This window comes from Hyperoodon ampullatus (assembly GCF_949752795.1).
Source record: "Hyperoodon ampullatus genome assembly, chromosome: 8".
In the NCBI taxonomy this organism is placed as follows: Eukaryota; Metazoa; Chordata; class Mammalia; order Artiodactyla; family Ziphiidae; genus Hyperoodon; species Hyperoodon ampullatus.
The window spans coordinates 11199448-11487805 of NC_136921.1; the positions used below are offsets into that span (position 1 = coordinate 11199448).

At 37.9% G+C, this 288358-nt stretch overlaps 2 protein-coding genes across 5 annotated transcripts; one reads left to right on the forward strand and one right to left on the reverse strand.

The window, feature by feature from the left end:
- Window positions 1–68121: 68121 nt before the first annotated feature.
- SPHKAP (SPHK1 interactor, AKAP domain containing) lies at window positions 68122–208254 on the forward strand (the record flags this gene model as incomplete). 3 transcript variants are annotated; one of them, XM_079710543.1, is made up of 13 exons in its annotated part: window positions 68126–68153; window positions 90330–90408; window positions 103780–103885; window positions 123622–123729; window positions 168104–168163; window positions 170294–170428; window positions 174304–174559; window positions 176505–180273; window positions 194347–194532; window positions 196367–196453; window positions 198602–198654; window positions 198739–198923; window positions 208111–208254. In XM_079710543.1, the coding sequence occupies 13 exons, from the start codon at window positions 68126–68128 to the stop codon at window positions 208252–208254; spliced, it is 5196 nt and encodes a 1731-aa protein (XP_079566669.1). The 3 variants fall into 3 exon arrangements, with proteins under 3 accessions (XP_079566670.1, XP_079566671.1, XP_079566669.1); XM_079710544.1 differs by lacking the exon at window positions 90330–90408 and having other exon boundaries at window positions 68122–68153; XM_079710545.1 differs by lacking the exons at window positions 90330–90408; window positions 196367–196453 and having other exon boundaries at window positions 68122–68153.
- A 31896-nt stretch (window positions 208255–240150) lies between these two features.
- Window positions 240151–277184, reverse strand: DAW1 (dynein assembly factor with WD repeats 1; the record flags this gene model as incomplete). 2 transcript variants are annotated; one of them, XM_079709753.1, is made up of 13 exons in its annotated part: window positions 240151–240185; window positions 242385–242547; window positions 244871–244947; window positions 253059–253173; window positions 253970–254072; window positions 255216–255322; window positions 256840–256947; window positions 260307–260406; window positions 261027–261149; window positions 263465–263523; window positions 264897–265041; window positions 266900–266972; window positions 277124–277184. In XM_079709753.1, the coding sequence occupies 13 exons, from the start codon at window positions 277161–277163 to the stop codon at window positions 240151–240153; spliced, it is 1248 nt and encodes a 415-aa protein (XP_079565879.1). The 2 variants fall into 2 exon arrangements, with proteins under 2 accessions (XP_079565879.1, XP_079565878.1); XM_079709752.1 differs by lacking the exons at window positions 255216–255322; window positions 256840–256947; window positions 260307–260406 and having other exon boundaries at window positions 277124–277163.
- Window positions 277185–288358: the final 11174 nt, after the last annotated feature.

Genomic DNA, 288358 nt, shown 5'->3' on the forward strand with positions numbered 1-288358 from the left:
TATAATCCATTTGAGGATAGAATTTAGACTAAAGTTCTACCAAATTTGTGTAGAATAAACTAATTGCTTATTTAGACTATCAGCTGACACCATATTCTCCCATCGTGCATTTCACTGGCCCATATACTAAAGCTGCCTAATGAAGGCCTTCCCTTCAGTTATCAACAACTTTGTTTTCTTCCACAAATAGTTTTGTAAGCCCCAGCATCATTGTCCTTACCTAGTGGCTCATCTTATCCCATATCTAGATGATCTCCCTACCAGGCAGGAGAATTGGGACCCTAATAAATTAAATAGACCTTGGTGCTTGTAGAAGTGATTTTGTACATATCAGGACATTTATGGAATCCCATAATCCCTTCTCAAAGTGTTCGTCCTGCTCAAGCAACAATGATATAGTAGAATTTTAAGTCTCTCTGTCTGGGTTAAACCTCTTCTCTAACTTTTGATAGCTCATTTCTCTAACACAATATTTCTCAAAGTATAACCCAATCATATACTTTAGACTTGACGAATCACGTATATCAGACTTGATCAGTGCTACTCAAAAAATGCAGATTTCTAGATCTACCACTAGTATCATTTTGAATATTCATTTTTAATTAGGATGTAGTTGATTATTTGGCATGCTGAAGGACTGAAGCCCTGTCCTAGGGTGCTGGATTCAGTTCCTCACTGTCTCACTCACACCTCATTCTACCAACGGTCTCAGTTATTAAGAGCACTTTAATATCAGAGAGACCACTGACATTTTTCAGTTCTAAGGAAATTAATTTAATTTAAAATAAAACATGAGAGCAGGGAGGGAAATTCATAATTCAGAACTTAGGGGGTTTTTGGAAAGGATATGTAATAGAAATCTAAGTCTTCTTAGTATAGGATTTGATTAATATTGCCAAATAAATAGCTTTTAAAAGTGTGAGAGAGAGAGAAACAGAAAGAGAAACTGAAGAGATCACCCTTTAGAGACAAGAACAGAATCAAAATCAGCTGTGTTGGTCTTTCAGTGAAAATTGAAATCCCAAATATGACCCCTTACATTAGGGTGTTACTAGTAGGCCTCTCAGAAGACATCATCTTATTTCTTGAACCATTTCTTTTTTAACAGCAGAGGTATATTTTTAGCCTTTTTCTATATTTACATTTAAAAAAATCTTTCTATGGACTCAAATATTGAGTTATATTGATATTTTTAGTTTTCAAAAGTTGAGAAAGTTCATCACATTCATTTCCCATTGGACCATCATGCTATTGTGAGAAAGATAATGCCATGAAAGATAATGACATCTTGGTTGGAAGATCAGGACAGAAAGGTCATTCCAAAGAAAATAGTGGAATCTCCAAAACTGTGTACCTTTGTACATTCTTGGAAAATCTGGTTGCTTTCTTTTGTTTTATTTTTAATCAAGAAAACACATTTTCTTCTTAGTTTTGATTATATTGTTGATCTAGTACTTAGCTTTGAATGAATTAAAACGAGAACATAATTCTCTTCTCTCCATAAAATTATTGAATGTGAAATGATAGTAAAACAGTGCTGGATTATTTGTTGTCTCATATATGAATATCAAGGGAATGATAGGGTAGTAAAGGAAAGAAAAATGTGATAGAGTGTGGAAAAATAGCACAGAATACTTCAAGACTTCCAAAATGGCAAATTTTCTGAGATTTAAAATGTCTTTTATTTCTTTCTTATTCTGAAGAGTAATTTTAACCTTCATATTCATGTTTTATTGAATAAAAATTCTGTTTCACTCATATAAATGCCAGGTCTCTGTACTTAGCCATTGTAGTAAACAAAAGCTTAAATTATGGACCAGGATAGATAACGACTCAGTTCCAGTTCTTCCACTTAAAGCCATATGAACTTGAGATAACTACTTCAACCACTTTAAGTCTAACTTTTTCTGAATAAGAAAATAAGACTATGCACTATTTCCTAGAGTCATGGTGAGGACTAAAGTGGGTTACATATAAAAATAACTACCAGAGCTTCCCTGGTGGCGCAGTGGTTGAGAGTCTGCCTGCTGATGCAGGGGACACAGGTTCATGCCCAGGTCCAGGAGGATCCCACATGCCGCTGAGTGGCTGGGCCCGTGAGCCATGGCCGCTGAGCCTGCGTGTCCAGAGCCTGTGCTCTGCAACGGGAGAGACCACACAGTGAAAACCCGCGTACCGCAAAAGAAAAATAATAATAAAAATAAATAAATAACTACCACAGGCCCTGGCACATTGTAGGCACCACAGCTGTAAGTCTCTATCACTCTTAGTTCTTTGTAGGCTGCCCTCCTCTACTGATGCACAGCATCCTATAAAGATGGCAGAGAAAGCCATTTCATAACGGTAGTTTTTACCTTTTATAAAAATATATGGTTTTAACTAGATTTCAAATGGTTAACTGAGATAATGGCGTTTTTTCTCCCCATGATGATGTTGAATATGCTGGAGGTAAATGTGAAGCGACAGCAAAACTGTGCTTAACTATTAGTTGCCATTTGAGTAGGTACCATGTAGACAATGGTATGTCTGTTTAACTTGTGTTCATACATTCCAGGATCACAATTAGAGCTTAGGCTGAATATTTTCATTGAAGGACTGAGAGCTTGTTCAGACTCTTTCCATGATTCAATATGTAAAGATACATTAAAAAATATCATGGGTTTAGGGCATGCTACTACATTGCCCAGTTCAACCAGGGAGTTAGAGTTTGTCTTTGTACCATAATCTCATACTTGGTACCTGACAGTAATAGCTTTTCCTTCCACTGAATACAGAGAAAAGCTATTTTTCTTTGAAGTGTCTGTGATCCAAAACCTGGGCCTTGGTTAGAAATTATAGAAAGAATGTAATAATTCAGAGAATGCCTATGTGACCAGCTTCCAATGGGCTTCCCTGGGTAGAAACATCACATACGTGTGGCTGCATTTTGCTGCCGGAGGGAGAAAGTACTCTGTGTGACCACTTGCAGGAAGGAGAGAACAGAGAAAGGTGAATGCATATTTATCCCGACTGCTCCTGTATTGTTTTTTCCCTTACAGATCCAGCTATATATGATTGCTGTGTTGATGTATAGAAGGATGTAATCTGGAAAGCAGATTACATTAATTTAATTTTGTAACCACTTAGTAAAATCTATTCTCAGCTTCTTAGATATATCTATTACTTCTCCAAATTGAGCAAACCCAAGGAACATAAAGAAAAGGAGACATAGTCCCCCTTCCAACTTAAAAGTGAGAAGGAGTCCTTCTCCACTTTATAGTATCCACACAACCAGCTTTGCTTTACAAAGTTCCAAATTTAAATGTACATTATTGGCTTCCATCCATATCACCAGCTCCCTTCCTCTCTAGCACTTTCCCCAAGTCTGACAGTTAATTACATCCACCTTTCATGTTAACTCCTTATTTTCCATCAGCCTCTTCTTAAATACAATTTCCCCCCCAAATACCATGATCATTACCCTTTGTGCTGATGCAGGCTAAAATCATGTTTTAAAAATAGCAAAACGAATGTCACTCAGTAAAGTTAAATATATTATTCTAATTTTATTGTGCTTTTCTAGTGTCTGATAGAAATGTTAAACTTTTGTCAATTTTTTTCTTGTTTACTATACAAGTCATACTTCGGTTACTAAACAAGTCATATACAGCATCAACCTGAAATCATTAAAAAATAAACTTGAAATACTTTGACCAATTAAATATGTAATGAATGAGAATGACCCTGCCTAATTTTATTATGTAAATGACAACGTACTGTGCAGAAAATAGTTGACATAGCAGGTCTTAAGCTGCTATCTTTAGGAGATTCTGCTTTCAAGGTTGGCTCTAAGCTGCTGACACTTTCCCTAACTGATAGGGGTGTTTCATTGTGCCTAGACAGTTTGTACATACAATGTGACTTATGTTTAATATCTGCTGGGAGTCTGGAATTTTTCTAGTTGCTAGGCAGAGAATGCCTATGTGACCACCTTCCAATGGGCTTTCCTGGGCAGAAACATCATACACGTGTTGCTGCATTTTGCTGCCAGAGGGAGAATGTGCTGTGTGTGACCACTTACAGGAAGGAGAGAGCAGAGAAGGGTGAATGCATATTTATCCAGATGCCTCCTGCATTTTTCTTTCCCTTACAGATTCAGCTGTGTATGTTTGCTGTGTGAATGTAATAAATCTTAGGTAAAACATGACTCGGTGCTGAGACCCTGAGTTCTTTTAGCAAATCACTGAACATATGGGGGGTCTTGGGGACCCCTGAAATAATTACCTCATTAGATAAAATACTCATTAGTATAAAATAAAACAATAAAATTTGCCCTTTTCAATCTCTTGAGACAGAGCCAATAATTTTTCCTCTTTTCTCCCATAATACATATGTTACTTCCCTGCTTAAAAACCTGCCTTTATTTGTAAATATTTTCTCCCATTCTGTGGGTTGTCTTTTCCTCTTGTTTATGAGTTCCTTTGCTGTGCAAAAGCTTTTAAGTTGCTTTAAGTCCCATTTCTTTACTTTTGCTTTTATTGACATTTCTCTAGGAGGTGGGTCAAAAAGGATCTTGCTGTGATTTATGTCAAAGAGTGTTCTTCCTATGTTTTCGTCTAAGAGTTTTATAGTGTCTGGCCTTACATTTAGGTCTTTAACCCATTTTGAGTTTATTTTTGTGTATGGTGTTAGGAAGTGTTCTAATTTCATTCTTTTACATGTAGCTGTCCAGTTTTCCCATCACCACTTATTGAAGAGGCTGTCTTTTCTCCATTGTATATGCTTGCCTCCTTTATTAAAGATAAGGTGACCATATGTGCGTGGGTTTATCTCTGGGCTTTCTAACTGACAAAGGATTAATCTCCAAAATACACAAGCAACTCATACAGCTCAGTATCAAAAAAACAAACAACCCAATCCAAAAGTGGGCAGAAGACCTAAATAGACATTTCTCCAAAGAAGACATATAGATTGCCAAAAAACAAATGAAAGGATGCTCAACATCACTAATCATTAGAGAAATACAAATCAAAACTACAATGAGGTATCACCTCACACCAGTCAGAATGGCCATCATCAAAAAATCTAGAAACAGTAAATGCTGGAGAGGGTGTGGAGAAAAGATAACCCTCTGGCACTGTTGATGAGAATGTAAATTGATACAGCCACTATGGAAAACAGTGTGGAGGTTCCTTAGAAAACTAAAAATAGAACTACCATATGACCCAGGAATCCCACTACTGGGCATGTACCCTGAGAAAACCATAGTTCAAAAAGAGTCATGTACCACAATGTTCATTGCCACACTATTTACAATAGCCAGGACATGGAAGCAACCTAAGTGTCCATCGACAGATGAATGGATAAAGAAGATGTGGCACATATATACAATGGAGTATTACTCAGCCATAAGAAGAAACGAAACTGAGTTATTTGTAGTGAGGTGGATGGACCTAGAGTCTGTCATGCAGAGTGAAGTAAGTCAGAAAGAGAAAAACAAATGCCGTATGCTAACACATATATATGGAATCTAAAAAAAAAAAAAAAAACAGGTTCTGATGAATCTAGGGACAGGACAGGAATAAAGACACAGACGTAGAAAATGGACTTGAGGACACGGGGAAGGGGAAGGGGAAGTTGGGACAAAGTGAGAGAGTAACACTGACATATATACACTACCAAATGTAAAATAGCTAGTGGGAAGCAGCTGCATAGCACAGGGAGATCAGCTCGGTGCTTTGTGACCACCTAGAGGGGTGGATAGGGAGGGTGGGAGGGAGGGAGATGCAAGAGGGAGGAGATATGGGAATATAATGTATAGCTGATTCACTTTGTTATACAGCAGAAACTAATACACCATTGTAAAGCAATTATACTCCAATAAAGATGTTTAAAAAAAAAACTTGCCTTTACAACCCACTGCACTTAAGATTCCAGTGCCTCATGAATACCTACCTATTCCCTCCTCAACCTCATCTCAGTTCCCTTGTTCCCTTGCCCACTGGAATTCAGCCATATTCTCCATCCCAGAAGAGTCATGCATTACATCTACTCACCAGATGGACCTGCTTCTATCCTCCATTCTCCTACTGCCTTCACAAATGTACTGCTCTGCCACAGCCCTAAAATTTGTATAATCTGAAGCACAGTTAGAAAAGGTGGGGATTGAATATTAAAATTAATCTCCAAATCCGGATGCTTTCTTCATAATTATTTATGAGCCATAAGAGATCTAAAACTAAATTCAGCTGGCAATCCCTTTAGAAACTGCTGCCATTGGTATGATGTCTGCCAAAATGTCAGCATTCACAGTTTTTATCAGTTAAGATTTGTTGACTGAAAATGAAGGAACATCTGACTCTCTGTGGCTTAAACCATAAGGAGAGTATATCTTATCTACCATGAACTCTGGGACAGGTGGTTTCCAGGTTCCTTAGGAGCTCTACAGTATCAGGCCACTGAGTTGGTACTTCTGCATTTCTCTTAGCCTTCCCTTTTTAGCTGCAATTAGGCAGCTGCTATCCCAGACACAACTATATTCATGCAGAAAGCAGGGGGTAGGTGATGTGTTGGTGGTTAAAATAGCTTTTTCTTCACAGGGCTGACTCTCACTTTTATCAGGGAGTAGAGTCTTTCCCACAAGAGAACAGTCAGCTTATTTTATAATGCATTGGCTAAAAGTAGTTAGTCCCCTACGACAATCCTGACAAAGATAAGTAGCATGCACAAGACTGGCTTAGACCAGTCAGGACTTGTCTCAATGCCTGGAGGAAAGGCCTGAGCCTGTTGCTACTGAACAAAGTAGGAATTACATTAGCAGTAAATGTTGGGCAGGTCAGTTGTTCGGACACCATTTGCTTCATCATAGTCATCTGGAGTATTGATTAAAATACAGATCTTGGGCCTTAATCCCCAGAGTTTCTGCTTCAGAAGGTCTGATGTGGAACCAGAGAACCTGCATTTCTAACTACTTCCCAGGTGATGCTGCTGTGGCTGCTCTGGGGACCACACTTTGAGAACTACCGAGGAAGACAAACATCAGCTTCTACCACAAAACTCCATACGTTCCAGGTGACGTCAAGTTTGACTGCTGGCTTATTTACAGCCATAGGTAAGCATTAATGCTGATCTCATTTGTAGACAAGATTTATCACTGGCCTCACCTACAGTTGTAGACAAGGGTTGATACTGGCCTCACATTCAGAGTATAAACATGAATTGAATCAATGCCAATCTTCATAATTTTAAAATCAATTTTTGATGTGTTTCATCATGTCAAATGTATAGGGAAACAAATTATAAAGTAACAAACACTTTATTTGTGTAAAACACATCAACTTTAACTGAAAATGCTGGCCAGCCCAGATCATTCAAAACATCAAGAATTACTTTAAGAAATGTAAATGCGATAAAATATTGCATTTTCCCAAACTCCTGAATATGTAAAATGAGAAGGATAATAATATTTTACATTTTCTAAAAACATTACATCCTGGAAAATAGAATCTTAGCATGGATTAACAATCTCAAATCAATTACAGGAGTAGAAAAATCAGTTTAGTGAATACACTTTTATGGGTAGAGTTTAGGGAAATTGAGAGAACATGTCTACGAGACTATATAACATATGCAAATAATGATTTGGATAAGTTTTTTTTATTATAATAGGCAGATATGAAAGTGGTAGGTAACATTATTAAAGAATGTCTATTAATACCATAAACCATCATCATGTACTTGTTGATTATGTATTATGTATTATCCAGTGTGGAGTAGTGTCCTGTTATGTGTGTGTCTGGACAGTCTATAGAGGCAACAAGGTTTACTCACATGAAGTGTCTAAGCAGCAAGCAAAGTTACAAGAAATAGATATTTCAATGGTCATAGGCCCAAGTACTATGATAAAGGGTATGCACATCCCTTGTAGTAGATGGAGACGTCTTCACAGAGGAAAATTCTGCCTTAGATGGGATAGACTATTTAGAGTTAGGGGCAAGAGAGGAAATACCAAGTTAGGACAACAGAGAGGTGTAACAATATGCCCAGAAAAACGCAAGAAGAAGAAACCACTATCTCTGGATAATAAGGATGAAGTTTGACTGACTCGAGGATGAGAATTATAGTCATTAAGAGCACACTGGCTTTTGAACGCAATGCTTATCCTGGTAAACTACATATGTGAGTCAACAAACCTATGGTGAAAATCTATTCAACTAAGCGTTGTCACGGAGTAAATTTCTAAGGTTAAAATTCACAATGAAGGAACTATTAAATGTGAAAATAAGTTCTATATAAAATAGAGATATTCTTTTCCGTTGCCATAAGGGATTATCTTATAAACACACATCACATTTTACATGGGTTAGGAGCCAAGTCGTCCCATCTGTGCTCCAGATATTATTAACCATGTTAGAAAGAACTCAAGTTCTTCCTGAGCCTTATATTTGGATAAACACTTATGATCCCATGTAACTAATTGCTCTTTTGTCATGGATACGTTTATCTTCCTCTTTATAAATCCCATATTTTTGTTAATTTTTACTAGCACTTCCTACACATTGCCAGTATTCTTAAGAAATCTAGGCTAATATTATAAAATTGGTTGACATCTTATCATTTCAAAAGTAAAGAATCGTTGGAGGAGTGAGAGCAAGGGAAGTAGGGCTTTCTCTTTTCACTTTATGCACCCCTGTATTGTTGGGAAATTTTAACAAGCATTTACTATTTTTGAAATTTTAAAAAATATTATCTTTTTTAACTGGGGTAAAATGTACATAACATAAAATTTATTATTTAACCATTTTTCATAGTATGATTCATTGGCATTAAGTACATTCACTTTGTTGTGCAACCATCATTAATCTCCATATCCAGAACTTTTTCATCACTGCATACTGAAACTCTATACCCATTAAACAACAACACTTCATCCCCTTTCGCCTCACCTGTTAGAAACCATTATTCTACTTTCTGTCTCTATGACTTTGACCACTCTAGGTACCACAAATAAGTGGAATTGTACTATATTTCTATTTTTGTGTCTGGTTTATTTCTCTTATCATAGTACTTTCAAGATTCATCTATGTTGTAGCATGTATCAGAATTTCACTCCTTTTTAAGGTTGACTATTCCATTTTATTCCTACACCACATTTGGTTTATCAATTCATCCATCAATGGACACTTGGGCTGCTTCCACCTCTTTGGCTATTGTAAATAATGTTATCAACATGGGTATACAAATATATGTTTACATCCTTGCTTTCAGTTCCTTTGAGTATATATATTTAGCACTGGAATATGTGGATCATATGGCAATTCTATGTTTATTTTTTTCAGGAACCACCATACTGTTTTCCATAACAGGCACACCATTTTACATCCCTACCAGTAGTGTCAAGGGTTCCAATTTTTCCACATCCTTCCTCATCAACATTTGTTATTTTCTGTTTTTTTTTTAATAGTAGCCATTCTATTGGGTGTGAGGTGATTTTATTTTGGGTTTGATTTTCACTTTCTCAACTATTAGTGATGTTGAACATCTTTTCAAGTGTGTATAGAGCCATTTATACAACTTCTTTGGAAAAATGACTATTTAAATTCTTTGTAAATTTTTTAATGGGATTGTTATTTTGTTGGTCTTCATTCTTTTGCGTGTGGATATCCAGTTTTCTCAACACTGTTTGTTGAATAGATTGCCCTTTCCTCACTGATTGGTCTTGACAGCCTTGTCAAAAAGCATTTGGCCACACATGCAAAGGTTTATTTCTGTTCTCTCTATTCTATTCTATTGTGCTATATATCTTTCCTCATGCCATTATCACACTATTGTGACTACTGTAGCTTTGTAGTAAATTTTGAAATCAGGAAGTTTGAGTCCTCTTACTTTATCCTTTTCCAAGATTGTTTTGGAAAGTAATTACTTCTGTATTTTGCTATTTGTTTTCTATATACCTTACAGATTTTTTTGCCCCTCATTTCTGGCATTACTGTCTTAGTGTTTATTCGATTTTTTATCATGAAATTTTAGAATTCTCTTCTCATTTCCTTTTTCTGTATATTCTCTAGCTATTTTCTTTGTGGTTACTATGGGAATGACACAACATCCTAAAGTTTTAACACTCTTATTTGAATTTATACCAGCTTGATGTCAATCACATACAAAAGAACTCTACTCCTATACAGCTCTATCCCACCTCCCTTTCAGCTGTCAAAGTCATAAGATTCCACCTTTATGCTTTGTGTGTCCAAAACATATACACTAATTTTTTTAATGTATTAAATCTCTTTAATTATGTAGAAAACAAAAAGTAGTTAAACCAAGATTACAATAATTCTAGGGATGCACTAGTTGACCCTAATATTTATGCTGAGGATAAATATGTCAGCATTTATAAACTTTTTGATCTAGAAAATATGGTATGAGTATTTATGTTAGTGTTAAATATGAAATGGCAGCTGAAATTTATAGTTATTTAGACATTGAATTATTCCCTCACTTGAAATCACATACTTAGTCAAAAATTTTTTTAATGTATTTAGAGGGCTTCCCTGGTGGCACAGTGGTTAAGAATCTGCCTGCCAAGATAGGGGACACAGGTTCGAACTCTGGTCCGGGAAGATGTCACATGCCGCGGAGCAACTAAGCTCGTGCACCACAACTACTGAGCCTGTGCTCTAGAGCGCACGAGCCACAACTACTGAAGCCTGCGCACCTAGAACCGGTGCTCTGAAACAAGAGAAGCCACTGCAATGAGAAGCCCATGTACCACAACAAAGAGTAGCCCCCGCTCGCTGCAACTAGAGAAAGCCCGAGCGCAGCAATGAAGACCCAAAGCAGACAAAAAAAAAAAATGTATTTATAATATTTCCTTAGAAAAATTTACTTTTATTTCCATACAAATAATGGTTGGGTCAAGTCACTCTAGCAAAGTAAATAGCTATACCCTAGTTTTAAATTTCTTCTCATAAAATGATTAGATTTTATCTTTAAAATTCAATAGTAATTTAAGACTTGCAAAGTGTTTTCAATTTTATGATAAATGTTTTCAATATGTCTTGTGGTCTTAAGATCAAATTATAGGCAAATATATTAAATAAAAGTCACACACTGAAATATATATCACATTTGGGCTAGAATTCAGAAGGACAGTTCTGCTTCAAATGAATATTTTTCCACCTAAGTGTTACAGTGAGCAGTTTTTTTTTCATCAGTCTCCAGCTTCAATCACTTGCACCTGTTAAAAAGCTAATTCATTTCACAGTTTCCTTCTTCACTGTATTTCAAAACACAGGACAATATCAATAACTTAAGATGTTTTTATGAGACTTCTGGTTTAAATATGTTTATTTACACAGTTTTTATTTCAGAAAATTGTGTATTTTGGGGGCAAGTAGAGAATAGAGTCCTGATTTTTAATTTAAGCATTCCTTACATGAGTATAAATGGAAAGTAGACTAGGAAGAAAAATCCTAAACCAGGATTAAAGAGTATTGTGTCCTAAAGGGAAATGCATCACTAAATCGAAATACAAAAGTCAAAAAGCAGCTACCAAAGTCACATAATTTTCATAGATAGTATTGAAACATAATAAGATTAATTTTAAAAAACTCTTGCATTCCAAAAAAATTTAGATCAGCAACACTTATGGCCCATAAAAGAGATTGTTATCAAGGCCCACAATTAAAGACAGTAATGGTATGCCAGCCATAGCCACAGCTCCTTTTCTTCTGAAAGCTGAGTGTTATACATGGAGGGAGAGATGCACAAAGGTGGTCTTGTACAGTGATGAAGAGCGAGCACCAGGAGCCAATGTCAGGTATGAGCCTTTCTTGTTCTATGACCTTGATCAAACTTCTTAACCTCTCTGTGCCTTAGTTTTCTCCTTTGTCAGCTGAGCATAACAATAGTGCCTACCTCAATGGCGGTAACAGTTAATTGGTCACCATATGTAACACACTTACAAGAGTGCTTATTACATAATAGGTATTTTTTAAATGTAAGTTATTGTTATAGTTATTATTATTATTAATTATTATCATGTCTGAGGCAGGGGAGAAACACTTAAGAAAGGAAGGATATCGACTGTAATGGGTTGAATTGTCTTCCCTAAAACTTCATATTAAAGTCCTAACCCCCATAGCTTAGAATGTGACCTTATATAGAAATAGCTTTACTGCAGATATAATTAATTGAGTTGAGTTCGTATTGGAGTAGAGTCAGCCCCTAATTCACTGTAACTAGAGTCATGAAAATGAGAAATTTGGACGCACATATGCATACAGAGAGAATTCCATGTGAAGGTGGAGGCAGAGATTCGGTGATGATCTACAAGCCAAGTCAGGCCAAAAATTGCCATCAAAGCATCAGAAGCTGGGAGAGAGACATGGAACACATTCTCTCCCCCCACAGTCCTTAGGTGTCACCAGCCCTGCCAACATCTTGATCTTAGAGTTTTGGCTTCCAAAACTGAGAGACAATAAATTTATGTAGTTTAAGCCATCGAGTTTATAGCACTGTGTTATGACAGTTCTAGCAAACTAATATGCTGTTCTAAAACTAGTAATATATAAATCCATCCATATTCTTAATTTTCAAAAGTAGAGGTATAGGGGAAAAAGGAAGATGTTCCCTGCTGTACTCCTGCAGTTTTACTGTTTGGTAAGCGGTTGCACACACCATTTTGCTTTGTGAACCTTACACAAGCTAGTGAGAGGGCCTCCAAGTGAACCCTTGAGAGAGACTGGGGTTACCACTGGGCATGGAAGAGGAGCCTTTGTCCACCAGGTGGAATCTTGAAGGGCTCCAGAAACTCATATCCACCACTTGAGGCTACCGTGGACAGAGCCCTGGTTGTGAGCCCTTCTGAAAAGCCCATACACACCTCCTGGGGTTTGAGGATGCTCATGAGCTCTACACTGGCACCTCCCTCTCTGGAGAATCCCAAGATGTTTGACTTCTTTTACTTGTTTCTTAGGAAATGTATAACAATGTTTTTAAAAAGCTGGCTCTGGAGTCAGATTACCCAGGTTGAAACAATGGTTTCACTTCACCCCACTTACTACAGATGTCCTTTGGGCAAGATATTTAATGTTATTGTGTATCATTTTCCACATTTTGTTAAAGTTGGAATGATAATAATTGCACTTCTTTTATAAGTTTGCTGGAGAAATTAACTATAATGAAAAGTGTGTAGGATAGTGTCTGGCATAGAGGAAGCATTCAATAAATTCTAATTATTATTATTATACTGTAATATAATTTTCTAAACAAACCTGTATTCACTGAAATGTGGAAAAACCATCGAAACTTGCTCAAATAATTCTCATGTAGATCTTTTGTGTTCCATAGTATGTCTGAATAGAGATACAGTCTTATGGCAGAAAATATATGTCTACATAGTTTCAAAAGAAGTAAGAAATTTCACCCCCAATCCTTCTCCTCATTTTATCACACAAGATTTATTTTTCTAATGTGATCTGGAATCAGATCAAGTAGCTGGGACTGAGCAGTGAACAGTGAGGGAAGAAGTGTTCTATTTAGGGCAGAGGCCAGCAGTAACTCAGTTAAGGAAGATGAAAACTGAGCCTTCAGAAGCAGGTTGTAAATTATCTGAGTCTGAGAATCCCATACTGAGTCACAGTGGGGAGGGAGGTGGAAAAAGACCCATATTGGGGATGTTCCTCGGCTATTGACAAAGCTGGGGCAAAACCTATTTAGAGAAAAGTTATCCCAATTAGCATAATGATCTTCCACAAATGAGGTCCAAGCAATAAGTTTGAAAACATCAACAAGCACCAAAAAAAAATGAGACCCAATACATGAGAGAGCCAACAGCAATATAAAATGATATTCTTATTTCTTCAAGGATCAAAGATATTGGAATTGTCAGGTCCAGGATATCAAACAGCTATGGTGCAAGTATTACAGAAATAAAGGGCTCGAAGATGAGCATGCAATGAGAGATTATAAGAACAGATAGAATTACTCAAAAATAGAATATTTAGTGATATAAAAAACAAATTTTTGAATTAAAAAATTCAGTAGATATCCTAAATATCAGTTTAGAAATAGTTGAACCATTTAGTGAAATAGAGGATATAGAACAGAAGATATATCAGAAATTACAGAGAGAAGGATAAACATTGTATAATCTCTCCTATATATGAAATCTAAACAAACAAAAACTCATGGGTACAGACAACAAATTGGTGGTTGCCAGAAGTGTGAGGTGGGAGTGAGAGAAATGGATTAAGAGGGTCAAAAGGTAAAAAGAAAAAAAAAAAAAACCTTAGTAGATGGAATAGAAACTTAACTACTGACAGCACACAGCAAACATGATATTTACTGATGTAAGAGTAGTATTTTCACAAAGACAGGGAAAACAGGGCGTTATCTTCTACCTCTGCTATCATTCTAAAGTATACTAAAAGTCTTACTAAATCAATAAAATAGTATAGAGACTGAAAGGAAGGACTCAACTGTCATTATTTGTAAACAATATGATCATCTGAATAGAAAATGCAAGAAAGTCAAATGAAAAATTGTCAGAAATAACTAGACTTATAAGAAAGATACAAAATCAATTCACCAGGATTCTATTCATTATTGCCACACATACAAAAATAATAGTATACTTAGACATAAATATTATCAGAAATATGTAAGATATAAATAAAATTGTAAAAGTTTATCGAAGGACACAAAAGAAGAACAAAAGACGTGGAAACACATTCTAGCTGTTGAGAAGGTTTGTTACGATATAGATGTCAATTTTGCCTCAAATTAATCTATAAATTCAACTCAATATTAATCAAATTTGTATTGAATTATTTATTTATTAATTGAATTATTAATAAACTTATTTTAAACTTCATATGTATGGACTATTTCTAGAAGGGCAGAAAAGAAGCTGGTAACATCAGTCACTTCTTGAGACAGAACTAAATGATAGGTTATAGGACAGACTTATTTACTCATTGTTTACCTCCTTGTGTCTTTTGCATATAGCACCAAGCATATTTGTTCCCTAGACAACAACCTAAATAAAATTAAAACATAGGTTTCATATGGGGAAGATCTACTTAAAGAAAAAAAGATGTTTTTTTAAAAAAAGTGTAATGATATCAAATAGAAAAATATACAATAAAAAAACTCATAACAAAGGCTTTGGTATTGAGGCAGAAATAGTTGACACATAAGTGGAGCAGAATAGAGAGTTAAAAACAGAACTGATGTATATATGGAAATTCAGTTTATGTTAAAGGTGGCATTTTAAATCAATGGGTTAAAGAATGGACTATTGAATAAATACTGAGCAGGATTCTTGGGAGGATTAATTGAAACAATGTTTTAAATAAACAGAAATTATGCAGAATGTATCATATACAGAGTGGGGAAAATGGCAAATGTAAACAAACTTTAAGAGATATGAAGGCTAGGATGAGAATGGGGTATGTATATCTAACTGAGGTTTCTTAAGAAGAGAGAAAAAAGAGGCAGTATTTGAAAATATAAAAACTGCAAATATGCTAAACTGATGAAAAACATGACATACATATATATATATATATATATATATATATATATATGCTAAACACCCATCCATGAAGATAAATTAAATCCTCAAACTAAAAGCATAAACATTGGAAAAAAAAATTGGAAGCTAAGTAAACTTTTAATTTGCAGATGATATGATTATGTACATAAAACCCCAAAAAAATCTACAAATTAGTAAAATAGTAAAGATAATTTAGAAACGTGGCTGGACATAGGATGGATATACAAAACTCAATTACATTTCTAAATGCAGCAACAAACAGAAATTTTAAAAAATATATAGCCTTTATAATAAACAAATATTGAAATATATCAAAGAATTCATCTAATAAAAGATAAGCATCACCTATATCAAGAAAGTTATACGGTACTGATCAACCTAGTGACAGGACAGGAATAAAGACACAGACATAGAGAAAGGACTTGAGAACACAGCAGGAGAAGGGGAAGCTGGGATGAAGTGAGAAAGTAGCATTGATATATATACACTACCAAATGTAAAATGGGTGGCTAGTGAGAAATTGCTGCATAGCACAGAGAGATCAACTCAATGCTTTGTGATGACCTAGAGGGGTGGGATAGGGCGGGTGGGAGGGAGGCTCAAGAGGGAGGGGATATGGGGATATATGTATGCATATAGCTGATTCACTTTGTTGTACAGCAAAAACTAACACAACATTGTAAAGCAATTATACTCCAATAAAGATGTGAAAAAAAAGTTATATAGTTTTATTTAAATATATTGAGACCTTAACAAATAGATATTTTATTTTATTAGAGAGGTAGAATCATTTTTCCATTCTCCATAATTTGATCTGAGTATGCAATATAATTTCAATAAAAATCCCAATAGCACTTATGTGAATTTGACAAAATTATATGAAAATTTATTTGGAAAAGCAAAGAGCAAAAGTATACTCAAAACATTTCAAAATTTAAAAAAAAGAATAAAATGTGGCTCTATCAGAAATAAAAGCTTATAAAACTATAATAATTAATATAGTTAATTTTGGTATAGGAATTCCCAAATAGTTCAAACACAGAGTCCAGAAACAATAATTATGATATATGATAGAAATAGCATTGAAGATCATTAAGAAATGGAAATATTATTCAACACATGAAAATTAGATAATAGGTTGCACAACAGAAAAATGCACAAAGGACATGAAAAAAGCTTTATACAGAAGAGTAAATAGATATGGCTGACATATGAAAAGACATTCAATCTCATTAGTACACTAAGAAATGTGAGTCAAGATCACAATGACATACGGTTTTACATTCATTAGATTGACAAATACTTAGAAACTTGACAATGCTGATAAGGACATGGAGCAACAAAAACACAGGTACTCGTGGAGGTTATAATCAGTACAACCGCTTTGGAAAACATCTCATTTTCCATTTTGTAGCTGTGAAGACATGTATATACATGGCCCAGGAAATGCCTATCCTAAGGAAACTCCTGAATATGTTCACCATAAGAAGGGTACAAGAATGGTCCAAATGCTTAGGTGGCAAAGGCCCATCCATAGGAAAAAGAAGCAAATAAATTTTGTATAATCACCATGGAGTACTACACGGTGGTAAAAATGAATGGGTCTCATGTACAAATGACTTAGATGAATTTTAGAAATATCATACTGAGTTAAAAATGCAAATCATGGGAGACTACCTATGACTCATTAAAAAAAGAAAAATTAATTGTTATATTGTTAGGCATAATTATATATATATGATAAAATTATTTTTAAAAGCTGGGAACAGATAAACATAAAATTAAAATATTGCTTACCGCTAAGAAAGAGGCAAGGGGAGAAGATGAGGAACCCATGCACAGGTGAAAGTTGTTGTTCAAGGAGCTAAATTATATAATTACAAGGAAAGAAACCCTCTCACTGAAGAAACCTACATATTGGATTCCCATCCTTAAACATAGAAAAATTGAGCTAGTGGTTGGTTTCCATTAGGCATACTGGTAAACTCAGCTAAATGCTATAAAAATAAGAAATTATCCCTGGAAGTAGACATATCTGACTAGCCTCATGTTCTACCACATGACATAACAGTATAAAAATGCCAATAAATTCAGGGAAAAAAGACTTGCCTTCCCAGAAAACCTACTTAAAACGATAGTATTTTCTTATTGTTTTAGCTGGCTTTTTAATGGAAGGCCACATGGTTTCAAAGGGCAGCTCGTCCACTAAAAGTATGCTGGCTCAAGGCTGCCATTATAAAGGATTGCTTTAGAATATGCACATTGTGATGAAAGTCAAATATAAAAAAACATGTGATGACTCACTGGGTTGGCTAGAAACATCTGTCACTGAAATAATAGAATGTGGAAAAATGGACTTCCTCCAAAGAAAAAATAAAACTTTCTGTGGCCTTAAACAGGAATGTGTTCAGAATGCAATTGAAATGTCAGATTTTTTATGAGCAAATTTGCTAAAGCAACCTATAACTCATTTCCCAGGTTCAAGATTAACATTAAAAAACTTGGACTGCAGAAAGAGAAAGGGAACAAGAGTGAAAGTATTTACTTGCTAGGGGTCACTGGTTAAACTATCTTCTTTGTATTTCTCTCATATTTAGGTCAATGTTTTTTCTCCTGTTTTTGCTCAGAAAATCATAGGAAATTATCCTTCATCTACCAGACCTGGGATCATGACTATTCTTTTCTCTAAAAATATTTATTTTAAATCACTTAGTGAAAATCCAGGCCGTTATTTTATTAGGCAAATAAGCATAATAAAAAAGCATTATTAGTCTCAAAAAAAGCACACAATTCTGAACAAAAGTCAGAAGTCACTTTAATTTTTAACTGTATATATATGTATATATATATATGTATATATACATATATATATATACATATATATATATACATATATATATATATTTAAATCTTTTATGTTATCAATTAGCTCCAGTGAGAGTTCCAGTGTGCTCAATGCTACTAAAAGACCATCCAGAATCTGTGATGGAAATCTCTGCAGAAAATACATCAATTTCCTTCCAGTTTTAAAAGTCAGCAGGTTATGGACCTTTATTAACTTCATAGGTCAAAACATAACCATGAACATAGAGACCACATTTTGAGAAGTTATTTATGTTAGGCAGTCTACATATGCTGATTTTTTGTCTATAAAACAAACCTTAAAGATCATTGTTATTAAGCCCACTTACAGATTAGGAAGCCCAAGCTCAGAAAGCTAAACAATTTACATGTACAGAATTTATGAGTATAAGCATGTAGATTCAAACCAAGACTGGCCTTATTTCAAGGCCAATACCAACTGAAGGGGTGGGAGGTGGCTCTGGAATTATAAAGGTTGGGTTTGGAATCAGAGCTCTGCCATTCACAAGCTGTGCAAACTTGAACAATTAGCTGAACCTTTGCATGTTTGTTTCCTCAACACTAAACCAAGACAATAATAATAACACTCAATTTCTTGTAAAATTTAGAAGAAATCATATAAAGTGTCAGACATACAGGAGGTACGCAAACACTACGACTACTACTATTATTTTTACTCTCCCTAAACTTTCCAGTCATGTACCTAAAACTTCCTCTAACATAGCAGAACATCATTATCCACTCAGGTAAAGGAAGAAAATCATAACACAACAAAGTAGTTTCAATACAGAATTTTCATCTGGGGAAATGTAGATTTAAAAGGAATTTAAATTATAAATAAACGTATCCTGAACATTTTTCCTTTTACATGCTGAAAAACATGATAAATACTTTTGAAGTCAGTTGTTATCTTTTGAAAAATGTAAGAGCTCAAGTTAAGTAGATTTTGTTCTTTTATTTGGTTAGTCATTAGTCTCCACTGGGTCACCTTCAAACTATGATGTGGAGCCTAGACCTCCCTCTTTGCTTTTGCCAGGAATCCTCACAATTGGATTCTCACTGAAATCACCCACAGAGCTTTAAAATCTACTGGTGTCTGGGTCTTCATTCCCAGAGATTCTGTTTAATTGTCTGAGATGAAACCCTAAAATCAGAATTTTTAAAGAGGTTCTATGTGCAGTCAGGGTTGAGAGCCACCACCTTGCCCATCCCTAAATAACTTCATGATACACTTGTCATTGACTAATTAAAATTCCATGTGTATGTTATAGTAGACAAGAAAATTAGTGAACTGTACACTATAACTGAGGAAATTAATAGAATGTAGCACAAAAAGAGAGAAGGAAAAAATGAATGCAAGATTAAGAAACACAAAGGATAGAACGACAGGTTCGACACGCTCTATATTTCAGAATAAAAAGAAAAAGATGTTAAGGCAGGCATCAATATGGTTAAGAATTGTTGATTCTTGAAAGAAAGTTAAAAATCTGCAGTTTGAAGAAGCACATCAAGTTGGGAGGGAGAATATGCTCTAAAGGACAGGATTTGACATCTAAGATACACGTATATCCCAAAGGGGTCAAGGTTTAGATAATAGATGGAATTTTAAAATATATATAGTTAACTTACAATATTAAGTTAGTTTCAGGTGTACTACATATAAATGGAATATGTTTGCAGTTTAGTTACAAATGGATAAAATACCATTAAATGCAGCAATAAAATGGTAACATCTGTACCAACCACTACATTAGGTATTTATATTTTCACGTCTGTTAAAAACCCTACAATAATATCATTGTTATCCCCATTTACAGTTGAGGGCACTGAGATTAAGCAGAATTAAAAATAGGTGATAGAGGTTGAACATGGCCGAGGCATAATTTGAACCTAGATATATTTGGCTACTGCAGCAAATGAGCCAAAGAATTAACTTTACTCTGAGTCAATGAGTGAAGAATGTCCTTTGAGAGATCACTGGTTATATAAAACAAAGAGAAATTGGATTTCTCTTTAAGTGACCAGTGCAACTCTTTGTTAAGCTAGTGGAAAAGCAAACTTCTGCTCTTCTTTTCACGTGTGCTAATCTCACATATGATTGCTTAAAAGCTCTTTCATGGAAGAGCACACATCAGGCAAATAATTTCAGGAGAGAGTAAAGTTGAGATTGCGTTATCTTACTCTGCTTATTTACTAGAAAGTTACATAACATTCAGGAAACACATGTGGGTTTTATTATGATTTTTTGGCAATATTTGTAAGGAAGGTGAGAGACAATAAAATGGTTTCATTTTAATAGACCAAAAAGAGTTGAAAGTGAAGTGTGAAAAAATATTCTCAACAAAAAAATACAAAAAAATAATTCAAAACATTACTGGGAGCCTTGCCATTAGTTTGTAGCAGTGCATGTAGAATGGTTTTATTTAGTTAGTTAATTATTTAGTTAGTTACTTTTGAGAATTCATTGCATCTGGACACCTGGCATCTTGTAGTCCTGAAAACTGGATTGCATACATAAATGTTTCTGTATGTGTTAAAGTAAATTACATGTGTTGGTGTTTCCTGGCAGTAGCAATTGCTGATTATGTGTGCATTCAGAATGGATAAATGAGTCAACCACAAACAATGATGGGTATGGAAAAGATGCCCTCAGTAGCCCATGAGATTTCCCTTGCAACAAAGATCTCTCTGCTTCATTTCCTTGGGTCTGGAAGTAACCTGGTGCTCTACCCCCTTCTTCATCCCCTGTCCCACGTAGGCTGCATTACACAGCCCAGAGGGCACCATTCACAGTTGAGTTGTGCTCCAGGGGTGCCATTTATATAAACCATAATGTGGAAGGTCCTTCTTGCAATCATGCCACTTTGTGACCCTGACCAGACTTCCTGCTTACCTTCCCAGCCTCTTCTGGCACCGCACTGGCTCTTCACATTCTCACCATATTGGCCTCTTTTCAGGTCCCCAAACATGCCATGCTTGCTTTGCCCTAGAAGCTCTGCATTTAAGCTCCTAACTTCATTCATTCAACAAACATTTAAAATTGGTGGTTGCTGGAGGGTAGGAGGGGTGGAGAGGACAAGAGAAACAGGTGAGGGAGATTAAGAGGTGCAATCTTCGTTATAAAATAAATGAGTAATGGGGATGAAATGAACAGTGTGGGGAATACAGTCAAGAATAATGTAATATCTTTGTATGTTGACAGACGGTAACTATATTTATTGTGGTGAACATTTTGTAATGTTATAGAAATAGTGAATCCCTATGTTGTGCACCAGGAACTAACATAATGTTGTAGGTCAATTGTACTTCAAAATCAAGCGAACAAACTTGTAGAAAAAGAGATTAGATTTGTTGTTACCAGAGGCAGGGCATGGTGGGAGGGGAAACTGGGTAAAGGTATTCAAGGGGTACAGACTTTCAGTTGTAAGATAAATAAGTACTGGGATGTAATGTACACCATGATAATATATTTGACACTACTGTATGTTATATATGAAATTTGTTGAGAGTAAATCTTGAGTTCTCATCACAAGAAAAAAAATTTTTTCTATTCTTTTAATTTTGTATTGTGTGTCCAGATGTCATCATCCACATCTGTGGTAGCTCAGCTGCTGAATGTCCTGCTGGGGGCTTATCATCGACAGATGAATTGAGAAAGAAGATGTGGAATATTACTCAGCCATAAAAAGAATGAAGTAATGCCATTTGCAGCAACATGGAAGGACCTAGATATTATCATACTAAGTCAAGTAAATCAGTAAGAGAAAGACAAATACCATATGATACCACTTATATGTGGAATCTAAAAATATGATACAAGCGAACTTATTTATAAAATGGAAATAGAATCACTGACACAGAAAACAAACTTATGGTTACCAAAGGGGAAAAAGGGGAGGGATAAATTAGGTGTTTCAGATTAACAGACACATACTACTATACGTAAAATAGATAAACAGCAAGGACTTACTGTATAGTACAGGGAACTATATCATATATGCGTATACATAACTGAATCACTTTGCTGTACACCTGAAACTAACACAACATTGTAAATCAACTATACTTCAATAAAAAAGTAAATATATATATATTTACCAAAAATAACATGAAGAAGCAACTATGGTGAGGAGACCCAGCATATTTTATATTTATTTATAATAGAAATGTTATTTAAATTATGCTATAAATAATTTTATTTATATATACAATAAATATACATCATTATTTCCTATAAATACCCAGAGTTGTTAGGACAATCTGAGAGTGGCCAGTCTGGGCAAGGCCACCCTTTGCTGGTCTAAATAGCTCTCTAAAAACCTTGCATTAGCTCCCGCCATGGTAAAAGTGACTCTTTTATCAGCAGTGGTGAAAGCCGTGCAGCAGCCCCATAAACCATGAAGATCATCTTGCCAGTCAATACCCATGTCATTGTTCCTTAGCAACTTTCTCTAGCGACGGAAGGCTTTTCACTTTCCTCTCCCAACAGCTGGATGTCAGCTTTTGTTGGTTAAACTGCCTCTCCCTAGTCTCAACTCATAAAGATACACCTCGAATTAAATTTGGGCTGTATTCCTTTCATCTTCCTTTGCCTGGAACAATAATAGCATAATTAATCTATTATTTGTTTGGAGTATGTTATTTCATTATGGCTTAAGAACCCTCATTCTGTATGCTACTGGCTTGTGAAATTATTATAATTCTCTCAGTAAACTTGTGTTAAATAAATTATTGGCAAGAACAATCTCAGTCTCTGAGAATGTGTGTGTGTGTGTGTGTGTGTATGTGTGCGTGCGTGTTTAGGTTCAGAAGTTCAGCACCTGGTATGAACTATAGTCTAATCCTTGCCATTTTTTGACATGAAAATTAAACTATTTGACTTTATAAACATTAAATATATCATAATTAAATACAACTTTACTTGTTTTTTCATTTAATTCTATTTCAAAGTTATCTCAGAACTCAGACCTGTAGCTAGATAAAGTGAATTCTTGTTAAAAAGAATGCTTTGTCTTAGAAAAGGAATCTCATAAACAAATGCTCTGCATCTATTTATGTATATAATATAAGTATTGATTCATCAAGTCTCAGTAGCAGATTAAAATAATCACCTTCAACAAAATGAAAAAATATTGAAGTACTTGCATTAAATAATTTATTTGTACATCTCAAACTTACAATTAGAGAAGCACATATGAACATAGGTTGAAGAAAGATAAGAACTAAAAAGGAAGTGAGGAGGAACAAGCAGTAAGGAAAATCTATTGGAAGATAGGTAATTATTTTCTGATTCTTCCAAAATATATTCAAATATGTTCAGCTGCAGCATTATAAAATTTGCATTTCAAATTTGAAAATCTATGAAAGGAAATCTATTTATTTTTTCATACACAATTTTTGATTATTTCAAATACAGCTGTATTTCTTAACCATGAGACAAGACTTAATGGGCATTTAATGGAACTGTGGTGACCCAGAATTGGTACTCAGTAGCATTAAGTGAACTGAAATGAGAGCAATCTAATGGTCATAATAAATAAAAATACTCATAGGAAAATTCAAAAGAATATGACTGCATTTGGACAAATGTTTAAAATCTTAAATATTTGCTTAATAATTAGACAAATGTTTATCATCATTCACAAATAGGAGCAGTGATAACTATAGTTTCAACAGTCAGCTCTATACTCAAATCAACATGTGTCTAAAACTATTATATTTGGATATTCAAACTACATTTTATAAGCTTTCTTACTGTGCAATGAAAATGTGTATTCAGATACCCCTAATTTTTGTCTTTAAAATGATGGTCATTGCTTAAATGTCAAGAACAACATTTTAAACCCCCTAGTAGAAATATAGATGAATATCTTAGATTTCAGGTAAAGAAAGATTTTTTAAAACACGACACAATGGTCATTGCTTAAATGTCAAGAACAACATTTTAAACCCCCTAGTAGAAATATAGATGAATATCTTAGATTTCGGGTAAAGAACGATTTTTTTTAAACATGACACAAAAACATTCACTGAGTGGGAATAGCAATCAATTGTTTGCATTAAAATTAATTTTGTGCCTCAAAAATGCTTTAAAGAAAATAAAAAACATGACGTACAAGCTTGTACACACAACAAAAAAGGACTAACTCCAAGAACTTTAAGAACACTAAAACTCAATTTTAAAAGCACAAATAACACAATAAAAAGAAAAGTATTTCTAAAAAAATCAGTTCCAGGAAAAAATAATTCCATTAAGCTAAGAAACATCTCTAAGAAGAGATGTTTAACATCATTAGTGAAAAACTACATTATGAACACAATGACTTGTTGTCATTTCATGAGATATAAGTACATACCATTCAATTGGTAAATTTTAAGGCTGACAAAACCAAAGATTGAATGGGATTTTGAATCACAGAATCTTCTGTGCATTGCCACTAGAAGTGATAACTGGTGCAAGTACTTTGTAAAATATCATGTCAATATCTCCTAAAGTTGAATATTCATATACCTGAGGCCCAGTAATTTCACTTTTGGAAATATCCCAAGAGAAGTTCTTGCACAAGAACCAGAGGAGTCAATAATGGTATATCAATAACATTACTGTTCACAATGATAAAAACTTCGAGACAACCCAAGTGTCCACCCAAAGAGAGTAAATGAATTAACTTTTCATACTCTGGAATGCTGCATAATGGTCAACATTTATGAACTGTAATGACATGCGACAACATGGAAGAGTCTTAGAAAAATAAAAGTGAGTGAAAAAAAGAATCTGAAAAGATCAAAAGATTACATACCACACACCATTTTTATAAATTAAAAACAACTAAAATAAAATATACTAACTTTTTCAGAAGTATATGTAGATGTACTAAATCTAGATAAAAGTGGAAGCAAAGGAATGATGGATTCTAGACTCAAGATAATGTTCATATCAGGTGGGTGGAAGCAGGATGGACTGGAAGGTTAGATGTATCCACCGTTACATCAAGAACTTCACTTTTGAGTGATCAGCTTAAGGGTGCTTATTATACCATTAGAAGTAACTGATTAAATAAATACAAGGGGACCATACATTGGCCAAATGAAGACAGTGTCCCATGACCATGAAATTTATAATTACTCAATTCTGGTGCACCTCAGTTCCAAAGAAGAAACACTATGATCCTTGTAGGGGCTGAGGGAACTAAGACTCAAAACAAAGAAGTGGAGTAGGGCGTTTCAAACTGAGGACAATGTAAGGTATTGAAGGTGGTTCTTTGGGATTTTCTACAGTAATATTACCAGCTAGCTCTCCTCCACCCCCAGGACCTCTGAGGTACCAGACACACTGACAGATGTGTTTACATGCATTATCCAATTTAATCCATGTTACTTGATACATATCACTTTTTCCATTGGACAGACAAGAAAACTGACATTCAAAGAGTTTATTTTGCCTAAGGATCCAGCCCAGAATGTAGCAGAGATGACATCTAAGGGGCAGACAGAATAGCTATAACTGAGAGACCTTTAGGCAGTCAGATCAGGGGTCTTATAAAGGGATTGCTGAAAGGGAAAAAAAGGCATTGCATTAATCAGAGTCCCAGCAGGAGACAGAAGATGTTTTCAGCTGAGATCGTGGCTCAACCTTAAGGAATGGAGTATTAAAAGAGTTATGGGTAAGCTCAAAGAAATCAACGTGGGATGCTGAGAAAGCTCCCTAGGGTCAAAGCAGGGTCATGGGATCTGGATAAGTTGATATGTTTGGGTCAGTCTCCTTGGGGCACTGACGAGGGCAGAGAAGGATGGAGAATATATCTCAGGGAGAGGGGACAACAGATGGAGAGTAAACAGCACAGGCACCTTTAAAAGTTGCCGAAGACAACTTGGTTAGAGATTCCTTATCGGATAACTATTATACAAATACATACTGTTTACCCATAAATCAGTCATTGGTCAATCAAGCTTGCTCCCTCTCTCTTTTTTTTCTCCCAGGCACATACATAAATATTATGGTCCATTATTGAAAATACATACTCAGTTTATGACACACATTAAGCAATACTTTTCCCTTTTACTTTTGATCCTGACCCTAAAGATCTAGAAAACTCTTTAAGTTCTGTACTTATATCTTGTTATTTGGCAACCATACAATGACGATTTAATAGTATGGAATTAAGAATGGGAATACTAACATTCCAGTTAACATTATTGATGTGTTTTAATTTTGACATTTATTTTATGCTTCATGTGGGTAGAATAATTGATATAGGATTAGAAAACACTTTGCAACTCTAGAAAATAGTATAGTTTTGTAATCATTTTATTGAATAATAATAATAATACACAGGAAAAGCCTTCATTTTTTCCCTTTCACTACATGCATCGCTGCTCTATTGTAACTTTCTTCTCTATCTCTTGATGACATCTCAGGTAGATGTTATAGCTTTTTGTCACTCTAAGTTATAGTAGTCTCATTTTTGTGCTAATGCCAAATCTCAGATATAAAAGGTGCATTTATCTAAGTCAAAACTTCCTTTACACATCCAGTCCAAATCCTCCATCACCTGCAGCTCAAGCTCAGTCCAGCATTGGGACCAGAAGTGAGCTGAAGCAGTGAAATACTTTGATCAAGGAGATTAGAACAGGATGCCCAGGATGCAGGCAATAATACAACCAATGAAAATTCAGTTTTTTAATCACCGTCAATAAGCAATTTTAAACAATACCAGTAATTAAATATTCCTGTCCCCAAAAAATCTTCCAACATGTAAACACTTGCCAAGGTTACTGGCAAGTTTTAATAATACACATATAAGCTTCAAATGAACACGTGTCTTACTTTCCTTTAGTAAATTTGGTATTAATAAATGTAGTATTCTACATGGAAGCTAACTTGGGGAACTTCCAGTTATGGCGTCGACTCCTAACACACACAGCCTCAGAGACACACATTCGTTACAAAAGTAAGTTAGGGAAGTTTTGCCAGCTTGATTAGGCATCGTTCACCTCTCCAAACCCTACATATTCTTGGGTGTGAGCAGGAGATTCAGTATAGTCGTAGCTGTATACTACCATAAGTGGTAGCTTATATTTTTTTCTAAGTTATTTTTTCTTCCAATGTGAAGTTTTAGATGAGGCTATTCAGACACAAATTTGCAAACAGCCAGAATCAAACTTGAACAATGTACAGTGATACATCGGGCTTTAAAAATGTTCCTTGTGGAGAATGTCACTGACTATGTAACAATAAAATGCAAGGAAACAGAATTTATATACAGAAAATAATTTCCAAAAATGCCAGGAGAAATGACAGAAGGTGCTGGCCTTGCATTGCCAGAGATATCAAAAAGACGATGTTTAAATGCTTTGATCATTTTCACTAAAACTGGACACTTGTTCTCAATCAATGAACCAAGTAAAGTCATTTAGCCATTTATTCTGCCTTTTGTAGAAGAAAGAACAGGTGGAGGTTTCTTCCAAATATAACAGAAGTGTAAAACGAATTTTTGGCTAAGATATTTTAGTGGAAATGTTTCAACTATAGAGATATTTGATTGCTTCTAGAATTGACTCTGAAGAAATAAAGATCTAAATAGGGTTGCAACTTCTGGAATTTTTATGAATTTCTGTCACACATACTTATGTTTAAGACTTTTGTTAACTATTTTTAGATCTGTTGCTACATGCAAAAGAAACATATTATAATTAAAATGATAAAATGCATTCATCAATCAGATATGAGCATATCTATGCAAAGAATAATTTTAACAGTCATTGAAAATTTGGAGAAAACTGAAATTATAATATTATTCATTACGGTGATAGACTAATATATTGGTGTAGGTTTTTTTCTTTTTAAAAATACAGTAATGTAATTTAAATGTATCAATCCATTACTTTTTGCTCTTTTGTATCTTAACATTTATTTTATTTTTAATTTCTTTAATTTTTTTAATTGGTATGATTATGTACATATATATGAAATTCAAGTAAAGAAAATTTTCACTTTCTACATTTCTTTTCTTGCCATATAATTTTTTCAAAAGTATTACTACTGAAAACAACCTTTTCATATGAAGGATGGTGTTAAAAAACGGATCTGGTCCAAGTGTCACTATCAGTTATATCACAGACAAAAATGTGCCTCTTTTTTCTTGAATTATTCCTCCTTGTTCTGTATTTCTTCTTCCGTCTCATTACTTCTAGTACCTCCAAGGGGCGAGAAACAAGATTAAAGAAAAGGACCAAAATTCACTGCTTCCTGTCCACCTGTTGGAGTCTGTGCTTGATGTTTGATATCCTCTGGGAAACAGTGATGTTTCATGGGCTCCAGGACTAAATTTCCTTGAGAAGCTCTTCCAGAGCTCTGATCTGGATAATTTCCTGATGTGGCAGACGTGATTTGTGACCATTATTTTATCACTCTCCCATCTTGACTTGTATTTGGAAGTATATACCACAGCCTTCCAAGCTGGAGTCTCCTTATGCTGGCAGACAGGATGTGCCCACTAATTTTTGTGCCCACTAAGACCAAGGAAAGGGGCTTCCCTGGTGGCGCAGTGGTTGAGAGTCTGCCTTCCGATGCAGGGGACACGGGTTCGTGCCCCGGTCCGGGAAGATCCCACATGCCGCGGAGCAGCTGGGCCAGTGAGCCATGGACGCTGAGCCTGCGCGTCCGGAGCCTGTGCTCCGCAACGGGAGAAGCCACAACAGTGAGAGGCCCGCGTACCGAAAAAAAAACAAAAACAAACAAACAAACAAAAAGACCAAGGAAAATCCATGAATTCTTGCCATCACAAATAGCAGGAACATGGGCTGCCTGAATGCTACTTGCTCTTCTTCTCCTGCGTACAGAATTCTCCAGAGTATCAGGTACCTGTCTTGGTGTTCATGTATGCCCCAACTCCAGGATGTGCCTATGAGGCTCTCCCCAAATTCCATGCACAGCACTTTGCCCCACAGCAGGCCCAAATATGCATGGGTGATTTTCTACAGCACGTTTCTATCCAGTAGTACAGTACTGGTCTCTTATTCTTGCTTGAAATCTCAGTCTTGCTCAGGGTTTTTTAAGGGGGGGTTCATCATTAGGCTGTTTGTTCTCTACTGGTTAAGTCTACTGGTTAGGCCAGTTGGGTGGCGAGTCTCAGAATTGGTATGATCAACGTGTAGTATGCCGTGGGGTGAGCTCTTATATGGTCACATTAGCACAGAGGAAAATTTCTCACCTTTTTTAGCATTGGGACCTTAACATTCAATAGAAAGGAGGAGAGAGGCTTGTCCCATAGGGACAAGAGTGGCAGTGACTGTAGGACAAGTATGAACTCAGGAAGACTTTTAGGATGTTTAGGCAGGAATGGAGAGAGCTCCAGTTTCATGATTTCTGTTCTCTGTGGAGTAAAAGATGAGACTTTCTATGAAGGGTACAAGTGGAGGTTGGAATGGGTGGTAGATTTAAGGAGAATGAAGAAGTTTTGAAAAAAAAATTTTTTTTGGTAAAATGTGTAAAGATTGGGAAAGCAAGTTTATATGGGAGAACACATCTAATTATACAACTTGCTGAGCATCTACTATGTACAAAATACTACCCCCAAAGAAGGAGGGTGCACAGGCTGAAGGGATGACAGAGATGAACCTCAGTTATCCAACAATGTCACTTTAGCTGGGCTGAGTGTTCATAGTTAGATACATGAAATTCCTGAGATTTTTCACTCAAATTATCCCAGACACTTCATTTTTGAAATTAGAAGGGTAGAAAAGAACATGATATGGACAATAAAATGAAGATATAGTTGCTTGTATTTAATAATGCACGTGTTCTTTTTATTTTGATAATAATATGGCCTCTTAGACATCTTTATATATGTGTGTGTGTGTATATATATATATATACACATATACACATATATTCATATATATTTGTGCATTTATATATGTTTATATATACATATATATTTATTTATATTTATATATGGTTTTCTTATACTGCTTTTAAAAACTAAAGCTATCAGTTATGGTTTAAGGAGACTATCACATCTCTTGAAAACATAGGTTAAGTATATCTCAGGTAGATAATTGGAAGGAAAAGTTCTAATTTTTCAAGTCCAAGTAGTCAATTTTCAAACAGACCTTCCTTTCTATTGTTTCTACTTACAGAACATATCATGATCTCTTCTTAAATGCAGAACATCACCTCTGCTATTTTTAATCTCCTAATTCTCATTTCAATTGCTCAGTACACTGCTTGACACATCTTTGGAAATGATCCCCTTGGTGGGCTTACTATATTTTATGAAGGAGCAAAAAAAAAAAAAGACCTTTTATTTTCACGCTTCATGTGTGTTTCCCACTCCTAGCTTCACAGTAAATAACAACCACTTCATGTGCTATGAATGTAATCGATAGTCAAAGATTTCCTCATTTGCTTTTCATCAGCAAGCAGCAGTGCACATTTGCAACAGCAGAAATATCTTATTTTCACGCATAGGGAAGGACAGGCAGAACTTTCATGTTGCTTGCCTTAGTGACATGCTACTATTATAGAAATGCTATTTGTTTCTGGTTGACTTCATTTGGTTTGCAGGGAGAATTTTCCTTTGTGAGTCATCTAATATGACCCGCACATCACTCTCATTTGACATCTCATGTAAAAGACTGTAATTCCCATTTTCATGGAGGAATAATTTGCAGAGCAGCTTCCTGATGGTAGGTCAGCAGTTACGTTCTAACCCTCCTGCCTACAAGTATATTTTCTTTTATGTTTGGCAGAAATATCACCTCAGTTACCTATCTCTCCCCTATCTAAAATTGTCTGTTATATGTGTCTCCAAACAGAAAAAGATAAAATGAGGGAGCTCATCTCCTTTTCAGCAATGGGTAACCAGGGTTATTACTCCATGTGGTCCTCAAAAACCTGCGTTCAAGCACTGAGTTCAAGTCCAAGAGAGGACAGTGGGAAAGCTCAAAGATTAAAATGTGTCCTATATTTTACACCTTGATTTGAGAGATGGTTAGATGGGTGTGTATACATTTGCCAAAATCCATTGAATTTTATCCTTTAAAGGAGTGTTATATTATCTATGTGTTAGATCTCAATAAAGGTAAGTTTTAAAGTTAAGAAAATTATTAGCTATAAAGGTGACAGATTCTATGGAATATGCTTGTGTTATTTTATGACATCTACTGGATTTTTTTAACTTTAGAATAAAAAAGAGTGGCTGAAAATAATTATGCCTGAAAAAATACCATATTCCTGATGTAACCTAGAGTAATATAATTATATTTTTGTAATTAAAAGAATTAATATTAAGAACTTTTTTTAAAAAAAAGAAAAACTAATGCTTGGCTCCAGTTCTGGTATCACCATTAAGGTTAATTTCTCTTTCTTTCCTCATCCATAAAATAGGAATAATATCTGTTTTACTAAGATCATAAAATGGTAGTGAACATCACAAGAAATCATACATATGAAACAACTTTATAAAATGACTCATAAATGTTTAAATCTGTAACTCATTTAATGATCTAATTAGATTATAAACCCTTTCTTGTCTTGGACTGTATCTTATTCACATTGTAGTTTCCAGCAACTCTAATAACACAGTGAGTATATACTAGATGCTCAATAAATATGTTGACTGAATAAAGAAACTGACCTCCCCATCTTTTTACCACAGAATGCAATTTGAAGGAACCCCTTAGTTACATCTGCCTTTAGAAAATGTATAAAATTTTTTTACTAAAGTTTGCATATCAATCAGAATTTTTTCCTGTAAACCAGTGGGAACATTTTTCATTTCTCTGACTTCTTTCTATATAAACTAAAATGCATCCTTATTACCAAGAAAATATCTAGCAGCAGTGCCCAAACTTAGTTGAGATATGAGCAAACCTTTCATTGTGGAGCACAAATGTTTGTATGCTGGTCTTCCAACAAAGAAGTGCAGGGTATGAAGTTTTATCATTGTTGACTCAACAGACTACCATCTGTGCTAAAAGCTGTTTTATGTTGGTCAGCAGGTTGTGTTCCTGAGACATCCTATTCATGTCATCACAGATATTAGGAATATCTCAGACAGCTATTGAAAAATCTGAAACTGCATTCAAGATGAGGATGGATCATTTAGGCAGGATCCACCTGCCTCATGGAAATCAGCTTCCTGTGTCATCTTGTTCTTTAGCTGTAGAAGACAGTTTGATGCTCTGGTGAGTATTGCTTTGCCAAAAAAAATAAAAATCTAAATCCGGGATTTTACAGGTTTTTCTCTGAAGCAAAACTAGGTTGTGAATTAGAGAATGAAAGTAGTTTACAAATATACTAGAGCTGACATTGACCTTCAGGTTTCCAATCTGGGACACTGGGCTTTATGTTTCCCATGGGTGCATCTACACATCTTCAGTAAACATAAATGGCTCTGTTAAAATGCTCCCAAGTCAGTGCTTAGACTAACAAGAGTTTCTGCTTGAGTGAAGTAGAGCAACATCTACAGACCCCGATTCCCATGTAACCCTGCTATTCATGGAGATTAATTCCTGCATTTTGTAAAGAAATCTGGCATGATCAGTCAGAGGATGTTTCAAAGTGTCAAATGTGGTGATTTACAAGCACTATCCACTTAAAATCTCCTCTTCATCACCCCCAAATCACCAACAAAAGACAAGATGGCAAAAGTGAATGCTTATAGACCATGTGACAAGTTACTGGGAGTAAATTTGGTTTGGTTAAAAGCTCATGAAGCTGAAAGGTGCACACAATGAAATATTTTTTCAAACTAGGCCAGAAATCTTTCAAGGACAGGTTTTTGGAAAGGTCTCTCACATTTCCAGATTTGAATGAATTGGGAAAATCTTCAAAGGCAGCCCTTAAGCTCCGCATCATATGTAAGAACAGTGCATTATACTCTTTCCTCCCCTGTGGTGTCCAGGTTGGTTTATAGACAAGTATATGAATTTCAGAGTGAGCAACACATCCTGCTACCTTCACTGTCTGAGAATAATGCTTTCACTCAGTGTTCCAGTCTGAAGACTTGAACTGTTTAATAGATAATATCTCAACAATTTCCTTTGAGGGGGAAACCATTTAAAGGATTTTGTGGGTAGTGCCTATTGTACTAATTTGAGGGGGAGAAAGAGTTGAAAAAGAGTGCTGTGCTAAGTGTTCCCTGAGACTCTTGTTGTCTCCATGCCTCTTTCTAGTCTATTCCTGTGCTGGATAGTCTAACAATAATCCCAGCTCAAGCATTTATCTCATAGGAATGTCTCTAAACTCTTTCAGATCATCCTCACGTCACTGACCCCTTAGCTATACAGTACAGTATCATGGAAATAGCATTAGATTTAAGGTGAGAAGACTTATATTCTTATCCCAACAATTTACCAGATGCCAGACCCTATGCTGTTCACCTAAATGCCCTGGTATTCAGTATTCTCATTTATTCACTTATTAAACAAATATTCATTGAGTGTCTTCTCCAGGCTCCGTACAGAGCTGGGTAGTAACAATACAATGATTACCCTAAACACATTATGGTAGCTGGTCTTCAAGATAGCCATCATCAGTTTCTTCCCTCCCCACATGTTCATTTTCCCCATTGCCAGATGGAATCAATTTCCCCTCCTCTTGAATATAGATAAGCTCTAAATAATTGCCCAACAGAATATAATAAAATTGATAAGGTGACAGATTCTGGGCCCGGCTTTAAGAGACTGAAGACTTCTACTTCCTCCCTGTTGGAGCACTGGCTTGTGGAATCTTGAGCCCATAATGTAAGAATTCCAACTATCCTGAGGTTCCCATTCTTGAGGAAGTCCAAAGCTAGCTATGTGTAGAAACAATGGGAAGAGAGAAACAGAGAAGGGTAGGGATGGGGGTGGCAGCGGTCAGCCTTGGTCTGTCTCTGGCTACCCTAGCACCAGCACCATACTGTGTGAAGATGTCTTCAAATGAGTCTGTCTCACATGACATTCGACTTCAGCTATATGAAGGACCCAAAGCATGAATTTCCCAGTGGAGTCCATCAATTCCCCAAACTAAAGGGAATAGTAATAAATTGGTCTTCTAAGCAACTAAGCTTTCAGAGGATATTTTCACAGCAATAGATGATGGAATATATACTTGCTGCCCTCCTGGAGCTTAAAGTTTAGTGAGGACAGTGGGAGACAAAGCAAATGATCGCAAAAATGAGTGTCATTGAGGGAAGGTATATGGGCCTGTAACATACAAGAGGGGATCAGGACCAAGTTTGGGGTAAAATGTGTTACAGGAAAAGTAAAGCAAAACTACAAGTGAAAACATTTTCTATAATAATGTTTTCTATTTCGTATGGTATAGCCAAAAGCATAGGGAATTAGAGGTCAGAAATTGTGAGTTGTTGCATCACTAATTAGCCCTGTAACCCTGGGCCCATCTTTTGGACCCTATAGATGTCAGTTTCCCATCTGAAAATGAAGAGATTGTACTAACTGGTCTCTTTCCAGTTCTATGATTTAAATTATATCTATTGCCTATAAAATTATTACATGTTTAAGGATATGTGAATATATGAAGGGAAAAGGCATGTATCATATTTTTTTTAATTTCTGAAAAACCTTAAGCCAAAATTGCATATTCATGACGTTCTTTGCACTAATTTATCGCTCATGAACTATGTGCCTTTCAAAGACTAACAGGCCATTCTTGTCAAAGTTACCAGGTATTTTGTTCTTTAATTTTCCAGGAAATACATAAGAACAACTGATCACTCTGAGTCTTATCAGAATAAACTGTTAATACATTCTATAAAAGGTTGATTTGTTCCATTGAAACTAACTCACTATCAGTTTCTGGGCTTCATTTCAAAAAATGGCCTTAAAGTAATTATTGTTTTACACCTACTTATATGCAACTTCTATCCATCCTATTCAGAGATCTTTTCCTGAAGGAAGATGAATGTTATCAAGCCACATTATGTAAGGTTTTGTAGCCTCAGTTTAGGCAAAATGTCAGGCTCATCTAGATCCATCCATTATTAGAATTTACACGGATATGTATGAATAAATAGAAATGGATTTCTGCAGCACCATCTAATTTAAAGTCTTCTTTCTAGATGAAACTGAGATACATATGAATGACACTTGGTGTCTGTCTCAAGTAGTCTGCAGTTCACTGAAAATTCAAAACACTTATTCAAATAAGTATTTTGTAAATCTGGTAGTATTATATCATGAAAAGAATGAAATGGGTTTCCCAGCAAAATGGCATAGTAATGGTAAATTTCCAAACCCCATTTCCCAGGCATCAACTCTGAGACATAGCTTCAGGTTTAAACAAATGAAATCAGATTGAAGGAAATTATCAGAGGGGATAAAACAGCATATCAATGTGGTAAAAAAAAAAAGCACACAAGTTTTGTATTCATATACAATTAGGTTAGTGTTCACACTTTATATCCGTGATAATAATAGCAAGTTATGTAAATATTCTGTGTCTGGTCCGCATCTGTAAAATGAGAATGGTATATACCTTCTTCACTGAGTTATTTGCAAATAGTGTTATTGCGAAAATATCTACATCATAGTTATCCTAATGCCTAGAATGTAGTACTATATAGATATTACCTACCAGGAAGATAATGTTGGTAAAATTTCTAAATGATGAAAATTAACCTATGGTGGTGTCTTCAGCATTACACATAGGCAGTTATACATAAATAATCATGTCTTTTGGACAAACCCAATGTCTCTGTTCATTGGACAGAAAATACCTCTTGAAGTAGAAGTTCACCAGTAAATTATGAAATAGTGAAGATTGCATTCTGGAGTCATCACCTGACTGATTTGGTAAAATATTTTCTTCCAGTAGTCAGAGAACTAGTCCACCCTTCTCTGATGTCCAGTATCTTCACACTAGTTCTCCTTTACTCCAATTAAAGCTTACTTTCAGGTACAAAATAAAGAATTTTAGCACTTATAGAGCTACCTTCACACAGAGATTCCCATTTTAAATACCCCAAATTTCTAAAAGAAATGAGCAAATGTAGGCACCAGTTATTGAGCGAATAAAGAATTGTCAATGCTGAGAGGAAGGAAGATTCTTCCCCACACACCCTGAAAATTATATCTAATCATCTATAACTAAAACCAAACTTACTTCAAGACTTGTGTTTACAATAACTAAAAAATAAACTGTCAATATAGTATGAAATATAAAGACCACTTAAGTTAATTAATGTATAATATTGTCTAGTTAATAAATCTTCATTGATAATGCTTCTGTTACTACAAGGTGAGTTCTTAGTTGAAGGGAAATAATTATGCAAGTAGTACAGGTTTCCTGGTTCTAAAACTAATCTAAAGATAGAAATTCCAAAACCTTCTGGAACTTTTGTCTTATAATACATATTTTGCATCTTTAAATAGATGAAGTCCAAAAAGCTATACAATAGGTGTTGGATTTCACACCTCTCCTCTTTTTAAAAGCCTAACTTTTATAGAAATGAGAACTATGTCTTCAAATGCTGGAAAGAAGATGTAAATGTGTGTATGTGCATGCTAAGTCATTGGTCTCATGAAGAACAAAACCTGAGTGTTGATACGTGTGTGTGCATGCACACAGAGCTGCGAGTAAATGTGCACAAGTAATTGCTAACCTGATGGTTATAACAATAGGAAACATGCCATTTATCCATTCCCTAATGTTTAACCGCACTACGTTAGCTTTTTTGCACACATTCTTTCTCTACTTTACAAACCACCTGGAGAGGCAGATATTATCTAGAAAGAAACTGAGAATAAGAGAAATTAATGAACTCCCCCCAGAATCACACAGTAATGAGTTGCATATCTATGACTTAAATCCAGTGTCTGAGTTAGGGTTGCTATAAGAAATACCATAGACCAAGTGGCTTAAGCAACAAACACTCATTTCTCACAGTTGTAGAAGCTGAGAAGTCCAAGATCAAGGTGCTGGCAGATTCAGTTTCTGGTAAAGACTCTCTTCCTCGTTTGCAAGTGACCACCTTCTCACTATGTCCTCACATGGTCAGGGGTAGAGTGGCTCAAGGTGGTGTCTCTTCTTATAAAGGCATTAGTCCCATTCATGAGGGCTCAACCCTCATGACATACCTAGAGGCCTCACCTCCAAATATTTTGCGTTGAGGATTAGGGCTTCAGCATATGAATTTTCAGGAGTGGTGGGAGACATAAACTTTCAGTCCATAGCACGCAGGTTTGACTAATTCCACAGACATCCTTCTCACTCTGCCATACCCTTTCTCATTATTCCCTTCTGTTAACTAGTTTGATTATAACAAAAACAATTATATATTTTTTCATTTAGAAAAATATACATTCCTCATAATTGTTTTTTGATATCTTAATGATAAGATTTCACCTTTCTGTAGTTTTAAAAAGCCAAGTATGATTTCCATTTATCTAGAAACCATGCTAATGCTGACATTAAGAATCTGCCTTATATTCCCAGTTAACTTTCAGTACTTTGTATTTTGTCATTAAAGATCAGTCTGAAAACCATTGCATGGAAAAAAATGCAAAAGTAGACTTATTGACTTAATACAGTGAGAGAGGACTCTCCAGGAGAACCTCAGTGTTACCCAAGACAAAAGAGAGAAGGAGGTGTTTTTTGTAATGTTTGAGTTCCCCTGAAAGAGTCAGAAGGAGAGCAGGATCCATTCTTGATTCATTGTTTTTTTCACTCATTAAGTCCAACATTGATTAAGTGCCCACTGCATACTTGAATATTGGATGAGACTTAAATTTGTTAAAGGCAAAGTTAGAGCAGCAATTGCATAATGTCCCATCTCAAATATGATATCAATTTCAATCACATCGTATAATTTTTAAAATTTTCTACTCTGTTTTGGGAATATAATTGCTATATATCACATTGGATTAGTTTTAGATGTACAACATAATGAATTGATACATGTATATATTGAGAAATTTCAATATATACAATATGACAATAAGTCTAGTTACCATCCATCACCACACATAGTTAGAAAATTTTTTTCTTGTGATAAGAACTTTTAAGATCTGCTCTCTTAGCAACTTTCAAATATACAATAAAGCATTGTTAGCTATAGTCACCATGCTGCACGTCACAACTCCAGGGCTTATTTACCTTATAACTGGAAGTTTGTACTTATTGCTGGTTACTATTTCTGAGGCAGCAATAGAAGCGGTTCTAATTATGAATTGGATACCGACATGTGAGAGAGGTATAGCAATGGTATTCTAGTAATTATGGGAAAGCAAAGCATGTCTGGGAGTATCATTGACAAGAAAATGGACCACAAGAGGGGGTCATCATGGCATTTCACAGTTGATGCATGACCCGTGAGAAACGATGTTTCTTGTTAACTTTGCAGCTGGCTTTATCTACATCTGTCCTGGGGCCTGATTTATGAGCTGCTATGTTTTCCTCCTCCATCCAACCTGATTTTCACTCTTTTAATCTAGGATAGGTATTTGTTCTTTCTGATTGTTGAGGTTATAGATTGTTTCTATTATATTGCTCTATACTTTTTTTTAGCATGTTCCATATCTTGTACAATTGCTTTTAGGATAGGGAAAAATCCAGAAAGTCTTTGTGAAGGAATAGTTAACCAGCAGTAATGAGCATAAAATGAATTTTCAATCAGCACTCCAGAAAAATAACTGTATTTACATTTATTAGTTATTCAGGTCTGCTGTTTGCACGATTGAGTAATAAATTTACATTTTAGATAATATTTGTGTGAACTGAATAGTTCATATATTCAATCAGAACATTTTTCTAAGTTATTTTAGTCAAAGAATCCAAATATTTTAAAAGGAAGATGAAAAAAAGGAAAGAATGGGAAAATAATAAGGTATAGTGAATGCTTTGCTTATTAGCACAGAGATGGTGTGACTCAAGAGCCATCATGGTGTATTTTGTCAATAAGTCCAATGTAAAAGACTTCTGCATAGCACAGTCCACAATCCACCTCCTGTTACTCATGACAATCAGTAACCTTATGTATTTAGCAGCACATTCCAAATCTCAGGGTGACTGCAACTACATTTTGAGGAATTCCAAAAAGATGTATAATCCAACTTTCTTTCTGGATGTTAAAAAAAAAATGGACAGAAGCAAATCTGTTTTTTGTATTAGTGACTAATAAATTGACTTAAAATTCAATTTGGTTTTTTTACCTCCTGAACAGAGCACTGAAATGTCTGAGGTATCTGGTGTGCCCATGTGCTGAATAGAGCTGTGGGTTCTGGTGGGCAATTCCTTTTATGCTATGTGTGGTGTCAGCAGGCAAAACTCTACACCATCAACTGCTTGACGTCACCAACACCATCACTGATTTAATACCACCAGCTAAGAGACAGGACCCCGCTTGTTTTCCATGACAAAGGAAAGCTAAAATCGCCCTCTTTGGTGTGTTAAACCATCATTCTCTTTTCTTTCATCTATTTTCTCAAATGTTTGATGTACGAAGTAAATTCTGACTGTGGGACTTTCAAGAGTTAAGAAAATGGCACAAATCTTGTTACCAAGATATTTATCTAACTGGCAACTTGGCAGGAATACATGAAGTCCCAGTTCTTTAACTCCAAGATTTAGGACCAGGAAATGTAAACTTAACTATTTTTTATTACAAACTTCAGAGATGGACTCAGGCTTATTTTTTTCATAATATAATATTATATTCCACTTTATATTTATATGCCTGTCAATAATGAAGACTTCTTTCATACTAATCCATTTAACTTTGAATCTTTGTTTCAAGAGGTTATTTATCTTATGGGTTCCTGTGTTAGAAATGTCTTGCTCTCTTCATCTTCATAAATGCATTCTGTGTTTTCTAACACTATAGAATATATACAGAGGTCTTGCCATTCTGAAATCTTTTATTTACTTTGCATATTTCAGAAACAGCTCCTAATATCAGTCTTCCAAAAATAACAAAAAAGAATTACTCTCCCTTTCATGTCAATCTGCTGCATCTTCCTTAGAATCATATTTAAAGTTTGAATCCATTCTAGAAATTCTAGTTCACCGTTGAAAGTCTCCTTCAAGTATTTCCTATTTCCACTATTGTTTTTGTTCTGTTTCATGTTCTATTCAGTTTTTATTCTTCCTAGAGAGAGTCTTAGAATGCTATTTTTCTCTCACCATTTTCTATACCTTAAGGAATTAGATTTGAGTTAGAGAAATTTCCAAGCTTATCAAACGAGTTGTTTTGGAAATAGATAAGAATTTTAAACATTAACTTCCTATTCCTTTCATGGCATCACCTTAGACTCCTTCAGCTATTAATAGCAGAAGGTTTATTTGTACTTAGCTGATCCACACACTATTGCAAGCAAACTGAAGTCGTTCCAATGGAACCCTGTCTTCTTTCACTATCTAGCACACTCACTAATGGTTTCAGAGAAAAGAAAATAGAAATCCTAGATAAGGAAAAGCATTGAGTTTTTACCTAAGCTATCGCCTTCATTTAAAGCTATTTGTTAAAACCCCAATTTTTTACTTCAAAGTTAAACTGACATGGGCTCAATATTTTAAAATATATTGTCACAGTTGTTAATTCACTATCTAACAGAACTTCAGCCTGCTCTCCATTGTCTTCACAATTTCTTTCTTCTTATCATGTGTTATTTCTTTTCTTCCCCTTTGCAACTCTTCCTGTGCAGCCTGTTTTGAAGACCAAAGCATTGGGTTGTTAATAAAACTATTTCCAGGACTTCTCCTCTTTTAGCTTGTGAGGGGCAGTGAAGAAAACTGCATTTAAGGATCTCAGTTCTCCACTCCTTCCTGTAACCACACTGTATTAGTCAGAGTTCTCCAGAGAAACAGAACAAGTAGGATGGGATGTACCAATAGATGATAGATAGATAGATCAATAGATAGATAGATGATAGATAGATAGATAGATAGATAGATAGATAGATAGATAGATAGATTTTAAGGGATTGGTTCACAAGATGATGGAGTAAGCCCAATATCTACAGGGTGGACCAGCAGGCAGGAGACCAGAAAAAGGTAATGTTGCAGTTCAAGTCCAAAGTCTGTCTGCTGGCAGAACTCCTTCCTTCTATGAAGAGGTTAGTCAGTTTTCTATTCAGGTCATCAGCTGATTGGATGAGGCTTACCTACATAATGGAGAGCCATCTGCTTTACTCAAAATCCACTGATTTAAATGTTAATTTTATCCAAAAATACACTGACAGACACATACAGAATAATGTTTGACCAAATATCTGGGCACCATGGTCCAGCCAAGTAGACACATAACATTAACCATCACACATATCATTTACCTCTGTGCATGCCCACCCCTGGCACCCCGTGTGCCTTACTCTCCTCTTCTTTAAAAGACACGAGTCAGGTTGGACTAAGACACAACCTAAGGACCTTCTACACCCTGAAGCAAGCACAGCCTTCAAGTATATGGGCATGAAATGGTTATGAAAGTCCCAAACTGCCACTTCCAGGGAATAGTAAGATTATTTTCACCTTGGTTCCCAGGCAAAAAATGATCTTCCTGTTGTAAAGGTTTAAGTACCTCGGCATGTTCACAGGATCCAGAGAATGTCCAGACTATCCTGTTAGTCACAGTAACTAAAGGCAAACCAGGTCCGAATTAAGGAGGAAATCAAGGGCAACGTGATAATAATATCATGTAGCATTTGGAGTTGCACATAATTCTCATTCCAGAATTTGGGTTGAATCCTTCTTAAGGAAGCCTTCCACTTGTCATTATATGTCTTATAGAGATGCTGAAACTGAACTGGCAAAAGCCTGGACATGAGAGGCAAGATTCTTCACCAGTAAGAGAAACTCTAAGCAGACATCATCATCATCATCATCATCATCATCATCTCTCTCTCTCTTCCCCCGTCTCCTTCCCTCTCTCTCTCTCATACACACATACACACACACACACACACACACACACACACACACAAATCTTTGAAAAAAGTTTTAGTTTTAGAAGTCTTATGTCTACCTGGTATGCAGATCACCAACTAGCCATCTAGAGATAATGAATATTTAAGGATCATCCTTAGAGGAAGTTAGGTATGAGGGGCCTTCAAAGTCACTTAGTGTAACTACCTTCTTTTACACATGATTAAAATGAAACTTTAAGAAGTTCAGAGAGTTGCTTGAGTCCATATAGTTTTATTCAATTACCATTTCTAATGTGATGGAGATGCATTGTAAGATATGGCAAACTACATATCTATAGCAAAATTCCCAGACATTGTGTTTAATTTTCTGGAGGAAAAAGAGAGAAAATTACATGTAAACCAACTATGTTAATGGTGTCCTCTTGGAGCCCAGACCCGAAGAATTTTCTTTTTCATCTTATTTACAAATATGTGTGAGTTCAAACATAACTGAAATGATTAACACTTCTAAAATTTTATCAGCTAGTTCTTTAGAAGAAGCAATAGAGGCAGCTAAGAGTAGAGGTAAAAGAAATGCAGAATAGCTAGAAAGGTGGAGGAAATAATAAGAACAAGAGGTGAGAATGAGAAAACCAAACATGACCTATCCACAATTTTCTCTAGACTGATTGGAAGGTGTTAACTGCAATAATATGACTTCCTTTACACACTTTTATAAAGTAGTTAAACCATCAAAACATTTTCTTTGAGCAGAGAAACAACAACAAATCATTTCTCCTGAGCAACCCTGATTTTCCTGCTGTCATTTATTGATACAAAATGATTTAATCCTAATTCAAATCAGTTGTTCCTGGTCAAGCATCTCCTCCACTAGGAGCCTTGAGGAGAGAAAGAAACAACAAATAGGGGTTGCAAAATCCCACTTGCTCTGTTGGATTTTGAGGACAATCAATGGCAGCCAGGAAGCCCACTGCCTCACAGAGACACCAATTATATGAACATGAAATGTAGGTTGTGAAGAGGTGGTGTAAGGGCTTGAAGAATGCTCCTCTCTGCTCCTACTTGGGGAAAGATGAGATCTCTAATAATGAGAATTTCTGTATTTAGCATTTATTAAGCCCTCAGTATATGTCAGGCAATGTGGGAAACTCTTTTCCCTGGTTATCTCATTTAATCTTCACAGCACTCTTCTGAAGCAGCCACAGGGAAATTAAAACTCATGGCAAGAGGTTGACAATGGGAAATTATACAGAAAAGGAAAGAAAGAGAATAAGCTTTTTCTCAGTCAAGCCACCTAACTGCCTGATTTGAGAAAAAGGTTACATGAACATTATGAAGAAGTAAGAACACTCTGTTCTCCACTAATCGATAAAAGGGTTGATAACCTTATCAAGGAATTGATAATTGCAAGGAATCCTGTTTTCAGGCCACTAAGAAGAGGTACTTCATGGAAGTCTGTTACTCTTTTAGTGACGTTGAGGAAGTCATTCTTAGACCTGGCATGAAACACCTGTGAGGCCAGCCCCAATGCAACTTTAAAAATGTGTTACATATTAGGCTGGTTTTCGTCTTATCTCTCCTAGGGTGGATTTCTCTTCTTCTCACCCTTTCTGTCATAAGAAATCTCTTCTTCCTTCTCTGCTGTTAAGATTATATTTTGTAAATAAGTTCATTTGTACACCTGAAACTAATATAGCATGGTAAATCAACTGTCTCCAATAGAAATTAAATAATTAATTAATTAATTAAAATAACAATTAAAAAACATTATGTTAGTTTCTGAAATTTAGTTCATTAGCTTTTCTTGTGCCCTCAGTTCTTTGGGGGGATTTGGAAAACATGATTATATAGATTATTCAACTTGTTTTCATTGTTAGCCTGGTAGCAACATTGCACTGCAATTTTCTTTATCTGAGCCAGGAACACTTCTCCCCCCATCACAGTATTTTATGGTACCATTACTGTGTTTACTATGTAATATTTGTTAAGTTTCTTTCTCTAGGTGGTATATCATCTTTACTATCTTTCAAAATGTCATTTGCCATTTAGGAAGCTTTCTTTTTTTGTTCTAGTGGAAACATTTGTATTTAAATCCTTTAACTATCTCTAATGTCTCTTTTTCATACTTAATCTTTTACTGTCTGATGTGTTGGTTTTAACCAGCATGCTTTGACTCCCACCTATTAACAGTAAAACAGTCAATGGTCTTATTCTACTTCTCCTTTCACCTTCCCTTTTCCTCCTATGTTTTACTTGCATTCATTCCACTTTTTCAGAACATGTATTTACCTGGCTGTCTTCCACCCATGTCACCAGCCTCACTGTAGTCATAGTTCTACATCTATGTATATTAAATCCTTTCCATTTGTCTTTTACCTGAAGTTTCTCCAGTTATTTCTTGGTAGGATGAAACTCATCATATAGTAGAATCCTTGGCAAAGGCTGATGTGTTTAGTATTCCCTGAGTTACTGAATATTTAAAGCTGTCTTTCTAGAGCCTCAGTATTTCAAATACAGCTTTATTGGTATTACATCCTTGGCTCATGCTCTTTTTCTCTGTGTATCTTAAAAATGCTGCCCTTGGGGCTTCCCTGGTGGCGCAGTGGTTGAGAGTCTGCCTGCCGATGCAGGGGACACTGGTTCGTGCCCTGGTCCGGGAAGATCCCACATGCCACAGAGCGGCTGGGCCCGTGAGCCATGGCCACTGAGCCTGCGCGTCCAGAGTCTGTGCTCTGCAATGGGAGAGGCCACAACAGTGAGAGGCCCTCGTACCGCAAAAAAAAAAAAAAAAAAATGCTGCCCTACTGTTGCCTTGTCTTGTATTCAGTTCTTGAGAAATCTAATGCTAGCCTAATTTTTCTTTTTTACATTTATGAGTAGTTTGATCTTTCTGTCTTAGGCCCTGAGGATTCTTCATGCTTTGTTCTTAAAGACTATGAGCTTTACTAAAAAAAGTCTTAGAGTTTATTTTCTCCAAGTCAATTTTCTCAAATGAGCTCTTTCAATATCTTATTTCCAAAACAAGTTTTATTGGATTATAATTTTGAATATTAGTTCTGATTTATTTTTTTTTATTTGCTTGCTTTTCTTCCTCAAGGATTCCAATTTCATGTATGTTGGAACTTCTTTTCCAGGCTTCCATTTTAACCACATTTTTTCTGAACATTTTTGTTTCTCTCTTTAATTTTCATTCTTCTGGCTCTTCTTCTATCTTTCTTTGATATACCTTATTAAATTTTCCTTGGAATCTGTTTTTCTTTGAGCCTTATGTTTCTGATATAGTTTGTTTTCTTTTAATCTTTTTTCAAATTATTCCTTACAGGCACTCTAAGTGATAGGGACAGAGTAAAGGGACAAAGTTGGTGATTAAACAGTTAATCCCACTAAGGCATCATAAGTAAAGGAAAAAGTATAGGAGACCCCTGTAAGTTAATGATCACTCAAGAAAGCAGGTTTGCTTAACCATAATACCAAGCAGGCTTGCTTAGCAAGAAAACCATTCAACAGAAGCATGATACATTCCCCAGAACAATAAAACATGGTGGCATGAGACCCACATCCGGCTCAGTGAGCTTAGTAAGTTAATGTTTCCCAGGACATGCTCCTCTGTGCACACTAAAAACAAAAATATAAGGAAAAGGTGACATTGTACTGAAACCTGAGATGATTTACCATATTTTAGTATATGTTGCCACATTTTTGCTCATTTCCATTGTACCATGACAGTCCCAGTTTGACCACGTAGGGACAGGAAAACTCCCCGGCCCGACTTGGAGGAGGAGCTAATGATGTAAACCTTGATGTCTACTCAAGAATGAGGATGAAGGCGGTCTTCCCCTCTCCACTTTTCCTTTGATCATAAAACTGTAGCCCACTAAGTTCTTGGGATGACACTTCCTTGTCTGCCCATTTGTAAGCCTCACAGCATCCTATTCTAATAAATCACTTTTATCTATCACTTTACCTCTTGCTGAATTCTTTCTGTGCAGAGAAAAAAAGAACCAGAGCTCCTTGGAGCAACCCCACCCTGAGACGCATTTCTGTGGCTTCATAAGGACCCCCTGAAACAAAGGGAAATGTAAAAGAAAGGTAGCTAGAGTGGAAAGAAACAGAAGGAAATACATTGCAGTTAAATATTTTACTTTTACTTATTTTATCCCAAATGTGACATCATAAATCTCTACAAGGATGTGAAAAGGACCACTAATTAGAGGAGACCTGATGGCTAAGATTTACTAACACCACAGTAATTCCACCTCTGGTGACAACTGGTTGTCAACCACATGCAAAGTGCTTTGCATACATTCTCTCATCCGATAATTCTACATAAGAGAACAATTGTTTGGATACATAGGGTTATAATCCTCATTTTAGGATGAGGAAAATGAGGCAACTAGTGGTAAATCCCAAGTGCTAAACTTTGGCTTAGAATGCAATACCCCATTACTGGAAGGTATGTGTGTCTTCAGCCACTCTTCTCTGATGCCTCCCTGAAGTAGACACGAAATCATCCCCACTATAACCATTTATACCTCATTCAGCTTTTTCTGCCCTATTTGTTTCCAACTCTCACAGATTCTCCATCAATACTTTTTTTAAAAAAATCCTTTTTAGATACATGCATTGATTGGTCTGCCTCCAGTTCTAGTTCAATGTCTTGCTTACTCATTTTGTTGCAATACATTAGAACGGAAAACACATAGGACTTTTTCCACCTTCACAGCCTTCATCGTCATATTAAATATTCCTAGAACACCTAGCAGAGCTGTAAGAGATGATTAAAATAGCATAGGAGCCAGCAACTCTTCAGCATCTCTCCCTGTCCTGAACCACCTTGCCAACTTACTGCTCCCTCTCCATGAATATAGAGGCTAAAAAAATAGAGGGAGAGGGAAAGGGATCAAGGATGATGATTAAATTGTTATTTCAAACTACTGGGTAACTTTAGTATTATTTTCTGAGAAGTGGAAATTTGGAGAAGGTGACTGGGTTGTTGGAAATCTCTTAATGTCAGCACCTTCTCTTTAAAATGGAAACATCAAAAATGAAGCTAAAAGTTAAGACAGGTATCTTGCAAGAATTAATACAGCAAGATTTATTTTCATGCTTAATGGATGAAAAAAAAGAATTAAGGGAATTTTAATGTCTTCAATAATCTTAGCAACTTAATATTTTTTAACCAGGAAGAACATGGCAAAGGAATTTTAATATGACTTTTATCAATAGATTTATTTATACATACAGACACTTATTTGATCATAATTGGTTTTGGTTTGTTTCTTTGTCTGCCCCCCAAACTAGGACATATGTTCCATAGAGAAATGAATCATGATTTCTTTGTTTACTGATGTATCCAATACTAACTGCAATGCATCTGCATGTATTAGTCACTGTTAACTTATATTGAATGAGACTAAAACAATAACTTCAGGTATCAAATGTTATAATGAATATAAAATATTTGTCAAAAATACATTGGATTCTGGATTATTTTAATATTGAGATCAGTAAGCACTTTTTTAAATTAAATTTTATTTTTTTAACATATTTATTGGTGTATAATTGCTTTACAATGGTGTGTTACTTTCTGCTTTATAACAAAGTGAATCAGTTATACATATACATATATCCCCTTATCTCCTCCCTCTTGCATCTCCCTCCCACCCTCACTATCCGACCCCTAGTAATCACTTTTATTGCTGAAATTAACATTTAAATTTAAAGGTCCATTTTTCAGAAAAAAGTTATTCTTTTCTATGTCTCCCTTTATACTTACATAAAATGCAAATTAAGAGAGGCTTCTGAACTGCTTGGTGACTAGAGTGAGCAAAGATCTATTTACAGGTGAGGGTTGAAAAATTACTTCCTTGGCATTATAGAATATGTGTTTGTACCACTTATTTCTACCTCTTGAAACACCTGTGAGCCATCCTGGGCTGAGAAGTGGGTTTATTCAACCAACGGCTCTACAACAGTGAAAAGTTGCCAGCTTCTTAGTGGTATTTCAGGTGTTCACCATACTTCTCACTTCTTCAAACACATATCCTGTAATGCCAAGAAAGTAATTTTTCCACCCTCACCTGGTACTTTTTTCCTGAGAATGTCCTGTAAATAGACCTTTACTAACTCAGTCTACCATTAATTTCTAGCAGTATCTAATTTCTTCTTCTTACAGTATTTATTTCTTCATCAGTTGTGTTATACACACAATTGGGATGAAAATTAAAATGTATCCTGACAGTTATATCTAAGAAAGAAGCACACCCAGCTTGCCAGATCATAATAACTTTTAAACATTAAAGTTTCTGAATCTGAAGTGTTTTAGGCAATATTGTGATTTGTTGGTATATTATATTCCTACGACTACTGTAACAAACAACATGAATTTATCTTACAGTCTGGGAGTCAGAAGTCCAAAATGGGTCTCACTGGGCTAAAATCAAGATCTTGAAGGGCTATGTTCCTTCTGGAAGCTTTAGGGGAGAATACATTTGCTTGCCTTTTCCAGATTCTAGAGGGCACCTTCATTCCTTGGCTCAAGACCCCTTCCTCCACCTTGAAAACCAGCATTTTAGCATCTTCAAGTCTCTCTCTTTCCTTTCTGCCTCCCTCTTCCACTTGTAAGGATCCATGTGATTACACTGGACCCACTGGGATAATCCAGGGTAATTTATCCATCTCAAAGTTAGATTATTAGCAACCTTAATTCCATTGCAACCTTAATTCTCCTTTGTTGTATAACCTAACATATTCACTGTTTCAAGGGATTAAGACATGGGCATCTTTTCTGAGGAGGGCTCATTATTCTGCCTATCAGAATTGATAAGAATATTTACTGGAATTTTAGTCATATCCTGATACTACTTAGCTGTAGAAACTTTGAATAGCTAGTCCTTTTTTGTCCCATATGGGAAATTAAGAGTTCTGAACTAGCAACTCTTCTGGATGAAGCAGTGAAAGAATTATTTGTATTTGAAAGATGTAAAAAATCTAAAATAGATTCCATGCTATAAGCAAAATCTGCTTGGGGGAAAAGTCAGATTACAAAATATTCTTAAGTCCTACAAGGGACATTTTACTTATAACTAAAAGTCTAAAAGAATTCTCTTCTGAATAATGGCTTCTCTGAAAATGTGAAGAACACATCCGTTAATACTAATAGCCAATATCTTTTAAGCTATATTATTTCAAGTAGTTAACAATAAAAACAATAACTAAATTATTCACAAGTTACAGTCATTGTTCATTTGTCAGCATGCAAATTATTTTCCAAATCAGAGGGGGTTAAAAACACTACACAGAGTCTTTTTCAGAACTTCTCCATAAAAGCAAACAGCAAGGCTATATAAATTTCTTTTTCTCTGTGTCTCTCTATAAAATCTCTTTTAATACATACCTAAGAGTATTGTTACCAGGGTTATATTTTCTACTATTTTTTAGGTGAACAATCAAGCTCAAAAACATTATGAGATTTGTCCAAGGCCACCCAGCTAGGAAGCAGTAAAGGAATGAAGCTCGAGCTTCTACCTTCAGAACAACACTGTTTTCTCCACAACAACGTCCCAAACATATTTCCCTCTTTCATTAAAAAATGGAGAGAAAAAATCTAAAAGAATAAAAACAAGTGTCCATTGCCTTGATTGGTTAGGAGAGGGCCTCCTCTGACCATTTCATTGATTATGAATCTTCATTTTGTTTATGGATTTCTGCCACTGTTTTAAGCTTTAGTCACTCATTTCTATCATCTGCACAACTTGTACAAAAAGGCTGGTAAGGAATGATGAGAATATACTTCACTAAGGTTTTTTTATGGGTTGAGAGGTTCTTTGATTCCACATCCCCAAATGAGTTTGTGCTGTTATGAGAACTCAATTTACTAGGCCAATATATAAAGTTGTATAAAAAGATAGTAAACAGGATGTAGTAGATGAGGAATGTAAGAATTCATATGAGATTTTAACACCATGAAGCTTCTTTCTTTATAAATAGGCTTGACCAAAAAGAAAAAAAGGAAAGAAAGAAAATAAGCTAAGGCATAACTTTTAAAGGAGTTATTTGCTTCCTGAAATTTGTTTTATTGCAAATCAGTACATAACAGTTGCTAGCCAAATTATATAATAATGATATATTATGTTAATTAATCTTAAATTTTATCAATTAATAGTAAATAATAGTTAAATTAAGCATACATTAAGTACATGAGGATCTCTGAGTAATGGCTTTATTTGTCTAAACATGGAGAAGGTATTCCACAGTTGCTGGGTCTTAGACCTGAATAATGACAGAAGTGATGCCTGGCAAAAACAAAAGGGGTGGAGGATGGGAGGGTCACAGAGTCATGGAAGTAAAAGAAAAAATTGACAGACATGTATTATTTTGTGTCATCTTGGCCTGCTGTGCTTGTTGATCAAGCATCTCCCAATTTACTGCCTCCCAAGTTGGCCTCCAGGGCTTAACCAGGAGGAAACTGACCCAAGTACAACCCATGCTTCCAGGGCATGGCAATCACTAGCCTTGGGGTAGGGAGAAGACAGCTGCTCAGTTTTAAAACACCCAGACTGCATGGTTAGCTAGCCAGTACATATAGGAGCCAAAATTTGACTCATCCTATAAAATAAATTCACAATCTCTTATTTATTATTTTCTTTATTTTTGCATTAAAATAATGTTTCTTAGTCTTTTCTGATTAGAAAAAAAATTTAGAATGTACAGATCAACACAGAGTAAAATAAGTTGCCTATAATCCCACTACCCAGAAACAACCATTGTTAGCATTTTTATATAAATCATTCTAGTTTTCAGACATATTATTTCTTTAAAAAGTAATAGTAGTTTTTTTTTTTTCATCTTGGGATATAGCAAGCTGAAAACGCCCTCATTGCCACTATAAAGACAACAACAAAAGCAGTGAAATAGCAAGTTTATAACTTTCATTAAACCCATCAGAGATCTAGAGCGCTGGGTAACCAACTAGCCTAAAGTCTAGGAAGAGACAGGTGCCTCAGAAATATACAGGGAAAAAGTATTTGTTTACCTGAGGCAGAAGCTGCCAGACACTAGTAGGAAAAATCCAGCTGGAATAGTTAAGGCATTGGTGGAGGCCAAGTGAGGTCTGGCAAGAGAGTGTATAGCCCCAAGAATTGTAGCTGTGTTGAGAGTTCTCACCCTCTTGCAGGCTATTCTCTATGGATCCCACAAAAATGTTTCATAAGAGTCTGGAAAAATGTCCCTGTTGTACAGGCCTGGGGGAGAGGAACAACAAATGTCTGCAGAAAAGGCATGAAACCCACCACACCTGACTCAGAGAACAAAAATCTTAATATTGGGGGGAAGGAGGGAGGACAAACCCCCTATAGCCTTATGTCTTATTGTAACCCATTGCAGCTGGAGAAATGAACAGAAAAATTTCCACCCCTGAGGAAGGAGCAGGAATACCATGATGGGGCTCGGAACTACAGCTGGGGGAGGGAGCAATGACAAAGTCACAGCCAGGAGACCCAGGGACACAATGCTTGCTTGAGTCTAAGGCTTAATCAGAAGTGAAAGAACACCCCCTGCCCCTCCCTTCACCACCAGAATAACAAGTGTAGGGTACCAAGGAATGTGAAATGCTGCTGGGGTAATTGCAGTAGCAAAGAAGCAGATCAGTAAGAAGACAGAACAAAGGGAAGATGTAAAGGTGAAGGTGGAAGAGACACCGAGTAAAGCCATCTGATAAACCAGCCCTCACCCTAAACACAAGGCATCATCACAGGCATTTGAAGATGGATTCTCCAGCAAGCAGGGTGCAGAAGAAAGGGTAGGGTCTGCAGGACAGGGCCAGCTCTCTCTTCACCTGACAAGTTCCCTCATGGAACTTGGAGGGATATAAGAACCTGGCCTCCAAGGCATTATGAAAATACTTTAATCAAATATAGAGATAAAAACCTGTTTTATTTAAAGCTTCTTAAGTTACTTACTATTGGGACATAGGGCCTGGGGGCCTCCACTGGTGCACTGTTACAGGTACGGCGTATGTCAGCAGTGTGCCTGGGCGGAAGGTGGCCTTACATAGGATCATTCATCGTGTTAGACAAAGAAAGACAAGATCTCCCAGCTTTGATCTTTTGGTTTTTGTTCTGTACTTTTTCTACAACACCATTCACTCTCCCAAAATTCACCTCATCTATTTTCAATACAAGTAGAATGCATGGTTTTCTTTCAAGGGATCTTTCCAAAGGGAAGATTTGAAAAATCAACAAAGGCCAATATTTTTCACATGACATATGAAACTTCTGTAAATTAATGTACTAAATCTAACAGAGAGACAATAAAAGACAAGTGTCCAATTGTTGAACTTTCACTAGAGCAGTCTTAATTATTTTGTATAAATAAAAAATACAATTTCATAAACACACAAGTATTTTTCACCATATTTTCTGTATATATCAATATCAAGCCTGCACATTTTTTCTAAGTTGGTCCATAATATCATGTGGTAATTACTTCACAGATATGGGGGTTTTGTTACTCACTGCCAAAAACCACCTTAGCTATTCCACATGTATATGTTTTTCTAATACTTGGAAGTTATAAAGAATTAAACATTCAAAGTACATTTAACTCTGGTATAAGAAATACAGCATTCCAGAAGGTAAGAAAACAACATCTTCCTTAGGAGAATGAGTAATTCAAAACCACATTCCCCAAACTGATTTATAAATTCAGTGCAATCCTAATTATAATTCCAGCAAAATTTCTTGTAGATATCTGTTATGGACTGAGTGGATACGTCTTCTCAAAATTTATATGTTGAATCGCCAGCCCCAATGTGACTATTTGGAGATATGGGTCTTTGTGCAGGTAATTAAGGTTAAGTGAGGTCATAAGAGTTGGACTTTGATTCAACAGAACTAGTGTCCTTACAAGAAGAGATAAGAGATATCGCTCTCTTTTTCTCTCTCGTGCCATATAAGAACACAAATGAGTCGGCACCTTGATCTGGACTTTCTCGTCTCCAGAACTGTGATAAATAAATTTCCATTGTTTAAACCATGCACTTTTTGATGTTTTGTTACATCGGCCTGAGCTGACTAACATAAGAGTAATAGCGGACTCTAAAACTTTGTATGGAAAGCAAAGAAACTAGAATAGAATAGCCAAAGCACTTTTGATAACGAAAAGCAGTGTTAAAGGGTACAGAGTATACTTGTTATTTTAAGACTTATTATGACTTACAGTAATCCAGACTGTATAGTACTGACAAAAGGATAGATCAATGGAGCAGAACAGAAAGTACAAAAATAGATGCACACAAATATGGTCAACTGTTGACAAAGGTACAAAGGCAACTCAGTGGAGAAAAGACAATCTTTCAAACATATTGTGTTGGAACAATTAGATATCATTATTGAAAAACTTAACATTGACCAATAGCTTATTCTTTATACAAAAATTAACTCAAAATATGGTTATAGACCTAAATGTAAAACATATAATTATGAAACTTTTAGGAAAAATATTTTTTAAATTGGGTTAGGGAAACTGTTCTTAAATATGACTCCAAAATCATGGCTCATCAGATTTAAAAGATTGATAAATTATACTTTATGAAAACAAAAAACTCTGTATCTGTAAAAGATTCTGTTGAAAGAACAAAATACAACCTATAAACTGGGATAAAATATTCATTAATCATACCTCTAACAAAGTATTACATCCAGAATGTGTGTATGTGTTTATATAAATGCAACAATATTCCAATAAAAAACAAACCAACAAACAAAAATGGGCCAAGATTTGAACAGACACTTCCTTAAAGTGGTGTGGATGGCAGTAAAGTATAGGAAAGCTGTTTGACACCATTTCACTAGTTAAATGCAAATTAAAACCGTGTTGACATACCATTACACACTCATTAGAATGGCTAAAATAAAGCAAAACTGACCCCACCAAGTATTGATGAGAATGTGGAGAAATAGAACTCTCAAACATTTCTGGTAGGCATGCAAAATGGTGTGATGGGTCTGAAAAACAGTTTGCAGTTGCTTATAAGGTTAAACATAATCATACCCATATGATCCAGAAATCCCCCTCCCAGGTATTTACTCTAGAGAGATGAAAACATATTCACAGAAAAAGTGGTGTGCCCATTTTATAACAGCACTATTCTTATTCTTCAAAAAAAGGGAAACAGACTAAATGTTCCTAAGTGAGTAAATAAACTGTGGTACATTCATACAATGGAATATTACTCAGCAATAAAAAGGAGTGAATTAATGATACATGCAATCACATGGATGAACCTCAAGTACATAATGCTAAGAAAAGGAAGTCAGACAAATGATTAAAATACCACTTCCATTTATGTGACATTCTGGAAAAAGAAAAACTTGGGAGATGGAAAAGAGGTCAGTGGTTGCCAGGCATTTGGTTTGGCAAGAAGGTTTGACTACAAAGGTCTGAAATAAAGGAAGTTTGGGGGTGGGGGTAGGAAAACGTTCTGTATCCTGATCGAGGTGGTTGTTACCTGACTTGATACATTTGTCAAAACTCATGGAACTGTACACCCTCAAAAGAAAGGGAATTTTACTGTATATACATTTAAAAAACAAATTTTAGAACTGTACCTAAAATCAAACCAACCAAATCACAAAATATAGTCAGAATCCCCCTATTTCTCACCATTGCATTGTTACCACCATAAATCAGGCAACTGCTTTCTTTCTTGCCCCTCTAGACTCTATTCCCACATCACAGACAGAATAAACTTTCAGAAATGTAAGTCAGATGTCACTCCTCTGCTCAAAACCCTCCAAAGACTCCCCATTTCATTCAGACTAAAACCAAAGTACTTAAAATGGCCTACAAGGGACGTTTTATGATTTGCTCTTCCCCACTTCCTCTCCTAGGATGCTCCTGTGTCCTATCCTACTCAGGTTTCACTGACTTCCTTATTGAATCGCCTTCAACACACACACTCTCTGGCCATGGGGCCTTTGCCCTATTTCCTCCAAATATTCACTCTCCAAATATTCACTCCCATTCAGGCTTTCTTCAATGATCACCATCTCAATAAGGCCAAATTTGAACACTTATTTAATGCTAGAAGGTGCCCCCTACCCAGTAATCGCAATTCCCCTGTTCAGTGATTTTTCCCCTAGCACTTATCATCTTCCATTAAACGAATTTATTTCCTTCTAAACTAATTTATTTCTAAACTAATTGATTTATTTATTTTTATTTCTATGTGTCAATCGTCTGTATCCTAATACTAAAATATAAGCAACAAGAGGGCAAGAGTTTGGGTAATTTTTATTTACTGACGTACCCTAAGTACCTAAAAAAGATTCTGCCATTTCATAGGAGCTTCATAAATATTTGTGGAACAAATAAATAATTGAAAGCTATGGAAGTTTATAAGACTTACTGGGAACTCTTAAGAATGTATAAAAGAATATGACACATTATACTCTGTAATGACTTATATGGGAAAAGAATCTTAAAAAGAGTGGATATATGCACGTGTATAACTGATGCACTTTGCTGTACAGCAGAAACTAACACAACATTGTAAATCAACTATACTATAATAAAAATTTTAAAAAAAAGAATATGACCCATTAAAAGCAAAATTATATTTGTTCTACATGACCTGGCACCTTCACTAGCACTCTCATGGCTTTCTCAAATGGCAAGCTTTACAACAACTCTATTCTAAGCCTGGCTCTATATCTAACTCATTATGAAATCTTAAGCAAGTCATTTTCTCCCTAGACCTGTCTTCTGTTCTACAAAATAAGGTGTTTGGAAAAAAGCTTTTCAAGAGCTTCTGTAGAGTTAGTAAAAATTCTTATAGACTTAGCACATTAGAATCATATCAGAAATTTCTATAAAATGCAGATGCCTGGGAAGGCATCATCTCCAAATGTTCTAATATAATTGATCTTTGTGGAGCTTAAGCATAGATGTACAGCCAGGATTGGAAGCCACTGACCCAAAGCTCATGGTTCAACCATGTTCAAGAACAGTCTTCCATGGATATGTTAGTGTGTTCAGGTTAAAGTTAAATGTGGATCACATTAAGTTGATCATATTGAGATGTATCTTGCTGAGTTGATCAATATCACCAATGCTGCTGCAGACACCAGGGAAGGATACTAAGAGCCTGCACAGACAAGAGTGGCTGAAGCTGGGCTCTATGGGGGTGTCTTCCCATTTTACTGCTGCCTCTCAGTATATTGACTCTGTTCATCTCCAAACTCCTTCAGCTGCTAAATACACCTCACATCTCACTTGCTTCCCTTCTATTCCTATATCCTTAAAGCTAAGTAGGTTGCTTGCTTATGCCAACACAGGTGGATATTCATTATTTTCATACACTCTTAGGAACTGTGCAGAACTTGTACAAAATCCTTTCAAGTTCTATGACTACCATTGATCGAATTTTGAATCTGAAACTTCAGAATCCTCACAGTTAGCTGCTCAGTCTTGTTCCAGAAATCTGAACCAAACCAACTGATTTCTGACTGTGTTTTGAGACCACATTAAAAGAACAGCACCTGGAACCCTCTCACACCCTCAGGAGCTCAAATTCTGATAGCCATCATCCAGCATCATATGCCTAATTGCACCTGCTTTTTCTTGCTCTCAAAATTGGTAGAAGCTTACATTTTGGAAAGCAGTGCCTCAGGCACCATAATTGAGAACACTGGCAAAGCTAAGAAACTGGAAAGGAAAATTTCAGCCAAACTAATGTTTTTGAGGTTTCCATGATGCCATATCTTCCATTTACATTTTTTTAAATATAAACTTCCCAACTATTTATTTTAACATGATGCACAAAAAGTTACAAATATCCCCCATTAATTCTTTTGGAACTTCATTGCTTAGTTGTTTTAACAGGTGCCGTGATCACTTGCAATTGCAAAGCAGGAGAATGATGTTCTCCTTTTTTTATAAATTAAGACTCTGAGTCTCAGTAATCAAGAAATTTTTAGGACTTTGAATGCACATAGATATCTTCTTTGTCTCTGAACAAGTTCTATACCCTAATGTGGGACATACAAGTTACACACTGAACCACTTCCCTACAACAGTGATCTCTTTCCTGACACTTTAACTTTTTCTTTTCTCTTACTTTATTTTTAAATGGAGAAATGTATATCATGGCTGTCACGTATTTTGGAAGAAAAGCCTCAATGTTAATCAGTCAGTAATCAGTACAATCATTACAGATATTCATGCAGACATGAGGAGACTCAGAGGAGAGTAGGGGGAAGAGGATGCTCACTTCTCAGATTTTGCCTTTGCCTTCGTACTCAACCTGGGAATGAATTGTGAAGTGCAAGATTTAGCAGGGCAAATCCTGCATAGGGAAGAGGGAAAGTCATCACAATGAAGAAAATGTGCTCCAACTTTCTTTGCACTCCCAAGCCACTAAGTTCATTGTCACTCTGGGACTGGGTCAGGAACAATTTCAGTAACAGTTCCCTCTTCCTCTTACCCAAGCTCTTCCCCCAAGATCTCTGTACGTCTGACTCCTTCTGGTCTTGTATGAGCTTAATTGTTCCCTTTTTAGAATTATGTTCTCCAACCATTCAATCCAAAATTACCTTGATGTAATTTATACTGTGTATCATTATCTAAAAGTTTCTCATTTAGTCTGCTCCCTCCTTCAGAATATAACCTCCACAAGAGCAAGCAGGAACCTTGATATTCCTGTTACTCCTGAAGATGTACATTACCTATAATAGTACCTGGGTCACAAGGTATGCACGGTGGGTATTTACTGATTAATGGGAACATGAATAGTCAGAGGAAAGAGTGAAAGTGTGTCAATAAGTAGAGTCCCTTAGAATCTCCAAAATCTGGAGGGGCGGGGGCAGAGACAACCTGGGGATCACTGTAATAGTAAATCATGTCTCAGAAAGGAAGAACCTGGCAAGCCACTGCATTTGAGATGCATTTCCCTACCCACCACTCCAGCCCACCAAAACAGCTGATTCTGGTAGGCAGAATAACAGCCTTCCAAAGATGTTCATGCCCCAATCCCCAAAAACCTGTGAATGTGTTACCTTACAAGGTCAAAAGGACTTTAGAGATATGATTATGTTATGGATTTTGAGTTGAGATTATCCTGGGTTATCCATATGGCCCAATCTAATCATGTGTGTCGTTAGAATTGGAAGAGCAGTTCAGAAGAGTGGGCCAGAGAGATGGCATGTAAGAAACACTTGACCCAGCATTATTGGCTTTTATCCTCCTTTTATGATGGAGGGACAGAGCCACAAGCCAAGAAATGTGGCAACCTCTAGAATTAGAAACACCCTTGAGTTTCCAGCAGAAAGAAAACGGGGACATTGGCCCTCTGACCATAAGGAACTGAATAACTGAATTCTACAAATAAGCTGAATCACCAGGAAATAGATTCTCCCTTAGAATCTCCAGAAAGGAACAAAACCTGCCAACACTTTGAATTTAGCCTGATGAGATCAATATCTAACCTCTAACCTCCAGAACTGTGAACAGGTTTTTTGTTGTTTTGTGATATTCTGTGATAATATTTTACAGCAGCAATAGAAAACTGATCACAGTAGCCCTAAATCAGAAAAATATGGCAGAATGAAATACAAGTAAAATAAGTGTATGCATGTGGTGGTAGAGTGCAGACACTTAACCGCTCATCCACTCCTCTGATGTGTCATTTGATCTGTGTTTCAAGTTACATGGAGCTGATCTTTCAGAGACCTTCTTCAACAAAATATTCCAAAATTATTTTATTCAACTTTTATTTTAAAGCATTGAAAGAATTTAAAGAGCAAAGCCATGATAACACATCTCTTTATTCCACTGTGGTTAAAAGGGTCTCTCTCTCTCTCTCTCTCTCTCTCTCTCTCTCTCTCTCTCTCTCTATCTCTTTCTGTCTCTTACTCCTGCATAGCCATTGATTATGGACACTGAGAAGGCAATTTTTTTCTTTCTTTAATGGAGACAGTAAAATCTAGAGGAAAAATCTAAATTTCCCTATAGGATCTATACTAGTTACTCCATGTAATGTACCAGTTGATAATATTAAAACAATATTTTCTAGAATTACCATATGACCCAGCAGTCCCACTACTGGACATATATCCTGAGAAAACCATAATTCAAAATGACAATGCACCCCAGTGTTCATAGCAGCACTATTTACAATAGCCAGGACATGGAAGCAACCCAAATGTCCATCAGCAGAGGAATGGATAAAGAAGATGTGGTACATATATACAATGAAATATTACTCAGCCATAAAAAGGAATGAAATTGGGTCATTTGTAGAGATGTGGATGGACCTACAGAGTGTCATACAGAGTGACATAAATCAGAAAGAGAAAAACAAATATAGTATATTAATGCATATATGTGGAATCTAGAAAAATGGTATAGATGACCTTATTTGCAAAGCAGAAATGTAGAGAACAAATGTATGGATACCAAGGGGAAAAGAGGGGTGAGGTGGAAGGAATTGGGAGCTTGGGATTGACATATATACACTACTGATACTATGTATAAAATAAACAACTGAGGGGAACATACTGTATAGCACAAGGAACTCTACTTAATGCACTGTGGTGTCCTAAATGGGAGGGAAATCCAAAATGGAGGGGATATATGTATATGTATGGCTGATTCATTTTGCTGTGCATTAGAAGCTAACACAACATTGTAAAGCAACTATATTCCAATAAAAATTAATTTTAAAAAAACACAATATTTTATTTTCTTAATTAAACTTTTACGTTTATATAACTATAGCTCACATAGAGTGGTAAGAAAGAAAAGAGAGTTATCCCATATACTCTTTATCCAATGTTTGGTTCACATCCTCCAGAGCTTCCCAGATGAAATCTGAAACTGGCCCCTACACACAGGGCAAGGAGAGACAGAGGAAGGAGGCAGACCATTATAGATTGGTAGGTGGCAGTGTTAATAAGCAAGGGAATTTACATATGAGAATTGTTTGAGGTGGGCTCAAGACTAGATCTCTGCACCTTACCTCCAGAATCGTAAAAGTTTATACAGAAGCCTTAACTGGGTTCATTCACATATTCAGTCCAGATGGTCTCAACAATACCTTTCTCTCTCAAGGCCACATCCTTCAAAGGCTCTCACTGTGGCAACAGTGGGCAGAGTATACTTTCCAAGGACAGGGGAGGGGGTGAGGAGGGTATGATTGCCCAGGTCAAGTTCTCAGGTTAACCAGAAGTCAGGTCTTTTTGATGACCTCCTCCAACACCAACACCAATTTACCTCAATGGTAACATCTTGTAAAAACTATTGTTGGATATCACAACTAGAATATTGACATATATACAGTGAAGATATACAATATTTCCATAGCATCAAGGATCTCTCATGTTGCCTTTTTATATCCACACCCTCTTCCCTACTGCTCCCATCTCCTCCCTGGCAACCATTAACCCACTCTCCATTTCTATAGTTTTGTTATTTAAAGTATGTTACATAAATACAGTCATATAAAAATGTAACCATTGAGATCGCTTTATTCACTCAGCATAATTCTCTGGAGATTTATCCAGGTTACTGCCTATATTGATAGATTGTCTTTTTTTTAATTTCTAAGTATTATTTCATGGTATGGATATACCAGTTTGTTTAGCCATTTACCGACTGAAGGACATCTGTGTTGTTTCTAGTTTTCAATTATTATGAACAAAGCTGCTACAAACACTCAAGTAAGGATATTATGTGAACCTAAGTCTTCATTTCTCTGAGATGAATGCTCAGGCCTGAAATTGCTGGGTCCTGTGACTCTAGCATCTTTAGTTTTTTTAAGAAGCTGCCAAACTGCTTCCAGAGTAATTTTTTACATTTTGCATTCCTACCAGTAACGGATGAGTGATGAGTGACTCGTTTTGTCTGCATCCTCACCAACACTTTGTCTTGTCACTCTTTTCTATTTTAGTCATTCTGATAGGTATATAGTGAAATATCATTGTGGTTTTAAATTGCATTTCTTTAATGGAGAGTAAGATTGAACATCTTTTCATGAGCTTATTTGTTATCTGTAAATTCTCTTCAGTGAAATGCCTGCTTCTGTTTTTTGCCCATGTTCTAGTTGAATTGCTTATGTTTTTTAAGTTGAATTTTGAGAGATTTAAAAATGTATTCTAGACACTAGTCTTTTGTCTGATATCTGGTTGGAAAATATTTTTTCCAATGTGTAATTGATCTTTGCATCCTCTTAACAGGGTCATTCACAGAACAAAAAGTTTTAAAAGTCTAAGAACTTTTGCCTAGCCCTAGATCCCCAAAATTTTCTCCAATGTTTTGTACTAAAAGTGTTGTAGTTTTATATTTTACATTTCAGTCTGAGATTTGTTATGAGTTAATTTTTGCATGTTGTGTGAAACTTGGTCAAGGTCCATTTTTTTTTAACATACGAATGTCCAATTTCTCAAACATTATTTGTTGAAAAGTCAACAAATAATTTTGGAGCAGTTGGACATTTGCTCCAATTGCTCTCTTCTATTGAATTGCTTTGGCAGCTTTGTTAAACATCATTTGGGCATATTTGTGTGGGTATATTTCTGGTTTCTCTATTCTATTCCATTTATTTATCTATCTGTTTTTCCACCCATACTACAGTCTTAATTAACATAGTAACATGCTAATTCATGAAATCAAGTAGACTGATTTCTACGATTTTATTCTTCTTTCTCTAAATTGTTATACCTGTTTAATTCCTTTCCCTTTCTATATAAATATTTAGAATAATTTTGTCTATATCTCCAAAAAGAAACCTGCTGGGATTTTGATAGGAACTGTGTTAAGCCTACATATGAATTTGGGGAGAATTGACCTTTTTACTATATTGAGTCTTCTAATTCATGAGCAAAGTATGTCTCTCAATTTATTTAGAGTTTTTCTGATTTCTTTCATCTGTATTTTGACTTTTCAGCTACAATTCCTGTATATGTTTTGTTAGATTTATAGCTCAGTGTTCCATTTTTTTGAGTAAATTTAAATGGCATTGTATTTTTAATTTCAATGTCCATGTGCTCATTACCAGTAAATAGAAATATAATTTGTTTCTGCATATATCCTGCAACCTTGCAAGTTTTTATCTCTAGGCTTTTCAAATTTTATTATAAATTCCTTGAGATTTTTTACATAGACAAATAAGGTATTCTGCAATAAGATCAGTTTTATTTCTTCCTTTCCATTCTGTATGCCTTTTATCTCCTTTTCCTGTCTATTGCACTGGCCAGAATTTTCAGTGCTATGTTGAATAAGTATGGCAAGAGTTGACATCTTTGCCTTGTTTTTTATCTTAGGGAGAAATAATTCAATCTCCCATCATTAAACATAACTAAACATAGGCTTTTGTCATGCATTTTTATTCAAGTTGAGGAAGTCCTTCTCTATTCCTATTTCTCTCCAATGTTTTTTATCATAAATGGGTGCTCAATTTTGTCCAATGCTTTTTCTGCATCAGTTGATATGATCATGTGTTTTTTCTTTTTACTTGTTAATATGGTGGATTACATTGATTGATTTTCCAATACTGAACCACCCTTGCATCCCTGAAATAATCCCCACTTGGTCATCAGTGTATATAATTCTGTTTACTTGTTGCTGAACTCTGTTTGATAATATTTTGTTAAGATTTCCACATCTATATTCATGTGCTATGTTAGTTCATAGTTTTATTTGTGTCCCTCTGATATGGGTATCAAGGCATACCAACCTCATAAAATAAATTGAGACATATTTACTCCTCTCCTATTTTCTGGGAAAGATTATGTTTAATTAGTGTTAATTTTTTTTCTTTGAGTGTTTGTAGAATTCTTCAGTGAAACCATCTGGGCCTGGAGATTTTTTAGGGAGGCATTTCTTTTATTATAAATTCAATTTCCTTAACAGTTATAGGGCTATTCAAATTATTTGTTTTCATATTGGGTCAGTTTAGGTAATGTATTAGTTTCCTATGCCCCCCCATAAAAGAATACCATGAACTGGGTGGCTTAGAATCACAGAAATTTATTGCCTTCAGGTTCTGGAAACTAAAAGTCCAAAATTAAGGTGTCAGCAAAGTCATGTTCCTTCTAAAACCTGTAGGAGAAGGATCCATGACTTTCTCAGCCTCTGGTAGTCCTGGACATTCCTTGGCTTGTGACCATGTAATTCCAGTCTCTGTTCCCATCATCACATGGCATTCTTCCTGTGTCTCTTCACATCATCTTCACTCTCTGTGTGTCTGTGTCCACATTTCTCATTGTTATAGGGACATCAGTTTTATTGGATTAGGGTCCACCCCAATGACCTTATCTTAACTTGCTTAAACCCACTAAGACTCTATTCCCTAATAAATTCACATTGTGAAACACTGGGGTTAGCACTTCAACGTATCTTTTTGGAGAGAACGCAATTCAAACATAATAAGTAATTTCAGTTTGGGGAGGAATTAGTCAATTTCACCTACACTGTCAAATAAAATGTGTGCAGAGTTTTTCATAGTATTTCCTTATTTATCTTTTGATGATTGCATGATCTGTGGTGATATTCCATATTGTGACTGGTATTGGTAATTTGCACCGTCTCCATTTTTCTGTCTATCTTGCTAAAAATTTGTCAGTTTTACTAAACTTTTCAAAGATGTAACTCTTCATTTCACTGATTTTTCCTACATTTTGTTTCAATTTCATCAATTTGTACTCTTATCTTTATTATTTCCTTCCTTTTCTTACTCTAGGTTTATTCTGACATGTTTTTTTCTAAGTGCTTGAAGTGGGAGCTTAGATTACTGTTTTGAGAATTTTCTACTTTTCTAATATATACATTTATCATGGTAAGTTTTCCCATCAGGACTGGTTAATTATCTCTCACAAATATTGATATGTTGCATTTTCATCTTCATTGAATTCATTGTGTTTTTTAACTTTCTTTGAGACTTCCTCTTTGAGCCATGGATTATTTAAAAGTATGCTGTTTAGTTTTCAAAGGTTTGGATGTTTTCCTTTTATCTTTCTGTTCTTGATATTTTTGTTTCCATTTTGGTTGGGGAACGCTCTGTGTATGATTTCAATTCTTTTACATTTGTTGAGGTTTGCTTTGTGCTTCAGATGTATCTTGGTATATGTTTAATGAACACTTGAAAAAATATATATTCTGTTGCTTTTAGGCAGAGCATTCTATAAATGTTCATTAGATCCTGTTGGTTTATGGTGTTAAGTCCTTCTATATCCTTTATGATTTTCTGTCTAGTTGTTTTATCAGCTGTTGAGAAAAAGTGGTTAAAGTCTGCAACTATAGCTGTAGATTTGTCTATTTCTCCAGTCTGTTCTATGAGTTTGTTTCTTCACAGGTTTTGAAGCTGTTTTTTGTCATGTACACATGTAGAGTACCTATGTCATCTTGGTACATCTTGGTACATTGACCTTTTTATCACTGTGTAACCTCCCTTTCTGTCTCTAGTAATTTTCTTTGCTCTGAGGTCTACTGTATCTGATATTAATATAGCTACTCATGATTTCTTTTGACTAATACTGGCATGATATATCTGTTTTTTAACTTTCTTATATAGCTATATTTGAAATGAATTTCTGATATACAGCATATAATTGAGTCATGTTTTTTACCCACTCTGCCAATTTTTGTCTTTTACCTGTTGTATTTAGACCATTTAAATTTAATGTAATTATTGATATATTTATTAGAGCTTAAAACTGACTTTTTTTGTTTTTTATTTGTTTTACCTTTTTTGTTTCTATTTCCTTTCTCCCTGCCTTACCCTGTGTTACTTAACATATTTATTTCAATTTGAGTTATCTATAATATTTTGAGCATATCTATTTGTATAGCTTTTCTTAGTGAGTTCTCTACATATTGCATTAAATACACATAACTTATCAAAGTCTTCTGGTGGTATTAATTTACCAGTTTGAGCAAAGTGTAGAAACTTCATGTCTCTTATGTCCCTGTATCTTCTCTCCTTTATAATACAATTGTCTTAAATATTTCCTCTACATATATTTAGAAGTACATCAGACAATGTTATAATTTTTACTTTAACTGTCAAATATGATTTAGAAAACTCAAGAGGAGAAAGGAAACCTATTGTTTTATCATATTACTGCTCATCATGTTTTGTTTTGTTTTGTTCCTGGTATTCCAAGATTCCTTCCTTATAGTTTCTCTTCTGTTTGGAGAACCACCTTTAGCCATTCTTTTAGGGTAAGTCTACTGATGACAAATTTTCTTAGTTTTCCTTCATCTGAGAATGTCTTGATTTCACCTCCATTTCTGAACAATATTTTCACTGGATACTTGATTCTGTGTTGATAGTTCTTTTCCTCAGCAGTGTAAAAATGTTATGTCACTTCTTGCCTCCATGGTTTCTGATGAGAACTCTGCTTTTATTTGTACTGTTTTCCCTTTTAGGTAAGGTGATGTTTCTCTACAATTGCTTTCAGTATTTTGTCTTTGTCTTTAATTTTTAGACGTTTGACTCTGATATGTCTTTGAGTGGATTTCTTTGGGTTTATTATGTTGGGATTTTGTTCAGCTTCTTGAACCTATAGCTTTAAGTCTTTTGCCAAATTTGGGGATTTTTTTCAGCCATTTTTCTTCACATGTTCTTGGGACTGTGTTCTTTTCCTTTCCTTCTTTTTTTTTTTTTCTAGCATATATTCTCTCCTTTGTTCATATTGGAAAATCTACATTGTTTATATTCCAGTTCACTGATTTTTCTTCTCTGTTCACTTTATTATGCTGTTGAAGTCATCCAGTTAGTGTTGTATTTTGATTACTGTATTTTCCAGTCATAAAATTTCCATTTTTTTCTTTATGCATTCTATTTACTTGTTAAGACTTTTTTCTTCCTTTTATCCTTCTTCCCTTTCTTTCTTTCTTTCTTTTTTATTTCACATTTGTTTCAAGTGTGTTTTTAGTTGCTCATTGAAGCATTTGTATTATGACTACTTTAAAATCTTTGTCAGAAATTTGTGACATCTTTGTCATCTTAGTTTCTTGATTTTTTAAAAATTCCATTTGAAATCTTCCTTGTTCTTGGTAGAATGAGTAATTTTCTGTAAAGCCTGCACATTTAGGGCACTATGTTAGGAGACTGTTAATCTCATTTGTTTTGTTGGCTTTGGTGACACCAAGGTAGGGAGGGAAGGCTGATACTTCCTGCTGGAGTTTTCACTGATACCACCTGGGCTGGGGGTTTGGGATACCTCCTAAGAGCCTAGGAATGGTATTAATAGAATGAATCTAGGTGCCTCACTTGGCCTTTGATGGAGTGGGTTGAGTGGGGCCACAGGACTTTTTTATTTGATGTTCTGCCAGACTGAAGCTGTTATTTTCTGCAGAGTGTCTGTCTTTCTGGGCTGTCCCTTTCCTGGTCCTTTGGCTAAAGAGAAGAGGCTTTTTTTGTCTGCATTCACGGACATTTCTGGTTTTGTCAGCTCCTTCAGCTCCAAGTCTGGGACATCTGAGGCCAAAAGAAAACCCCAGGAACTCACTATCTTGTTACTCTTGGGTCCCAAGGTCTCTAGCTTGCCCACCTTCTTCTGTCTATCCTTTTGTCTTCTTATGTTTGTTTTACCATCTCCAGAGCTTTTATTTGTGATTACCAGGAGGAATAGGGCCAAGTGCATGTCCTCTATCTTCCCATTTGTGGAAGTCCCATAGTTTTCTTTAAAATTGTTTTTTATTTAATAAAAAAATATCATAATCAACAGCACCCTCATCTTTTTTTTTTAATCCTTCATTTATTTATTTTTTATTTATTTATTTATTTTTTTATTAGTTTCTGCTTTATAACAAAGTGAATCAGTCATACATATACATCTGTTCCCACATCCCCTCCCTCATGCATCTCCCTCCCTCCCACCCTCCCCATCCCACCCCTCCAGGCGGTCACAAAGCACCGAGCTGATCTCCCTGTGAACAGCACCCTCATCTTAACAGTCATTTGCTATTATCAATGTCTTCCTTCTTAAAACAATTGTCATTTTTGCTCAAGGAGACACTGAAGCAGAAAATACAGATTATTTTTGTGACAGTCCTTCCTTCCAGGGCCTGGTGCTGGCCTCTGATGGATGACCACTGTCATAGGTTCTGAAATCACTGTGTGCACACAGGCTTCTAACAGATGAGGTATGAGTGAGTCACAATTAAGCAAAATGAGTTTGTTGCAGAATTGTGAGAATAGAGTCTAGTCCAAGCAAAGGCAAAATAGTTGGCAGATCAAAGAGCATTGCTCTGAGTGAGGAATGGTAGAAGACATGGTAGAAGACAAATAAAAATAAAATTGAGAGAGGCAGCCAAAGGGGTGGTGCACGACCAGTGGGGAATGTAGGCATTGCCAGGAGTAGAGCCTGAATGTGGGAAAGTGGGTGAACAACTTCAGGGTTCAGACTGCTTTCCCAGAGAGAGAGAGAGACAGAGAGAGAGACAGAGAGAAGGGGACGAGACTTTGAGGCGGGGAGAGAAATTCTGTCGGAGTCACCTCTGCTGGGCACCGGGAGAGGCAAGGAAAACTCAGAAGGTGCCACTGGCAACGAAGACTGGAGTTGCCTTGGAGGAGGGCAGGAGCCGGGTAGAAGGGTTGGAGCTTTGGCCAAGCGCACTCGCAAGATCAGAGGGGACGCCTGGGAGGAGACTATCTGGCGGTCGCAGGGTGCAACGCTTCCCCGCCCGGGAGGAGAGAGGCTCAGACAGCACCTGGCCGCGGTAGTCCCAGCCTGCGCGCCTCCGTGCCCGCGCGCGTCTGTCTCTGCGCTCTGGGAACCGGGTCCTAGCACCGCAGACTTCCCATCCCTCGCCCGCACTTTCAGTCTTTCTTCTCAACGCGCCCATAGACAATGGATGGCAACTCCCTGCTCTCCACACCGAGGTAAGACCTGCTTCCCCCTCTGCCCAACCCAACGCCCATCAGTCTCCGTTCTCTGCTACGAGTCGCTCACGAACTTGCCCTGCGGGCGCCGCGGTCTGTACGGGGCTCGCGCGGAAACCGAGGACTCTGAACTTACAATTAAGTCCGGCCGCGGCTGTGCGAGGAGCTCTAAGGAAGATCGAGGGCCCTGTCAACTGGCCCACAGGGAGCGGTGCTGGGTGAGCCTGCGAGCCAGATCAGCACAGGGTGGGAGAGAGCTCGTGTCAGGCTCTAGGGCGGGGGCGCTGGGGAAGCCTGGAGCTTGGACTTTCTGTGGACCCAGCCTGGAGAGGTTTCGCGCCTTGTAGAGAGACAGGTTCCAAGGTAGGGATGAAAATAGGACGGAGCAGGACTAGGGTAAAGTACCCCTACATCCCGTCCCTCCGGACCCGGGCGAGTGTCTGCGGTTGCTGGGCTGGGGAGATAGAGATGGGAGCGATTGCCCCTAACGCCCGACCGACTGGAGACCCTGGATAGAAAAGACCTCTGTCCGCCCCGAGTCCCACCCGCCTCAGCTGCCCCCAACCTCCTGCCAGGCTGCGAGTTCCTCCTTAGCATCTCTGGCCACACCAGCCCTGGGGTCCGCAGACGGGGGAGTCGGGCCCGCCACCTTAGACGCTGCCAGGGGGCAGCAACACGTTTTCCCTGATTTGCGTTTCGTCCTGTCTCCTCTCCCTTTGCCTCTACTCCGCGGTCCTTCCAACTCAGTCCTTTGCGAATTGAAGAAACAGATTTTAATAGTTCTACCCGCATAAACCCCAGGGGTGAATTGAGGCGATCACTGGTTGGGTTCCGCCAGCCGGGCAGGTGGCTTTTGCGCTCTCTGTGCTCCGCGCGGAGCGTGCGCACCGAGAGCACGGGATGCTGCCGCCCAGGGCTGAAGATGTCTCACTGCCGCCTGCACAGCCCCACCTTTCCTAGGCAAAAGGGGCTTCGTGTTGACCATTCTTTTCCCCAAGCAAACGTTTAGGCAGCTTCCAGCCGCGTTTCAGGCACTGGGATAAACATGAAGCGCGAATTCTTGGAGAGCACTTAAATCCAACATCCACAGGCTAAAGCACACACGGAGCTGATACTATTTTGCCAAGTAGTCGAGCTGGTGGTGGGACTGAAGTGGGGAGTGGTAGAGGAGGATGGACACCGCTTTTCAACCCTGTTAAAGGCTGCCATCTAGAGGCTTGAAGTAATTATATTCCGTAAGGAAATAGAGCTTTCCCAACTCCACAGGCATTTCCTCTTTGAGCATCCCTTCCCTGGCGGGTTAGCAAAGGGCTCTAAAAGGATTTGTAAGCATGGCCTGAAGCTGCTCAAATCTCTGTGAAGCCAAACACGGTCAAACTACCACTAAGTCATTCCATTCCATCCTAATGTATGAAAAGGACAATAAGAACCACAGGAATACTTCTTAAAACTTTAAATAGATGGGTAGATAGATAGATAGATAGATAGACAGTCATTATTTTTAGTTTAACGTGTGAGGCATTTGAAAGTCAAGCAAACTGGGGGCTCACTTTCTGCACTGTCTGTTCTACAGCCTGAGGTCTTTAGTATTGAAACGGTGAGCTGTGTGGTTCCAACATCCCAATAGAGACATTTTCGATAGGAGAGTGCTTGCTCTAAATCCAGTTTTGCTGATCAATACTGTCGTGCTCGAATCGGGATTATATATCTATTCAAATGCTGAGACATTTTCTAAAATATTAGAAACTCATTATGCCAATAACTCCTTAAAATTATTTCTATTGCAGTACTCTAAAATGACCTTCTAAAGAGCAAACTAACTGCAATGAAATTGCTCTGTATCTTGTAGTAGCCTGTAAAAATGTTAATATAGAATTAACATCAGCTGAAGCAAATTAAACCTTTTGAATATTACTATTTATTCACCAAGACACGTCACATTTCTACCACTCAGTGTAATAATTCAGCTACTTTATTAGGGTCCTTATTCATATAAAAAGATTCAGTTCATTTTATTGCCTATTTCATTGACTACAAGAAATCCAATTTTCTTTCTATAATATTTAATTGATATGCCAAAAATGAGCTAGAATTTTAAAACAGTAGAAATATTATATTCATTGTACCACTTGTCCACAAAGCTTTGAAATTTAGATAATTGATGATGGTACTTTATACAAACTTTTCAAGAAAATGGCAGTCAAGGGGAAAATCAAATTGTTATAAATCAATATCTGTGTTGCCTAAATCTGAAATATTTTCAGTATCTAATAAAATTAAGCTGGTGATGATAAATCACTGTTTCTCTTAAGAATTATAAAACAATTTGACACTCTAACAATTGGGCAGATATGACAAAATGATTTTGTAATATATCAAGTTAATTATATATTTTTGTGTTGAATTTTAAATGTTTTAATGAATCAAAGATATAAATTACTGAAATTTTAATCACAGTATTCTGTGGAGATTGATCTTATAATTTTATTTGATTCATATACTTTAGAAATTTTGAAGGATGGTTTTTTAAAAAGGAATTATTTATGTTTTTTTGAGTTATCCCACTATATTACCTTACCTCTGTGAAAGCTCCAATGAGGTTTTACTTTGAATATTTTCATCTTTAAATGTGCAATGTTATGTGGATTACATTACAGATTTCTTAAAACCACTGTTTATCAAAGCTGGAAGGTGTCTCAAAGAAGGAAGCTGAGCTGTGGAAGGATGAAATTTTCCTGTGTTAGTTGCATTGTAGACCCAGAACCCAAATGTTTTCTGACTAGTAGTCTAGTTCAAGGAAAAAAAAAAAAAGAGGGATGTTTTGTTTTTTTAGATCTAAAAGTTTGGGTAGAGATTCTTTAGTCATCTCTTTTACAAAAAGTTTATTTGATTTGTTAAGCTTACATAACTAGGAATTATGAAAATAAAACAGAATCCAGGATTCTCACCCAGTGTCCTATTGCGGTAGTACATTGTACTACAATACATAGTTACCTCTTACAAAAGGAAAGTCGGTCTCACTTACATTGGTAACTAGTGTGTGGATAGTAAAGTTGGTATTTTATTAAGTGTTATCCCATATATTAAATTATTTGATCATCACATCCCTGTGAATTAATTATGACAGATATAATTGTCTCCACTTCCTTATTGAAAAAATTGAAGTAAAAGGAAATTAAATGAAGAAAATAATTAGATTTTAAATCTACACAGTAGTATGCAGCAGAGCTAGGTTGTCTACAAAGTTCTTCTGACTTCAAGTTCAGTTTTCTTTTTGTATTGATTGAAAATCCACACTTTATTTTAAATGGGGGTAGAGGGGAAGAGATCCTGGTGCAGAGTTTGGACAAACACTGATATCATTAGAACACATGGGGGCAGTCTAAAAGCCAGATCTTCGTTTAAAGCCAGCAAATGCTGAAAATACCACTTTTGCAAACAGAAATAATTTGTCACCTTGACCATATCTAAGCTTGAATTTGAAATTTAAGAAAGAAGGCTTCTCTTATTTTCTAAATCACTTGCACTTTTTATAATTTAGTTTTGTTCTTTTTATTCTGTTTGGCTTACTGGATTCTGTTTCAGTAATAATGTCAGGTGTTTTATTGGAGTATAGGTGATTTACAATGTTGTGTTAGTTTCAGGTGTACAGCAAAGTGATTCAGTTATACATATACATATATCCATTCTTTTTCAGATAATTTTCCCACTTAGGTTATTACAGAATATTGAGTAGAGTTCCCCGTGCTATACAGTAGGTCCTTGTTGATTATCTATTTTATATATAGTAGTGTGTAGATATGCTAATCCCAAACACCTAATTTCCCCCCTCCAAAACACATTAAAGACAGACTTTTGAAAAATAGCGATTTTGATTTAAATTTCCCATTAGCTGATTTTAACCAAGACTAAGTTTAACCTAGCAGTAAAACTAAAGCCCATCAGAATCAAAATTTTGTCTCTAAGAACATTAGTTTTACGGGAAAAACAAACAAACAATTTTTTTAATGGCACAAGCAACCCAATGCTATAAACTAGACTAAAGTCCTCCATCAACAACTTTTTATTGAAAGATTATCTGTTTTCAAATTTAAATAAAAAGAGAAATTCAAGAGCACATTTACATTTCTATTTTTCTATTTATCAGAAACTCTCAGAAAAAAATTAATCTATCACTCTTAGCAAGTTGGGGATCAGGGGCAAATATCAGATTCTGTCTTAAATCTAAACTTGAGATTATTCTCTATCTTGGGATGCATGTTCTTTACAAACCCAGGGCTGATGTGGCCACATTCCTCAATTTATAATTCTCAGGGAAACACTGCCCAGGAGGTGCTATTTATTATAGAGAAAGAAACTAGAAATTAGAAAGTCCTGGTGCTCAGGACTCTGAGATCCTACACTGCTGAACGATAATACATATCTGAAGAAGAGATGGAAACTGTGAGGACAGTTTCCCATAGAAATATTATAAGAAGCGAGAGGCATGGACATATATACACTACCAAACGTAAGGTAGATAGCTAGTGGGAAGCAGCTGCATAGCACAGGGAAATCAGCTCGGTGCTTTGTGACCACCTGGAGGGGTGGGATAGGAAGGGTTGGAGGGAGGGAGACACAAGAGGGAAGAGATATGGGAACATATGTATATGTATAACTGATTCACTTTGTTATAAAGCAGAAACTAACACACCACTGTAAAGCAATTATACTCCAGTAAAGATGTCAAAAAAAAAAAAAAAAGAAGCCTTGAAACCCACCATTTATGCTACTTTTCACATCCTGACACTTTTAGGGGCCCCTGATCTCCATCCCTGTGGCTCCTTTAGTAAAATATGTATCTGCTGCCAGATAATCAATTTGCAAATGAACTATTAGAACTCATCTCATTCACAAAGAGCACCTTCATCTAGTATTGTTCATTTGAATGGAGTTTTACTCTGTGGTTGAAGGAATTGTAAAGAGGGGAAGAGGAAAAAATGGTGTATTGGATATTGGGAGACTATTGGGAGATGTAGTGCTTAATTTTGTTCTGAACTTAACGGTTGTGACTGTGGAATTAATTGCTTGACTTGTTGATTCTCCACCTCCTCCTGTTTACAATAACGTATACCCTACATATACTGATCTTCTGGGTCCCTTTCACTTCTGTCTATAATGCCATGACCTTTATTGTAGCAGTGACTCTCAACTGGGCATGATATGGATGAGCATCTTATTCTCTTGAAATGTACAAGCAAAATCAAGGCATTAAAAAAAAAAAAAAAAAACCAAAGCAACACTCACCCATCCAAAAGAAAGCCCAGTTCAGAGAATGGAATTCACCCTAATTGTTGAATCAGTCAGGAACCAAGCCTTATAGACTAGTTCTAGGCAATAACAATAAATACAGTGACCTGTAGGTCTCTCCTCCTAAGGACATGGAGTGTGAACTAGGAATCTCACTCATCCTGATATCAATTCATACACTGCCCATTTCAGAGTCTCACACAGCTGCTGCTATTTAAGGGCACAGTAGGGCATCATCTACACATTTAACTCATGCAAATTCAATACTACACGTTCATTTTCCTTTTTTATTCTTCCATTTCTCTGTCTCTCTTTCATTATTAAAAATATGGTAAGCTTATGTTTAACTTGTATTTCTATCACATATTGTATATTTCTATATAGTATGCACACACCAAAAAACAAAACTTTATTAGACTTTTTCACAAAATCCAACATGCCATGATTTATAAGCTTCTTAAAGAATTTTCAAAGGTTATTTTGACTCCACACAATTTTCAAGATAGACTATGACATTAGACCTGAAATCCCACGTTAGCTGCTTCTCTGTTTCACAGTGATTGTCAAAACACTGATTTTTGGTAACATGTCTCCATGAGAAGAGGAAGATTGGAGAGTCAATCAGGCAGCACTCTCTCCTGACACCTTCATGATTCTGGGATAGAGGAAGACCCAGTTCCTGCCCTCCTTGCATACCTTCTTGGTGGCATTTGGGCTTTGTGAGGAAGGAGACATACTAGGAGGTTGATACCCAGCACCCCACGACTAGATTCTCTTTTCATTTCCTAAGTGACCACTCTCAGGCTAACCAAACTGATCAGTTCTCTTTCTGATTCTCAGCGCATTGACATGAAGGAGAGTTGACCCCTAACTTCTTAAAACAAGTTTTCCCTAATGAGAAAGTTACCTACAAGATATGCCTTTTGAAATATCACATCCCTTTCTCTCTGTGCTGAGGAAATGGGAACCCATCGAGCATGGGATGTTGGAGCTCCAGAGGACATTGGTAATGGCCACCTTGCTCAGCCCTTTTCATTTACAGATTAAAAAACTGAAGTCAAGAAAAGTTAAATGAATTAATCAAATCATAAAAATATTTATAGGTGGGGCCAAGAATGAAATCCTGACCATCTGATTCCTACACTTACCACTGCATTGGGTTTATTTAAAATAATAATAATAGTTAGCTCCAAAATGTAGTTGGAATCTCTTGGAATTTTGGGGTACAACAGAACTTGTCAATCACCTATGTCTAAATACCTTCCTTATTTTTCCTTAAGAAAAATAATATTTTTATGATTGCTTATGTCTCCATTTCACTTCAGCTGCCAGAAATGCCAGAAACAAGTTAAAAGTTTAATTATGACAACAGTGTAGGAGTTACAACTTAAATATCTATGCTCTTTTTAACCATGATACTAACCTCTTGCCATAATGCCTATTTTCCTGAGTTTTAACTTACGTTCGACCATTTTATTGTATATATATTTTCTGTTAGCTGTCATAAATTTTTAGTGGAACAAGATGGATATCCATCATTAAACTAATCATGCAGTCAATTAATCAGTTTCTTTATAAGTAATGCAAAAGAATAATGTTCCTCTGTATTAGAAGAATTAAATTGATTGTGACAAATTGGAACTCATATGGATCAATGGTCATTCATATTTAATTAGACTTTCTTTGATGAAAGACTGACTGTATCTGAAAAGTCATAAGCAGTTTCTTCAAAGTGATTATTAGATTATTAACATTAAAGTAAAACCAGCTGTTTTAGAATAAATGTAAAATAAAATGTGAAAGTTTTGTGGGATGTAATTCTCAATTACTTATTAAACATGATGTTACACATTTATTTTAAATGTATGTGGATACGTAATGAATATCAATTTGTATCAAGGGTATTATTACCTAAAAGTGCCATTTTTAGTTTGCACATTTTACATTTCAGACTACTTTGCTCAGGTATTAAAAAGCATTAAATAAAATAATAGGAATTTAAAAATATTTAGTTTTGCTTCCAAAGATACAAGAAGAATTGATCATTTTCTCCCATACTTCAGTGTTAACATAAGTTAAACAACATACTTAGTTGTTTCTGTCCTAAAAATCTATAATTTTGAAAATAATAAAAAGAACAGAATAAGAATTCAATAAATGACTTCTGATACATTGTGCCTATGGATAGATCTATCTGTTCAATTACAGTTTGATCAGCCAGTTCTTCCACTTAGTTTATGCAGACAAAAAATTCAATAATTTGTCTGGGTAATTCAGACCAAAAATCATATAAAAATAAAAAAATATTTGTTTACTTGAAAGGAAAGAATGAAACCTAGTGACTTGAATGTCATTTCATCATGTGAGGATAATTGGAACCTGGAAAAGGGCACATAAATTTCCTACAAAGACTAAATGTCATTAAATAGTGAACAAAATATGTTTGATTAGGAATTTATCTTTAAGAATAATAAAATTTATAAAAATCAGTTCAATTTATCAATATTTTAAAAATAGAAAGTGTGAATTATGTAGTAAACAAATAATGAATCTGGTGTTGATCGGATTGGAAGATCATAATTTTTCCTTTAAAGTTGTATGTTATTGGGTCACTTTTTGTCACAATATCATAAAGAATGTCAGTTCTGTAAATATATTCAGTAGCCTCATCAGTTGTGCCAATTGTTCCTTTAAGTCTGATTCTCAAATCAGTCCCTTGTGAAATATCTGTCATGTCACGAACCTCACTGATTTTCTCTTCTTCCGATCTTAACTGATCTCGCTCAGACAGACTCTCATTTGCCGACAGTTTGATATGTGGTAAAGAGTTCTCCCACGTCATATTCTTCTCCTTTCTGAAATCCTGCATTTTATGTGAGATTTGCCGTTTCAATTTATTATTGTTTTATTTAAATAAACCTCACGACATCTTAAATCACCAACAGGCAACTACCAAAGGTGTTGATGCCATGGGCAGAGATAAACACTCAAGTTAAGCAGGGAGGGATCCTCGCTGGAGAGTAATTGTGAGCTGTCAGTCCATTAGTTAATGAAACTTTTGCTTTCTTATACAAACTTTTAACTGAAAAGACTGGAAAATGAATAACAAGGACACCTGATCTTGGGGGGACACTTTCCAATGACTTTAAATTTACCAGATTTTCTCCAGTGAAGGCACTGCTGAAAATCTTTTCCATTTTTCCAAACGTTATCTTATAGATGAGTGAATTATCTAATGAAGTAATGCAGGTACAATTGACTATTTCAAAAACCTCAAACAATCTGCTGGAAAATTCTCCACTGTAGTTAAGACTAAAGAGGTCTTTCTGTTTCCAAAATATCTCACAATAATTAGTCCATTTTTAATATACAGAAAGTAATTTGAGTTGAATGAATGAAAAACACCAAACAGTGTTCCAGGATAAATATCAATTATTTTCTTCTCCCTTTCTATAAGACTACCGTGTTGATCAGAGTCTAAAAGGCAACAAGTATATTAATTGGATTAAAACCGTGTGGTAGGTCTTCTGACAGTGTCTGTGGTGACCAAGGCCTGGATGAAACAGATCCACGTCTAATCCCTCACAGTCAGCAAATCACTAATCCCTATAATGGGTCCCTTTATGCGTCTGAGGAGGGCAAAAAAAATGCTACCACAGAAACAAGCCTTGTTTTTGGAGGATTAGAGTCAAATGTAAGACAGATATAAGCCTTTAAAAACAAAATACATTCATTAATGTATTTATTTAGTACAGACAGTCCACTGCCTGCATCTGTGGCTACTGCATCCTCAAATTCAACCAACTGCACATTCTGTACTATGTTTATGATCCAAAGCTTGTTGAATCTGTAGATGCAGAACCCACAGATAAGGAAGACCAACCTTGAGACCTGAGCATCTGTGGATTTTGGTATCTAAAGTGGGTCTTGTAACAATTCCCCCCTCAGATAACGAGAGACAACTGTATTGTATATTTGAAAATTGCTGAAAGAGTAGATTTTAAAAGTTCTCACCACACACAAAAAAGAAATGGTAATCATGTAAACTGACAGACATGTTAACTAACCTTATGGTGGAAACTATTTGGCAACATGTGCATATATCAAATCATATTACATCGTACATCTTAAATTTACACATTGTTATATACCAATTATATTTCAGAAAAGCTGGAAAAAAATACTGCTCGCATTTGAAAACACTCACGTTGACCAATTATGCACATTATAATTAGGTACAGTTGTCTGTTCAGTATCTCTTATTCAATAAAGGAAGGAGAGGGGTATAAACTGAGAGAGAGAGAGAGAGAAGAAACAAATGTACAAAATGGAGAGGGGCAGTGAGAATATGTCACTTAGGTACCTTAAGCTGCATCTTACATGGTGGGCACAAAAGCTGATGGAATTCAATCAAAAATAGTTTGCCCCTAACATGTGCTAAGTGTACAATAAATATAATTTTCTTTGTTATTTAAAAATTCAATCCCTATCTATCTAGTCTCCATATGACTCAATCGGCTTAATAATCCATCTCAGTCATTAAAGGGACTCTCTTTCCCTCTCTATGATCTCACAAGAATCCAAACCTATGAGAAAAAATTGGGTAGTGTCTGTAATCCCCAATCTATCATTGTTTCTGATGATATCTTGTTTTCCACTGACATGCAATCACTTTCTGCGCACTTTAACAGTGGGACAACGGGATCTTTGATTTATCTCAGAGCCCTAATACTTAATGGTTTGGCTTCTGTCAGCTCAACATAGCCATTCCTTCCAGAGTTCTACCACCTTCTCATGGCACTTACTCTAAGAAAGGCTGGGTTCCCTCTCTCTGTGGTTTCTATCAACCTCTATACCCTTCCTAACTCCTGTTGCTTCTCAAAGTCAAGTTAGTATAGAAATACATGATATATGTGTGCAACACAATCCCCGTTGTCAATATTAACAGTAAACAACTATTTTATTGAATTCTCTCCACTAAATATTGACAACTTTTGAGTGGATGCATGAATATAATTTATTAAAAATGACCCATTTAGTGGTCTTGTTCAAGTTTAAACTAAGATAAAACTTACCAATAGATAATCAAGGGGAAGAATCTGACTGATTTGGTCAATTAGTATAATTCAAATCTAAGAGACTTTTCCATAAAGTAGTACCTATGTCATAATTAATTACTGAAATTCACCTAAATTCTCCAACTGAATTCTTCTGATTCTCAAATGCAATTTTTAAAAGACAACAAGCATGAAAAGGGTTTCTCATTCTGGGCACCTACTTTTTCCCCCTAACCTCATCTGTTTGGAATTAAAGTGCATAGAAACAGCCAATCCTAGGCTCTGAAGAGTCTGATGCCTGACCCTACATGGCTCAAGAGTAATTTCTTAAAGAAAGAATATGAATGGTTTACAACCAAAGTCTATCAAAAATAAAAACAGAGTGAATTCTGAGTAATTTTTAACATCTTTCATCTTCTACTGACTCCTTCCCCTGGCTCACCATTTTTTGTTCACGAATTATACTTGTGAAGGAATGTGAGTTTGAAACATGCTCTGATTTAATACAACATAGTAAATAGCAAACCCAGAATCATTTCTGCCTATGGTACTGGCTACCCTACAAACAAGACATTACAACTGATTAACACATACTTAATGGAAGGGCACAAAAGCTTGGAGGTAAAGGTGGCAAGAACAAAGAATCAAAGGTTCTAATCAGGTGAAGTTTGTAAATTTGGATTAAGTGTCATGAGGATTTGTGCTTCTGAGCAAATATCTCATAAACCTTTTTTTTCCTCACTGATGGCTGAAATTCATGTAGCAGGTGACAATTCAATCACTATCATTCTGAAGCAAAATAGCATTGTTTCTAGATTGGACCAATTCAGTAGCCTCTCGCTTACATCTACTGAGAATGCCAACAATGTCTCACATAGACTCACAATTACCTTCCTATCCAATCTTTCCTTGCCTTACATTCTCCCTCACTGTCTAAGCACCAGCTACTTTGATCTACTTTTGGTCATTCCTACACACCAGGTCTCTTTACCTGGATGCCTTCCTCTTCTTTACCTGATTAATTCCTATTCATTCTTTAGAAGCTAGATTCTCAGTGAAGCTTTCCCTGGGCTCCCTTTACTAACTCAAACCTTCCTCTAAAGATCACAGTTTACACTACACTCTAGTCTATTAAGTGTGCAGTGGCATTATGTCTAAAAAAACAATGTACACACCTTAATTTTAAAACACTATTGCTAAAAATGCTAAGCATCATCTGAGGCTTCATCGAGTCATAATCTTTTTGCAAGAGTAAAATCAAAGATCACTGATCATAGATCACCATAACAAATATATTAATGACTTAAAAGTTTGTACTATTGCAAGAATTACTGAAATTTTACAGAGACAAGAAGCGAGCAAGTGCTGTTAGAAAAATGACACCAATAGACTTGCTTGACATAGGACTGTCACAAACCTTCAATTTGTAAAAAAATAAAATAAAATAAAATAAAATAAAAAGCAATATCTGCAAAGTGCAATAAAATGAGGTATGCCTGTATATTACAATATTTCATTTAGAAGGTTCACACAGATCCAGCTAAAGACCATTTGAATATCATGATCATGGAGAAGACTAACATGATTAATACAATATTCCACCTCCCCTACTTCCAAGCCCACAGATTCCACTGACAGTATCAACTCTCAGATTCATTCAAAACATCACACTAAACTGAATTTCCTCCTCTCCAATCTATATTTTGACTCATTTCTGTCTTCTCTAAAATGATGGTTTTATATTAAAAGCCTTATCTTGCAGCTGAAGGTAGTGAATGCCAGTTCCCTTTGCTTCCTTTCCTAATGAACAGGACTCTAATGGCTTCAGGTTCCTAGCACCAAGACACATTCCCAGCAGCAGTCTGGAGAGAGATTTTAAACACACACTTATATGGAAATTATTTCCTCAGATATAGTGAGGATGGCATAGAAGTGAGGTGCATGGTCTTCTGTGATGAGAAATAAGGGTGGAGAAGAAGCCAAGAGCTCGATGATGAAAGACCCACAGTCCATTGACCAAGATGAACTTAACATTTCCCTCATCTTGCCTAAACTTTAGTCATCATCTTCCTGACTCCAGGACCAGACTTATCTTTTCTTAGAGGTTTTTTTTTTCTAGATAACTTATACTTTTAAATTCTTTCTCTGCCCCTCTGAGATATAAATCTTTTCAAAAGCCTCTTGCCAGTTTTACAACCCAGGAATGTCTTTCTTAAGGACCTGGAAGACTTCTGTTTGAAATATAAACATCATGGGACATAACATGTCTATCTTCCAATTTCTTTGGGAGGGTAGGAGCCTGAATTCTGTGGGTACTTTGCCCCAAGTTATGAAACTATCCCATGTCATGGAGATATAAGAGTTTCTTTTTCCTTTGGGTAAGGACAATGAACAAAAATGATGGCCTAGGGGCTTCCCTGGTGGCGCAGTGGTTGAGAGTCCGCCTGCCAATGCAGGGGACACGGGTTCGTGCCCTGGTCCAGGAAGATCCCACATGCCGCGGAGTGGCTGGGCCCGTGAGCCATGGCCACTGAGCCTGCGTGTCCAGAGCCTGTGCTCCACAACGGGAGAGGCCACAACAGTGAGAGGCCGGCATACCACAAAAACAAAAACAAACAAACAAACAAAAAATGATGGCCTATGCTCCCCCCACCAACCACCACCATCCTTGTTCTTAAAAAATCTCCACCCTTTGTTTCAATGGAATTGAGTTCAGACTGAATTCTGGTCTCTCTCCCTTATTGTAATCACCTTGAATAAAGTCTTTCTAACCTGTTAAACTTTGATAAAATTTGCTTTGAGATTATGCTTAGGAATCTTGATTATGTCTAAGTTGTTAGTAGGACAGTGGTGGAGAGCTCAGACTTGGTGGTCCTACAACCTAGACTAGAATTCTGACTCTTCCACTGCTCATTTGTAAATTACTTCACCCCTCAGTCTGTTTCTTCATCTATGACACACGAGAAGGCATTGAATTCTTTCAGAGATAATAAAAATGGAAAGAAGGGGATAGGATGCAAGACATATCTAGAGAGTAAAATTGGAAGGATTTGATAATTGATTAGATATTAGGGGTGAGAGGAAAAGGATTCAAAGATAAATTCCAAGTTGTTTTAGCTTGGAAATTTGGGGTTGATTGTAACAGAAAAAGGTGAGCTGAAAATTCATGGGGAAAGGCAGATCAGGTAGAAATAAGTTGACCCTGAGATAGATGCAAAACATATCGTTGGAGATATCCCATAGGCTGCTGAGTATTCAAATCTGAAGCTCGAGGAGAAGTCTGGAGTGAGAGAATGAATGTAGACCAATGTATCAGAGGCATGAGATCTCTTGGGTGAATTGATTAGGTAAGAATAGCTCTCCTTTTCTCACTCCCAATTCTCATCCTCCTGAATTTTTAATACCTTGTTAAATATATATACTTTAATTTTCCTTGTGGACCCCAGTTTCACTCTATAGAAATGGCAATAGAATTCAGTCTCTTGGACTTTGACTTTTCATGCTACTTAGGACATACCTAAAATTGGCCTCTGGTTCTTCCCACTCCTGGCTACTTTAACCACCTCCAGACTGGAACTGACTGTGGTTGGTCTCTTGGCCCTATTTTAAGGGGTAAAATAATACAGACTATGCTGGAAAAGAAAGAAGTAAAATACAATCACAATGATCTTACTTGTGCATATTTTATTTCCACATAGCCTTCTGAGGTCTGAAAAAGAAGAAAGTGGTGAAGAATGTAGTTAGTGGACAATTTGGACAATAAATAGGAAGTTGCTTGGATGGTCAACACTGAACATTAGCACTGATTAACAGTCTCCCTGTTGCTTTGCCTTTGTGCAGTTACAGACAAATCTGTGAGTGTGTTGTCCATTCTACTGCATAATTCCTGACCTTTTGCAAGCACTTCAGTCATAATTAGCTTCAGTAAGCTTGGCATGTTGTTGTGCTCTTGGCATTTGCACATCAGTCTTGTGCATTTTGCAGCAGATTAATAACTATGGCTTAATAAAAAGCAACTCTATTTAAAATTTGGTTTCTCATTTTTCTTGGCAATTTTACTTTCCTTTAAAGAATCATAACTATTCAACCTAGACAAAACGACTACTGCCCATCTGTGACCATCTAAATAGTCTGTGAAAATATTTCAGCCTATGTGTTTATTTCCAAGTCTATCCAATGAAGCTGTCCTAGCAATTGTAAAACAATCAAACTCACCCAAATTCCAGGGGTCTCTGTTGGCTATCCCTGTCCTTACATACATATACTGCTCCTGAGCTTTCTTCCATTGCCTTCCCCCCCAAATAATACCTCCTTATCCCCCATATTAATAGGCCTATGTAATAGAAGCACATGCAATGAGGCAAATAAACTCAGAAATCCTCTGAAAGCAATTTCCATTAAAAAAAATTTAAAAAGAGGATAACAGGTGTTTTATTGAAAGTTATCCAGCTGCTTTATTCTTTTCTCATTGTCCAACTTTCTTTGAGACAGAGTGGAGAGCCCTGAAATATTCAGATATATATTCAATTGTTCAGTCCATTTGGCTATTTTCTTTCCATGATATTCAGTACACAACTCTTTGTGAACATTTAATTTACTTTTTTGTTGTTGTTGCTGTGTAGACAATGTTTTATAATGGAAAAATCCAAAGGCGTGGAATTGGAAGACTTGGGGTTAAGAGCATATTTTTTGATATACTGTGTGACTTTGGCAAAATTGTTTAACTATCCTGAACTTGTGTATTAATGTTTCCCGAATCACTTCTCATTATTTGTGTGCAGAAAAAAAAAAAAAAACTAGACAACCTGTGTGAAAATATTCACTATTTAAAAGTAATATTCAAGTGTGATTTTTTCAGTCTCTTACATATTTTTACTTCTATATATTGCTTTTTTTTTTTTGTCTTTCTCCTCCAATACAGCATAAACCCCAAGATGGTGAGGAGTTTTGTATGTTTTATTCACTGCAGTATCTTGAGCACTTCACACAATTCTTGGTGCTCAGTAGCTATTTGTTGAAAGAATAAAAACAAGTGAATGTAGATTTCTACTTAGATTTATAATTGCTCAGAATGAATATGTTCCTTCCGCTTTTTCTGCTTACACAGTGGCTAATGGAACTGTTAACATATCATTAGAAAGAAATCTCATTTTGATTGAATTTCAGAAGAAATTAAATGTTTGTATGTTTCTAGAAGATCTTACCTTACAAAATGAGAACTTCCAAAGTAAATCTGAGTCAATGACCAGATGGTCTGGAATAGATAACTATAAGTGTTTATTGATGTTAATTAGCTCTTGCACTTGTAATTTTCATTGGTGGGATAAGCTTAAGTCCATCTGCAGTGGAGAAGAATATATAAGGGATACCAATATAAGTAAAGCTTCTTCATAATTCCCATTTGTAGTTCTCTCACAATCGACATGTAGCTACATTTGAGACATGCATGTCAAATTCTTTGGGAAATCATACTGTAGACTCTGACAGTACAGATAAAAGATAGTAATCTTATTTCAAAGTAGGTCTTGAGGGGGAAAAAGAAGTCTTATTCTCTTAGTTGGCATATCTTAGCTTAATTCTTTCACAAGGGAAGACATTCCTCGCCGTGGTGATCTTCTATATAGGACACGCTCAGTTCTGCTCTGCCAGGAAACTGGCTAATGAACTGGATGGCTTGCTGAGTTCTCTCCCTGAGCTACAATTAACAAATGCTCCTAAACTTTGAGGCTTTGCTTTGCCCTCTTTGCGTGTGCCACATAGAACTTCTATTTCCTGTGTGCAACTAGAATTTGCTATGAATATTAAATTTACAGGATTTCTCTCAGAAATATGTTTATAGCACTCTTGAACACTTTAGAAACAGGGACTAATTGTTCTAAGCCCCTAAGCAGCCTGGTTGACTCTTTACATAACCTCTCTAGCTGGATTTTCTCACTTTCTGCTCTCAGCTCACTTTTCTCAGTGGCATCTAATGAAGCGATAGTATAACTCTACTGTGCCAAAGGCTATATTGTCCTAATAATGAGGAAACCTGTTCATCTGCTCAGCCTCACTAGAATTCTGTGCTCCACTTCCCCTAGAAAGGATGAAATGTGATTTCTAAGAACAAACCACACTTCCTTGAATCTTGGCTATTTGAGCATCTACAGAGTTATAAAATCTGAAATGCATATTTGTATATATATCATATTTTATGGTCTTTTTAGTGAACAACCTTTTTATGCTGCTATAATTCATATGTGGCCTAATATTTAAGGTTCTCATTAATAATTGTTGCATATAGATTATAGCTATTTAATAATTTGTGTTCCAACTGCTTTATTCTCATCATCTACTTTTAGAAAGCAAAAAATTTTTACTCTTATCAAGTTTTATCTCAGAAATAGCTACCACTGAATGAGTGAGAAGACTATTCACTGCTAACCTTCAAACAGAGATGCTGGTATAATTGGCTTTCTGACAGGGAGGCATCATGCACACTACTTGAATTTTGTATGTGAGTCACTATATTTAAGGTTTTTCTTCAAAAAGAAATCTACAAACACAATGACAAAGTATTGTTATAATGAATTTATAACACACAAAAAAAGATTTAATAAGATTATTAATAAATTCACATATTGTGTTTTCTCTGCCTGAGCAGTTTGATATATCGTGTAGAAGTAAACTTCTAAAGTATGCTTGCTTTCCAAGAAAGAGATTGTGTGCTATTCATAGCTATATATAAGTACCATGTTTCTCAAACTAAGAATCAAGACACCTACTCTACCAAGTATGTGGTTTTGAAGTACACTTCAGCAAATCATTTGAAATCAGGTCCATCTTGAAAAACGGAAGTCATTTTAGCTATACGCAACTTCATTTTAAAATGAAGGTGGTTTCATTTAACTTCTGAGGGGAAAATATAATTATTATTACCTAATTATAGTATTATATAATAATTTTCCGTGGTAATAATTATTACCATTGTTGTTATTGTTTTTGCTACAGCTTTTTGCTATTCCGTGAAATGTTTAACCGAGTAAGTAGGTACATTTAGGTCACTTAATTATCCACTTCCTTCTCCATCCAACTGCTTCTAATTTTTATGAAAAGTTTTTCAGGAGATAGGTCAGTTTTTCCTAATTTGATCTTCTCGGCTGCTCACAAACATTATTAGATCTCTCTGTCCCACCCTCATGTTTCTCAACCTTGAAATCTGTTGGTAATATTTTTCTTTCTCTGTGTCTTTCCCAACACCATGAGATAATTTTCAAGGCCTATCAGTTTTAACTCCAGTGATAGTTTTAAAATTATTCATCATTCCTCTTGCTTAAAATGACTAAAATTTCTTTAAAATTTACTAAAAGAATTGAAGAGAAGATAACAATAAATTATTAGTTAAATATCAACAGACCATCAAAGATAGACAGAAAATCTTAAAAGCAGCCAGAAAAAAGGATACAATGCCTTTAAATGAAATTGACAATTAGATTGACAGCTGACTTCACAAAAGCATAACTGGGATTCCCAAGATAATGAAGTGATATCTTTGATATATAAAGGAAAATAATTGCCAGTTTAGAATTCTATATTCAGTGAAAATATCCTGCAAGAATAAATACAAATATTTTCTTACAGACAAAAACTGGTAATGATATTTCTCACTAAAAAGAAAATTGTAGTGCATTTTAAATATATCAAACAGTTACATTAAAAGTGGGATGGGGGTGTCCAAGAGGGAGGGCATATAGGTATACATATAGCTGATTCACTTCATTGTACAGCAGAAACTAACACAACATTGTAAAGCAATTATACTCCAATAAAAGAAAAGCTGATATACTAAAAAAAAAAAAAAAAAAGTAAATGGACTGAATGTTTCAATCAGAATGCAAAGGTTAGGGGCTTCCCCGGTGGTGCAGTGGTTGAGAGTCTGCCTGCCAAAGCAGGGGACACGGGTTCGTGTCCCAGTCTGGGAAGATCCCACATGCCGTGGAGCGGCTGGGCCCATGAGCCATGGCTGCTGAGCCTGCATGTCCGGAGCCTGTGCTCTGCAACGGGAGAGGCCACAGAAGTGAGAGGCCCACGTACCGCAAAAAAAAAAAAAAAAAAAAAAGCAAAGGTTAATGATTCAAAAAGATTCATGTACCAAAATGTTCATTGCAGCTCTATTTACAATAGCCAGGACATGGAAGCAACCTAAGTGTTCATCAACAGATGAATGGATAAAGAAGATGTGGCACATATATACAATGGAATATTTCTCAACCATAAAAAGAAATGAAATTGAGTTATTTGTAGTGAGGTGGATGGACCTAGAGTCTGTCATACAGAGTGAAGTAAGTTAGAAAGAGAAAAACAAATGCCGTATGCTAACACATATATATGGAATCTAAGAAAAAAAAAATGTCATGAAGTACCTAGGGGTAAGATGGGAATAAAGACACAGACTTACTAGAGCATGGACTTGAGGATATGGGGAAGGGTAAGGGTAAGCTGTGACAAAGTGAGAGAGTGGCATGGACATATATACACTACCAAACGTAAAATAGATAGCTAGTGGGAAGCAACCACATAGCACAGGGAGATCAGCTAGGTGGTTTGTGACCACCTAGAAGGGTGGGATAGGGAGGGTGGGAGGGAGGGAGACACAAGAGGGAAGAGATATGGGAACATATGTGTATGTATAACTGATTCACTTTGTTATAAAGAAGAAACTAGCACACCATTGTAAAGCAATTATACTCCAATAAAGATGATAAAAAAAGTTTTTTAATGCAAAGGTTATCATTTGGATTTTAAAAAAATCAAATAAGGTAAGGCATTTTTAAAACATAAAATCCTGGGACTTCCCTGGTGGTGCAGTGGTTAAGAATCCACCTGGCGATGCAGGGGACACAGGTTCGAGCCCTGGTCCAGGAAGATCCCACAAGCCATGGAGCAACTAAGCCCATGTGCCACAACTACTGAAGCCTGCACACCTAATGCCCGTGCTCCTCAACAAGAGAAGCCACCGCAATGAGAAGCCCATGCACCACAATGAAGAGAAGCCCCTGCTCGCCACAACTGGAGAAAGCCAGTGTACAGCAACGAAGACCCAACACAGCCAAAAATAAATTAATTAATTAATAAAAAAACATAAAATCCTAAAAAAGATGCAAAAATATAAATGATGCAATAGCTAACCAAAGAAAACTGATATAGTTTTGTCATTATCGGTCAAAATGAACTTTAAAGCAGAAGAGCATTGCCAGAAGTTAAGTATGTCACTGACAATGACAAAGGCTGAATAACCAGCACATGTCATTTTACATTTGCATTCATGTAATAAAATAGTCTCAGAACTATAACAGAAAAAATTGACAAAAATATTTTTTTAATATCCAAAAGTACCAGTATGACCTTAAAGGATCTGAATATCAGATTCAACTTAACTTAATTTACATATATAGAATAATACAACCAAAACTTGCAGAATACATATAACATTTACAGAAATTGGTCATGCACTAGATTATAAAGCAATTCTTAACAAATATCAAAGATTAATGTTAGGCAGACTATGTTATTTGAGAAAAATGGAATTCAATTGGAAGTCAATAATGAAAAGGTAAATAAAATTTTCCAATTAAATAGAAGTAAAATCAACAAAATTATGAAAATTAGAAAGTATTTTGGTTCGAAGGATAATGAACATGACATATTCCAAAATTTGTGGAGTGTAGGTAAAGCCATCATAAGAGAAAAATTTACAGCCTTAAAGCATACATAGCGTTCATTTTTAAAAAAAGGAAAAAGAAAATACTAAAGATAGTACATATTTATCTCCTGAGATTAAAAAAAAAAATCCCAAGGAAAGTAAATAATGATAAGACCAGAAATTAATACAATTGAAATTAAACATAGACTATAAAGGATAGAGAAACCGAAAGATGGTTCTTTGAAAAGGCAAATCAAATTGACAAATCCCTGGCATACTTAATTTCAAAATGGGGTGAAGCACAAAAACAATTGTAGGAATGAAAAAAAGTGAACATCACTACAGATATCACAGACAAAATTATAGTAATATTATAAAACATTATGTCAATACATAAACATGCAACTTAGATTAAGTGGGCGATTTTGAATAAAAATATAACTTACAAAAGTAGCTCAAGAAGAAATAGAAACCATGATAAGCATCAAATGCTTCCAACAAAAAATCACCACTTTTTCTTTGTTAGAGAGTTCTGCTAAACATTTGATAATAGATAATTTCCATAGTACACAAACTCGTCCAGCAAACAGAAAAAGAGGAATAGCTTTAATATATTTTATGAAACTGGCATAACCTTGATACCAACATGACAAGGGAAGAAAGGAAATTCAATCTCATTCATGATCACAAAGGGAAAAAATTCCCAAAGAAAATATTAGCAATCTAGGTCCCACAAAATATAAAAAGGATAATAGATTACTATCAAATTGAGTTGATCTCAGGAATTCAAGACTGATTTAATATTATAAATCAATTACTATAAGCCCTCAAATTAATAATCTAAAGGAGAAAAATATGGTTATATTAAGAAATGCAAAAATGCATGTGATAAAAAAACAACATCCTTTTACAAGTAATTGAAAAACTACTAGAAAAGTATAAAATTTTACTTCATAAAAATCTACAGCAAAATTAATACATAATGGTGTAACTCTGTAAGGATTTTTTTTTCATTACTTTATTCAACAATTCACTGAAGATGCCAGCCAATGCAGGAAGGCAATAATGAGAAACAAAAAGTAAAAGGCATGGAAAAGAAGAAAACAAAACTCTCCACATTTGCAGCTTTTTGATTGTGTACATGAAAAATCCAAAAGAGTCTGCAGATAAATTATTGGATAATTATTGAGATCATTTATATGGTATCAATAAATATGAATTTTCTAGGACTAAAGCTCAAAAAAACATGCAAGACATTTCTGGAGAAAATTATCACCCTTAGCTAATGATGTAGATTGGACATTATGTGACCACAAATGGTCACTCATTCACGCCTTTTACCTGATGCCCCCAAATCAGGTGTCTCCTGCTTTGCTATCTCGATGTTTTACTGCCTTTGTTCTCTGGCATCCTCATCCACACAGTAAAATTTCCTTGAATTCTAATTATGTACCAGTAACTACCAGCAATGGAGATGTGACGATAATTTCACCGACTCCTTCTGGTTTATTTTGTGCTCCAACATATAGTGATATTATTGGTTTTTTCATAGTTATAATGGCTTTGTAGCCTTTGAGATTTGAGGTAATATACTATTCATTTTGACTGAAAAACAAAGAGCTAGAGCATGCCTACAGGTAAGCATTGTACAGAAAATTAATTACAAGGCTTTCAATGAAGCTGTAACAAATGTCCATAAAAATCGGTTGCCTCACTATTCTCTTAATATTAATCTTAATATTAAAATAATAAGTTTGAGTAGCACAAACTGAGCTCCTCACCTATAGATTCCCATAAACCAGGTTGGAAGTCTCTGAAAGTCTTATCTACAAGATTAATTTACCTTTTGATGCATCCAAGATGTGGAGCTCAATCTCAGACACACATCCAGGGTATTACCCAGGACAGACACTACCTGAAAATATGCATGCAATCTTTGAACCCTTTTCTGAGTTTCTAAAAATTATTACAACTTCATCATCTAGCTCTTTTTGTTCTTTTTAAAGACAGCCTGCTCTGCTGTGTCTTTCCCCTTGAATGATACTAAAACTTGCTTCTTTCCCCCCCCACCCTTCTCCTCTCCTGCTTCCTCTCCAAATCTGCTCCTGTTTGTAACTCCTTTATTGTGGGTGTGGTCCTCTCCATCAGCCATGCGGGTAGTTGAACCAAACTCACCCACCTACCTCTCTGCTGCCTTGTCCGCCAGGAGACACTACCAGGAATCCAGGTTGGTTGTGGGGTGTGGTGTCCAGGAGGACATACAGCCAAGTCATGACCAGGGCGTCTTCTCTCATGCCAGCATTCCATCTGCCCCCTGGGTTCCCAAACCTCAGATTTTGACGGTGACTTTGCAGGCTTCCTGGTTCATGGTGCCAAACTGCAAATTGTGCTGTGCACCTGACCTCTTTTTTAACATCAAATTTTACCCTTTCTGTGTCCCATCCCTTTGGGGTCCTGCTACGCTCTTCTAGTTTAAATGACTGACTCCAAGTCATTAGTAGGGACTCCATCATCAAGATTAGGCAGGTGGTGGATATTTTTAGTTAGACAGTTTTCCTCATTCCTCCATTCACAAAAGGAGGATGTTTTTCTATTTCATTTTCAGGGAGGTCTAGGCCTGGTAGTGTTTGGTGATGCTTCTCTATGATTCAAGTCCCCCTCTTCCCTCAAGAGGACCATTCATCCAGTCTGGTGCAGCAGCACATCTCCTGCAAACCTTCACCGTTGTCTGCATTGCTCTTCTCTGGACCCCAGGGTCCCCATGAAATGGGAGCACCCTGAAAAAACACAGTTCTTAAGAAAATTAGCATGTGGCAAAAGCAAGTGGCACCATGTGAAGACATCAGGCCTCGGGGAAAGAGTACAGACTGGGGTCAGGTTCATCTAGGCTTGGATCCCAAATTAAGCCACTTAACTGTGTAACTCTGAGCAAACTCCAAACCTCTTTGTCTCAGTCTTCTTATGAATACAATAGGGTAATAGCACTTCCCCTACTCTGAAAATATGAAGTGACAAATGTAAAGGTCCTGTCACAACAACTGAGATAGAGTGGGTGCTCAGCCAAGTGTACCTATTAATATTGACTGAGATTTTCTCCCTTCATTAATAGCAAACCTTGTACAGTAAAGTAAATAATATTAGTCCCATTTAACAGATGAGAAAACTGAGGCTCAGAGATATTAAGTAACTTTCCCAAGATAAAGCTAGTAAAGTGACAGTTGAGACCCAAATTCAAGTCTTCCAACTTCCAGCACATAGTAGTATTTTCACTACATCACATGTCATAAGGATATTTTTTTTAATTTTGACATATATATTTATATTAATCACAAATCTTCTCATATGGCATATTGTTTAGTGTGTGGTTGTTGTTATATGTTTCTTCATTCTATTGGTTTCAAAGCTTGCAATTATAATTTACATGAATTTTTTCTTGATAAAAAAATGACAGTTCCACTTATGGTTTATACACATTATTTCTAGCTAAATGTTAATTTTACTAACATTTGTATTTCAGGACTATAGACTCTCACAGACAAAATCATAGAGATAGAATAAAAAGATCATGTTCATATTTATCTGACAATTGGGGATAAATCACTAAAATTTTTGTGGTGCCATTTATTGATCCTATCATATTATTGAGTGCTGATTAATTGGCAGACATGGTACTAAGTATTTTGTAGGGTTCCATAGTGACTCAGATGTATAAATCCTAATATGCTTACCACATGTCCGAGAGCAGGAATGACCCGGGAAATGTTATCCCCCCTGCCCCTTTTAAAGGAATGTTATTCAACCGCATTCTAACACATGAGATGTTTCCTACAGGCTTTGGATATTTTAAAAGATAATCTAATATACTCAAAAAAGACCTCAGTAAAAAATTCTTCAAACTATTAAGATAATTTCAGAAAGATGAAGCCATTAGCATTGGCTGTCCTTACCCATTAGGAGAGCAGGAGCTACTCCTTTTGAGGTGATCGGTATTTTGGCGTGACGATGCTGTTTTAAACTGTGCAGGTAATGCCATCCAGCAGCTTCCAGGGTCTTCTGCTCCTGTACTAAGTAAAATCTCATTATCCAGAATCAGCACTTGCTCCATAGGACTGTCGAAGTTTAATTTCATTTGGCCAGTTATTTATACAGACAACCATGAAGCCATTCAACAGCCTTATCCCCCAGAGATATAAGGAAAACAGATGTAGGCTCATATACAGTAGACCATGATAAAGGACTCTTCAGCATAAAAGCTTTGCCATGGAGGTTACCTTTGGTTAAAGGCAGCATTTGCTTGTTTTGTTGTTTTATTACTTCTAACAGTGACATTAATCCATTTTCGCTGTAGTAGCTTTGGTGGGACCCATGAGAACTCATCACTAAAATGGTAACCTATATGTTAAGATGGCAAATTTCATTTGATTTTGAAGGAAAAAAATTATTTAATAATTGGAGAAATTCCTTATGACTGTAAGTATAATAGATTTTGCATTTCCAATATTTTTCATAAGTACTAGATTTTCAGAGCTTACAGAGATCACACATTTTAAAATAAAGAATACTTTTGAGTCACACACAAACACGTGTAAAGAATGTAAAGAATTTAGAAAATGTAGAAAAGAACAAGAAAGAAAATGTTACAAGTAATCCCTTTACCCAAAAATAAGTTCTGTTAACATTTTCATATGTTTCTATGTGTATGAAACTATGTATACATTTGTTTTAATTAGCTCATTGATTTAACAAACATTTACTGAGCTCCTACTATATGCCAGGTATTATGTGTGGCCTGAGAATGCCTCATGAAAAACCAAGAAAGATTCCCATATTTTTGGAGTTTATACCCAGCAGGTAATAAACTTGCGGGGGAGGGCAGGGAGGAGAGACCCACAATAAATAATAAACGTAGTAAATAAATACATCCTATAGAATGTTAGAAGATGATATTGATAATGAGAAAAATAAGGCAGGGTAGGAGAGATGGAAAAGCCAGGGGGTGGGGGGCCTGGGTGACAACAGGATGGTCAGTAAAAGCCGCATTGAGAAGGGGCATTTGGGAAAGACCTGAGGGAGGTAATATGAAGGGATTTTGCAGACAAAGAGCAGAGGGGCAGCTAGGGAAGGCACTAAGACAGCAGTGTGCCTGTACTGTTCTAGGACGAGCAAGAAGGCCAGTGTAGCCAGAGTGGAGAGAGGCAGGAAGAGTGTGAATGGCACAAGGTCCCAGAGGTCACGGGATTTCAAGCATATAGGGCCTTGTAGTCCATGGCAACGACTTAACAATTTTACTCGAAGTGAAATGCAAACCCATGGCAAGGTTTTAAGCATAGAAATGACCTGATTAATCTTACATTTTAAAAGGATGCCACCTATGTCAGTAGTCATATTGTATAACATTTTGTGTTCAACTGTATTCATTCAACAGGGGAGTATTTTCCCAAGTCATTTTGTATTTATGGGGAAGAGGCATCATCTTAATATCTGCATACTAATTCCATCAATGTACCTATTAGTGAGTGTATTATTTATTTTCAGTTTTTCTCTACTCGTGATATTGAGTTGAACATCCGGTACGTGAGTCTTTATCTCAGTGTCTGTTCTTTAGAATAGATTCTTGTAAGGGGCGGTACTGAGTAACATGTATGGATAAGAGTTGTGAAACATATGTCCAGATTGTTTTTCAAAAAAGCCACATACATTTATACCCTCAGAAGCAACATGTAAAATATGACACATTATCTTGATTGACAGAATAGTATGCCAGTTTTCCTAACTTAGGAGACCAACAAAACTCATTCATTCACTTATTTATCAACAAAGACTTCTTAAAACCTATACTGTACAACAATCACTAGACACATCAGAATGACACAGACCCATATTTTTCACACACAGCTACATTTCTTATCTTTCTTCTTTCACTCCTTTTTTCTTCATTAACCCACTTTCATATAACTGACTTTGAATGTAAATGACCAACATGCATGGCTCAAGCCAGGATACATCCCTTTTCCTCCCTCTCCTAATTTCTTATATCAGTTCCTCAATGTGATTTTTGATGACACCTGAAGCAGAGGCTTCACAGAAGCCTAACTCCCAGCATCTCGGAAGAAAGGGTTTGCCAAGCAAATGAAGGGGGCAAACAGAAACACAGAGGAAAATATATATTAAATGCTTTAGAAAAATCATTCTTATGTATTTATTAGTCTTATTAAATTTTTTCAATTAAAGTAGCATTTAAGCAATACAACTTCTTTCCTCAAGAAACACTTTCAATTCAAATTTTCACTGAAGTCAGACTAGTCCTCTGTAAGCTTTGGGGCTTTGCTTCAATGATCTGAATATTTCCCCATGTTGACAAACATAAGACTGTGTGCCTGAACAGGCCATATATTTGTACAGCTTTAGACTAATTAAATGAATTTTATGTTCTCTTGGATTTAAAAAAGTTTCATCATTCTTTTTTATAACCTCATGGTAATAATCAAGAGTCAGCATAAATATATATATATATATATTTTAGAAACTCAGAACGGAGAACAGAAAAATGTCACTATAACAAGTATTCATGCATTTATTCAAAAGGCCTGCATGTATTATGTTTAATTTACTATCAAAATGTACTTAAAATCTAATAAGGAGACTCTTAAGAGTAAGTAAATTTACAGGGCTTAACATGGTATCATTTCTCAATTTAATATTGAGTGCTTTCCCTATGCCAACACTATGCTACTGCTTTACAAGGATAACCCCATTTAACTACCAGAAGAGTTCCATGACACAGCTTGTATTATAATCTGCATCTTACAGATGAGGAAACGAATGTTTAGAGAGGTTTAAGTCACATGTCTAATTTCATTCAGCTAACAAGTGGTAAAAATAGAAGCTTGAACCTAGGTTTCTCAAATACCAAAGCACTAGGATTTGGCTACATTGGGACTCATTTAGAGGTCATGGTCATAGAAGCAAAGGATTAGAAGGAAAATTAGAAGTTACAATGGAAAATAACATGGTGTAGAGATAAGAGAAGAAGGGCAAGTCTCAGATCACTTATTTACCAGTGATATAAACTTGGATTACATTTACCTCTAATCCTTGATTTCCCATCTATAAAACGGATATAATTAAAAGACTGTAAAACACTCCATAGATGCTAAGCACCTGCTATGCATTAAATGATAGTAATATGCTCAGAAGTAATATAGAGAAGATTGTATAACAGAATGAGGCGCTTGCCCAGGTGGTTTGGTGGAAGTACAGAAATTAGCTGGGAGTGGAGGTGGTTACTGTAACATATATTATTAATGTATCTGAACTAAAATCTAGATGCAGCAGAATGCAGTGACATATATGATGTGTTTTTTTTGGGGGGGGGTTGTTTTTTTTTTTTTTGCAGTACGTGGGCCTCTCACTGCTATGGTCTCTCCCGTTGCGGAGCACAGGCTCCAGCTGCACAGGCTCAGCGGCTATGGCTCAGGGGCCCAGCCACTCCTCGGCATGTGGGATCTTCCCGGACCAGGGCACAAACCCGTGTCCCCTGCATCGGCAGGCGGACTCTCAACCACTGCACCACCAGGGAAGCCCCATATGATGTGTTTTGACCCTCCAAACAAATATCACCTAAATCATTTTTTTAGAAATAAAGCACTTTGGGATAAATATATCAATAGTGAGCATCTAATGGTCTTCATGTATAAATGCATGTTCATGCAACACTAACTTAGCAACACTTTTTGTCTGACATTAAAATAATATTTTTGCACACACCATTTGTAGGGCATATGTTTTCAAAAGTCTCCCCCTAGTCCTCATTAACAGAAGGGGGAGAAAAAAGCTAAGCTATCTTGTTCTTTCTCTTGATCCTCTTTTCTGAACAAGGAGTTATATTTCAAAATTATTTCTTGGACGTCTTGGTGAAGGCTGAGATTGTGAAACCACCTTTTAAGGTACAAAAATAAACTCCTAAGGTAGTGATTAAATTCTTGAGGCCATTATTTGTTGTCATCTATTTACTCAGAGATAATATATGAATTTGCAAAGCATAGTATTCTGATCCACAGAATATTATTCAGTTGAGCCACTTGTTTTATGATTAATAATAAATGATCTGTGTATACTCTTTTTATTGTCATTTTTTTAATACTACCTCACAAAAAGTACACAAACTCAGGTCTGCAACATTTTCACTGATCTGAGGACAAAAAATTATAGTGAAGTTTGTCAACCCTCTTTTCTTAAAAAGAAATATTCTTCATTCTTAGATAATGTATCATAGTGTCATTACATTGTTTAAATGTCCCTTCTTTGAAGAATGAATGTGAGAGAGAGGTAATAAAGGATTTTCTTTAAAGGTCCTTATTTGGGAAAGTGAAAGCTTGGCTGTGGGCTTCTCTGGTGGCGCAGTGGTTGAGAGTCTGCCTGCCGATGCAGGGGACACGGGTTCGTGCCCCGGTCCGGGAAGATCCCACATGCCGTGGAGCGGCTGGGCCCATGAGCCACGGCTGTTGAGCCTGCGCGTCTGGAACCTGTGCTCCACAACGGGAGAGGCCATAGCAGTGAGAGGCCCGTGTACCGCAAAAAAAAAAAAAAAAAACGTGGTTGCTTTACAATATTATTGTTGTTCACCATTCTACAGTTCTTTGGTCACCTTTAAAAATTAAAACAGGGCATAACGATGGTTTTTAAATATTTTCAGGGTTGAATAGTCATTTCTTGTAATACTTTTAGTAAAATCCTACAAAATTAATGAGGAGTTTGTAGGTCTGCTAGTCGCTGATAAGCTGGTGACATATTTAATTCTCATGGATGACATGATGAGAAAGCCATGCTCTGATGTCTCCAACCCAGAAAAGAAAAACATGAGTACAGAAGGAAAAAAATGTGAATTTCTTACCAGAGATGGAACAGAAGATTACACAGTGTAGAAGAAAAATCTTGCACCAGACACTTGTTAGAAATGCAAGACATTTTATTTGAGCTACTGCATAGGGGAGAGAGATAATTCTTTATAGAACTGAGCTCAGCTCCAAATACAATGGGGACAATTGGGGATTTATAACCATTGGGCAGGGTGAGGGGTTCAGTGGATAGAAAATTACTAAGAGGAGATATCAAGGGGAGGGGGATCCTTGCTAAAATGGCCTGACAGGATTCTTGCTAGAGTCTGACCAAGGACTTAGATATTAAGGGTGAAGGACGAGGAACTTGAGTAGATATAAAGGGTGGGAGAATTTTACTAAACTGACTTAGCAGGATTCTTTGCTAAAACTGGGCTCAGCAGACCAAGGTCAAAATCTAGTTGAAAAGGTTCAGAGTAACTTGACTAAAGTTTGGTCAAGGAGGGAGTGTTTGTCAATAGATTGGTCAGAAGATGAAGGTAAAAGAAACTAACATATCATGTGATTTTTAATATAAATCACTTTTAGTTAAATTTATTTAAATTTAAAAAACAAGACAAAAAACAGTTCACCTATTTCTCCCACCTACCTCTCCCTCTTGTTTTATAGATAAAGATATAGATATAGATATATAGATATGGATATACACACACATAAGTATATGTTTTTAGATTCCACATATAAGAGAGATTGTACAGTATTTGTCTTTCTTTGTCTCACTTATTTCACCTAGCATAATGCCCTCAAGGTCCAGCCATGTTGTTGCAAATGGCAAGATTTCATTCATTTCTATGGTTGAATGATATTCCAGTGTGTGTGTGTGTGTGTGTGTGTGTGTGTGTGTGTGTGTGTGTATCCACCTATCCATTGATGGACATTTAGGATGTTTCTATATCTTATCTATTGTAAATAATGCTGCAATGAACATGGGGTGCATATATCTTTTCAAATGAGTGGTTTTGGTTTCTTTGGAGAAATACCCAGAAGTGGAATTGCTGGATTGTATGATAGTTGTATTTTTAATTTTTGAGGAGCCACCAAACTGTTTTCCATAGTGGCTGCACCAATTTACATCCCACCAACAGTGCACAAGGATTCCCTTTTCTCCACATCCTCTCCAACACTTGTTATTTTGTCTTTTTACTAATACTCTTTCTAACAGGCATGAGGTTATAGCTCATCGTTGTTTCGATTTGCATTTCCCTGATGATTAATGATGTAGCGCATCTTTTCATATACCATCTTTTCATTGGCCATCAGTATTCAGATCTTCTGCCCACTTTTTAATTGTGTTGTTCAGTTTCTTACTATTGAGTTGTAGGAGTTCTTTGCATATTTAGGATATTAGTCCCTTATCAGATATATGATTTGCAAATATTTTCTCCCATTCAGTAGTGTGTCTTTCCATTCTGTTGATGGTTTCCTTTGCTGTGCAGAATCATTTTAGTTTGACGCAGTCCCATTTCTTTGTTTTTGCTTTTGTTTTTGGTGTCAGATTTTAAAAATTATCTGTGAGCTTTCTGCCTATATTTTCTTCTAGGATTTTTATGGTTTCAGGTCTTATGTTCAAGCCTTTAATGTACTTTGAGTTAGTTTTTGTGTATGGTTGTGGTCCAGTTTCATTCTTTTGCATATGGCTGCTCAATTTTCCCAACACCATTTACTGAAGAGACTGTCTTTTCCCCATTGTATATTCTTGGCTCCTTTGTCATAAATTAATTGACCCTGTATGTGTGCATTTATTTCTGACTCTCTATTCTATTCCAATGATTTATGTGTCTGTTTTTATGCCAGTATCACACTATTTTATAGGTTTGTAATATAGTTTGAAATCAGGGAGTGTGATGCCTCCAGCTTCATTCTTCTTTCTCAAGATTCTTATGGGTTTTCAGAGTTTTTTATGTTTCCAAAAACAAATCAGTTTTTGAAAGACTAACCTAAGCCCCTGAGCTTCATCTAACAAGTTAATCCCTTTAGCTGAGGGTAAAAGAAGGACATTCACTTTAGCAAATTTTCATTTTGAACCACACAAATGTGTATTTTAAAATCCTCTAAATTCTAGGTTGTGGCACATTGTTAAACTGGCTTTAACAAGAGCAACTTGATTCTTTGCTCAAAATTCCTTCTGATAGATGTGAGCTTTTTTCCCCCAAGTGTCGCAATTAGAGGATTTAGTATTAAAGCTCAAGAGTGGATATCCTTAACAGAACTGAGACAATCAAACCAATTACTATATTTCACTGAAATCATTCTTTAAATGGGGAAGAAGATAAGAAATCTTACCTCTTAGAATCTTAAGATTGTCTAACTTTCACTGTGTTTACTAGACTCTCGCAACAATAGCAGCAGGATCCCTTTTCATTAGAATTATCCTGGGAAATACTTTAGCTTATCTTCTCAGATGTGGCTTATCTCACCATATGTCACCACTGCAGAAAATTAAGCATTGAATTCAAACACTCTTTTGTGCATAACTTTTGAGGTCAAACAGGATGCTCAAAAAGATAAGAAAAAAACAACATTAATAAATACTAATTGAGCATCCATCACTGCCTAGCACTGTCCTAGGTTGTAAGGGGTCCCTAATCTTTCAGTATTTACAGCCTAAAGGGGGATACAGACAAACATTTCATAATTATATATCATTTTGACAAATGCTATAACAGGATAAGGTTCAGGGTGCTGTTGGAACACACAAGAAGAGTGTTGATCTCTTTTCTTGGGTTGGGTTGAGTGTTGGGAAGTGGGTGGGAAGAGGTGAGAGTGTATGTGTGTGTTTGTGCATTGGACAATGGAGGTTGGAGAGGAGTAGTGGCCTCTTTGGCAGAAAGAGGGAAGGGAGAAAGTGCAAGAAGTGATTTATAGACTGAGACCCAAAGGATAGAGAAGGAATTATCCAGGAGGAAGAAAGGGGACTGAGAAGGGTGTTTCTAAAAGAAGTAACATCATGTGCAATGGCTCAAGGGCAAAAAAAGAATGTATATTTAACTTAATACATTAGATAAATGTTTCTCAAGCTTTAATGAGAATACAAATCACCTAAGTTTAATGTCAAAATACAGATCTTATTCAGTAGTTCTAGGACAGGACCTGAGCTCCTGGGTATCTAACAAGCTTCCAAGAGATATCAGTGCTGCTGGTTCATAGACCAAACTTTGAGTAGCAGCATATAAACAACTCAGTTTCCAGTAACTGGACACTTCACTCTCTGGTGAAATAACTGAATATTCCTTAAGCTATTTTCTGATGGTGACCTACCTATTCACACTGCATGAATCATTAATGATTGCAGTGTGGTGACAGCTCAGGACTCGGGCAATTCATATATAACTTTGCTCTGCAAAGGAGTCTGCTTCTCTTCCTATAATATTTTTAAAGTCACTACTTTAAATTCTGCTTTTGTACCTTCTTTCCTACCTTCATCTTCCTCCTCATTGAAATGTATTTAGCAGTTTCAGCATGAAACCAGTCTGAAAGGATGTGCTTAATAAATACTGTCAACACTTGTCAAAATCAAATGAAAATGTCCCAGGAAAGTATTTGCAACCATACCCATTAGGAGCAAGTTATAAGGCTGTACTGTATCTTGACAGTAATTCTTTTAATATCAGTTTGAACTCATTTTAATAAATGCATGAGTTTCATGTTCTTGCCATCTCTGCCTCATCCTGTAGAATCAAATGTTCTGCTTCCCTAGAGACAACATTTTTGCAAATACTCTAAAAATTCCATTTCCATTCCAAAGACATGGGAACAGATTGGGCTGTGTTGTAGCCACCTACTGGAAATTTACATCCATGTCACATGATTTAAAAGATATGCCTCTCTAGGGGCCTCCCTGGAGGCGCAGTGGTTGAGAGTCCGCCTGCCGATGCAGGGGACATGGGTTCATGCCCCAGTCTGGGAAGATCCCACATGCTGCGGAGCAGCTGGTCCCGTGAGCCATGGCCGCTGAGCCTGCGCGTCCGGAGCCTGTGCTCTGCAACGGGAGGGGCCTGCGTATCGCAAAAAGAAAAAAAAAAAAAAAAGAAAGGATATGCCTCTCTAGATATATTTTGGATATAGGTGTCAATAAATTGATTCATAACGTTTCAGGAGAGTGAAAGATGCATTGGCTTTGGTGCAAGGAGTTGCCTCACAGTTATTGTGAAGTAACGCACAGATTTTAGTCCCACTATGTGACTCTATTGCCTCATTTAATTCTTATAACAATAAACAAATATATATATATATATATATATATATATATATATATATATATATATATATATATATATATTTTAATGCTATACATGCTTAGCCTTAGAACAAATGAAGTGAGCCTTACAGGCAAGCAACAGTTTCAAATTTCCTTCCTCACCTTCATCTCCGACCAGGATCTCACAATCATCTTAGAGGCAGAAGGGCTTTCAGGATACATGTGGGTAGACTTGTCATTTCTTCTTTCCACTAGACTAGCTCAGCAGTTAAACTTTTATGTGCATAATAATTACTATAGCACCCATGGCTACTTGCAGTCATATACAGTGTGCTTCATGGGAAAACAAGGAACTTCCATGGGTTATCTTTTACTTTTCCCGATGTTCCCATTACTCCCTGATTTTGGACCTACTCTCCCTAAGTTAGATGTGATCCCCCTTTAGAATGATCACAGATTGTTGAAGCTCTGTTTCTACTCTGTTTTATATCAGGTTTGTCTCCACCTTACTTCTCAGTCTGCCTACTTCCCACTCACAGAACCAATAACCCTGCAAAGAGACATGGGAGGTGTCCTAACACTGAACCTAAGTCCTTTGGTGGCCTGTATGGAAGTGATACACCAGCTCACCAGAGCTGCCTAAGGGACACAGTAGCAAACAGGACATGTAGCTTTGTAGACTCTTCAGCCTGAACTCCTGCACACGAAGCTTTGGCTCCTAGAAGAAATAACATACAATTTCTCTGACTTATGGGCCAAGTTATTACAGCCAAAAGTTAGCTGGGTCTGTGATCCTGTCTTCCATGTGAAAAGGATTTGGGACCTCACCTGTTTGGTGTTTGTGTAAAAGCCAAACTGTCCTGTGACCAAGAAAGCATTCAGAGGGACATCTGCAGTTGCATTTGAGGGAGAATCACACTTAATAGTGTAAAAAGCTATAACCCCACACGTGGGAAGCCTGTAAAAATATGGCTGAAAACTCAGGCTCTCTATGATACTTTGAAAGTGATGTCCATAGCTAACAGGGACCACAGACTTTACTCCAAACATGTCATCTATAAAAGAAGAGACAGACCCTGAAAAGCTAGGCAGTATCCTGGCTAAGAAGTTATAGCCAGTATCTGGAGCCAGTTAGTTTTTCATCCTTTCCCCCTCCCTCCCTCCCCTCGCTTTCCTTCCTTTCTTTCCTTCCTTCCTTCCTTTTGCAACCTTTCCCCAGTTCATCAAAAATAACATGGGTGCTATCTTTTCATTTAAATTATACTAATTCTATTCCTCAAGGTGGCAATTTCTCAGAAAATAATACATAAAGTTTAAAATAAAGCAGATTTTACTTGAATTATTCTTTGAAATTTTTACCCAAATTTCTGATCTGTTACATAGCACCATCAGCAGTCATGTAAAAATGTTATTCATAGTAATTAATAATAGAAATACAAACAGACTACATACATGCAATATTTGACTTATGGTTAATTGCAATGCAGTGAAAGTTGACTAATTCAGAACTTAAAGCATGAGGGTTATATGTTATTCAGAAATACATTGTTTATTTAACTGATTTTCTATTGTGCTTCTCTTAAGAAAAAAATTCTATATTTTGGGTTGATAATTACATAAGGAATCATTAGACAGTATTCCAAAAAATGTATTTTAATGAATTGTACCTGTTTTATGTGGCAAACAACCATGAAAATAAAATGTGTAGACTTGAGATAACAGCACGTTTTTTTAAACCCAAATTTGCATATTTTCAGAAGAAAAATATTTAGCCTAATGTAAATACAAAAAAATCCTCTGAATCTTAATATTTCTAAATATTCTAAAAATATTTTCTAAAAATAATTTCAATTTATATCACATCTTGAGGCTGCAGGAATAATTTCAAATTTTTTAAAATATTTATACAGCCCCGTATATAGTCAAGCCCACCGAGATTTGACAGAAATAGGGGAAAAGGATATAAGTCTAGAATTATGGAGACAGAGAAGTTAAGATACCATCTCCAGCCACAGAGATGATAAAGAGATGACCTGTGTTTTCTAAAGCTTATGTTCGTTTCATGGTACCACCCTGCCTCCCAGTTAAAATTACGTTTTTCTCTCATTTTAAAAAATAAAATGAGTATTTTTTATGTGTCCATTTTGGCCAAGCAGAATTAATGTGAAAATTGAAAGGATATTACTTGGGTTTTAAACCTGCTTGCTTAAGGAAAGATGTCAACCCTGCTAGAAGTCATGCAGATGCAATGTGTCCATCCACCTACACTGGAAGGTGATGGGTCGCAATTTTATATTCACAACGGAATAGGTCATAGTGGTTCCACCAGTTACAAAAGTGAAACCAACAAAGAAGCAAACATCAATGTCAGCAGGAGGGTTTGCAGTGTTCAGCACGATCTGAAAAGATGATTTTCCATAAAACCACATCATGCTTCTTTCTTTCTGAATATGGAGATGATTCACCAGAATGTGTTCTCTTTTGTGTTTTGGGGCACAAACAGCGAGTTGGAGTCACCCCTGATGTATGAGGTTCCGGAACTGCAGCAGGGCAGCGCCAGCGGCAGCTCGGGAAGTAGCTTGGGTAGCTCCATCACTGCGTGTAAGAAGGTAACACTGCCTAACACCACTCTCTTCTCACCGAATGAACTTGAACACTACTTTAGTTTGACTTTTCAAGCACTTCTTCTAAAGCAGAAACAGCAACAAAAACACACCACAAAATCACCCACAATTTGCTCCCCAGGACAACCCCCTGATGATATTCAAAAATCTAATTCATGGAGATGATCGGAAAACTCAAGCATTTCAGAAAGGTCTGATTTAAAAATTCTAAGCCTCCAGTGCTTCACCACACCTCCAACTTTTTCTAGTAACTCTTTCCAAACATAGCCATGGATAACGGCTTCTTGGATCTCCTTGCAGAAAAATCTTCACGGGTTTTGAATGGCCCAACTTATTATATTAAGCTTCTAAGTCTATAGCTAAGAAAAATTCATGGCTCTTCTCCTTTTGCTATTTTCTTAAAGGGAAGGGTATGCCTGGTTATTTTATTAGGAACAGAATTGCATTTCCTGGAGTATAGATTTTAGAACTGATAAAAAAATCTTGCTTTAAGACACTTGCAGAAAGTTGTCATTTGAACAACATAAAATCATCTAATTTAATTGTCCGATTTTTCCAGCCAATCCAACTTCAGGCCCAGAAATTTAAAGCCAAATGCCCAATTCCTCATCTAATGCTTTTATCACTATTTGATGCTGAATTCCAGGGGAAAGTGTGTTCCTTTTCATGAAAACTTAGAGGAAATCACACCGGATTAGTTCATTTATTGTTAAAACAAAGTTCAATTATAAAAAGTACTTATAGCTATAAATTAAGATAAATTCTTTTACTAATCATATTGTATAAGTATATACAATTATGTATACATAATGTGCATTATATATGCATATATATTTCAATTTATTGATTACTGTACCCAGTTAAGCAGCCTTGTATTCTCTGCTTGTGTGATTTTGTATAGTTTTTAAGTACCAAAGAAAACAAATATCTTCATTAGAAAACATATATTGATTATTTTAAAAGTAGCATTAAACATAATTTTACAAAATATTTTCATGCATATATTCATAACCAAATATAAAAATATACCTGCCTGATTAATTAAAGATTCTTATTATCATGTGTTATATGATCCTCATGAAATTCTTATAGAGGATTCAGTGCTATGAATTCCAGTTTTTAATGTAGAAAACTGAGGCACTATAATTCAAAATGATTTTGAATTGCTTATGAAAGAACTAAAGCAGCAGGTTTTCAAGCCCTAGGTATGGTCTATTCAACTCTGTAACTCTAAATTATAAAGTCTTCACCGGATGCTATATCTTTCATAAGGCTAAATGAGTTTTAATTTATTTTAATTTTTAAATAACTTTATTTCTATTGATTAGAATTCCAGTGACATTTAAAAGAAAGATTGAAGCCAGACTGCCTGAATTTGACACCCAGTTCTATAATTACTAGTTGTGTGATTTCAAGCAAATTACCTCTTCATGCCTCAATTTGCTCATCTGGAAAAAGATAATATTACCCACTTCACAGGGTTGAGGTGCAGATTCAAAGAGTTTATACACGTGAAATGTTTAGAACAGTGCCTGGCATATTGTAAGCACTCAAAATAATGATTACCTACAACTAATATTATCCTAAAGAATGATTTTATCAACAAGTAAGCGGTGCCAGAAAAAAAATTCAATATTGGCATTAATTAATGCAGGAGAAGACAATACCTTTGAGTACTGGCAATATTTTTCTAATATTCATAGCACATTCCTTTCATTTTAAATATGCTCTTAAGCTTACATACTAATTGCATTTTAAGACAATTTAGTAGCCATATATGCCACGTGTCATACACCATATGGGCTATAGTTGTTTTCCTTGCCTTCAGAAAAGTAGCTCACCAGTGTTTCTTCTCTTCTTTGTATCAGGAACATGGGCCTTCAGTGAAAGGCATGAATATTGAGACTTTATTCCTTTATTTTATTATTATATATTACTGCAAGCTGATTTAAGTGATCATGATTATATTTTTAATTGCATTAATCACAGATAATGGATTGGGGAAGTGAGGATCTATATGTTCACAAATGCACTATAATGTATATTCTGTACAAAAGTGAACAAAAGGATAAGGACAGCTCTGTCTTAGAAATAGCAAGGCTGTCCAGCTGAATCACCACTCTTCACAGTCAGTCAACCTTCTATAAGAGTAACATGGATAATTGAAGTCTATTGGTAATTCCCCAAACTCATTTCATGTAATAGCTTCACCTTCTTCCCCATCAAACCTTCTTATCAGAACTGGTAAATTGTTAAATTAATCGGTGGAAGAAATAAAATAAGGGTCCAGAAGATAATGCATTGGTTGAATAATCAGCCTCTGAAAAATTGCAAATTGACCTAATGTATTTCATGTGCTGTGTGCTTCACAGTGAATCTCTAAGGTTTTTGGTAATCCTACCCGGGTGCAATTTTCTTGTTAGGGAAAAATGGTCACTAGACACCATAGCTGTGAAAAAGCCATATCATCAGGAAAAAGACTTTGGTGGTCTTATTTGAAGGACTTATTAACTCCTTAATATATGTTTTTATCAGTAAGTCTTTCCCCAAAGCTAAGATTACCATATCATCTAGTCACAGCCTATATATACTCTCCTGGAATTTTGTGGATAGACTCCCCTTTTGCTCTCAAAATTTCCCTGGTATGCACAATGTTATACCATTATCCCAGCTCTAGCTTCAGAATTATTCTTTCTCTTCCTTCTCCCCTTCCTGTAAGTGCTAAGAAAGTTTTCAGATAAATTCACACTGAGGTGTTGGTGATTGCTTAAAATAAAGCAATAAAATTGCAATCACAGTAAAATAGTGACTGCAAAAATAAAATCTATTTTTACTTAACTAATACTACTGCTAAACTAGTTCGATTGCCCCCTCCCTTAACTGACATTGACAACTGAGCTTACTGAGCCTGGACATGATTTCAGAATTCCATTCATCACAAAGCATCAATCCATCCAAGTTGGGATATAAGCTAACCCCTATGTCACCCTAATTTAATGAGCACCAAGACCCAGGGGAAGTTTTAATGTATGTAAAATAATGTATTTAAATGGTAGAATTCCAAATATTGCCAGAAAAAAATTGAGAGAAAGAAAGAGAGCTGCTGGTGGAGAGGGAACATTGGAGCCCTCCGTGGTATCTCTTAAAATTGTATCTCACATGGACATTCCCTGATGTTTCCTCCTCTCATAGGACAATTCTTCCTTACAAGACAAATGCAACCACCTTTGTGAAACTGAATCATAAGGACTTTCCTTTAAATGAGCTAAATTATTATAAATGTTATCCTTTTATGTCTGTTAAACACTAAGTGAAAGGTCCTTATATTGTCTCTATAATAAATCAAAATCTGTTATCTAAAGGGAGGTAGTGAAATGTTGTGTAACAAAGCTGGACTTGGAATCCAAAGTCCTGAGTTAAATTCCAGGTTTCTCTTTTTACTGTGTGATCTTAGGCCAGTGATGTAACTTCTCTGAGTCAGATGTCTTAGGGTTGGTGTGACGTTTATATACAGAAAGTTTTGTGTAAGTCCTTAGCACATAGTTGGTGCTCAATAATTACTAGTTCCAAGGAAATTGTCTTTACACAAGGGCAAAATTTATGTAAGTAAAATTTTAAAACTAATCTGGATGTAGCATGCGTTGTGCCTTCATTGTATTGAGTATCTGTTAGACTTTCCTCTAGTTTGAAAGCATTATAGTCAATGCCATATTTCCACAGAGCTGGACATTTTCGATGCATGCTTTACTTGATGAACTGAAGATTTGTAACGGGATATAGTGGAACCAAGCCTCTGAATAGGATTCATGTGAGGAAAGAATTGTTGGAGAAGAATCAATACCTCAAATATCCTTCTCTTTTTATGTCATGTTAATTGAATCTACCTTAAACTTTGACTTATCAGAGGCAGCAGGCTGATAACATTTCAGGTTCCCAGAGGCACAGTTTGATCTTAATATGACATCTTATCAGCTCTCTGAAGTTTCAAGAGCATTCTTCGGTGTGACTGATCTCCTTTAAACTGACTTAAATTTGCTGTCAACAGTGGCACAGATACATCTGAAGAACAGAATGGATGCCCCTTGATGTTTCATCCTACTCTGTAATATACATTTTCATCTAAGCCCATATCATTTTGATGACATGTAATTAACAAAAGCAATTCAATTAATGTGTGCAGGCATGGGCATACAAACTGAGAAGCTTTTTCAGAAGCTGATCCATATCTCTAAAGACATTAGTCAGAATTGTACTTCTCTTGGCCAAAAGCCCCAGTATTAATTCTAGGAAGTACATGATGGAAAATAGCTATAATATTCTGTATTTGTAGAAAGTGTTTCTTTAAAGGAAGGAAGGTCTTTTAAAAATATATAACTAAATAAATAAAATTTAAAACAAAGCCAGCATAATTGAGCCATAGTCACCTTTCTACAGAAGGAAGACACAAGGCTTTTCCCTCTGGAGTGTAAACTGCTCAGAGCTCTATAAATACTCTCTTCTGATCAAGCAACCTGGTAGTGATTTTCAGGCTCAGATTTTGATACCAGAGAATAGCCTATCCAAATTTTGTTAAACTGCTAGGTGTCTTGTTTTATTGCCCTCCTGCAGGAGTAATCAGAGGCATTGAAGAAACAGGGAGATTTTTAAGAAAAGAATAAGAGAGTATGAACTTCCCTGGTGGTCTAGTGGTTAAGACTCTGCACTTCCAATGCAGGGGTCACGGGTTCGATCCCTGGTCACGGAACTAGGATCCCACATGCTGCGCGGTGCTGGGGGAAAAAATATGTATCTATTATATAATATGTATATATAATACATTTATATAAATTTTTTAAAAAGAAAAGTGTGCATTGTCCAGCAATAAAACAGTCTTTAAAAAAAAGAAATAGTTGTCTTACTAAAAGTGATATTTGAAGATGGTTAATATAGTAGTTCTAAAGATAATTCCTTAGAGCAAAGGGAGAGTGGAGTCTGGGATGCCAGGAGAAGCATAACTGATGTGGATAGGGAAGCAGGGAACAGAGAGGCAGAACCTGTATACAGGCAGTGGGAGGAGGGAAAAATGAACTCTGATGAGACACATTTGGAAGTCAAGGTCAATAGGTCTCCATGACATTGAGAGTTGAACAGAACCACGAACTCTAACTATTTGAACAAAGACGTCCATGAGTTGTGGTGTCATTGAGGTTATTAGGAAGAAGAGCTAGGAGACAATGTAGCAAGTTCACAGGTTCAGATTCAGCCAAGCTGCATCTAAAGAGCCAGCCATAGAATTCCCTCTGGGGGCCATTTCGCTGACTGCCTAAGGAAACTTCCTCATGTGCTGAGCCACACTGACATCCAGGAGGCTTCAAGGTTGCACTGAGGCCAGAACAAATTGATGAGGGCTCTGGTGGGGACTAATTTCCTCCACTTTCACCAAAAGCAGGTCGAAATGATGAATGTCTTCTCTTGCCTTTAAAGCAGACTGGTCCACACTGAACTTTAGAGAGGTAGGGCTATATGTGCTACATGGCGAGTTTATTCTTTGGAAAATGTCAATTAGGTAATCTTACATGGGAAACTTTGTTGAAACCCAGCAATTATGGCTCACTTTGCAGTTTGAATATGATTCAGCTTCTTACTTCAAAAGTCAAGACTTCTATTCAGGACTCCACACCACCTCTCTTTCCTGCCAACAATTGCTATATAGAGTACTTGAGACTCCAATATGCTAGTCTTATTCTGTTCTCTACAGCTCCCTTCCTTGAGCATCCTTTTTGCTGTGTGTGAAGAACTCCTGGAAGGATTTTGCAGTACTTTTTCTTTTCTTTCTTTCTTTTTTTTTTAACCAAAAAGTAGGACTCTGAAAACCCAGAATAGCTTAAAACATTTTGTGGAATTGAGGGTGATGTTGCACTATTGAAACTAGGCAAGTGATCATTTTTCTTGAATTATTGCAATTACACCAAACCTTTATAGTAGGTATTCAATATCTGTATCCAAAACTGGGAGGGGTCTAATTTTTTTAAAATATCTAATCTGGCATTCAAAACTCTCTTTTCTCTCTGTGGGCCTTTAAAATATCTTACCATGGGCTTCCCTGGTGGTGCAGTGGTTGAGAGTCCTCCTGCTGATGCAGGGGACACGGGTTCGTGCCCCGGTCTGGGAAGATCCCACGTGCTTTGGAGCAGCTGGGCCCGTGAGCCATGGCCGCTGAGCCTGAGCATCCGGAGCCTGTGCTCCAAAAAAAATATCTTACCATCCCAGGGTTCCCCATCACTAGCCTTAAGGTTCTCCTCTCTTTCCCTTCAGTGCTCCATGTAAACAACCCTCTCAGCCTTGTAGCCTGCAGTAAACACCATGTTCCCCACCAGTCCTAACAGCATCCACCTTCCCTGTATCTGGCCGGGCTCACCCTTCTGATCAAAGTACCCACTTTTCAATTCTGCCAGAATGGGACGGAAAGATTTGGCTCAGATAATCTTGAAGAGTCCTCCATAGGGGCCTTCTGGCTCATGAATCTCTGAAAATGAGCCCTGTCATGTGCATGCCCACATTTACCAGGCTTATCTCTACATTTGGAGAAGGAGACCTGCCCTAAAAGATCCAGATGAGGGCTCACACTCTCCAGAATGAGAAGCATCCAAGAAGCAGGTGTGAACCTTAGCAAATTATCTGTCCATATGCTGACATCTTAGAAGGTAGTTGTTCCCAGCAGCTTCTTCCAAAGAAGAGTCAAGAAAGGAGAATTGCCACTTTCTTATAATTGCCAAAGGCCAAAGGCACACATCAGTACTCAAGGGATACGTGGCCAAATCCGCTATCTCTTTGATGAACAGCAAAATCTGTGCTACTTACACTTTGCAGAAAAATCATATAAAGTCAATGGTAGGTCTAGATACACATCGTGTGTTTTCTTACATGTACGTTTTTTCTTATATTTTGCTTCTCCTAACATTAAAAATCACATTTCCATCACTGGTCATATCAACATGACAGCATTATACTGTATCTAAATAGGAATTAAATAGCAATTAATCAGCTGTCCTCCATTTATGTCTAATTTGACTCTCTTTAAATCAAACCATTCATAAATTATACTGTAATTGCATTTCCTGAGTATATCTGTGTTTGAAACTCCTGTAATTTATACTTGAGACTCAAACTTGGTTTTCATTGTCATGTGGAGAAAGCTCTGATCAATTTTCAAAACATCCTTCAGACAGCTGACTGGCTGAAGTGTGATGTGGCAGAAGTAAACAAGCGTGGCTTGATACTGTTGAATTGCCCTGTGTGCTCTTATACCTTTTTTGTGATTGCATTGAAATACAATGGAGCTTCCAGGACAGAGTAATTGTGTGGCACGAGAAAAGCAGGGAGAGATCTAAAACTGTCTACCTAGTTCATTTCTTGTTACATTGAGATAAACTCTGTGCCTGGTTAATATACAAAGTCTCCAGATTACATACATGGGGACATTAATTTCAAAGAAGAGAGCCCTTTTGTTCGTGAAACATTTCCATTTTATACTCAGTTACTTGCATGTGTGACATTTGTCAGAGATATTTATAAATCAGTATATTTCATATTTATTTCCCAGAGGCAAGCTTAGTTCGACCAGGATTGCTAAGAGCATCCCATAGATAAGGACTCTTTCGCTATAAAAGTACAGTTTATCTAGAGGTTAGTATGTTTATAACGAGATATGAGAATGGCACCTTCTTTCTTCTCTGGGGGTATTCTGTCCCACCGTTCTCCACAGTAAAGAGAGTAAGAATTGCAGATCCGCTGCTAAGAATTTCTTTCCCAAACTTCCAAACCATCTATGCCTTTGATCTGCTCCTTGACAGTGGAGAATTACTAGTTCCAAGGCCTTAAAAGAAGTCCATTGTTTTCCAATACTTTTGTAATAATCAATTACAAGATTTCCAAACTGTACTAGGTGTCAGTCGTGTAATGCAAGAATGTTTCACATCCAACCAGATGATCATATTGCAGAATATGTACTATGAATAATCAAGCATGATTATTCATACTTTGGAAACAGTTTCCCCCTTTTTTCAAAGGAGGCTAAATACAGAAAACCTCAGGCAGTCAGCCAGAAGAATCATCATTAAAAGGAAAATGTTATCTTAACATTTAATTCAACCTTCTGAGAAACTGAGAAGAAACCACTGAGTTTTCTATGCCACTTTTTTCCCTCCACAAAATAAGTTCATTTCCAATTTGTTTCCTTGTCTCTTTTTAGGAGTTCAGTGTGCTTTAAATAAGCAATAGAGTTTCACTGTGAGGTAATGAAAAGGTATCATATCCCAGAGTGGAAAACAAAAGATTACAGAGTTCTCCAAAAAGTTCGCTAAGGCACAGATTAAATCAACATAAAATAAGAGTGTAAAATTACACAAAATCTTTTGACTTCTAGTTCAGTGTGTGGCAGGGGGTAGGATTTAAGCTATTATAAAAATTTAAGCTAATAATTAAGCATTATTTAAGCCAGTGACTAAACACCCAAAAATTATAATTAAACATTTTGTAGAATCTTAGAGTGCTTCATGACATTAAACAATATGTGGCTCAGCTCAGCCATGGATTTCTTTCCAGTGAAAGATAAAAAGTTCTTTCTCATCACTTCCCCTACCACTCACTCTGCACCAGCCATTATGAGCTCTTTGCTCTTCTTCAGAATCAACAAAAACATTTCTGCTTTGAGCTTTTTTTTGCTGGTGATCTCTGCCTGAGATGCTCTTCCCTCGGGTGCTTGTGTGACTGGCACTTTGATTCATTCAGATTTCTGCTCAACGTCACCCTCAGAGAGGCCAGAAAATACTTTCCAAAATACATCTCTTAATTTTTATCCCTTTCTGTGGCTTTGTCTTCACAGTAGTCACAGTAGTTTTCACAGTGATCTTCATTATCAGAACATATATAAATATGGAAAATTTATTTGATTATGGTTTGTTCTCCCTCAACAGGATGAGAACAAAACTGTTTGCTTTGTCATTATTTTTGTTTTGTCCACCCCTGATCATGCAGTAAATAAGCAACACCTAGTAAAAATAGCAGGTGCTCAACAATCAGCCATTGAATGAATGAATGATGGAATGAAAACTTAATATGGATGGTGTTATCCTTCTCTTGGAAATGGTATTCCGAAGTTAGCATCAAATATAGAGTCTAATTAATGCTTTATTGCTTTATGAATGTGATTTGTACCAATATAGAATCCAATTAAATTTTAAATAAAAGAATCTTAAAAAGGAAAAAAATCTTTAAAAAATAAGAGGAAAATAAGCCTCAATGAAGTACCACTGTGCACCAAGTAGAATGACTAAAATTAATTTGAAAGCAAAAACTGACAACACCAGGCACTGACAAGGATGTAGAGCAACTTGAACTCTCATACACTGCTGATGGGAATGAAAATGGCAAATCCACTTTACAAGACAGTTTATCAGTTTCTTATTGAGTTACCACACTACCTAGTAATCTCACTCAAGCAAAATAAAAACTTAAAATTTTATGTATAGTATCATGTCATCTGCAAACAGTGACAGTTTTACTTCTTCTTTTCTGATTTGGATTCCTTTTATTTCTTTTTCTTCTCTAATTGCTGTGGCTAAAACTTCCAAAACTATGTTGAATAGTAGTGGTGAAAGTGGGCAACTTTGTCTTGTTCCTGATCTTAGAGGAAATGTTTTCAGTTTTTCACCATTGAGAACGATGTTGGCTGTGGGTTTGTCATATATGGCCTTTATTATTTTGAAGTAGGTCCCCTCTATGCCTACTTTCTGAAGAGTTTTTATCATAAATCAGTGTTGAATTTTGTCAAAAGATTTTTCTGCATCTATTGAGATGATCATATGGTTTTCCTCCTTCAATTTGTTAATATGGTTTATCACATTGACTGATTTTCATATATTGAAGAATCCTTGCATTCCTTGGATAAACCCCACTTGATCATGGTGTATGATCCTTTTCATTTGCTGTTGGATTCTGTTTGCTAATATTTTGTTGAGGACTTTTGCATCTATGTTCATAAGTGATATCGGCCTGTAGTTTTGTTTTTTTGTGAAATCTTTTTCTGGTTTTGGTATCCGGGTGATGATAGCCTTGTAGAATGAGTTTGGGAGTGATCCTCCCTCTGCTATATTTTGGAAGAGTTTGAGAATGATAGGTGGTAGCTCTTCTCTAAATGTTTGATACTATTCATCTGTGAAACCATCTGGTCTTGGGCTTTTGTTTGCTGGAAGATTTTTAATCCCAGTCTCAATTTCAGTGCTTGTGATTGGTCTGTTTATATTTTATATTTCTTCCTGGTTCAGTCTCAGAAGGTTGTGTTTCTCTAAGAATTTGTCCATTTCTTCCAGGTTGTCCATTTTATCGGCATATAGTTGCTGGTAGTAATCACTTATGATCCTTTGTATTTCTGCAGTGTCAGTTGTTACTTTTGAAAAGGAAATGAAAAATGTGACTTTTTCATTTCTAATTCTGTTGATTTGAGTCTTCTCCCTCTTTTTCTTGATGAGTCTGTCTAATGGTTTGTCAATTTTGTTTACCTTCTCAAAGAACCAGCTTTTAGTTTTATTGATCTTTACTATTGTTTCTTTCATTTATTTCTGATCTGATTTTTATGATTTCTTTCCTTTTGCTAACTTTTGGGGTTTTTTTTTTTTGTCCTTCTTTCTCTGATTGCTTTACATGTAAGGTTAGGTTGTTTATTTGAGATATTTCTTGTTTCTTGAGGTAGGACTGTATTGCTATAAACTTCCTTCTCAGAACTGCTTTTGTTGCATCCCATAGATTTTGGGTCATCGTATTTTCATTGTCATTTTTTTCTAGGTATTTTCTGATTTCCTCTTTGATTTCTTCAGTGATCTCTTGGTTATTTAGCAGCATATTATTTAGCCTCCATGTGTTTGTATTTTTTACAGATTTTTTCCTGTAATTGATAAAAGGGTGAATTTTATAGGGATGTGATATCTCTATGAAGAAAATGTTACCAGCAGTAGAGATGCCACTGTTTATTGCAGAGCAAATAGGTAATAATATCTGATGAATAGCTGCCTTCGTTCTTCCCTAACATCATTCTCATCAACTCTCTGCCATCTTTACCACTCACTGTGCAAATCTAATTGCCCTGCTCACATTACAATCTCTTTGTGTAAGAAAAATTTAATTGAATTTCCTAGAAAATGGCTAGAACAGAAATAGGGGCCTGGAGATTCTTCTCTGAGGGATGCCCAGGACTCTATTAATGGACTTTTCTGGCTTCCTTCATTTTATTGCTGCTCTTGTTTTTTCTTTCCTCATCTCCAACACACATTCATGAAAATTGTGTGCAACATTTGAAAGGATGATTACTTTAGATGGTGTTTCCAAATCTTTTCCACATTATTATACATATTTTTTAAAATAATATTTGTTAGGAACTCTTTTTTTTTTTTTTTTTTTTTTTTGCGGTACGCGGGCCTCTCACCGCTGTGGCCTCTCCCGTTGCGGAGCACAGGCTCCGGACGCGCAGGCTCAGCGGCCATGGCTCACGGGCTTAGCCGCTCCGCGGCATGTGGGATCTTCCCGGACCGGGGCACGAACCCGTGTCTCCTGCATCGGCAGGCGGACTCTCAACCACTGCGCCACCAGGGAAGCCCTGTTAGGAACTCTTGAATAAGCAGATGGCCAGAGGTGCTTGCCCTGGAATGGCCAACCCAGGTTCTCTCCAGCCTCCAGACAGCTGAGAGAGTCAATGTCTCAAAATCCCAACACATCAAATCTTCTCTGAGTCTACCTGTTTGGGGGTGGGAGAACGATAAATCTCTGCTTTTGAAGAATGAGTTCATTGTTCTGATGACATTATTCACTTAATTTTAAGCACCATTCCATCATTAATCATGATACATACATTAGGCAAATGTAGCATTTTGTGTTTGAAATTTTTCTCTTTAAGGACTTTGATGCTTCTTAACATCATTGTACTTACAATTATCAGAAAATAAAATTTGACAGTATTTGATAGTACAGAAGTAGAAAATGGGAATCTTGCTCAACATAAAAATTCTTTGTAACCTTTCCATAAAATCTCTGAGGAAAACAAAAGCCTTGCAGAAGTAATACTCATATCATCTAATGGGAGGGACAAGACATGCATGCACATTCCAAAATTCTGAGATAAAACATTGTTTTCATCATGAAGAAGAAACATTTGATAGGGAAAAGGGGTTGGTTTCAATTATATCTTGATAGCTGCGAAGGAACTTCTGGGGAAAACTTCAGGGAGCTGGTGGAAAGATATGAGGAAAAGCATGTGCATTATAAAGACTAGGAGGTGGAGCTCTTTTAGTAAGTGGGAGATTCTAGCAGAGGGTGTGTGCAGGGAAAGTATTGGAGACAAAGCCTGGAAAACACCTAAACTGGGCATAGTTCAGTATCCTGAACTTTGGAGCTTAATACATATTCATGAAATGATTAACAGGTGAGAGCTGAATTAGGTTCTGTCTTGAATACCAAGCCATAGTTTGACAATAAGCCTATAAAATTTGGGGTTCACTAAGCAAATATGTCCTTCCTTGTTCCCTAGGACCTGGTCAGGTTTCCAGTAGGAATAGATGGTACAATGCTAATGTTTATTGGGTCAATTAATCAACTGAAGTTAAGGTCTTGGGAGAGAATTACATAACATCAGTAATCATATTTGTGATAATAATAGCTATTTATTATTCACTCTTCACTGTTTGTGAACACCTAAAGTAGTCAGATACTGTGTGTGTTTAGTATTTCTAATGTCTACTAAAAAATTCTTCATTGTGAGTGCAACACCGACCTCATTTTGTAGGTGGAAAAACTGAGTCTCAAAGAGGTTAAGTGACTGCCTTAGGCTGCATAGTTAATTAACGGAAAAACTGGAATTTGAAACCAGGTTTGTCTTCAAAGCCTAGTACTTATCTCTGATTCTGGTTTCAGTAAGCTACATAGATTTGAGAGGCAAGGGTTGAAGGAGATAGAAGAGACAGACCATGACAACGTTAACAATTGTAAATCTTAAGGACCCTGTGGGTGTCCAGCCTTCCCTAATTGCCTTTCCCAAGTATCATCCTATCTCTTTTATTCTCTATTACTGCACCATGTTGAATTTCTTTATACTACCTACCACGATTTATAATTAAAAGTGTATTTCAGTGCTCCTTTATTTACTGCTGGGTTTCCATGCCAGATTTTAAGTTCCATAAATGTGGAGATCAAGTCTGCATTATTCACTATTGTATTACCCAGAGACTAGTCTATAGCATGTACTTAAATGTTAAGTGAATTAAAGAAAAAAATAGAGCAGAATATAAGACTAGAAACAGATAACGAGGTGTTCCAGATGGCACAGACATTTCAAGCCAGGGTAAGAGAGAATTGTTCTTCCATTAACTGCAAATACAGAAGTCAGGGAGTCAGCTTTCTTTTAAGGGCCGGAATTGGGGAGGGAAAGGTTTGGGTTCAGACACAAAGAGTCCAAGGTGACAACAGGAGATCCAAGAAAAATAACTAACAGCTAGAACTGTGAAAAGCCAAGCTCTAGAGAAAGGTCAAAGATGAAGTCATAGACCAGTGTGTCATCTTCCCAGGTGGGAATTAGTACCCTGGGAGTCAGTAAGATCTCTGATGAAAAGAGTTGTGAGGGGTGGAAAGAGCAACACGCTGAGGCCCTATGCAGAAAGGATACTCCCTTTTAGGGCATCAGAGAGGAAAGCTACTTAGAAAGAGAGACATATTCTCCCAACCTTCTCCAACATCCCCAGACAACTCAGATGCATCTTTCAACTTGACATGAGGGTCAAGTGCACTGTCTCAACCTTCTGCAGGTTGAACTGGCTACTCCATCCTTGGTGATCTCTGACACAGATTGTCCTGATCAAAGCACCTGCTTTCTCTATCACGAGCCTGTCAGAGCTTGTTCTCCCTTCTTAGAGTTTAATTTCCAAGGCACAGCAGTCATTTTGTTCATCTTAATATTCCCAGTGTCAAACATTAAAAGAGTTCAGTGAACCTCTGTTGACCGAATATTGAGTGAAGGAGGAAATGAGAGAAGCAAGAGGGGTAAAATAAAAATGGAGCACCACAAATACAAATAAAGAGAAACTGCCAGGTGCTGTGTGGAGATCAAGAAAATGTTAAGATGGAAAATGTGTTGTCTAAATTTTACTGCATTCTTATAATAAAAGCCATCACCTATCAATTGCCTACTCTGTTAAGAGGGTAGTCCTTCATGAACCTTCTCTTATTTGAGCCTTGGAATAATTTTTTGAAGTGCCTGTAATCATCCTCCTGTAATAAATACAAAAACTAAGTCCTGCAGAAGCTAAAAGACTTGCCCAAGATCACTCAGTAAGTGATGAGATGGAAGAGAATATCAGCTCTGCCTCCAAACCTCTGTGACTAACCTTAAATTACTGTCTTCTCCAATCTAATTACTACTTATTTTTTCTGCCCAGCAATGTTTAGAGCTGTGTCCAGGTTACCAGGAGTCCATTTTCCCCTCCCCATGCCATATCAATACTAAATTCCTACAACTTGGTTCTCTATATAAAAAAGGAAAGTCACTGTACAAGAGAGCAGAACAATCTTTCTTCATTGCTTAGGACATTCATGAAATTTTAAGAGAAAATGTGCCATTGTTATTTCAAACTAGTGAATGCACAGCATGTTTGTTATTAGCTCTTCATCTGAAATAACTGAACCTGCAGCTAAAAATAGCAGATAAATGAATGAGCCATTGAGAGCCTGGTGAGTTTTTCTCTTTCCCTCCCCACCATCAGAAAGTGACTGTCTCAGCAGGGAGGTTGTATTCATAAAGTTTCAAAATCTTTAAATCCTCAAGCACATATTCTTCTTTCAAGCATTCTTCTTTTTCTAATGACTTGGCTAAACCATTACACCAAAAGCTTCTCACGGGCTAAAATTGCTTAACATATGATTCTAAGTGGTTTATTGAAGCCTGCATTTTTATTTTCTTTGCTTATTTGGCTCTTAATGTATTTGGGAATTGGAACAGCAGAAGGAATGAAAGGAGGAGGAAGGCAGAGAATTACTGATGTTCCATGTAGAGTGGCCCTTCAGATCACATGATTTAATTGTATACAAAGGACAAACTGAGGCTGGGAGCTGGTGGGTAGCCTGACCACACAGACAGTAGGGTCAGGAATGGAGCTCAAAGCTCCTGATCACCCAGACCAGGCCCATGAGGGAGAGATGGATAAATACATAGACATATGTTTGGTAGAATCCAAGGATGAGAAATTATGTAATTTTACCAGCTTGCAATGGAGCCATGCCTAATGGGGGCTTTGGGACCAGAGAGCCTGGCTCAAATGCTAGCTCTCCACTAACAAGAAAATTATTGACCCCTCTAAGTCTGGGCAAACAGAATAATAATTTTTATAATAGCAAATGTTTATTGAGCACTTGCTATATGCCAAGCACTGTTTTAAGTGCATTTCACATATTAGCCCTCAAATTCTACCTCATAAATCTAGAAGTTTAATTCAGATAACATCTATTAGGGCCTTAGTCCAGAGAGCTCTCAATTAAATGTATTATTTTTTGGTCAATAATGAACAAATATAAGTATTAAATAATAATCTCTAAATATCAATGAAATGTATTTTAATTATTGATAAGATCAAATAAACTAATTTTTAAATTATGATGAATAAAATTCACATTTTAAAATTACACCTTGAATGAATATTCTCATGAAAGATGTTCTCCTCAAAACATTTGTTCTTAAGCAATTGAAAGATGTAGGTGGCACTTTAAATTTCACTTCCTCGCTCTGACATTTCTGTTTCCTCTAAAGCAAAGATGGACCTTTGAGAAGACACTCAGGATCCAAATGATATGGAATAGCTAAGTGAGAGGTCTTTCTAGCATTTTCCACTGAGTAAGCAGGTCCATAAAGCTGTCGACTCCCCCCCCCCCTTAGGATAGGGCAGAACAAGATCTTTGTATAAGTTTAGTTATTATTTATGTTTAAAATAGGTGCAAAAAATGCCCTTATAGTAGAAGACTCAACAAATGACTCTTTCTGTGCTATTTCCCTATATCAGAGAAGTTCAACACAGGAGAAATCTGTTAGGTAGCTGACAATTCTCTCAGTCAGCCTCATCATGAGACAGTCTTTTTCATGGCCTTGGGAATCTTGCAGTGTGGAAATGTCAGGCTGATGTCTTTCGGCATTTCCATCTCTGACTCTCTGTGTTTCACCTGGAAAATATGCCAGTCCAGCCCACCACTTTTCTGGAAGACCTAAGTGAATTGTGTCTGAACTCTGCCCCCCTCTTAGGGCTGACTTAAGACAGGAATAATTCATAAGCTCCTCTAAGTGGCAGTTGTTTTCTCTTGTTGACACACAGTTTGTTGCAACCATGATACATGTGCCTTGAATATGTTAGAATACGTTAGAATACAGAAAAAGTCCAGGGTCTAATTTCTGTGGAGTGAGCTTTGAAATGGCTAAGAAGGGATTTTTAGTCAGAGGAGTTATTAAGCTGCATTGCAAACTATTCTTAACTGGTATGTTCATTTGATGCTTCCATTTTAAATCTCTAACATTATTATGATGCAGAGTAAACATAGTTATGTTTACAAAAATTAGAGGCACATAACGCTTCAGAAACATACCCCAAATCACACCCATCTGTAGGGATTATGCAAGGCAACATTGTTAAATGATTTCACTCACAGACTTGGTATCTTCAAAACCGAATTCAAAGTCCAGCTCTGAGCAGCTTGGGGCAGGAACTCAAATCTCTCTGAACCTCAAGGTCTTCATCTGCAAAATGATAAGTGCCACGAAGATCCTTCTCTTTAATTCCTACCTTATAGTATTGCACTAAGGATTAAATTTAAAAGTAATAAATAAGTAAATAAATATATGAAAAATTTAACACATTTCCCAGCACATTCTAAGCATGCAAAAACTAGTAGCTGCAACCATTAATACTACAAAATGTTGAACTGAAGTTACACCTTAGGTCAGAATATTTGCTGAAGAAAATTTGTCTTCATACATCTGAAATGTTTTCAATCCACTCATTTCAGGCAAAAGCTTCCAATTTTCTATTTTCCTTTGAAGTTCGTATCAAATAGTAAAAATGAGAGCCATGTATTGAGAGGATGACTTGTCATCTTGCATGCTGAAGTGTTTGACACTTGTCATCTCACTGAATACCCCAATGATTCCACCACCAGGTGGGTGTTACTCTCTCCATTCATGGGTGTAGAAACCTAGATTCAGGATTTTAGGCAACCACCCAAGGTCTTCCTGCTACTAATGACCAGGTTTAGATTTCAACGCAGTTAGATCACTAATGTCCAGTCTCTTAAATTCTATTCTAAATATGCTGAAAGTAAAAGTGAATGGCAGTGGAGGAGGTGGACTGAGAAGCTTTTTCTTCTTTAAATAAAGTTAGTCTAGATCAATGGTTCTCAATTGTATTTTTTTGGAATCAAAATGCCTTTGCACTCTAAAAATGTTGGGGGACCTCATGAAGCTTCTGATTGTAGGGTTTATACTTATTGATATTTTCCATATTATAAATTAAAGCTAAGAAAATTTCCACATGTAAACGATATCATATGATATTTGTCTTTGTCTGACTTACTTGCAGAATCAAAAAAAAATGATACAAATAAACTTATTTGCAAAACAGAAACAGACTCACAGACTTAGAGAACAAACTTATGGTTACCAAAGGGGAAAGGTGGCAGGGAAGGATAAATTGGGAGTTTGGGGTTGACATATCAATACTCTGTAATAACATAAATGGGAAAATAATTTGAAAAAGAAGAGATACATGTAAACTGAATCACTTTGCTGTACACCTGAAACTAACACAACATTGTTAATCAACTATTCTTCAATATAAAATAAAAATTATAAAAAACAGCTTTTGCTATATACTAAATTGTATTTTCAGCATATTTTGATGAAGTCTGAGGCCACATAGAAAGAAGTGAAAATACTGAAACTTAAAGAAGCTATATAAAGTTATAATTCATAGAAAAAATGTTAAGAAAATTCTAAATACGTGTAATTTTAAAATAACAGTAACAATTTAAATAACCATAATTTATTATTTTAACATAATTTTAAAATAATAACAAACACATTACATGTTAACATACATATTTTTATGGCAAATATCTATGTTTTCCAAAACAAAACACTTTAGTGAGAAAAATAATTTCATCTTACATTTTTAGCAAATCTTCTTAATATCTGACTTAAAAGAAGACAGCTAGACTCTCCTATTTGCTTCTGCAGTCAGCCTGTTACACCATCACACCTCGTGTGGACCCTGGAGAACTCCACTGAGTACTCATGAGATGATTCGAATGAAAAGGGTGAATAAAATCTTTGTATTATAATAAGCATAGTTTGACTGCTGGACTCTCTGAAAGATCTCAGTGACCCCTAGGGGGTCTCAGCTCACACTTTAAGAACCACAGTTTAGATAAAATCTTGAAGAGACCTGAGAGGTTCCATTGCCAACTTGAGTCTGCAGTGATAACTGAATTTCATCATTCAATTACCTTCTCATCAAAGTGTCTCTTTGTACTGTTCTGTAAAAGGATGAAAATTTGTCATCTCCAGGAATAATAAGCATTGAGTGGGAAAAATATTTAAAAAGTAATAATATCACTTAGCTGAAACAAAAATGTTATAGAAAAATGTGTTAGACATATTTGGTTAATTCAACATGCAGAGACAAAAATTAATGTACTTTTATCTTTATAGAAAAAAAGACAACCCTTCACTGTGCAAATGAAATGTAATTGAAGTGTCATTCTATTTTTGTGGCATTAACCAAACTGATTAAATGTGTTATATTACTTAAGTGAAGGTAGTTGTCAAATAGTAGCAGACATGTACCCTAATAAAGCAGAGGGTACCAGGAGAGCATTGGAAATCTTATATAAGATGAGAAAAATCTTATACAATATTTGAATAGAGTTAAGACACATCAGAAGTTGAGTCATTTGTTTGTTTATGAGATTGCATCTTCAAAATGTTTTGGCTCAGAGGTGCAATTTTTCTTCATTGCTTTAAAATCAAAGCCCAGAAACAAGGCATTTGTAAATCACAGTGTTGTTCATTTATGTACTGAAATTGATTTTGCTTTACCATACTCCTTCTACAAGGGAAAGGGTTGTTGTAAGACACTTACTTATTCCTAATAATTTTAAAATTTAATATAGTATCCTAAGTGTTCTAGAAGAACTGTGCCCTATTTCACAGATATATTAGCAAAGCTGAAGAACTAAAGAATCATAATTTCGGTAACAGTATTGTGCCAAATGGAGAAACTACATTTTTTAATGGAAATTTTTCATATTGTAGAATGTAAAAGAGTTCCAACACTTAAATGAAGTTTGATTCCCCATTGCCAATTGAACCATACCCCAAAAAAATCACTTGACTGCAAATTATGCAAAAGTCACAGGTACACTCAAGTTTCCAGATGTTGAATTAGATGAGAGAAAAAACAACAGTATTCACTTCAATGTATCCCTCTAAAGTGGATTCTTGGTTGAATATTTTACACACTCTAGAGGTGCTGTTATCCTGGAAGTTTTTTCTAATATCCAGATGCTCTGAGGCAAACAAAACACTTACAGATTCTTCAGAAAAGAGTTCCTTGTTTAAATAGAAAATCTTGCCAATAACACTGAGAAGTTTGTCTTGGTTCCTTCAGGTTCTCCGCAGCAACAGCCTGCTGGAATCTACAGACTACTGGCTTCAGAATCAGAGGACGCCCTGCCAAATTGGTTTTGTGGAAGACAAGTCTGAAAACTGTGCTTCTGTAAGTAAACACAACTCTGGGGATGCAGGCTGAGAAAGTGGGGAGTTGGGCATATGTACTCATAACAAAGACATAATCATTAGGTACAAGATTTGGAAAGCATCTTTTTGAAAATACGTAACTGGTTTATACAGTGTTAACAAAATAACAGGCAGAAACTCATGTTTCTTCTGCTTTGCTCATCTCAACAGGTAAATTAATCTTATCATTTCTCTGAAAAGGAAAAAATGGTGTTTTCATTTTCAAAACTGACAGTGTAAAAGATTCAGAAATAGCATCGTATGATGAGAAATAAAAACCTGTTCAGAGTGCTCTTGGATTCTTTTTAATATATTTTATAACTCCTACTAGTAGGTATTTTTCAACCTGAAAACTGTATAAAAATATTCTACCATTCTTATAAGTTATAGTCATTATTTGAAAACATTTTCAACATAAGAAATATACAGGCATGCTTTTTAATATTATATACTGGATCTGAGCTTTACGTATAAAATCCTCCTTTTCAAGGGAAGAGACGTCCTTATAGATAAATATTTCTTGTGGCTTAGAATGTAAGGGCATATTGTTGATACGAGAAATCAACAACGTGATTTCTCCTTCCTATATGAAATAGTCTGCTTCCTATATGTTCTACAAAACTATATGTTTCATTTTAACTGCAATCACCTAGCTCTTATGGGCTCATGATTATAGAGACTGGGGGAGAATATTTCCAAAGAGGAGAGAAATGTAATTCTCATGACTAAGTTGAGAGCATCAGCTCTGAGCTATTCCTGGAGGTAAATTGCATGCCAGCATTTCTGTTAAAAGAAAAAAAAAAGGAAGCTGAAAATGGTATGGAGGAGCTTTTTATATATAATGAGCAGAACCAGAACTGGCAGACAGAGGATGTAAAACATTTCACACTGCAGAGTCTCATAGCACAAGAAAAGCAGAGTCCATTCAACAGACATAATTCAATCTCTTTGTTTAGGCAAAATGATTTTGATCCTGCTATTTTGGGGACTTTTTAATCCCTTATCCAGAAAACCAGTTGTTGGCTAAAAATCTTTGGCGAAAACGAAAAAGGATTTTGGTGGCAAGTAATTTAACAGCGATACCTTCTTTGCAAATTCAATTCTGAGATGAGGTGGAAAATTCAGGCATTTGCTGATATGGATCTCTAATTACACAGCTCTGAATTGTAAAAGGAAGAGAAATGGAGAGTAAAAGCTATCAGCATCTACACTTTAGTCAAAGTTGTCATCCAAGCAGCTCCTGTATTAAGGAGTCTGCCATTTGGAGAAGGCACCAAAGTTGGGGCACTAAAAATTGTGTAATAAAGGGCAAAGAGGTCTTTTCTAAACTTTATATTTTTGGAATCTATATTTCAGATCTACAATTAGAAATGGTAAATTTATAGCCAAATTTAAGATTACCATTGGATCTTCCTAAGTATAAGAAAACTCTACTCACAACCCCCCCAATCCCAATGAACTCAAATTTGGACTTAAAACTGTATGACTTTCTTTCTTAATTCTTTGTCCCTTTATAGTTTCAGATGACATCAGTGAGCTTGAGCTAGCTGATTCATACTGCCGTTCTGGTTCTTTCTATACTTCCCCAAAGGGGAAAAATCTAAACACAAGTAAAAGGCAAACTGGAAGGTTAGTTTTCCTGCAAGAGTTTATAATAAATGAAACTGACACAAGTGTTAAAAATTGTCCATGACTCTAAAGTGTAAAAAAATTTCAGAATCCCTATGAAAAATGAACGCTAATCTCTCAAAAAGTATCTTGTAGTTACTTTTTCTTAGTTTACGAGTCCTTTCTCTCTTTCTTACTTGGCACAGATTTCTAGGGTGAGGAGAAGAAACAGAATCCAGAGCTGGACATTGCTGAGAGGAAGCTATTATCTAGAGAAAAATAGAGTTGATCAACAGCAATGCTTGACAGGACAAGGGTCTCTTGATCAAAATAGCCATACACAAGGAAGGAGTCACTAAAATGGTCAGGGAAAAAGTACTTAATTCCTTTTCAAAACAAATTATCCACAAAAAGATAACAATGAAGTTGTAATTTAAATTAAAAAATAGAACTGTATTTTAAAATAATATCTTGATTAAAGTTTAATTTAAAAAATTAGTCTAATGAAATAATCCCAAATCTAAATCTATTAACAAATAATCACAACAGATTCTGAGGAACCTGTAGCAAAGCTGTCCAATATTTTATTGCTTTATTCTCTATTCATAACTGTGGGGTACCCCACCCTATGTTCATTGTTGCTTCTTTAACTCATTTCTTCCTGATCAAACTTAGTAGCCAACTTTTTTATATCCAATTTTGATTGGCTTGGTATCCATCATACTGAACTCCAAGTATCTGGATTTGCAGTTTCTTAGAACTAAGTGCCTCCAAGGACAAATGTTTTCTGAATTCAAGATGTTCATTTAGAATTTTTATTGAGGGACAATCTCAGGCATAGAAACCCTTCAGGGTTATGGGCATGGGTCAGTACAGCTGTTTGTTCTCAAGCATCAAACAAGCTTCAAAAATAAGTTTTGGTCATTATCTCAATAAAGAACTGCTTTCATTTCACAGGTAAAATGAGGTGTCTTAGTGAAGAGCAGTTTGAAGCTGTCAGAAATGGGCACTCTGTAATGACCTATATGGGAAAAGAATCTAAAAAAGAGGGGATATATGTATATGTATAACTGATTCACTTTGCTGTATAGCAGAAACTAACACAACATTGTAAATCCACTATACTCCTATAAAAATTTTTTTAAATAATAAAATTTTTAAAAAAGAAATACTATAGGCCAGCCAGACATGAAGTCTGACTCAGAAGGCCCCTGAAATTTACCCTTAAATTTTTTTCAAAAGATATCAAATATGAAAACTGTGGTTTTGTTTTTGTAAATAGAGTTCTCCAATCAAACTATACAATTTTATTTTATTTCTGATTTGCCATTCTGAGAAAAAAATCATATACCAACCTTCACCGTGTTCATTTTTTAACGTAATTGTTTAAAAGGGAAATGTGGAAGAGGAAAATGAAATTGGAAGCCAATGTTCAAAACCAACAGCAGAAGCATTATCTTAATAGAGGTCCTTAACATGAGTGGTAGGATTTGGACTTTTCAGGACCCTTGATTTTTTTAAATTAAAAACTAATTTAATTACTTTTTAAGCCCCTATTGCTCTTCACTAGAATTTAATTTTTTATATTTCAAGAACCATCTTTTGGTTTAATGCTTCATTAAAATTACCTTGACAATTCACATTCTTTCTTTTTTTTTTAATTTGAACAGACATATTTACAAAAGAAATTGAACATATAGTTTTCTTTTTTTTTTAATTGGATTATAGTTGCTATTCATAGTTACAGTCAGACTCTTTCCTTACTGATCATTTTAAGACTTTTGGCTATCATCATCCCACAAGTAAATTATAGCCTCTAGACTGCATTTTAATCGATGAATCATGGCATTTGAAAATCTGTTACATTTGCCATAAATTTGTAAATAAATGAATCAGATTCTCAAGCAGCCTTCAAAATTCCATACATGATATTGTAAAACTACGAAGATATTTGACAGCTGTTCAGTGAGTCTTTGATGCGAATGCAACCCAGTGGCAACAATGACAAATGATATCTTGAATGACTGCTTTTTATTTTATATTATTTCTCCAAATATGTCTGGACCTAGTCTATTCTGAAACTTAATAGAAAAGTTAAAGAAGACACAAACACCCCACTTGATAAGTTGGTCTATGGAAAAAAATCTAGATTTACATGATTAAGGAAATATATAATTATAGAACTGTGAAGAGACATTTACATTATCTAGTCCAGATATTTATCAAGTTTTCAAATAACTTTTAATGTTTTTTTCAAAAAATCTACTTTTATACACATTTTTTAATTCTTTAGACTTACAGAAAAATTGCATGAAGAGGGCAAAGAATTCTCAGGTTCCCTAAATGCTAAAATTTTACTGCATTAGCTTTACCCTCTCCTTTGTGCATGCATTTATTGATACATCTGTGTGTAAACATAAATATATGATTCTTTTCTAAAACTTTTGAGAGTGGCATGATGCCCCTTTCTCTCTACATACTTCAGTGTGAAATGTAAATATTTAAAACTCAGGTTGAGCCCAGAGTTGCAGAAACCCTTGTTTAGGCTACTAATTCAGTTCATTGACTTTGTTTACTGCCTCAAGGAATTACAATGTATATCTGAGCAATATTCTTTAAATATTTATTCAACGATTTTCAAGGAGAAGCTAAATGCTGCCTGCATAAAAGTGAAAAATCAAACAATGGTAGCAGAGTCAGCCAGACTGAAAAAAACAGAAGCTCTAGATAAAACAGACAAAGCAAGACTGCACTGGGGCAGTAGAGCTGGTCCATGTGACCTCATCTCACCCTGGGCAGTAGCTCAGACACATTTTAAAAATCCAAGAGTCCCAGAGAAAACTTTTGAGTCTCAGTCAAATGAGAGTTCCACTGAACCTTCCCAAGCTTCTAGAAGCCAATAAATTAGAAAGGACACTTTATTGGGAAGGATGACACAGAGGGAGGGTAGAGAAAAGAGTCTGCCACAAAAGAAACTAGGTGGCTCTATATCCACGAAAGTCATATGTAAGAAACCAAAACCTAGAAAAGTGATCAATAAAACTGAGAAGGAGCTTTTGATTAATAATTTAAGGGCTGAACTTAAAGTGTGTGGCCAAATAATACAGTAGTAATTTGGAGGTAGGTCTTAGACCTAGTACATAATATTTATCAATGTCTTAGATCCTGAAACTATTAAAGAGAAACATTTTATAAGCTTATTTTGATTGAAAATTGAGTCCAAATTCTATCTTATAAGTTGTAGGTAAAATGTTACATAATAAAAATTAAGATCATTGACTTTGTTTACTGCCTCAAGGAATTATAATGTATATCTAAGCATTAAATAAGTGGATTGAGACTTCCAATAATTCATAATAGAAATAAAAGCTCACAATGTAATTATTAATTTAAAATATGCTTCAAAACTGTACATATTGTATATTAAACAGGACATGTTCTTAGAGGAAAACATAGGCAGAATACTCTATGACATAAATCACAGCAAGGTCCTTTTTGACCCACCTCCTAGAGAAATGGAAATAGAAACAAAAATAAACAAATGGGACCTAATGAAATTTAAAAGCTTTTGTACAGCAAAAGAAACCATAAACAAGGCGAAGACAACCCTCAGAATGGGAGAAAGTATTTGCAAATGAAGCAACTGACAAAGGATTAATCTCCAAAATTTACAAGCAGCTCATGCAGCTCAATATCAAAAAAACAAAAACCCAATCCAAAAATGGGCAGAAGACATAAATAGACATTTCTCCAAAGAAGATATACAGATTGCCAAGAGGCACATGAAAGGATGCTTAACATCACCAATCATTAGAGAAATGCAAATCAAAACTACAATGAGATATCATCTCACACCAGTCAGAATGACCATCATCAAGAAATCTAGAAACAATAAATGTTGGAGAGGCTGTGGAGAAAAGGGAACCCTCTTGCACTGTTGGTGGGAATGTAAATTGATACAACCACTATGGAGAACAGTATGGAGGTTCCTTAAAATCTAAAAGTAGAATTACCATATGACCCAGCAATCCCACTACTGGGTATATAACCAGAGAAAACCATAATTCAAAAAGAGCCATGTACCGCAATGTTCATTGCAGCACTATTTACAATAGCCAGGACATGGAAGCAAGCAACCTAAGTGTCCGTCGACAGATGAATGGATAAAGAAGATGTGACACATATATACAATGAAATATTACTCAGCCATAAAAAGAAACAAAATTGAGTTATTTGTAGTGAGGTGGATAGACCTAGAGTCTGTCATACAGAGTGAAGTAAGTCAGAAAGAGAAAAACAAATACCGTATGCTAACACATATATATGGAATCTAAACAAACAAACAAAAAAAAGTGGTTCTAATGAACCTAGGGGCAGGACAGGAATAAAGACACAGATGTAGAGAATGAACTTGAGGACATGGGAAGGGGGAAGGGTAAGCTGGGATGAAGTGAGAGAGTGGCATGGACATACATACACCACCAAATGTAAAATAGATAGCTAGTGGGAAGCAGCCGCATAGCACAGGGAGATCAGCTCGGTGCTTTGTGACCACCTAGAGGGGTGGGATAGGGAGGGTGGGAGGGAGATACAAGAGGTAGGGGATATGGGGATATATGTATATGTATAGCTGATTCACTTTGTTGTACAGCAGAAACTAACACAACATTGGAAAGCAATTATACTCCAATAAAGATGTTTAAAAAAAAAACAGGTTAATGGATTGAATGAAGGAAGGATAAGTCAAGGATAACTCCTACAATTTTGGCGTAAGCTCCTAGGTGGATGGAAGTTTCATTTACTGTGATGGGGAAGACTGGGGTGGGGAACCGGTTGGAGGTAAGAGGAGGGGGTGATGCTGGGTGTCTCTTACTCATCCAAGTGGAAATCCAGCCTGGTAGTTGGGTTACAAGTGGGAGTTTTTGGCAAGATCAGGGAGAGAGAGATAAGAGATTTGAGGGTCTTCAGAGTGACCCTCAGAAAGTAGAGAAGATCAGTCACACCAAGAAAAATGTGTGGATGAAGAAAGGAGCTTATAACTGAGAGCTGGGGTGTTCTGATAAGTACACATGCAGGGATCTCTATCTTCAGGGTCCCCTCAAAAGCAAGAGATTATTTGTTAAGCATGTAAGCCGAGCTTCAAGTACATAATAGTGGTATTTTTGCCACTAAATATACAGACAGATGAATAGACCTGAGTGTAATTTTAAACCTGGGTGTTCAAACCATTTCTCAAATTTTTTAAAATTCCTTTTGACAGAAGAATGCATCATTATAATAGCTCAGATTTGGTTTGTGTTTCAATTTTCATACAAGTTCTGCAATTACAGCAAATTTCCTTTGAGTTGAAAGCCAATCAGTCAAGAAAAACCAACAGCAATAAACAGTGTTTCTCATTAAAATACCTTTAAGCTTCAAGGATATTGACTACATAATTTAGATATTTTTTAACAGAATTATTTGTTTGGTTTAACTTGTCTTTCTTAATCAATTTTTCCAGAGTCCCAGGAAAACTAGTTAGAAGTAATAGCATTAATTTTTTTTTCACAACTTAGAGACTGAAGTTTAAAAACAAATAAATAAACAAATAAGAGGAAGAAATACAAAAGTGGGCCTGGCTAATGCCCACCATAGCATGTCTGTTTTCAGCTCCAAGCCTCTGGAGTACAATTTCTCTCTTTTATAACAATGAGACAAGCTCACCCTAGGCCTTTATTAGGAAATGAGAAAGTGCTACAAGCAGAATTCCTTCCTTTCCATCCTTGGATATTACAGTCTTTTTAAGGCCAGAGACAGCCCTCACTGTATATTCCAGACAGTACCTGGCATATCAGCTGGTCCATAGCATCTGTGATGTTGGTGGAATTTAATTGGATTATCTGGAGTCATTCAATGTACTTTCCAGAAGCATCTGAATTGGCTGAAAGGAGTGAAGGAAACTTTGCCCATTGCTAAGTTATGCCTCAGGCTTGATTTAATAGTATACAATCAGTTAAGCAGACAGTCTGTCAGCAGTGAGTAGGGTAGTTTTGCTAAGTACCCAGGGATGAATTCTTCTAGGGAGGGTCTCTCAGCACCATTGCTGTATTAAGCTGGATCATTCTTTGTCGCAGGGGCTTTCCTGTTCATCGTAGACTATTTAGCAACATCCCTGGCCTCTACCCACTAGATGTCAGTAGCACCTACTCTCCAGTTGTAACAACCAAAAATGTCTCCAGGTATCACCAACTTCCCCTGGCTGGGGAAGGTGGGCAAGGGGCAGCATCACACCCAGTTGCAACTGCTGCTCTCAAGTTTCTGAAATTTTAAGCTCTAGTCTCCCTTAAGGTACCTCCTATTCATGTGTTTCAAACTGAGCTGCCACCTCACTCTTGCACAGACATGGAAAGGAAACAGCCTCTGCTTCCCCCAAAAGATCCCAGTCCTCTTGTTGCTCTCATCAAAGGCCATGTGCACCAGGAGGAAGGACTGAAAGTGAAAGGTTCATGAGACAGTCAAAGCCGGTTCAGGACACTTGCCTGTAGGTCAAGATCAATTAATTTATGGCCCTTGCTTCTACCACCAAACAGAATTCAGTACCACTTGGACATCCCAGGCAACCAATTTTTAGACTGAGATGCATTATTTTTACTTATAACTTATTTTCTTTCTTTTATCAAATATAATGCAATTTCATAACAGAACATTTGAAAGCAATAAGAAAGAAAAGATCCCTAACTCTACTAGTTAATGGATCTACTCTTGACACTGGTTATTTCCTTCCACACTTTTCCCCACAAGCTAAAAAGAGCAGGCATGTCAATTCACCTTGATTCCAAATGCTAATACAGGTCTTGGGTTGAAGATCTTCTAATATTTCAAAATAAGTCAGAAATCTAGTTTTCTACATGAGATCTGATTTCTAAATTTTGGCCAGCACTAAAATTTTCTTTCAAAACAGACCACCCGTATCAGATGGAATCAGCTGGTGGGACTCGTTTCTGACATCTGTCATTTCATCTTGTGTCCACCTGGCCTCATTCTTCTTACCTGCTAACTTCTATGTGCATTTGAATTTAGGATCCCTGTCACTAAACAATCTCTCAAGTGCTTTCCAACTCAAAAATTGTATGAGTCCAGGACCAAGCACATTACTAGAACTTCCTTTCTCATTACCTGAATTAGCTTGTCCCAAATGTTACCACTCTCCACAAGCAGACAATACCACCCTCTGTGGCCTTCTCTCAGAGGATGATTTAGAAAATACAGTCTTACCTAACCTGGAATATAAAGGACAGTGGACATGAATTATACCAATATATTTATATGTGTATATAAATATATAATGTGTATTCTATTGAAATATAAATACACATTACATATATACACTATATACACATTATATATATATTTCTTTTGAAATGTTGTTCTGGTAAGTAAGCAATTGACTTCATGAAGACCTAACAAAGAAAGAATGGTCCAAAGGATAAAAATCAATCCTGTAAGTACATTTGCACCCAAACATCCAGTTCAAGATCCTCCACCATCTGCCCTTTCCAAATTTACCTGTCAGTCAGCCCTCACTTCCCCTCACCACCCTTTCCTTGGGTTCATTAGAATACTTGCCATTCTTCAAACACCTATGTACCTTTGCCCATTCTGTTTCTGTACCCCAGGCTGCCCTGGAACCAGCCTGCTGCCTCAAAAATTCTTACAGACTTGTCAGTCAATCTGTGTTTATACAAAACAGTCATTTCAACTTTTTTGTCAACTTTTAATCATTACTTATTCAGGACAATTTGGGGAACAATATTACATTATTTCTTTCAGATTAATTCCTGGGGACTTACTGTAATTTCCTGCATTACTGACTTCACTGGGAACTGACAGCTAGTTTGTCAATTACTTCAATATTGTATTCCTTCAAAATTGCTTTGTCTTAAAAGAGAACAAATGTCATCATTCTTAATGAAAGTACTCTTCACCTCAGCATTCTTACGTGTACACATATATTTACATATATACTTCTCCTCCTTCCTTATAAATACTTATGTTACTCCTAATCCTCTTTAAAAAGCAAATATTAAAACAAGCAAAACACTTCCTTTGACCCTATCTCCCTGTGAAACCACTTACCCTATGTTCCTCCTTCTCTTGACCACCAGACTTAAAAACTAACAAAAAGTGTATTGTCTCTACTATCTGGTTACTATCTGGCTATCTTATCTCTCTGCTGAAATTGCTCTTATTTGAGACAGGAAATCCACTAACATGCTGTCATTGCTTATGTTCCTTAGCTTTGAGCATAACTAACTAAACATATACCCCACCCAGCTTCTGAAGACTGGCTATTTTTTCCATGGCTTTAGGAACATCATACTCTCTTTTAATTATTTCCTTACCTCTAGGATCATTTCTTCTTTGTCTTATTCCTGGACTTCTGCTCCCCACAACTTTGCACTTAAATGTGGCTTTTCCCAAAGGTCTTTGCAAAAGCCTGTCCTTTCTTGCTCACAGCTCTCACTGGATCATTCATCCTTACCTCATGGCTTCAGCCACATCTGTATACCAATGACCACCATCTCAGGACTACAGACTTATTTCTAAGTGCCTGTTAGATACACCCACCTGAAAATCTCAAAAATAACCATAGTCAACATAACTTGGGTATATATCCAAAAATATGTTCCTCCTCCCAAAATTTCTATTGATAGTTTTGTAATCTACACATTTTCCCAAGCTATAGTCCTCCGAATCACATTCATCTTATTTTTCTCCCTCACGTTTCATCTGCAATTGGTTATCAAAAGTTGCTTTTATTTTTCAGTTCTGGCTGTGCTTTTTCAGCCCCACTGTCACTATTTTATTGTTTAGTGCCCCACATATTTCTTCTAAATATTTAATGTGCAAAAATCTAAAGCAAACACAGAAAGCAAAAATCAAAAAAACAAAGAAGTCCTTAGCAACATTAAAAGGCCACTAATATCTTGGTATCTTTTTCTCCTGAATTCCTTTGTAGCACCAAATTCCTAGACTTACTTTAAGATTCCAGTGGTACAAACAATTACATTACCAGTCCCCTACTACCACCCTCAGCGTCATATAATTCCTCCAGGGACTGCTGAGTCAATTCAGTATCTAATTCAAGACCATGACTCTAATATTTAATTGAATGAAGATGAATTCCAAGGGAATATGAATATGATTCACCACTGTTATCCTAGTTTTTAAAGTACTATGCTAATGACAGGCCAATGAAGAAGCACTTTGACATTGGTACTATTTGACACTGGGAACACAATCACAGTATGGGTTTGACAGAGCCTAGTGGTAGCACCAAAATAAAATAGCTCTTGGTGAGTGTATTTACATCACATGTTAAACAAATAGAATGTACTAGAGTTCTCCTATTCTGCCAGACTAAGTGACTAAAGTTCCATTGGTGAAATTGCAGAACCCAAGAGCTGGAATAAACCTGAGAAGATATATTGCTCACTCCATTCACTTTTCAGGTGAGAAAACAAAATAACAATGAGGAGGAAGATTGCTTAAAGCCACAAATTAAATTAATAACAAGACCAGGTCTAAAGCCCAAATCCACCAGCTCCTAGCACAGTGAGTACAGCACTTTTTCAATATTCTGATAGATACCACCATAGAAAATATAATAATTTTATTAAAAAGGAATAAAATGTACTATTTCTTTATTGTAGGATTATTTTATTTGAGGAATAAAAGATTTTTATTACTAAGCTATGCTGAAGACACTAAGTTATTGAAAAGTTCCAAGATCCTTAGCTTTGTCACATTTTGTATATAAGATATTGTCAGATTATGTCTAAGATATAGCTAGTTATATCATTCATAGGTATAAATGTCATTAAAGTTTGGTATGTCTGTACCATCAACTAAAGCAACATAGCCTTTGGTCACCTCAAGTGGCAGTGCCTACACTTACTGCTCGAGCTGGCATTCATTGAGTCTTATGATGTGCAAACTACTCTACCAGAATCTCTGAGGTATATAAAAATATGTGCAAAACTTCTCTGCATCTTAAAAAGCACAGAAAACTGGACATTTTAAACAATATGTCATAGAAACTCTGGATACTGGTTCCACCCCCACTCTCCTAGGCTTATTTTGTTGTTATTGTTTTCAATTTTTTTTTTGACTGGATTGACTTAGTGAAGTTTATTTCCTTCTCATAGTGTGAAGTCTTTGGTGTCACTCCTCAGAGATTCACAGCCTTGGGCCTCTGCACAGTCACCTAGGATGACACTCATCCTAGCAGGTCTCTCTTTGACTGTGTCTTTCTCTGATCTTTCTTTTAAGCTGCCTGCCTGTTTAATTTGGTATTACTTTCTGGCCTGTCAGACTCCACTATTTGCCAGTTGATTACTCTATTGCTTCTAAAAATGCCCTGGAGTATAAATTGTTCAGCAGTCTGATGAAATTAAATTTGAGCAGGTATAGTTTCTGAAATCAGTTCTGAATTTTGTTCTGACCCTATGAGTGTTCTTCTTAGATATCTCTCTTTCCAGTTCTCTCTAGTAAACTAGCTGACTTAAGGTTTAACTTGTTGCTCTTAATTAATAGAAGCTATTTTTTTGAGGATGTCCTTAGGCTTGAACTTCCCCAGACACTGTCTTAAATAATCTCAGTTCTTTGGGGGAAAGCTTCTGAGCTCTCTTTTCTTATAGACTACCTCTCCTTCTGGGCAGACTCTCTAAGTGGCCACTCAGGGCACTGGGTGGGGCAGTAGCCTCTGATATTCTTGGCTTTCCTCTCCCAGTTAGAACCTCTACTCTACAAGAAGCTAGAGTGAGGGTGTTCATGGACCTAGTATTCTCAGCCTGCTACATGTGAGTAGCGCCTGGGCAGGGCCCAGGTAGAAGAAATAAGCCCCCCAACTTCTTGGTTTCACTCACCGGGAATTTAACCTCTTCTATTTGGAGTTGGAGGGGATGAGAAATGCCGGCAGTTTCTGACTCTCAGTGAGATACAGTAAACCTTGTTTGGGAGCTGAGGGGAGAGGAGACCCAAATGGAGCCTCTATCAAGTTGAACTGGGGAAGGAGATGCAGGGGAAAGGAGAAAGTGGGGTGTGGTGTAAATGTCACAGACTCTCTCTCTGTTCTGAGTTTTAGTAGATTTTCTTAAAAATATTTCATTTTCTGTATGTTCTTAGGACAATTTCTAGAGAATTAAAACATTTGTTTTTATAGGTTTTTTTTCCAGCTTTGCTTCCTTCACTGGAGAGTTGGTCCACAGAGCTCTTCACACTGTCATCTCAGACCTGGAACACATTACCATTTCTATGTTACCTGCCTGGCCCTTGGAGGTGTTTGAATTTGTGACCCAGGCAGGTGTTTCATGTCGCCAATTAAAGGTTGTTTTATATCCTTTAACATTCAGCCTTGTTGAGGGTAGAGCTGACATTCTTTATGAAAGTTAAGGCATCTAATGTCCCTAAGAAAGAGCATCTCATTTTTGTGTAAAGTTGGCAAGTGAATGTTTGGGGAGAGAGCCAAGATTTTCCTCAGGGAAAAATAGGAGTTTCTTATAATCTATGGAGTCCAAATTCAGGAGATGATTTTGTTGATTTTATTCTGAAAACATTTAACAGATGTCACTCAATGTCAAGCTAGCCATTAAATACTTGTTAAATAGCATTGATTTTTCAACTTTAAGGAATATAATTTCATCATCAGCCCACAAAATAGACTGTAAAATGTTCCACTTAATACTGCATGAATTGATTCACAATATAGTTGTTGGCTGGAAGCTACTTGGACATTAAATGAGGTCTGGCAAAGGATGATAAATGTCAAATAGCTAAAACTGAGTCGTTCCCTCTAGTACTAACTGCATAGCCAACCCAGTTGTCTATTTATGTCACTCATTTGTTCCGATAAATTATATTATCAACCTACAAGAGAATTTAGTCATGTATCCTTGAAATCACCAGAATTTTGTATATTTTCAACCAGAAATTCATGGATACATATATCTGTATCAAAGAAACTTCTCTGGTCACTGCAATTTTCATCTAATAACATTAATAATATGAGGCTGGTGCAGGCTAAAAAAAACTGATATTAAAATTAAGGGCCATACTTTACTTATCACAACAAATTCTCAAGTGACTTGGCCTATGTGACCTTAAAGGTTCCTTCCAATTTTGAAGCCTCTTTTCAAATGTTTATTCATTGTTCTTGACAGTCCAGTATTGGAAGAAAGTGATATTTTGCTTGATTAGTGAAAGCAGCATAATTTTCCTACCTTTATTTTTTTACACTGACCTTCAGTGTGGTGTTCTGTTAACTCAGCAGAGTGTTGTTGTTCTAATGTTTTAGTCTGTGAAAGCACATTTTGTCTGAATTTCTTAAGAGGCAAAGAACTAGGGGTGTATATTTGGTTTATGTTAGTAACTGCAAAGGGAATTCATCAATCAGTGTCATAGGCTTTGAGCTATTCTTATGACAACTCAATTTTACTATTTTTTTCCTTCAGTAAGTTTGTCTTAAAGATGCCTTCTTCCCTCTATCCATCACAGCCCTTTCTCACTCTTCATACGGGCAGAGATCTCTGTGATCTAAAGAGAAGTTATTTGAAAGTGGGAAAGCAAAGAATTGGACTTGAGCCCTGTTCATGTGCCTGGAAACTGAAGGGAGAATTGATTTGCTTAGGCAAAGTCCACTTGGATTTTTAGTTTATGAAAGCACTTTTCACAACTAATCAATGGTGAACATTTTAGAAACTGCCTAAAATGAAGCCCCACAAGACACAAAAATATGAATTCCTGTGGTGCATGAAAATTTACATCACATCATTTGTGTGAAAACAAAACCAAAAAATATGAGTAGCATATAATTAATCATATTTATGTATGAATATTTTTATTTTTTTTAACATCTTTATTGGAGTATAATTGCTTTACAATGGTGTGTTAGTTTCTGCTTTATAACAAAGTGAATCAGTTATACATATACATATATCCCCATATCTCTTCCCTCTTGCATCTCCCTCCCTCCCACCCTCCCTATCCCACCCCTCTAGGTGGTCACAAAGCACCGAGATGATCACCCTGTGTTATGCAATTGCTTCCAACTAGCTATCTATTTTACATTTGGTAGTGTATATATGTCCATGCCACTCTCTCACTTTGTCCCCTCCCCATGTCCTCAAGTCCATTCTCTAGTAGGTCTGTGTCTTTATTCCCGTTTTGCCCCTAGGTTCTTCATGACCTTTTTTGTTGTGTTTTTTAGATTCCATAGATATGTGTTAGCATATGGTATTTGTTTTTCTCTTTCTGCCTTATTTCACTCTGTATGAAACACTCTAGGTCCATCCACCTCACCTACAAATAACTAAATTTCATTTCTTTTTATGGCTGAGTAATATTCCATTGTATATATTTGCCACATCTTCTTTATCCATTCATCTGTCGATGGACACTTAGGTTGCTTTCATGCCCTGATTATTGTAAATAGAGCTGCAATGAACGTTGTGGTACATGACTCTTTTTGAATTATGGTTTTCTCAGAGTATATGCCTAGTAGTGGGATTGCTGGGTCATATGGTAGTTCTATTTTTAGTTTTTAAAGGAACCTCCATACTATTCTCCATAGTGGCTGTATCAATTTACATTCCCACCAACAGTGTAAGAGGGTTCCCTTTTCTCCACACCCTCTCCAATATTTATTGTTTGTAGATTTTTTGATGATGGCCATTCTGACTGGTGTGAGATGATATCTCATTGTAGCTTTGATTTGCATTTCTCTAATGACTAATGATAGGCATCTTTTTTTTTATTAGTTTCTGCTTTATAACAAAGTGAATCAGTCATACATATACATCTGTTCCCACATCCCTTCCCTCATGCATCTCCCTCCCTCCCACCCTCCCCATCCCACCCCTCCAGGCAGTCACAAAGCACCCAGCTGATCTCCCTGTGCTCTGCGGCTGCTTCCCATTATCTATCTACCTTACGTTTGGTAGTGTATATATTGTCCATGCCTCTCTTTCGCTTTGTCACAGCTTACCCTTCCCCCTCCCCATATCCTCAAGTCCATTCTCTAGTAGGTCTGTGTCTTTATTCCCGTTTTACCCCTAGGTTCTTCATGACATTTTTTTTTAATTCCATATATATGTGTTAGCATACGGTATTTGTCTTTCTCTTTCTGACTTACTTCACTCTGTATGACAGACTCTAGGTCTATCCACCTCATTACAAATAGCTCAGTTTCGTTTCTTTTTATGGCTGAGTAATATTCCATTGTATATATGGGCCACATCTTCTTTACCCATTCATCTGATGATGGACACTTAGGTTGTTTCCAGCTCCGGGCTATTGTGAATAGAGCTGCAATGAACATTTTGGTACATGTCTCTTTTTGAATTATGGTTTTCTCAGGGTATATGCCTAGTAGTGGGATTGCTGGGTCATATGGTAGTTCTATTTGTAGTTTTTTAAGGAACCTCCATACTGTTCTCCATAGTGGCTGTACCAATTCACATTCCCACCAGCAGTGCAAGAGGGTTCCCTTTTCTCCACACCCTCTCCAGCATTTATTGTTTCTAGATTTCTTGATGATGGCCATTCTGACTGGTGTGAGATGATATCTCATTGTAGTTTTGATTTGCATTTCTTTAATGATTAATGATGTTGAGCATTCTTTCATGTGTTTGTTGGCAGTCTGTATATCTTCTTTGGAGAAATGCCTATTTAAGTCTTCTGCCCAATTTTGGATTGGGTTGTTTGTTTTTTTGCTATTGAGCTGCATGAGCTGTTTATAAATTTTGGAGATTAATCCTTTGTCAGTTGCTTCATTTGCAAATATTTTCTCCCATTCTGAGGGTTGTCTTTTGGTCTTGTTTATGGTTTCCTTTGCTGTGCAAAAGCTTTTAAGTTTCATTAGGTCCCATTTGTTTATCTTTGTTTTTATTTCCATTTCTCTAGGAGGTGGGTCCAAAAGGATCTTGCTGTGATTGATGTCATAGAGTGTTCTACCTATGTTTTCCTCTAAGAGTTTGATAGTTTCTGGCCTTACATTTAGGTCTTTAATCCATTTTGAGCTTATTTTTGTGTATGGTGTTAGGGAATGATCTAATCTCATACTTTTACATGTCCCTGTCCAGTTTTCCCAGCACCACTTATTGAAGAGACTGTCCTTTCTCCACTGTACATTCCTGCCTCCTTTATCAAAGATAAGTTGGCCATATGTGCGTGGGTTTATCTCTGGGCTTTCTATGCTGATCCACTGATCTATCTTTCTGTTTTTGTGCCAGTACCACACTGTCTTAATTACTGTAGCTTTGTAGTATAGTCTGAAGTCAGGGAGCCTGATTCCTCCAGCTCCGTTTTTCGTTCTCAAGATTGCTTTGGCTATTCGGGGTCTTTTGTTTTTCCAAACAAATTGTGAAATTTTTTGTTCTAGTTCTGTGAAAAATGCCAGTGGTAGTTTGATAGGGATTGCATTGAATCTGTAGATTGCTTTGGGTAGTAGAGTCATTTTCACAATATTGATTCTTCCAATCCAGGAGCATGGTATATCTCTCCATCTATTTGTATCATCTTTAATTTCTTTCATCAGTGTCTTATAATTTTCTGCATACAGGTCTTTTGTCTCCTTAGGTAGGTTTATTCCTATATATTTTATTCTTTTTGTTGCAATGGTAAGTGGGAGTGTTTTCTTGATTTCATTTTCAGATTTTTCATCATTAGTGTACAGGAATACCAGAGATTTCTGTACATTAATTTTGTATCCTGCTACTTTACCAAATTCATTGATTAGCTCTAGTAGTTTTTCGGTAGCATCTTTAGGATTCTCTATGTATAGTATCATGTCATCTGCAAACAGTGACAGCTTTACTTCTTCTTTTCCAATTCGGATTCCTTTTATTTCCTTTTCTTCTCTGATTGCTGTGGCTAAAACTTCCAAAACTATGTTGAATAAGAGTGGTGAGAGTGGGCAGCCTTGTCTTGTTCCTGATCTTAGTGGAAATGGTTTCAGTTTTTCACCATTGAGGACAATGTTGGCTGTGGGTTTGTCATATACGGCCTTTATTATGTTGAGGAAAGTTCCCTCTATGCCTACTTTCTGCAGGGTTTTTATCATAAATGGGTGTTGAATTTTGTCGAAAGCTTTCTCTGCATCTATTGAGATGATCATATGGTTTTTCTCCTTCAACTTGTTAATATGGTGTATCACATTGATTGATTTGCGTATATTGAAGAATCCTTGCATTCCTGGAATAAACCCCACTTGATCATGGTGTATGATCCTTTTAATGTGCTGTTGGATTCTGTTTGCTAGTATTTTGTTGAGGATTTTTGCATCTATGTTCATCAGTGATATTGGCCTGTAGTTTTCTTTCTTTGTGACATCCTTGCCTGGTTTTGGTATCAGGTTGATGGTGGCCTCATAGAATGAGTTTGGGAGTGTTCATCCTCTGACATATTTTAGAAAAGTTTGAGAAGGATAGGTATTAGTTCCATGATTTTAAAACCAGAACTCAATCGCTTCCTAATTATCTGGCATTTGGTTTTCATCAAAAATGAAACTCTTAGTATTATTAAAATACAAAGGAAGGGGCTTCCCTGGTGATGCAGTGGTTGAGACTCCGCCTGCCAATGCAGGGGACACGGGTTCGAGCCCTGGTCTGGGAAGATCCCACATGCCACGGAGCAACTGGACCCATGAGCCACAACTACTGAGCCTGTGCGTCTGGAGCCTGTGCTCCGCAACAAGAGAGGCCGCAACAGTGAGAGGCCCGTCCACTGTGATGAAGAGTGGCCCCCACTTGCCACAACTAGAGAAAGCCCTCGCACAGAAACGAAGACCCAACACAGCCAAAAATAAATAAATAAATAGATAAATAAATAATACCAAGGAATAAAATATGAAATGCCACAAGTGAAAGAAAAATCTTTGAAACTTTAAACAATAACATACATATTCTAAAGACAACTGAACAACTTCTGAACTTAAAATTTTAAGGTGCTCAAAATATTAGTGTCAATCTATTCCAACCTGCTTTAGTTAACACTTTTAAAATTTGTTTGGTCCCAAAGAGAAATGCAGATTTCTGTCTCCTTATATATTTAATAACACATTCTGCAATTTCAGTGATTAAGCACGTATATTTGTAAATAATTCAAATACAGTCTTTGAATGTGCCCTGTTTCAGTGTCATTTTTTAAGCAGCAAAACTCTTTTTTTTTCAAATGAAACCTTACCTGTCTCCCAGTATACAAAACAGAGACAAGAATAAATGTCTAAGTGCTAATTTGAAGGCCTGGAGCCCTGTTTGGAATCAAATTCACTTAGTTACATGACAGATGACGGAATGACGGTCTGTCTCTCTGACGTCTACCTGTCTGATGGCTGGTTCAGTCCCCAAGAAGGCCTATCAACACTAAGACAAGATGACTTAATTGGAGCATATGTAGTGAAGTACCTTCCCTCTCCCTGATTTCTAGTTCCACATGTGCAGTTGTATAGAATTTTATATTTTGTAAACTATGTTTAGCTTTGTAAGCTGGATATTTAGCTTCAATCAAGTTTATTTCATTATGATTTTAAGAACAGATCCATTTTTACTGTAATTGGGAAGGTCCATCAATATTTTCGCAGGTATCATTGAGTCAATGGGATTCAAATAATTGAGCCTTGGTAGTGCACAAATATAAAAGGCAAATGCTCCCCCCATTTCTTAGTTTTTTAACTCCTATGCTAAAAGAGAGAAGCAGAAGAATCTTCAGCCCTGAGGCCAAGGTTGTGGGGTCTTTAGCACACATTCTGTGGTTTGTGCTTTTGAAATCACATCCATGGCCCTGAATTTTCAAATTAGGTGAAAAAGGGCAATCCTGGATATGTTTGCAATAAGGAGTAAGCTCAGTGAAGCAGGACACATGAATAAAGAAATGAAAGGTGTTTAATAGGCAGGATAGTATATCAAAAACACATTTACAGTCTCTGAAATATTATCCCTTCGATTTCCTGGCTTTGTTTAAATGGGTGCTAAAAACAAGGGGTGAATTTTAAGAGATTATCTTCTCTGGTCGGTTTGTGTTATCATGAGAATTCATCAGGGAAGAATGGATCAACCTGTTGCTCCAGACAGCTCTACTCGCCAAGAAACATGCTCTCTTCTGCAAGGGTGCAGAAATGAGTGTGATTTGTCCCTGTCAGAGCAATGTGCAACCTAGAAACTAGAAATGGTGTGCTCATCACAGCCCTGGAACCTGAGTCTACAGCTTCCACACAACGTCGGACTCAGGGTGGTACCAGCTGGCCTGGAAGGTATTTTCTCTGGAAGGTGAAGGGGAACTTTGCATGGGCAGATTCAAACAGGTTGACTGTGGTTTTAAGGGGACAGAGGGTCCCCTTGGATAACCTTTTTAAAAAAGGATAAACTTCCAAGAGACACAAATTATCATTTTCTAGGAAATGAATTACCTTGTGTCAAGGTGAGACCCACGGGAGAGAGACAAGAATGGAAGGTGCAAAAAGGATGCGACCTCTGGATGATGACGAGGTCAGCTGTGAGCATTGGGATCACAGTCTTTGAAGTTTCTGGACACAGGCATATTTCAGCTGTAGGATAAACCATATTTCATTGGAAAATCAATTGAGGACAAAATGCAAGGGAAAACATGAGATAAATGAAAACGAACCACTTGGAGCTTCTCTGGCTTTTATTTAATTGCCTAATGACTAGAAAAAAGAAGTTAAGCATACTTGTTTCCTTCTTTCTGGTACTACTGCAGGTTTTTGTTTTGTTCTTAGCCTCTAAAGGCATATTTAAGTTCTGTTGTGAATTATGCCCTTCCAACCTAAGCAGCAGGGGCCTCCTGGGATAAAGGATGCTATTTGAAGCTTCACCCCTCTGCTCCTGAACCCCTCCTGCATGCATCATTCTGACTCAGAGTCCTTACACAAACTATTCACACTTCTCCAAACCCTCTCTCCCCTACTTTGGTGGCTAATAGCTCTTCATTATTCATGTCTCAGCTTAGTCAGCATCTATCTGTCTCTCCCTGAAAGGCTTCTGGAACTTTGAAGTCTGCAACTGTACTTTCTACACCCATGTATCGTCACCCAGTACTATCCCTGGTACTTAGCTGACTCACAGCGAGAATTTTGAGTGCAAGTAAGGAAGTCATCTGTATAGTCTGGGGTTGGTTTACTCAGGGACAGATTCCTCCTGAGTGTCCCCTGAGGCAGCTTTGCCACAGATCCAAAGAACATTCCTTCCTCAAATCAATATACTGCCTCTCTCCAAAGAACAATTATAATAACCCTACTGGGCTTCCCTGGTGTTGCAGTGGTTGAGAGTCCACCTGCCGATGCAGGGGACACAGGTTCATGCCCCGGTCCGGGAAGATCCCACATGCTGTGGAACGGCTGGGCCCGTGAGTCATGGCCGCTGAGCCTGCGCATCCAGAGCCTGTGCTCCGCAACGGGAGAGGCTGCAACAGTGAGAGGCCCGCTTACCACAAAAAATAAATAAATAATAAATAACCCTACAATTACGCTATAACTAGAAAGTAAATGGTACCCCTTGGAATTATACTACAGGACACAGTTGCACAACCATCAACAGTCTTAACAGGAATCACAAACAAAATTAGGGGAGGGGGGCAAAATGAAATAACTGAAAAATCACTGCCAGAAATTAGAATTCTCCTTTGATCCTGTTTCTTCTTTTGGCATTTACCCTCTGTACTCCCATTTATAGCCAAACTTTTGAAATAGTTTAGACTCATATCTTCAGACCTCAGCACTCCATGGATACTGTTCTTTGCCAAGTTTATCAAGGACCAAGAGACCATTTTCAGTATTTACCTTTCTTGAACTCTTGGCAATGCTGGTACCTCCCTTCTTGAATGAGTGTCTGTAAGGACTGTGAAAGAGCTAAGATTTTGTCCTACTTTCAAGCTGACTGTTACTGTTAAATGAATGCTTAGAAAAGACATGAGATTTCTGGGTCAGAGAAAAAATACTTTATTACTCACAGCACAGCAGTAGCCAGAGTCAGTATGTTTGTGTCAGTTTTTCTTGCCTCCCAAGAACCACAGGGACGACACAGGTGGGTCCCAGGTATATGCCATGCACACAGTGAGTCTGCATCACAACCAAGTTTTGCTGAGCATGGAGAATCCGCTGATTTTATAGTGAGCCGCAAGCAAACTTACTCTTTGTCGGTGGGGAAGGGAGACAATACTTCATCTTTTGAGATTGCTTTCTACAAACACAAGGCTGTGAAGTGGCCCTGGGAAAGAGCATTCAGGGCCTTGCATTTTTGATGTAGCCAGCAGGAGCGTACAAGGATGCTCAGGGCTCATGGCAGATCACCTCTGCCAACAGTGTCTTCTGTCAAGCTCTGTAGTCCCACATTTTCCTGGTTCTCAGGTGACCCAGTTCTCTTACTCTGCCCTTATGTGAGCATTTTAATGAGTTCTCTGTTGGTCCCTCCTTTCTTCTTGTTCTGCATACTCTTTCTCTTCATGATTTTGTGCTTTAATTAACATCTGTATCAGGGAACACAAACTCAAATGCCTACAGGGGTGAGGCAGGTAATGTAAATGAGTGACACACACCAGGAGGAAAGCCAGCATCTGCCAGAAATAGAATAATCTGCCATTCATTTTTACTGAATGGAGAGAAAAATACTTAACATAATACAAATAGGATTGATACTGAAAATAACTTTAAAATCAAAAATTTTAACTATATGCTCTAAAACTAGAAACATCGCATTACTATATTTTTATATCATAAGTTACTAGAACTTGATCTGAAACTAAAAATCTGAAACTTTTTCTTCTACACAAGATGTCAACGGCAGGCTTTACATTTCAGTTTACAATGTGCAAGACCAAGTTCAGTCATGGTTCCTCTAGCTGGGTGTGATATTTACTTTTATTGCTTTCCATAATAGAAAACAACTCTTCCCAAACACAGGTACTGACAAGGCTGGATACACCTGTGCTTCTTATACTTTAGGTAATTCCATCTTGGAAAATAGAATTACAGTGTCCCAAAGTCATCATTTTTAGATTCCAGTACTTATGATTTTATTATTCTGTATTTCAGTAATATCCAATTCTTCCTTCACAATTGGAAATATTAAGAAAGAGAAATTGAGCAAAATTAATTAAATTTACTTGCAGTTTAACATCAACCAGAGAAATCTTTTTAAACATCAGCCTTCAAAACCATGGTGTGAAGAATGTGGTTCTGTTTCGTTTGGGAAACTGATTTTAGCATATAAAGGTGGGTCAGGTTATTCCTTCCCAAATGGCATCTGCAAATACCAACTTTCAGGATTACTAGAGAAGTGAAATCACGCATTTTGATAGCTATCCAGTGATTGGAAGAGTTGTACTGGCAACTTAAATGGCTAAATCTTTAACGCAGTCATGAACCCATGAATAAGTCAATGTTTTGAACAGTTAAACTTCTCCTCAGCACTTTGTCATATGAAGCCATCAAAGCCGTGTAGTACTGCATGTCCAGTTCATCCAGAAATCTCATCTTGACTCAAGCAATGGGAGCTTATTGAGTTGATGGAGTTAATTGCAATGTTCATAACGTTATCTAGTGTTAACTTTCTAACCAAAACAGACAAACAAAAACTAGTTCATAATGTACTACATGAACCAAAATTCTACATTCTTGAAAAAGGTTACCACCCAGTATGTTAGTTTTCTAATGTCTCACCAGTTTTGACTAGTCTACAATAAGCTGTTCAACTTCTCTCAGTAAAGTAGCTCATTTCCTGGTATTATGCCATCAGGAGAACTATATCCAAAAGTTCTCCATAAAATCAAAATTATCAATACCAAGAACAAATAGAATTAACTGGTTAGTACTACATAGACAGATAGATACATAGACAGATGATAGATAGATAGATAGATAGATAGATAGATAGATAGATAGATAGAAATCAATCTGTGCTTTGAGCAGATGCCACAAATAACTTTTTCCATGTAAATTATATAGTAAAATAGCAGTCCTTCAGCATGCCAAGCAACATTATTTCCAGCTAGACTTTTGTTTGTAAAACTTGTTTCTGTTCAGAACACATGATTTCTGCTACACTCAATAGACTATTTAATAAACCTGTCATCTGTAAAAAGCAATTGCCCAGACAGGTTATTTCCCCTAATGCATAACTAATTCCACAGAAGCATCAGTTATTTTACTCATATCCAAAACAAATGCATTTAAAATTTCAGTCCATTTTAACAGATCACCAATTGTTTCATCATGCATCATTTTTTATACCTGTGTAGTTCTTTATGATGGATGTTTCATAATATTATTTTATCATTTTGTTTTGTTTCTTTTAAACACAGATATACTCTGCATATCAAACATGGATCTAGCACTAACTTTCACAAGGAAATGGGATCTCTACCATTTTTCTTAAAACTCACAGTCTTGGCATTTTTATTTCCCCACTTTTAATAAAGACATGGGTACAGAGATGATTTTCTCTGCTCTTAAAAAAATTACCATGCAGAAACCAATGACATGGCATTTACCAGGCTACCTCACTGTTCAGGATACAATAGGAAGTGATGGAAGACTTGCCACACTTAAAAGGATCTGGGGGAGACTGTCATATGGAAATGAAACCTTTTGTCCCAGAGTTCCTCTAGAAGTTGGAAATCCAGAGTTTTTATGAGAAATCACTCAATTGTTTCATGTTACCTTGATTTCACTTAAAATACTACCAATGAACACTAAACACATTTCCAGGCTATATTGTCTAATTCTGGAGTGAAAGTGCCAGTTTACAATGTGTGAAAGGAATTGGGTGACATTCATTATACCAGGGCTAATAAGGCCGGAGTCTAGATTTGGTCACTATGAGATCCATTAGTTTTTCAAGGAAAATATTTTTTTCTTTTCTTTTTCTTTTTTCTAGAAACTACAGCTAATACTCTTTTCCAAAAAATTCATGTCTTGGATACTCAGAGTGTAAATACCTTGACCCAAATATCACAGCTATCGCCAAGCAAAAATCCTTGTTTGAATCACATATTGTAAATTTCTGTTACAAGGTCAAGGGTAAAATTGAGACTCCAACTAGAAATAATAATATTAATAAATAATAATGACACAATAATAAAGCTAATTGACTTAAACTCTTATCCATGGTCTTGCTATCCCTAGGTGCACATCCCTGGAAGCAGTAGAGTCTGTCATGCATGTTGCTATTATCGCCTATTATTATGTTGTTATGGAGAAAGTTTAACACTAAGAAAAGAATATCCACATATATCATATTTGAAGCACACCCATGAAAATGGAGAACTACAAGATGCCCCAAAATTTGTCCAAGGTTGGTCCCAAACCCAGTGTGGTTTATGGAGCCTCTGTCACAAGCTTTAACCTGTGCTCCACTCTTAGAGATGAGACCACTGCTTTCCCCTCTCATGGGCTGATCTTGGTAATGTCTCTTCTTCTCCTGGTCCTTTTGCAATCACCCATCAAACTCAGAGCACTTCCTGAGAACTGTCACCCTCTCCCTGTGGAACATCTTTCCCAAGTGCTGCCATCCATCTTGGTTCCTACTTCAAGCTCTTTGTGAATTTAACCAAATCACAACTGAGGTTGACATGAGATGCCTCTTGAAGAGAAAAATTCTCAACAACCATCATGGCTTCAATCACAAATATATTAAAGACCTGGAAGTAAATATCACATTCCAATCACTAAGCCATGGTTTTAAAAAAAAAAAAGACCACCTTAGACTACTAGAATGAAGTGCTGAAAATGTATCCAATTCTTAATCAAATTAGAACCACTGACAGTCTATACAAGTCATCATCTTTTAAAAACAGCATAGTAAAATATATATTATATACATAATACAGTATGTATCACAACATATGTAACATAGTATATTATATAATATATAATATATCATATAGTAAATACTATGCTAAAAAGCATAGCAGGGCACAGACCTCTAAGAGAGACTGCTTGGGAATTAATCCTGGCTATCACTCAGCAGCTCTGTGACTCTGTACAAGTTACTTAACTTTTCTGGGTCTCAGATTCCTCACGTGGGAGTCATAATAGCCTCTTCTTTGTAGGATTTTTATGAAGACCAAATGTCTGCATGAGAAGATGCATAATGAAATTGTCTGCTGCTGCATTAGCTCTGAAGGTCTCAGCTGGACACCTGTATAAATTGCTTAAAAAACTCTTTTTCTAATTAATTTATGTCTGAGTATCAATGTTTGAAGCCCTGTAGAAATTTAATTAACCTTCTTCCTAAGGACTATTTTTATCATCAAAAAGGAAAACAGAAACCTTGGATGGGAGCAGTTTATCCCAGTGTCTCATACTATGTTGAATTAAAGTGGTGAGAGTGGGCATCCTTGTTTCTTTCCTGATCCTAAAGGAAGTGCTTTCAGTTTTTTTCATCATGGAGTATAATGTTGGCTGTGTGTTTGCCATATATGGTCTTTATTATGTTGAGGTATGTTCCCTCTATATCCACTTTGTTGAGAGTTTTTATCATAAATAGATATTAAATAATGTCAAAAGTTTTTCCACATCTTTTGAGATGATCATATGATTTTGATTCTTCAGTGTGTTAATGTGGTATAGAGCATTGACGTCAGTAGGCTTGTGGTCAGCATGCATTTAACTTCTTCCACGTAGTGGGGTTTCAGTATCTGCAAAACAACTCAAGGATATGCTCAGAAAATTACCTATAGACCTTGAGGAGGAACTAAAGGTCCCTGACTTTGTTTTATGACTCAAATATTATTATTTTGTCTTGCTTGACTGTCTTCCTTTGTTTCTGCATTTTCTCACTTTTCTGATTAAATTTGCTCTTTGGAACTCTGGGAAGTCGTAAAAGGCTAAAGGTTTTCTACACACAGGATGCAGGGGACAAGGGGGTGGGTGGTTCCTGCTCAGTTTCTATAAGATAAAATTTACCATCCAGTCCATATAGTAGCACCTGAATGAATGTTCTTTGCTGTATTTTAAGTTTCATCTCATCTAACAACAAGAATTGGAGGATAAAGTAGCAAATAATGAGCCCATGTTTCAGATTCTGTTTTTCACAAGAAAAAAATTTTCTTTTCTCTCTCAGCCTTTGCACTCACTGGCTGGAATATTTAGCCAGCACATGCAGTTTATTTTGCAACATCATGACAGCAGTTCAGTCTTGCCACTTGTATAAATCAGTTTAGAAAACGCTTGGAGAAGATCATTTTTTCAGTCACATTAAAAAATTGCAGAAGTGAATAAGCAAGGAATAAAATATGTTATAGTCACTCTGGAAAACAGTTTGGCCTCTTCTTAGAAGTTAAACATAACACTTACCAGACAACCAAGTAATCCCATTCGTAGGTGTTTGCCCAAGGGGAATCAAAACTTATGTTCATACAAAAACCTGTAGTTAGTGACTAAACAGGTGAATAGGTACACTGTGATACATCCAAACAATGGAATACTACACAGCAATAAAGAGGAACAAACAATAAATACACACAACGTGGATAAACCTCAAATGCAGCTTGCTGAGTGAAAGAACGTAGTCTTAAATGGTTATATACTATGCAATCCCACTTACATGGCATTTTCGAAAAGGCAAAACTATAGGTACAGACAACAGGTCAGTGATTGCAGTGATTAAGGATGGAGAGAGGGTCTGCTTATGAAAGAAAAGGGAATTCTTTGGGGTGTCTATATTGTTCTATATCTTGTAGTGGTTACAAGACTTTATGTATGTATAAAACTGCATAGACATGTACACCCAAAAAAAGTGAACCTTACTGTGTGTAAATTTTACCATACAAAAACTTAAGAATTAAAAAAAGAAAGTAAATAAGCAGACCCTTCTAATAGGGAATTGATGAACTATTAAAAGAAACCCCTTTATTATTCACATTAATATTCTAATGCTATTTAGCAGTTCTTAAGAACAAATGCTAAGGGGAGCACAGCACTTCAGAAAATCTGCAAGTGAAGGTATTGAAGAAGGTAGCACATTAGTTCAAGTCTGAATGGATGTTCTGACGAGGGGGTACAGAGCACAGCAGAGGTAACAGCTCCCAACCCCAGTAGTGCTAAAGGTGTGAGCATAGGTGCAGAGGAAAAAAAAAAAACCCTGGGCATATTCAGTAAACACCATTGGTCTCATTTGGCTGGATCTTAGAGAGCAGGGTTGACAAGCAGAGTGCAGTGAAATGATAGTACCCACGTTGTCTGGGGGTGATGAGGATTAAATGGTATAATGATATAATGCACATATAATGGTATAATATAAGTGAAGATTAAAGGATGCAAAATGTAACAATACATGTATAATGATGTATGTATAAGCACTTAGGGCATGGAATGACTTATACCACTTACTAAGATTTCTCTAGATATTAAGGGAAATGGAAGCTTCTTAGTCTGGGAGGAGCAGGACACAGAGTGGGCTAAAATTGAGGGAGCTAGAGCTGGGGATGTTAATTAAAGTCTTTTGCTCCTGGTTATAGAGAATGAGGTTCTGAATCAAGCAATGGCAGCAGGAACAAAACAGACATGTAGACCTATATCTGCAACTCTGCAGATATACAAGGAATGAGATTAAATGAAACCAATTTTTAATCTGAGGTTAAAATTAAGGAGAGGCATAGAGTTCAGGGGGAAGGAACTACCCACATAGTGGTCTTTCCAAAACAGAAACATGAGGTTATAGACTAAATGTGTCCTTCTGAAATTCATATGTTGGAATCCTACCACCACAGTGTGATGGCATCAGGAGACGTGGCCTTTGGGTGGTGATTAGGGTTTGATAAGGTCATAAGAGTGAAGTCCTGCTGAATGGGATTAGTGCCTTTATGAGAGTCTTTTTTTTTTTATTGGAGTATAGTTGCTTTAGACGGTTGTGTTAGTTTCTACTGTACAGCAAAGTGAATCAGCTATACGTATACATATACCCCCTCTTTTGTGGATTTCCTTCCCATTTAGGTCACCACAGAGCATTGAATAGAGTTCCCTGTGCTATACAGTAGGTTCTCATTAGTTATCTATTTTATACATAGCATCAACAGTGTTTATACATCAATCCTAATCTCCCAATTCATCCCACCTTCCCCTTTCCCCCCTTGGTATCCGTAAGTTTATTCTCTATATCTGTGTTTCTATTTCTGCTTTGTACATATGATCGTCTATACCAATTTTTTCAGATTCCACATATATGCGTTAATATATGATATTTGTTTTTCTCTTTCTGACTTACTTCACTGTATGACAATATCTAGGTCCATTCACATCTCTACAAATGACCCAGTCTCGTTCCTTTTTATGGCTGAGTAGTATTCCATTGTATATATGTACCACATCTTCTTTATCCATTCCTCTGTTGATGGACATTTAGGTTGTTTCCTTGCCCAGGCTATTGTAAATAGAGCTGCAATGAACACTGGGGTTCATGTGTCCTTTTGAATTATAGTTTTCTCTGGGTATATGCCCAGTAGTGGGGTTGCTGGATCACATGGTAGTTCTATTTTTAGTTTTTTAAGGAGCCTCCATACTGTTCTCCACAGTGGCTGTATCAATTTACATTCCCACCAACAGTGCAAGAGGGTTCCCTTTTCTCCACACCCTCTCCAGCATTTATTGTTTGTAGATTTTGTGATGATGGCCATTCTGACCAGTGTGAGGTGATAGCTCATTGTAGTTTTGATTTGCATTTCTCTAATAATTAGTGCTGGTGAGGACTTTTTCATGCATTTGTTGGTTTCCTCTGCTCTGCTCTCTGCCTTGTGAGGTTACAGTGAGAAGTTAGCTGTCCCCCAGCTAACTTCTGGAAGAGGGTTCTTACCGGAATCTGACCATGATGGCGCCCTGATCTCATATTTCCAGCCACTGGGATTGCAATAAATTTCTGTTGTTTATAAGCCATACAGTTTATAGTTTTTGTTACAGCTGACCAAACTGACTAAGACATAATTATGTCTCTCCTTGTCTGGGGGTCTTTCTCTTCACCAGGGTTCCATTGCTTTCAAGATAAAGACAAGGTCTTTAAAATTCCCTCCAAAGTCCAGCATTCTCTGAAACCTTCTAATTCTTCTGGCTTCAGAGTCTACCATTCATCTGCTCACTCCCTACGTTCCCACCACTCTCCTTGCAACTTCTTAAATGCACTATGCTCCCTCTAGTTATAAAACCTTCGTGTATGTTACTTGTTCCCTGCCCAGAACCCTCTCTTAACTTACTGTCTTTCCCCTCATCCTCCATCTATGCCCTCACTTCACCTCCAACGCTTTCAGATCTTCATTCAAACTTCACCTCCTCAGGAAGCCTTCCCCTTCCTCCTCTATCTGTTCAATATTGTCCGACACACACCCTCTGAAACCATGGACTCTTCTTTGTGGTTTGATTTCACAGTTATTACTTTCATAGGCACTCAAATATTTTCTCAAGAAAGAAACACTCATAAGTTTGAACTTCAAATAAGCATGTAGAAATGGAGAACACCGGGAAAGGAATTAGTTTGACTAGGACAGCCTTGCTTGAATTTTGCCTTGCATTAGAGAATTTTTTGCTTACTAGCTCAATAAAAATATTGTACATTCATTGATACATGTCAAGGTATTTTGAGTGAATAATAGGAGTTATATGAATAAGAAGGCTTCTTTAATATTCATTACCTATGGCACAATTTTTAGCACATTTTTTCAATAAAATGCTCTTTAAAGATAATTTAGAATACTTGTAAAGAACATCAGAACATTTTCTGCATGTATGGTATATAAGATAATTTTAAAGAAAGAGGTAGAACATCAAGTCAAGTCAATTTCTACTTTCAGTCATGCCTGCCTTCCAAACTGTGCAGTGGTATTTGAGACTATATGCTTATGTTGTCAAATGCAGATGTTTGATGCAACTTCCTGAGTCCACTGAACAAGTCAGATGTGTCTTTGAGCACTGATTATTTATAATTTTATTTCTTTCCTAACCATGGGGACCATCTAAGATACTCTCAGGAATACTGCTAGAACAACCCACCTTAAAATACTCCTGAACATACACACATGCAGCCATTCAAAGTAAAAGAGGCTTATCTAGTGCAAGCCACAGGGAGTGTGAAGGTAATTCTGCCTACTCTTACTTCAAAGCTGCCTGATGATTGACTTAAAAGTATACTTGCCAATACTTCATAAGCAAGTTTTTATGTACTGTGTTTACCCCCTGTGGAAATATGATTTCCTCTGGCCTGTCCTTATATATCAATATGATACCTCCTGAAGATTAGAGATATTATTTTTGACTTATTTACTTTATTCTCTTGTTCATATTTAAAGTGAAAAAGAAACATTTTAAGAACCTTTTAAGTCAGAAAGAATGAGAATTGCTCTTTCAGTGCCTAAGGAAAGCAGGTCCCACCAGATTATGCCAAGATTCATTATAACATAGTTCCCAGTCAAATTGGACTTGGTTGTTCTTCATTTATTTAGCAGCTGTTTACTGGACATCTGCTGTGCCATGCACTTTGATAGATGCAGGATACACACTGACAGACATCAGTCCCACTCTTTGTGAATCTATCTTCTGGTTGGGAAAAAAGACAGGAAAGAATTAAAGCTTCTGCAAATTGTGATAACCTCTATAAAGGAGAATTACATGGTGCCATAAGAGACAAGAACAGGATGATCAGGAAATACTTTGAGGAGGTAGTTCTTAAGAGGTCCGAAAGATAAGAAGAAATAAATGTAGTCCAATTTCCTATCTTCATCCTACCCTTCAAGATTGAATGTGGAGATCAAGTATGCAAAACAAATAAGACTCCATCCAGGGGGCAGCATCAGAACTATTTCATCAAACTCGCATTGGCTGTTTCTCACACCTGTGGTCTCTGGGCTGTTGAAGATACACAGCAATGTACCCAAAAGAACTGGAGAAGAAATTAAAGATCATGGAATCTCCAAGAATTGTGCTTAAGCCCTTAAATAGTACTGTTGGTGTTTGCAGGAGACAGAGGTTTGCCACAGAGTAGAGCTTGCAAGGGAGCAATAGATTTCAGGTGGCAGCCTCAGCTCCCACCACTGGGAGCCCCGATATCATCACTGTCATCAGTATGTATATAGCACCCGCTGAGGGAAGGTGCCCCAATTCCAGCCTCTGAGCTGGAACTCTCACTTGAGATTCCACTGTCACCACTGTTAATCTTCTCTACACTCACGGTAGATACAAGGAAATATAGAACCTCCAAGCTGCCATCAGAAAGAAGAGTAGCGGGTAAGATGGCGGAAGAGTAAGACGCAGAGATCACCTTCCTCCCCACGGATACACCAGAAATACAGCTACACGTGGAACAACTCCTACAGAACACCTACTGAACGCTGGCAGAAGACCCCAGGCCTCCCAAAAGGCAAGAAACTCCCCACATACCTGGGTAGGGCAAAGCGGAGAGATTCCCGCACAGAGGATCGATGCTGAGCGGCACTCAACAGCCCGAGAGGCTTGTCTGCTCGCCCGCCGGGGCGGGCGGCGCTGGAAGCTGAGGCTCGGGCTTTGGTCAGAGCGCAGGGAGAGGACTGGGGCTGGCGGCGAGAACTCAGCCTGAAGGGGGCTAATGTGCCACAGCTAGCCGGGAGGGAGTCCGGGAAAACTCTGGAGCTGCCGAAGAGGCAAGAGACTTTTTCTTCCCTCTTGGTTTCCTGGTGCGCGAGGAGAGGGGATTAAGAGCGCTGCTTAAAGGAGCTCCACAGACGGGCGCGAGTCGCGACTGAAAGCGCGGAGCCCAGTGACGGGCGTGGGACGCTGGGGCTGCTGCTGCCGCCGCCAAGAAGCCTGTGTGCGAGCGCAGGTCACTGTCCACACCGCCCTTCCGGGAGCCGGTGCAGCCCGCCACTGCCGGGGTCCCGGGATCCAGGGGCGGCTTCCCTGGGAGAACGCACGGCGCGCCTCGGGCTGGTGCAACGTCACGCCGACCTCTGCCACTGCAGGCTCGCCCCGCACTCCGTGCCCCTCCCTCCCGCCCGGCCTGAGTGAGCCAGAGTCCCCGAAGAGGCTGCTCCTTTAACCCTGTCCTGTCTGAGCGAAGAACAGACGCCCTCCGGCGACCTACACGCAGAGGGGGGGCCACATCCAAAGCTGAGACCCAGGAGCTGTGAGAACAAAGAAGAGAAAGGGAAACCTCTCCCAGCAGCCTCAGAAGCAGTGGATTAAAGCTCCACAATCAACTTGATGTACCCTGCATCTGTGGAATACATGAATAGACAACAAATCATCCCAAATTGAGGAGCCAGGAGTCAGTGCTGTGCCTCTGAGGTGGGAGAGCCAACTTCAGGACACCGGTCCACAAGAGACCTCCCAGCTCCACATAATATCAAACAGCGAAAATCTTCCAGAGATCTCCATCTCAACACCAGCACCCAGCTTCACTCAACGAACAGCAAGCTACAGTGCTGGACACCCTATGCCAAACAACTAGCAAGACAGGAACACAACACGACCCATTAGCAGAGCTGCCTAAAATCATAAAAATTCCGCAGACACCCCAAAACACACCACCAGACGTGGACCTGCCCACCAGAAAGACAAGATCCAGCCTCATCCACCAGAACACAGGCACTAGTCCCCTCCACCAGGAAGCCTACACAACCCACTAAACCAACCTTAGCCACTGGGGACAGACACCAAAAACAACAGGAACTACGAACCTGCAACCTGCAAAAAGGAGACCCCAAACACAGTAACATAAGCAAAATGAGAAGACAGAAAAACACACAGCAGATGAAGGAGCAAGATAAAAACCCATCAGACCTAACAAATGAAGAGGTAATAGGCAGTCTACCTGAAAAAGAATTCAGAATAATGATGGTAAAGATGATCCAAGATTCTATTTCCCAGATCCAAAATCTTGGAAATACAATAGACAAAATGCAAGAAACAGTTAACAAGGACCTAGAAGAACGAAAGATGAATCAAGCATCAATTAAAAACACAATAAATGAAATAAAAAATACTCTAGATGGGATCAATAGCAGAATAACTGAGGCAGAAGAACGGATAAGTGAGGTGGAAGATAAAATAGTGGAAATAACTGCTGCAGAGCAAAATAAAGAAAAAAGAATGAAAAGAACAGAGTACAGTCTCAGAGACCTCTGGGACAACATTAAACGCACCAACATTCGAATTATAGGGGTTCCAGAAGAAGAAGAGAAAAAGAAAGGAACTGAGAAAATATTTAAAGAGATTATAGTTGAAAACTTCCCTAATATGGGAAAGGAAATAGTTAATCAAGTCCAGGAGGCACAGAGAGTCCCATACAGAATAAATCCAAGGAGAAATACGCCAAGACACATATTAATCAAACTGTCAAAAACTAAACACAAAGAAATCATATAAAAAGCAGCAAGGCAAAAATAACAAATAACACACAAGGGAATCCCCATCAGGATAACAGCTGATCTCTCAGCAGAAACTCTACAAGCCAGAAGGGAGTGTCAGGGCATAATTAGAGTAATGAAGGAGAAAAAACTGCAACCAAGATTACTCTACCCAGCAAGGATCTCATTCAGATTTGATGGAGAAATTAAAACGTTTACAGACAAGCAAAAGCTGAGAGAGTTCAGCACCACCAAACCAGCTTTACAACAAATGCTAAAAGAAATTCTCTAGGCAAGAAACACAACAGAAGGAAAAGACCTACAATAACGAACCCAAAACAATTAAGACAATGGGAATAGGAACATACATATCAATAATTACCTTAAATGTAAATGGACTAAATGCTCCCACCAAAAGACACAGAGTGGCTGAATGGATACAAAAACAAGACCCATATATATGCTGTCTACAAGAGACCCACTTCAGACCTAGAGACACATACAGACTGAAAGTAAGGGGATGGAAAAAGATATTCCATGCAAATGGAAACCAAAAGAAAGCTGGAGTAGCAATTCTCATATCAGACAAAATAGACTTTAAAATAAAGACTATTAGAAGAGACAAAGAAGGACACTAAATAATGATCAAGGGATCGATTCAAGAAGACGATATAACAATTGTAAATATTTATGCACCCAACATAGGAGCACCTCACTACATAAGGCAAATACTAACAGCCATAAAAGGAGAAATCGACAGTAACACAATCATAGCAGGGGACTTTAACACCCCACTTTCACCAATGGACAGATCATCCAAAATGAAAATAAATAAGGCAACACAAGCTTTAAATGATACATTAAACAATATGGACTTAATTGATATTTATAGGACATTCCATCCAAAAACAACAGAATACATATTTTTCTTAAGTGCTCATGGAACATTCTCCAGGATAGCTCATATCTTGGGTCACAAATCAAGCCTTGGTAAATTTAAGAAAATTGAAATTGTATCAAGTATCTTTTCCGACCACAATGCTATGAGACTAGACATCAATTACAGGAAAAGATCTGTAAAAAATACAAACACATGGAGGCTAAACAATACACTACTCAATAACGAAGTGATCACTGAAGAAATCAAAGAGGAAATTAAAAAATACCTAGAAACAAATGACAATGGAGACACGACGACCCAAAACCTATGGGATGCAGCAAAAGCAGTTCCAAGAGGGAAGTTTATAGCAATACAATCCCACCTTAAGAAACAGGAAACATCTCGAATAAACAACCTAACCTTGCACCTAAAGCAATTTGAGAAAGAAGAACAAAAACATCCCAAAGTTAGCAGAAGGAAAGAAATCATAAAAATCAGCTCAGAAATAAATGGAAAAGAAATGAAGGAAACGATAACAAAGATCAATAAAAATAAAAGCTGGTTCTTTGAGAAGATAAACAAAATTGATAAACCATTAGCCAGACTCATCAAGAAAAAAAGGGAGAAGACTCAAATCAATAGAATTAGAAATGAAAAAGGAGAAGTAACAACGGACACTGCAGAAATACAAAAGATCATGAGAGATTACTACAAGCAACTCTATGCCAATAAAATGGACAACCTGGAAGAAATGGACAAATTCTTAGAAATGCACAACCTGCCAAGACTGAATCAGGAAGAAATAGAAAATATGAACAGACCAATCACAAGCACTGAAATTGAAACTGTGATAAAAAAATCTTCCAACAAACAAAAGCCCAGGACCAGATGGCTTCACAGGCGAATTCTATCAAGCATTTAGAGCAGAGCTAACACCTATCCTTCTCAAACTCTTCCAAAATATAGCAGAGGGAGGAATACTCCCAAACTCATTCTACGAGGCCACCATCACCTTGATACCAAAACCAGACAAGGATGTCACAAAGAAAGAAAACTACAGGCCAATATCACTGATGAACATAGATGCAAAAATCCTCAACAAAATACTAGCAAGCAGAATCCAACAGCACATTAAAAGGATCATACACCATGATCAAGTGGGGTTTATTCCAGGAATGCAAGGATTCTTCAATATACGCAAATCAATCAACGTGATACACCATATTAACAAATTGAAGGAGAAAAACCATATGATCATCTCAATAGATGCAGAGAAAGCTTTTGACAAAATTCAACACCCATTTATGATAAAAACCCTGCAGAAAGTAGGCATAGAGGGAACTTTCCTCAACATAATAAAGGCCATATATGACAAACCCACAGCCAGCATCGTCCTCAATGGTGAAAAACTGAAACCATTTCCACTGAGATCAGGAACAAGACAAGGTTGCCCACTCTCACCACTCTTATTCAACATAGTTTTGGAAGTTTTAGCCACAGCAATCAGAGAAGAAAAGGAAATAAAAGGAACCCAAATTGGAAAAGAAGAAGTAAAGCTGTCACTGTTTGCAGATGACATGATACTATACATAGAGAATCCGAAAGATGCTACCAGAAAACTACTAGAGCTAATCAATGAATTTGGTAAAGTTGCAGGATACAAAATTAATGCACAGAAATCTCTGGCATTCCTATATACTAATGATGAAAAATCTGAAAGTGAAATCAAGGAAACACTCCCATTTACCATTGCAACAAAAAGAATAAAATATCTAGGAATAAACCTACCTAAGGAGACAAAAGACCTGTATGCAGAAAATTATAAGACACTGATGAAAGAAATTAAAGATGATACAAATAGATGGAGAGATGTACCATGTTCTTGGATTCGAAGAATCAACATTGTGAAAATGACTCTACTACCCAAAGCAATCTACAGATTCAATGCAATCCCTATCAAACTACCACTGGCATTTTTCACAGAACTAGAACAAAAAATTTCACAATTTGTATGGAAACACAAAAGACCCCGAATAGCCAAAGCAATCTTGAGAATAAAAAATGGAGCTGGAGGAATCAGGCTCCCTGACTTCAGACTATACTAGAAAGCTACAGTAATCAAGACAGTATGGTACTGGCACAAAAACAAAAATATAGATCAATGGAACAGGATAGAAATCCCAGAGATAAACCCATGGACATATGGTCACCTTATCTTTGATAAAGGAGGCAGGAATGTACAGTGGAGAAAGGACAGTCTCTTCAATAAGTGGTGCTGGGAAAACTGGATAGGGACATGTAAAAGTATGAGATTAGATCACTCCCTAACAGCATACACAAAAATAAGCTCAAAATGGATTAAAGACCTAAATGTAAGGCCAGACACTATCAAACTCTTAGAGGAAAACATAGGCAGAACACTCTATGACATCAATCACAGCAAGATCCTTTTTGAGCCACCTCCTAGAGAAATGGGAATAAATACAAAAATAAACACATGGGACCTAATGAAACTTAAAAGCTTTTGCACAGCAAAGGAAACCATAAACAAGACCAAAAGACAACCCTCAGAATGGGAGAAAATATTTGCAAATGAAGCAACTGACAAAGGATTAATCTCCAAAATTTATAAGCAGCTCATGCAGCTCAATAACAAAAAAACAAACAACCCAATCCGAAAATGGGCAGAAGACCTAAATAGACATTTCTCCACAGAAGATATACAGACTGCCAACAAACACATGAAAGGATGCTCAACATCTTTACTCATTAGAGAAATGCAAATCAAAACTACAATGAGATATCATCTCACACCAGTCAGAATGGCCCTCATCAAAGAATCTAGAAACAATAAATGCTGGAGAGTGTGTGGAAAAAAGGGAACACTCTTGCACTGCTGGTGGGAATGTGAATTGGTACAGCCACTATGGAGAACGGTATGGAGGTTCCTTAAAAAACTACAAATAGAACTACCATATGACCCAGCAATCCCACTACTGGGCATATACCCTGAGAAAACCATAATTCAAAAAGAGACATGTACCAAAATGTTCATAGCAGCCCTATTTACAATAGCCCGGAGATGGAAACAACCTAAGTGTCCATCATCGGATGAATGGGTAAAGAAGATGTAGCACATATATACAATGGAATATTACTCAGCCATAAAAAGAAATGAAATTGAGCTATTTGTAATAAGGTGGATGGACCTAGAGTCTGTCATACAGAGTGAAGTAAGTCAGAAAGAGAAAGACAAATACTGTATGCTGACACATATATATGGAATTTAAGAAAAAAAAATGTCATGAAGAATATAGGGGTAAGACAGGAATAAAGACACAGACCTACTAGAGATAAGACAGGAATAAAGACACAGACCTACTATAGAATGGACTTGAGGATATGGGGAGGGGGAAGGGTAAGCTGTGACAAAGTGAAAGAGCGGCATGGACATATATACACTACCAAACGTAAGGTAGATAGCTAGTGGGATGCAGCTGCATAGCACAGGGAGATCAGCTCGGTGCTTTGTGACTGCCTGGAGGGGTGGGATGGGGAGAGTGGGAGGGAGACGCAAAATGGAGTGGATATGGGAACATATGTATATGTATAACTGATTAAATTTGTTATAAAAAAAAAAGATCTGCTATCTTTGGCAGTTTTTTTTTTTTTAAGTTTGGTCTGCTAGAGGGAGCACCATGTTCAGTCTTCCCTAGGATGACATAAAATCTGATACCACATTCTGAATCCTATTAAACATACTTCCTCAGAAAAAAAAAAAAAAAAGAAAGAACAGTAAGTTATTGAAGTCTCCCCTACCAGCTACCCTGTTCCTTGAGGCTTCCCCTCCAGGTGTAAGAGAAGAGTGACAAAGAATGAACCTTCCCCAATGTGAAATAGAAAATCCCATAAGCCAATAAATAGCACTATTATTTGATATTTCATAGTCCAACTATCATTTTTGCCTTGTTTACCATTTAGTTTTTGTATGGTCATTTCCTGTTACTCCAGTACCTCTACCATTTATCCTCTCCTTCTCATCTTATCCATATCACCCTCCCCATTGACTTGATCACTCTAGAAAAAAATTGTGTTTCCATTTCCTTTCTATTAAATCCTCTTCTACCCTTCCCTTTATTCCACAATCCTGGCAAGTCATTTTTTTGTACAATAACTTTTTATCCCACTTGGAACAGGGTAGTTGAAACTCCAGTATGTTAATTACCAGATCTAATTCTCACTATACTCAAAGAACTTTGGACGAAATATTTAACATTTCTGAACCTCCATTTGCTTATCTGTAAATGGCTTTTAACTCCAAGTACACATCAAAATCAACTGGGACCCTTTTCAAAATGCTTATGCCTAAAACCCAGTGAAGAGGTTAGCCTGGAACTAAGCATGCATATTTTATGAAGCTCCCTAGATAATTCTCATATCTCCTCCCCTCCTTTCCCTTTCGCAGTTGAGCACAACTAAATGAGATAATCTCTAAATTTACCAATCATAACAGTTTATAATTAAGTGATTTATTGCTAAACTTCTCAATATATCATTCTATACCTACTACTACTTTCTCCTAACCACTTCTCAATCCATTGCAATCTCCACCTCTTACAATTTTCCTGAATTTTCCTCTTTATCATCTACCTCTCCTCCAAAGAAAACACCTTGTTCTTTAACCTCTTATGTATTCGATCTGAAAGGCATTATTATTATCCAAATAACTCAGGGTGAAAACAAAAAAGGCAATAGGAACTTTTTTTGCCACTTCTCACTCACTCACACCCATGTAGTCATCATCTTCTCCAGGTTGTCTCTGAAACGCCTCTTTACTCCCTTCCATTCTGTTACCTTGACCACTTTTACTGCCTGTATCCAGTGATTTCCTTTGTATTTCTTTCTCCCCATTGCTGCCAAAGCAATCACCCCATTGCAATAAATGAAGAAAATTTTATTAGTTTTAATAACTGGCACCAAGTTAAGTTCTGGAGAAATTTTGTCTTTGATGGAAAGAGGTGTCTGGAATGCTTCCATTAAACATAGATGATTAAGTACATGGATTTATCTCCCTCCTAAAACCACACTTAAATGAAAGTAGAATAAAAGAAGTATAAAACCAAGAAGACAGAGAATGGAACGATAGGTGAGATATGCCAAGTTTTCAGAAAATAAAAACCAAATTGACTGTAGGAGAACTAAGAATGCTGAACACCAAGACTTCAGAGGAGAACACCAAGCCAATTCTCATTTTAAAATGAGGGAAATAATTTAGCAATTAGAAATTAGGTAATAAACATGGTAGAGACAAGTAGGCAGAGGGGCTGAAAATAAGAATGTTCATTGACAGTCTGTGTAAAGAAGAGTTAGAACTCTGAACTCCCTCTCTGGTCCTATACAAGAGACCACCATCCCTTCCACCTCAGCAAGAGGATTTTGTTCAGCGCACTCTCAGCACCTAACATAGTAGGTACTCAGCCAACAGGTTTTCAATAAATTGATGAAACTGTATGTTTATTCCATATTGACAATAAGCCAGGCTCCAGAGAAATACAAGGGAAAATCACAGTATTGAAAACTGAGTTTAAGTAAAAGTCCATACACTAAGTGATAGGACACTCCTTCCAACCCCTTGGGCCACCAAGGTGCAAGAACACAGGAGACCAGAACTGTAACACCCACACCCCAAGCAATAAATTGAAGAATTCCTCTTTGGAAAAATAGACGGATTGCAGGACAAAAACCTAAACATTCTGATAGTAAGCAGGCCTTCCAAAGATATGATTGGTCCCATCCAATCAACCTAAGAGAAATCTACTAATTAACAAGCAACACTCAGGGGTTTCCAATCAGTGTTTTAGTTCATCACTCTTAAGTATAAAATGTACAACAGAGGACAGAGATTTTAAAAAGCTTCTAACATGAAAGAGCAATAAAATAGACAAGGAGGACTCAAAAGAAATAAACAAAGGTGTAAGAACAAAGGTAATCCCTCCATAAATAAATAAGTAAACACCTAGAATATTTATCATCAAATAAGAAAAACAGTGCAAAACAAGAACAAGACTTTTTCCTTTAAGCAATGATAAAAAGAGAGGGAGATTGGAGATTTAAATTATGAGAGTTGAAATTTAAAAATTCAATATAGAAGTGTTGGAAGATAAATTCAAGGGAATCTTCCAGAAAGGAGAACAGAAATGCAAAAAAAAAAAAGATAAGAAATAAAAAGTCTGAAGATCAATTCAAGAAATCCAGTATTCAACTAATGGAAGTGGTAGAGTGAAAACATAGAAAGTAGAGGAGACAGAATAATCAAAATATAAGACAATTTCTCAGATCTGAAAGACTTGAGTATTTTGTTTAAGGGAGTTCAGAGAATAGGCTAATGCCAGGGGGAAAAGATCCACACCCAGTCTTAACATCATGAAGTTTTAGAATACCAGGAACAAAGAGGATTATCATGTCTTCTAATAAGATAAATAAGCCACACTAGCAGGACATCATAATTCCATTTCCTGGCTATTGTAAATAGTGCCGCAATGAACATTGTGGTACATGACTCTTTTTGCATTATGGTTTTCTCAGGGTATATGCCCAGTAGTGGGATTGCTGTGTCATATGGTAGTTCTATTTTTAGTTTTTTAAGGAACATCCATACTGTTCTCCATAGTGGCTGTATCGATTTATATTCTCACCAGCAGTGTATGAGGGTTCCCTTTCCTCCACACCCTCTCCAGCATTTATTGTTTGTAGATCTTTTGATGATGGCCATTCTGACCAGTGTGAGGTGACACCTCATTGTAGTTTTGATTTGCATTTCTCTAATGATTAGTGATGTCGAGCATTCTTTCATGTGTTTGTTGGCAATCTGTATATCTTCTTTGGAGAAATGTCTATTTTGGTCTTCTGCCCATTTTTGGATTGGGTTGTTTGTTTTTTTTGCTATTGAGCTGCATGAGCTGCTTGTAAATTTGGAGATTAATCCTTTGTCAATTGCTTCATTGGCAAATATTTTCTCCCATTCTCAGGGTTGTCTTTTTGTCTTGTTTATGGTTTCCTTTGCTGTGCAAAAGCTTTTAAGTTTCATTAGGTCCCATTTGTTTATTTTTGTTTTTATTTCCATTACTTTAGGAGGTGGGTCCAAAAGGATCTTGCTGTGATTGATGTCATAGAGTGTTCTGCCTATGTTTTCCTCTAAGAGTTTGATAGTGTCTGGCCTTACATTTAGGTCTTTAATCCTTTTTGAGTTTATTTTTGTGTATGGTGTTAGGGAGTGTTCTAATTTCATTCTTTTACATGTAACTGTCCAGTTTTCCCAGCACCACTTATTGAAGAGGCTGTCTTTTCTCCATTGTATATTCTTGCCTCCTTTATCAAAGATAAGGTGAACATATGTGTGTGGGTTTATCTCTGGGCTCTCTATTGTCAGTCTTTTTAAATTTGAGAATTTTTTGTGATTTCTTTTCTCCTTCTAAATAAATAAATATCCACTTTCACATCTAATTTAGAATTTTGAATTTCATCATTCTTTTTCTAAAAGAAGGTCTCCTAAAATTGGATGTACATTAGGCCCTAAAAACCTCCCTTACCACCGAGATGCAGAAATATATACAGACTAAATATAAGCAAGTGGTTGGTTTATGTTTTGCTTTGTTTTGGTCTTGGCCCAGCTAGCAAGTTATGGATGGTTTCCTCCAAATATAGGTAGAGTTTCACATTGTAGCAGAAAATTAATGAAAAAATTGTTCATCTTCAGAAACTAAAGACAATATTGGAGGGCAGATAAATGGTTATTATAGATGTTTCCTTTGGTCTCTCTGCTTTGCCCTCTCCCACTGGGAAATAAGATAATAGAGCTTTGTGATGCCCAGGGGCCAGGTAATGCACCTTTCTTTAAGGTGAATGGAAAATTGTCTAATCAATTCAATAACTATCATCCCAGCTGCATGTAAAGAAAAGTCCCTGAGTACTAATGGATATTGAACCAATTTTCCAAGGGCAAAATAACTATCATTATATGAATATTCTCAAACTCCTCTAGATCATGAACCCCTTCCAAGCATCACCTACTATTTATACTTCCATTTGCATTGTCTGTGAAAGGAAGGCCCGAATCCTCCCTGTTTACCCATCTTATTAACCCAAAAGAAGAGAACCTGAATGAGAGTGAGGGTGGCATTTCATGCCCTTCCTTGCCCCAAATGCCCATCAAGTTATTCTTAAGAAGCAAATACTGTAGGATGCACTGCAAAGATATTTTGAGCCCAGGAAACTTGAAGAAATCTCGCAATACTTGGGATGAAGACAGTAGAGATCTTTACACTTCAGCAGTATATAACCATTTTAGTTTTTAAGGCCTTTCCCAAAATCTTTCAATTATGGTTCTTTTTCTCTCAAAAAGAAAAAGAATGAACTCTAAGAAACCATGACCTCAAATGACTAACTGAAATCAGAAGCCCCCATATGCTTTCAGGCATCTACTTAAGTCTAAACATCTGAATAAATACCCAGATAATTAATGTTCTCTTCCAGTTTTGCATGATCAAATCGACATGTTAGGAATAAAAACCTTTGAATGATTTTTAGTAAAATATTGTAAAACTTCATTTGCATGAACTCATTTAACATGAACCTTCCAAGACCTTATTTCTATCACTTTTCTTTCTCCAGGACTTTTCTGCAGCCAGACTCTCTCCCTATTTCTTTACAGGGCATTGCACTTTCCTACCTCCAAATATTATTCATACTATCTGACCTCCCAGGGACGTCAGCCTCTTTCCTTACCCACCAAAATCCTATTCATCTCTCAATAACGTATCTCATCTCTTTGCAAATTTTCTTAAAATTTTCTTCTCACCGTTCCCATCTGAATGCCCATGGTGGTTTGTTTAATCTATGTGATGTGTTTAAATTGTACAATTCTTTTACTGTTGCTCTGAATTATTATTTAATCTTGTAGCTGTTGTTTTCATACTCTTACTTATTCAAACACTTATTTAAGATAGCTACAGAAGAGGCAAACTCTACAACAAGATGAAATACATTAAAATTAACTAAAACAATGAGACAGAGAAATCCATTGATTGTACATGACATGAAAAGTGGGTGGAGAAAGGGAGCAGGAAATAAGAGGGAAGAGGGAAATAGCAAGAAGTGTTTGTTGCAATTATAAACAGAGGTTGAGAGTATTACAAGTCTTTTTCCTATTTCATGAGATTTGACAACACTTTATAAACCTGAAGATTTTCTTGGGACTGTTACACTGGTTCTGTACAAAGGGGCTTTGTTTTGTTTGTCAGGCCATGAAAGACAGAGGGCATTGGTGGGATCAGTTGGAACTATGAGTAGGAATTGGGTGCAAGATGACCAAAGGTAAGATGGCTGTTTCTAGGCCAGATCAACTACACAACATATGTATGACTCTCTAATCATTTGCCCCAAACTAATTCCTGCTTTCTTCAAAAATGACTGTCATGTCTTTCATTTAATTGACAATATTTGCCCTCTTTCCCAGGTCTGCTTTGTGAACCTGGATGTGAACAAGGATGCATGCAGTTCAGAGCACCTGCAGCAGGTAGCACTGGGAACTGGGCTCTCTGGGAACTCACTTCAAGGACCGGCTGTACTGATGAGAGAACTAAAATGACTCCACTTAAATGATGCTCACTTTGTAGGGGACTATTTAATTAAGTGGTTTCATCACAGCCCATCTCCCTGAGATCCCTTTCCTGCCACTTTCCTACACAGCTTGCCCTCCTTATATTTGTGAAACTTGCTTTCCCCAGTAGACAGATGCTTTCTCCTGCCTGCCAGTGCCTCGGAGTGGCTTTTCTACTCTCCCCTTCTCCACTCTCAAACACGCTGTCTGTGATGACTTTTCCAAGGTTTTGGCAAAACCCGCTTGATACCAGCTAGCTCTTCCCTCTGCTTTGCTCCTTTCTGCTGCTTTCATCAAATGTTTTATATCTAACCTCAGTTTCCTAGCCCTACACTCATCTGGGACTCAAACGTTTTGCACTCTGCAGCAGCTAAATATTCCAAGCTCATCCAATGTTGTAAGATCCTGATGTAAATCCTTGACAACATGCAACAACTTGAAGACCCACTCAATCCTTCGGAACTAGAGCCTGTGTGTACAGTGGGAAGGATTCATTCCCAAAGCTGAAGATGGTTTGATTTCACTATTTGGTGTAACACTCTTTAATGCATAATAGCACACCATTTGCCACTTGATTATCACCATATGGTAGACCTGCAGTTACACAGTTACTCCCACAATGTTCTTTTCTTGACAATGCTGCACCTGAAGCTTCTCCAGCTCAATTGCCTATACAGATTATTTATTATTGACTTCCACTGAGCTCCAAAATATCACTCATCTGTGTAGTACTGGAGAGATCTTCAAAAGAAATTGTACATATAATTTCATTTGATGGTATTATGGTGCAGAGTACATCAAAGAGAGATCAGGAAGGACCAAAACAATTGACATCTTAAGAACAGTGTTTCCAAAGGGGATGGGAACCCAGCAGGATCCACCTCACACCAGAGGGCCCACATCACAAAGGGGATGGGAACCCAGCAGGATCCACCTCACAACAGAGGGACCACATCACAAAAAAAAAAAAAAAAAAAAAAAAACTGCGTTTCCATAAAACTTTATGACATAGGAAAGACGCATTATAACAACAGCATTTTTTCCTACTCATTTCTCTGATTAATGTGATCTTCATGGAAACAAAACTGTTTCAGCAGTGATCTTTGGGACAGCTATTATGGTATTTAAATATGCAAGTAGATTACAGATATTAATTTTTAAATATATGTGAAATGGAAATTTGGTAATATTATGAAAATCACATTTTTAGAATCTATAAAATGCATATGTAGATGTGTATTTCTAATTAATCTGTGCTGTGTATGAATCTCTTAGTATTCCCTGCTTGTGTTCTCAGGTTTTGATATTCTTTTGTTTGATATGTAAAAGAAACTTAAGTATATATGTCTACCGCAATAAAAGACTAAAGCAAAAAGAAAAAAAAGAACATTGTATTTAACGAACTTAGGTGTGATTTGAGACCGCCTTCTGCTATGCCTACGGGTATACATAAACTGATTAAGCTACATAAAGGTGTTCAAGGAACTCATCTCATTTTCTCTGGATCTCAGGCTACTTATGTGTGAAAGGTGGTACAATAGTGGTACAATCCATATAGGGGTGTTGCAGTGATTGAAGATAGTATTGAAGATAGTAATGTAACATATGTACAGTCCTTAATACGATGCCTTGTAATCAATGCATACAGAAAAATCAATGTTAGTAATTATTTTATTATTAATATTATTATTGACTTTATTAGAACACATGGTTATTAGTTCATGGGTTTCATGTTCAAGGATTTAAAGGAAAAAGTTCCCAAACTATCATGTATAATTGTGGTGTCACAATAATCATTAAGTGTTTACTTTGGAAAACTTAGAAGTAAAAATGTTTAAGTCTTTATGTTTAGGAAATTTTCTATCCTCATCTAAACCTTATGCTTCAATTTTATATAATCTCTTCTAGTAATAATCTTAATAGATTAAGTAATCTATATTATGAATTGTTACTTAATATATTATTTTTGCAAGTAAAATAATTTTGGGGTAGTATTTTGGAAGTGAAATTAAAACATCTAAGCTAATAAAGATTCTTGTTCTACAGAAATTGGTCAATGTCTCACCAGATCTTCCAAAACTTATAAGCTCCATGAACGTCCAAAAGCCAAAAGAAAATGAAATTGTCCTCCTAAGTGGGTTAACATCTGGAAATCTCCAGGCCGATTTTGAAGTTTCACAGGTAAGAAATATAAGCCCTTGATAACCTATTCACTAGTAATAAGTTATCTGTGGTCAGCTCTTGACACAAATCAGTACAAGGCCCAAATAGATGCTATACATAGACTCCCATAGCATAAGAATCAAAAATGTCCTTGTATACAAGAATAGGCTTTACTTGTATTTCTCTTAAATATTGCCCCTCATAGCTTGACAGAGTTTCCCTTACATCAACTCCTGACATATGTTATCTTCTCAAGTTTATGGTGCTGAGTTGCACTTAAACTAAAGCAGACACACTAGGCATTGGTTGGTTAGCTTGGTTTTCTACAAGTCTACCGGATAATCAAAAACAGAATTGTCTTCTCTTTCAGGAACAATAGCAAAATTCTAATTCATACTTTGTGGTCCTAGAATCGCACAATTTCTTCTTTCTGGATACTATTTATTTCTTAGGATATATCAAACCAGCCAAGCTAATAAATATAGGATAGCATCCCCAAAGATGGAAATGGAGTTTCCTAGGCCCAAAAATGAAGTTCCCAGAATAAAAGAATATTACTGAAAATAAAGTAGAATTTAAAATACTATTATTATCATTCAATCTACTAATGTTCATTATTATTAGATATATCATTATAACACTGAAGAAAACTTTAAAACTTTAAATTGTTTAACCAATTTACAGAAAAACACATAAAAGATTTCTAAAGACATATTGTATAAAAGATCGCAAAATTTCTCAAATAAGATATGTTGATAGTGATAGCTACAGTTTAAAATAATGAGCATTTGTTTTCCTCTAAATTGCTCTTCCTTGTGTTTTAGTTTTGCTGGAACGTTTTTAAATCTTCTTTTATTCTTTAATCCTTCAAAATATCAAAACATTCAGAGTCCACCCACTATTTCTTGCTGTATTCCAGATACTTAACGAAAATCTACACACAACCTGTTACAATTTGCTCATCAAGCCTAGAACAAAATTCTTCCCAGTCAATCTAATAACACATTTCCTTAGTGAGAAAATGAATTGTTTGAAAAGAGAATACAGAAACAGCTCTAAGTACCCTCTCTTTATACTAGGCAAAACCATGATAACCAAAAGCAATTTTCAAAGCTTAGTTTTAAGAGTGGTTTCGGCACCAGGCCTGTTAGTAAGGATTTCTAATTAAACTCTCCATGAGGAGACTTGGAAAGAACACAGGAATTGGAGTCCAGCAGACCTGGATTGCACTGCTGACTCTTCCACATTATATTTCTGTGACTTTGAAAGAATCAGTTAGCCTTTCTGTGCTTCTGATTTCTCATCTGTAACAGAGCAGTAGCACCAGCCACCTCATAGAAAATTGTTTGCATTAAAGGTCATAAGATATGCAGACACCTAGTAGACTATCATAAAAATTATATAATAATATCTGCCATTATTTTACAGGCTCTGTTGTTTGCTATCATTTACCTAAGACTCTCAGGATGTTTATTTACTTTCAAGAAGATTGAAAAAAAAATACATTTTCTTCCTAAGGGTACCACAGCGGTGTAACATTTAATGTTTAATAACAACCTTTCCCTAAGTCTGTCTTGAAGTATTATTTAACTGCTCATATTGTTTGTTAACATTTCTTTTGATTCCTACCCCGTTTCACTTTGTTATTTATATTTAGTCTAAATGATATGAAATGACAATATGCAATAATTTTGACCTGCAAATCTGACAGCTTCTTATGGTTCAACTTTATTTTTATTCATGTCGGATCTGCTGGGAGTATGTTATGCCCCATCCCCTAGAGTAATTATTTGATTCATGTTTGTACCTCCCAGCATACCTTGCATATAATAGGCACTCAGAAGGTATCTATCAAATTTCACTTTAGTATATTATGTCAGAATTCAGTGGAAAGAAAATTAATCAAGCCAGCTCTCATTACTCTATAGCAGTGGGTCCTCACCATTTAGGGGAGCACAGATCCTTCATGAATTTCATAAAAAGTATAGACCAATACTTCTCAAATGTTAATTCATGTTGGAATCACCAAAAGATTCCTTGAAAATGCAGATTCTGATTTAGGAGGTCTGGGTGGAGTCTGAGATTATACATTTGTAACAAGCTCCCATGCGATGCTGAGGCTGCTAGTACACAACCCACACTTTGAAAAGCAAGATTATGGACCACCTTCCTTGAGAACAGACCTAATCACATAAACACAGAGATAAATTCTATTTCTGAGCCCCCTAGGGATCCCTGGATCCTTAGAGAATTACTGAATTTTTCATTTTATAATCATCTGTCCTAGAATTACTCTAATTATAATATGCAATCAAAGAGACTGATAAATGATATTTATGTCAGAAAAAGATATACTCCAGAGATACAGCATAAATGTCTACGTGTATGTGTTCCTCTGCATATACACATCTTCACCACTCACACACACACATATGTTCAGACTCAAGGATTCTAAAATGTCAAGTTAACTAGGATGAGACCTAAGTAACTCTAACCACAGTCAGCATGTTTTAAATAATCCCATTTAGACATAAAATATTCCCAAACATTTTGAATTCCATTTGAGATAAGTTTATTTTCCTTCCTTTTGTCCACTAACTGTTGTTTCCATTCAAATAATTTTCTCTTAAAAATTACTATAAATCAGCATATTGTTCCTCTTACAAAAATGTTTTCATTTTTGTAATGCACAAGACATGTCTGTGAGTTACTAGTAATCTGTGCATGGGCACTTGAAACTTTTTTTACTTCTATTCTAATGAATAACACTATGAAGAGTGAAAATGTGTAGCAGAGAATAGGGAGATGGTCTCTAACCCTGGAACTGAACAGAATTAACAGGTCTCGGTGGGACACCAGCCAATGATTTGACTCCTTCACTGCTGTCTCCATATGCCCATCCTTTAGACAGAATTCGTTCACTTCCAGGGGATTTCTTTAAATCTCATTTTGGCTACTTCTTCAAATGAACAATACAAATTATAAAGTTTAACTGTAACTGAGAAAATACTCACTATCCACCTGAAATACTGGCAGAGGTTGTACTGAATATCACCAAGGCAGAAAAAGATATTGATCTGAGAAGCTGGGATTCAATTTAATCAACAGGGGTGTCCAATGCAGCCTTAACTTTCCCCTCAGCTTGATTAAACTTTAGACAACCTTCCTCCTGACTCCAGGCCCTAAACCTCCCTTTTCTCAGAACATTTACTTTAGAAACTTATCATTATAAATTGTTTCTCTGCCCCATTGAGATGTAAATTGTTTTAAAAGCCTTTTGCCAGTTTTACAACCGAAGAATGTCTTTCTGAAGGACCTAGGACCCATCTCTTTGAAATGTAACCATCAGCGAAGCTAGTGTCCCTGTCTCTGTGGAAGGGTGGGAGCCTAACTTCTGCGGGCACTTTGCTCCAATTTGCAAGACTACTTCCAGCCATGAAGATACAAGAAAGTTTACTTTTCTTTACCAAACACAGATGGATGTCAATCCTCCTATGCCAGCTCTTAAAAACCCAATTGCCTTTTGTTTCAGTGGAGTTGTGGTCCAACTCAGTTCTGTCCTCTCTCTCCTATTTTAATAACTTTGAATAAGGTCTTCAGTGCCTGGTAAATGTTGCCCAGGGCAATTTTTGCTTTGACAGGAGAGAACAAAAATATGTGATATAATTAGTCTATTTTCCACTAAGTCAAACTTTCTCCTGGGTACCCTGTGTTCCCAAGCACTACTTGAATTTTTTTCAAGCAGTTCATCAATAAAAGCCCAGAAAATATTCCAAATATTTTAAAGGCCCCCATTCCTTCTAACAGGAGAGATTGATAGAAGAAGAAAGGTCAGAGGGAATGGATTTATATTTTCTCTTTTAACAAATGCCTTTTTCTCTCTCTGCTTTTAGCGTCCTTGGTTGTCAGATATCTGCTTGGTTCAGTGTGCAAGAGGGAACAGACCAAACAGTACCAATTGCATCATCTTTGAAATCAACAAATTTTTGATTGGTCTGGAACTGGTGCAGGAGCGGCAGCTCCACCTGGAAACAAACATCTTAAAAGTGGAGGATGACACAAACTGTTCCTTGTCATCAATTGAAGAAGACTTTCTTACCGCATCCGAGCACTTGGAGGAGGAAAGTGATGTGGAAGAATATAGGAATGGTGAGAAATTTCCAATAAAATGAATGTGCATCCTGAAATTAGTCACCCTATAAAAATGTCTGGGTTAAATTTCAGAAAAGTTTCAGACCACATCAGTTTGGCTGACACATCACAACCTTCACTTAAGGTGTTTAAAGTGGGAGAGAGAATAAGAAAACACTAGTGAGGATGCTGACGGAGGTACTTTAACAGATTTAATGGTTTGATGACCCCATTCTCCCTAAAGATGCCTTAAGGATATTGAAGGAAATCTATGTGTTTTAAAACAAAATCCTCCTGCCTGCCAAGAGATGGAGACTATCACTTGGAGGAAAGTTAACGTCCCTAAGTTTTCCATTAAAGCCATGTATTAGTTGAAACTGAGTTAGATTGACCTGAATCCTAGCACTGCCTCTTTGAGGCTGTGAAACCTGGGGTCAGTTATCCAGTCTTTTTGAGCCCCAGTTTCCTTGTCCACAATTTGGGAGTATAGCAGTGCTCTTAGCACTATTATATTTAACTGTATGTGTGTTATATATATTATTTAACCATACATATTTATTATATTTAACTATTATTGTTGTCAGCACAGAAGGAAATAACCCAGGAAAGTGCTTAGCTTTCATTTTTTCATTCTTTTTTTAATTAGAGTATAATTGCTTTACAATATTGTGTTAGTTTCTGCTGTACAATGAAGTGAATCAGCTATATGTATATATATATGTGCCCTCCCTCTTGGACCTCCCTCCCACCCACCCCATCCCACACTTCTAAGTCATCACAGAGCACTGAGCTGAGCTTCCTGTGTTTTATAACATGTTCCCACTAGCTATCTATTTTACACATAATAGTGTAATATGTCAATCCTAATCTCTCAATTTGTCCTACCCTCCCCTTCCCCTCCATGTCCACAGGTCCATTCTCTACGTCTACATCTGTAGCTCAGTGAACAATGGGTTACTCTTCCCCACAGAGGAAGGGATAGCCCAGATGCTGTTGCCACTGTCCTTGGGACAAATCCTGTGCCAACTTTAGAATAACTCTTTCAACAAGGCCATGATTTAGGTGACCTGAACGTCCTCCCTTCTCCTCCTGTACCCACTGGGAAGCTTCAAGACACAATTGTCTGTGTTACTTTCTCCCTGAAACATGGTGACCAGCCCTCAGCTCTCAAATGCCCTCCTGCACTCTAGCTAGTACTTGCATTTGTACCCCGCATTGAAAGCCATTTTGTTGAGTGGCAGTCTACAGTGAAACTCAAAAGACTTTTCGGATTCATTTTTCTTAAAGAAACATTCAAAATGCTATTTAAAAAAATAAAGATACCTGATTCTTTAAGGCATCTTTAGGAATTAAATGCTATTTTAGACTCATGGAAATCTGCTATCTAAAATGTAATAGCGGGTATATTATACAACACTTAAAAGAAACAAGCTATTCATGAAAAGATAGGAAGGAAAATTAAATGCATATTAGTAAATGAAATAAGCCAATCTGAAAAGCTTGTATTCTGGAAAAAGCAAAAGTATGGATAGAGTAAAAAAGTTCAGTGGTTGCCAGGAGTTTGGCAAGGGTGCAGATGGTAGTTGAAGGGATTAATTGGGGGAGCACAGAGGATTTTTTGGCCAGTAAAACTAGTACAACACCGTAATGATGAATATATGCCATTATACATCTCTAAACCCATAGAATGTACAACACCAAGAATGAACCCTAAGGTAACTGTGGACTCTGGGTGATTCCAATGTGTTATTATGGGTTTTTCAATTGTAACAAATGTACAACTCTTGTGGGAGAAGTTCATAATAGAGAAATCTATACACATGTGGAGGCAGGGGATATATGAGAAATCTCTGTATATTGTCTCAATTTTAACCTAAAACTGCTCTTTAAAAAATGAAGTCTTAAAAAAGAAAATAAATAAATAAATAAAAAGTAATAGTGGCCCTCATTTTCTGTTCACTAGGTTATGAAAATATAAATGTCTCAGACAATGTTTTGGAAAATAAAAAGCCAAAGGAAGCCACTCAGGAGGAATGGAATTACAAAAAGGAAAAGTTACTTTATGCTTTGGAAGATAAATACGTTAGCAAATATCATACACCATTGATTAAAACAGAAGGATCTCTGGGAAAAGTGGCAGAAGATACAAGTTTGCAGAGTCTAGATCCCTCAACCAAGCCATCAGAGTGGAAAGGTGAAGATGTGGGAAATGATAAGCCAAACACAAATTATTATTATTCAGAAAATTTTAAAGGTCAAGAGGGAAAATCACAGGCACTATGTATTCCAGGCAATGCTTATTTCTCAAGGATGGTTAAGAGAGATGGACCTTCTGCATGTGGTACTTTCTCTGAGCATGACAGCAGTTTAGACCCAGGAGACCATGAAGATGGCACAAACTCTATTCTTCCCATAAAAGATGGAGAAGCCACAACCGGGGAGTATGCTACGAATTTAGCAGAATCTGTGCTGCAAGATGCATTTATTCGATTATCTCAGTCTCAGCCTACGCTACCCCAGGAATCTGCAGTCAGTGTTTCTCTAGGAAGTGCACTGCTCCCCAGTGGCTGCTCCACAGAAGATATTGTGGTCCCTCGGTCTTGGAATGAACTCCCCAAAATTGTCATTGTTCACAGTCCAGAAGGCAGCGTTGCTGGCCCTGAGCCAGGTATCTCCTCATGGCCCAAGACAGAAGTCTTACTTGAAACTTCAGGCATCCTCTCTGGAGAGAACTCCAGCAAACACCCCCAGAGTGCTCTAGAAGTAGCATTAGCTTGTGCAGCCACTGTGATTGGAACCATTTCCAGTCCACAGGCCACAGAAAGATTCAAAATGGAGCAAGAATCCCTAGTTTCAAACCATCCACTGGGAGGAAATGAACCAGTGCAAACTCAGTCATCTCAAGTATTCAAGGATCACTCCATCAGCAAATATTCCTTTCCATCTGCTCTGTGTGGCATGACTCAGGTGGCAAGCGCTGTTGCTGTCTGTGGCCTGGGTGAAACAGGAGAGGTGAAGTGCCCTATTGCTTCAAGTGGCTTCTTGTCTGCAGCTGAGGTTTCTGCAGCAGTGCCCCCACTTTATGGTTCAGTGACCGGGAAGAGCATGGAGCTGGGGAATGAAGCCATTGCAGAGGCATTGCTCAAGGAGGCCACTCTGGTCTTAACAAGACCTAATGCTTACAGCAGCATTGGAGACCTCATGGAATCAATGAATAGGAGAATCACAGAAACTGTTTCAAAGCCTCAGACCTTGTGCTCAGAAAATGTCCTTGGGAATGAACTGGCACAGACCCTGTCTAATGTTATCCTGAAGCATTCCATTGATGAAGTTCACCAGAAAAATAAAATAATCGACCCCAGCGATGGCAGGCACTCATCTGAAACCCTGGACACCTTAATGGAAAGTACAAATCGGCTGCTCTTCAATGTGATATGCTTCACTTTTAAGAAGATGAGCCACCTTGTACAGCTTGGTGAATGTCCCACCATCCTTTCTAAGGAAACCATCCGATGGAGGGAAACCGAACTAGACTTCCAGCCAACTGATCAGGCCACTTGTCAAGCATGGACAAAAGCCACTGACTACTCCAGCAGCCATCCACTTAGCAACCTGCATAGCACCAGTCTTGTTATCAATGATCTTGTAGATGATGAGCATCCAAAGCAAGATAACAAGAGCCCAGAGAAGCCAGGCCTCTTCCAGAACCCCACACTGCAATCTGAATTGTCCTGTATTCCCAGAGTGTCTGTTAAAACATCCCCCAAGGAAATATATCTGAAAGGAATGGTGGAAGAGGATACAAAAAACCCTCATCAACAATCCAGTCACAATGAGAATGAATGCAGAGCCCCTTCAGAGGGAGAAATGACACCAACCATTGACAAGTACATCAGTTCCCAGGACGTTGAGGACAGCATCCATCCAAATGCTCAAGAAAAGTACAATGGTGGCTCACCTCTAAACAATGAAGTTCAAGTTAACCTGTCTTTGTTAGGGAATGATTTGCTGCTTCCTGCTCAATCCCTGCTACCGGCAAAAGACCCAGACATATACTGCATTGCAGACTTTGCAGAAGAATTAGCAGAGACCATTGTTTCCATGGCAACTGAAATAGCAGCGATTTGCCTTGACAACTCCAATGGAAAACAACCCTGGTTCTGTGCATGGAAAAGAGGGAATGAGTTTCTGGTTACCCCCAACGTATCCTGCCGATCCTTGAAGAGGAAGAAAGAGAGCCAGGCCGGTGGGGCCACTGTGAGGAAACACAAGCCACCACGACTCAGTGAGATCAAGAGGAAAACAGATGAGCACCCGGAGCTTAAAGAGAAGCTGATGAACAGGGTTGTGGACGAGTCGATGAACCTTGAGGACGTCCCAGATTCTGTAAATATTTTTGCAGACGAAGTGGCAGCCAAGATCATGAACCTCACAGAGTTCTGTATGGTGGACGGTGTCTGGCAAGCCCAGAGCTATCCTCGGAGTCGGTTACTCAGTGGAGACAGGTGGAACCGGCTGAAGGCCTCCAGCTGTGAGAGCATTCCAGAGGAGGACTCTAACGCCAGGGCGTATGTGAATAGCCTGGGTTTAATGAGTACCCTAAGCCAGCCAGTTAGCAGGGCCAGCTCCGTCTCCAAGCAGTCGAGCTGTGAGAGCATCACCGATGAGTTTTCCAGGTTCATGATGAACCAGATGGAAAATGAAGGAAGAGGCTTTGAGTTACTGCTGGATTACTACGCAGGCAAGAATGCCAGCAATATTCTGAACTCAGCTATGCAACAGGCCTGCCGGAAAAATGACCACCTCAGTGTGAGGCCAAGCTGTCCCTCAAAGCAGTCCAGCACCGAGAGCATCACCGAGGAGTTCTATAGGTACATGTTGAGGGACATTGAACGAGAGAGCAAAGACGGCGCCTCCTCCGGACAAAGCAGCCAGGACTGGACGACTGGCTTGCTGTCGCCTTCTCTGCGATCCCCGGTGTGTTACAGACAGTCATCCATGCCCAACAGCAGATCCCTGGGCGCCAGGCTGACAGTGAACGTGCCTATCAAAGCCAACTCCTTAGATGGCTTTGCTCAAAACAGCCAGCAAGATTTCCTCAGCGTACAGCAGGTCAGTAGCGCTTCCTCATCGGGTCTCTGTAAATCTGACTCTTGCTTGTATCGGAGAGGTGGGGCCAACCAGATCACAAACATGTTAATTCACGAGACGTGGGCAAACTCAATTGAAGCCCTCATGCGGAAGAACAAAATTATAGTGGACGACGCCCGGGCAGCTGATGCTGAGCCTGCTTCCGGTGGCTCTTCCTTGCAGGTGGAGAAGTGTGCAAGCAGATTGGCTTCGAGTAGAGTACAAAGAGGGCCAGCTCTACTTGTTCAGGAGTCTGTTGATTACCCGAGGAAAAACTCCATTACTGAAAGCAAACATCCCCCAATGTCATCTCCAAGCAAAGCTGCGCCTCTTGCAAATCATAACAGTCTAGATTCTAGAAAGGAAACTGCCTCGTGCCAGGATACTGTCCTTCTAAGCCACACCAGGCGATCACTTCGCTCAAGGGAAGTGCCTTTAATTCAGATCGAAACAGATCAGAGAGAAGAATGTGTTGGAGAACCTGAACACGTCCTTTCCAAACGCAGCCCCCTAGAGGAAGCAGAAGAGTGTTTGAAAGAAGAAAAGGTCTCACATGTGGCAAGTGGTGGAGACACTACTGTGAGTTCCTGCCAAAACCCTAGGTGAGTCAATGACCTATTAGACGAGATAAGGTGCATGGGATTGGAGTTTGCATCTTAATTAGTATTTATTCTAAATCTTAGGGACTTACTGATGCAAGAACTGAATTTCTGAGATAGTAATTGACCTCCCTGGGTTACTATGCACTTATAATAGAAAGATGGAAGGTGTTTTTTTAAAATCTCTAAAACAAGTTCAATTTATGTATATAACAGAAGAAATAAGGTATCATTCTCCCCATTACAATTAATCTCCCATAGAATGCTACCTTCTGAAATTAATTCATGGCAGTTTTCAAGCAAAATAAGAAAATTACATCAACTTGTCCATTTGAAGACAGTTAAATGTAAATAAATTTTAATATTGGAATCTGACATTAAATATTTTGGTATCATTTTTCTCCAGGGTCTCTCAAGTTTTTCTTTTTTGTCTTATTCTAAAGGTCTTTGCAAGGACACCATGTCCCACAGTGCTGGCCCTTTAGATGCATGGTATACCATGGTAGCATAAGTGCAAAACAACATCATCAGCCTTAGACATTTGAGAGCTGAATCTTTTTCCAAAACATAAGGACTAAGTATTGAATACATTTTTCTTTGTGGAGCAATATAAAGAATTGTTATGGAACATGATCTCCACTAAATAAACTTGAAACCATCACTCTAAGCAATTTTGCTGATCTCTGCCTCAGTTTACTCACCTGTTGGGGGGGAATAATAGTAATAATTACATCATGAGAGGATTCTTAAGGTTTAAATAAAGAAATGTACACAAGCCCTTACCTCAGTGCCTAGGCCATTACAAACACTCAATAAATATTTACTTTATGGTTGTGTTGTTTGGGGTTAATGTATATAGTTGCCTTTATTCCAGGAGATCTTTTTCCCAAGAGAAAACTGTTATAAACAGTGTGAGAATTTTATTAAAACTACAGAATTCTCAGGATTTGCAAAAGGGGAAATTAGTTATATTTAGATCACATTTTCTAAGCTCAGAGTTGTTATCAGGGGATTTGACATCTCAAAATAGCTAAACATGGAACTCAATTCCCTGTGAAAGACTTCCTACCCTCTTATACACAAGAGGGAGGGAAATGATACAGGCACTCTTGATTGTTTGGAAGTGGGGAGGTGTCATGTCCTGAAGATATTTTTAGGCTATTCTCTGAGGGACATTTTCATAATTCTTACTAAAAACTTCATAAAATCTCAACATGATGAAATAAAAATCACATTCTTACTTTTTTACTTTTTTGTTATTTGAAACAGAATTCAGAATTCATCATGGCAGGCCCAAATAGAAATACCTATTGTATTTTAGGCTAGCACATTTGTCCAGGTACCAAATTATATCAATTATAAAGAGCTTAAGGGTGAGTTAGGATAACCCAGTTCTTGATTTGGGGGCAAATATTATCCTACTGGTGAGCAGCAATGTGTTCTTAACTCAGCCACCTTCTCTGAGATTTTTGAAAAGCAATTACCTAACTTTTTGATAATTTGAGACCACAAGGTATAAACACCAAACAGAGAATTTTGAGCATTCACATGTTGCACTCACTGACCTAACATAACTTTTTTAGAAATATATTTTATGTCATGTATTCATTTACATTTGCTTCAAGAAAAATAATTATTCATCCAACAAATATTTGCATGCTCACCTGTGATACACACTGCCCTTGGGGCTGCAAGCACAGAAGAAAATAGAGATTTAGTGTCTGTTTCCATGGCTCCTACACACCAGTGTGAGAGACAGACAAGATGCATGGAAAAACCCTTTGGAAAAAGTGTGTGATGTAGAGTGTGATAAGAGGGGAATAAAAAGAGTAATGTGGTAGAGAGTTACCTTTCGGGGGAAGTGGCCACTTAAGACAGGATGTTGGCATTTGAGACGAGACCTAAAGGAAGAGAGAAAGGGTGCCAACGAAATGAAGAATTGAATTGAAGGACTTGTATCTCCAGCATTATGGTGTTCTAGCTGGAAACTAGTCCACCCACCAGAAAAAGGACATGATAAGAAAACATATCTTTCTGAGTAGAGCTCAGAGTAGAAGAGAAATTCCCCTGAGCATTTATAAACACAGCTTGCCTTAATGCATATTTGGGGTTCTAATTTGCACCATCTGCGTGATGTTGGAAACCACAAACTGGTAAATTACCTTAAAGCAATCTTAGGTTAACAGCACTGTGAGACCTTGGCAGAGGCAAAAATAAATCTCTTGATATTTAATCCCAAGTCTCAAAGGATCTTGATAGATGATGCCTATCAAATATGGACACAGAACTTCAAATTTCAAGATACACAGGAATCAAGGCACTATAAGCAAGACTCACAAATATCAAAGTAGAATTATCGCTAGCAAAGATCACAGATTGTGGGGATGCTCAGATACAGAATATAACATATTTTAAATATTTGAAAAATTAAGGTATACAAAACAGGAGTGGGAAAAACTGCAATCAAAATAGAATGAGGTAGAGTTAATAGTCAGTTAATTACTACAAGAGATAAGTATAATCATTGAAACTAAACATTGCTAGATATAAACATAATTATTTAAAATTAGATTATTGGAATCAAAACTTTAATGGCATATCTGCAGAGAAAACTATAACAAAAGATAAATGTGAAAGGACTACTGTTTCCACCCATGATGGAGTAACTGAAGCTGAACTTGTTCTCCCTCTGTAAATAACTAGAAAAGTGGACAAAATATATGAAACAACTTTTGTCAGACAAGCAGCATTCTGAGATAAGGAAAACAAACATGGTGATCTTTATAATAGTCCAACTTTCTGCCTGGATTCCCTTTTCAGACAGAAGTACAAAGAGGACAAATCTGAGCAGAACTCAGTGGCCACCCAGTTGAAGATTCAGTGATTGGAGGACACTATCAGAGAAAGAACTCCAGAAGTCTGTAGAGGGATCCCCTCGAGTCTGTTACCGAACCCTAAGCCATGCATGTATAGGTGAAACCCCATGAAGCTAGAAAGCTGTAAGCTAAACAATGCCACAAGCTCACACAGGACTAGGAAAAGTTTAGTTCCAACCAGCCACAGTGGAGAAACCATGTTAAACATATGCAGGATTTAGCAGAGGCCCTGAAAGAAATCATACTGTAGAATTAGGGCTAAACTATCCCTGAAAAATAAAAACTGATCGAAACTTGCCCTAACAAAACTTGAAGAGAAGCATTGAAGAATCAGGCTGAGCTGAAGCTAATTTAACTTAGAATGAGTCCAATCGTCTTTAAAGAAAGACAACAAAATTCAGCACTCAACAATATAAATTTTCAGCATAACGTCCATTTAAGCTGAAAGATGTTACACATTCAAAGAAGCAGAAAAATGTCACCCATAACTGAGACAATAATTATTCAATATAAATACATCTAGAAATTACAGAGATGATGAAATTAACCAACAAAGACTTTAAATAACTATTATAAATATGCTTCAAAATTTAAGGTACACATGATTATGAAAGTTGATGAAAAAGATAAACTTATAAATCAGGAAGTACAATGAACTCTAAGCAGAACAGACAAAAAGAAAACCACATCAATGTACATCACAATCAAATTATTAAAAACCAGTGATAAAGGAATTGTCTTAAAAGCAGCCTAAGGAAGAAGAAACCTTACATACTGGAGAACAAAAATAAAAGTTGCAGCTTTCTACTGCAAAAAATATAAACTAAAAGACAAACAATGACATATTTACTGTGCTGAAAGAAAAAAAAAAAAACTCCTAACCTAGTGCTTTTTACCTAGTAAAAAATAAAGGCTATTCATGAATAGGAAGACTCAACATTGTCAAGATGCCAATTCTTTCTAATCTGATCTATAGATTCAATGCAGTCCCATTCAAAATTCCAGCAATTTATTTTGTGGATGTTGATAAAATTATTCTAAAGTTTATGCAGAGAGGCAGAAGACCCAGAATAACCAGAATATTAAAGGAGAAAAACAAAATCAGGCTGACACTACTTGACATCAAGACTTACTACAAAGCTTACAGTAATCAAGACTGGGATACTGGTAAAAGGGTAAATAAATAGGTCAGTGGAACAGAATACAAAGCTCAGAGATAGACCCACACAGATATAGTCAACTGATCTTTGGTAAAAGATCAAAGGCAATACAATAGAAAATAGATAGTTTTTTCAACAAACAGTGCTGGAACAACTGGACATCCACATGCAAAGAATGAATCTAGACACAACTCTAACACCATTAGCAAAAATTAACTCAAAATAGATCATACACCTACATGTAAAAGACAAAACTATACAACTCCTAGAAAGGAACATAAGAGAAAATTTAGGTTACCTTGGTTTTGACAATGACTTTTTAGATACAACACCAAAGATATGACCTATAGAAATAATTGATAAACTGGACTTCATTAAAATTAGAAACTTTTTGTTGGTGAAAGACACTGTCAAGGAGACCAGAAGATAAGCTGTGGACTGGGAGAAAATGTTCCCCAAGACCATCTCTGACAAAGGACTGTCATTCAAAATTTACAGTGGCAAAAGACTTCAACAGAATCCCCATCAAAGAAGATATACAGATGGCAAATAAGCATATGAAAAGATGCTCAATATCATATGTCATTAGGCAATTGCAAATTAAAACATAAATAAGGTACGACTACACATCTATGAGACTGGCCAAAATCCAAAACACTGACAACACAAAATGCTGGTGAGTATGTGAAGTAACGGGGACTCACAGTCATTGCTGGTGGGAATGCAAAAATGGTACCGCTACTGTGGATTACAGTCTGGCTGTTTCTTACAAAAATAAACATACTCTTACTATATGATCCAGCAATCATGATTCTTAGTATTTACCCAAATGAGTTGAAAACGTATGTCCACACAAAACACCTGCACACAAGATTTCATGGCAGGCTTATTCATAATTGCCAAAACTTGGAAACAACCAAGACTTCCTTGAGTAGTTCAATAGATGAATAAACTCTGGAACATCAAGACAATGGAACGTTATCCAGCACTAAAAATAAATAAGCTATTAAGCCATGAAAAGACATAGGGGAAACTTAAATGCACATTATTAAGTGAAAGTATCCAATCTGAAAAAGCTACATACTGTATGATTCCAACTATATGATGTTCTGGGAAAAGGCAAAACTGTGGAGCCAGTGAAAAGATCAGTGGCTGCGAGAGGTTTAGGAAGGAGGAAAGGATGAATAGGTAGAGGACAGAGGATTTTTAAGGCAGTGAATCTATTCTGTATGATACTAAAATGGTGGATACGTGTCATTATACATTTGTCCAAATCCATAAAATGTACAACACCAAAGTGAACCCTAATGTAAATGGTGGATTTTGGGTGAAAATGGTGCATTGATTTCGGTTTATTAGTTGTGACAAATGCACCACTGGTACAGGATGTTGAAAGTGGAGGAGGCTATTATGTACGCGTGTGGGCAGGGGACACGGAAACTCTCTGTTCTTTCCGCTTAACTTTACTGTTAACCTAAAACTGCTTGAAAAAAAATAAAGCCTATTTAAAAAAATAAAGCTAACTAGTAATTTTTATACAACAGAATTTTAGAGAATATGCTAATAGGAGATTTGCACAATAAGAAGTGTTAGCGGAAGTTCTTAGGCTGAAGGAAAATAATGTTGATTGGAACTTGGATGTACACACAGAAACAAAGAATCCCACAAATAGTAAATACAAAATATTTTGTTAATTTTAAAATTTCTTTAAGAGATAATTATTTAAAACAAAAAATATTGCTTTATGACATGAGGGACTGAAATATATGTCAATTATGGCCCAAGGGATAGGAAGAGGAAAAGGAAGTGTAAAAATCTTCCTTTCTAAGTGAATTTGTATAATGTAATCTGAAAATTGACTGTAACAAATTGATGATGCATACTGTAAACCCTGAGATAACTACTAAAATAGTAAAACAAAAAGCCAATAAGTCAATACTGGAGATAAAATGGAATGGTAGAAATTACTTAATCCAGAGAAATGCAGGAAAAGAGGGAAAAAGTAACAAAGAATAAATGGGACCAATAGAAACAGATAATAATTTAAACCCAGGCATATTGATAATTGCATTAATTTTTTAATGATCAAAACACTCCAATAAGAAGCAGAGATTGTCAGGCTGAATAAAAAGGCAAAACCCTACCATAAACCATCTATAAGAAATGTGTTTCCAATATAAAATAACCGATAGGTTAAAAGTAAAAGAATGGAAAAAGAAATATCATAAAAATGATGGAATAGCTATATTAATATCAGATAGAATCAACTTCAGGATAAGGAATTTTGTCAGGGGAATTTTATCAGGAGTAAAGAGGGATATTTTATAATGATAGAGGGGCCAATTCATCATGAAGACATGGAAAATGTATATATGCAATCACCTAAATAATAGAACTCCAAACTATATGAAACAAAATCTGATCGAGCTGGAAGGAGAAATAGACAAATTCACAGTTACAGTTGGAAATTTCACACTCTTCTCTCAGTAACTGATAGAATAGTAGACAGAAAGTCAATAAGGATATACTACAAGATTTGAGTAACATTCTCAATCAACTTGACCTAATTAACATGTATTAAGGATGCCACCAAATGGCAAAATATACATTTTTTTAAAACACACTTGAAACATTCACCAAGATGGACCATTAGGCCATAAAAAAAGTCTTAAAAATTTAAAAAGAATTAAACTCATATAGAATATGTTGTCTGACCACATGGAATTAAAATAAAGATCAATAACAAAAAGATGCCTGGGAAATCCACACCCCCAAAATATTTGAAAATATTTCTAAACTATAAGTTGGTCAAAGAATGTCACAAGGGAAATTAAAATAAATGTTTAATTGAATGAAAAGGAAAACATACCATATAAAAATTTATGTATACAGCTAAAGTGTTTAGGAAAGAAATTTATGTTTACTTTTTATTATTTTTTATTTGTTTAACATCTTTATTGGTCTATCATTGCTTTACAATGGTGTGTTAGTTTCTGCTGTACAACAAAGTGAATCAGCTATATGTATACATATACCCCATATCCCCTCCCTCTTGCATCTCCCTCCTACCCTCCCTCTAGGTGGTCACAAAGCACTGAGCTGATCTCCCTGTGCTATGTGGCTGCTTCCTACTTGCTATCTATTTTACATTTGGTAGTATACATAAGCCTATGCCACTCTCTCACTTTGTCCCAGCTTACACTTCCCCCTCCTGTGTCCTCAAGTCCATTTTCTACGCCTGTGTCTTTATTCCTGTCCTGTCTCTACATTCTTCAGAACCTTTTTTTTACATTCCATATATATGTGTTAGCATACGGTATTTGTTTTTCTCTTTCTGACTTCACTCTGTATGACAGACTCTAGGTCCATCCACCTCACTACAAATAACTCAATTTTGTTTACTTTATGGTTGAGTAATATTCCCCTGTATATATGTGCCACATCTTCTTTATCCATTCAACTCTCAATGGACACTTAGGTTGCTTCCATGTCCTGGCTATTGTAAATAGTGCTGCAATGAACATTGTGGTTCATGACTCTCTCTGAATTATGGTTTTCTCAGGGTATATGCCCAGTAGTGGGATTGCTGGGTCATATGGTAGTTCTATTTTTAGTTTCTTAAGAAACCTCCAAACTGTTCTCCATAGTGGCTGTATCGATTTACATTCCCACCAACAGTGCAAGAGGGTACCCTTTTCTCCACACCCTCTCCAGCATTTATTGTTTGTCGATTTTTTGATGATGGCCATTCTGACCGGTGTGAGGTGACACCTCATTGTAGTTTTGATTTGCATTTCTTTAATGATTAGCGATGTTGAGTGCATTCCTTCATGTGCTTGTTGGCAATCTTATATCTTCTTTGGAGAAATGTCTATTTTGGTCTTCTGCCCATTTTTGGATTGGGTTTTTTTTTTTTTTTTTTTTGATATTGAGCTGCATGAGCTGCTTGTAAATTCTGGAGATTACTCCTTTGTCAGTTGCTTCATTTGCAAATATTTTCTCCCATTCTGAGGGTTGTCTTTTCATCTTGTTTATGGTTTCCTTTGCTGTGCAAAAGCTTTTAAGTTTCATTAGGTCCCATTTGTTTATTTTTGTTTTTATTTCCATTGTTCTAAGAGGTGGGTCAAAAGGATCTTGCTGTGATTTATGTCATAGAGTGTTCTGCCTATGTTTTCCTCTAAGAGTTTGATAGTGTCTGGTCTTACATTAAGTCTTTAATCCTTTTTGAGTTTATTTTTGTGTATGGTGTTAGGGAGTGTTCTAATTTCATTCTTTTACATGTAACAGTCCAGTTTTCCCATCACCACTTATTGAAGAGGTTATCTTTTCTCCATTGTATATTCTTACCTCCTTTATCAAAGATAAGGTGACCATATGTGCATGGGTTTATCTCTGGGCATTCTGTCCTGTTCTATTGATCTATATTTCTGTTTTTGTGCCAGCACTCTACTGTCTTGATTACTGCAACCTTGTAGTATAGTCTGAAGTCAGGGAGCCTGATTCCTCCAGCTCCATTTTTCTTTCTCAAGATTGCTTTGGCTATTTGGGGTCTTTTGTGTTTCCATACAAATTGTGAAATTTTTTGTTCTAGTTCTGTGAAAAATGCCATTGGTAGTTTGATAGGGATTGCATTGAATCTGTTGATTGCTTTGGGTAGTATAGTCATTTTCACAATGTTGATTCTTCCAATGCAAAAACATGGTATATCTCTCCATCTGTTTGTACCATCTTTAATTTCTTTCATCAGTGTCTTATAATTTTCTGCATACAGGTCTTTTGTCTCCTTAGGTAGGTTTTTTCCTAGGTATTTTATTCTTTCTCTTACAAGGGTAAATGGGAGTGTTTCCTTAATTTGTCTTTCAGATTTTTCATCATTAGTATAGGAATGCAAGAGATTTCTGTGCATTAAGTTTGTATCCTGCTACTTTACCAAGTTCATTGATTAGCTCTACTAGTTTTCTGGTAGCATCTTTAGGATTCTCTATGTATAGCATCGTGTCATCTGCAAATAGGGACAGCTTTACTTCTTCTTTTCTGATTTGGATTCCTTTTATTTCTTCTTCTTCTCTGATTGCTGTGGCTAAAACTTCCAAAACTATGTTGAATAATAATGGTGAGACTGGACAACCTTGTCTTGTTCCTGATCTTAGTGGAAATGGTTTCAGTTTTTCACCATTGAGAACAATGTTGGCTGAGGGTTTGTCATATATGGCCTTTATTATGTTGAGGTAAGTTCCCTCTATGCCTGCTTTCTGGAGGGTTTTTATCATAAATGGGTGTTGAATTTTGTGGAAAGCTTTTTCTGCATCTATTGAGATGATCATATGGTTTTTCTCCTTCAATTTATTAATATGGTTTATCACATTGATTGATTGTCGTATATTGAAGAATCCTTGCATTCCTGTGATAAACCCCACTTGATCATGGTGTATGATCCTTTGAATGTGCTGTTGGATTCTGTTTGCTAGGATTTTGGTGAGGATTTTTGCGTCTATGCTCATCAGTGATATTGGCCTGTAGTTTTCTTTCTTTGTGACATCTTTGTCTGGTGTTGGATTCAGGGTGATGGTGGCCTCATAGAATGAGTTTGGGAGTGTTCCTCCCTCTGCTATATTTTGGAAGAATTTGAGAAGGATAGGTGTTAGCTCTTCTCTAAATGTTTGGTAGAATTCACCTGTGAAGCCATCTGGTCCTGAGCTTTTGTTTGTTGGAAGATTTTTAATCACAGTCTCAAATTCAATGCTTGTGAGTGGTCTGTTGTTATTTTCTGTTTCCTCCTGGTTCAGTCTGGGAAAAATGAACAAACCTATAAATTTCTCTCAAAAGAAAATGGAAACTAGTGTTTTAGATATAATCACTATTCATTCTGAATCCCTAGTTATGTGACATGGGATATGAGATTTACTGTAAATAGAGAGGGAAATTGAGATAAAATAAAATATACTGACAGATTCATTTTTAAGCTAGATGTTTAATGTCAATCACTGAGATTTAACTTCTGATTTAGTAAGAAATATCCTATAATGAATTTTTTTTAATAACGTAAGGTCCTAATTCAGTAAGGAATTAGTCCAGGAAATTATTTTTTAGCCAAGTAAACAAATGGTTTAGGAACTCTCCCCTTTGTGCTGAGTACTTGCCTCATTTCCACTTTGGGGAATATGTATATTGTTTCTATTTGTCATCAGTGAACTAACTTATCTTTCATTTGAATTTAGTTAAATTCAGTGAATGTTCCTTTGGCTACATCCATTATTCCCCTTTCTATCTGCTCAATTTATAAAAATCTCAACATTTTTGAAAGAAAAATCAAGCTTATTAAGGATCTCTTTTCACCAAATGTTAGCAACAGATCTCACTAGAAACAGCCACACCTCAAAATAGCACCTGTACAGATACTTTGAGAAGGAATCTTAGGGACAAGATTTGGTGTGATATTACCTATGTAATTCATTCACATATCAAGGGGATATTTAATCACACCCCAAAAAATATACATTTGAAACTCTACACTCTATTCTAGAACTCATTTTAACAAATACTGTAAAAAATACAACCATTTTTGGAGAAAGGATAACAGTACTAATTCTAAGATTGAGGAAAATTATGTAGATCTTTCTGTAACCGATCAAGTGTTTTGCATAAAAGTGATCAAGTGTCTTAAGTTGTATTTCCTGGGAACAGACCTTGAGAAGGAGAGTTCAGGCCAATATATATAATTTGTTAAGGAATGCTCGCCAGAGAAAAGTGTACATACATGGGTAAGGAGGAAGGAAAGACAAGAGTGGACAGAGGGAGATGGTCTCCCCCAAATATGTTTGCACCTGAGGGCACAGCGCATCCTATAGGAAACCCTGAAGCTGGGATTGTCTGTCATGTTTAGTGCAAATTGAGGCAAGGGTGGACTTTTGTATCTCTGTGTCAGCTGGTCATTGTGTTGCTCACTGGGATAGGGTATAACCCTGGCAAAGCAATTCCCAATCTGAGGGCAGCTCTCAGTGTGGACTGGCAGCTGCCATTACTCCCTACAGCCAGTGCACAAGGGCCAAGAAAAGCATTCCAGTCTCCACTCACCGAGTTACCGTATTTTTCATTGTCAACTGAGAAATACACTCTTGCTTTTTGTTTGCAAACATTAATGTCCTTCTCTTTATGCTATTAGTTTTTGATGAGCCTATGGAGAAGTTTCCACGAATCTGTTCACATTTCTGTATATTTGGCTTTCTGAGCAAAGAGCACTGGCACCTGGACTGAAGATTGATCAAATACTAACCCTGAAGATTGAGACTTCTAAAGAGATACAGTGATTCATCTCCCTGGAGCTATTTAATTACATTCCAGTGTAGTGACATCTCCTCCTCTCCACAGAAAAGATTTGAATGTGTTTATAATCTAGAGCAAAGTGCTCTCTCCTCCATTGTTTCTCTCTCTCTCCCTTCTCTCTCTGGAGAAAAAGAGAGGCAGATGTGTCCAGGCATGATAACTTTGAGGTTCCTCTCCTGTGGTGCAAACCTCACTACAGGTGCAGTGTGCATTAGGGAATTGGGGCACAGAGAATGAATGCAAGCTGCTCTGTGAGAAAAGAAATTGTCTGATCTCTAATCCAGAGCACTTGTGTGTGTGTGTGTGTGTGTGTGTGTGAGTGTGTGTCACTGTGCCAGGCAAACAAATGGAAAGTCAAGCTTATTAAAAACCTGCTTTCACCAAGTGTTAGCAGTACAGTGTGATAGAAACTGCCACACCTCAATACTGTACTTATTCAGAATGCTGTTAGCTTGCAAGAAAGATCTTTCTCAGATCTTTCCACATAAGACTTAACAGGTAGGACTATCTAAATTTGAATATGGTTCTACTTCTGAAGCTAGGCGATTTTAACAATAACATATTCATCTAAAAAATATTTAATGTGTTCACAGCTCTACTCCAAATACATAAAAAAGTATAAAAGCTCTTAATAATGTATGGTATATACACTAGAATGCAAACTAGGAAGCATTAAGTGCTACCGAAAAGAAAGAAAACAGAAAAATTGCTTTGATCATTCAAGAGAGAGATGGCCCTAGTGAGGGAGATTAAGGACAAGGTCAGATCATCTCGGCTAAGGAATGGTAAGAAACAAGGATCAGGAAAGAATGTTATTAGACTAATGATTCTTAATGAATTATATAATTTACTAATAAAGAATAATGTATATTTACATACCAAGCACTAAGATAAATGCATTAAATGATTTTATTTTCTAGCTTATTTCTTCCAAAAAACATTATGAGGTTAGTATTCTTATTTTTCTTGGAAAATTTTATTAACTTGTCCAACTTGAATAGATGACACGTGGTAGAAGTGGAAGCTACAGCACTGGACTGCAGGAACAGTGCTCAAAGCACCCTGGTCTCCAGCATTTGATCAGAGGAAGCAATGGGGCAAAGATGAAGAGGCAGGAAATTTGTGGTACATTTGAGGAGCAGCAGAGAGTCTGGTTTTACTCAGTAATGAACTAGAGTCAGACAGATAAAACTGGATAGGCAAGGGAAGACCGTGAAGAAAGAGTTTAGCTTTAGGAAGTTCTTGAAGGTTTTTGACAAGAAAGGCCAAAGATATACCTTGAGAACATTAATTAACATTAACCTGGCATATGTGTGAAGAACGTTTTGAAAGAGGAAGAATAGTTGTGGCTGAACTGTTAGGAGGCCGACACAATATAGTCCAGGCAAGAAGTCAAGGTTCAGTGCCCAGGAGTCTCAAAACTTGAGATCCGATGTCTGGTACCAACTCCTGTTGTAACTACAGGTAAATCATTCCACCTCACTGGGCTTTAGCATCGTAATCTACAGGAAATCTGTGAGGTTCCTTCCAAATCTAAATTCTAGAAATTTAGAAAGACCTAAAGTAACATAACTACCTGAGCACAGAGACAGAGATAAGTATGTGAGAGAAACTTTAGAGATGGAACTGAAAAACATAGCAAATGATTGAATGTAAAGGTCAAGGAGAAATCAGAAGTTTTCTGCAAGATTTTAAGCCCAAACACTCAGAAAAGTCAATGAAATAAGGAATACAGGAAGAGGATGGGAAGGCAATTAGAATTTGTTTTATATAGATTGATTCTGAGATGTTAGTGAGACAGATTGGAGATGTTCTGAAGACCAACTGAGGAAAAGAGCCCCAGAATCAGGAAGAGAGACCCTGCCTGGAGCTCAGATTTGGAAGCTATTTTCACAGGCAGAATAGATGAGACTGCTTAGGGACAGACTGGAAAAGAGGGCAGTGAATCAATCAGAGCTGGCTATACTATGTTTAAAGGACAAAGAGAGAACCAGCTTCCAGGCATGGAGTGTCCAGAAAGGCAGAAATTCATGGGAAGCCAACGAGGAAAGGTTTCAAAGAAAAAAGCTTGTTAGATCAAAGGTTAAATGCTTGATATAAAAAGGTGCTCATCCAGAAAAGTGATGCTGCTATAAATCAGAGGTTTCAGAGGGAGAGAATGTGGTAAAAAAAAAAAAAAAAAAAAAAGGTGGCTGCAAGTGAAAAATATGTATAGAGGCATTTACAGGCAAAATAGTTTGGTAAACCACTAGAACTGGGCTAGGTGTTTTTCTCCCAGCATGGTCCACATACAACTTGCATTAGAATCACGTGGGTGGTTGTTTAAAATGCAGGTTTCTGGGCCTTCCTGCAGAACCCCTGAATCATAATCTCAGGGGAAGGATGCTCTGGGTATCTTTATTTTAAACACCACTGACCTTCAATAATTCTTATGTATGCAGGCCAGGTTGCTTCAACATGTTTTTTAAATGAACGGAGGGAGTCAGTAGAAAGAGATCAAATGAAGAAATAAGAAAGCTGGTAGAGAGTAATCCTGAAAAGGCAAAATGGGACCTACAGCATCAGCAGAGGATTAGCCTAAAAGAAGGATTCCATCTATGTCCTAGGACATCCTGCTCACTATGGCAGAGATCCATGCTCAACAGAGCATGCAGTGAGGTTCCCCTGAAAAGGTCAGTCTTGTGCCTGCACTCTTAGTAATATCTTACCATCTACAGTGACAGCCTTGATGCCAGAGATGTACCAGAGGCTGAAGTCTCAACAGAAGGCAGAGCCCCCGATGAGTTCTCCAACCCTCCCGGCAGCAGTGGAGAGAGCACGGACAGTTGGTCCCAGCTCGCCAATGACGAAGACAACCCAGATGACACCAGCAGCTTCCTGCAGCTCAGTGAGCGATCCATGAGGTACCTGCTCTTTAAATGACTTACCAGGGAAACAGGTCTCAATACAGATTCCAGAAATGCATTTTAATCATTCTCTGCAAAGGGTCCCTAATAGCGCAAAAAGGAAAGACTGCCAGTCATAATTTGTGCTGAGAGCTATCTTAATATCCAGTTGTGGTTTCAATTAGCTTGGCCAAGGTTGAGAGTCATCTGTGTTCCCTTCTCTGCAAGCTCCAGCTAGTTCATTCAATGATGACAACTGTGAGTTTTTAAATAAGAGCTGATATTACACCTGGTGTGTTTGATACTTTCTTTCTGGTTCATTTGTATTTCAGATGCAAGACAGGCTGGGTTTACATGAGGCGTTTCCATACTGTCTTGTGTTGTTTGGCCTGACTGTTTCTCCCCTTTCTCTGCCTGCCCTCTGTATTGTTGCTCTAGAAAAGCTAGAGAGGTGTTAAAGAGAGATCAGATTTGGGAGGACCTGAGCCAATCAGGAGACATAAACTAAAAACTAGTCCTTTGTGAGGTGAGAATGAAAAGAATCTTCATGTTTCTACCCTAAATCTTATTTGATACTGGGTCAACAAGTCCACAGATTTTCCAGAAAGGCCAATTGGAAGATGGGCTTCCAATGCATCTGGCTGTATGGCTCCTTGAAAATTTTACCTCTGACAGTTCAGTCTTTTTAGACTTAGGAAAATTTCACAATGTTAAATGATTTATCTAAAATTTCAAAAACTGGTGGGAAATGTTATCCTATAGAGATAAAAAGCAAAGAGAATTTGAATCTCTGGACTTAGCATAAGTTTATACAGTTAATTACCTCCAGAGCAATTACCTCAGATTTCAATCAGTGAATACATTCAGTACCCCACACAAAAACCAAGACAGGAATTTGAAATGAGGGGATTTAGTTGCTTATTCATGGAACTCCTGAGGGAAGACTGTCCCATTACACGATACCCCAGCACTCACGCTTTGCAAACCTTACATGGAAGAGACGTCATTGGAAAATAGAGAAGGTATGAGGAAATATAGTGAGTTTGGTGAAATTGGATGCATTCCATTTTGCAAGTACAGACAGAACCTAAAAATGGGTTCAACTCTTCTGTGTTTCAGTAAACAAATTCCAGGCTAGTAACTAGACAATATGTTGATTGTGCATCCTACAAAAATGTTGCAACATGTGATCTCTCCTTCTCTACAACACACAAAGTATCAGGTGTTGCTCCTTCTCAAAGATTTTAAGATAAAGGAGTTATAAAACTTTGGCATTGCCCAACTTTGTACTTGTAAATTCTGTAGTCCCTCAGGAAAAAAATGAGACAAATGCATATCCTATAGAATATCCCTGACAAAAACCCCCTGAATGGCAAAGGGAAAAGAGAACATGCATTGCTGGTTTCTGTCAAAAGCCAAGAAGCAGGCAGATAAGCATTCCCGTGTCTTCCCCCTCAGACAGCATTCTCAGAAGTATCTTAGTCTCTGGAGGTATACTCAAGGAGACTCTTGCTGATGGATAAACATCCTTACTGTCACTAGGATGGGGAAGAAAGGAGTCATGCTGATTGTCACCCACTAGGTGTTATCCACCAGGTATGACCACTGCAGAAATTATGAAACACTGATGATGATGATAATGATGATGATGATTGGCTTGAGCTAAAAATGCCTTTTGTTGTGTTTTCACCTGATTTGGTCAGAAATAAACATCAATTTAGGAGTCCTAGACACTAAGCAGTATTCTTCTGGGGACCAAAGGAAGAACCTCTTAGAATGGTGGAACATCAGTGTCAGCAGTGTGGCCAGGTGGTGGAGACTGGCATTAATATGTAAACTTTTGCTTTGTCAGCAATGGCAACAGTAGTGCCACTAGCAGTCTTGGCATTATGGACCTGGACATTTATCAGGAAAACATGCCATCTTCTCTCATGATTAAGTAAGTAGCCACTGAGATGCAGTGATTGTGAGACCACTACTCGATTCCATCCGGCAATCATTTTGATCATTCAGGTTGTTCCTGACCACTGGTTTCATCATGTCTGTCCTGCTGAGGTTCCCAGACGTGTATGGTTTCATGTCCCTGGAGTAAGAGCTCAGGCCTGCAGTAGCCTCACCCTTCCCACCACCTGCCTTCTGGATTTCAAATCTGCCCCCTCTAATATAATCGTTTTGGATAAAGCTTATCCATATAATCAGACATATATGTCATTTTACCTAGTTGGACACAGAGAAACAAAAATCCATTTAAATTGTACTATGCCAACCAGCAAAGACTATCGTTCAATACAATATAAAGGCTTTTCCTTTACTTGTAGACACCTGGGATTATTGCCACTAATGAGTCTAATACCAAATGACACCATGGTGGAATGTGTCATTTTTATATATGCCCCCCACAAGATGAGGACCTTCTAAAAGACCAAGTACAATATGTGTGTCATAAAATATGGTGCATAAAGGGAGAGCAATATGAGGTCAGGACTATATCTAGAGTTTGTGATTGTCCTGGAAAATTAAATGAATTGAAACCTATTTTTGACCATTATGACTTATTATCTGGAGATTTCTGAAATTTCAGAAAAATGAAAATGAAGTATAGGACTAAAGTTGCTCCCTGATCTATTTTTTCAATTATTATCTATAGCTAAATCATTTTTATTTCACTATTTAATCAGGTATCCTGCCTGCGGGAATATTTCTCAGTGATTAAAGGTTGCAGTGTATTCTTTATTGTTCCACACAGCCATCATTCACAGGTAGAGATGAACATAAACATTATCTTGGGTTTGTTTTGTTTTCTAAAGGAGGCAAAACAAGCAAAAACACTTTGGGGTAAATTTATTTTTCTCCTACAGGAAACATTTGTTTAGGTATTTTGTCCATCTTTCTCCCCAGTATGAGCCTAGGACCCCACAGACTACAGATAGAGAAAACCAAGATCACCTGTATCCATATCAGCATCCTGCAGCTCCATAGTAGTAGAAATTGTATCTACTATATGTCATTTCACTTATGTCACTTGGATAGAGATCTAGCAGAAAATCTAGACCCTTGGGAAATTGGCCATCCTTCTACAAATAATTAGGTGCTCATGAAAGAACAATTACACTTTCTCTAGACATCAGGAATACAATGGAATTAGCCAGATCTTAGCAGTAGCAGAGAATATAAGGGAGAATCCTCTCGCATAGAGACACATTTTTAAGAGCACCTGCAGTTTAATTTCTAGACAAGACAAAAATACAGAACAACCATGGGCTTCCCAAGATGGTCACTTCCTTTCAGCTGTTGGGTCATATACTCTTATTTTAAAAGCATTAACTGAGTCCTCCCACTATTTACAAGTCTCCCTGATAAGTACTCACTATGTGAAAGCACTTCAGATGTTGAACATGACTATATTTAATGAAATCCTCACTTCCATTATGAGTATCTAGTTCTAAACCACCCCCAGCCTACTACATCTTCCCAGTAAAAAGAAAGAAAAAGAAAATTTTCAACTAATTGAGATATATTGTCACCCTTCTTAAGTTCTAAAGTTTGTGATTGTCTTTTCCCTTATTTCAGGTCAAAGAACCAAGTATAGGTAGAAAAATATTTTCCTAAATGAAAATGCAAGTTTATGTTGTTATCATAGTGTAGAAAAATATCATTGTCTCAAGATGGAAATATATGGTTCTGTAAATGACAAGCAAATACAGAAGAAGGATAAGTCCTCAGATCTGATCTACTTACCTACAAAATCCTTCCTTGACTGCTCAAACCTGTGAAGGTTTATGGAAAGGAGGTCGAGAAGAAGAAATTTTGCATCTCTCAGAGTCTCCCACACCAATTATCCCAACTAAAATCATGCAGTTTACCTAGCCTTTATTTTAGGGGTAGTGTTATGCATTGCAGACCCAGTAGTCCTACTTAATAGCCACGTTGACATTTCCCTAGTATTTGTTTAGTTTATTCCACAAAAACAATAAATATATGAAACTTCAGAAGCTTTTAGATCAATAAGACCCATCACCTCATCTAGCATTTACAGCTTGCTCTTCCTTAAACATTACCAACCGTATATTGTTGTTTTCTCCCAAAGTGAATTAGTAGAAGAAAACGAGATTCTTAAAGGACAGGCAGAAAACATAGAGGGTAAGCCACATTCCCATAATTTTGAGACACAATTTGCCTGTGATCTTCCTATGGAAAGTATAAGGCAGCTGTGTCTGTATTCAGAACGTGCCTCTGGAATGCCAGTGGGAAAGGCCAACCGCCAGGGGAGCCTGCTGGTGATCAACTTTGACCTGGAGCCAGAATGTCCTGACACTGAGCTTCGAGCCACTCTGCAGTGGATAGCTGCCTCTGAACTCGGGATCCCCACTATCTACTTTAAGAAATCTCAAGAAAACAGAATCGAAAAGGTACCGTGTTTCCTGCTTGTATATCATAATGCTTTGTGTTTTATCCCTGCTTAAAACTCAGTAAATGCCCAGTTAACCTATTTAAATTTTTTCCTTGACTTTTCACCTTAAAATTGTGATTAGAACTTTGAAACCTTCCACTTGCATAAATATAATCATGATAATTCTTTGACCGTCAGTTTGTCTTAGCTAGTTGGTGATGATGAGAAAGTAAATTGAGGAGACAGGATATTTTTCTAAGAGTCTTATTTTTGTGTGTGTTTCCTCACTCTGGAACCAACCTCTTCATAACATTCATTTAAATAAAAAGTAGAGAAGGAAAGGCAAAAAGGATTCTTCAGTTAATTTTAAGTCAATCAAAAGGGAGGCTATCTGGTGAACCTAATCTAATTGAATGAACCCATTAAAAGCAGAAAGTTTTCTCTGGCTAGTGGTAGAAGTAAGAGAGACTGACAGCATGAGAGCATGAAGGGAAGGGACTGCATGACAAGAAATTGGGCAGCTTCTAGAAGCTGAGAGTGGACCTCAGCCAATAATCAGCAATGTGAGGCCACCCTGATAATTAAACTATGACATGGTGTCAAAGAGAAGGCATTTTTAATTCCCTATGTGACAGATTTGCAATGGATGGGCTTCCTCATTATTATTCTCCACCTAGAAATATAAAGCTAAGAAATAGATCCCTAGCCAACATCTAAATTAATAGCAACTCTCAATCTAACTCCCTTTCTCTAAGACCAACCACTTACTGTTATAGAATCTCAGTTATTAAAGTTAAAGCAAGAATCCATCTACCAATGTCTTCAAGCTCAATTTTCCATAATTTAAAAGTATGTTTTTTAAAAAATTCAAATTAATAATAATGTTGTTATATTGGTTTTCTATTTCTGTGTAACAAACTGTCACAAATTTACTAACTTAAAACAACAATACCCAGCTCTGTTCTCAGAAGTTTGGGCGAATTCCATGCTCTCTACTGAGGGACTTACAAGGCAGAAATCAACATGTCGGCCTAGCTGGGCACTTATCTGGAAACTGTAGAGAGAAATGAGCTTCCGAGCTTGTTAGGGTTGTTGTCCTAACTGAGTTCCTTGTGGTTGTAGGACTGAAGTCCCCATTTCCTTGCTGACTATTGGCTGAGGTCCACTCTCAGCTTCTAGAAGCTGCCCAATTTCTTGTCACACTGTCCCTTCATGCTCTCATGCTGTCAGTCTCTCTTACTTCTTCTGTCACTAGCCAGAGAAAACTTGCTGCTTTTAATGGGTTCATTGGATTAGATTAGGTTCACCAGATAGCCTCCCTTTTGATTGACTCAAAATTAACTGAAGAATCCCTTTTGCCATGTAAGATAAAATAATAAGGGCATAATTATCTCATTCTATTCATAGTACTGAGGATTAGGACAGAAAATCTTGAAAGCTGCTTCAGGATACTGCCTATCACTGCCACAGTGCCTTTTTTAATGTCTTGTAGTCACTTCCACATACTCATTATACTTGTTTCTCAACAACGCTGTGAAAAGAGCAGAATGGATATTATTGTCCCTTTTTTACTGATGAGCAACTCAGTACTCAGAAGCTAGTCCATGAGAGAGCCCTCAGATAGTGATATTTGAGCCTAGTGGTAGAACCTCACTTTCTCCACAGATACCTGTCAGTAGTGTGTCTCTCTCCAGTTAGATTGCCTTTGAGTTACAATCTAGACATTTTTAAATGTGTAACTGTGTTTTAACCCTCACTGCCAGAATCCTACAGCCTGAAATTAAAGGTCCTCTGCCCTTTTGCTCAGGCACATGGTAATTAGAACAGCGTATCTATGTCTGCATCCCCAGCCAATGGGATTGGCTACTGAAAAAATCGAGAAGGAGACCCAGTTTATTTTCCATGCCCTCTTCCACTTCAGCCTCTCTGTCCAGCCAGTAATTCATATTTCTCTTCAGGCCTAGAACTGCCTACACCTCTACGCTCTCTGAATCTAGATACGATCCCATGCTTGGCATATCTTTATTTGCAAGGTGATGAGTGGTTTGCTATTTAATAAATTCTCCTTCCACCTTACCATCCAGCCTGCCTAGTGCAAAGGATGCAGTGAAAGAGCACTTCACTTTTGACCCCTCTCTCCTGCCATACACAATCCCAAGACCCCCTGCCATGGGGAGGAGAACAAGAAGATTCTCAGCCAGAGTACATTCTCAGTTTCCTGGAAAAATGAAAGACAGTTTGGTTTCCAAATTTATCTCGAGCCTCTCCCTGAATAAAAGCATTACCTGGTGCATTTTCAGATGGTCTCTTAATGAAGTAGATTTTTATACAATCCACCATTTTGAAGAAACAATGTAACACTCTATGTGAATATATGTCTCATAAATTCCCCTTAGATGAAAGGACAAGGAATATGTCATTAACACCTTAATTATGTACATGATGCTTTGACATGATATTTATTTATCCTCACTGATTTTCAGTTCTCAAAGAGGATGCCTGTCTTTGCTCATAACTATTTTTCTGAGAATATAAATGTTCCACTAGTGTTATCAAGATAAACATTAATGATGTTTCACTCCGATTTAACATCAGTTCAAGGAGGTTATTTCCAAGTAATGTAATTTTATGGACTGAATCTTCTAACAGTTTTTTTCTGAGTTAGTTAGGGTTCTCTCCACATAGTGGCTTCTCCATAAAAGGGCACTGCCTGTGCCCAGTTCTATGACAGAACTTGTGAAATAAAGCAAAACCTTATGCAAAATTTTGACATCCTTTCTTTTATCGATAGTGCATTTGAAGACCTCATTTTGATTGTTTTTAAATTAACCAGGAAGTTAAGTGGCCATTTTCAAGTGGTATGAAAGAGAGATTGTGGCTTCCTACTGAGGAGGCTGTGTCACTTGAGAGCAGCAGTGTCTCATTAACTCCTCATCGGCTTGGAGAAGATTAAAGAAATGTCTCTGTTAAGTTCAGCAATGACATTCCCCCACTGTCACTGGAGTATGAAACACCATTCACAGATACATACCCTGAGCCCCTATTTGTGTAAATTCTGAACTTTTTGGAAAAATTAATTTAGCCAACACATCTCCCTTGATGGTGGCCTCAAGCATGAGCTAAAATGGTAGAAGATATCATGAATGAATACTGAAGCAGCTCATCCTTCCCACCACTGCCTGTGAACCTGGCCTTGGAGTTGAAGGGCACCTAATGTCAGCTTGTAACTACCTCCAGCCTTATTTCTATTCAAAAGGCAAATTCCAAACATTCTGGGTGCCCAATGTACTGTCACTCCTCTCCGATAAATGACACCTTTTCAAGCTTTCTCTTTTAGTGTTCTGTTTAATCATTAAAATTCCAAGTCCACTTGAATGTCGTACATTCGGAACATTCATGAAAAGTTTATCGAATACGTACAACATGCCAGCCTCTGTTCTAGGCTCTGGGGACTCAGGGAACAAAAGAGACAAAATATCCTACCCTTTTGGAGTTCATATTCCAGTCTAGGAAGGACCCAAGGTAGGGAGAACATAAACCAAGAGGCTCAGGTTGTAAAGACCAAACGTGAAAGTGATGGGAGCTTATTCTGGACAAGGAAAATGAGAAGCACACTGAAACAGTACTTCTCACCCTGTGACCAGGAGCCAAATGCACAGAATTACCTGGGACACTTATTTACAATTCATATTCCTAGACCCCTTCTTGGAACTCACTTTCTAAGAGTGGGGCCCAGAGATATCCATTTTTAACAGCTTTGCTCAAGTACAGTGATGCTAATGAACACCAAAATTTGAGACTCCCTTCCATAAGAAATATCTTGAAGGAGTGGCAGAATTTGAGGTGGCTTTCAAGTATGCTAAATTCCAGAGGAAAGACTGTTGAGAATTCCAACACCTGAAAATCTAAAACAGTTTGTGAATTTAATTCACAATGACCTTGACATCAATTAAATTTAATCTACTTAATTCAAAGCAGCGATGGGGGGGAATCTTGAGAGCAATTGTTTTTAAAAATAGATATCAACCAGCTAATTGCTCTGCTCTTTTGAAGCCAAAGCATTATTTTCTCTAGCTCTTTTATTTCTGTGTAAATTCAATGAGCTTCTGTGAGCTAGAATGGGCTGATGACTGGCCTCGCAATAAATCAGGTGCCTTTCTCCTCTTTAAGCTCATTTTGAGAATTACTTCCTTTTCTTGAAGGCAGTGCATAGAACAGAATGTGCAAAGAGGAAACAGATGTAAAGGTACCTTCCTAAGAAAGTGGGAGTCAGAAGAGGAGTGGCCTCACCTTTAATTTCTTATTCTTTTCCATATGCAAAGCAGTGGGGGGAGAATGAGAGAGAAAATGTTGATGGCATTTACTGTTAACCTAACTTTCCCCAAAATACATTTTAAGTCTCAGTTTTGAAAAAAAATACATGACAAAGGAAGGAAAAATAAGGCAGAATTAGATATTGTCTTAGCTCAGGCTGCTCTAACAAAACACCATAGAGAGTGGCTTGAACAGCAGACATTTATTTCTCACAGTTCTGAAGGCTAGGAAGTCTGAGATCAAGGTGCCAGCAGATGCATTTCCTGGTGATGGGCTTCCTCCTCTCTGTGCCCTCATGTAGCAGAGAGAGAGCTCTGGCATCTCTTCCTCTTCTTATAACGGCATAAATCCCACCATGGGAGCCCCATCCCCACGACCTTATCTAAATCTAATTATTTCCCAAAGGCCCCACCTCTTAATGCCATCATATTTGTGTCTTAGGGCTTCAATATATGAATGGAAGTGGGGAAGGGGGGGACACAAACATTCAGTCCATAACAGATATTGTCTCTTCATTTGTGAATGTAAGAAACTGTCTGCCTTGAACTGAATATTTTGTCATTGCTCTCAAATTCAGTGTGTGCTAGAATCACCTGGAGAGCTTTTATAGACCCCAGTGCATGAGCCAATTAAATCAGACTCTCCTCTTGGGATGAAACCCAGGCTTTGGGGTTTTCTCGAGGTCCCTGGGGGTTCTAGGGTACAACCAAGGCTGAGAATCACAACTCTACAGGCCATAATTGCAGGAGCAATATAAAGACCAGCTCACTTGTGCTTAATGAAGTGGAATTCACCTTGGAGCAAAAGAAGGTATCTGCTTTCAGAAATCTAAGTTGAATGTTTTCAAAAACCCATACGACTTGCAACAACTCCCATAGATTCCACCATATGATTTGGTAAACAATTAATCTAATTTAGAAAATGCACCTGAGAATATACAAGGCATCTACCATGTGATACTTTTCTTCAAATGAGTCTACCAATGATATACCATCACAGGACAGAAATTCTTCTAGTTACCTAAGACAAAACATTTGTTCAAGGAAATGCCAGCTATGATACATAGGAAGGGAACCTAATTATTATTGATTGTGAAATAGCAGGAAATGAAAATTTTTGATTTTTATATTTCAGTGCAATGGAAAGAAAAACTCAGATCTCTGACACACTAAAGCCGATTATGAAATTCCCAAGTCAAAAACATGGACAGATACAGTGAAAGATCTAGAACCAGCTGCTAAATAGAATGCAGTTTTTCAAGGCTGTAGTAATGAGCTAGAAATGTCCTTTTCTGGTTTCTTCACAATCTTAGCTTCATTTTTGTCTAGAACTTTTTTTAAATGAAGGAAGAAAAGAAAGTGTAAGACCTTTCCTGCTCATCAGCCCCACAGATGGTTCAAGGTCTCGATGTCTGAGATGAAGTCATCATGGCCTAAAAACATGCTATATTTAGTGGGGCCAGATCATTTTTAAAAGTTGCTTTATTGGGATATTGGCCTGGATTTAGAAATCATGAGACAGATTCTAGTGTGTGACCATTTGACAAACTACTGACAGAGTGGCCTAGGTGATGGGGCACTTTGACAACTTTGGCCAGTCAACAGCATCTTATGGTCATCACCACGGTGGGAGACCCTGCTTCAGCAAGCCCCAAATAGATGGAAAGTAGCTAATCTTGGGCTTCCAGAAAGGTCTGAAACAGACAGCCTTCTGGGAAAGGTTTAGCCAATATTGACATCGGTTCTAGAATTTTGATTCTTTCTCAGAGCAATACCTGAGAGATAAAAGTTGGGAATAAGATGGTGGTCCAGTGAACCAGTGTGTATAGAAAGAAAAAAGAGAGGTGCCAAGGCTAATTTTCTATTTCTGTTTACTTTATATTGACTGCTTCTTTATAAGACATGTTAAGGAAGAGCAAATACCCTCAAGGGATGAGTCTAGCCTAAGACCACTGATGACCCTGGAGGGAAATCTTGAAGTCAATGAATTATGAGCCTCTCTCAGTGAGACCTCAGAAACTTGATGTTCAAGTCTTCTCCACTAGGAGCATCTAATTTCTAGACCTCCAGTAAGAGCTGGGAAAGTCTGATTAACCAAATCATGCAAAGACATCCTAGCCTTTCTCCCCCTTTCCCTGAGGCCTTATGTTTCTACCACTTTGTCCAATAGAAAACATGCCTGGGATCTTTCATACACACCAAGAAACAAGTAACAGCTCACAAAATTATTTTTACGCCTCTCCGTAAATTACTAGTAACTTCCTGTAATGTTCCCCTTTCTGAGGGTATTTGTGTTTTGAGCAAAGCCTTAACCTAAAGGATTAAGCTGTCTAAAATTTCAGATCTAACAGACAGAAAGCTAGGCAGAATTGTGAGGGAAACCAGACAACTAATAGTCTCTGAAATTCTATCACTGAGACTGATGGAGCTGATTGGCACTAACCTTCCATGGCTGTTACAGTGACCAGTAAAGAAAGGTCCTAGGCGCCTTACCCCCACAATATACATGCCGACTCCCAGGCACAGTGTGATGAGACACCTGTCCCATGACCAGCTTTGACTCTCCTCCCTGCTTACTACCATTGCACCAGACTAGGCTCTGCCCGGCCTTTGCCTAGATCCATGGCCCCCCAATCATTTTTTTGGAGCGTCCTATCAGTAGAAAATTATTGAGTAAGAAGCCCCAAGATGTGCATGCTAATTTTTAACTATATATGTGCAAATACATTATATAAAACTCAAGAATGAATATTTAGACAAGGTTCATCTTCAATGATTCTGGATGTCACTCCATATTTCAAATAGCCTTCTTTATCATTTTGAATGCATTTGATGCATTTGACTCACATTTTGCTGTTCATTCCTTTTGTCATTCTGCAAATATTTATTGAGCCCCTATTAGGTGCAGGCACTAGATATAACGAGGTGGCTAAGATGATGTCCTTTCCTGGGAGATTTACTATCTGTAATAGAGTTGCCATCGGCTTCCCATTGGTCTCCCTTTTTACATCATCTTTTATTTTTTTATTTATTTTTTATTTTTTTTGTGGTACGCGGGCCTCTCACTGCTGTGGCCTCTCCCGTTGCGGAGCACAGGCTCCGGACGCACAGGCTCAGCAGCCATGGCTCACGGGCCCAGCCGCTCCGCGGCATATGGGATCCTCCCAGACCGGGGCACGAACCCGTATCCCCTGCATCGGCAGGCGGACTCTCAACCACTGCGCCACCAGGGAGGCCCCTACATCATCTTTTAGATGATGTTTATGTTTCCATGTACTAAAAGTTAAGCATTTTATTTTCCAGCCTAGAAAATTGCTTTATTCTGATTAAGCCAACACAAGGCGAGTGAGTGCAATAAAGCACTGATTTCTGTAACTGTGCAGTAGTCAGTGCCATCACAGCTGGGAGAAGAAACATAATTTAATAGTAGCTCTCTATAAGACAACTTCTCAGCAATTGAAATGAATTAGCAAATTCAAACTGAAGAGGGGGGAGGAAAAGACCAGAAAAAAATTAGCATTCCGGGGCTTCCCTGGTGGCGCAGTGGTTGAGAGTCTGCCTGCCGATGCAGGGGACACGGGTTCATGCCCCAGTCCAGGAGGATCCCACATGCCATGGAGCGGCTGGGCCCGTGAGCCATGGCCGCTGAGCCTGTGCATCCGGAGCCTGTGCTCCGCAACGGGAGAGGTCACAACAGTGAGAGGCCCGTGTACCACACACACAGACAAAAATTAGCATTCCATTTTCTGGCTGATCTTGAAAGTATGAACAAATGCGAAATGAGCAGAGGAAAGAAATCCTAGAAGGAAACATTGAAGAAATAGTAACTAAACTACAGTCCTCATCTTTTTTTAACAAATAGGTTTTTCATCCTCATTAAACGATACCAGATTCCCAGCTTATCCTTTCTCCCAGTGTTCCAAATAAATATCAATAGCTTATTCTCCTATGACCAAAATGCATGGGGTGCAGTAGTAGAAAGAGCTTTCGGCTGGAGTGTTAGAAGACCATGCACCCTACTGCCAACTTTTCATCTCACAAACCCACAATTTTTCATCTTTAAATGCCTGCTTTACAGGGTTGTTGACAGAATTAAATGAGATTACATGCATGAAAGTAAATACTTCCTGCAGGTTTTGGCTCTTATAATCATTACTTTTCTTTATACGTATCTGACTAAGGAGTTTGAGAAGCCTTCATTCTGGGCTTCATCCCACAGTTTCATGAAGGAAACCATCTACAATGCTTTTCTCACCTTCCAGTGCTCCAACTCACAATTCACCTGTAGTCATAAACTTTCTACGTTGTGGCCAACTGAAGCTGGTACCATTAACCAGGTGACGAATCTAGGATGTTTCCTCAATCTTTCCTTTTCCTGTTCCAATGGAAAGCCAGTGTCTCTCGAAACTTGATGAAGGGGGAGGGAAATTTTCAAGATGGAATGAGGAACCAGTAAATAACCCTACCCAAAAGTGTAACACAATTTATTTGGCATAAATGTATACATCCAATGAGAAATTATCTGTGACACTGATAGAAGGGACTGGGAACCATGCTCTACAGTCCTGTTAGAGAGAGTCCAACACAGAGAAAAGCAGATCTGAGGAAACTCTTCAAATATCTAAAAGATAGACTTTGGAAAGAAGAATTCCATGTAGTCTTCCCAAATCGAAGGATGGCAACTGCTGTGAGGAACATTGCAGTTCAGTTGAAAGAACTCGCTAATAATCTGAACTGTCTAAAAAGAAAATAGACTGTCCTAGAATATAGTCTGCTGTCACTAGAGATATGAAAAAGTAACCTGGAGAGCCACTGGCTTTGGAAGAGTGGTTGAACGATATAACTTTGAGAACCCTCTGTGATATGTGAGCCTAACCCTGTGCTTTACTTTAGTTTCTAGATGTCGTGCAGCTGGTTCATCAGAAGGCCTGGAAAGTGGGAGATATCTTTCATGCAGTTGTTCAGTACTACAAAATGCGTGAGGAGCAGAAGGATGGGACCCCGAGTCTCTTTGACTGGCTCTTGGAACTAGGATAAGGCGGCTATGCCTTTAGAGTACCCCTTCCTTCATTCCAGCTTAGATTACAGTGGTTTGCTCTAAACTTTCTCAAAACATCCCATCACATTAACAGAGCTATGGAAAAATCTGCTGTTCAAGTCTGCTGCACATAGAATAAATCTGAGGAAAAGCAAAATATCAGTCTGTACAAATCAATACAACTGGTGGGTGAGTTCAAAGGAGCTTGTATTAGAATGGCTGGAAAAAACAGAATTTTAATGGGCCCAAATGAAAAACTTATAACTAGGCCCAATCTCCAGGAAAGTTGCATTTACATATTTTTAATAATATAAAATGTTATGTAATGTCTCCAATTATGTGAATCAACTGGAAACAAAGTCAGTGGTCAAAATCATTTTATAAACTCTGCTGTAATGTTTATTTTACTTTTTTGAGCAGATTAAGGGGTCTGTCAGCCCAGGTAAATACTTAAGATATGGGCAAGACATTTCCAAAACTTTGATATAAAAGCTTTCCAGTTTCAGACCGTTATCAGTGGTTATTAACAGAAATGCAAGAGTATATCAGTGTCCTCTACCAAGGTGATTTCATTTATCCACTACAGCCCACTGATAAATATTCCACGTCTCCCAACAATATCTGGGTTCCTAGCTAATCAGAAAACTATTGGTGTTCAGCTGAGAGAGAGAAAGATCAAAGGTTGTCTTGTTTCCTTCTATATATTACATGAGTAAAATGATTATAGAACTCTTACCCAAAGGGAAGAAGCTTTCTTACAAAAGAGCATCTTTTGAGATAAAATCTGCTTGTATATTAAATTATATAAAATATAAACTTTCATTTTATTTTTATTGTAAATTATGAAGAGATTGTTATCTTAAATAATATATTGAGTTAGCCTTAGAGGTTCATAAAATATGAAGAGATTATTGTCTTAAGTCATATATTGACTCGAGCTCTGTGGTTTCATTATAAAAGTACCCGTATGGCATACTTGCTAGTCTTATGACATTTATAATGATGGATGCAGGATTCAACATAACCAGTTAGGATCATAGACTTCCTGATTTAAGCATACTAGCATTTAATTTGAGAAAAAGAAAATATTATCACATTTAAGTATTTTAAAAACAGGGATTTACTCTTTTGAAAAATAAAGGTATCTAACTTCTCCCCAGTAAGTCTTCTTTCCCTTCAGCTAAATGAGCTAGACTGGCTTTTATCTTCTTGATCAAAGAAAGTGTTTATTAAAGATTTCCTGAGATACTATGCTCTTACACTATTTTTAAGATTGTGAAGTAATTTTAAATGTGAAAAAGACCCCACACCATCAATGCTGGCTTTGTGTGTCATCCATATTGATAAGAAATTGACATTTCTTGAAATGTCAAGAAAACTTCATTGGAAGCTCTATTTCCTCCCTACCACCCACCCCAGGAATCCTTTCCAGGACTCTTTAGGCATTTATTATTGAAAAATAGTCCAAATTTAGGTTGTATGTTTAATTTGACACATTAAACAAATGTCAAATTTTAACATTTATCCACCATCTCAAACTGAAAGTTCTTCATGGTACTAAATGGAAAAGGGTATATTTATTTTTTACACAACCCCAGAATATTGTGTGTAGATTTTTGTTGTGCTCAAATGAATGTTTACTTATCCTACAAAGCACAAATACTGGATTGTAATCATGTGATGAAATTATATTTGTTGTACCTAAAGTTGCAAACTAATCAATAAATTTTTGTTGCCAAATGGTTGATCATTTTTTCTCCAAGAGCTTAAGCGCCTCAGAGAAAAAAATAGTCACAGTGTAATTGGGTGAAGATAGATTTATCCCTTAGACAAGTGTTACAGTTCCACTTTCAATTTTTGAATAAGAAAATATTCTTTGAATGGCAATCATCAAAAAATCTACAAACAATAAATGCTGGAGAGGGTGTGGAGAAACGGGAACCCTCTTGCACTGTTGGTGGGAATGTAAATTGATACATCCACTATGGAGAACAGTATGGAGGTTCCTTAAAAAACTAAAAATAGAACTACCATACAACACAGAAATCCCACTACCGGACATATACCTTGAGAAAACCATAATTCAAAAAGAGTCATGTACCACAGTCGTCATTGCAGCTCTATTTACAATAGCCAGGACATGGAAGCAACCTAAGTGTCCATTGACAGATGAATGGATAAAGAAGATGTGACACATATATACAATGGGATATTACTCAGCCATAAAAAGAAATGAAATTGAGCTATTTGTAATGAGGTGGATGGACTTAGAGTCTGTCATACAGAGTGAAGTAAGTCAGAAGGAGAAAAACAAATATCATATGTTAGCACATATATATGGAATCTAAAACAAACAAACAAACAAAAATGGTTCTGAAGAACCTAGGGGCAGGACAGGAATAAAGACGCAGATGCAGAGAATGGACTTGAGGACACAGGGAGGGGGAAAGGTAAGCTGGGACGAAGTGAGAGAGTGGCACGGACATATATACACCGCCAAATGTAAAATAGATAGCTAGTGGGAAGCAGCTGCATATCACAGGGAGATCAGCTCAGTGCTTTGTGACCACCTAGAGGGGTGGGATAGGGAGGGTGGGAGGGAGACGCAAGAGGGAAGAGATATGGGGATATATGTATATGTATAGCTGATTCACTTTGTTATAAAGCAGAAACTAACACACCACTGTAAAACAATTATACCCCAATAAAGATGTTTAAAAAAAAAAGTAAGGCTAAGAGCTAAGAAGGGCCAAATTATTGGGAGCTTTGTAGATGGCTAAGTTACAGGTGAAGGTAGCAAAGGACTAATATTTTTTTAATTTGACTTTTAAAACTTACTTTTTCTGTTCTGTGGACATTGGGCTATCTTGTGTAAAACTGATAGCAGGAACACCACTTAGCAGAATATTTCACCCCACTGTACTGAGGCACGCTGCCACCTAGGCAGAGTGGGTGAAGAAATTTAATTTTGTCCATTGTGTAAATAATGTGTAGCCCAAGCACTTGGAAGAGTGTTTGGCACATAGCACTCAATAAGTATTTGTTGAATGAATAATAAAGTGAACTAACAAATGAAAAAAAAAAAAAGAAAGAAAATATTCTTTGACTAAATTAGTTAGGATCAGTAATATTTACGTAAATCAGCATTTCTCAATCTTAGCACTACTGGCATGTGGGGCTGGATAAGTCTTTGTTGTGGGGATCTGTCCTGAGCACTGTAGGATGTTTAGCCTCAAAAGTTTCCTAATATCGCATTTCCTGCAGGGCAAAATCACCACAGGTTGAGGACCTTTAGTGTAAATAATGCCTTGAAGAGGCAGAGCCTGAGGCTCTAGGAGGAGTTAGGGTAAAGGACGAGGTCTCTGTAGCCCCTAGTGTGGAGAACCCCAGTAGGAACATGAAAACCAGGCATTCTCCCCCTACCCTCCCAAGACTGATGGGCTGTGGCCTTTACAGTAAGTCTTAACAACAGGAGAACGAGTCACAAGACAAAAAGGAGTCTACAGACCTGGGGTGAACCAACCTAGATGCAAGTAAACTAGAGGTACATTTTCAGTCTTAGAAGTAAATGGACCAGTGCTCTTTGAACTCGATAGAATTTATTACAACAAGGATATATTGTAGAGCAAAAAAAGAGAAGAAGGAATATTATTCAGGTAATTAACAGTAAGGATAATAGCACATCTACTATTCTCAACAGTTTTATTAATTACAATTTTATGGTGATTTTCCAAAAGGGAGAACTAAAATACAGAGAACCTAAATGATCCATACAATGCTTAAAACAATGAGTGGCAAAAGTGGAGTCTGTTTTCCTAATATCTATATGAAAACTGGAAGATATCGTAGAAATAGCTGAACAATTGTGTCAATATTTTCATTACAATCTGAGGTTTTCCAAGTACAAAGTCATATATGGTAAAAATCACAATGCATCTCTTAAAATCAAAATTATTTTATTGAGATTAATTTATGTATGAGGCTATAAGCGTGTGTGTATACTGAGATTCAGAAACTTAGACAATAAAACAAATACATTTTCTTTTTTCTATAGGATAATTATGCTTGCAAACAAAAACACTCATTATAAACACCAGCCCACATAAATAAAAACATATTCAATCTCAAAAATTATTAGATTTTATAGAAAGAAAGTATTGAGATTCCTGAGCACTTTATTTTATTCACTAATAAGAAGGCTTGGATATGCTTAGGTAAAGAATTCTCCAGTCAGCCAGAGGACAATGTCAAATTAAAATAAAACTCTGGGAATTCCCTGGTGGTTCAGTGGTTGGGACTCTGCACTTCCACTGCAGAGGGCACGGGTTTGATCCCTGGTCAGGGAAGCCGCATGGCGCAGCCAAAAATAATAATAAATAAAAAGAAATACTAACACACCATTGTAAAGCAATTATACTCCAATAAAGATGTAAAAATAAAATAAAATAAAAGAAAAAGAAAAAGAAAACGAAATAAACTCTGGACATTAATAAGGAGAGACTTTATTGGAAAGGATTATTACAAGAAGGGGAAAGGGACTGTTGCAGCAGGAAGGAAGGAGGACTGGTGTCTATTGTAAAGATAAGAAAGCTCCAGCTGTGAGATCTAAGAGTGTCTCGGGGGTTGGCAAAAAAAGGGTTTTCCTCCACAGAGAAGAGTAAAGGACTAGAGAGAACCAGGGGTGGAAAGTGAGATGAACAAGGTGAACCAGTGCAGGTGGCGGGCATGATGGGACAGTAGATCAGAGAACATGTTATCCTGGGCTCAGCCTATTCCCAAAGGGGTTCTTTAAGGAGAGGCTGTATGCTGGACCAAGCTGAGGATGGGTTAAATTTCAGCAGCCTGGAGAAAGGGGAGAAACTTAACTAAAGTATGGTTAACAAGCGTTTTGCTCTAGTTGATCAGTGGGTGCAAATATTTCAGCTAATCATTTATGAGACAAAGAATGGAAATTTGGAGGGTCTTTGTGAACAAAGGGGGCGTCCATGAGTCCGAGGCTCAGAGCTCAACTCCTAGGAGCCAGTCAAAGGCAAGACCTGAAAACAGACCTCTTAGGAAGAGGTATGCAGGGTGTGAGCACACAGGCCTCCTAGATTAATCATTTCCTGTACTAGCACATCACCATATGCCTTCTACCATGATAAATTGAATACTTGTGCCTCCATAGATGATTGTATGTTCTTTGAGGATGGAGCCATCTTTAACTCACCTGTGGATTTGGTCAGAGTCTCTATCACAATGCCTTGTCCAAGGTAGATGTCTAATTGAACTGATAAAGCTAACGGGCCTTGGGTAACTGAGGCTTTCGTTTACATCTAGTGATGTTCAACCATTAGTTCAAGAAACACAATTTTACTTTAACATACTCCTTAGTTTTCCAGAGACCTGGTTTATTAAAAGTCTCAAGGCTTTTTATAAAATTACTTTTGGACTTATGAAAGTGAAACTTTCTAAAACTACTTGCCTTTTTTTTTAGTTGCATTAGAACATTTGATCACAGAAAGGAGACTCTTTTCCTTCTGTGCTTTTGGGATAAATTTAAGCAATATCCAGGGCATTATCAGCAAGACTTGAAGGCCAATTGAGTGCAGACAGATCTGAACAAAATGCACAGGAGGAAGAATCTTTGGGCCTCCCTTCCTATCAAGAAATAGTGTCTGTGCTCAAACAAACAAAATGCTAATCCACTGTTATCGTTGCAAGAATCCTTTGACCACATAAATTTTTCATTTCCTGAAATAATCCCCTCAGAAATGTCCCTTCAAAGCCTCATATCCAGTTTCACTTCTTTTCAGATTTCATATCTCCATCCTATTTCTTCCCCTTCTGTCCTTCAGAATGGCTTTTCATTAAATACGTATCAACAAGTATTTGTTTGCCTTTGGAAGGTTCCCACTGCTTTGTTGAACTCTGTCCCACTTTCTCCTTTACTCCCTGCTCTGCCTGTTTCTGATACAGAAGGTTGCAGGAATTCCAGATTCTACCATGATGCTCTGAGCACCACAAAACCCAGGTGCAAAGATTGTTTCACGGCAGATTGTGTTGTGTCTAAGCTGAACCCCTGGCCCAAATCTTTATACACACACAACCCTTCCTTCTCTGTCACATCACAAACCGTAGCATGTGGCACAGATAACGTAGAAGCATACATTCTGTTTTCCTTCTTACAGAGGAAAGCAGAATGAATCAAGTCACCATTTGTTGTGAGAGAATAAAGATGGATGATACCACGAGGGCCTCTAGTTTTCAATGCACTGGATTCTTCTGCATGGTCACGTATGCCATTTGTGAAGGTTACTCTTGCCTAGTCTTTCAAGCAACAGGACAGTTAATTTAAACCTAGCAACATTTTTAGTGAAAAAGGCAGTAGACCACATTTTGACCTTTCGTGAAACCCACAGAAATGTCTAATAAAGCTTCACCAAATTAGCTCACTTATTTCCTTCTTTCTTAATTTTTGACATCAGCATCTCCTTTTAATTTTTTTTTTTTTCCAGTACGCGGGCCTCTCACCACTGTGGCCTCTCCCGTTGTGGAGCACAGGCTCCGGACGCGCAGGCTCAGCAGCCATGGCTCACGGGCCCAGCCGCTCTGCGGCATGTGGGATCTTCCCGGACCGGGGCATGAACCCATGTCCCCTGCATCGCCAGGCAGACTCTCAACCACTGCACCACCAGGGAAGCCCCAGAAATATACTACTTTTAAAGTACAAAAATTCTAAATCCAGCAGAAGTACAGAGTTGAGTTTACATAACATAAGTCATGGCTAATACACAACAAGATAAATGTTCACACTGGCTGTTTCATGCTTCAGTGAAAACCCTGGGCCCCATTCATGGCTCCTATAGAGGTTTCCATTCAACTCCAAGAGCTTCTAGTTTCTCTTCGGCTCCTATGGGATGAAGGCCTGATGTTAATCCCCCAATCAAATCATGTGAATTTGTTCTTCCTTCATGTAAATTTGCTGAAAACAGTGATCACAGTTTTAACCACCTGCCACTCAAAACAGATGTAATGTATTATTTTTCATTAAAAATGCACCAATTACAATTGTTAAGATAGTAAATTTAATATTTTTTACCATAATAAAAAAAACATTCAAAAAATGCATCAGTTACAACAGAACTCCTATACATAGCTCTGAAAAAATAATAAGCTGCAACTTCTCATGCCCGTAACAGCCTCTTATTATCTAACTAAGCATTTCTTGACATTCCATCATAGGCCTTTCTAGACCCAGTATCCAACTCACAGAAAAGAAAGCCAAAAAAAGAAATCCAGCAGAATGTCTGGCATTCTGATAGGTGTTCATTCCACAAACATTTATTTGGGACTGGACATGACACAAGGAAATGCAACAGAGAAAGACTAGTTCCTTGGCATTTTAGAATTTCCATTCTAACAAGGATTACAGATGACAAGCCATGATAAAAATACAGTATATATTGGGACTTCCCTGGTGGCGCAGTGGTTAAGAATCCCCCTGCCAATGCAGGAGACACGGGTTCGATCCCTGGTACGGGAAGATCCCTCATGCTGCGGAGCAACTAAGCCTGTGCACCACAACTACTGAGCCTGTGCTCTAGAGCCTGTGATCCACAACTACTGAGCCCTCATGCACCACAGCTACTGAAGCCTATGCGCCCTAGAGCCTGTGCTCTGCAACAAGAGAAGCCACCGCAATGAGAAGCCCACTCACCGCAACAAAGAGTAGCTCCTGCTCGCCGCAACTAGAGAAAGCTGGCTCACAGCAACAAAGACCCAAAGCAGCCAAAAATTTTTTTTAAAAAAGAGGGCTTCCCTGGTGGCGCAGTGGTTGAGAGTCCACCTGCTGAAGCAGGGGACAAGGGTTCGTGTCCCGGTGCGGGAAGATCCCACATGCCGCATAGCGGCTGGGCCCGTGAGCCATGGTCGCTGGGCCTACATGTCCGGAGCCTGTGCTCTGCAACAGGAGAGGCTGCAACAGTGAGAGGCCCATGTACGCAAAAAAAAAAAAAAAAAAAGCAATATAAAATAAATTTAATTGAACATATAACGTCAGTGAAAACTGCCAGAAAAGCATAATTAAAAAGTAGAGTGAGAGTTAAAGAGTGATGGAAAGTATCCATTTGGATCATGCCTAACTCCAGAGGTTCCAAGTTCCTCTTTAGGTAAATTTGCAAGTTTTTAAAGAAGTTGAATATTATCACTTGAAATGTTCCCTCACCATTTATTTACTCACTGGTCAATATAAACACGTAATTTTTGTACTAAGTAAGGAGGTTGTGACAAAGTCAGCTGTTGTCTACACTTCAGCAACTGAGACAGACTGAGCTAACCTGTCACCATCACAACGTTGACAAATGCCTCTACTGGGTGATGGTGAGAATAGGGTTGAAGAGTTAACTTTACTCCAAAGAGCAGAATTATTTACAAAACAGAAATAGACTCACAGACACAGAAAACAAACTTATGGTTACCAAAGGGGATAGCATGGTGGTGAGAGGGGACGAGAGATAAATTAGGAGTTTGGGATTAACATATACCACTACCATATATAAAATAGATGACCAACAAGGACCTACTGTATAGTACAGGGAACTATCCTCAATATCTTGCAATAACCTATAATGGAAAAGAATCTGAAAAAGAATATATAGGGAATTCCCTGGAGGTCCAGTTGTTAGGACTCTGTGTTCTCACTGCTGACGGCCCGGGTTCAATCCCTGGTTGGGGAACTAAAATCTCACAAGCCAGGTGGCACAGCCAAAAATATTTTTTTAATAAAATAAAATTTAAAAAAATAAAAAGAATTAAAAAGAATATATATATACATATATATGTATAACTGAATCACTTTGCTGTATGCCTGAACCTAACACAACAAGGTAAATCAACTCTATGTCAACAAAAATTTTAAAAATAATTTTTTTTTTTTTAAAAAGAGCAGAAGTCTGATGGGAGCCAATATATCCCTATTCTTTGGACAGTTTTTCCTCTCGTCCCCATGTTTCTCAGACTATGTATTTTTCCACTTTCAACTAAGATCTCAGTACATTCCACCCTGACGTTTTCTGACCTGTCTCCAGCTCTTGCTGCGCACCCCCCCACACACCCTCCGCATGTTGTATTTACTTGCCCTTCAGGAGCCCATGGGTGGATGACTCGTGAGCACACTGTTGCCTGAGGCATGGAGCCTCCTCTTTTAGAATGTCAAGGGCAATACCGTCATCCTCAGAACTCCCTGACTAATGAATATATAACATTTAAAAATAAATGAATTTATCCTTGGGAGAAAATAAATTTTCCAGACTCAACATTGGAGGTCTGGGTAAGCCCTTGAGTTGGAGGATAGACATCCACTAGCAACTGACTGAAGTCTGAGCCTCAACTTATGATTCTCAAAACAGAGGGCAGCCTTGGCATTAAGCTCCCCGGTGTTAATTCACCAACATTTTACTAATGACTCCTCCCTCTCTGTTTCTTGTTCAGGTCCATGTAAATCATTTGAGCATGGAAAAAAATTATGGCCCTAATTTTGCAGGTGAGAAAATTGAGATTCAGAGGTGTGAGAGGACCTAACCAAGGTATCAAAGAATAATAAGAAAAATAACAACAGCAACTAAAATTTACTGAGCATTTGCTCCATGTGCCAGACACACATTAAGTGCTCTACATATGTTAACTTATTTAAGCTCCTCAACAGCCCTATGAAGTAGGTATTGTTATTATCATTTCGTTATTGAAGACTCTGGAACATGGAAAGAAGAATTAACTTGTTTAATGTCACAGAACTAGAAACGGGTAGAGCAGGATTCGTCCCAGTCAGATTAACTCCAGAGCCTGTACTCAACTTCTGCTGCAGGGTTTTAAATTGGCATAAACTGGAGGCATGAGAAGTGAGAAAGGTCAAAAGATAGACAAGGCAGAGGGAAAAAGAAGCAGAGTCACAAACCACAAGTCATCCTTTATTGGTTCAATCATATATTGTCTCAGCTACCATTATGCCCCCCAAATAAAGAAAGAACAAATGAACAAAACTCCTTGTTACTTACTTGACATTGACAGAAATTAAGACTGGGAAAGTGGAGTTGATGACTATTCAAGAATCTGGGTTAACTATTTAAAGTACCCCATGCAAGGAGACTGTACTTCTAGATCATTCACACAAGTTTCCTCCAGGTAAAGACGTCAGTTAACTGCAAAATGTAAAGATGTCCTCAATCTGGATAAACACCAGGTTATAAGATGTTTTCCAAAAGTTTAAAATGGTAATAAAATTTTCTCTTCAACCACCAAAAAGAAAAAAAAAGTATTTGGCTTCTCTCACAATGCTTTCAGAAGCATTTTTAAAATGTTATGTTATAGTTAACTTTTTAAACTGTTATATTAAACATTCTCAACGAATAATGCTATATCATTCATCTGTTCAAAATAAAAGTTAGTGAACTAAAGAGCAGCATTGTTCAATGGAGCCCAGAGGAATTGTGTGCCAGCCAAATTTTCAGCATGGAAAGAATGAACATCACAGAGACACACTGGGAGATGAATTTTTAATTCTGTTGTTAGAGCTTGACTCCGGAAGATGAAAAGAAAAAAGAAAAAAATAAATGAGTGTTTTCAAAGAAACAGATGCCAAGGTTGACTCATGATGGGTCTGGGAGTTAGAGGAATCTCTCTTAAGGCAGGCCATGAAGAGAAGGGTAGGGATGATTAAGTGACCACAGCATACAGTCCTACTGGTCACCAATTGCATGCTGGAAGTGACACCTGTCCTTTCCTTATCTGGGCATGAGCAACTTCCACCAACTGTGAGGAATGGAGGAGATCCTTGGCATGGAGCAGTCCAAAGAAAACTGGTCCACACTGCCCAGGGCAACCTGGGTCATCGTCAAATGGGAGCAGATGATTATCACATATGGTGGCCCCAATGTAGTGGAGAGTTTTGGTGGCCTAGTCAGCAGCATTCCTCTCCTTCTTACCTGACTATATGCAGGAATTCATGTTCCTACACATTCCATCCCAGGGCTTGGATGAATGCAAGCTGGACTAAGTCCATTGGGGCCAGCCTTCCCTTATTAGAATCCTTATCAGTTCAAGGGTAGATTTGGGACCTAAATCGCCCAAACTGAAGGGAAGCAATTGTATAGAGGGTTCTCTTTCTCTTTCTCTCTCTATCTTTCTCCAGCTCCCAAGAAAAATTGAACAGGAAAGCATTTCCCTGGTTGCTTCTGGCAGCCAACATGCAAATGTAAATGGTTTATTAAACAATCTGAATTACAGGAGGCAAACAAAAACATGATGCATTTTTAAGTTTCTTCAACCACTAAGCCAACTGTGTTTTGTCAAATACCTTTTTGCCATCCTATTACAAATCTAGGGCAGATCCCACAGTTTCTGTTCTCTTTCATTACTAAAATCTCCAGCCAGTCTAATCCAATTTGTAGCCTGGCTCTTGTGTGTGATTTAAAGCTCTTATTCCCTTCTGCTAAGCACCAGCTAGGCTTTGGCCTGAGGAGCTTGAATTCAGAAAAGGGATATGTCTGCTATTTTTTTGTTCTTCCTCCCCTACTTTTTCTGGTTCTATCTTTGCCCATGCTGAGCACTGGGGGATGGAGAGGAAGCAGGGCAAGTGTTTCTCTCTTTATCTGGAAGTTCAGCTGCAACTCTCTGTTGACTATGATTGTTTCTCTAGTTAATATCACCCTATTGATAATACCCTTTTTGGGGCAGGAATGCAAACATCTCCTTTCCCCATGGGATACATGTGTGAGTGTTTTGGAGAGCCTTGTGGGGCCACTGTGAATATGCCTCTGAATAGAAGACACAACTATAATTTCAGCTTTACCTTTTCTCCCTGCAGCCAGTGGCCTTCCCCCATGTGGTCTCTCTCTCTCTCTCTCTCTCTCTCTCTCTCTCTCTCTCTCTCTTCCCGGCCCCCATCCAAGCCTCTTTCTCCTGGTTCCCAATACCTCTTACCCAATAGACAACCCCATGGGTAGGGTACCATCAAAACAGCTCAAGCACAGTCACCTACCACTATGTCTGCAATAAGGCGAGCTCATCATGCCAAACAGTAAGAATCTTATCTGCACCGAAGCTATTCCTCTTCCTCTCTCATCTAAGCTGAGTCTTTTCTGGAATTTTCTTCTTCACTCAGATGTGCTTAGGGTAAAATCATCTAGTCAGCTTTCCAAACAGGCAGCCAATCAAAAGTAAGTAAATCAGAATCCCTTCCTTACAGGGTGATCTTGGTTAATCTTTCTGCCCCCTCTCGTGAATTCAAGGAAAGGGAAGGAAAAATACCCTCCCCACAAGTGGGACATGGAAAAAAGCACAGGCTGATGACCCATTAGTCATGCAGCCAAGAACAAAGGGGGATAGCTGAAGTGGCTTGAGGAATACAGCTCTGAAGCCATGTTCTTCTCATTTCTAGAGATCAATTCCTCTCATTTCTAGAGACAGGATTTCAAAATTGGCCAGTTAAATAGGAGATGACTGTTCCTTTCCTTCTCCCTCCCTTCCACCAATTTGTTGGAAAATTAAAACCAAAGAAGCAGGACGAGCTACATAATTTGCAAGCCTCAATGCAAAATGAAAATTCAGGGCACCTTGTTCAAAAATCATTAAAAATTTCAAGATTGCAAGAGCAGAGCCTTAAACCAAGTGCAAGTCCTTTCTAAGTGTGAGGCCTGTATGACTGCCCAGGTTACATGATCCAGTGGGTCCAGAAGGCAGATCATCAAGCCAAAGAGGACCATTCTTGAGCCTTAGTATCTCATGGAGTTTGCCTTGTTAGGTGTTGACCTTGCTTGGGACCCATCACACCTTCCTTCTTTTTCTTTTTTTTTTTTTTTTTTTTTTTTTTTGCGGTACGTGGGCCTCTCACTGTTGTGGCCTCTCCCATTGCGGAGCACAGGCTCTGGATGCGCAGGCTCAGCGGCCATGGCTCACGGGCCTAGCTGCTCCATGGCATGTGGGATCTTCCCAGACCGGGGCACGAACCCGCATCCCCTGCACCGGCAGGCGGACTCTCAACCACTGCACCACCAGGGAAGGCCCTCCTTCCTTTTTATTTCTCCCTTTTGGAACAGAAATGTCTATACTATACAGGTCCCAACTTTGTGTTTTAGAACCATACAACTTGTCTGGTTTCACAGGTTCACAGCTGGAGAGGAATTTTGCCTCAGGATGAATCTTACCTCAAGTCTCATTCATATCTGATTTGGATGATATTTAGATGAGATATTAGTCTTTTGACTTTAAAGTTGATGCTGAAATGAGTTAAGACTTCTGGGTCTATTGGGATGGAATGGATATCTTTTCCATGAGAAAAGGACATAAATTTGGGGACGCTAGAGGCAAAATGCTACAGATTGAATATTTGTCCTCCTAAAATTCATATGTTGAAGCCTAAATCCCCAATGTGATGCTACTTGGAAGCAGGGCTTTTGGTAGCTAATTGGGTCATGAGGATGAATCCTTCATGAATGGGATTAGTGTCTTTATAATGGAGACATGAGAGAGAATCTCTCTCTCTGCACTCAACCATGATGAAGATATAACAAGAAGATGGCCATCTGCCAGCCAGGGAGCATCCCATCACCAGACATCAGACCTGCTGGTGCCTTGATATCAGACTTTCAGCCTCCAGAATTGTGAGAAACAAATATTTGTTGTTTAAGCCCCACAGGCTATGGTATTCTGGTACAACAGCCCAAGCTGACTAATACAATTTCAGAGGACTTTTATGCTCCCATCTGCCTTTCTATCATCACACTCACCCACACATTTTGAGAAAGAGAGATAGCATTGGATAGGAATAGAGTTACAGTGAGATAGCTTGAGGGTTCAGCTGGAGAATAATGACTTTGAGGTTCCATGTGGCCTGTGCCTTAAATCCCAGATCAGATTTGGAAAAGCAGAAATGGAAGTGGTGTTGGGAAAATAATTTTAAGCAAAAGGAAGAGAGTAGGCAATGGGATGGGGTCTCAAAGGCAAGACAATATAGGACACAGAGATGGGTGAATGGAGTACTTATGATTTGGAAGTGGTTGGAGCCAAAATTTGGAAAGTCTTGAATGTACAACTAAGAGGTAGGATCCAACGAAGCAAGGTGGTGTTTTATGTGCATTTGTTCTGAAAGTAGCTTACTTGTATTTTCTATTATCCTAGTATTCTGATTATAGGCAAATTATTGCTGAAATTCCAGTTGCTTAAAGCAAGATATGGATTCTGTGATTCAAGTCATACTTTAATAAATGACAAGCTTCTGGTAATGCCTGCTTTATTCATGATAGGAAAGGGCAACAGCCAAAGGAGTTCTGGATTTGGAATAAGGGAGCCCAGGCTTGAGACTCATTTGCCACTGATCATCTGTGTATCTTTGGGAAAATCACTAACCTTTCTGAGCCTCAGTTTATTTGTCTATAAAATGAGCATCAATATACATTCATTACAAGGTTGTAAATATTCAATTTGACAACACTCGCAAACACGCTTTGTAAGCAGCAAGGCGCTATCCAAGGTACAGTGTCAATGTAATTCCTGAATCCTTGATTCTCTTTCGCAAAGTTCGCATCAATTGATGCCTGCTTGAAAATGACATATAAGTCTGCTGAGACAGAGTTCAAACAGGCTAAAGTATTTATAAATCTAGTTTTCAGCTGGGCAAAGTATACTTTGACAGGTGATTCTCAGGGGAAGCTTTCAAGTGTCAAGTCCATGGGCCCATGAATAGAACCCATAATTGAGGGTAGTCAACTTTAGCTTGAAGTACAGTTGCTAAGATCTTGGAGAGCATAAGTCTCCAAGTTTTTTTAATAAAAGTTTTATGTAACATTTCTGCATTTATACTCTCCTATTCCCTATATTTTCCAAGTCTCATATCTCAGCTCCATGAAAATACAGGTTTCTGTTTTATTTTGAAAGAAATTTGATAATGAATCAGTTATGTAATCATCCTTCAGTGTGACACAGCTATGGTCTGGTTCCTGTGGTTTTGTGGGCATGGATTTTTAGACACTATTTACTCCAGCCATAACAGTTCCTTTCCATTACCCCACAAGTGATCCATGATCTTAGAGAACCTTACACCAACTGTTTTCTCTGTTTGGAACATACATTCTCCCATCATGGATTCTTGATAGTGGATCTTCTAGCCTCTATTTTTCCCATGCCATTGACTCCCAATTTCCATCCTTGTATCTGCTTGTTTAAAGGGAAACTAATACCTGCCCAGCCTCTAGGGATTGGCATATGACCTAGGCTAAACCAATCACTGCTTTCTATTTCATTGGCACCAGTGGTTGACTTAGGGGTTGAAATACAACTGAGCCTAGAGAGTTAATCAGGGGTTGATTGACTATTAAGGTCTAACTACTCTAGATGTATCAAGATAAATGGGCTTATTTGCTTTTATTTTTCCATTTTTCTAGCTTGTTCACTAAGCATGTGTTTCTTGCTCTGTCAGACTTCTAAGTTTTTCAGTCCAGACTGCCTTAAGTTCACTTTGTATCTTATCCAGTTCTTTTTATTTATTTCAGTGGTGGTTTGGTTCAAACTACCCAGCTCAGCATTACCTAAATCATAAATTCAGGGGATGGTAGGCTAAGACAGGTCAGAATTCTCAAACTTTAAGACACATACAACTCATCTGGTACCTTGTTAAATAGTGGGATTTTCAACAGGAATGCAGATTCTGGTTCAGTAGGCCTAGGGTGAGGACCAGAATTCTACATTTTAACAAGTTTCCAGATGATGGAGATGCTAAAATTTGAACAGAAAAAAGTTACATAACATGCATAAAGCTGGATAGGAATATTGAGTGGGAGTTGGGAAGATTAAAACTCATAACTGAACATTCCAAATGTATTCTTTAAACAAGAAGCTGCCAAAATCAAACATGTTTGAACCTTTCCTTTATAATATATTAGATATACAGGTACTGGAGAAATTGGGGCATGTTCGACAGTACCTAATGCAGTAGTCCTCTCAGCAGTACTCTGATTTCAGTAAAGATGATCTTCAAGAAGTAAGAGGTTTTTGAGCTGGACTGAGAAAGAGAACAGAGAGTACTATGATATCTGTCCACACACTAAGCCCCACGATCAGATGTTGAAGCCTGTGAAGGGTGAGTCTGCAGATTAAAGTTGAAGGAACTGTTTTCACAGGGAACTATGTGAGGCGTGGGGTTATAAGCAGAAGGCCATTTGTCATCATCAGGCCTCGCAGCTTTGGGAGCTCTGGACCTGTCCTCACTAATTGGTACCAAGTAGGCAGATTTGCAGAGTGGATGGTTCCCCTCAAGTTCAAGGACATATTCAAGGCAGTCCAGAACAAAACACCATGAGTAAATTCAGCCGGCAAGAAACACTTCCAGGGACTCCTAGAAATAATTAGGATACCTTTTAAATGGAGGTCTCTCAGGATTCAAATGAAGATTAAAAATGCAGTGGAGAGACTTCCCGGGCGGTCCAGCAGTTAAGACTTCACGCTTCCACTTCAGGGGGTGTGGGTTCGATCCCTGGTTGGGGAGATAAGATCCCACATGCTGCACAGTGTGGCCAATAAATAAATAAATAATAAATGCAAGCTCTATATAAGATTTTTTAAAATGCAGTGGAATTTGAGCAATTACTCTTAACACTGAGGTTTTTGAGATATCTCTATTTCTATATCTCTATCTATCTGAAACCTCCTTTTTCAGCATCTAGAGGCCATATATATATAAGTTCAAACTGAGGGGTAATTCTTGACTAATGGAGGTAGTATGGTGTAATGGAAAGTGTACAAGATTTTTAAGCGGGTCTTTTTGTGTTCAAATCCCTGTTCTGTCATTACTAGCAGAGTCGTTTTGGGCCAGTTATTTAGCTTTATAAATTCCAGGGAGTCTGTGAAGACTAAAAGCAAGAACCTTTACAAATTACTTGCCACATATTAGATATTTAATAACAATTTTAAATATCTTTATTTTTTCCTTCCCTTATTACCAATAACTTAAAAATATATCTGAATCCCGATCACAGCTTTATCCAATTAGGATTGTGATGATAGACGATCTGGAATATTTGGACAAGAGTTGTTCAGAAAATCAACAACACTATTGCATAAGAATTCAAAGCAATTGGAAATGTAAGTTCTCTTTCTTCTCTTCACTCCATTTTTAGAAAACTGATGCACCAGGCTGGGAGCAGTGACTTACTTGGTCACACCATTCCAAAGTTGACATAAACAGACTTGGGATAATTAACTAATAAATTTTTTTCTTATTTAATAACCAACGGAAAAGATAATCCTCCCATATCCTCAAAGTAGGTAATTCTCTGATTCTTTTTAATGCAAAGTGGTAAGCATAATTGATCAAAAAGTTTTATTGTTTAGAGATGACATAAATGCCAAAATATGAATATAATTTTCTCCTATATTCCCACTCTAACCAGTTCAGACATATTTATTAATAATCACTGGTAAAAACATAATTCACAAAACAAATCTTCCTAGAACAATAGTGCTTTAATTTACCTCTGCAATACCACATGTGGTGCTTGTCTGGCATCCCTGGAAATAATAATTCAGCATCAATGTGCTACGTTTAGAATTAGAATACACTTTAAATACTGAAAAATACATTTTTCAAGTTACCCTCTCAAAATGCCCTCAATTAATGAAATTCTGAACTCAAAGAAGAATGCTTTTTTATATTGGAAATTATTAATGTAGGCTTAGGAAAAATGTGTTTGATAACAAATACTCGGTTGAGTATACAAACATCTACAGCACCAGCATTTCCATATAGGATGGGTAGTTTCAAAGGAAAAAGAGTTTATCTTGAAGTGAAAACATACTATTAAATGACACCTCACACAGCTGGGTTTGAGACCTGCAGAAGCTTGCAGATCACTGGTAAGATTCTAGAGAGACCCTGACCTCAGGGCTATCTTCCCTTTCCCAGGTAAGCCTCCATTCTTCAGAGCTATGCAGATCTGGGACCTGCTTGGGAGAGCGCTGGCCAGTGGTATTTATCTGACTAGGGAACTGCATTAGTGTTTCTCCACAGAACTTGGCCAGGTTATTTGCAAACTGACTTTTTAACTGGGTAATCTCTAAAAGGTCCTTTTGCTTTTTTATTGGCTCTGAAGAGGTGAGGATCAGTGGTACTCTGTGGTATCAAAGGAGCTTTTCTCTACTGATGCTGTCATTGTAGTTGGAATTACAAAGCTCTCATGGCTGCAGATGTGGGTGTTCCAGCTCTGCTCCTACAACCCAGAAGTCACAAGTCCGTGGAGTTATAGACCTGCAGAGCTAATGAGCTGAGAAACACCTGCCCAGAAAGAAGGATTTGACCCACTACACACACACACACACACACACACACACACACACACACATAGAAAAGCAAAGAAAACGTGGTATGTGAGTTCTACAAACCATTTTTAAAGTCTTTGTTGAATTTGTTACAATATTGCTTCTGTTTTTCATGTTGTGCTGTTTTGGCCGCAACTCATGTGGGATCTTGCCTCCCCAAGGGATCGAACCTGCACCCCCTGCACTGGAAGGTGAAGTCTTAACCACTGGACCGTCAGGGAAGTACCTCTCTGAATATTTAGTATGTCCTTACTATATGCCAGTTATTGGGCTCAAGGCAGAGATAGGAAACCAAATCAACTAGATCTTATTAATGAGCCATCCAAAGGGAACAGCTGCCTGGAGAGTCACCTAGACCCATAAATAAAACAGAAATAAATCTCTGTTTTATTAACTTCCTGAGAAGTGAGGGGTTTTATTTCACTGTAGCACACCGGTATCAATTCTAATTAATGATTAATGCATAATACTTGCCCTCAGTAGGCTTGCAGTCCAGGAAGGTGATGTCAAGTATTTCAGTGGCTTTAATAAGAACCCATTTTTTTAACTAAAATAATTATTTCTTTCTAATTTATTATTTTTACTTCCAAAAGTGACGAAAAGATCATTTCAATATCAAAACACATATAAAACAGGACAGCTAAAAAAGTCAAATCTATTTAGAGCAGTTTTTCTCAACTCTGGCTACATAGTAGAACTGCCTGGCAGGACATTTTCAAAACGTCAGTTCCAGGGCCCTAATCTCCAGAAATTCTGATTTAATTGGTCCATAGAAGGGCCCAGTGATTGCTATTTTTTAAAGATCCTGAGTGTGACACTCAAGAATTTGATAGTTGCATTAAGCTCCTGGGATAGGTTGTCTTTTAAGTTCAGCCTTAAAATTAAATATTAAATTGAAATCTAAGCTTTCAGCTAGACAAAGGAATATAGAAATCTTTTTTTCTCCTTCCTGAATCTTATCATGATACTTTCAGTGATTTGTTTCCTGTTCTTTCCTATGATGGTCAGTCAGTTTTATGTGTCAGCTTGGCTTGGCAACAGTCCCCAGCTATTTAATCAAACACTATGTAGCAGTTGCTATGAAGGTACTTTGTAGAAGTGATTAAAGACATAATCAGCTGACTTTGAGTATGGAATATTATCCTAAATAATCTGAATGGTCCTGATTCAATCAGTTAGAAGACCCTAAGAGCAGAACTGATGCTTCTCCGAAGAAGGAGAAATTCTGCCTGTGAACAGCAGCTTCAGTTTTTGCCTGAGAGTGTCACACTGATCATCCTCTGCCCTGCCCTGAGGATGTCAGACTTACCACAATCATATAAGCCAATTCCTTGTAATAAATCTCTTAATATATATCTCCTTCTGGTTGAACTTTGACTAATATGCTCCCCAACTCCCATTAAATTGTACATTCTACAGACAGAGGTATCTGTGTTATTCATTATGAATCCCAGAACCTAGCATCATGCTTGGTGCATAACAGGCACTAATGAACACTTGTTGAATGAATGAACAATATGGTTGGAGAAATAAAGCAGGCAACATAAAGAGTGGAACATGAAGCATAATAAAGGCTGTGGAATTCTGCCCAAGGAGCTCAAACATCCCGCCATGGAGATCAGGGAAGATGTGCAATGAGCTGATTTTGCAGGTTGGAGATTGGGGCAGCAGAAGTATAAAGACTGGAAATGGCATACTCCGACACATTAGATGAGCTGGACTAGACAAAGAATTCATGTAAGCAACAGATGAACATGAGCTTTGAAAAATAGATCATGACCAGATTTCCATGATTAAATGCAGAACTTTATTCTTTCAGCTGATGATCTCTCTCTCTCCCTTAAAGATTAGAAAACCTTCTTCCAAATGCCCTTTACTTGTAGGCTAAAATCAGGAAGAAAAACAGTGGTTTTAAAAATTATTTTCCATTATGGCTTATTACAGGATATTAAATATAGTTCCCTGTGCTATACAGTAGGAGCTCGTTGTTTAGCCATCCTATATATAATAGTTTGCATCTGCTAATCCCAAACTCCACGTCCATCCCTCCCCCACCCACCTCCCCCTTGGCAACCACAAGTCTGTTCTCTATGTGAGTCTGTTTTTTAATGAAAAAACAGACTGGTTACACAAAGATGTGGAAGACAGGGTTTTGTGTGCCCAGCTCCTTGTTCACTGCCATGGATGCCTTTACGGAACCTCTAAAGAACAACTAATGCTCACAAACATCATTGGAAAATCAGTGTTAAAGCAATTGGCCATATCAGTCTTCATTCACTCTATTAATCCGTCAACAATCAATCAGTCATTAACTGTTTAGAGCACTCTACTACACCACATTCTGGAGAAGCTCAGAGTTGAAAAGAGACCTGTCTTCTGGTGGTGGAACCAGCTTGAGATCTTTCCAGGCATGACTAAGGTCCTAAGAGGCAGCCTTCCAAGGACTTTGAGGTTTATTCCAAAGACAGTTTGTCTCTGATAGAGGAGACAGAGTTTTGTAAAAACTGTGGCTCTGTGCTTACTAGATTTTTCTCCTCCTTGAACTTGTACCAGAGCCCTGGGGAGAGGAGGCAAAAATAAAGTGCTCCATCATAGAAATATCTGGAACACTGGGGCAAGGGCAAAGCTGCTTCATAGCCCACGCTGCAAACTGCAACACTGAGGCAGTGCCAAGAGTTAGCATCTTCACGTGAAGTGGAACAGATTCTAAAAATGGGAGATAAGAAAATATCATCTATCAGATGAGAGAAAGGTGAGGGTCATGGTGGCAGGAGTACTTGTCACCTTGCCTGCATCCTGTCTTGAAAGAATCAGAAAGTCTGACAAATCCAAAATGGCCCAAGGAGACTTTAAAGTCTGTTTGCTTGGTCTATTTTGAAGTGCAGGCTTTCCGCTTTTTTTCCCAACCCCTTCATTTCCAACACCCTGGACTCTTTACAGCCAAAGATCTTCTCACTACCCAGAAGGTCTTCTACTAAGAAAGTCCTCTAAAAGACTTTCAGTTTTCTCTTCTCTTGGTGGTTAATTTCTTCATCGCCTGTCTTTATTCATTGCATTGCCCATACCTCACAGCAAACTAACACAATTATTTTCGCCTGCACTCTTGAGTTTGAACTCCTGTTCTTGTGTCCTGGTCTCTCTGCAAACCCCAGGCCAGGACCAGTTTAGGATGTGCCTTCTGCATACCTGTGTTGTGTGGCCGAGCACCAAGGGTGAGAATCACACAATCACAATGCAAATGGCTACAACAAATCCACCGTCTCTGACCTCGGCTTTCAGTGTTGCCCACCAGCCCTTTGTGAGTCTCTTCATTGATTATCAAAAAAAAAAAATTGTCAACATCCATCTCAGTCTCTAAGCACCTCATTTTCAGCAGATGCCCTACAGGAACCAAGATCCTTAGGTATTAATCAGCTAGGTCTTTGTGTTGCTACTGCGTGACACTCACAGCCAGGCCTTGTTGTTCTCATAAACAACTTCACAGAACATCAACATTGGAAAAGGCCACTCTGTGTTCAGGGTGGGTCATGAAAAAAAACAAAACTACTCTATTTTGTCTGAACACAGACAAAATATGAGCATTGTTCGAGCCACAAAAATGTGGCAAACCAAATGTCCCCTTCTCCTAGGTTATATGAATGACAGCTGCTCCTTTACCAATTACAACTTTAGCCTTGCATAAAATTTATGAAGATATCCAATCATAGAATTACCCCACTTCCTGACAGCATCCAATCTAGAGAAAAGTCCCTTAACACTTCCCAAAAGAACCTAACACAGGCCAAATTTTATAATAAATCCTTTCTAACATTCTTTTTCTGAAGCACTCCATGTTTCCCCATGGGAGTGTCTTCTCTCTCCAAGGAACAATCATCCCAAATTGTTCAAATACAGGCATATCCTTGCTGGTCTTTGTCATTGACAACAGTAATAAGATTTATTGTTATCATTTTTGTTAGTTTCTGTGCTAAAATGTGCTTTACATGTGTGATCCCTTTAATTCTTTGATGACAGTGATGATTGTATCCACTGTAGACATGAAAACACTAAGACTGAATGAAATTTAAAAGCCATCCAGGTCATAGATCCAGCATAATGGGTGAAGGAATTCAGGAGTGCGGCTCAGGAGCTCATACTCTCAATGATTTTAGAAATGACAAACTACAAAGTTAGCAAGACCATTCTCTTTCCCACATCCTCTCCTCAGTCTCAGAACAGGAGCTGGTTCTCTTTTCAGTGTCAACACTTCCCTCTATCTGTTCTTTGACCACTTCTTCTGTCTCCTTTGATACCTGGATCCAGCAAACTTTCTTCTAATTTTTCAACCTTTCTTTCTCCACTAGAATCATTTCCCCAGTCTAAAATCAGGCATAAGCCTCCTTCATCCTAAAAACAAGCCACAGTTACCTCCAATGATCCCATGGCCCCTTCATCTTTTTCATCTCCAGCACATGTTCTGGAAACTCTGGTCTTTATTTTCAAGAATAATATGACTTAAAATTATAAAATAAACATGCATGAATCGAATTGGGAGGAAGATCTTTTCTACCTTGGAGGAGTGAAGGTGGGTAGGAAGAATAATTCAAGAAAAAAATAATATCTGGGGTATATACGAAGCATTGGAGGGAGGATTTCCCAGCTAGAGATACAGGAAGAGGAAGTTTAGGGTAGGTAGTTTCTGTAGACTGAATGTTTGTGTCTCCCCAAAATTCGTGTATTGAAAACTAACCCCCAATGTGATTGGTATTAGGAAGTAGGGCCTTCAAGAGGTAATTAGATCATGAAGGTAGAACCCTTATTAATGAGATTAGTGTCCCTATAAAAGCAAACCCAAAGAGGTCCCTTGCTCCTCCTGCCCTGCGAGGACACAGCAAGAAAACGGCCATCTGTGAACCAGGAAGCAGGTTCTCACCAGATACCTTATCTGCTGAGCCTTGAACTTGGACTTCCCAGACTCTAAAACTGTTAAAAAATAATTTTCTGTTGTTTATAAGCCATCTAATCTATGGTATTCTCTTATAGCAGACCAAATGGGCTAAGACAGTAGGTAAAAGTAAAATCACAGGGAACGGAAAGTCTGGCACATCTATGAGACCTGATGAGTAGTCTAGTTATCCGCTGTATCAGTCTGCTCAGGCTACCACACAAAAAAATCACAGACTGGGTGTTTTAAACAACAGAGAATTATTTCTCACAGTTCTGGAGGCTGGAAGTCCAAGATTAGCATGCAGATAACCATCTTCTTGCTGTGTCCTCACATGATCTTTTCTCTGTGCATGAGCAGCGTTGGTATCTCTTTGTGTGTCCAAATTTCCTCTTTGGACACCAGTCAGATTGGATTAGAGACAATCCCAAAAACCTTCACTTCATCACCTCTTTAAAGGCTTTATCTCCAAATACAATTACATTCTGATTACATTCTGAAGTGGATTAGGACTTCAACATACACATTTTGGGAGGACACAATTCAGTCCATAACACCCGGGGTATAGGGGAGCAGGGAAGATTAAGGCCAGGAATGTAGGTTGAGGCCGACACATAGATGCCTTGGAACATAAGAACAAGAAATCGGAACTTCCAGTTTTTACTCAGTGAACTATATGAATGCCTGACCTGATATCCTTACCTCACTGGACTGTTCAAAATTGAAGGCAAAACCCGCTAATATGACTCATTTACTAATAATTATTTCTATATATTATAAGGTATATTTTGTAGCAACTGACTTCCCTGTAAAGAGGCTTACTTTCGGATATATAGATTCATATACTTCTATTTATATTCTTCTCCTTCAAACCAAATGTAAATAGACCCTAGAGATATTTAAAAGATTGTTTGAAACAAAATGTGGACTTATAGCCAATGCTTTAAAATGTTTTTGATTAATACTTGTAAGTAAGCATTAGCTCAAATGCTTAAGAAAGCAGCTGAGGCTATTCTAAATATAGGCCAACTGCTTTTCCCAAGGGAGTCAGTAAAACCTGAGTGAGTGGCTGAGAGAAGCACATTTAGAAGGGAAATCTCTGTGCTGCAATGTGGGCAAAGGGCCTTCACAAAGGCAGAGAGGCTGCCCTTGCTCTCACCAAGGACAATTCATGCAAGATCACTTTTTCCATCACACAAGGCAGCACTGATTGCATTTCTCAAAGGAGAAATGGAAGGTCAAGGACACTTATTAACTGCCAACTATACCACAAGCCCTGGGCTAGTTTTTCTCCATGTGCATTATCTCATTTCATTCTATTATTTTCTTTCCATTTTATAGATGAGGAAACAAACTCAGAAAGGTAAAATGACTTGCTCATAAGAAGAGAATAACAAGTGGAACACTGTCTTATTCCAAAGTCCACTCTCTTTGCCACACACCATGTTAAGTGGGTCTTCTGTACCACGACCATGTAGGTTAAGGTATCATCAGCCTTTGTTTTAATCCCACCATCTGCCCTCTGCAGGAGGACCCCAGGATGCAACAATGGTTGTGGGCCACTATTGAGGATCTGTTTGAGGACACACCTGGACAAAAAAATCTCTTAACCTGCACATATACAGCAATTTATTAGGTTGAACCATATGAAATTACTTTTTGTAAATTAAAATTTATCAAAATTTCATATGGTTCAAACTAATTGTTTATTCATGGTAATAACCCAAGAGGTAATAACTATAACCGCTACTCTACTTAATGCTGGAGATCTTCTAACCTAGAGAAGAATTGTTCTTTTCTTCTTTTACATGTTCTTTTGCTCCAGGCACACCTAGAAAAGAAGTCTCCCCCTGCCTGGGGGAAAACACCCAGTGTCAACCTCCACTCCAGGGATATGCGCTCCTCTGGGAAAACAGGGAAAAAACCACATCTTCACTGAACAGAAATTCAGGCATTCCCCCTTGAATTGCTATTTCCATAATTAAGGATGAGAGTGTGTCCTAGAAATAGTTGCAAATAACAAGGTGTATAAGATGAAGAAAAGTACTAGAGCAGGAACCACACCACAAAAATTCCAAGGGAATCATTACACTGTGCAGCATAAACCCACACCCAAAATATTACAGGTCAACGCACTGGAGGTGCCAGTGGGAAGTGTGTCTGTGATCACCCTTAATGAAGGGGCGCTGGTTTCTTTGATCGATACTATGAGTAATTAAAATTCAAATTTAGGGGCATTTGTCAACTCCTCCAATATGTATGAATCACTGAAATTTTAATAAGCACATCAGAACACCCTGGGAGAATATTTCCACTTTTAAGATATTTTTAAGAAAGAAGTATTTAATAAATTTCCTCTAATTTTTCTAATACAAATGTCTTATCTTGCCAAATACTGAGAGGAGAGTTTCAAGAAGAATTTAGAAATTCCACTTAATTAATGGCATTTGCATCTTCTCCCTCCTCAACAGTGATTCCTATGGCTGTGAATGCTGGATGAAACTTCACTTAGAAGTTTACAGCTTTGCAAAGAGGGAAAAATACTGAAAAACTGGGCTAATTCAGAGCCATGACCAATACATGTTTATCAAGCTGAACTAAAACTTTATTCTCATTCCTGAATCCATAAGAATTTATGAGAGATGAACATTCAAAATATTTGCTGCATTTATTTTATTCCCCATCAGTTTCCTAGGAGAAGGTAAATTGGAAGATTTTTATATCTATTGCAGAGATGCTCCAAACCATAATAAATTCGTAAGAAAATTTGCCTTGAATATGCAAATTCTTTCTCAACTCTTAAGTCCTTTAAATCCAAGTCACTGAAGCAGTGTTTACAGATAATATTAGCTACCCATTAATTAAATGTTCATGATGTATCAGGTTCTTTATGTGTCTATTAACTTATTTAATCCTCACAAACTCCTCACACACTATTATTAGTCCCATTTTCTAGATGAGAAAACTGAGTCAAGGAGTGTTTGAATTCTCAAGGTCCCACATCCAAGAAGTGGTTGAGCAGGATATTAAAACAGGCATTTTGATTGCAGTCTATGTTTTTAATCACCAAAATACTGTCACTCATGAGAAACTGGCTCTAATGGCAGCCACTCACCTCACCAAATAAGAACCTTTATGACAGTGAAATGGCAACAAAGCACCGGCTCCCCCAACATCTTCCAGGAAGTGGCCACCACAGAAAACCCTCCACCCGCATCACTGAGTAATCCTTCTTTCCTTGGACCTGTCCCCAGACCGCTTTCTTGTCGCCTTTGCAGCTAGCCAAGGGCTGCCAGATATACCTGAAGACCAATTAGACAGTCACCCCATTTCCAAAGCTGCCACCTTAATAGAGCACTTGTCAACCAGAGACTATCTCAGTATTTCATCTTTCTACTCTGTGAAACTGACTCTCCTTTGAAACTTGGAACTCCTTCTGAAATGAAAGTGACAGCAGATGGTTTCCCATCATTAATAATTAGCCTCTGTTAATTTAGTCTCAGACTTTTTTGTCTTTGATAACCAAATGCCAAACCAGTTTGACCCTTTTGATGTACAATTACATTAAAATAATAAAATTCAAAGTATTCACAATCCTTAGGCTCTTAACCCACTGAAATTACAATCAAGTTTATTAAAACCTAAAACAATAGATCAAGTATTACTATCAAAAGACATAATTGAATGTTGGATTCCTTGATAGATTGTGTCATTATAAAATAAATAATTATAACTTGGTTTCCAATAGAGGGATCTATAGAGAAAAAATAGAACTATCTTTTATTTATTAGTACTGGTTGGTGTTCTCATAAATATATGGGAAAATGTCCCTACACTGCATCAGGATCAATGAGCTATGTCATTTGCCTCAGATATGCAAACATGGTCCTAAGCTTTAAGCCACACCACACTCTGAGCATTGTTATATAGCCCCACGTAACCTGATCTGTAAAGAATGAAGAATAAAAAGTTTACTTTTTATACTCTTCATTTGCAGCTAAAAGAACTTATTAGCCAAAAGATAAACACTGCCACCTGCTGAGATAAGAGAATAAAAGTGTGTACACTTTTAAAACTCAGCATTTCCTACTTTTCACTAGTGAGAGCAGTAGAAAGTGTGTTCTTCATTTCTCAGTAAAATACAAGGTCATCTGACTTGTGGTGGTGATTACTTGATTAGATCTCACAGTCCCAAGAAAATAGCAAAAGCAACTTTTGTTCAAAGAGATTCATCCAACTTTTCCCAAAAGGTAGAATAGATAAGTCTTTGTCCTAATTGTATTTACAGCTTCCATATAACTTTTCTAGGATTTCCATCTCTTGCATACTGCAGATAAACTCATTTTTCAGTTCTACGTAATACAGCCTAAAACTCCAGACTCAGGAGGAAATTTAGGAATAGAGAGAAACTGATGGTTTTGCCTTGCCTTGCAGAATTTAAGGAGCCCCCGACATGCATATGCACACACACAAACACACACAACTTTATTAATTCCCCTCCATGTTCTAAGCCAGTATCCACCCTGGGGATTCCTTATAAATACCAGGGTGTTTAAGAGGGAAGGAGAAGAAGGTGTGGGAGGGGAATAAAAAGGGGTAAAAGACTCAAAGTTATACCAACTCCCTGGTAGAGTCTTCTAGATGTTATGATGACTTGACCTCAGAGGCCTGTGAAATTCCACTGGATTTACCCTAAAAGGGAAGGGGAATCCTAAAAGTGGCATTCCCAAACATAGACTACCCTCGTATAACCAAACCAAAATCATAAAACATCAAGCCATAAATTTTTATGAGAAAGTTTTTGAGAGCTTTTCTAATTTCAAGAGCATCAAATACAACTCCCTTTCTAGTTCATATTTTATGTTATAGTAAGAGAATGTTTTCCTGTCATCATTCAATTATTATCATATGATTTGGGGGCAAGCCACCTTTCCCCTCTCCTAAACATGTGTTATCAGCTCTAAATTTAGGTTCTAATTATTCCTACTTTGTTCCTCATCAAGAAATGAACTGATTTTTGCAAAAGTCTTGTGAACTGTAAAACATATAAACATTTGGAATTTTTTCTGTTTATTTTAGAAAGGAATAATCTGATAGAGCAAAAGGAAGCCAATATAATTAAGTAGAAGACTGTTTCCGTTTCTAGTGCAGGGGTAATGAGATTATAGATTACAGATTAAAATGGCAGTAAGACTGGACAGCTAGGATTTGTTTTTTAATTGAGGAAAGTGTTTATGATTGGGTGGGTGGATAGAGAAAATAAAGAGAAAAAGCGAGAGATGATTCCATCGTTAGCAGAAATAGAACTGCTAAGATGGTATATAGCATGTGGAAATAACAGGGAGAGAAGTAAGAAATTCGCTTCTGGATTTGATGAAATTAAAAGAGATAGCAAGATACTTAAACTAAGAAAATAGTGTCAGCCATCTGGCAACTAGGAAGAATACATAGGAGAGAAGCCAACAAGGATGGCAGAGGGGAAAGCCCCCAAATGCCGGGTCCTTGTGTCATCATGTCACTGCATAGCCAACTATGGGACTAACTAACCTTGTTTTAACCACGTGTTTTGTTACTTACAGACCAAACCGAGATAAGAGTGAAGTTAAACAAAACAGAAAATAATCTTGGTAAGATAACTAAAATTATTGTAGGAATTCTGAGTCAGTTTACAAACCTGTTTTTGAAAAGGAATATGTCTTTTAACATCGAAATAGCTTTTTTTTTTTTACTTCAAATCTCATCCCTTTTGAGACCCAAAAAAGGTAAATTAAGAGTAACAGAAGCAGTGGAAAAACATAGGATAATAAATTCACTTGTAATTTAAAGATTATAGATGTGTTTTTAAGTGGCAATGTAAGACTTTCATGTATAAAGAGCATTGCTTAGTTCTAAAAGCATTTATTTTGCCTTTAAATAAGACATTATGCTAAATCGTGAGCTATTGCCATTTTAGATATGAGTTGTTAGAAAAGATATTCCATTTTTATGAGCACAATTCACTCATAAAATTCTATATGAAATCTAAATATATGAGGATAGATTAAGCCATAATCATCTATATTAACGATCTCCTCACATCTCAGCTCCTCTGTTTGAAAGAAAACCTTTACAAGTGTTAGCGCAACCTTGTGTGCCCAAGGCACAGTGAGGCCAAACAAACCAAAATGTCGGAGTTTGGAGCCACGCAAGGAGATGGGTGGCTCATGCCCTAAGAAGCCCTGAGCTCCCCGAAGGGTTTCAACGAAGCACTTTTAAAAGCCAGGTTGGGGCGGGGGTGGGTGTCGAAGCGTATGTGACCAGCTGGTGCACTGTTCTCTAATTGGCTGATGGTGAGGTAACAGGGTGGTGTCATAGGGGTTCACATGTTGGGTCCTTAGGCTCCAGGAGGCCTGGGGCTCTGTGCTCAAGTTCATCAAGTAGTTAATGTCTTCCATTTGGTGGAGGCGGGGAGAGGGAGGTGGGTCCCATCTGTAAAACAACTCAGGAAATGTGCATCCAATACTGTTACCTAGGTACCTCAGAGAGGAGCTAAAGCAGGGGATGCGGGAGGAGGCCTGTCCTGGGAAGGCCCCATAGGGTCCTGCTTGGTTACAAAGGGACAATTATTCCAAGACTCTTAAGTGTTAATTGATAAAAATTTGATTTACAATCCTCCCTACGATACCTCTAATGCATTAAACAAGTTATATTTCAACTATGATTTTGAGTAAACAACACTGTTCTTTCCTGAAAGACGCATTTATATATGAAGCACAGTTTTTTTAAAGATGACTGTTAAGTTATTGATCATAACAACAGCAAACATTATCCTCATGCTTGCTATGTGCCAGATATTCCTAATCCTCAAAACAACAACTATTATTGTTACCACTTTCCAGATGAGAAAGCTCAGAGTGGTGAGGTAACTTGTCCAAGAATGAAGAGTTGGAATGAGAATATATACATAGACAATGTGACTCCAGACCCTACATACACTTCACTGTACCTTACAATACCCAGATGAAAGTAAAGTGGGTATAGGTAGTGAAAAGTGCCAGAAAATAAGCTTTTGATTGCCAAGGCATCCATTTCAAAGACATCCATCTCAAATAAATGTATTGCCAGCTGTATGGCACATACACTAGCTAAAACAACCCAGATCAGGAGCCAGGCCACCTCACCCATGGACTTCCTCTTTCAGAAAGCCCTGGGTGACCTAGAGAACGAAACACCCGAGTGACCCTGATTCTTCCCTTCCCGTGTCCTAATTCCCACCCTTATGTTTTAAATTCACCAATGAAGTGTGAACCTGTGAACCCCCATGCTTCCCTCCCTCCACCTGACCTCCTGTGTGGCCCTTGGGTGTGACTTGTACCCTACAGGACTTGTGTGTAATAAACCTTGTTTTTTTTTTCAAAGTTCCCTAATTATTGTTGCTGAGGTGCTCTTGCAATCATGTTACCAAGTGCAAGCTCGTTCAACAGGCCAGTAAATCCGGGGACGTGGTGTTGGGGCAAGGAGTAATGACTTAATTCAGAAAGCTGGAATCCAAGAAGATGGCTCCAGGAGAGAAGAAATTAACATATCACCTCCCCCAGTCTGGCAAAACCAGAAGATATTTGCAAGACCGCCTGGAGGGGTGGGATGGGGAGGGTGGGAGGGAGGGAGATGCATGAGGGAAGGGATGTGGGAACAGATATATATGTATGACTGATTCACTTTGTTATAAAGCAGAAAGTAATAATAAAAAAATAAAAATAAAAAACTTATGGCCCTTTTTACTTTACCTCCTCACCTCCCCCTCTCCCTGTTCTGTAAAAGAAACTAGCATCCAGACCCTGGGATGATGCTTCTCTAGGACTCTAGTCTGCCACACACAAAATGGAATACTACTCAGCCATAAAAAAGAAAAAAATCTTGTCATTTGCCACCACATGGATGAGCCTTGAGGGCATTAGACTAAAATTAAATGTCAGACAGAGAAAGATAAATGCCATGTGATCTCACTTATATATGGAATCTAAAACAAACTAACAAACGAAAAACACTGAACTCATATGGAGAACAGAGGCACAATGGGTGAAGGGGGTCAAAAGGTACAAAGTTCCAGTTATAAAATAATTAAGTTGTTGGAATGTAATGCACAGCATGGTGACTATAGTTAATAAAACTGTACTGCATATTTGAAAGCTGCTGAAAGAGTAGGTGTTAAAAGTTCTCGTCACAAGGAAGAAAACAAACATTGTAAACACAGACATGCACAAAAAAATTCTCACAAAAATTCACAAAAAAATTTCTCCCAAAACTTTATTCAACAGAAATTATAATAATAGGCTTCAAAGTAGAATCTAGGAGACACGTTGTTACATTACTCTTGTTTCATTTATCAGTACCGTGATGCTATCAAGAAAGAAAATTGAAATAACCAGTGACATTTGCCAAACAGTACGCTTGTTCCTGTCATCTCTACCAAATAATATCAAGGAATGATATAAGTCCATCAGCTTTAATGGTCTTATCTGTGAAGCTAACGACAGTGTATAAAAGGTTGACTTGAGGACAAAGAGAAAACATGAAATATCACAATAGCTTGCTGTCTGGCTGTGATGCCAAGTGGCAAGTTTCCTCATGGACTGGCTTTCTTCAATCAGCGCCATATCCTACAGGTATTATCCTTGCTACCTAATAAAGCAAATTTCACAAAATTAGTTTCCTTTATTTTACTCACTTAACTCTCTGTTTTTACAGGTTGACATTTTCTGGGTCATTGTCGATGATCAGTATGTTTAATGTTCTAGAGCCTCAGTGCCCAGCTGCAGAGCCCCTCAGCAGCTCAGGTGTTTGGGGGGTGGGAATCTTTTTTTTTTTTTTTTTTTTTGCATTTTTCCATGTCAGTCATAAATTGGGCAAGTTCACATTCTACTTACGCACCCCCGCGAGATTCATGGCATCTGAGAATTGGAGAGGACCGGAGAATGCAGCCACATCAGCCGTCCCCCTGCTTATCCCCCCACCCCACCTTCACACATCGCCACCAGGTGGAAATATGGTGACTTTGAACATCTCCAGGTTTGAGTGACTAGCTTATGAGGGGGCTGCCCATCCCACTTTGGAACGTCTCAAAATGTCAACAAATTTTTCTCATCGTCAGTCAGAATGTGAAATTTGCATCCTCCCGCCCGCCCCACGACTATGATCGACACTCTTCCAAAGCAGCCTTGACACAACTCCTCCCCCAGGGACACCATTCACATTCTTTCTGTCTGTGGGAATGACGGCCCTGGTATGGAGCAGTGCTGGGCGCTGCTGCTTCTCTCAACCTCAGGGGCCATGCAGGTACCATCGATAGAGGAAGTGTGAGGGCTGCACGGATCGGGAAAACCTGTGAAAACCGCACATTCCCCTGCAAAGGCACCTCGTATTTTTAAAACTGTCATGACCACACCGGACAGTTTCCTTCCATTTAGTGACTCTAAACCCTCAGGCAGTCCACTAATAAATGCATGCAGTTAATCACACCGGAGTCTGACAAGAAAATAGGGCACATCAGTTCAAACACATTGCTCTGCTGATGGCCAGGCAGACGTGTCACCCCCATTCTCATAAGCGCTGGCATCTAGTGGGTCAGTATTTAGCATGTTGGTGCTTTGGGAAATACTAAATAAATCGATAATATCTTAAAAGAGCTCAGGCATTTGAAGGCCACCACTAAAACAAGGCACAATCAACACATATTCCTTCCCTAACTCTCCAGGGTCTTCTGTGGTTGAAGGGAAGAGGTACTGCACAGCTGACCCGGCTTTACATGAACGGTGTGGACTAGGAAAGCCTGGCCCTCAGCTCCTGTGCTTCCTGTCTCAATCTCCCACCTCCTTCCTCACTGTGAGAAAGGATCCAACATTCTTTACTATGGCATTGTCTTAGGAGTACCTACGTTTTAGTAACACTCGCTAACCGTAAGCCCAAAGGAAGTAATCTGCAATTTTAGAAATTATCCATAATTAGGTGGAAAGGGGTGGTATTTCAGGGCAAAGGGGAGATTAGTCTCAGCACCCCTAAAGTTATATGATTAGGAAGCTACCTAATCAGTCAATATATAAAGCCAACTTTGTATATGTGGCATTTCACTTACTAGACTAGTTAAGCAATTTAAAAATCTTCTGGACACAATGAGAATCACTGAGAGTTAGGCAGATTCACTCCTCTGTGCCCTCTGAGGGCATCCCTACCCAACACCACTGTAGCATCCCACTCCCTGCCAAGGTTTCCTCCAGAGGCAGTGCACTAACGTAGTGCCATATTCTTGTCACTTTTTCCCCTTTCCACAATTTAAATTAACCTGATCTCAATCCAGTTCTTATAAAATATCGCTAATATAATTTATTCACAATAAATCATTAATCATTGAAAAATTGCTCAATATGTGTTCTTTTCCCCCAATATTAATGCGTTACGAGGGGACATCCAAGGAGAAAACAATTTCACTCAAAGAACAAATCTCTAATGGGCTATAAACCCCACCGTGAAGAACTCAGGTCCTGACTTGTTTTAGTTACTAACATTTACTGCCATCAACTGAATATTGACCATTTGATGGACTATGCCTGGGGAAATGTAGTAAACAGGAAGAAGGCAGCCTACTGAATTCTTACTTTGCCTGGAGCAACTGAAATTGAGAATTCATAAAGCCTTATAGTCAGTGGCAGAGCTCACTCCTGTGGTTCTGCAATGCAACTAAAATGAAATAATGGACATAAAAGGCACCAAGGTGAGCTAGGGACCCTGGTTGGGATGGCGGTGTCCCCTTTTGGTATCCAGCTTCGTAGCTCTAACAGCCAATTTGAAAGGAAAACTGGTCGATGGTGTTTGTTTCTCCCCTACCTGTAATGATTATGTCACCTTTATAGTTGAAAGCACATGAAAAGATTTCATCCGTGTGTCCCTCAAGAACCTGGAAGCACTGACCAGTCTGAGCATCCCAGATTCTAGCTGTTTTGTCAGAGCTGCCAGTGAGAAGACGGTTCCCTTGGGGGTTGAAAGAAATCTACAGGCAAGAAAGAAGAAAAGTGATCACAGGTTTGTGTAATTTGATTCCCACTATATTTTTAATCAGCAGAAAGGGGACATTACTAAGTACCTGTCACCTTCTCAGCCTGGTATTTATTCTTACATAGAACAGTTCCTTCAGGATGGGAAAAATATTGCAGGGACTAATACATGAAAATTAAAATCTAGACAGTAAAGTTTGATTGCCCACCCATCATACACAGTTCTAAGGATAAAAACCAAAGCTCCGTTATACTTCGAGTGCTCCCTACCCAGCTTCTTTCCAAAGGCTCCTGATGCCAATCTCTCCACGCAAACCAAGAGGCACAGCCCTGGTGTGAATGAGAACACAAGCCAGGCATCTTCATACCCAAACCTCGATGTCACCTCTGCAAACCAACTTTCTGTCATCACAAGCATAGGGATCGTCCTTCAATCTGTGGCACAGAATGGCAGGGCCACTAAGGGAGGACTTTCTGTGTGCTGCTACTTAAAGCACAGAACTTTCCATCCATGTGTCCTGAGAGCCCCTACATGCCAGGCATTGTCACATGCTATCTGAGCAGCAGAGAAGAGTGTTAGTCCTCAGTTCCTCTGTACATCATTCTTATAACATTTTCTTAAATATCTGAAGATGACAATTTGGGCCACTTCCTCTGTAACTGAAGGTTTGATGAGGGCAAGTCCCAAGGTCATGGCTTTTTTCATCACAGTGTCACTAGGGCCTAGCATAATGCCTAGCACAGTGGGAGCTTTCAAAAAGTATTTGCTGGGCTTCCCTGGTGGCGCAGTGGTTGAGAGTCCGCCTGCCAATGCAGGGGACGCGGGTTCGTGCCCCAGTCCGGGAGGATCCCACATGCCATGGAGCGGCTGGGCCCGTGAGCCATGGCCGCTGGGCCTGCGCGTCTGGAGCTTGTGCTCTGCAACGGGAGAGGCCACAACAGTGAGGGGCCCGCGTACCGCAAAAAAAAAAAAAAAAAGTATTTGCTAAGTGAACGAACGAACGAATGAATGAATGAATACCTTAGCTTGGCACCCCATAGAAATGCCACTACTGGATGGCAATTCAATAGGTAATATGTACTTAACAAGCATAAAATGCAGTAATATAGTTTGAGAACTCTTTCTATTCACACACACACCAAAAAAAAAAAAAAACATGTGCGCTTATTGAGTGTGACACACCAGACTCTCAGAAACATGGCCAGAGCTCCCTCTGTGGCCTGTCTCCCATGGTCACACATCCCATCCTTCTTCCTGCCAGTCCCCAAGGCCTCCCAGCCTGTGAAGAGGCTGTGCCCTGCACAGTCTCAGAGACCAACCCTGATGGGCAAGGGGGCAGTGGCCACCAGCAGCAGGTGCAAGGGCAGGAGATGCGGAGAGAGCACAGCAGCGGGCAGCCCCGGGCTCCAGCAGGAGCCTGCAGAGACCTGAAACCATCAAGCCAATATTTTACAAGGAACGAGAAATCTATCTCAGGTATGAGACCAAAGAACTGGGCCAAACTAGGGGGTGAGAGTCACCAGTCCCAGCCTTCATTACAATATTCTGAGGACATAAACCTCAGATCCCTGACTGGATGGCCCTGCTCTGTGCATAAGCTTTTGGGAGGAGTTAATATAAAATCCTAAACTACAGATTTCAAGTTTCAAAATAGGTCATTTTTAACTTTGTTAAGTGTTAAATATTTCCAGGAAATACTTCCTCAATTGCATCTAATCTACAGGACACTTGATATTTGCTGTGCAGCATGTCTTTTGCACAATATAAACTTGTGTGTTTACTAGAACCAGGAAAAATACTTTATTAGCTTCTTAATAGCTTTAATAATTATTTTTAGCTAACAGAATCTTTTGCTCATGGCTGAGGAGAATGCTGTTTTATACTTTGTAAAAGGTTTTAGAAATCATTTATTACGCTGAGTTTCAGGACACTTTTAAAAATAAAGACTTGGGCTTCCCTGGTGGTGCAGTGGTTGAGAGTCTGCCTGCCGATGCAGGGGACACGGGTTCGTGCGCCGGTCCGGGAGGATCCCACATGCCGCGGAGCGGCTGGGCCCATAAGCCATGGCCGCTGAGCCTGCGCGTCTGGAGCCTGTGCTCCGCAGCGGAAGAGGCCACAACAGTGAGAGGCCCACATACCGCAAAAAATAAATAAATAAATAAAAATAAAAATAAAGTCTTTAGGTAACTGATTTATAGAAAATGTGAGTTAACTGGTCAAACCTTGGTACCATCAGTGCCAATAGACCTATTTATACTAAGCCAGATGCCTATTTTTTTGAAAATAAATAAATTGCTCCAAATGAGAAAGCAACTCACCTTTGAAATTTCACCTTCATGGCCTTCCAATTTGGTAATGCATTTTCTTGTGGCTGCACTGAAAACTCTTGCTGTTCCTTTTTGAGAGGAGTTGAGATTTATATAAATTCATCTGAAATACAGAACTTTGACCACATGCCTTGAATTATCTAAATATCTATCCCTCTGACACACACACTTTGTGCTAAGTTTGTCTTCTTGCCTGCAGTGAGAACCAGCCACTTAATACTTATAATGCAAGCTGGTTCCACTGCAGGAGAAGAGAGTGAAAAGGAGCATCTCTCTAGCCCCAAGCTTATTAGAAGAGATATTGGGTTCCAAGGTAGATGGGAGTGGGGAGACAGGAATCCAAAAAGAATAAAATTTTTAAGAGAAAAAAAGGGGAATTAAAACAAGTTCTGAGAGGCTGAGGATGAAATAAACAGCAAGACTAACATCATACACCAAATATGAGTCTAAGGTTATAGAAGATCGAGAGGCCTTCCTGAGAAGGAACAGCATTCACTACTCAATGAATGAAGAACAGGCACTAAGAAACCCTTTTCAACAGAAAAGGCTAATAGAATGGTTTGTTCCCTATTGGATCCCCAGTGCCCAGAAGTGCCAAACTCATAGTAAACACAATAAATAGATGTAGGATGGATGGATGGATGGAGGATAGATGGATGGGTGGATGGATGGATGGATAGATGAAGTACAATAATAGATACATTTCCTTAGAATTAAGGAATAGAGGAGTTGGGGCTTTCCTGATGGTAGAGTGGTTGAGAATCTTCCTGCCAATGCAGGGGACACAGGTTCAATCCCTGGTCCGGGAAGATCCCACATGCTGTGGAGCAACTAAGCCCATGAGCACAACTACTGAGACTGTGCTCTAGAGCCCATGAGCCACAACTACTGAGCCTGTGTGCCACAACTACTGAAGCCCGTGCGCCTAGAGCTCATGCTCCACAATAAGAGAAGCCACCACAATGAGAAGCCTGTGCACTGCAAACGAAGAGTAGCCCCAACTCGCCGCAACTAGAGAAAGCCCGCACAGCAACAAAGACCCAACACAGCCAAAAATAAATAAATAAATAAATAAATTTATTTTAAAACAAAAAAAAAAGGAATAGGGGAGTTAAATAAGCATAGAAGGAGAAAAACAGAAGTAGTGAAATTGTTGTCAGAAAAAAAAATTAGGGCTTCCCTGGTGGGGCAGTGGTTGAGAGTCCGCCTGCTGATGCAGGGGACACGGGTTCATGTCCCAGTCTGGGAAGATCCCACATGCCACGGAGCACCTGGGCCTGTGAGCCATGGCCACTGAGCCTGCGAATCCGGAGCCTGTGCTCCACAACGGGAGAGGCCACAACAGTGAGAGGCCCACGTACCGCAAAAAAAAATAATAATAAATAAAATAAAATTTATCTGCCCAGATGAAGGATGCTGTCTCACCACAAATTATAGAATTACATCAAGGTAAAATTAGCAAGGATAGGGAATTTTGTTTACTTAATTTTAATATGGAGAAAAGCAAAATATCTTAATAAATTTTCTTTTTACTTATCTTTCTGACAATGTCAACTTCAGGAAGAAGTAGACAAAAATTGCTATGTTAGAATTAATATGATTAAAATATAAAACTTGCAACTTAGTTGGACATTTCAAAAGCCTTAAAGAAAAGTGATCCAACTGTTTTAAGTTTGTTAATAAGAGAGATTGGTTCAAGATAGCAGAGTAGAAGGACGTGTACTCACTCCCTCTTACAAGAGCACCGGAATCACAACTAACTGCTGAACTATCATCAAGAGGAAGACACTGAAACTCACCAGAAAAGATACCGACATCCAAAGACAAAGTAGAAGCTGCAATGAGATGGTAGGAGGGGTGCAATCACAATCAAATCAAATCCCATAACTGCTGGGAGGGTGACTCACAAACTGGAGAACAATTATACAACAGAAGTCCACCCACTGGAGTGAAGATTCTGAGCCCCACATCAGGCTTCCCAACCTGAGGGTCTGACAACAGGAGGAGGAATTCCCAGAGAATCAGACTTTGAAGGTTAGCGGGATTTGATTACAGGACTTCGACAGGACTGGGGGAAACAGAGACTCCACTCTTGGAGGGCACACACAAAGTAGTGTGTGCATGAGGACCTGGGAGAAGGAGCAGTGACCCCATAGGAGACTGAACAAGACCTACCTGCTAGTGTTGGAGGGTCCCCTGCAGAAGCAGGGCGTGGCTGTGGCTCACTGCAGGGACAAGGACACTGGCAGCAGAAGTTCTGGGAAGTACTCCGTGAGGTGAGCTCTCCCAGAGTCCGCCATTAGCCCCAACCAAGAGCCTGGTAGTCTCCAGCGCCAGGTCACCTAATGCCAAACAACCAACAGGGAGGGAACCCAGCCCCACCCATCAGCAGACAAGTGGATTAAAGTTTTACTGAACTCTGCCCACCAGAGCAACACCCAGCTCTACCCACCACCAGTCCCTCCCATCAGGAGGTTTGCACAAGCCTCTTAGATAGCCTCATCCACCAGAGGGCAGACAGCAGAAGTAAGAAGAACTACAATCCTGCAGCCTATGGAACGAAAACCACATTCACAGAAAAATAGACAAAATGAAAAGGCAGAGGACTATGTACCAGGTGAACAAACAAGATAAAACCCCAGAAAAACAACTAAATGAAGTGGAGATAGGCAACCTTCCAGAAAAAGAATTCAGAAGAATGATAGTGAAGATGATCCAAGTCCTCAGAAAAAGAAAGGAGGCAAAGATTGAGAAGATGCAAGAAATGTTTAACAAAGACCAAGAAGAATTAAAGAACAAACAATCAGAGATGAACAATACAATAACTGAAATGAAAAATATACTAGAAGGAATCAATAGCAGAATAACTGAGGCAGAAGAACAGATAAGTGACCTAGAAGACAGAATGGTGGAATTCATAGCCATGGAACAGAATAATAAAGAAAAAAGAATGAAAAGAAATGAAGAGAGCCTAAGAGACCTCTGGGACAACATTAAACGCAACAACATTCACATTATAGGGGTCCCAGAAGGAGAAGAGAGAGAGAAAGGACCCGAGAAAATATTTGAAGAGATTATAGTTGAAAACTTCCCTAACATGGGAAAGGAACCAGCCACCCAAGCTCAAGAAGCACAGAGAGTCCCAGGCAGGATAAACCCAAGGAGAAACACGCCGAGACACATAGTAATCAAACTGACAAAAATTAAAGACAAAGAAAAATTATTAAAAGCAACAAGGGAAAAATGACAAATAACATACACAGGAACTCCCATAAGGTTAACAGCAGATTTCTCAGCAGAAACTCAACAATCCAGAAGGGAGTGGCATGATATATTTAAAGTGATGAAAGGGAAGAACCTACAACCAAGACTACTCTACCTGGCAAGGATCTCAATCACATTTGACAGAGAAATCAAAAGCTTTACAGACAAGTAAAAGCTAAGCAAATTCAGCACCATCAAACCAGCTCTACAACAAATGCTAAATGAATTTCTCTAAGTGAGAAACACAAGAGAAGAAGAGGACCTACAAAAACAACCCCAAAACAATTAATAAAATGGTAATAGGAACATTACCTTACCATTACCAATAATTATTGATAATTACCTTAAATGTGAATGGATTAAATGCTCCAACCAAAAGACACAGGTGCGCTGAATGGATACAAAAAAAGACCCACCTATATACTGTCTACAAAAGACCCACTTCAGACCTAGGGACACACACAGACTGAAAGTGAGGGGATGGAAAAAGTTACTCCATGCAAATGGAAATCAAAAGAAAGCTGGAGTAGCAATACGCATATCAGATAAAATAGACTTTAAAATAATGTTACAAGAGACAAGGAAGGAAACTACATAATGATCAAGGGATCAAACCAAGAAGAAGATAGAACAATTATAAATATATATGCACCCAACATAGGAGCACCTCAATACATAAGGGAAATGCTAACAGTGATAAAAGAAGAAATCGACAGTAACACAATAATAGTGGGGGACTTTAACTCCTCACTTACACCAATGGACAGATCATCCAGACCAAAAATTAATAAGGAAACACAAGCTTTAAATGACACAACAGACCAGATAGATTTAATTGATATTTATAGGACATTCCATCCAAAAACAGCAGATTACACTTTCTTCTCAAGTGCACATGGAACATGTGGAGAAAAGGGAACCTTCTTGCACTGTTAGTGGGAATGTAAATTGATACAGCCACTATGGAGAACAGTATGGAGGTTCCTTAAAAAACTAAAAATAGAACTACCATATGACCCAGCAATCCCACTACTGGGCATATACCCTGAGAAAACCATAATTCAAAGAGAGTCATGTACCCCAATGTTCATTGCAGCACTATTTACAATAGCCAGGACATGGAAACAACCTAAATGTCCAACAATAGATGAATGGATAAAGAAGATGTGGTGTATATATACAATGGAATATTACTCAGCCATAAAAAGGAATGAAATTAGGTCATTTGTAGAGACACGGATGGACCTAGAGACTGTCACACAGAATGAAGTAAATCAGAAAGAGAAAAACAAATATCGTATATTAACGTATATATGTAGAATCTAGAAAAATGGTACAGATGAACTGGTTTGCAAGGCAGAAATAGAGACACAGATGTAGAGAACAAATGTACGGACACTAAGGGGGGAGAGCAGGGTTGGTGGGGAGGTGGTGGTGGGATGAAATGGGAGATTGGGATTGTCCTATGTACACTAATATGTATAAAATAGATAACTAATAAAACAAATAAAATCTTTAAAAAAATTTTAAAATAGAGAAAATTTTTTTAAAAATAGTTTTTTTATAAGGCAAAAATATCCAGTATAGATTAGTACATTAAATTTTACAAAAGCATTTTTAAACTTCAGAAAACATAAAAATAATATAGCCTGAAATTGTAGTTTTTTATAAGATAGAAATATGAGTAAGACACCAAAAATTTCAGCCTTGAGAGTAATTCCAATGAAAATGAAAAAGGCAATAAATATAAAAAAACAGATTGTAGCTGCACAGGCAACTAACTCTGTTGAATGAGATCTAATTTTAAGAAGGGAATGAGGAGCAAAGACCAGAGATAAATTTTAAAAAAAAATTGCTCTAAACATCAAGACTTAGGAAGGACAGAATGAGAAGAGGTTTACAAAACAAAGAAAAGAAAAAGAGTTTTTTGGAAGTAATGTGTTATCGAACAAGGAAAGAATCACTGCTAGGGAAAATAACAGATGATAGAAAGGACAAAACTAAAAGAATCAAGCTTATATATTATTCTCATCCATCCGTCAGCATCCTGATCCCTTGTCCCTGCTTGTTTCTTCCCTCATAGCACTGACCAACTCCTGACATTCTATATAATCTAATATTCTATATAAAACACATGCACAGTATCATTTATTGTCTCTCCATCTACAACTTAGCTCCAGGAGGAAAGAGATTCCCATCTCTTTTGTTCATTGATATATCCTATGCTCCTAAAACTATTCCTGGCACAAAGTAGGTACTCCATATATATTTAATGAATAGATTTTTTGTATAAATGAGAATGATATTTAAAATGAAAAGGGCAGATTAATTATAGTTAAGGGATGATTTTTAAAAGCAAAGATCTGTGAGAAGATGAGAAAGTAAATAGTTTAAAAAATAAAATTCTCCAGATTCAGGGTGTTTATATTCCAGGATGTAAAAAGGACATGTATGTATGATTAAAGGACCACCTTTGAAAAGTCCTAGTGAGTAAGAGAAGAAGCATGCAAATATAATTTTGAAAACGGAGACAATAATAAAGACTGTAATTAAAATGAATCACTGGCAAAATTCTACAACTGATTATAACACAAAGTAACTACTTAAAAGTATGTTAGTTACCAGGAGCAAATATAGGCAAAGAACAGGTGAACAAATCATGCCTGGGAAAAGCATTCCATTTTTGCCAGAATTTCTTAAAGAGCTGTTAAGGAATTTACACAAGCATAATGTAAAGTCACATATGGTCATTAAGAGAATTAAACATATGTGTAGCATCATATGTGATTATCAGAGAGGTGACTTAGACAGAGTGGAGGCTTGCTCATGTTGTCAGGGAAATGACACAGTCATAGAACAGCATGATATGCATTCACAGGAGGTGACACAGATATAGTGTCACCTGTGGTTATCACAGAGATGATGTAGACATAGGCTGGCGTCAAGCATGGTCATGAGGGAGATGGCACAGACATAGTCTAGGATCAAATGTGGTCATCAGAAAAATGATGAAGATAGAGTGTAGTATCCTATGTGTTCATCAGGGAGATAACCTAGACACAGCATAGTGCCTTACATTGTTGATGAGAAGATGACATGGACATAGTTTAGAATCAAGGAGATAGACATAGTGTCACATGATACATGAGCATTGATAAGATGATCCAGATGAAATGTAGGATCGTACATGGTAGTCAGAATGTTGTTGTAGACACAGTGTGTACTGTGTGAGGATATCAAAGAGATAATGCAGCCATAGTATAGCATGATGTGTGGTTCTCAAGAAGATGTAACATCGTACAATAATACATACCAGCAAGCAGATAATGGAGACATAGTGTATAGTCACCTGTGGACTACAGGGAGATGGCACATACAGAGTGTAGCAACATATGTGGTTATCAACAGGTGACACAGATATATTGCAGCACCATACATGGCCATCATGGATATGAAACAAGCTATATCATCACACACAGTTGTCTAGGAGATAATGCAGAATAGGGTAGCACTCCACATGATTGTGAAGGAAATGACATAGACATGGTATAGCATTACCTTTAGTTTTCAAGGAGATTACATGCACACAGACATTCATAATATGGGATTATCAGAGAAAAATCTTATTTTAAATATCATACATAGTTATCAAAGAGATAATGCACCTAGAGTCTGTCATACAGAGTGAAGTAAGTCAGAAAAAGAAAAACAAATACCTTATGCTAACACATATATATGGAATCTAAAAAAAAAAAAAAAAGGTTCTGAAGAGCCTAGGGGCAGGACAGGAATAAAGAAGCAGATGCAGAGAATGGACGTGAGGACACAGGAGGGGGAAGGGTAAGCTGGGATGAAGTGAGAGAGTGGCATGGACATATATATACTACCAAATGTAAAATAGATAGCTAGTGGGAAGCAGCCGCATAGCACAGGGAGAGCAGCTCGGTGCTCTGTGACCACCAAGAGGGGTGGGATAGGGAGGGTGGGATAGGGAGGGTGGGAGGGAGACACAAGAGGGAAGAGATATGGGGTATATGTATATGTATAGCTGATTCACTTTGCTATAAAGCAGAAACTAACACACCATTGTAAAGAAATTATACTCCAATAAAGATGTTAAAAAAAAAGAGATAATGCAGTCATAATATAGCATCACATGTGTCTGCCAAACAGACTTTGCATATATAGCACTGCATCATATGTGGTTGTAAAGGTAACAACACAGACATATTATGGCATCATATAGTGTCATCAGTGAGATAAACAATAGCATAACAACACACATATTTACTTTAAAAGGATGTAGATATAGCATAACTTCATTTGTTATTGTCAAGAAAATGATGCAAAGTATACAACTATACAGTGCTGTCAATGATTAGACACAGTGTAGCATCAGACCATGGTTATCAATAAAATGAGACAGACATGGTGTAGAATCATAAGTGGCATTCAAGAAAGTGATGTATAGCACATTATATATGTTCATCATGATGATTCACTAGACATGTTAGAGCAGCACATGTTATAAAGGAGACAATGCAGATTTGTTATAGAACCATCAGTGGCAGTCAAGCTGATGAGAACAACATAGTGTAGCATAATGCATGATCCTTAGGGGGAGATGACCCAAGATACACCAATATATATAGTTATCAAGGAGATGAAGACCTAGTTTAACATCATATGTGGTTGTCAAGGAGGTGATGCAGACATTCTATAGCATCACATGTGATTATCAAGAATATGATAGAGACATAGTGTACTGACATACATGGACATCATAGAGATGAGACACATGTAGTTTCTATCATGGCTGGTCACCAGGGAGATGACCTATAGTGTAGAATCATACGTGTTTATCGAACAAAACATAAATCTCTCCATAAATTAAATGTACCAACAGATTACCTACCATCAGCTGAAGCAGTTGCAATAAGCTTTCCAGTGTAATCAAAACAGCTGTCTAGTATTTCATCATCATGGCCTGTTAATGTTGCCACACATTTTCCATTTGTAGCATCCCACAGCTGCAATTTTTTAAAAAAAGAAGATGACAAAGACTATGACTTCCTATCTAAAGTGCAAAGATGGCCAGAAGTAGTCTTTACGACATGTTTATGGCTGGCTAAATAACTGTGCCAAAATCCTGTGTATAATTTTCACATGTTTGTTCATTTTACCTTGATTCATGACCAGAGACCACAGCCAATCATCTAACCAAGGCACATTTTGGACACAGAGAAGACCAAAGACAGACATTTATAACGGGTAGCACAAATCTGCCACTACATTAGGAAAAAAATCTCAAAGTGCATGCTTCTCTGATTGGAATGGAAGCATAATCTTTTCATGCAAAGGGTAAAGAGCTTGATCTAAAACTACAATGCTATAAAATGAAAAGCACATTAAGATTATAATACATGTGGTATATAACCTATATACCTAATAATACCTAATAATAATTCTAGAACATAAGCTTTTAGCAACAGAAACGTAAAGGCAGGGAGGCATTGTGTTGAGACTTCATGAAGTTCACTCTGATCGAAGTTTAATAAAGGAATAGAGGGGCATTAAACAAAAATAAAGCACCTTTTAAAAAAATAAGATCTTTCAACACATTTAAATAAACTAAAACTATTTTACATCATAATTCCTTCAAACTTGGAGGATCAGAAACTTGAAATTTAAAAATTACCAATTGTTGATAAATTAATATCTTAATTTTATAGCACCTTTAAAATTTGTTAATGTTGCAATGAATACCTGACCCAGTATAAAGTACAGACATAAGAATTATAAAGCAAAGATATTTCTTGAGCTCACCATGCAGGTTTTGTCCATAGAGCCAGTTAATATCAGAGAGCAATCCCAGTTGAACAAGGCACTGCTGATCTCAGCACAATGTCCAATTAAGGTATACACCTTCCTACAAAATGGAAATGGTTCAGACGGGTGAAAGATTCCTTAGTCAAGAATGTGTACAAAGAAGGATCTCAAGCCATTGGTGTAAGAGTCTGAATTTTACTTTTCACAAAATAATATCTATGATGACCAATGAAAGATGGCTTAACTGTAGCTCCAAAAAGAGTCAACTAGGCTACTAATTTCATTTCAGCAAAAAATACACTTAAAATTTAAACAACCCAAGATAACAACATTACTTAAGACAACACTTCAGAAAGGCATGAATGAAAAATAATAAAGGTGGGCTTCCCTGGTGGCGCAGTGGTTGAGAGTCCGCCTGCTGATGCAGGGGACGCGGGTTCGTGCCCCAGTCCAGGAAGATCCCACATGCCGCGGAGCAACTAAGCCCGTGAGCCATGGCCGCTGAGCCTGCGCGTCCGGAGCCTGTGCTCCGCAACGGGAGAGGCCACAACAGTGAGAGGCCCGCGTACCACAAAAAAAGAAAATAATAATAATAGTAATAATAATAAAGGTAATCTGAAATTCTAGAACTATTTTTACACCAGATAGGTGGACCCCTTTGTTGTTCAGAAACTACCCATCAATCGTCTGAGAACTCTTCCTTCTCTCTCATTTCTTGTTGCAACCATGTTGATCAGTCCCCCTGATAATTGGTCCCTCTATCAAAACGCAGACAAGTCCAAGAGTGGAGTTTTCCAACAAAAATAGACTAATTTAGTTAACTTCTTAGCAACTAGAACCAAAAATAATTAGGAAGGAAATTGAAGTTCTTGGACAAAATTAAATTTGGATCATTAGCCATGATTTTATTTATTCATGATACCCATGCCTACCATAATGACAAGCCATTGAAATTTGATTACATAGTACATGGAATAAATAATAGCTGTGTAACCAGGCTATTGTTAACATTGTCCTTTTATGTTACTGTTTGGCATTATTTCCTCAGAATTCCAAGAAAGCATATATTTTTGGTGGATCAGAAATATCATTAAAGAATGAATTAATTTGCTTTCAATGTGTCCTTATTCCTATGGAATCCAAGGTAAAGTTAATAGATTTAACATTAAGCTGATAAATAACAAAGACTATCTTCTTAATCTTCTGATGCAGGTTAAAAAAAATTCTTAAAAATCAAGAATACCTTCCAGTATCAGCATCCCACACTGTAACTGTATGATCAAAAGACCCCGTGATGATTCTGTTTCCTGAGGTGTTAAAGGACAAAGAGATGATTTCAGCTGAGTGTCCCTAGAAAAAGAGCAGATATCATCATGCATACCTGTAGATGAAATGATTTCTACAAATGTATAACATAATAGTCTAAAAGAAAATGCTAAAAGAGGCAAAGCTCTATAGGGAGAAGAGAGATCAGTGGCTGGCTGGATAGGGAGAGACTGCAAACAAGCTGAAATACATTTATGTGCTCAGAATTTTAATGTCCAGCTCCATTTAATTTTAATAAAGGACACGTGTAGAGCAGGACATGCACCTTCCAACGCTCTCAGGCATTTATCTGAAAGAAGAGGCAGTGAAGAAGCGTGAAACACAGAAGTGATGAGTACGAAGATCAGGAAAAGTATACTTACATGAATAAAATGAGGCTCTCTGATTTAATAAAGAAAAACTCTTGGTGTTAGTTAAAAACACTGATTTTCCTCTTTTTTGCTAGTCCATTTTAACTTTTTCTAGAAGGAGAACTTCTAGAAAAAGTTCTAGAAAATGGATCCTATTTTTAAAATCCATTTATAATCTGAAAGAATAAAATAATGTGATTTCCCATCCAATTGTCCCCACTGATTGCCACAGAGCATCACGCTTTTTTGCTTGGTAGTTTTCGCTGAGGCGGGAAGCAGTGGAGGGTAGCAGACATAGGATGGTTCTGGACAGACGTGTGGTGGCGACAGACAGGGGCCCCTGCCGAGACACACCACCAGCATCCACTCTGCGGGCAGTGCCCTTGGCCTTGTCACTTCCTGCCACTTGCCCCTTATACTTCAGACTTTGTAATACCAGAGGCTTCTAAGACTGGAGGTTAGAAAAGAAGGGAGTTTCTTTAAGAAATCTTCTGGCAGGTTCCTCAACTTCTGCCTCTTCCAAAAGGTGCCAGCCTCCATCTCCTTTGCTTTTAGCCAGGTAGGTGACCATAGGTTTTAAGCAATATTTGGTGCGGCTTACAGACTGAAGTTAGTCAAAATAAAAAGCCCATCTGGCTTCCCTAGCATGTCCATTTAAGTCTTTGGGAATAGTCATCAAACCAGATGAAACGCTCTTTTACTACAGTCCGAAAACCAATCGCTCAAAAACGTCTTTTAACTTAGAGTTCATTTTGTAATAAAAATACAAATAAAAACAAACACAACGGACTTCCCTGGTGGTGCAGTGGTTAAGAATCCGCCTGCCAATGCAGGGGACACGGGTTTGATCCCTGGTCTGGGAAGATCCCACATGCCACAGAGCAACTAAGCCCGTGAGCCACAACTACAGAAGCCCGCGTGCCACAACTACTGAAGCCCGCACGCCTAGAGCCCGTGCTCTGCAACAAGAGAAGCCACCGCAATGAGAAGCTCGCAGACCATAACGAAGAGTAGTCCCCGCTGGCCACAACTAGAGAAAGCCCACGCGCAGCAACGAGGACCCAACGCAGCCAAAAATAAAAATGAATGAATTAATTTATTTATTAAAAAAAAACACAAGTAAAAGGCTTACTCAAAGGAATAGCTAATGAAAATGTAAAACTCTTGATGTTATTAACATTAGTAACATACTGCGAGAGTGAACACTTCCTCTCCATTCTGAATGTCCCACAGTTTGGCCGTTGTGTCCATACTTCCAGTAGCCACCAATGTGCTTTGAGGATTAAACGATAAACACACCTGAATTACATGAAATGAGAGAGATTTTAGAAAGATAAAGTTTTAAATAGTTAATTCTAATATAGAAAAGCTTGGAGATGTGACTCTCTTGGCAGATTCAGCCTAATTCTTTGTACAGATATGCAGCAAAATACCAGATACGAGTAGCCGTTTATCTGCAGGTTGATCCTGAAGCATTCTCCTCTTGAGAAGAGGCTGTTGTTCTCCCACATCACCCAGCTCAGGCTTGGAGAGGCACTGGCTCCCCTTAGTCACTTCCAGACCATAGAAGAACAAGAACAAAAGCAAAGCCCAGCTCCTTTGAGATTCATGCTATCTGGCTTCCATCTTTTTTTTTTTTCCGGCCATGCCACGGGGCATGTGGGACCTTAGTGGCCCAACCAGGGATCGAACCTGTGCCCCCTGCAGTGGAAGTGTGGAGTCTTAACTGCTGGACCACCAGGGAAGTCCCTCTGGCTCCCATTTTCCTTGTTGCTGTGTTCATCATCCTATCAATCACGCCCCCTCACTTGCCTAGGACTTTGGCTATTGGCTCACATTCTCAGTTCCGAGTCCCAGGTGGCCTTTGTGTGAGCCATCCATCCAATACCCCCAGACCCACGATCCTGGACTCCTTTTCATAATCACTCCCATGGCAACACCCTTACCTTGATGTCACCTTCTCTAGAAGATTCACTACCAATACACCAGTCTCTAGTTACAGTTTCCCAATACTTCCACTTTCTCTCTTCCTTACCAAGCCTCCCCTCCAACCTTCCCATAGGATACCTTCCATTTCATGTAAACCCCTCTCTTTTCTCCTGGTCCATTATCCCCCATTCAAATGACACGTGGAAGCATCACTCCTGCCAGCATCCCCAAAACTCCTAGTCCCTATCTTTTCACCTGCACCCTTCATATAACTCCTAAAAACTTGTCTCAATCTGGGATTTTATCCACTCGTTTGCCTGCCCTACCCTCGACCAAGGCAGTTGAAGAAAACAGTATAGCAGATACTAGTGATGCTCATTCATGTCTTCTGTCCTCAGCTGTGGCCTCAGTAGCTTTCCCTATTTTGTCTAACATGCCTCGGATTCAATATATTCTCCCATTCCCCATTTTTGCCTCCACTCCCATACTCATTCCTCCTCAGCAGGTAACTTGGCCTACTAATACTTCCCTGAAAAAACTTACCTATCAGTTGAGAACTTCCTCCCCTGGCCCTCACTTTCCTTTCCTCTAGTCTCAGATTCAGAGGGATCACTTTGCCATTTTAAGACACTATGTTCCCTGTACACCTAGGAGAAATGAGCCCACCAACTTTTCCTTCCCTCTAGAAGGAGCTAGATCCTTTCCAGTGGCCTATAAGTATGCTTGAGCTCTTCCCACATGAAAACAAATCCTCCCTTGACTCTACATATCTATTTTTTAACTACCTTTATTTCCCTTTACAACCAAATTCCTTGGAAAAATAGTCTCCCATCACTCACTGCCCATCTTCCACTCTTCAACTCTACTGGAACCACTCTACATCAATGTCCAGTTGAGAGGCTTGGCTGGTCTTGGTCATCTCACTTAACATTCCTGAGGTTCTCGATATTTTCTTCCTTCTTGACTGCTTTGATAGTGCTCTGCTTTTCTTCTCTAACCTCTTGTCTCTTTTATTGTATCTTTTAAATTTTTCTCTTCTCCATCTTCCCAAGATTCCACCAGTTTTCTCCCTACAGTCTACCTTTCCCTTTGGGAAATTTCAATTGTTCGGTGGTTTCTACTGCCACCCAGAGCTCTTCCCAGTGTGTGCATCTCCGTATGAGCACCTTCTGTGCAGGCAAGGCTGGGAAGCGCTGCTCTGGACACTCAGAGCCACTTGAGTTCTAAGCACAAACCACGATTACACACCTCCTCTGGGCATTTGCTGCTGCAGCTCCCTCTGCCTGGAACACACCTGCCACCTCTCTGCAGAGTCTTTCCTGAATACCAGTCCTGGCCATGTAGGCTTGGCCACTCCCTCTGCGCCCTCACTGAACTCTCCGCCAACTTCTGGCCCACCTACAACACATCTTTAAACTTATCCATGGACACCTCTACTCCCTCTACAAAACTGCAAAATCCCTGGGGGACCAAGAACTACATCTGATTCTGTTTGGTACCCCACACACATAGGCCAGGGCTTCACACAGTCAATACTTAGTAAATATTCATTGGATTGATGTTGTTGATTACAAAAAATACAAAATGTCTTCCTAGGAACTATAAATAAAGAAACCTTTTCAAAATTCCAAGGGAGTATGAAAACATGGCCACACTATGAGAATGAAGATTCTTTCTTTCTTATGACCCTGGACAAATTACTTAAGCTCTCTAAGCCTCAGCATCCTTAACTGTAAAGTGGGGAAATATCTACCCCTTACAGTTGTTATGAGGGACAACTAAGCTAATATATGTAAAGGGCTTAGGACAGTGCTTCAGGGTCAGTTAAAGGGTCAGTTAAAATTTCTAACTGCAGTATCCCCAGTGTTTAGCAAAGTACCTTGAACATAGCATGAGCTCTTGTTGGATGAACATACAATGAATTTGAAGGATGAATATAAATAAATTTTTATTCCTAAAATAACTAGACTGTTTATTTTTAAAAGCTATCACTTGCTCCATAGGGTGCCAATTATCTCCCTAATTGTAATAAGATGTAACACAGAATTGGCCAAAGACAAGGGCTTCCCAATAGTGAAAGCCATTTAGAGTATCAAACTATTTATGCAAATTTGAGTTCTAATTATATCCAGAAAACAATCACCTTAGATATCTTACATGATATAAAAAACTTATTTTAAAAGCTATTTTAAGAACTTCTTCAACCCTCGTCAAGTCAGTCCTCTAAAGACAAGTCAGTGAAAAAGAAAAAGTCAGGTTGGATATTGTACTCATATACTTATCCCATTATTTGTCTACTTAGTCAAAGCAGGATATGGGTCTTTTACAGCATCGGCAAGATATTAAGACTAGAGTAGTTTATAAATTATATCAATACCATACATTCCATACATGATATATAGAAACTGAAAATATCAGATAGGCTTTAAACTTAATTATAAAGGTATAGCCACTACTTTTACAATGGAATTCTAAAAAGAAATAACAATGATGTGATGTGCCAGTGTAAGTTCATCAATTGTAATATATGTACCACCCTGATGGGGATGCTGATAATGGAGCATGCTGCGGAGGGGAAAGGTGAGAAATCTTTGTACTTTTTACTCAATTTTCCTGTCAACCTAAAACCGCTCTAAAAAATAAGTTCTACTGGAAAAAAGAGGAAAGTAAAACAAAACAAAAACAAAAAGAATGACAACATAAAAATATAATAAAATAAATATACTCACTATTTCTGCTGTATGACCCCTGAAGGTATGGTAACAGTTTCCAGTTTCTACACCCCATAGTTTACAAGTCTTATCAAAGGACCCAGTGGCAATTTTGTCACTAAGATTTAAAAAGAATAGATATGGAATTTGAAAACAAATTCAACCACAGTATTTGATATACTGAATTAAGAGAAGAGATATTAATACATGGATCTCTATCTACTCAGAAGTTTATTTCACTTTTAAAATAATAACCTATCCAGTAAATCAACTATACTCCAATATAGAATAATTTTTTTAAATAAAATAAAATAACAAGCAATCATATCTATTTCAGTGAACTCTATAACAAAATAGAGTTCTAATTTTTGAATAGTATTAGTTTATATGTTCAGCCCAGTGCTATAAACATCAGCAGGAACTTCCTGTCAGAGAACTCCCAAGGGCAGAGAGACAACCCTGCAAAAGCTTGAACTCTTGCTCACCTCTTTACAACTGTGTGAACCTGGGAAGGGTATTTGAACTTTATATATGTTATATGAAATTAGTAATACTTATCCCAAAGCTCCTTTAAGCACTGAAGAAGGTATTTAAAAGGTTTTCAAAGCACATGTCAGGCACTCAATAACTTTTAGTTCTTTGCCTTCCTCTTTTCCTTCCCCAATAGATAGAGGGAGACATGAATAAAAGAATGAATGGATTAATAAGGAATAAGTGAACAAGTGAATGTCTTTTTACCCATAAGGATTGTTGAATGCTATGGCATAAACCACATTCCTGTGACCCTCGAGGGTGTGAAGTTCCTCTCCAGAGGCAGTGTCCCAGATTTTGCATGTCCGATCATAGCTTCCTGTGATAAAGCTGACACAAGCAATATAAATACATCACAAGGTGAAACTAGCAATGTGTTAATAAAGACCTCATTGTTTTTGCCTGCAAAATTATAACCCCATTTACCTTGCTTTTTACAATGGAAGTTGTGAAGGCAGAACAAATTGGGAACAATATCTAACCTTTGATCTGGAAACTTTCCAATTTTATCCTAAACCCCAAAAGGAGTCACTAAATAAAATAAAGAGTAATCCTTCCAATAATCGTTCTTACAATGTAAATAGTTATATCATTAAATAACGTTAATAATCAGTAACATTTTCTGAAACTCTAATATATCTCAACAAATAACATCATTCTTCCCGTTGGTCAGACCATAAAGTCTTAGCATCACCTTTGATTCCTCTCTTTCCCTCACACCCCACACACAATCTATCAGTAAATTCTATTAGCCCAGTCTCAGAATACATCCCTAGTATGGTCACTTCTCACTGGTTCCATTGTCTCCATCTCTTGCCCAGACAAATAAAACCACCTTCTAATAGGGCTTGACTCACACATGTCCCTTACAAATCTATTTCCCTCACCAAAATTGGATTTATTTTGTTTAACCTTCCTCAGATGGCTTCCCAGTGATTTAGAGGAAAATTCAAACTTTGCTTGTGGTCTGCAAGGCCAGCAGTCCTGGCTACACCTGGGACCTCAACTTCTCCCAAAAGCACACCCTGATCATCCACATTCCCCTTCCCACTAGTCTCTGAAGAACTGTATTGTTTCTTTCATACATGCTAGTTCTTCTACCCGACTGGTTTACCACCATCATCCCTAGGTCCTGGAACATGACTGACACACTAAGCGTTCAATAAATATTTGTTTAATATTTAACAATCTTTTAATGTGCCTATTCTACTATAGGAATTGTTAGTATCAATATATTGACCTCTAATAGCTTAAATTAAGAGTATCTTAGTTATTCCTTAAATACTCCATTAGGAAAAATATTTCCCAAGCACAGAAAGAAATGCACAAAATTGAAAAACCAGTCTTAATGTCAAGTGGTTATGATAAAAGGTGAAACTAATTCTGATCTACACCCAATTAAACAGGAAGACTGACAAGGCAGTATATCTGTGGTTCTCTTCTAGGCATTTGTCTCCTAGCTTCTTGGGGAATGTAAATTGGTATGGTCGTTATGGAACAGAGTATGGTGGTTACCAAAAAAATTCAAAATAGGACTACCATATGATCCAGCAATCTCATTTCTGGGTATATATCCAAAGGAAACAAAATCAGGATCTCGTAGCAATACCTGCACTCCTATGTTCACTGCAGCATTGTTCACTATAGCCGAGATATGGAAATAACCTGAATATCTGTCAAAGGATGAATAGGTGAAGAAAATGTGGTGCGTATATATGTTTACAATGAAATATTATTCGGCCATGAGAAAGAAGGACATTCTTGCCATATGCTACCACATGGATGAACCTGAAGGACATGATGCTAAGTGAAATAAGCCAGACACAGAAGGACAAATACCATATGATCTCACTTATATGTGCAATCTAAACAACAACAACAAAGTTGAAGTCACAGAAGCAGAGAGCAGAACAGTAGTTACCAGGGACTGGGGAGGAGAAATGGGAAGACATTGGTCAAAGGGTACAAAGTTGCAGTTACATAGAATGAATAAGCCTAGAGATCTAATGTACAGGCATGATAACTACAGTTAATAATACTGTACTGAATGCCGGAAGTATGCTGAGAGAATAGATTTCACGTGCCCTCATCACACACACAAAAGATGGTAACTATGGAGATGAGATGTTAATTAACTTGATTGTAGTTATCATTTCACTATGTATATGTATATCAAATCATCATGTTGTATTCCTTACATGTATACTTTTATTTTAAAACTTTTATCCCTTGATTATTAAAAGTTAGAAATAAAGAATAGAAATAGACACAGACTTACACATGGAAATAAAGAACCAGAGCACAGAGGATTTTAGGGCAGTGAAACTGCTCTGTGTGATCTCACAACAGTGGATATAGGTCATTATACGTTTGCCAACCTTTAGAATGTACAAAACCAAGAGTCAACCCTAATGTAAACTATGAACTTTTCGTGATAATGATGTGTCGCTATCAATATCGGCTACAACTGTAACAGATGCAGGTCTCGGTGGGCGACGCTGATGGTGAGGGAAGCTGTGTGCAGGGGTACCAGGCAGATGCTTTATAGGAAACCTCTGTACTTTCTGCTCAGTTTTGCTGTGAACCTAAAACTGCTCTAAAAAATAAAGTCTAATAAACTGTTTTAAATAAACAGAGAACCTTACCATGAGCCTGATTTATTAATTGCAACGTTAGTCAATGGCAGTATATGTGCTCTGAGAACCTTCAATGAAAGAAAACACCACTTACTTTAAACTCAAACAAAATTTTTCAGTTCATTCATTTTAACTGCAAACCAATGAAGACACTCAAATGTGTCTTAATTATACATAATAAATGGACAATATCAAATATCTGAACAAATGAGAAAAATACATTGGACCTTCTATTATTAAGACCAATAACACATTTGGTGGTTACAACTAATTACAGAAACATAACAGGATCTGTGTTTTCCAGCAATTTACCTTTAGATAGATTATGGCTATAAAATACCAAATAGCACTAATTTATATTTTCTTTCACATATTACACATGGTTTTGTATATATTCATAAACAGTGTATATAGGAAATAAACTAAATGTTTCAAATACAGATTTACAATATATCATTACTTTTTGAATCTTAAGCTCCTTCAGAGTCAGGATACGTCGTGTTATTTACCTTTCCATCCCTACATTGTCTAGCACATAGTGGACGCGTAATATTTATTGAATGAATATACTTAAATTGGATCGTCTGTTTATAGACAGAGTGATTGGCTAGACTGGGATGGTCCCAGTTATGTCTACTGCCAGAGTGTAACTATTAATAGTGTCCTCTTTCACTACAAAAAATGTTCCCTTTGGAGGATAAATTACAAGGTCATGCGTTATAGAGCTCATATTTGAAGTTAAATAGTGACACCTGCTGGACAAAGAACTACTACAAGAATAACCATCCTCTCGTAAATGGAACAGATGAATACAGAAGATTGCCTGAATATTTTGCATCAGACAAAAATAAGCTGAGTATTTAATAATAAGTCTACTTAAGTCATAAAAAATAAAATCAGTGTAATATAAAGCAATTCTAGAATAAATCATTAAATTTTGTTAAATAATAAAGAAAAAAATAAAAGCTGTTCTTGAATAAATGACTACATTTGTTTTTAGTCACCAAAATAATAGAGGAAAATAAGCATATTTTCATTGAATTAAAATTATTATGCAATCCATATCAATAAGTAATTTGCTAAAATATAGTTTAGTTCACATGGAAGCAGAAAATTTGAAATACTGATACACCATGAAACATGTCTTAATATTACTCTAACTGGAAAAAATTTTTAATTATTCAATAACTTAGATTATCCTTTAGATTTATCATTATAAAGAAAAGTTAAAGTTACTAGTACAAATCTTTATTGAACCTGTTAAGAAGTAAATTTTTGAATTTCATTCATTCATTCAATGAACATTTATTAAGACTTAGTCTAGCAAAAATGTGTGAGGAACTGAGGGAAAGAGAAAACATGATTTGTACTTTACCTCAGATTAATAGAACATCAACTAATTCATTGAAGTCCTACTTAGTATCTTTAAAATAGACATTACCTTGAAAAGATAGAATGTGTGGTTGCTGTACTGTCCGAGTTTATTTTGTAATCTCTGTATTAAAAGTTTGACCTGGTCTGCTCGTGAAGCTGTGATTAGAGGTTCTGCTTTCTGTATCTCTTCTACTAAGGCATTGACATCTGTACTGAAATTCACCAAGAACAAAAAAGTTATTTTTGTCTATGTCAAAAATTGCATATACATTTATTACATAAAGGATTATATAGCTTTATGAAGCATAAGATTTATATAATGTCAACAACACCATCATTTTTACCAAGAGATTTCTAGGGGAAAAAAAATCACAGAAATCACTGAAGAGCACTGTGTCACAGATGAAAGCTGCTTGGGTTCTCTCCAATGCCTTTCCATTAACTGAGACTTCTCCTGAGGAAGGTGTACAAAGATTCTCATTTGCTTACCTGAGAAGGCCAAGTGCATACTGCTTCTGAACAAGAGCTCTTTTTATTTATTTTTTCCTGTTTCTTTTTTCTTTTAAATGAACATATACCAAATGTGCCCACTCCTACTATACTTTGCACCTTACATATGTTCTGTCGTTTAATCCTATAACAACCCTCTAATTTAACGCGTTTTCACAACTATTTTAGTGATGAAGAAACTGAGGCTCAGAAAGGTTAGATTTGCAATATTTTTAGGGAAAGAGAAAGTACCTAACCAAAAACAAACATTCAAGGAATTACTATTATTATTATTATTAGATTTCTTATGGGCTATAACATTATTTCCCTGAAAGAGAACTGGTGTGAAAAGTACAGATTCAAGTTTTCCCCAGTATTCAAATAATCTACAGCAATTATGGTAAATTTTGCTAGTCCAGAATAATATTAATCAAGACAAATATTAATGTCTGTATACCACAAAACATCCAAAATAGGGTCATTTTGCAAAACATGTCACAAATGCGTATCGAGAAAGGACTCGGGGCCCAGCTGCCATGAAGGAGGTGGTAGTTGGCTGACGGCCTCCAGCTGCAGCTTCTTCAGTTTCCATGTTAGTGTCTGAGCCCACGGCTTGCTCTTATCCACAGCCCTCAGCCGCTGGCTTAGGCAAGGGGGCCACGCAAGAGCCTGGCCGCTTCTGCCCTGTGAGGGGGTCCTCAAACCCGCAAGCTTTGTTCCGAGTTCCCCCACGGGCTGGAGAGACTCTTGTCAAACCTGCATCATCATCAAGGTTGATGTCTCCTCCTGCCCAGACGTGCCTCATCCTCTGATCTGTCCAAGGTGTCACTTCCCAGTAACCTTGTACCCACCTACTTCTGTTTCAGCATCTGCTTCCCAGAAATGTGAAACCTGATAAACATCCTCCTCCTGTTCATAAATAAACATATGCTGAGCTCCAGTTTTGTGCAAGGCACTGAGCTAGGAGACCATCCATTCAACTAACATTTATTACCTACCATAGGTTGAGTCCTGGGACTGTCAGAGGTACGGTCCCAGCTCTCAAGAAACACAGTCTTTCAGAATAAGAGTGAATATTTGGAATGGAAATGAATCAGAGATGTTTTACTTCTTAACAGGTTCAATAAAGATTTGTACTAGTAACTTTAACTTTTCTTTATAATGATAAATCTAAACATCACATCATCACAATGATGACTTTGAAAAACTCAGTTGTCAAAATAGTTATACTTTCATAAGAATTAAAAAGATAATAATGCCTCTTGGAAAGGTTTCCAACAAACGTTATGAATCAAAACAGATTTCCAAACTAAAAGGTTTATTTTTTTTTCTTTTTAAATAAGGTTGGTTTGGGAAGAAGAAGAAGAAAGATTGATGATCCTTTTTCCACTTCCTCCTCATTCAGCAAGACATTCAAATAAAATTCAACAAAACAAACAGGAAATAGTATACCCTGGAACAATTTTATTAGTAATGCATTGTCTGTAGCTTATGCAGCTCATCCACACACCATCCTATGTCAGGGTCTCCCAATCACAATTTTGGATATGAAATACATATTGCATTATATAGCTAACTTACCTGGTATGGAGATCGAGCAGATCTATGGATTTGGTCTTTAGTTGTCCACTTTGTTCATATTCCAACATAATTCCTAAGAAATAAACAAATATTAAGTTATAAAACACTTACGATCACAGCCTATTCCAAAAGTTAACCTACTTTGACATAATTTTTTCATTTTTGTTTTTCCATTTTTGAAATTTTTCTACATAAAACATATGCAGTGATGTCCGATTTCAAAACAAGATGGTGGGGGCTTCCCTGGTGGCGCAGTGGATGAGAGTCCGCCTGACGATGCAGGGGACATGGGTTCGTGCCCCGGTCTGGGAGGATCCCACATGCCGCCGAGCGGCTGGGCCCGTGAGCCATGGCCGCTGGGCCTGCGCATCCGGGGCCTGTGCTCCGCAACGGGAGAGGCCACAGCAGTGAGAGGCCCGCGTACCGCAAAAAAAAAAAAAAAAAAAACAAGATGGTGTAGACCCACTTTTCCTTGGTCTGTCCTCTAAATACACTTGAAATCATTCAGCAGGCAATGCTAAAATAATTGAAAGTTGGATAGAAAAATGTGGATGGATAGGGGCCTCAGGATTTGAGGAATGACAACATAGTGAGTTCCCTGGGTTTTCTTTTCATTTCACATGTATCCCAACAGTGGGGGCCAGAAGGACTTGCAGCCTGGAAACACTGAAAAGCACAGATAACAAAACATCAAAAACAACAAAAAAGCTTGCTTTCTGTGGCCAACGGACAAGGAAAAGAGAGGTCAAACAAAGTACTGATGAGGAGCCCTGAACTACTCCACAACAGGGGCCCCTGCAGGCAGTCCCACCCACCAGTGGAAGCCCCGGGCTGTCCCAGTCCCCACTGCAAAGCTGGGCCCCAGTGCAGTCTCATCTGCCTACAACAGCTGGAGCAGCAAAGCCGCAGACGTTCACAACCCCTGCTCCTTAGCTGGTGTCTGAGGGGGCCATCTGATCTGCCTACAGCAGCATAAGCAAAGTCCCAGGACCTCCCAGACCCCATTCCACAGCAAAGCACCAAAGCAGCATCTCCCTGCCTTTCAACCAGTGGCACAACCAGGCCCAGGGGCTTGTCCTCCACCCCCAGAAGGTCACACAGTGAGAACAGGCACACTGGGGACATACCTTCTGCCCCTGCAGGTGGCACCAGAGAAGACTGAGCAGGAGTCTTGCTAAGACAAAGCAAAGCAGGAGTCTTACACCAGAAAAACAAATTAGACCAGAATAACATGTCAAAGGCTCAGAAAACTAAAGTATCACTGTAATTAAAGCCCACAAAAGCAGACCAGAATCTATGTGCTAAACCTAAACATGGTGACGGCATGCCAAAATAGATGTAGGTGGGATCAAGAGTCTCCAGGATACAATAAAAAGTCACTCAGGGCTTTCCTGGTGGCGCAGTGGTTGACAGTCCGCCTGCCGATGCAGGGGACACGGGTTCGTGCCCCGGTCTGGGAAGATCCCACATGCCGCGGAGCGGCTGGGCCCGTGAGCCATGGCCGCTGGGCCTGTGCGTCTGGAGCCTGTGCTCTGCAATGGGAGAGGCCACAACAGTGAGAGGCTCACGTACCGCAAAAAAAAAAAAAAAAAAAAAAAAGTCACTCATCACAATAAGAACCAGAGAAAGACAATCAATAAAGGCCAATATGGAGATGAATCAGATACTGGAACTAATGACGAGGATTTTAAAGGATGTATAAAAATGCTTCAGGGGCTTCCCTGGCTTTCCAGTGGTTAAGACTTCACACTTCCAATGCAGCGGGCACCGGTTCAATCCCTGGTCAGGGAACTAAGATCCCACACGCCACACGGCACGGCCAGAAAAAAAAAAAAAAAAAAAAGCTTCAGCAGTCGTTTACAGATTCACTTGAAACAAATAAATGAAAAATCTCAGAAAATAAATAGAAGTTATTGAAATAAATCAAATGGGAATTATGGTATTATGAAAAATACAGTAACCAAAATGAAAAACATGCTGAATAGGCTCAATAGTAGAGCAGAGATGACAAAGCATAGAATCAGTGAACCTGAAGACCAATCAACAGAATATATTCAAGCTGAACAACAGAGAGATAATAGACTGAAAAAAATTTGAACAGAGCCTCTATCATACCACCTCTATGGATATGGACCAGTGGAACTGAAATGTTTTGGCCTCAGGACCAATTTACACGTTTTTAATTATTGGGAATTTTGGGTTTTCTAATACCTTCCACATTAAAATTGAAAAAAATTTAAAATATTTATTACACTGTTGTAAAATAGCAATAATAAATTCATAGCATGTTAATATAAATGGCATATTTTATCGAAATAACTATATTTATTCCCCTCACCCAAAAAATGTAAGAAAAGTAGCATTGTTTTACACTTTTGCAGATCTCTTTAATATCTAGCTTAACTAAAGACGGCTGGATTCTCATCTCTGCTTCTGCATTTAAGCTGTTGCTATAGGTTGTTTTAGATATAATATAAGAAAAAATCTGGGTCATATACAGATATGTAGTTGGAAAATTGAGGAATATTTTAATCAGTGTTTTGTGTAAATTTGTATATTCTTCTTTGATACTACTTTAAAACTCAACAAATGGTAGTTTTATAAAGATTGGTTGCAATTCCGAGTCTGAAACCACATCAACGAACTCTTCAGACCCGGTTACATTAAAACCCATTGGTCTATCTCACACTTTCAATTTCTTTTACCACGTGTGATTTACAACATCATGCGTCAGATATTTGAAAAATGTTAGTTTACTGAGTTCTAAATGTGGGCATATTTCATCATACAATATCCGAAAAATCACATTTGTTAGTACCACTACCAATATCTATCATCAGAAAACTCTTACTGTTGGTAACCTGTTAAACTTATGATGTTAGATACAAATTTCCTGAAGTTCTAATTCTCGCTCTGAAAGCTCAAATTTTATCACTGGCAAGAAATATTGACAGTTTTGCTTGAAAATTTCAGGCTCACTTTGTTCATTTACAAGAAAATGTCTGCCATATATACAAGTCTGAAAACCATGTTTATTTCTGTCTTTCACGTAAAAACATGTTCCATGAAAAAATGGCTAGTTCATCTTTCAGCTCAAACACATGCACAAGCACATTCCTCAAGATAAGGATCGTACATCACTTTGCAGCAGAAGCACCTCAGGAGAACTTTCTACTTCATCACCCAGAAAACACGTACCCACATGTCAGTATTTCACTATGTTAATAAGTGTTATTGCTTCACCAAGGACATTCTTAAGTAAAACTGAGGGCTTTTGGGTGTTTGTTTGTCTGTTTTTCCTATTGCAAGTGTGTCAGTGAGGAATACAATGGCCATTGTTAGAGTTTGGTGCCACTGCTTGATTTGTAGTCAGGCACCAGCAGTTTCACCTTCCATTGCTTTTGCACCACTAGGGCAAATATCTACACTGTGAAAAAAAGAAAATGATATCTTAGTGTTATTACAAAAAGAGATTTGACATCGAGGCCCCCAGTGAAAGGATTTGAGGGCCCCAAGAGTCCCCTTACACTTTGAGAATCACTGCAACAGACTATAATTTGATGTAACAGATATGATTCCAGCAGCATTTCGGATCAAGAGAGAACAGGAAACTCTGTCAAAACACTGTATTTACTTTTCAAAAGCATTGAAACATTGAGACAGAATATGCAGAGTTGAAAAGGCAGGTATTATGCTTGGCATCAAACAGATCCAAGTTGGAGTTCCGGCCCAACCCCTCACTCATTTCATGATACTAGTAATCTCTTTATATCTCAGTTTTCTCATCTGTAGATAATACCTTCAGCTTGTTGGTTAAGATTAAATAACTTGTATATAAAGCACCTGGCATACATATAAAGTCTTACTGAACAGTGCTCATTATTTAGCTATTAATCAAATGCTACCTTTTGACATATTCTTGTGTGTCACGGTCACCTTGTACTGCTTAAATTGCATTTATGCCTTCTCTCTCCAGTGAGATTGTAACATACTTGAGAGAAGAAAACATGTTTCTTTATACTCCTAGGAGGATCTTCCTCAGAACCAGGCATTGTGTAATCAAGTGTAACATTTTAAGACAGAAAAAGCATTCTAAATGCTTTTAATGACTCAAAAAACTGCTAGAATGCCATGGCACAGCAAGCAAACAACTGTAGTTGAGAGGCTAGTATGGCATAGTTTTGTTTTTTCCCCAAAAAGTAATTCATTTACATCAAAGACTTGAAACCAAGCTCTAGTCTGAGAAGCAAACATCAAAAAAAAAGAGGGGGAAGGCTTGATGGAGAGCCAACCACTGCAAATACTGGTCTTATTTCCTAAGAGTGAAAATCGGCTTCTTGTGCCACATTAAGCTTTTTAGCAAAATATGGATATTATAACATTGTTAAAATATTTTTTTATTTTATATGCCATACATTCTAGAAAGGATTTAAGGGGGCTGAAAAGATAAATAGAATACAAAAAGCTAAGACTGGAAGTAGATAAGAAATAGATACATTAACAAGGGAAGATGCAAGTAAAGGAAGGATCACATTTATAATTACATTGAGCACTTAAATATAAAATTAGCAAGAAATGTGTAAGACCTAGATGCACTATTCAATGAAGGAGAAAATTATGGTAAGTGGAAAGACACATTTCTGGATGAGAAAACTCAATATTGTGAAGACATCAAATTAATCTGTGGAGTTAAAGTAATTATAATAATTTTCTTCTTGGGAATTTGAAAATTTACCAAATATTATAGCAAACTGAAAACAATAAAGTGTGGCTCTGATACAAAATTAAATCAACATAATAGAATCACCTATCTATGGAAATTTTAAATAAAGTGAAGGTAATATTTCCAATTAGAGGGGAAAGAATGGATTATTATTTAATAAATAACAATGTAATAAGTTGGATTTGGGGAATATTCATAAAATTGGAATGAATCCACACAGTGTCCAAAAATATATTCTAGGTTGATTACACATTTTAATATTTAAAATAAAATATAAATATTTTATATTATATTATATTTTCTGATAATAGAAAATATATCTTAGTGTCTGTGATCCACATTTTAAGCATGATATGAAACTCAATGGCTAAAAATAGGAAAAATTCGATAAATTTGTCTGAAATAAATTTTTTCTACACAGTGAAAGATACCACAAATTTAAAGGCAAATGATAATCAGCAAAAACGAATCAACTATAAATACAAAGCTTAAAGAACTTAATATTTAAAAACTCTAAAAATTATTTTAAAGAATGAAAAGTGAACAAAAGGCATGAATAGTCAACTTTCAAAGACAAGGATCAATAAACAGACCAAAATAAAATGTTCCGAATGTCATTAATAAGAAATACAAAATAGGGCTTTCCTGGTGGCGCAGTGATTGAGAGTCCGCCTGCTGGTGCCCCGGTCTGGGAAGATCCCACATGCCATGGAGCGGCTGGGCCCGTGAGCCATGGCCGCTGAGCCTGTGCATCCAGATCCTGTTCTCCGCAACGGGAGAGGCCACAACAGCGAGAGGCCCGCATACCACAAAAAAAAAAAAGAAGAAAAAAAAAGAAATACAAAATAAAATAACAGGTATGATTTTTACCCATCAGATTAGCAAAGATTACAAAGACTGATAGTACCCAGTATTAGCAAGGTTGAGCAACGTGCATTCTCAAATACTGTCGGTGGATATGTTGGGGGGCGTCCTTTCCAGGGGCAATCACACCTTCAGTGGGTTGAGGGTGATCTTAGGATCCTTTGATGTATTTTTCAAAATTTGGTTACAAGTAAATGTTACTTTTATAATAAAAAAGTATGAGAAAAAAAGGACGCGGAGAAAAAGGAAGAAAAATGATAGGGATCAACATTATCAGAATATAAACTCTTGAAAATCAAGACCCCCATAAGGTTATTTGAAAACTCAAGCACTTTCAAGTACTTTTTCAGTACTTTGAAACATACAAAGTGTCTATCAATTTAAGGTATTGTTATTATCAGGCACTATTTCTTTCCTGTTCTGGAATTTTTAGTTTTTTGAATTGTATATAAGGGTGCTCATGCACTATGTATTATTGAGGAAAGTATATACATTCAATAAAGAGTTGAGTAAATGAATAATATAAATATGAAGTAATGTAATCATAATCCATAACTCAGAGAAACGTTGGAAAGAACTAGCACTTGACAGCCCACACAGCATAATCTAATTCCTAAATAGATGCATTTTAAAAGTCTAGCACACAACTATTCACAACAGCTAAAACATGGACACAACCTCAATGTCCATGGACAGATGAATGGATAAAGAAGATGTGGTACATATATACAATGGAATATTACTCTACCATAAAGAAAGAATGAAATAATGCCATTTGCAGCAACGTGGATGCCCCTAGAGATTATCATACTAAGTGAAGTTAAGTCAGAAAGAGAAAGACAAGTACCATTACTCTACCATAAAATAGAATGGGGTTTCCCTGGTGGCGCAGTGGTTGAGAGTCTGCCTGCCGATGCAGGGGACACGGGTTCGTGCCCCGGTCTGGGAAGATCCCACATGCCGCGGAGAGGCTGGGCCCGTGAGCCATGGCCGCTGAGCCTGCGCATCCAGAGCCTGTGCTCCACAACGGGAGAGGCCACAACAGTGAGAGGCCCGCATACCACACACACACACAAAAAGTCTAGCACACAACTATTCACAACAGCTAAAACATGGACACAACCTAAATGTCCATCGACAGATGAATGGATAAAGAAGATGTGGTACATATACATAATGCAATACTACTCTACCATAAAGAAAGAATGAAATAATGCCATTTGCAGCAACGGGGATGCCCCTAGAGATTATCATACAAAGTGAGGTTAAGTCAGAAAGAGAAAGACAAGTACCATATGACATCACTTATATGTGGAATCTAAAATATGGCACAAATGAACTTATCTACAAAACAGAAACAGACTCATAGACATAGAGAACAGACTTGTGGTTGCCAAGGTGGGGGGAGGGAGAGGGATGGACTGGGAGTTTGGGGCTGGTAGATGCAAACTATTACATTTAGAATGGATAAACAACAAGGTCCTAATGTATAGCACAGGGAACTATATTCAATATCCTGTGATAAACCATAGCAGAAAAGAATATGAAAAAGAATGTATATATGTGTATAACTGAGTCACTTTGCTGTACAGCAGAGATTAGCACACATTGTAAATCAACTCTACTGCAATAAAAAAAGTCTAGCAAACAAAATAACAAAATTCTGCTTTCCTTATTCACAACGACCTTATTTTTAATATGACGAAAAATGTTAAAAGTCCCTACATCAACTATTAAAAATTAGGTGGGTTGCTGTACAAATGGATCTAGAAAATAAAGTGCAAAATCTGAAACATGTACATTTATTTGACTGCTTCACTGTGACAAGACATCAAGGCAATAGGCTCACTGAACTCCAATATGAGCAAGAGGCTATGACTTGTGCAGTGAAGAATACAAGCAGAAAATAGACAAAGATGCTCCCAGGAATACATGTTGTTCTCCAGAGATTGTTTTCCACAGTATCTTAATATTCTTGATCTTCCCCTGGCTGTGAACTATTATGCAACAGGTATGATTTCCAGGACACTTAGGTAAGAAGTCACTGCACCCCAAATTCTACAATGTACTAAAAGGCTAAGCTTCAAAAGGTAATATTATTCCTTACCCAGCTCATAATCAATAGAAACCTTTAAAGTGTTCAAAATACCAACCAGTTCAATTAATGCTTATTTAGATCCTTCTTCTGGCCAAAGAACAAGGGGCCCACATTCAATAAATAAAAGACAAAGACTGTCATAACTGAGTCAACTGAAAAGCACGAATTCAACACCTACTCTTCACAAAGTGAAGAGCTTCTGAATTAACGAATGTGACCAAGATAAAAAAGGAATGCCCCATGTTTGATTAGCCATATTACTGCTACTTTTCCTTAGTCTTCAGGAATCTAGGTAGGGGGAGGAATAATTCAGTGGATGCCAACAAAAGAATGCTCCTGACGTATATGTTATTCAAAAGAAAGTGGGAGGACTGAAATTAAAGGGTTAGGAGGAGAAACATAATTGCTTTATAGGCAGAAGGGACAAAGGTGGCATGAGAATGATTCAGTGGTGAGTGATTATTTTTCCTATTTGATAATGTTATTGTAACACTCACCTGCTATTCAGTAGTACCTTGGAAATTTGTATATCATATGGCTTACCAAAGATTAGAATTCAGAAATTAAGTATCTAACATGCTAAGTGAGATGACCTTATTATAAGATAATCATTAAGGCAATAGTCACAACCATGAGTTTAAAGCTTTACTTGAGTTTAAGATTGCTATTAGAGGGACTTCCCTGGTGGTCTGGTGGTTAAGACTCCGTGCTTCTACTGCAGGGGGCGAGGGTTCTATCCTGGTTGTGGGACTAAGATCCCTCATGCTGCGCAGCGTGGCCAAAAAAAAAAAAAAAAAACTATATGGGAAAAGAATCTGAAAAAGAATGTATATATAGGGCTTCCCTGGTGGCGCAGTGGTTGGGAGTCCGCCTGCCGATGCAGGGAACGCGGGTTCGTGCCCCGGTCTGGGAGGATCCCACATGCCGTGGAGCGGCTGGGCCCATGAGCCATGGCCGCTGAGCCTGCGCGTCCGGAGCCTGTGCTCTGCAACACGAGAGGCCACAACAGTGAGAGGCCCACGTACCGCAAAAAAAAAAAAAAGAATGTATATATATATATATGTACATGTAAGGCTGAATCACTTTGCTGTACCCCTGAAACTAACACAACATCATAAATCAACTATACTCCAATATAAAATAAAAGTTCAAAAAAAAAAAAAAGGTTGCTATTAGAACCCTGTACTTTTAGAGCCAGAGTGCACCATGGAGACCACCTGTCTGACCCACCCACGTTTCAAGATGTATTCTAGGCATTCTGGTTAACACATATCCTCTCATTAAACCCATTCATTTATTTAACAAATATGGGGGTGCTCATTTATGCACCCGCTCTACTAGAGACTCCACTCACCTGGAGGCTCTACTCTAGGTGCTAGAGATACTGTAGTAAATGAAATTGACAAAGTCCCTGCCCTAATGAAGCTTTTATTCTAGTAGGGGAGACTAAGCAAGATACATAAGTAAAATTATGGTAGGTTGAACTGAGATGATGCTAAGGAAAGACAAAGCAAGGAAGGGGGCTGTGAAATACCTTAAGGAGAAGTTGCAAATTCTAGAAAGGGGGGGGGGGGTTCACTTTACTCACTTTACTTTTAATGAAAGAGCTAAAGGGCTTCCCTGGTGGCGCAATGGTTGAGAGTCCGCCTGCCGATGCAGGGGACACGGGTTCGTGCCCCGGTCCGGGAAGATCCCACATGCCGCGGAGCGGCTGGACCCGCGAGCCATGGCCGCTGAGCCTGCGCGTCCGGAGCCTGTGCTCCGCAACGGGAGAGGCCACAACAGTGAGAGGCCCGCGTACCGCAAAGTCCCATGACAAAGAGCACAAAGTGTGTACAGAGTAGGCCTTCAGTAAATGTGCTGATTGATTGATATGTACAGTCTGGAATTCAGTCACTAAGGTAATATGCTTATTAAGTACGCATTTTTCTTTTCATACTCAACACACCTTGACTTAGTCATTCTGATGCGTTTAAAATAAAAATCAATGTGGTCCTTGTCGGTGTCTTCCCTTCCAGAAACCAATATTCCACGACATCACTAATCACCTCCTCTCCCTCCCTATCCACTTCATTCCTAAGTAACCAGAAAGCATTATGACTCAGCAATTTAAAAGTTTAAAGACTTCATGAGGGCTTCCCTGGTGGCGCAGTGGTTGAGAGTCCGCCTGCCGATGCAGGGGACACGGGCCCCGGTCCGGGAGGATCCCGCGTGCCGCGGAGCGGCTGGGCCTGTGAGCCGTGGCCGCTGGGCCTGCGCGTCCGGATCCTGTGCTCCGCGACGGGAGAGGCCACGGCGGTGAGAGGCCCGCGTACAGCAAAAAAAAAAAAAAAATCCTGAAAGAGTCTTTTTAAAACTTTTGAGGAACAGAGTCCAGCATCCGAAGCAGTGAGGGGTCCAAGTTAGGAAGCAACAGGCTTCCCTTCCCCCAGGGATCACTCGTTCTGGACCCCACCTCTCGGGTCCCCGCACCCTCCTCTGCCACAGACCCTCCTGGTGCAGGTCCTCACATGAGGGCAGAGCGGGGCCCGGCCTGTACCTGGCGGGTAATACCGGAGCAGGAAGCTCTTGAGCTTCATTCTCTCGCCGGGGGACCACCAGCCGACCGACTCGGTCGTCGTGGAAACGGCCAAACAACGGAAGGCGCCGGCGCGCATGCGCGCGCGCCACAAAAAGCTCCCGGGATTCAGGGCCTGGAGCCCGAGCTCTTGGGGTGTATCCTGAAGCTCACGTGTCCCGGGGCTGGCGGGGTGGAGGGGTCCGGGATATGCTCGGGCGCAGAGCGCGCCCTGCCCTCCCCCCCACCCGCATCTCTCTCGGGATTCCCGAGGGCGGGCGCCGGGTTCCGGGAGCCGCTCAAGGAGCGCGCCCCTGCCCGCGCCGCGGCCACCGGAATCTACATCCTTTGGTGTCTGGGGTGGGTGGGACGAGGGCCACTCGTGTCTTCAGTAAGGGAGACCTCACAAGGGGCGACGCGCGGCCGAGGACCAAGGGCCTCAGCTACAGTCTGGGCCACACGCACTTTAACCCATTGGGTTTCCAATACGGAAGGGTGGGAGAAATATCCCGGGCTCGGTTACTGTTCTCGGCCCCTCATGCCCTGTCCCTGTCCCCTCATGCCCTGTCCCTGTCCCTGTCCCCACAAAAGAAAAATGACCTCGACGTAATCGCCTACATTTCCGGTGCCATGCACTACGCCAAGCGCTCTATCCACTATACTCACAGTCCGAACAAAGGTATGAGTTATGAACCATTTATTTCCACCCCATCTCAAGGATGAGACAACTGAGCATTCGAGAAAGTGCAGAACCACCCAAGGTCACAGAGAAGCAGGTGGGAAGGCAGACGTGTCAGAAGCCTATACCTGGAAGCCCCCACCTATGGAGGCTCCACCTATGCTCTTAACCCTGGGTTTAAGGCTTTGGAGGCCTTATTTTGACTTGTTCTGTTTCTTGCCAGCATGGGTTCTTTGCCTGCCAAGTTGAGTTTCCATCAGGAAGACTGTGGACCGGAAGAGTCAGCTAGCCAGATTGTCAATTTCCTTTAAGGAATTTGGCCTAAATCCCTAAATTAGAATTTCCCAAACTTAAGCAGTTCCTGAGTTATCTTCATAGACTTGGGCCACATTTCCTTATCAGCTGCATACCTAAGGGTTTTCTTTAAGTTCTTACAATTTCTCTGAACTGGCTCACTTGTTTTACTTCACATTTTTTAACATAATTTAAAAGAAAATTGTCAATACTGTGAATTAAAATTTTGTATAATTCTCAATGAGGAGCAGCAGGTAACTATAAAAATAAATTCAATTTTTAAAAATACTATTGAATCACATCAGTCAGAATGGCCATCACCAAAAAATCTAGAAACAATAAATGCTGGAGAGGGTGTGGAGAAAAGGGAACACTCTTGCACTGCTGGTGGGAATGTGAATTGGTCCAGCCACTATGGAGAACAGTATGGAGGTTCCTTAAAAAACTAAAAATAGAAGTACCATATGACCCAGCAATCCCACTACTAGGCATATACCCTGAGAAAACCATAATTCAAAAAGAGACATGTACCAAAATGTTCATTGCAGCTCTATTCACAATAGCCCAGAGCTGGAAACAACCTAAGTGTCCATCATCGGATGAATGGATAAAGAAGATGTGGCACATATATACAATGGAATATTACTCAGCCATGAAAAGAAACGAAACTGAGTTATTTGTAGTGAGGTGGATGGACCTAGAGTCTGTCATACAGAGTGAAGTAAGTCAGAAAGAGAAAAACAAACACTGTATGCTAACATATATATATGGAATCTAAGGGGAAAAAGAAGGTCATGAAGAACCTAGGGGTAAGATGGGAATAAAGACACAGACCTACTAGAGAATGGACTTGAGTATATGGGGAGGGGGAAGGTTAAGCTGTGACAAAGTGAGAGAGTAGCATGGACATATATACACTACCAGACGTAAAATAGATAGCTAGTGGGAAGCAGCCACATAACACAGGGAGATCAGCTCGGTGCTCTGTGACCACCTAGAGGGGTGGGATAGGGAGGATGGGAGGGAGGGAGACACAAGAGGGAAGAGGTATGGGAACATATGTACATGTATAACTGATTCACTTTGTTATAAAGCAGAAACTAACACACCATTGTAAAGCAATTATACTCCAATAAAGATGTTAAAAAAATACTATTGAAATACTTTATACTATTGCCTGCCTGCAAAACAAAGGGCTTTCCTTTCTTTCTTTTTTTTTAAAGCGAAAAATTAGCAACTATTTGAAATTTTCAAGACAAGCTAGCACACAACTGAAACTTTTTACTTCATATACTCAGAATGTTGGAGAGATATTGAAATAAGAAAGCCTCTGCTGCTAAGTGATACAGTTAAACCTAATACAAATGGACAGCACATAAAAATCACCTCATCCCACCAGCAGTAAGCATCCCACACTTGGGAAGCGGGAAACCAGATGAAATCTAAGATACCTTCTAGCTCAAACTTTCCCCTCATGATTAAGACTCTGGAAAGGGTTTAAATAGGGAGAGGCAAAGAGCTCATCTGTAGAAATGAGGGGTTCTCCAGTAAATTTCATTCACCCATGTTATTGCTTATGCTTGTGCCATTTAAAATGAGGCTTTTGGAAAAATAATAACTTTACTGTAGAGAAATCTGGTAGGCACCATTTAACCACTTGATCAAAGCTAACATCACCAATATTGGGACAAACTGACGTCTGTATCTCCATTACAGTGCACTGAAAAGTACAGAGCAATTCTTGGGAATTTCTGCCCACGATGCCTCTAATCATGAGGAAACATCAGAACAACCGAAAACTGAAGAGATTGTACAAAATAACTGTCAAGGTCAAGAAAGAAAAAGGTAGACTGAAAAACTACTCCAGATTAATGCACACTAAAGAAGTTGAACAACTAAATGCACTGAGTCATCCTGGACCCTAGACCAGAAAATAATAGTTATAAAGGACATGATTGGGACCACTGGATGAAATTTGAATAGGGATTGAGGTTTAGAGTATATTTTATTAATATTATATCAATATTATTTCCTAATTTGATCATTGTACTGTGGTTATGTAAGAGAATGTCCTTGCTCCTAGGAAAAACCCACTGACTTATTTAGGGATAAAGGGGTATGATACCTGCAATCAACTCTCAAATGGTTTTGAAAATTTATGTGTAAGTATAGATGTGTGTTGATAAAGCCAATGAGCAAAATGTTGAATCTAGGCGAAGGGTTCCTTTTGGGGTATTCCTTGAGTACTCTTGTAACTTCTCCATAAATCTGAAATTATTGCAAAATAAAAAGAGGCCTTTGTTTCCCACAGGCCAAGCCAGCTTCAGAATATTCTGGGATATCAGTGGCAATTGCAGAACTATTTGGCTCTACTTTTGTTCTGTTAAGAGAGTCCAAGTTCAAGTACACTCCCTGTTTCACCCCTAATTCCACCTCCATCTTCCTCTAGTTATAGGACCCAAAGCCTCCATCATTGTTGCCTACCTTCACCACTCCCTCCATTTCCGAGTTCCTGTCCTCCTTAAGTGGCTCTTTTCTTCTGTTCCAGGTGAAGGATTTTCCCTACTTCCTCGAACCAAACTTGTAAGTGTTGTCCTTTGCTTTTTTAAAAAAAATTCCAGCTCTGCAGCTTTTGACATCTCTCCCTTTGCTTAAGGAGCATAAGCCAAGTTCTCCCACGTAAGAGGTTAGAGAACCCCCTAATCATCCCCTGTCCCACGACATCCAGAGCTCAAAGCAAAGTTCCTTGGAAATGAGGTCCATTCTTCCCATAGCCCATGCCCACCAGGGGTCCACAGCCCTCACCTCCATCTTTGCTTGAGTGTCATTTATCTGGATGTCCAAGCACCCTGACTGTCCATTCAGTCTCCAAAGTTCTTCTCACAATTTCTCCCAAGGACCGCTCTGCTAATAAGACTCCTAGTGTTCTGACTTAACAGCCCAGAATCCTGGTACCGAATATGTCCCCATCCCCCTTTCTAGGAAGGCAGTAGGGTTATATGCAAATGAGGTGGTGATCCAAAGAGAAGTCATCAAAGTGCCTGAGTGCAGGCAGATTTCTCTTTTGGCCTTGGCAGAAGATGGGGTTAAAGCTGTGCTTAATTGACTCACCATCTACTCATTCCTGGAAGCTCCTGCATGAATCTCTCAGCCCGAGGAAATAATTGTTGCGCTTTAAATCACCCCCAGGGGAGGGCCATTAGTTGCAAATGATGTACAAAAATTTGCAAAAACAAAACTCCTACATTATCCTGGTGATGGGGGCATATCCCGGTGTGTAGAGCATTTGGTAGGACTTTCTCACAGGGCTTTTAGAGGCCTCCCTAAAAGTTGTCAAATACTTTGAATCAATTCATGGCATCCTGTGTTGATCTGAACATTGACTCACTAGATCAACAATTGCAATTCATATGCATTTGTACGTATGAATGTAATATCGACCCTGGGTTTCTTCCCACCGACACCTGCCTTGACCAATCAGAAACTGAAAAGTTAGCATTAATGTTATTCACCCAAATCACTTCAGTCCAATGCATGGAAGCCACGCTGAGCTTCAGTTCTCACAGTGTGTCCCGGGACCAGCAGCAGCAGCATCACCTGGGAACTCGCTAGAAATGCAAATTCTTGCCCTACCTCACACCACCTACAGAATCAGAAGTGCTGGCAGTGAGGCTCAGCAGTTCGTGTTTGGATAAGTTTTCCTGGTGATGCTGATGAATGATGAAGTTTGAAAGCCACTGTACTAGTGTAATACATTCCATTGGCTTGGCCAGGCCTGATTGAAATTGGATACCCTCTCCCTGCAATTAGGCCCTTTGTGTATTCTGAACAGTCTTCCCTGATTGTCAGGGACAGTAAACCGGTTGCTCAGACGATGTGAATAAGAGCCAGAAACAACATGGGAAGAGACTGGAATTCTTTGCATACTTGTGTTTCAGGTGCTCCAGTGCACTGAGAGATGGACATCAGACTAGGGTTGGAGAAGAAGGCTCCTGGGAAGGAAGATGGGGAGAGAAGAGGATCCCTACACATGGGAGAGGGAGAAAAGCATGGGGAGAAGGATGACGAGAGGGAGGTGGGAGGCGGTCTGGGGGATCCAGATTCAGCACTGGAAAAGGACGGGTGGTGCAGGAGGAGTTCCAGCTACAGCGGAGCTTGATCGTTCCCTTTTTGTTTGTTTGTTTTTTTGTTTGCGGTACGCGGGCCTCTCACTGCCGTGGCCTCTCCCGTTGCGGAGCACAGGCTCTGGACACGCAGGCCCAGCGGCCATGGCTCACGGGCCCAGCCGCTCCGCGGCATGTGGGATCCTCCCGGAGCGGGGCACGAACCTGTGTCCCCTGCATCGGCAGGCGGACTCTCAACCACTGCGCCACCAGGGAAGCCCGATCGTTCCCATTTGACCCAGTTTCCTTGGAGAGAGTCATGGCATCAATGAAAAGCTGTATCACTAGTCCTTTGGGCCCTCATTGAGAGCAGTAGATAAAAAAGAGAAGTACAGTGCCTTCCTGGAGACAAAGCCAGAAAAAGGATCAGAGCCTGGCTGTAGAGGTCGGCTGTGCAGCCCAGTGAACGGTGGTCCTGTCCCAGCAGGCTCCCAAGCAAGGAGCTGCATCAGGGCAGAGACACACTGATGACACATCCCTTTTTATTTTCTTCCCATCCTTCCTCCATCCCACTGAAGGGCTCACAAAGCCTCTGACCTTACCTGGGACCAGAAAACTGGTGGGCCAAGGTCCACTGACTGAATCATTCAATCAGTATGTGTTGAGGACCTATGAGTCCCAGGCATGTTCCAAGTACAAGGGATCTATTTCTGAAAAAATATTTCAGGGGACTCATTCATAGAAAGAATCAGACTTCAGATGGGTTTGAAACTATTGCGTTTCTGGAGAGGGGACACATCTCTAGGTGAGACCACATTTACATTCACAGAGAGGCTACTAGTGAGACATGCAGATCACACCAGCAGGGCTGATTGACATAGATTTGCCACTTGTAATTCCTTAGAGCAGACTGCCTGACTGGAAGCCTGGCTCTGCCATCTACCAGCTGTGTGCTCTTGGGCAAGGTCTGTAAACTCCATGGCTTCAGTTTCATCACCGGAAAGATAGGAATGACCGCAGTATCGAATAATAGAGTTGTTCTCGCTGAGTCTGGCTCAATCCAAAACACTCCTTAAGTATCAAGGATGGAAATGTTAACAATAAGCATTTATTATCCTACGATGTTTCAAACTGGGGAAAGGGTGCGTCCATAGTGTTTTGTTTGTTTGTTTGTTTTGTTTTTTTGCGGTACGCGGGCCTCTCACTGTTGTGGCCTCTCCTGTTGCGGAGCACAGGCTCCGGACACGCAGGTTCAGCGGCCATGGTTCACGGGCCCAGCCGCTCTGCGACATGTGGGATCTTCCTGGACCGGGGCACGAACCTGCGTCCCCTGCATCGGCAGGCGGACTCTCAACCACTGCGCCACCAGGGAATCCCCACAGTGTTCTTATTGAAGCTGATTATTTGGATCAACAATTACTCTGATAATCACACATTCAACTTGGAGTCCTTTGTATGATAGTAAACAACAGGTGTACCTTACTACTTATGTTAATTAGTATTAGTATAGTTGGTATAAATATTAAAACTAGCTTACATTACTTAAGACGTAACTACTTTCTCTGTAGATCCAAATAGATTTGTCTTCTTAAAGAAATGGCTGGTGGGGATTCAATAGAAGCATGGAGAGGGTTCTGTACCTTAACAAGTCTGGAGATAGTCCAGGCTTGGACTGAACACAAACAATGAGCAACAGATGTTAAAGGATCTGAGAATGTCCGGAACATGAACAAGGAGACCTGGGGTGGGCATGATGCTACCTTCCATGTCTGGCACATAGTAGGTCCTCCATTAATGCTTGATGCTCAAGAATCTGGAGGATGCATTTGGAAGAGGAAGGAGCTGATTAAGTGCACGTAGAGGGCAGGGCTAAAAGAGCCGGATGCGCAAAGGCAGATTTCAGCTCAATAGAAAGAATTTTGGGGCTTCCCAGGTGGCGCAGTGGTTGAGAGTCCGCCTGCCGATGCAGGGGACACGGGTTTGTGCCCCGGTCCGGGAAGATCCCACATGCCGCGGAGCGGCTGGGCCCGTGAGCCATGGCCGCTGGGCCTGCGCGTCCGGAGCCTGTGCTCTGCAACGGGAGAGGCCACAACAGTGAGAGGCCCACGTACGACAAAAAAAAAAAAAAAAAGAATTTTGTGCCAGTGTGTCCAGTAATGTGTCAAAAAGTACTGAGAATTTCCCAGCACGGGAAGTGTTCTAGCTGAGGCAGTGTGTCCAGCTGCCAGAATTACTGTAGAACACAGTGCTAACTTAGCTGAGGGACTGGGCTAGATAAGAGAGGTCTGATTTCCCTTTGGATGCTACGATTCCATGATTTTGTGCTGTCTGTGTTTTTTAGAAGAGAATAAATGTGGAAAGGTGAACAACAGTGGATTGCTAGTTGGAAGATAGAAGTTCCAACCCTGGCCTTCACATCAATGACCTTTAAGAAAGTCATTTGTCCTTCCAACCCTTGGTTACTCGTTTGTAAATCACTCTCTTTCATTCCATGCAGCCTCAGCGTACCACGACTCACTTATTCATGCTCTGAGCTTTTATTCTTGTCATCCTTTCCACCTGATAAGCCTCCCACTTCTTCTGTTCTGAAATCTTACCAGGCTAGAATCACCTTCTCCACGGGCTCAATTCAATTCAATTCAATACAACATTGTGTGGTAAGGAAAGGTTTCACAACACAGACCCTGAATTATTCCTACCAGGCAATTCCTGCCTTAAGCCCCCATTCAGAAGACTGCATCTGGACACTCTCATGTAAATTCATGTGACCCCAGTGATTCCTCAATCATTTCATGTTTAAAACAATGTTACCTTCAGAGCTGTTGTTTTTTCTTCCTCCAATGGAGTTTATTCTAAACTAGTGAGGGGTCTTACACAATAGCCACATTTTATGGATTGATGGAGAAAAGGCCTGAAATTCTCAGTCTTGGTTATCCCTGGTCCTGAGCTCCTAGTTGCATTTATAACCCTCCCTCTGCTTGTCAGTGTGCCCCCTGCCACCTCGATGAAGCCAATTGCTGAGATGTAACTATGTCCTGCTTTGGGCCCTAGCTGGACCATCCGCTGCATATCACCTTTGTATTTCCTCCTCTAGGCCAGGGTACCTAGAAGTCTCTCTAGCTCTTTGTTAGCTTCCACACATCACTAAGGGGTCTTGCAAACTTTCATTTATCTAAAGTCACCAGATTGACCAGGAGAAGCTAAGGGGCTCTCTCCAGTCTGCATTGAGAGGCCATTTCTACCCAATTCCCACCCATTTCTGTGATTCGTGAAAGCTCCTTGCTTGTAGGATTCCAGTATCATTTCAGGGAAGCTTGGTATCATTCTTCTTGGCTACCGAAACTCCAAAGACGTTCTCTCTCACCCCCCCACCTCTCACCATAAGGAACTCTCTCCATTCTTCCTCTCTTTACCCAAATGAAAGGGTCGTTTTCTAAATATGCTGGTGATAGTGGTGCTGGGCGTTAGGGGGTGGGACTGATTTACAGTCAGTTTGCTGATGCCCTCTGCCTGCCTGAGAAAAAGGCCTCTGTTAGTCTTGTGAATTATCAGCAAGCAGGTAAACGCATCCAGCAGAGCTTTATTTAGTGCCAGCACCAGCAAAAGCCATGCCTTTGGACAAATTATAAAAAGGTGTCACCTCTGGGTTGGAGGTTTATAAAGGTATCTCTTCACTGGTCCTGGGCCACTAGGGCCAGGCTTAAAGGGGCACTCCCAAAGCTGGCAGACCCAAGATGAGCATGGGCCAGGTTTCCCCCCAACTCATGGTCCCTGGAAGGGCTTAGCGGGCTGTCCAGACTGCCTGCAATCCTCCACTCATGCCCAGGGGATTGTTGGTCCTTACAGCCCAGCTCACACAAAAGCCTTGACCCCTCTAAACCTCCCTATGTGGTGCATTCTCTACTGTAGTGCATTTGCTTACAAGCTCCTTTTCAATGCAAAAGAAAGTGGGGCAAGATAGCAAATGCCACATGATTTGGTTAGACTTGCCAAGAGTCACACTTTCGTTGAACATAGTTGGTGACTGTTCTCTTCAGGGAGACTTTGTGGCCTAGAAAGGATGGAAATAGGAGTCAGAGGATTTTGAAGACTGAATGGCAGTTCTGTCACTTATTAGCTGAGTAACTTTTCAAACCCCAGTTTTTTCACTTACAGTGGGGATAGTAATAGTATCTGCCTCATGGGATTCTTGCAGAGATTCAATGATGTAAATATATGAAGTGCACTGTGTACCCCTTTAAATTTGTAGGCACCTAAATTTTTTTTAAACCTTATGCTGCAGCTATCTGCCTCTATAACTGAATTATCTAACTCTGGAATACTTACATGCACGATATATCTAACCATCTGTTCAAAATAAAATATCACTTTGAGGGATTTTTTACAATCCTGTTATGGTTATTTAGCGGCTAAGAAACCCATTGGCAGCAGGGGGCAGCAGTGTACATATGTTATAGATGAGCAGTTCACTTGTTTCCTTTCAAAGTTCAGAGCCAGGGTCCAACCAGAGGGTAAGGTGTGTGCCGAGAACACGCCTTTCTTCTGTCTTCCCGAAACCTGTCTTGAGAGTCATTCCCTGGATATACCAAAACTGTCCAGAAGGCAGATTCTTATTTCTTTTATCTTTTTACAATTTTGTATTTATTTGTTGAGGTTCTGTAATTTGAAAGTGTTCTTTTTGTTTTGAGAGCATATTCAAGATTGGTGAGGTAGATTTTTTTGTTGTTGTTTTCTATTGCATTTAACTTTCCTTATGTGTTACTGCAGTATTCTTAATCATAATTTAATATATTTGAGAGTGACAAAAAAACGTAATTTTTGAATGTATAATAAAATAATGATAATTTTAGGTGGCATAGCTATAAGAAATCAAAACGTGTAATTTGAGTAGCCATGCTAATGACATGCAAATATGTTAGCAATGGCAATAATAATAGTTAACATTTACTGAGTGCCTACTTTATGCCAGGCACTGGGTTAACTGCATCACGCAAATTATTACCTGATTTAATCTTCACAAAACCTCTATGAAGTAAGGACGATGCCCATTTTACAGATGAGAAACTGAGGTTCTGAGAGGATACGATAGTTTGAGATTCCTTCTCCCTGTTTATGGCCTTTATAAGTAGTTCTTTTATTTAACCAACTCTTTTGCTTGCCTTTTAGTCTAAAATTTTTATTAAAAAAAAAACTAAAATTATATTTTCTCCTGCCTCTCTTTTTTAAGAATGTAGCACTTTTATCATGAATAAAGAACTGCTTATAATACTGCTTTCCTGAGATGAGTCTGTGCCAACTCAAGAGCCACAGTCCCTGCAGGACTCATGGTACAGTGTCTAACAGACTCCATGACCATGAGAGCTCAGCTGCCCCTCAACCAAGATTTTGACTTCACTTGCACGTATTGAATTGAATACACGGTTGCTAAAAAGTAATATTTTAAAACAGAAAGAGAATCAAACTGCTCTTATTTTGTTTTGTTTTCCATGGGAATATATACAAAAACACTTTTTAAAATAAAAACTTTTGAGACCTATGGTGCTATTATTATTGCTGTCATTGCTGTTGTTATCTTTTTTCCCAGGACTTAAATCCCCTTCCCAGCATCTCAGAGTAACAATAATTGTGGGTAATTCTGGGAAGGTATAGCTGACTATCTCGGTTGATCTGCCATAGGTGGGGCTCCACATCTTTTGTCTCTCATTTCTCTTTCTCTGACCCCGTTGACGCTTCCTTCTCGAAGCTTCTTTTGCTTCTTCCTGCCTTTCTGATCTATTTCCCTCTTTCTCATGTTTTAGTCCCACGTTGCCATCTCCAACACAGCCTACGTAACAGCATCCTTGTCCCAAATCAGCTCCTTTGCAGAGACTTCCTGTTCTCTTTTTTCTCATATTTAATCAGCTGGTAAGTCCTTTTGTTTCCGAAACTCCTACTTGGCCACTTTGGCAGAGCTGATGGCTTGGCTGACTCAGTTCTGTTTTTTCTTACTGGTAGGATGGAGGGGACAGAAACGTGCCCTCAGTGGAAAAGACCCTGATGCTGGATAAGAATTTTCCCTCTCTGCCTACCATGCTCCCTCCTGCCACACGGTCTGCCTCCTGCATTGCTGTAGGTTGAATATGTGTGTCCTCCCAAAATGCA